Source organism: Ictalurus furcatus, chromosome 18, assembly GCF_023375685.1.
Source record: "Ictalurus furcatus strain D&B chromosome 18, Billie_1.0, whole genome shotgun sequence".
NCBI classification, from domain to species: domain Eukaryota; kingdom Metazoa; phylum Chordata; class Actinopteri; order Siluriformes; family Ictaluridae; genus Ictalurus; species Ictalurus furcatus.
Genome location: NC_071272.1, coordinates 5,725,355 through 5,967,774, shown reverse-complemented (window position 1 = coordinate 5,967,774; position 242,420 = coordinate 5,725,355). Strand labels below are relative to the sequence as shown.

Sequence of the window (242,420 nt, the reverse complement as noted above, 5' to 3'; positions counted from 1 at the left end):
GTCTTACCAAGAAACTGCAAAGCACAAAGTCTTATCTCCTGAAAACTTTCCTGTTAGAAAACTCTGACACTGCAGACTCTTTCCAAAACTCTTAAATAAATGTCTCCTTATAGAAAGCTTGTTCGATTATGACTGATTCCAATAGATAATTCAACAACGTGTGTGGTATAATTAACCATAAAAAACTGAAACCTCTTTGGGTTTGTGTTCAGTAAGTGATTGAACTAACAACAGCACTAACGAATATATGAATCTTAAATCCAACAGGGACAAATTATAGCTTTCTTACCAAGAGCCTTACATGGTTTCTGAAATTAATGGCCCCCACCAGCCCCTCATGAACCTTGCTCTGGCTGCCGGCCAAAACATTTCTAATTTTCACCTGCACTTGGCTCAGGTGCTCAAGCTTTAAAGGTGCAGTTTGTATTGTTTGAAACTTCCTATACCTGTAATAATCATACAATTAAAAAAAAGCACAAAATGGCACTTCATTACAGAGTTCTGGTTACATTTTTGTGAGTTGGAGAGTAAAACGTGTCTCATTAGTGATCATGCTTCTAATTTCTTTATTTGCACCTTCTCTGTTCCTTTCCTTTATGCAGGTGTAGATTAACTGCAGTTGAAATTCACTTCACAGGCAGCAGTGTGTTCTATAAATTACAAACTGCTGCTTTAAAATAATCCATAAATATTTTATTTATTTATATATATATATAATATTGCTCTTAGGTGTCTTTAATCAGTCAAATTTTGTCATAACACACGTTCTCCGTACCTTCCATTGGAAAAGATTGAAGGGGTCTGGGATGAGTTGATGAAATGGCAATATTATGCGCATAGTCTTTTCGTCATGCTTGCTGTCACATCTCCGATGGCTGGCTTGAACCTCAAACTCATCCTCCCCCTCTTCTACTCTTCTTTTCACAGTTTGCGCCTTGTAAGACATCCCCGTCTCCCTCCAGCTTGTTCTGGGGAGGAAACTGGACAGCTTCTCCTTGTGCATGTGGCATTCCCTCCTCCACATTGTACGCTGCATGATCCTTGGTCTGACCTGCAAGAACAGCTGTTCTTTACCGATGGAGCAAATGATAAACGAAGGACAAAATAAGGCTGAATGGACAACTGTGAATTCTGTTTGCTTCGTAGAGGAGAGTGATAAACTGTGTGCAGGCTGGGCATCCAGCATCCTCGCTCCTCGATTTTGTATGAATGAGAGAATGGTGTCTACCATTACACATCATGCTGCCTTGCAAACAGTTTGTCAGTATAGGTTACATTTCTTTCTTTATTTTTTAAACCGTGTAAAATGTCAGTTTTATATACAGTATACATATGTATAATATATAGTAAAATGCATGCCTTCTGTTGTAAGTAGCTAATTTTATCTATATTTATATAGTAGGCCTATTTGCTGTGTACATTGGTGCTCAATGGTATGATATGATGGACATCATTTTACAAATAAACTCATCAGGTTGATTTTATGAACACAAAATAAAATTCTTGTGAATTTGTTTTTGTACACGTGCTATACAAGCGTAATACATTATCAATATGATTATTATGTGCTTTACGGTTGTGTAAAGCAGATATAATACATTTATAGTGTCAGGGACCCATATAACCATAAAATAATTTTTTTTCTCAATCACTTAGACACTACAACTATGAGAGTCTATGAGACAAATGTTTGAAAACCATTTCTTCGGGTACCAACAGGGAAAGATTCGTTTTCCAAAACTCTAAACACACAAACACACACACTTCTGATGTGTTGAGCCTTTTGTGCAAAATCGTATACACAAAAGCCTCAATCCTCACTGGTTATACAATGTGCTCCTTCAGAAAGCACTAGCACTTAATACAATGAACTCAATTCATCCAAACCTGAACTCAATTAACACAATTCTCCAGGTGCAAACACTGCAAAGCAAAATCGTGCACACACCTATCAAAGCTTGGGATGAATAATTAGGGTCATTTGCTTGGCTTGGAACAAACCAAGTTTGTTTTAAGTGAGAGATACCATGTGTTTGGAGCCAAGTATTTAAGTTTTGCCATGGAAGATTGAAATGTGTCCAGATTGTGTGTGTGCAGTTTTGGACTTGTGTTTATAGTTTTGAGTAAACGGTACATTGTATCAGGATGGTTGCATATCTATTAGAACCATAGAGCTGTTTATTCCTAAAATTTCCACCCATAGAACACATTTGAATAAATATATATAATATATCTAAATTAAATTAAAATGGTCAATTTTAAACATACGTTTCATATTGGCTGAATTGTTTTTTAAGTTATTGAGGTTTAAATTAAATTGAAATAAAATTCAATTTAAAACTACTAAACAGGATAAAAAGCTTTATTATAAATAAGAAGCGTTTCCCCTTTTCTTGCAATACTGCATCTGGACACTTGGGGACGCCAAAGACAAGAAATTAACCAGAACGCGTTTTATTAAACAGATGCTGAATTTATTTCGAAGTGTAGAGTAAAAACATTTGTGGCACAATCATTCAAGAAGTATTAATGGATTAATCTGATTAATATTTAATTTTATTTATGATTGATTAGTTAATAGTTTTATTAAAATCTCTTTTAAGGGTAACATACGTAGGCTAAATACGAACTGTTCAAAGACAATTATCAACCATGAAAGATATATAATGATATGTAGAATTTGTATTGATCGGAGGATTAACAGGATAACTAGTTCATAACCGTAACCATAACGACGTAGTTGAATTGCAGCAAAACCTGTGTGTATAATTTCTGATATATATATTATATATACACATATATAAAGAAATTATACATACACACACACATATAAAAGAAATTATACACACCTATATATATATATATATATATATATATATATATATATATATATATATATATATATAACGTCATATACTTGTAAACTATAATATAAACATTATATATTTTTTTTAAGTACAAGTATTTTTGTGTTAAAATGAATTCATTAAAGGAGAACAAACACAACACATCCTTTGTGCAAGGGTCTGAAATTGGCACAGATCGTCATCTAGGACGAATTTGATTCATCCAACTAAATGACAATCATGTCGAAGAACCCCCTCCCTTTTACTTGCCCTCTGTCAATCACACTCACTGACCCCGCCCTTTCCTGTCCAAGCCCCTCCCTTCTTCAGCTTTTCAGACAGGAGCGCTGCGTAGCGACCAGTATCTCAAGCGGAGGAGAAATCTCCCGACTAATTAAACAGCGTGATCAGAAAACGGGCGAATATCGTCATAGGATTTTTCTTCAGTATCGTATCTGGCAAGACGACGAGGTCTGGAGTCTGGGCTACGGATAAGAAACGTCTTGCATTGTTTATTTTATTTTTCTAGGGGTTTGATTTTATTATCACGCGCAGGCGTCGGTACACAAAAGAGCTTTGGAGATGATAGTGATGGTGATGATGATGATGGAAAAACGGCGTCGCATCATGAATAGAAGCTGGACAACGACAAGACTTTACACCTGGATGCACTGAAGAGGGATTTTGGTGCTTGGAAATCACGGGTTGATACTGTGTAACAGCCTAGTTGAGGTTTGAATTCGTGTCCAGATGTTGTCATTGTGCTGTGGTCGGCTGCTGTGCTCCTGTAAGAAGGATGCATGGGAGTATGCCAGCTTTCCTGTTGTTTCTCTCCAATGTGCGCGTTGATGCACGGTTTGTATTCGAAGAAACCAGATTCAGAGAAGTAATCCGTATTTATAAGGACAACCCCTGAGAAATCTTGAACAATCTGTGGTTTATACAAGGTTATAAACTCTAAGTGTTGAGTTTTGGGAAATTAAGTTTCGTTGAAAAGAACAAGTCGCTTCGGAGTGACTGCATCAACCTTGCTTGCATACTTGAATTATTTGAACCTGAATAACTTATCAATGATGGTAGAGCCTGTGGGATTTATCGAGGCCTGGAAGGCACAGTTTCCAGAGTCCGAGCCTCCGAAAATGGAGCTGAGGTCCGTGGGAGGCATTGAGCAGGAACTAGACAAGTGCAAGGCGTCTATTAGGCGGCTGGAGCTGGAGGTGAACAAAGAGCGTTTCCGCATGATCTACCTGCAGACACTGTTGGCTAAAGAGAGAAAAAGTTATGACAGACAGCGCTGGGGATTCAGGAAGACGCAGATGGCCGAGGGGGACGCTCAAGCAGGTGGACCTGACCCCCAGCACTCACAAACGCAGGAGCTTAGTCAGGGGGATCGCACCCGATTCCAGCCTGTAGGAGAAGCCAGGCCTAAACCGCGGCCTCCTCCGGCAAGGAAATCCGCCTCGCATGGAGATGGACTGGAACTGCAGTCAGCTTATGAGCCCCACCAGCTAGGGCAGGGTGGTGAGACAGATGGGCTTTCACCATCTAAACAGAGGGGAGGAGTGTCTCCTCGCAGGCCGCATCCTCCTCCTGACAAGGAGCTCCCATCTGACCCAAGTCCCAAGGATAAACCAGGCATGGGACTTGGCGTGGCCGCTTTGCGCTCCAACTTTGAGCGGATCAAACGAGCCAATTCGCACTCAGCCGGAGACGGAAGAGGAGGCCAGGACAAGCAGCCTTTTTACGCCAACATGGAATTCCATCATGATAAGGGCCTGGTGCGAGTGAACGATCGTGACGTCTCGGACAAGATCAGTTCCCTCGGCACACAGGCCGTGCAAATGGAGCGCAAGAGGTCCCTCCATTCCCTGCCAGGCAATTTGGCCACAGTCGCCGGTGACCCACGACCCAGGCCTGTCTGTAGGGGCCGATCCAGCGAGAGCACTTGCGGCTATGATGCCGAATGTGAAGATGGAGAACCCAACCCTCGGTACAACAGAGATTGCACTGCTCGGCCCAATGGAAACAAACCACCACCTCCTCCATGGCAGCCGTCAGATTTTCAGCCCTATAGTGGGGTTTATGTGACCAGTGAAAGCGGTGATGGTCGGGTCACGATGCGAGAGCATGCCAGCAACGATGACCATCACCTCACCTGGCCGAGGAGATCCTACTCACCTGGAAGCTTGGAAGACGTTGGAGGAGGAGGGGGTGGTTACACGCCCGACTGTAGCTCCAATGAGAACTTGACCTCCAGCGAGGACGACTTCTCGTCAGGACAGTCGAGTCACGTGTCTCCTAGCCCAACCGCCGCCTTCCGCAGGCCATTCAGGGAGAAAAGCCGCTCACCCTCACAGAACTCGCAGCACTCGTTGGACAGCAGTAGCCCTCCGACGCCGCAGTCCCAGAAGAGACACAGGCAGCCACACGTGGTTGTTTCAGAAGCCACTATTGTTGGTGTACGCAAAACGGGACAGATCTGGCCCCATGATGGAGACTCCACCCCCTCTATTAGGACATCCCATGACAACAGTTACCATGGAGATCTCGGTAAGTGATGCTTTGTGTACTTTTCGGTGTATTGAGGAAACTTGCCAATTTGACTAGTAATTGCTGAATTTTTTTGTGGTGTTAAGGAAAAGGTAAGGACACATGGACAAAATGTCTGTGCGGTCTGTGCAGTGTCATGGCAGTAATGATGTATTCTTGTTGTGTATTCTAATTTTTGTGGAATTAAAGCTCAGCACCATTGGCTATTATTCTCTTTGGTTCTGTAAATCACCTAGGTTTTGCTGAGTTACTTCACTCTCATTGGTCTTTACTGTGTCTTTCACACTGTATGATAGAGACAGCTGGACGCTTTGTGTCCACAGTGAATGTGGGTTTACCGGGCATGAGAGATGTTGAGTAATTAACTGAAAGAGCTCATTTAGATGATGAGGTCAGGCCGAGAGGGTTCAAATGCGAGTCTCCTGAGTCTCTCTCTTTGTCAAGAACGGTCGTAGTGGAGGGAGGTTTTTACCACGGTGTTAATACTTAATTCTGTGCTAATACCGTGTCTCAACCTTTTATTGCTTACTTCTGCTAGCACACCTTCCAGTCAAGCAGAATCTGAACGTAGTTTAAGAAACCTGACACAGATATGTCCCGAATCCGAGTTTAAAGACAGCGTATCACTATACTGCTGATTTCTGAGATGAATAATTGCAAAAACTATGCTAACCCTCATTCCAGGAACCTTGCAAAGAATCCCATCCACAGGTGTCTGAGAGACGCTGACTCATCAGGCAAAACGGTTCCAACTCCCGACCGGGTTTATGAGCACGCTAACAGGAACCTTGGACTGGGGACAAACTATTTCCTCAAAACGTATCCAGTGTCTTTAACCTGTGTGTAGCCTGAAGGTGTTAAGAGTGGTGTAGTGTGATGTGGTGAACTTGGCTCAGCAGTGACGCTCGGAAGGCACTGCTCACCTTCTTATGCCAAGGAGGTCTTCTTTGTGGAGAGAGAAAGATAACACTGAGGGCAAAAAAAGGCAGACAGACACCAGCTGAACTCCGTTGAGCATGCCCAGGGCTACACTGCTGAATTATAGCCATTTTGTTTCCTGTTAAATAAAATGTAAAAAAAAAAAAAAAAAAAGATGACACTTGGCTGTTGCGTTGCTTGTTAAACTGTGGCTGTGGTGAAGGAGCTGTACTGTTTTCAAAAAAAATATACATTTTTTTTTTTTTTTTTATAAAAGTTTTCTTGTTTTTTTCCCTTCCACTTATCATTAGTGAGTCAAGCAATGCAGTAATTATAGCTGTGATTCATTCAGATGCATACTACGGATAGATTGAATAGGATGTTAAGTTTAGAGCCTGCTTCCCTGTCCCTTTTAGGACAATCCATATCTCACTCAGCCCGTAAAGATACAGAGTCAAGCATCATATACTCGTTTTGAACCTCAAAGAAAGAAAAACGATCATGTCTTCAGTACACAGTGATAAAAATAAAGAGATCCGAGACATGTAGTAGTCAGTCCAGCCGTGCAGGTCCTGTAAAGTATTTCATTCTTTCTATAAATGGGTCAAAGATGGAAAGGGATCTTAAAATGTCAAAAAATGAAGATCGCAAAAAATACACCACTGTTTTAACCTTGAAGGTGAACTCGTAATGCAAACTTCTTTTATGTTCTATAATTTTCCATTGAACGCCTTTAAGTTAGATGGTGTCACTGTGTTTAAAAAAAAAAAAAAAAAAAAAAAGGTGAAAGAAAAATAGAAAAATATGGAGGTTTTTTTTTTTTTTGGCAACTCAGCAACCTGAAGCACACACTGTACTACACAACAAGCATTTAAAGAAATAGTTTGGGTAAAAATGAAAATAAAAATGGAATTTTGGGGACATTTGCTGTCCGGTATTTGCTTCTTCGTCTAATCGAATCACCAAAAAGTTACTTTTGACCATTCTGTTCTTTTAAAAGTAAAACTCATAATCTGTCGTGTTTTTTTATTTACCTGTAATCTTCCTCGTTCCTCATTCATGACTTTGCAGTGATGTGTATTCTAAATAATTGCACCATTGCAGCCTTTAGTTGCCATTTACTGTATTGTTCTGCAGTTTACTAAGGCAGCAGTCACCCATTTTGTATTAGTTTTCTATATCAGTAAAAAAAAAACTGTGAACGTGTCAAATGCAACATTAAATCACTACGTTCAGTGATTTTTAAGTCAGAACTTGTTACATTCCGAGATCGACAAAAACCACACTATGATCAGGACGAGGAGGTGTGACAACCTGCCTGTCAATCATCTTGCACTTTCATCCTGGTGTTCTCCCTCAGCGGTGCATGTGAAAAAAGGCATGGCTTTAGCTCAAAAATTGATGGAACGCAATGTGAGTTTCCACCACAACCACTGTGTATACCTTTTAAGAAATGGAAAGATAAATAAAGACAAGAGGAGGTAAAGTGCTGTGTGTGTGTGTGTGTGTGTGTGTGTGTGTGAGCGTAGTGTCTTTGAGCTGCTGTCTCCTACTTCAGTGAAGGCTGTAAAGATGCACAGATGTCCTATTGCGTAACAGTGTGAGCATCCTCTCTCCCTCTGCTCCTGGCTTGCCTTATGTGTGTGTGTGGAAAAAGAGTAGTCATATTTATGTGTGTAGTGAGAGTAAGTGATTGAGCATACATATGGCAACACCAGGTGCTAGATCTCCAAGTGCAAAGCGCTACACAGGATCTCTGTGTTCTTTATAAAAATAGCAAAATGCTTGTGATGGCAGGAGAACCTTATATTTACTGCTATCACTGTACATCATATTTGCTGTGTCTCATACGTACAAAAGAGCTCTCGAAGAAGGGTTTTTAGTACTATTTCGTCAGTGAATGCCAGGCCCATGTGGTGTTCTGCTTTTCCAGTAATTCCTCGTTCCCACGATGGATGTCCTTCTTGTAAACAACAAATGCAATTGTTTCCTAATGTCTTTTATTTGCCCTTTTATTTGAAGTGGAGATTGAGGCTGAAATATCCTTGTGTCGGTTAGAGATCGTTATAGAGAGAGAGAGAGAGAGAGAGAGGAAGCACAGGACAACAAACAGCTCTCCCTTGCCGCTCACACACAAGCTTCCAAGAAAACATCAGTCATTCATTATGGATAAAAGGATCGGGCCCCTGTGCAGCTGCCTCCCTACACATATTACAGCCTAGACACAGATTACAGCCTTTCATTTACTGGTGTTTGAGCTTCCATTTTGTAATTGTTAACAATGGACAGGTTATGAAACACTGTGAAAATCCTTCACTTTTATTTAAATTGCCAGACATACTGTAGTTATAATTCTGGAGTGGAGCAATTCAGATAAACACGCTCAACAATGGGACTTTGCAAGTTCAAACCCTCAGCAACCTCGCATGATTGGGTAGGAAGGACGGCCTTCCTTTTTCTGTTGACTCATAAATGCAGAATGCAGTTACAGTACATTCATGTTACACCGAAACACAACACTTTGTTCAGCAACAGTGCAGCATTTTGCAGTGTTGTAGGCTAGTTGTGTGGCCTATAGCTATACAGTAGCTTCTGGATAATCATGCTTATGTTTTAAAAGTTAAACATGTTTTAATTCCAACCAATACACCCATGTCCTGCACATTAAAATATGCCTACATTTTTTTTTTTTTTAATAACCGGCGTATTCATCTTCAACTGGATGTACGTTTGAATAATAAATAAATTATGTTTTATGCCAATTTTGCAATTTTCTGCTTGTTTTGGAGATTTTTTTGTTGCTTTAGTTAGTTGATTCTTTTGCCAGAAATACACAATAGTCATTTGAGTCATTCGGTTTGCTCTAGTTTAGGTGTAGTTTATGACAGCCTGAATGAATATTTCTCCAAACCCCACAAATAGGTCTATCTTTAGTGTTTAGTTTAAATTTTTAGTTCTTTTTAAGGGCAAGTGCAATAATTTGTTTTTGTCAATAATATGTTGATCATTTTCCCCACTGGCTGGCTTCATTGCTCTCAAGAGAAAGCATACTTTTTTGGTTAAATATTAAAATGGCATGAATTTAGTAAACTCTTAGCTGAATATTTTATTTGTAATATTACATTAATCCTCTCGCATGCACCTTGGCATCTTATCAGTTGATAGTGAGAAACAGAGGAACTCATGACTCAGTGCTAATGGAAATTTAAACACATGGTAAGGAAACTCAGCTCTAGATTTTATTGGTTCCTGAGGTGGTGCCTCAGTTGAACCTGGAAGCTGCTTTGCAGTCATGTGCTTCTTCCCTTTAATGCCAGAAAGAGCTGAATGCGGTAAATGAGTTTAAACACCAGAATTGACTGGTGCGTGTTAGAGGTTATGGTTTCTATCGTGCACAAATTTCGGATCAAAGCGAATACTTGGGTTTGAATGCAATTAAGGAAAAATTCAGCTGTGTGTGTGTGTGTGAGAGGTGGATGGGTGGGTGTAGGAATGGATGGTCTGATGCAAATAGAGAAACATGTTCTGCTCAATACACTCATTGTCCAACATTACTGGACTGAGGTCAGACCTTCCAGTCCTTATTTTTAACCAGAATAAAAACTCAGGACCATCTGAGGAGAGCTTTCCCGTGGCAGCTGGCACTCACAGCCAGAGCACGTTCTGAACGAGGCATATATGACTGTGGTATTCCCCTTGTTTATAACACTGAAAAATATGATCTTTGTAATTATTCGCTTCTGTTTACCGAGTTTGGACATTTGTGTTTGCAATGTTTTGTCATGGTGTGAACATGCATTCCACGCAGGGTTAGAAAAATTCCACCCAGAAGCTGGAAGCCACTCAGGGGAGTGAAAGGAAAAAGGCAGCACTGAGTGAACAGAAGTGCACTTGATATGCTAATGAATGAAAACCCTTGAGTCAGGTGGAGTGAGGCGTTAAGATGTTACCCATGCAGGATGCCATGAAGAATCCAAAAAGTCCCCAGCAGACTTTGAAGTCTGTGCAGTTGAAGCTTCAGGAACCACAGAAGGCAATTTGGGGCTGGACCGATCCCAAGTCCTTCTGCTCCTGCTGGTAGAGGGGGAAGGGTTACTCTGATGGGGATTAGAGGTTTTTAGAGCGTGCATTATTTGAAGACCAGATATCCTCAAGGCCTGACTTTGGAAAAGTTTGGTTTTGGGGCCAAAATGCTAAAGGGATGCCTCAATGATGACTTGGATACGTCTTCTGTATATCCATTCAACCAGAATGTACCTACATCTCAGTCCAAACTTTACCCTATTTCATTGTGACTGCCAAACTGTTAAGTTACCAGAAAGTTGCCATTCATTCCCAGCAGGGCTGTTACCACCTGGATCTGTATATTTAGCCACTGCAGGGCATGCAGTCTTGGTGGAAAAGCGACTTTTGCTGGAATCTTGCTGAATATTTTGTCCAAATCTCTCTAAAGGTTCTACACTTGGTCAGTGTAGATTCTGCCTACAGAGGAGACTACAAAGGGTGGTGTGGTAGCCAGCAGGCAGTTGGCAGCCAGAAATACTGGACACAGTGCAGATGGCAAACCTCCTGTGGTGAGTTTCCTGAGGTGGGTGACATTCTGGTCGCCTGTCTGTGTGTATCCAGCAGCACAAGCCCGGGATCAGGATCTGGACCATGACCCCCAGGCCAGAGGAAGAACAGAAAATCCGACCCACCCTGTACTGTGGGCACTGCGGGTGCTGCCCTCGGCCTTTCTGCTTGTGGACACACGCCCCACCCAGACCACAAAGTGTGTGTGTGTGTGTGTGTGTTTGCTATAGTGTTATTGCCAAGGTCTCAAACACAGACACCCTGTGAATTTGCAGCCATCCCAAAAGAAATCTCAAGAAATAGCTGGGGTTAGAAAAGCCTGTCCAGTGCTTAGCTCTCTAAACAAAGGGGGTCTTTATTTTTTGAGCTGAAGCTAACAACCCTCTGCTCATATTCAGTGCTAAATTCTATACTAGATTTCAGAGCAGTGGAGTGTGAGGAGAGCAGGGGGTATAGATTAGCATCAGATGTGACACTGCTTGCATTTGGGATTCCATCTTGCTGGTTAGACCTTTGTGACAACCCAAATGATCCAGAATCACACTTATAGGCATAAGAAGAACAGTCAGATATATATATTTTTTTGTCTGTCCATAAATGTTACACATCTCTTTACAGAAATTGTCACCATATTAACGATTGTCTTTTTGTAAAATACTTTTAATCCATTTAGTATAGATTCGAATCCACCATACAGGACCCTGTGTAAGTGAATATAGAAAACATATGTTAATATAGAGCATTAATATAAAGCAGTCAGTGCTGGTAGAGAAAATTAAAATAATGCATACAAAAATAATACTGCAAAGGATATTATTGAATTAACAATTAACAAATGATATATTACTCAGCCTTAATATGTGGGTGCCTGTTGGACTCTGTGCACATAAAATGCACTCTTACATTGTAGCATTTGTTTATGGCCCTTCTCTAATTGTGTTGTGTGCTAACAAATAAATCAAGCGTTGTTCACTGCTCGATAAAAATAAGACTTTCCAGATTGTTCTTTCTTGTGGTTAAATGAAGCGTCTTTTATATTCCAGCCAGATTTGCTCCCTCATGCAGCCTGGACAGCTGCTTCGAATTTGTTGTGTGTGCAACCAATTACCGGGCTTGCACCTTTCTGCTGTGTGTGTGTGTGTGTTGAGTTTTCCACTAAACAAGGGGAAAAGCCAAAGAGATCAAAGCTCCAACCTGAGGATGCTGGGGATTCCCTCCTTTATTCAATAGCGTTTAGGAGAGAGGGGGTGATTAGTGTCAAACGTCACTGTTGCCAATGTTTTTCCTTTCCCAGTCAAGTCCTGTCATCCTGTATCATGACTTCTGTTTTGATAAGCGCTAACTCACTGTTGTGGTGGACAGGGTTCAATTAGCCTGTCTGACTATGATAGGATCTGTTTTTTTGTTTTTTTTTCTCCCTCTAGCTTCAGATCACAGCTTTAAATTCCATGTGTTATCATGTTGTCTCTGTTTTTACTTTCTGTCATTTCGAAATCATTTAGAAAGAAAAAGGGCATTTACTTAATGTACAATTTAGTAAAATCCACCAGAATCGTGTGAAATATAAATGCCAAACCAGTGTTTTGTATTTTAAATATTTGTATTAGAAATACCGAACATCCTGTAATGTTAGCTTTCTGATGGGTAACGTTTAATGCTAATGCTAAGTATGCTCATTTTTGAGGAATTATTCAATTAGTTTGTCTCTTTTGCTTTCCTTGATAAAGCTAGCTAGCACACAGTATACTAAAAGATGATTATGTAAAAACTTTTTAACGTTTAAATTTAAACATTTACTAAGCATTCAGTAACGACAGTTGTGGTTTTAGGACCATGCTGGCTGAAACGAGTCAGTTAGCACATGGGTTCCCAAACTTCTCCAGGGCAAGGCCCCCCAAATGGCATTAACATTTGACCGAGGCCACCCTTTTGCAAGACGTCTTTAAAACACATTAAAAATACAGACTTCTGAATATATCCCCCTTTTTTTTAAATTAATAATTACATCTTACATCTTTACATTACATTACATTAGGAATTAATTGTGTGTGTGTGTGTGTGTGTGTGTGTGTGTGTGTGGTTGTCTGGAAAAAAAAAAAAATCATGTATTTATTTATTTTTCACACCAAATCAAATTGTTCAGGCCCACTGGTGGCCCCCACTTTGAAAACCACTGAGTTAGCACACTCCTTTTCTGTGTTTTCTTCCCGAGGAGGCAGTCAGGCGTTTGGAAACTGAAGAGAATTTCTTCCTGTCGAGTGCCTGCTCCGAAATCTACCAGAATTTTACAATCATATAGTAAAATTACAGTAAAAGACAGTATTTTCTTTTTACAATAATAAGCCTCAAGGGTCCTATTCAGTAGATGATTAACTTATAAAGGATTTAGCCCCCCCCCAACTGTGGTTGTGGTATTAGTATGGAAGAAGCTGTGTGTGTACGCTTGGAGAGCGCTTGTGTCTGCTGTGATTTTCCTCAAGGCTGGAGATGTGGCGATTCAGTGCACTGGGAGAGGCAGAGAGGAAAAGTTTTCTCTCCTGTCAGGACTCATACATTTATTGTCAGTGTCTTTTTCTCTACTACATCTGACGGCTTCTGTGGTCAGAAACTTGCCTCAAATAACCATTGAAGGAAGTGAGATGTTTGGCTTCGAATAAAAGTCAGCTGAACAGTTACACACTTTAAGTCACACTACATTGATTTTCATCAATTATGAATTCTGCAAAGTGGCCTGCAGTCACTAAGCATTGAAATGATTTGTGCGTCATGCTGTTTCTGCCTCATCCTTTCTTCTTTTTTTTCCCCTCTCATCTTTATTCTTATATTTATGTCTAAATCTGTTCCTTCGTTCTCGTTCCAGCCAGTCTTTTGTAGTAGTATTGATGTACAGGGCATGAGGTGCAGCTTTTTTCGGATTCATTGCAGAATGGGCAGGAGGGAAATCATGTTAATAAAGGCAACACTATGAAGTGCAGAGCAGAACTGGCATCTGGTGGTTGGTTGGAGTTGTTTGTTGTACTCTGGCCAGGTTTCTGCTGTCAGATTCTTTTGGAGATTGTAATGCTAGAAGTGAAAAGGCCCATTTTATGGCTGATTTATGGCTTTATGTGGTGTGTAATATAGCTGAAAATGTTATATTAAAAAAAACCCAAAAAAAACTGGCCTCTAACAAATGTGATCTGAAAATGGCAGCTGAAAGACCGTTTGACCAATTTAATCCCAGCTATGAATGTTCCGTAATTTTGAAATGAACACATATAGCGAAATAGCGCACATGGTATTAAGACAGCAAGGCAAGAAAAGTATTGAACAAACCAAAACAACTTCACAAAAAAAAATCATAACAGTCCTCCTGATGAAGCTTTGCATACTATTGGTATTTTCTACATTGAAATGCAGGAACCGTAAACCATTGGGAATGTCCACCCTCATTGGGAATGTTCACTCTCTTTTTGAGAATGTTCACTCTTATTGGAAATGTCTACTCTAACTGGGAATGTTCACTCGCTGAACAGCTGAGGGTTGAGGGTCTTGCTCAAGGCCCCAGTGGTAGCAGCTTGTTGGCATTCATGCTTTTCCATTCAATAACTCCGAACCAAAGAGCCATCACTCCATTTTTCTCAAATACTTTATAAAAAATATTTAAAATGTTCTGCTGATGTCTCATTTATGTTATACAACCACTAGCTCGCTTGTAGATGACTGTAGCATATATGTCTCTCCATCAGTGCACAAGCCTGATGATGCACATAAAGAAAGGCTTCAGGAAACCATATTCTCAAGTGTCGTGTGAGTTAGGTTTAGTTTCTCATCATCTCCTCATGTTTTGTTGTCCAAGCTGTGGTTTGATCCCTAGAGTCACACTAATTCCCCTATTTTTCTCTTGATCTCTTTCTCTATAGTGTATAACTCTCTCTTTCCTTCCTAAAACGTTGAGGAACTATGTTTTGAATTTGAATTATTTTGGATTCATGGCCAATTCTGTACAACTGTAGCTGAGCAAGCCTTTTTACTCACTGCACTTTTTCCGTTGTAACTAATAACATTATTTTTTTTCCCTACTGTCCTGAAAATATGCACCCTTTTCATTTGTGCATGGCTTAAAGTCATATATTTAATTTGCGCTCCTTTTTTACTGCTTAACACATATTTCAGCCTGGATCTGCTGAGGATCTTCGGTGTCCTTAAACACAAAGACAGTTGTGAGATCACAGCCTGTACCACAGGATCCCTGCATGTTGATCTTTCCGATCTGTGATGTGTTTTTTAGCTCACACTCTGCTGTCCTCCCCTCCTACGCCATGTTCCCAAGGGACCAGGTGCTGTGCTGCTATCTATTATTCATGCTCAAGCCCACTTCCTGCACAGCCTGACACGTGGAGTGGGTGTCATGTTCTGTGGCCCACAGAGAGACACCCTCAACCTCTGGACCTTTATCTTCTCTGGACTTCCTTATTAGTCTTGGGACTAGGCCTACATGTTTCGTGTCACCATGACCGCTACATCACCACTTTTGAGGCTGACCGATGTTGGTTCTAACAAAAGAAAGTCTTCCAATGAAACTGTCTGACTTCTTAAAAAAAAAAACCCCCAACAAAACAAACAACTACAGTATGTACCACATTTTCCAGAGTTCCAAGTCTCTCCAGAGTCCCACACCCCCATAAATTATCTCTGTTTTGAGAGGAAAACCAATATACAAGTCACTTTATTGTATTAGTCACAGTAATGTATTAGACACATTGACCTAATGTACATTCTTGCAAATAAGCCAGTGTATAGCAATGTTTAATTCAGTATTCACCTTATATTCTCTTTCGATATTGTTTATCCAATCATTGTCTTTACAATAATGCTCATCTCTGTTAGTATTTCTATAACATTTACATTTTCAGCATTTGGCAGATGCCCTTATCCAGAGTGACTTACAATGATCCCCCGCCCCCTTTTTTTTTCTTTTTTTTTTTAAACAACTGAACAGTTGATGGTTAAGGGCCTTGCTCAAGTGCTGGGATTTGAACTCACGACCTTCCGATCATAAGTCCAATGTCCACTGAGCTCTAAAACTTTATCGTAAATACTGTAGTAGCAGGCCTACCGTAAAAATCTATCAAATAGGTATAGTTCAATAAGGCTACTGCAAAAATTATAGTGTTTATCTCTTTTCTATATAAGTTGTAGTACTTGCTAGAGGTTTAACCCCCCCCCCCCCCAAAAAAAAAAACCCACAAAAAAACAAAGTAAAACAAAGGGAAAATGGCATAATGTATCTTTTTTGTTTAATTTTTTTTCTTTTTTAAATTATCAGCTTATTATTGTTATTTTTAATTGGTATTATTCACTAACTATCATAAATTATTTAGTTAAAACAAAGACGATATAACTAGAGGCAACTCACTGTTTAAAATATGAGTGGGATGGAACATACTGCTCAACATGGTGGCTGTATTATGTAATTCCCACCCCTTAGTAAAAAGAGGCAATTCCAATTGCCTTGTGGGTAAAGATGCTATCAGAAAAAACCTGGCCTATCACGTTTTTACACTGATGCATGTGCAGATATTCTTTGCGCTGTTAGTTTTTGAAAAGTGTGCATGTACAGTAGCCGAAGCAACCTGAAAAAATTTTTTGTGTTTTTTTTTTTTTTTTTTTTCTTTTTGTGTGTGTGTGTGTGTGCCAAAGTCCACACATTATTTACGTCATATTAAGTATGAGCCTTATCTTGTATGATTGAAACTAACTGGCCAGGAGTGCTGCCAAAATGGCCGTTAAGCAGACAGACTTTATAAGAAGGACTTCAGTTAAATTAATAGGAAAGGTATGTAGAGTAATAAATGTTACGAGAGTAATAAATGTTAGTCTGCACCCACTAAAGTGTCCTGATTGTTTATATTTAATATGATCAATTTGTAATCTGTTTTGGAAAAAGGAAAAAAACTTCAGTTTTCTAATTTGATAGTTTGAAGACGTTAATCTTACAATTATCTGCTTTGCGGTTTCTCATGTAATAGTTTGGAAAAAGGTTTGAGAGCCGATTATGGTTACCGGATTCGTTAGAGTAAACGTAGCCGTAAGCTTATAGTGAGTTTCTGTTTCTCTCCCATGCAGCGGTTTGGAGTTACAGTCATTCACACAGCATCTCACATGACTGCAGAGGAATTCCCTACTGCTCTACAAGGCACTAATTCAAGCTGTTTTACACCACACACACACACACACAGTGATAAAACTTGATATCAGTAACCCTACATGGAGTTTGCCGATCAGGTTCCATCTTTGGTTTTCCAAAGTTTAGTGCACGTTGACCGGCTCTGATGAATGGTTTTAGAGCCTCACTGGTCAAAGTGTTCATATATTTCACCTTGCGACTTGGTTTATGAGAGAATGTGAAATGGGTTGCTGACTAAGATGAGCCAACGTCAGGGATAGCTCAACCATGTACAAACAAACTATGTAAAAAAATTTGGAACACTAAATTCTCAAAGAGCCAAAAGTTTATGAACGCCTGACCATCACACCCATATGTGAGCCTTCTTGAAACTGTTACCTCAAAATTGGAAGCATGTTGTAGTATTACAATTTCCCTTCACTGGAACCAAGTACATAGCTCAAACATTTTCTAGAATGAAAATACCTCTGTGCACAATGCGAGCTCCATGAAGACATGGTTTGCCAAGGTTGGAGTGGAAGAACTCCTGTGGTCTGCACAGAGCCCTGACCTCAGCCCCACTGATCACCTTTGGGATGAACTGGTACTCTGATTGCACCTCAGGGCATCTCACCCGACATCAGTGCCTGACCTCACTAATGTTCTTGTGGTTGAATGAGCACGAATCCCCACAACCATGCTCCAAAGTCTAGTGGAAAGCCTTCCCAGAAAAGTGGAGGTTTTTATAACAGCAAAAGGGACTAACTCTGGAATGGGATGTTCAAAAAGCACATATGGTTGTGATGATAAGGTGTCCACAAACTTTTGGCCAAACAGTGTAATTCTGGGAATATTTAATAGGCTTTATTTTGTACAAGTAGTGAGTCACTATAATAATACCTACTGGATCAAATCTTTGTTTAGTCTGCTTGGTTGCTTAGGAATTAAAATAAGGATTTTATAGCAAAGTTAATGTTGGAGAGATTTATTTTTACTTGAAAATGTATTATATAATTTCGTATATAAGGACAAAAATACAACTGGCATACTGTCATAACAATGTTTTTATTTATGTTGTACGTTTTATCTGTTAATAGTTACGTTTAATGTCATGGAAAGTCCGCGAAGTTACTTCCTGTTATCATGATCTCTTAAGGCTCATCCAGAAATGAAATATACCATCCTCTGATCAGCAGCTCAATTCTAAACAAACTGTCATGCAGAATAAGTTATAAATCTGAAGACACTGGTCTGTTAGTGTCAAAGCAAAGTTGGAAACGTAACAAAGAAGGCTTTTGGCTAAGCATCATGCCTCAATCCCTGTCGAGTTTCTCAGACAGACTTGCTAATTAGGTTTCTGACACGCTGTCATCTATTGAAGCCATAAAGATCGCTACTGTGAACTTGCTCGACTAACCGTCTCATCTTACACTTCATCTGAGATAAGCTGTGCAAATAGACTAACTTTTCTTTTGACCTGCAGATGGGGAGATTTGACTTAAAAAAACAAAAAAAACAAAAAGGTAATGAATTTAAAAAAAAATACCTACCTACCCTGTTCTCCATTAATTTTAAATTATTCCTACATCTGTGTAAAAATACTGAGGATCACCTCTTTCCTTGTGTCCTTTCTTTCGCAGTTGTACTATCAGATACAGTGAGGTGGAATTTTCCTGCTGATATGGTTAAAGGGGGTGGGGGCTGCCTTCAAGGTGACCTTGTGTACAAAAAACACACAATAGCAGACGGTTCATATTGTTATTGCGTCTGGTGAACACCTGAATGAAGAAGGATGCTAAAATTCTAAAAAAAAAAAAAACCAAACAAAAAACCAAACAATTATCTGAGTAAAAATCAGTGCGTTTACATGGACAACAATAATCCACTATTAACCCGATTAAGACAATACTGTGATTAAGAAACTACCATGTAAACAGCCATTTTTAATTACCTTAATCTGATTAAGGTCATACTCGAAGTAAACACTAATCGAATTAAGACATGTGGAGTACTCCTGTTTTAGTCGCATTATCGATGTGTATTACAGAAATGTAAACACCTTAATCACACTATTAACGTCGTGTGAGAGTTTTCACCGCATTTTGCGACAGGACACGATCACACACAGCGGTGCTCAACATTTTACGGCGAACAAGAGAGTACGGCTGCGTCCCAAACCGCATACTTGCCTACTATAGGCCTGTAGTGGGGAAAAATACATGTATCTCGGCTACTATATAGACGGTAAGTACGCGGTTTGGGGCACAGCCCACAGCTTCAAGCAGTTGTCTATTTGCACGTACAGCATGACAAATAATTAACTGCACTTAAAACGTTCATAAAAAAATTAAATAAAAACACCCAAAACTGTATACGGTACCGTAACGAAGACGAACTGTATGTTGATGCGTAAAATTTTGGAGGGACGTCAGACGGCGTGGCGCGGTGACGTAATGACGTGTGCCGTTAATCTAATTATGTTCTATAACATGTAAAACGGGTACATGAAAGGAGTATTCTAAAAGCGACTCATGTAAACACCTTAATCACATTATTATCTTACTCAGAGTAAGGTCAATAATTAGATTACTGCTGTCCATGTAAACGTAGTCAATGTGCCAGTTTTTGTGCCAATTTTGTCAAATTGATGCAGTGTGTTTTGTGTGTGAGAAATTAAATTGAACACCCACGCTCTGAGGTAAAATTACTTCAGCATGAGACATAATAAATATAGACATATAGGAATAGTCTCAGGTTGGATGCACAGCACTTCACACGCCGGCCAGCCGAGACAAAATGGAATAAGCAGAGATATTTGTAGACTGGGCAAAGAGCCAGATGCCCTGGTTTGCTGTGCTGGTAGCTGAACAAGATCCAAACCTTCAGTCCACGCTTCTTTTTCCAGCCACAATAAGTCTCGCCAGTAGTTGGCCACAGCTATAGACTGTAGCTATAGCTTTTACCAGTGGACTTCTTTTAATAGGTTTTCACGGTTACTCCAAGCTGTTCAGGCTGATGGTTTTTGGTCCAGAAGTGGGAAGAGAAGCCAAAAACCTTACACAAGGAAGAGTAATCACTTTTAGAAGTATGCCTTCAAATACAGACTTCTAGTTAAAGGTTATTGAATAGGGTTTGTACACATCCTTGAAAGTCTTTAAAAATGTTTTTTTTTTCTCTCCAAAATAATCAACTTAAATTGGCTGAAAAATGAGAACTATAGGTTATGTTTTCAAAGTTGAAAACTTTAACCCCCCCCCCCCCCCCCCCCCCCGTCTACAAACACAAAAAACAAAAAAAAAAATGCAATGTCATGTTACTGAGAAACCAGAAAGCACCAAGTCCTTTCCCACGGTAGAAACTTACAGAATATGACACCATATCAATGATTATACATTATTCTTTGTTAAATAACAGCATGTTTTTAAATGGTTTATTACTAGTCTTGAATTATGTGTGAGTCATACAAATCCCTGTGAATTAGCTGTTATTATAGAAATTATAACTTATCAGAATGAGTACATTAATATAAACCAGTGATTTGTGTATTGTTAGACCGATAAATCAGGATCAAAAACTCAACAGCACTTTGGTTTAAAGAGCATTATCATAGAATTGACCACAGCTTATTCCAAAATGTTTCTTAACTCGATATGTTCTTATGTATTATATAATGCTGAGTAAAAGTACCTGGGCAGATGTTTAAAAATACTGGCACTTAAGGGGGTCAGATTTGATGGATTCAATCCACTGACGCATTTTATTCCATGAATGTATATCTTGTTGACTAACAACACAGACCATGCATGTGAACACAGAACACAAACATGACTAAAAGCCTGTTATCATGCCCCTGATGTTTCGCATGACTTTGCACCAGAAGAGAACAGGCTTAACTTCTAAGACAATGTCAGTATTAGTATTGACGGATACAGGTCTGATATTTATTGGATCAAAAATGATAAAAATCTGTGATCTAGGCATTCCTGTCGACAGGTATTATTTTTGACTGTCTGGAAAAAAAAAAAAAAGTTTCTTTAAGTATGTGGCTATCAATGCTGTACTAAGTGAATGGTTTCTTCCATAATTTCATAAGTGTCAGTTTCTGTCTACCTCATTATGGCTGCTAGTGTTTGGAGAAGCAACAGTCATTTAAGGCGTGACCTCATCATGACTTCATGGTAATATGAAGGGACACACTTAAGGGACAGGCAAAGGGAAAGCAGATCAACTTAAGAATATTCATTGAACAAAACAAGCAACTCATTAATCAATCAATAAAAAATAGTGGGAACAATGTAGTGGGAAGAAGTGAGAATATGTTTTTGTCTTCTTATTTTTTTAACGTGTCACACTGCACGAGATGATCCCAATACAACCTTAACTGAATTCTATAACAGACTGTGAGGTAACGTGTTCTCCATCTCAGATTTTACAATGAAGGTTAAAAAAAATTCTGCTAATGCAGAAAATTGGATTTCATTAACAGAAACATGAGCGTGAGGTAATAAGTATATATATATTTTTTTCTGTCTATCAGTGTGTTTCGATTACGTTTCGCCATTGCCAGTATTGTATTTGCAGCTTTCCAGTGTGTTTTGCTGAATACCCTGCTGTCCTACTATTGGTGACTTTTGTCTTTGGCTGTCTTTGTTCAGAATGGCAGAGTGAAAATATCCTAATTAAAACTATGTACAATGTACAGGTAATATCTAACAGTAAAATGTATTGCATTAATAGCCACCTCCTGATTGTTTCCAATAGCGCGGGATTGGATTTTTTTGTCATATTAACCCATTTCATATATTCAAACTGAGAGGATTGGTCATGCTCCATAAAGAGACAGTGTTTCTCTCGACAGCTCCTGCAGAGAGGAAGTAGCCACGTGCTGGAGGAGGTTCGAATATTCTCTGGCCTGGCTTCGAACCTCGGTCGCTTCTTGTGGTTTTCTACTTCCTCTCAGTTGACCCTGATTAGCATACGCCTTGTGGGCCCTGTTGTCCCGCTGTCAAAATGTCACTTGCATCCCTGATCTCTAGTCAGCTTGTAGGTTTAGAGCGTGTGGGTGTGTTTTTATATCTTGTTGGGGACCAAATATCCCTACAAGGATAGGAATATCTGACTGTTTTGACCTTCTGGATACATTTGGCATTTTTACAAAAACTACATTGATTTGAAAAACTGAAAGAGCCAAAAGGTTTGAAAGAAACGAGGGCTGTAACCTTGTAAGGCAAATAAAGGCACAAACTGTCGCTGTAAATAAATAATCCGAAATGAAAAGATGATGATATCACGGCTAAATGAGTAGCCTGTAGCCTTTAAGAAATAAATGAAACGTGAATTGAACTGATGAAATTGTTGTCGTGTGTGTGTGCGTGTGTGTGTGAAAAGCACAGTGTCTGCCTTACAGGCTGGCTTTCCTTTGGCCTCGCTTTCCTGTCCTTAGAAAAATCCATGTCTGCCGGCACATGTGTGTATTTGCTTTGGCTCCAGATTGAAGCAATTACCAGGATGTGACCACCTGGGACACACACACACCCATATACACACCCCCTCTCACCCTCGCTAACTGTGCCAGTATGACCACCCAGAGCTATTTAAACCTCCTAATTATAAGGGCCTCTTTATACGGCAGATTACTGACTGCACACAGCTCTAATTATTGGTGCTAATTCTGGGTCATCAGACACCATTTTGAGGTAATTGTGCCAGTTGAAGTAACACTGAATGCAACACTGAGTGAAGGAAGGGTGTTAAGATTTTTTTGCCAAGGATGTGAGGTTGGAAGATGTCAGATGACTCAGAGGATGTTGCTCAGTTGCCAGGCGGTTAGAGTTTGAATGTAGACACACACGGTCATGAGAGTCCAAAATTGCCTCAGGCTACTACTTTTGTGTGTGTGTATGTGTGTGTGTGTGTGTGTGTGTCTGTGTGATGAGGTTTCGCAAAGTGAGAAATGTCCTACGCTTGGCTCCAGGTGACGCCACCATTCACACAGATGTCACTCAAAACGTTCCCACTATTCTGCAAAATTTTACAAAATAGTCTCCACTCCTTTGGACTTGTCATGTCTGTCATAAGAGGACGATACCTGAAAACATTTAGCCACAGAACCTGAATGCTAAGCTACAATCTTACTTATTTGCCCAGTTACAAGGCAAGCTAGTTTACTAGCTAGCTAACTAACTCTCCTATTCCTAGTGATGAACTAAATTTTGGGTGATGTTATATATCTTAACAGGTTTAGCTACTGTGAAATTCATGTCCTTAGAACAAGACAAAGCAAACTGATATTTAGATACTGAAATTTTACTGCCATCTACAGTACTTGTTAGAAGTGATTTCAATAATACAGTAATTCCAATTTGATTTTTTTATAATGCACACTTATTCGGTTAATTTCTGAAACTGCTTATGTGCATGTAGTATGAATTGTATTACTCTGACTAACTGTCTTTTGAGGTGAGCGTGTGATGATTTTACTGTGTAGCCTGATGCTAGTAATCTGACACGTGTAAGCATTCCTTGCTAGCTTTCCTTGTTAGCAAAATTAACTAAACTAGCTAAAAAGGCAAACTTCTGAGGTAAAATTTGAGGTCAAATCATTTTTTGACTGAACAATCATTTTAAGTCATCTCTCTGTGAAGTAAAAAAAACAAAACATTTCTGCAGCTGAAACATGAGTAGAAATTACTTTAAATCTTGTGGCAGTGAGTTGGTAATATTAGCCTGACGGGTAACATACAGAATATCATCCTGGTTGTGTATTTCTCATACTTTTTTTGTTTTCTTTGTTGTGAAAAATACTTCGTCGTATGAATGTGGGCACTTAAATTTTTGCCCTGTTTCTTCATTTGCGGTTTGGTTGTTGGTTAATATTTTATATTGCCCGCTCAGCTCTAAATCACGGTGTTCCTTGTGAAATTGTTGTATTCTGCTTGTTTCTGACTCTCCACAAGAGGAAAAAAATGTTAATGTGACGACGTGAGATTGATCGCAGTACTGAAGTATGCTGTTGAACATTTATGGCTATTGATTAGACTCTCTCCGGCTCTGTGTGCTATGGTATGCATTGATAAATTGCACTGCTCGTGTCAGACACTCTGTCTTCGTCTCTGAAGTTTGGATTTAGCTCATGGTTGAATTTCGTCTTCTGTCGGCTCCAAACTTGGACTTAGAAAGCGAAAACATGAGCTATATGAGCTCATTGTTCTTGTTGTTTCGAAGCATTACATTTTTTATGTAATGTAATACGAGTGACTCCTTTTTTCCCTTTGGCCTCTTTTTGCTGCCTTTTAAATTATTCCTTGCTAAGAAAGGAATCCGTCGATAATCCATTAACTGCGTCTCTCTCTGCCTATTTGACGTGCTTCGCTTTTTGTTTAGCGTTTTGTTTTCACTCTTAAAGTGTGTGGGATCTGGTAATGGATCTGATTGGATCTGTGCCATCAATTAAGGGTTCATAGAATGCTTTTAAGAAGTCTCAATGGCTCGGAGGTATTTCTGTTGCAAACGCACTTAAAATGCATCAGATTTCTTAAAATGTTCTTAGTCAGTTCAGTCGTATCAAAATGGGCGTACGATAAGACCTAAACTGTATCGTTGAATTTTGACCACCGGACAAGTAAAAGTTTGGTTAGCAGCCTATTCCGTTATTTTGGTTGCTGGGAAACCTAATTGTTTAGAGTAATCCAGATTAAGAGAACGAATGAGTATATCATTATTATCTTCATCTAACATCAAAGTGTTTCATTTAGCACATCCTGTTTGTGACATCAACAAAAAAGTACATCCAAAGGATATCCAAGTCTTACTACCGTCGTTATTTTCTCTTGACATGTTTAACCGTCATTTGACGTGTTATGCTAGCAGGAGGGTTATATGACATCTTTGCACCGGACTTTATTTTGCTCAGTTTCGTCACTATTTCCACATCCCTGCGTGCTCCCGAGTCTCAAAACATCATCTGTCATTCGTGCACACTAGTTATTCCGCGTAGTAAAAAAAAGTTCTACCGTCAGCCAGACGAGACGGACACAGTGACACAGGAATTGTGTGTGTGTGTGTGCAAGTGTTTGCACGTGTCCTTTAAGAGGAAATACTAGAAGAGAAGGACCAAAAGGTCAAGAGAATATAAAGCTGCTTTCTTATTGAGGAGGAAAAGAAAGCAAGAGTGGGAGAGGGATGGAAACGTGGGAAAGAGGTTCAGACATACCTTTGTGGACTGTCTTCTTTTTCACCACTCTGTACCCCCCCCCCCCCACGCCCCCACCCCCCCTTCAGTTTATTCTCAGTGGGATGAGAAAAGTAATAACCAGCAGCAGAAGGAGTTTGCCTGGAGGAATGTGTCAGCTATATTACATCCAGCCTGACAGATCAGCAGTCTCGATTTATGGTGGTTGTTATTAATGAATTCAATTAAAAGCAGATTGGAGCTCTGTGTGTGTGTGTGTCTGTGTGTGTCTGTGTGTGTCTGTGTGTGTGTGTGTGTGTGTGTGTGTGTGCACGCACTCACTTGTACATCTTTAACTGAGTGGGGAACTGATGAAATGTCAGACCCCATGTGCCATAGGATTCGTCTGAGGAATTTATCCATCCATCCATTTTCCATACCGCTTATCCTACACAGGGTGGCGGGGGAGCCTATCCAAGGGAACTTGGGGCAAGGTGGGGGACACCCTGGACTGGGTACCAATTCATCGCAGGGCACAATCACACACACACACACTCGCACACTACGGACAATTTGGAAACGCCAATCAGCCTACAACACATGACTGTGGACTGGGGGAGGACACGGAGGAAACCTCCGAAGCACAGGGAGAAGATGCAGACTCCGCGTGCATACACAGGGTGGAGGTGGGATTCGAACCCCTAACCCTGGAGGTGCTGCAGCAAACATGTATTAGTTGGATTTGTCGCTTCAACTGTTGATTGCTGCTGTTCTCAGTTCTATGCATATTAAAGCAAATCCAACGATGGCTCAAATAATTCCTCAGACCAATTCTAATTACAAAGAATTATAAAGCTTGGCAGAAATCATTGGTGCCTCTAGTAAGTGTACATAATGCAAATGAGGCTGGTAAGAAGCAGAGCACATAGCATGTAAATCAAAAACGTTTTTCCACACTGATTAGTGCACTATTTTAATTTATGTTTAGCTTTAGAAGCTATATATAGCTACTAACGTTTCTCTTTGGAACTCTGTATACAGTAGAAGTGACACGAGTGACTTGTCACCTGCTGGTGTGAATGTAGGGTATCACCTTGTTGGATTAGTTGTGTGAAGGATACCAGCTGTAGTATCACGATACCATGCTATATTGCGTTAATTCATTCAAATCTACAAAATGAATCAAATTTACAGGAATGCATAGATATAAATGAAAACCGACAATTTTCATCTGAATAATTTATTAATGAGAATGAATAACTGGCTGTTGGAAAAACTCAAGAACAATTATGCAATTGGCAAACAATTAATTCAATGTACCACATCAATTGTTCATTAGAGCAGTGAAATCAATAAGAATAAATAACTGAATTTGGTTAAAAAAAATATCATACAAATGGGAATGTTAGCTCGGTTACTAGCAAACACGGCTAATTTTATTATTTACACACACGCCGTCAGTATAACCTTAGCTCACTTACTAGCAAACACAGCTAATAGTAAATTGTAGTATTTACACACAGTGGTTAGCATAATGTTGGCTCACTTCGGCTAATTTTAGTATGTACACACAGCGGTTAGCATAACATAAAATCTTACTAGCAAACAGGAAATCTTTAAAGATTAAGGTAAAGAATTTAGGTTAAATGAAGTGTCACTAACCTTTGTGTATTCTGCGAAAGGAGTGAGTTTTATCGGAAATAGTATTAACTGCCGCACATACAACATTACTTATGGTACTACTGTATTTATGATACTACCATTTTTAAAAAATACAGTGGCATCGGCGGTATTTTGAGTCTTTAGTATTGCGATACTACCGTAGTACCGGTATACCGATCATGCAATTCTGAATTAATATTTATCCTGCAAGATTGAGCTAATTGGTATATCCTCTACAATATATTACAAAAGACGGTGAAAACAAAGCAGACGTCTTATTCAGTGTTAGGTGTGTCTCCCGGGATTGTATCGGGGTCGGAGGGTTGTCAGCTGTAATGGAGCAGCGCTTGTGACAGACAGCTGGCTTTCAGAGAGGGGGAGCGGCCATTGTTCTCCCTGACAAGGCCAAATCTCAAAGAGGCAAAATGGAAAAGGGTGGAGGGGGATGTAGGACACTGAACATGGGTGGGGGGAAAAGGGCAAGAGAGGAGATGGAGAGGGAGTGGGGAAAAAGATGGAGAAAGGAAGGGGCGGTAATGAATCAAACCCGATTTGCTTCCTTCTACACTGTTATAGCCAGCATTTTTTTTAGGGTCAGTGATTGTGGATCGTTTGACTCACTTTCTGAAGCTTTTGTTTGGTCCAAGTGGAGTGTGGAAGCCTCTCAAGTCCTCACAAATCTTCAAAATCTCTTTATCAGGCTTTATTGCTTGTTTTTAGACACAGGATGTTTGCTATTCATTCCTGTGAGGCATGATCTCTTTGCATTTTTGTGTGTGTGTATAAACGTCTGGACATCTTGTGTTTGTACCTGTAGTGGGCCTCCAGTTTCTGTAAACAACCATGTGAAAGGTTTTCAGACTGCTTGAATGTTTGGTCTGAATCGCACAAGGAGACCTTTTGGTTTAGAACCAACGTCCCCTTTGTGCTTTTTTTCCTTACACATTTTTTCCACACAATCCATTCCACACCCATAGAAACTGAAAGGTATTAGGGTGGAGGGCAGTGTTGTTTTACCTGTAGGAGGGTGTGTGTGGGGGGGAATTCACTGAATTTCCAGCATTATTGTTCTACCCAGCAATATGATCATTATAATAATGGTGATAAAACAGAGATAACAGTAAAAGCCTCCTTCCCCAGCTTATCAAGGTCTGGAGTTTGGCATCTTCTCATATCAGGAGTCTCTGTAGTCTTGTAACGCAGTTGTTACACGTCTTATGGCTCCAGGCTCATGTATCTATGTGGATTCTCCGGTCTGATGGTGAGTCGACTCATTAATCTTTAATGGGCTTCCCTGCATCAGTTGAGCCACCACAACACACACACACACACACACACACACACACACACACACACACACACAGGCTGAGTTACAGTAGAAAACCACCACCACCTTTTGTGCTGCACCAGGGCCCCTTAACTCACTCACCCACTGGACAGACCTTATGAAAAAATAATGTAGCAACCACACTTCAAACCAAAGGTAAGCACTGATGGTGTTTTTCATGTCAGGATTCAGCCTTTAGGCTGCTTTCGTTCATTTTTTAAAATCAGAAAAGGCTCTGGCTCTTATCAGGCTAACTAGCCAGTATTATATTAATAATAAAGATCTGATTATTTTCCAACATTTAGTCTAACTATGGCAGGAGTGCTTGTGCTTGTGCAACTTAAGTACTATTAGAACGTTCCTGGACACATGTCTGTTAAGTAATGTTGTCAGAAGACATCTGTAGTAATTATGGTTGTCTTGCATGAGATGAGCAATCTCTCTGCATAACTTACACACATAGGAGTGTCTCATAATGTATGCATATTACACACACTTTGCATTGCTGTACAGTGCTTACAGTAGCAGAGTAACAGTGCTATTACACTGTACATACAAATTACTTACATAATATATTGCTGTTACTCTGACAAGTTCTTTTAAACATCATCTACATTTTATTGTTGTACTCCAATATTTGGTTTCATTTTGGTTTTGTATGAGATTATAGACAATAATAATGAGCACTTCCTGGAGTGTCTTTATACTGAAGAAAAAGTACAAAACCTCCTTTCCTACAGAATATAATGGAATCTTTACCAAAATGTCAATTAAGATAGGATATACACTATATGGCCAAAAGTTCGTGGACACCTGACCGTAACACTCATATGTGTGTTTTGAGTATCCTATTCAGATGAGGAAGTCTGGTGCGCAGTCAGTGTCCCAATTTATCCCAAAGTTCAGTAGGGTTGAGGTCAGGGCTCTGTGTGTGTACAGGGGCAATGTCATGCTGGAACAAGTTTGGGCCCCCGAGTTCCAGTGAAAGGAAATTCTATACCATACAAAGACATGCTATACAATTGTGTGGTTCCAACATCGCTGCAGTTTGGGGAAGAACCACATATGGATGTGTCCACAAACTTTTGGCCATATAGTGTATATTACCTAGGGTTATTTCTACTGCTCCTTTTTATAGAAGGCAAAATACGGCATAATGTTTTGAAATGCATGCACACACAGTCTGGAAAAAATTACTATGATGACGGATTAAAAAATAATCCAATCTGAATAGGGATTTAGACAGCGTTTAGACCACTATTCAGCCACAGTTAAAGTAGTGCTGATGCGTGAGATCAGATTCCAATGGACATCCCATAATGAACAAATTTGTTATCCAACAAGACAACCTTGTTGGTTTTTCTCTCTTGGCCCCCCATGCTGTGACCTGATTGGTTGGGAGATATAAAGTGTTTTAACTTTTTGAAGCATGTCGAAAAAAAAAAAATGCCAGCATGCTCTTTTACAGGTGGTCACAGTCCACCCATCTTGTGGTCACTGCTTTGGTTTGAAGAACTTCTTTGAATATTCAAAGTTAATGATCTTACACAAACTACATTGTTAAAATCGTTCTGATTATTTGGTGAGCTCAGTCTCTGGACTACACATTAACTAAAGCTGAGTCTGTTAATTAAGCCAGAGCTCCACAGCTTGGAGGCTGTGGTTCAGTGTTTGTCTTGCAGACGCTGTGGTGAACAGAGATGATTCACTGACTCTCTAACCAGAGAACTGGCGTGAGGCCAACAAGGCCAGTGTTAAGTGCTTGAAACAGTGGAATCACATCACTTTGTCTGCCGGGAATTCGGGCTGCCATCAGGTTCCTCACAGATCTCAGTACCATTGATCCACACTCACTCTGTAAAAATGGTGTGGAAAAAATACTGGCAAGAGGGGAGTGCTGCTCTCAAACCATTTGTTTTGATCCTCGGAGTGATTTCTGTGTCCTGCCTCAAGAACCGCACCAAAGAGGTAAACGCACCTGGGTTCCATTCATATGTACTAAAAAGCACCCTCATGCATTCGCAGAGTCTCTTAGTCCAGCAACCCCCCCCACTACACTCCTAGAGAGATTACTGGAGCGTGCAGAGCCCTCGAGGGAATATTTGTATATATGCTGCAGAGGGCTAAAAATATCTCCGTGCCATGCAAGACCTTTGGGCTTTACATATTCTGTACTGCTAATGGCCACTGGGGATATGTCCGATATGTTGAATCTTGGTACACACCAATAGATGCTGATGACTCTGATGTCCATAACTCCCATAATTCCCATAATTAGTAGGAAGGCTCGAAGACTTTATCTGGTGCTCTCATGGATTTTTCCTGTGTTACTGTGCTGATCTGTGACATCAGGGGATTTTTAGGAGCGCTTAAAAATAGCTCCGCCCATGAGGCAGAATAAAGTTTACGTCCAAATCCAAATGGCTGAATGGTTTTAATCTATTATGTGAAAAGGGACCGAAAGGAAAATAGCCCGACAGATTAGAGACTTATAAAAGTTTTTTTAAGAATGATCTACGCGCTGAATCTGTGACTGAGGATAAACTGAACGGAGTTTTAAAAAAAATGCCTGTGCGATGCAAAGTCACTGGAGCATTTGATTCTTCCCTTAAGCGCTCATCTCTCAAGCAGACAATGTTCTCCTCTAATTACTGTCCTTATGCTTGCTGTTCTCTTTACAATTCTGTACAGCACATTCCCTATAATTAAGCAATGCGCAGGCGTCCATGAACTATAGCGTAAGACTTAAATGATAAATTATCATTTGGACGGGTGAGGTGTGTGGGTAGATGACCTATAGTAACTGCACTCCTGCTTTCACACTCTGTCCCTCTGTGTTCTTTCCGAGCGTGTTAATGTGTATGGTAGGTATTAGAGGTAATAGGGCTGTCAAATGGCTTAATAGTGCATGTTAGTTGCTTAAAATATTTAGTATTATGAGCCTATATTTTTATAAAGCCACGGACACAATGAATTATGTTAAATAGTGCATTGACTTTGTATAAACCAAGGTAGAAGGTGAAAATTGTCACTTTAAGCATTAAAAGCCACAAGTTTTCGTTACCATACCATCATTTTATCTGTTGAATTCTTGATTCTGATTGGTCAGATTGGTGTTGATTAATTTTCTATAACAGCAGCTCTGACAGTATTCTCAGCTGTAAGGCAAGTCCTAGATTCTTTTTTTTTCTTTCTATGTGAACGTTTCTATAGTAATAGCTTACTCAAACTTATTAAACGTGTTGATCATTAACGAAGAAAAATGCATAACCTTTGATATGGTGAAGGTTTTCTGTGAGATGTTTGTAACATTTATGGAAGAGTCTCCAGTGTCAGTGCTTTGTAACAGTTGGGACTTTCTGCTTTCTTGTTCCTCAGTAAAATGACAAGATGAGCTTCAAGAAAGAAAGAAAGAAAGAAACAGTGGCTCATTAAGGAACGACTGTTTGTAGCTTTACGCCAGAGCGCCATCACACCAAACTGTTGTTGTTGATTATTTTCCTAGAACCGCACTTAACATCTTCAACTCGTCCATTCAACAGCTTTACTCATGTAAAGCACCTACTTAATGCATACGCACTATATGTGCTCACTATATCTGTTCACTACATAATGGTGTTGCAGAACCTATGTTTTGAGCTATATGACCAGAACACTATTATTAGAACACTATTTGAGATTCAGACACAGAACCAAGAAATGGAGTTAGGAAAACTTTTGGAGGAAAGACCTTGCCTTAGAGCCACCTAGCCATCTTGTTCCTAGTTCCTGACTTCCTGAATTCCCATTTATGTCTTTCTGTACTCCTGTCGGATTTCTCATGCCCACCACCTCCTCATCTCCTCTCTATAAAACAACTTAGACAGGCAGTAACCCGAGCTAAGGATCGGTGACGCTTAATGAAAATATCAAAATAAAGTATCCTTAAATGACTTTCATTTATATAGGAAGTTTAATAAATTAATAAAAAAAATGTTTTGATAGAAAATTTTATCATCAGCACTGCTTTTAAATACAGTACGCAAATATAATGAAAATTACAAACTGTGAAATTGGTTCTGACATTCCTAGTAGGCAGTGAAGGATAAATGCTGATGCCATGTGCTCAGTAAGTGGCTGTGAAAGCCCAGTCAGTGGCTCACACTGTTAGAAGGAGAATAAGAGAAAAATGAAGGGAAAGAGTTCCACACATTGATCAGTTCATGTTTTAAGCGTGAGGGACACAGAGGACCTATTGTATGTACACTACATTATGAAAAGCAAGCTGTAAATGAAGAAGAGCAGTAGGGGGTGTTTATGCTTCGACGATCTAGTATTAACTCTTCTGTTCAGGAATTAGCTCAGGATTAGCTCTGGGTTTGCAAACTATGTAGTGTAGATTGAATGGTTGACAAGTCATCACTGTTGTAGCAGTAAAATGTCTTGCAGTGAGTTCCTTATTGGGGCATTCAAAGGAAAAACAAATTCTACATTTTGAACGGATAGATTTGCTAGCTGGCTAAATGCACATTCATAGCTTGGATGCTAGCTAAGCTGTCTTTCTCTTATTCAGCAACAAACAGGCTTGATCATCAGTCTAATGCAAACTCCAGCATAATGATATAATGACAATTTTATCATGAGAAAACATTTATAGTAAGTTTAACTTAACTTGAAATGAAGCCATTTAACATTATAACCTTTGCTGCATAGCATGTGTAGAGTGATGCACCGAATGACGCCAGATGCGAGACAACAGTGGCGATCCAAAAACATTTGGGAACAAAAACAAACGCTAATAACCGCTAACAGAGATTTCAAAAGGACATCTTTGTGAACAGTTCAGGATTATTACGTTTCTATTTGTGTTTTTGTTCCTCGCTAAAAACCGTTCATTTCCTGTTTTCATTCCACAAACCTGTTTCAGCGCGCTGATTTGTGGATACGTGTGTCCAATTTCTTTGTGAAAGTGTGCACTCTTTTTCTACACACATTCACAGATTTGAATAGGACCTTTGTGGCAGGACAGGAGACTCCACTGCTCTTGGCTGGTTGTTAGAGCATTCCAGGAATTTGCACCATCTTTGACCATCAGACTTGAAGTTAATACAGAAAATCACGGAAATGGTCTCTGAGTGATAGTGGTGTGTATGAATGCTTGGCATTATGACTTTTCCACTTGATGGTATGACAGTATAGCTCACCCCAAATCTTCAAAAGCTTCAATATATATGCCCAGCACTGCATATGCTTGCTGCAGACTATATCCTCAGGGATTGGCTGCATTCACAGATTTCTAGCTTCCTGGTAAATTTCCACCATCAGACTTTGGAAGCAGGGTTGAATGATACCACGTTGTACTGAACAATGTAATTCTGGTTGTCTAATCTGGCCGTTTCCATCACATTCCAGTTTCTAGATTACAGTGATTCTCACTGTGTCCTAAATGACATCAGCAACTACATCTGTGTGATATCACTGAAATACTGGATGCCATTTGAGGCATATACTGTAGTTACATAAAAAATTTTTGGGTAAGACAATCTTCCATTGCTTATTAGCTATAGTAACCTCATGGATCCAGTGCAAAAGTAAAGAAGCAAATATCAAACACCAAACATGATTCACTACTCAACTATATGTATGTTGTGACCTTGGAATTATAGTGTTCTGTTATAGGAAAATAATTAGTCGAGAAAAGGTGCTGACACTGACGGATGGATGGATGGATGGACTTTTTTGATCCCCCAATGGAAAATTTGGGATTTATGTGGAGAGTCCACCATACAAGTTCCTGTGTAAGTTGTTACTATAGAAACGATAATGTATGAGTACAGCTTGCAGCTCCGGTAACTGTCAGAGCTGGTGTTATAGACACTTAATCAATTGGAAAAATGACCAATCAGATTTGAGGATTCAACAACACTGTGGTATTTATACTTTATAATTCCGAGGAATCAATTTGATATAAGAGGGAAATTGTGTACATTTAATTTTTCACTAAACTATCCCTTTAAGGCAGAGTGTGAATCACAGCTCTGGTATGTAATCCATCATCAGTGCAGCTAGCAGCAGTTTAGCTTTAGGCGTGCTGTTGCAGCCAAAGGGGAATACAATCAATTTGCACATTTTGTATGGATCCTCAGGCATCACAGTTCGAGAAAGGCCACTCTGGATTTATTGATTTTTCACATCACAAAGACAAAAACAAAATCTGCTTTCTCCACTCTTACGCTATATTTCTCATCTGTTTTCATTTTCTCTCTCTCTCTTTAATGCAATCTATAGTTATGACCCGAGTGACCATAGACTGTCTCACAAGGGATTTTACAGCTACCAATAGATTCTCAAACAGGGTTCAGGGAGTATATGTGTGTGTACATGTGCACATGTCCTGTGTTTCATCAGTGTGACCTTCGTGGATGTTGTAAATGTTATATTTGCATATCCTTGAAAATACGTTACGTGTGCACATCTGGTAGATGTTCGAGATGTTGCTGGTGCAGCAGTGCCGACGTTAGCACCATTCTCTCTCGCTCTCTCTCTTTTACCTCTCCTCCCTTCCCCCACTCCTACCAGCTCAGGGGACGTGGAGGTGTTTTTTCCCACTTTGTCCTAAGGACACACGCTCTGCGGGGAAATCTGTTTTGTTTGAACGCCTCATGCTGATAGAGGCATCCTCGTCAGTCAAAGGCAGTCAATGAAAGCTCAGAGATATGCTTTCCACTAGCAGGTGGCCGAGAGTGGAACTGAAGCCGTGTGCATTTTGGGAATTCAAGTCCAGAAACAATGCGTTTTAGATTTGTGAGCACTGTTAAATTAATGAGCAGCCTAATATGTAACCTGATGGTTCTGAATATTGTGGATGAACACAAGTGTTGTAGTTAGTGATGTCTGAACCGTGAACGGATCTTTCTTTTGATTCTTTTTAATGAATTGGTCAGTCCAATCCTATCAATATAACAGTTTAACAGTATAATTGCAACACCACTTAATCTAACATATTAAGAACAAATATTTTGAACTGAGCTGATATAAAGTAGTATAGACATATAGTTTGAACCCATAAATGAGTGACTCAGTTGGTGAACCGAACGCCATGTTCAGCTACGTTTTCTGCCTGAATGAAGACCATTGGCCTAGTTGGCTTGGCTTCCTGTTACGGTATGCCAGTGTCTGGTGAAATCGAAATACACTGAACTGAGCTAATAGCACACAAAGGTTGAACAGATAAATGACACAATCAACTCACCCGCTGAACCAAATGTCACTGTTGTCGGCCATGTTTGACTGAAAGAACTGAAAATCCAAAAACCTGACTGTGAATGTGCCAAATCCAAGATCTACCGAACTTGCCAAGTCATCACTTACCTCACTCACAGGGTCTGATCAGTCGGGCAGCTCAATTTCTGTGATGTTTGACTCAAAACCCACTGAAAAAGAGAAAAGTAAAAGCCGATCTTATATAATTGTGTTGTTTATCACAAGAGATCGTGGTTTTAAATTATGAATGTGGATCAAAGTGGGAAAGCTCACTGCACTTGAAAAAGATGCACATCAAAAACGAAACCGTACATTGTTGATAGATGGCCTTCAAAACTATTCCATAATTCCCTTAAAAAGGTAGGTACGAACTCTGATAGGCTAGAATTTTATTTTGCACACTTTGGAGTTGAATTGGTTCATTTGAAAGAATCGACTCGGTAACTGAATCGAGCTTTCTAACCACTACTCATTGTGGTTATAATATAAATATTGTCAATGTCAGTACACTGTGTAGGATTTACGCCTCAGTGATACATCATTCCTCTTGTTTTCCGCAGTGTTGTTTTTAAATCATATTAAATGCTTAGACATGTTAGAATATTCATTCAGTTGCTAACTGCAGGAAATGTCTGTTTTACTGGCAAACAGACTTCAAATTTCTAATGCTAACTTTGAGTTGCTGACTCTTGCTAAAAGCATTAACAGATTTCTGAGCTATAAGAAGTAATAAATAGTGGGTTGAGCTCTGTATATGGAATGAAGGATTACTGGATTGGTCCTGGGGTCATTGTCAGGCACAATAACTTGGATAATAAAGGCAAGAATTTGCATTTTATAGTATTCTGTAATGATATGTCCCTAACCAAACATGTTGTTTCATAATCCTAGAGAGAAACCTTATCAAAGTATTTTATATGTTTTTACTTGTTATATGACTTCAGTTTGAGTTGAAATCCAATGTAGTGGAGGTTAAACACTAAACCAGTACCTGCCCAGTCTTTCTCTTGGCTGTACTTCCTGCTCTGGCTAATGTTTTAATCTCTGAGCTTATGCTACAGGAGAGATCTTTCTCTCTCTAAGCTGTACCTTTAGTTGCCTGGCACTGTTCTGCCTCTGCCCAGTATCTCAACATCTGGACTAGAATGTGCTAGGACTCCGTTTATCATGGCTGCTGATCAGGTTGTTACTTTGTGGTCTGTAATTTCTTAATTGATAACATTCTGACCATTTTTTTTTTCTTTTTTTTTTTTTTTGAGTACACCCTCATGTAGAAGCTATAAAAGATCTGATACACACTGTGCTGCTCTGACCGTACTAACCTCATTGGGAACAGAGATTTCGGATAAGACCCAGCTGTAACCTTAAGAAGTACTTCCACCTCATCATCATTCCACAAATATGAATCCTTCCTCCTTTTCTACCGTTCAATACACATGCTGTTAATGTTATACTTGAGTCGTTTGGCATTTTATGAGTCAGGACAAAGCTGTGCTTTTATCCTTTTTGATTAAAAAACTTTTCATTTTTTTTTTTTAAAACCCACAGCTAGTCCCTGCTAGTCAAATAGGCAATTAGGTTGAATCTCGTTTATGACATTAATAGCTGCTTAAACATATTATAACTTAAAAAGAAAAAGTTGATCTATGGTGAAAAAAGGGAAAATGTATTTGGATACAATTTATATAATATTTAAAATAAATAAATAAATAAACCTAAAGGAGAATCAGGCATACTACACAGCCATAATCTTGCTCAGCGACGGTGTTTTCTCTCAGGGCAGATGTCGTCATCCTGACATTTCACGGCAATTATAAAATAAAATGTCACTCAACCACATGAACTGAGAGCTGGAAGTAAAAAACAAAACAAAAAAAAACCCGTAATGGACATTTTGCTACCGTGAGGATTCATCTCTAGATCCCTATAAGACCACAGCAGCTGTTTCTAGCAGGAAGGTGATAAACGGTGCGCACACACACCGTTTCCTTAGCATCAGTGCTTGTTGTCAAGGAAACCCATGCCCTCTAATGAGAAGCATCTCTGTTTCTGAGTTCAGCTCGGGATGTTTGATGACACCAGTTCCTTTTGCCATTTATTTAAGCCTGGTGTTGATTCAGGTGGCCGGGCTGTATAACCCTTGTGTGCTCGTGTGCGTTCTTTTAAAGGAATCAAACTTTAACCAGCACTTAACCTTGAGGCGACCTCAGAAAACGAGCAGGTCGTTGAAAAAAATGCAAGCTTCAGACACGCTAATTAAATCGCAGCCTTGTTAGGGTTCGATCATACGATCGTGGAATGCCAGGAGCATACACAAGACGATGAGCTATGACAGAAGAATAAGAAATCAGTGCACCCTAATTGTAGCACGGACTTCTTAAAGCAGGTCCTTCAAAGCCAGGAGCAAATGCAAGACTATGAAAGTGAGACAAGCAGCAAAACTTTTGGGTCAATGTTACAATACATAATTTTCCTGCTGTCAGTAAACAAACAAACAAAAAGAATTACAGTAAGATGGCCAACATCTCATAGACAATCAGAGCTCAGACAGTTTCCTGGTTCCCTGAGCAACAGTTGCGCTGCAGACAACAAATCCTTCACTCTGGTTCAGAGACAGCAGTGCATTCTGGGAAGAGAGCGAATGCTGGGACCATAGTGCCAGGCGTATAATAGTGGCATCTGTTGAACTGAGGATTAAGAGCGATTTGCCCCTTTTGTCTGAGTCTCCTGTTTGCTCATGATAAGGCTGCTTTGTGTTACTGCACTTATTTATCTTTGTGTGTGTGTGTGTGTGTGTGTGTGTGTGTGTGTGTGTGTACGGAACCAGCTGAGAGACAACAAGCACATAAACGGAGGATCATAATTGGCATAATGATTTTGTAAATAGGACCCTCCTATACGTTCTGTCTCCGTCTCAACACAATGCACAGGGTGTCTACACTGGAGCCTAGTTTCAGGTGCCATGGATTTGTTATCAGGAATTCCATACAGGTCCAGAGTCTGAGGGCTGGTATCAGTTACACACATCTTCCTGATTTAAACCAGGTTTCAGTTACAGCAGGGGCCAAGATTCCATGACTGAAAAAGCTGTTTTATTTGATAATGCAATTTTGTCAAATTCTATTTTGTCTTGTTTCATTACTAAAATCTCTTCCTTACAGTCCTTACAGTAATTTCTAAACATGAACAAAACTTCAATGTATAGCTGAACGCTGTAAAATTATGCACGCAGCCATATTCCACAATTAGAATCACGGTTTTCCTCTGGAATCACTTTTGACTCCGCCCCAGGCCCCGCCTCCCAGCGTTTAAAGCTAAAAGGTAAAGCTGACAGGTTTGGTGCTTCTACAAAAAATTGGGCTTGTTTTGGAACAAGGTTGCGGATGGAGGGTTTTTTTGGGGGGGCTAGATCAAAAATAGTATACAATCGCTAATATCTTGTTTTAAAGCATATAATCAGAATTAAAGCTAAACAATTTAAAAACAAAAGGAAAGTGTAAGTGCAAACAGTGTGTCAACAATGTACAGAGCCATTTCTGTTGCAAAAGTTGGGAGAGGGCATGGGAAGTTATGGCGTAGATAATGGCCATATCAGGCGATGATAAAAAAAAAAAGAAGTGTGTTGCAGATGCTGCAAATCAGAAATGCGTGTGCACCATGGTGACCTTGGTGCTAGTTTTAGACTTCAAGTTAATGTGGAAAATTGTGGAAATTAGATTTTTCACCATTTTTTTTTTTTTATCATTGTATGCTGTAATTAGAATGAAGGATTTGACTCCAACGTCAAATGCTAAAAACGTAAAAATGTTGAGGTTACAAATGACCTGTTCTTGAATAACAAGTCATTAATAACGATGATAATTTTGTGGGCTCATGGTGATACTCCTGTTCTCAGTGGTCAGAGTGATAGACAGTGTTTTGATCATAACCTGGCAAACTGAAGAGATGTAACTGTATGTGTATATATGTGTGTGTGCGTGTGTGCATTTTTGTGTGTGTGTGTCCTGAAGTTGGCTAGAGCAGTTGCTGAGTCAGCTGACCTGTGTAAAGCAACATGCGCTGGAATGAAAGCTTAGATTTATGCACATTACGGGTGTGTACACAGTCACTAGTCACCTCTGACCTACTAACCTGAGTCTACATTTTTCAGAACATGCCATGCTAATGATAATTGTGTAAGTGTAAGTTGTTCAGTGTATAACACAGATAAATCATGTTTTCTGCCTCCATGTGTGTAGGGCACACAAATAGGTTGCTGACTAAAATGGCAGGTTGCCCAGAGTTAGATTCTTGATAATGACCCCTCCAGTGGCTTTTGCAAGCCATCAGGGGTGTTTGCTGCACTTTCATGGTGCATTAGAGGGCAGACACGGAGGCTTAAATGCCCCCTTAAGATTTAGGGCTCCTAGATGATTTCCCGGCAGGTCCTATCTGATGGAGGGCTATTGTTTGCTTCTAAAAAGGTTTTTAAAGAAAATGGAAACAGGGACAGAAATAAGAGATTAGGAACACAGCAAGACAAGTGGCTATCTTTATACATAACCAGGATCCAGAAGTTACAGCAGAAAATTCTGGAAACTGTTTCCTGTGTTTCTGCACTCTTATATAATTGATTGTGTACACATTTGACATAACAGTACTAATTAGGCCTGATGGCATAATTGCCTGCTGTCTGAATGATGCTAATGGGTCAGAAAGTGTAGCAAGTATCGGAGACATGCAGATGACTGGGTACGTTAATGAGGGTATATAGTTGAAACGCCCGCAGATAAAAAAACGTGTTACATGATCAAAGGCTTAGAAAGGCGAGACCAGTACCTCTCTGCCACATTCTGGGAAAATGACAGTCGCATCAGATATCAGCTGTGTTCCTCACCGTGTTGTTCGTTGTAGTGAACCGGGTGGTCCCACCCGATTGAAATTATCTACATGGATTAGCAACATTGCTTGTATGTGGGTTTCCTGCTTGAAATATAAAGAAAAAAAATCTTAATCATTAAAAAAGGGAGCACCGTTTGCTAAAGCTACCAAGCTAGTGTATCTTGATAAATAGTAAGATAAATAGTTAGCTAGACGCATTTTTTTTTTTTTTGCTAAATTGTTAGCTAGCTTACTAGCAAGAAAATTATCTACCTTAATAATGTTAGTTTGCTATTAGGTTAAGCTAGCTAGGGGCTGTTAGCTAAACATTAATACCTAGCAAGCAAATTACTAATTATTAATTAAGCTTCCTAGTGTTAGCTTGCTATTAAATAAGATAGCTAGGGGCTATTGGTGTATGCTAGCTCAACATAAATATCTTGCTAGCAAAAAGCACAAAAAATAATGTATTAAATAAAACCAGCTAGTTAGCATAAACTGTTTGCTAGCCTGCTAGTTAGTCATCATGCTAGAAAATGGATTGTAGGATAAAATGAGGTATTAAATGAGCTGCAGTTACACTGAGAGTATGTAAACATTACCTGAAGGACATATTTGAGTTAAATTTAGGTGCTGATAATCACACTTCATTAGACAGATTATTGATTAGGCAGCTATTAAAATTTTTTTTCAAACTGTTTACTAAAACCACTTAAATAGTTAGCTTGCTAGTAAGCTATCTAGCAACTGTTAGTGCATGCTTGCTAAACATAAATAGCTAGCTAGCATATAGCATGATCAAATATGGTATTAAGAAAACTAGCTGGTAGGCATCAAGACAAGGGTTTGTAGCTAAATTGTTAGCTAGCTTCTTAGTTAGCCAGCATGCTAGAAAATTATAAGATAAAATAAGGAATTAAATAAGTTGCCTTTAAATAGCTAAAAAAAACAAACAAAACAAAACAAAAAAAAAAACGCACACACAAAGCTAGCTCAACATTGTAACTTGGATGGGGTCCTCAAGAGTCAATCTTTTTTTTTTTTTTCTTTTAAATTTTTTTCATCCATGGTTCAATTACTTGCTCTTTTCACCTAGAAAATCTGCCTCAGTTCCTGCTGCCACAAAGAATCCCCTAAACACTTGGAGTTAAATTTAGGAGTTGATAAACACGTCCATTAGGACAGATTGTAGATTAGCAAGTCTCTGCTCGTCGTGCTTTCTGTTTTGCCTTTGACGTTCCTCAGCCTAACTGAGTTAATTCTGATTCAATTACCGAAAACTGTTCCCGAACTGAAATACCCAAATCAGCCATGACATATTTGATGTCTGAATGTTTATAACAAGTAAGAGCAGCATATAGCTACCAGTTTAGCATCTGGTGAAATCGCCCTCAGACTATGTCAAGTTGTAGGATATACTGTTATCTAAAAAATTGAAAATTTTTGTTTGTAATGAATCTAGAATATATTTAAGTTCCACTTTTTGAATTAAATTATGGGAAAAAATGGACTTTTCCACAATATTCAAATTTTTGAGATGCACCTGTATAAGCCTACTATGTCCATTTCTGACTTGCTTCTTTGGGGTAGATATCCGAGTGTATTAGCATGTTTTAGTAGCAGTGTGCCAATATACAGCAATAAGGAATTCTGAAATACCATTTACACAATGCTTTAGAGGCGTACATCGTCAGTGAAAAAAAGCATATATTTCCACTTGAAATGTGCTAATTGGTATTTAAAACTAAATAATAAGTAGGATTTTTCCTTCCTCCTTGCTCTTCTCACCAAATTACATTCTGTACAGGTTATTTTAAATCAATGACATAGATGGATACATACATTGGAGACAGAAACAAAAAGTGGAAGAAAACAGACACACAGATAAACATAGGTTTATTCAGTTGATTGCAGTGTTAGTGTTTGTTGTGATTATACTCTCTGTACTTCAAGACACAGTCTGATTAAATTCACAGTAGGAGGTCGTCAGCTCCGGTTGATTTCCTGAACTCAAGCCTGCCATTGTCACTGTCACTGTCAGGGCTGTTTCTGAATTTTTGGGGGTGCAAATCGACATCCTACTTGCCCCCATGACCAGTCCCTTCTCCCTAATCAAATCTCTTACAGACCATAAGGGTGTCCTTCGAAAGCCTGAACCATTGTAACAGCTAATGTCTCTTATTGCCAAAAGATATTTTTCAAATATGTACATTTTAAAAGGATCCTGTCTTAACTGCTGGTGGCTCAGGGATACTTAGCTACTTCTTATGGCCTTGTTCATTGTGTTTGTTTGTTTGTTTGTTTATTTATTTATTTATTTATTTAGTATTTCCCATTTTTCCCAGTTTAGATATAGCCAAATACCAGGGTAACAAGAAGTTTGTAGCACAAATTATTTGGTCATAAATTAAAAAGGGTTTGTCATGACATACAGTACTAACACTGTTATTTAATTTTAAAATGTTAACTAATATATTATAAATCATACTAATACAGTTTTTCTCCCCATATATTGTTGCCACATAATTTTTTTTCAGTACAAGCAGAGCACATAAGCCTTCAGTCTTGGGAGAGACTGGGAAATTGCTTAACCACTTAAGATTATATCTGTAAAACTTCATGCTAACAATAAAGCTAATATTATTGTGCATGTTATCTGATTCAGGTGAATTCCTAATTTAGACATGACTCACTGTCGCAGACTTTTATCTGCTATTTCCTCTTAAAGTGTCTTGCCTTTATTCTCCATTACAAAAATAAAAAACTATGAAATTAAAAAATAACTGACTTAATTTTATTGTCGTTATTATTATTATTATTATTATTATTATTATTATTTACCTCAGGGAGGATTTGTCTGGAGAGTGAACTGATATGTTATAAATCTGACAGAGGAAGTTTTCAGCAAACGTTGATAGATGCTAATGTCAAAGACCTATGACTGGGGGATATCATTAACTAGTGAGATAGTGCTGTCTTTAGGTACGTAGCTAGCTAATTTTCCATCGCCTATTTCTGTTTTTGGTGTTTAATACAGTTTTCACTCATAAGCAATTGTTAAGCATTTTTCACAATGATGTGTAATGTGCCTACTCCAGCGGTTTTTATAAAAGCACAATACTGTTAGATTGATGTTAGCGTAGCACTTAATTTCATTAATACAAGGATGTGGAGAAAGATGTTTTTCTGGGACTGATCGAAGGATTAAGACTGAATTGAAGGCCTACACCTATAGGCATTTCAGAAGCCATTCTAGATGCAGTACAGCTATCCTGTAAAATGTAGCAGAATGTTCTGGAGGGTTATGCGTTTTATTGTGTGGAAAATAAGCTACTTATATTTGGCACTATAGTCCAAAGACTGTTCAACACATATACTTTTGAACATGTAATTATTTCTGTTTTGTGGTGTATAATTATAGGCAAACGGAATATAAACTATTGGATTTGTCACCTTTCCTGCTGTGACTCAAAATCTTAAATAGGAAGTCTGTCTTGACTTGGCATAAAGACGGGAAGTTGGGATTTGAAACATATTAATCACGCCTTAGGTTTTTATTTTAGGCTTTTTATATAAACATTAGAGGCTTACATGTGACTCTGTGCCACGTGCCTTGTTTGCTTTGTCCCCCCTCCGTCTCATTTAGTATTAGCAGACGTCCATGTGTCACTTTTGGTCTCCTGCAATGATGCTTCTCATTAAATAAATCCACGCACGGTCAGATTTTTGCCCGAAGCTGTTCTTTGGATAGTTAATTTTGATTGTCTTCCTACTCTCTTTACAATCTCTCTTTCCCCATGGTTAAATGGCTTTGGAATTTAATATTTGACAGTCTGACCATGTGGGGGGAATCTCTGTCATTTTGTCATTGATATATTTCTGTCTTTCTGTCTTTACCATTATGTTACCCTTCTCTCTCTCTCTCACACACACACACACACACACACTCGTTATTTTAGTGCTTTAATGGAATCAGCAGCACCAGGGACATAGAGGGCGTGTCCAGTCTCCTTCGCTGATCCATTTCTTTTGACCCCCACATAAAAAGCCCACTTTACCATAAACGAAAGCCTAAGAGGGATTTGGGCTGAGATGGAGAGGTTTACAATAAAGGGCAAAACAGATGTCTCAGATAATTAATTATGCAGCAAGTGTGTGTGTGTGTTGTAGCCATCTTGCTGATGGCAGTAATACTGTCCAAATAGACTGAAACCATACATAGCAACTTACCCAGCATCATGAACTTTTATATAAAACTCTAAATGAATGAATAAAAACTCTCAGCAGATTGACGCACATTTTATCTTATCTCATGTCCTTGGTCAGATTGTGCACAATATATCTGTAATAACCTCAAAATTCGTTTGCAATATTCCACTAAAGCACAGCGTCTTTTCCCAGCATCAGATTTTTTTAGTAGGTCGCGATATATTATAATTTTATGTTGTTGTTTTTTTTTGGAGTCCCGCCTACTGAATATGCAGGTTCACTCAGAAATACTTCTATCCGTTTCACTTTGTTTTTAAAGACTAGTCAGTAACCACGTTTTAATTGATTTCTCTCCCTTTTTGTAAAGAGTGGTATTTGTAGAAAGTATTTTAAAATAATCTAATTATGTTGCTAAGTTACTTGGTTGTTCTACTTTCACTCTAGTTTGTGTTGTTAGAAGGCAAATGTTTACACCAAGGCTATTTTTATTGTAATTTTTATATATATATATATATATATATATATATATATATATATATATATTTCATCATTTTGAGCATTATGCATGATACTATCACAGATTAAACCTCGAAAAACAGACAGAATTTTTTACATTTTTACAACATCATTGAAAGCATTATTTCAAAAAGAGGTTAACCGGTTAATAACACTTTATTTTTTCCCGTTTCAGTATGATTTAAACAACTTGTAGCCTAAAACGTTCCGAATAGGCCTAAATTCTTGTCCATAAATTTTCATTCATGCATGCCAGGCTAAAAGAACATCTGAAGTATGACACTCCCTCCAGGATTTTGCGATTATGTGATCGCAAAATCAAGGAAACAATTCAATATTCACAGGAGCTTGCAATTTTTCTAAATTACCGCAGATTTGGGCCAAGACGCGTCATGTGACGTCATCACAATGCGCATCCTGCCAAAGCCTCCCATAGATTCATGTGTGTCGAACATGAGTACAGCTAAAAGGTCACTGAGAAAGAGCGTGCAATACACTTTCGTGCAATTGCAATTTTGCCAATTCAAGTAATTTTCTGCAAAAAACCCCAATATTTTTGGCCGCAGCAGTCATAAAAAAACCCCTCATAGACTGATAAGATAGCTGTTATAGCCGGGTTTTTCGAACATGGGATAATGACTTGCTACTTTCTGTTAAGAAATCTTCATGTCTTTTTCCGATTATATGTAAGAACATTATTAACCTTACATTTATTTATTTCAAACTAGTTTCCAGCTACAGAGAGGGGTATTGAACGCTAAATTAGGAACGAAAGAAAAATAACATTTCTGATCAGAATAAACCAAAATGAAAAACGAAATCATTTCTAATTTCTGTATTCTATTCAAATCTAAACAAACTGTCATTAAGAGAATGTTGCATACACTGAAAAATTAAGGAGTGTATTTATAAATGTCCCCGTAATTCCCGTAAAGATCAACTAATTCACTTCAAATCTGGGAATGTAGAGACGTTATATCACTGAACTGGGGTAGTATGAGTTGTGAAAACGCACAAAGACAATAACAATGATACTCCCACATGTGCACACTGCAGCTTGCTGGCCCTAAAGCTAAAGATCAGCGGCCATCTGCATGGAGCTGGGGGAGGATAAGATAGAGTGGGGGAGCAGAGAAAGAAAGCGGTGTGATGGAGGACAGTGGGAATAGATGGACAGTAGAGATATGAGGCGGAGGATGGGCTTTATGGTGATCAGGCTGCTGTGAGTCACACTCGTGCGGCAGAGATCTTATTCATCTTGCTTCCTATGTACACACACACACACACACACACACACACACACACACACACACAGACATATATATATATATATATATATATATATATATATATATATATATATATATATATATATATATGTGTATATATAAGACACACAGCTGTCATTGATGACTGTATGACTATTGCAAACGTAGGCGCATGCTTACAGTGTGCTAGTAAACAAAACAACTGGCTTGAATGTAAAATGCAAACACATCCACTATAATTCAGAGAGAGAAATATGATCATTAGAACACTGAGAATATTGGTTTCCATAAGTGAAAGCAGCGAACGTGCCTCTTTAAAGCAAGGTCATCGTTTCATCATGTACTGTATACTGTAACATCCCTCAAGAGCTGCTATCATGTTACTCTTACCGGCATAGCAGATCATCCATTAGCAATCCAATCTGTGTGTGTGTGTGTGTGTGTGTGTGTATGTATGTGTGTGTGTGTGTGCTCTTGTAGCGTTTAGAAGATTCAATCATTTAACTGCTTCAAGTGTCTAAATGTTATCATATGTTACATCTTCACATAACATACTGGTCCACTTCTAATAAACCCAGTGGCTCTCAGGAACCTTTGGAGTAGATGGTGTTGTGATGAGTAACTGTCTGTCCAACCTCGAACATCCTCACCTGTGAACCCGCATTAAACCCAAGACATTAAAACTTAAACGTCAGTGTGCTATCAAGGGGTTGGTGGCTGACCATCATCTTTATTTTTAATTGTTTGCGATTAATCATGTTAAAGTCCCCATGAAATCAAAATTTTAGTTTTGTGGCTTTTAGTATGAATACTATACTGTCTTAAGGTTACCTGTAAGCTAGTGCGCTGCAAAACAATGACAAAATTCACATTTAGAAGATCTGCACATTCAAAATGTACAGTTTAACAGTACCACCGATACGGATCAACAATTTTGATGACATCGTTCTGTACTTCGTCTTCTCATCAGATTTTCTGTCCAATCAAATGCTATCTAAAATCTGAAGTGTCCAGCCCCGACATTATAAAAATCCATACTTTATACATTATAAAAATCCATGGTACTAACCGTCAAATATGGCTTATCCCGTACTATGAGGTAAGCTAAACACTTTTGGCTGTTTGAAAAGGGGAGGGGCCACTTGATATGTCCGGCCCTGTCTTCCTGTTTCAGTAGAAATTACGTCAACACATCGAATAACGCTGCACATTTCAAGGCACTTCACGGGGAGTTTAAATTGGCTTTAGGCGTCGGCAGAAGGAAAAAATCCTTAAATTTCTAGAATTCACAAAAGTAGGAGGTGAGAAAAGTGAGCAAAAGAGAGAGAAGACATTTCTATGAAATGGTAGCTAGACGAGTTTTGTTTTTTTCTACGTAATTAGACCTGTCATAATTATTTCACAAAAGTTATTTAAGCTGATCGTGATTCTAAAAAAATGTTAGCTTATATATTTATAATATATAGTTGTTTAAGCATTTTTTTCATTACAAACATGTATTATCTCCACCTTGTGGTGTGGAGGGTTATTTCCTTTCAGGCAGGTGCAGAACCTACGTGTGTGCAGGCCATCAGCTGGTGGTGTCAGTATTAAGCAGTATAGTACAATACAGTATAATAGCTTCTTTTCTTTCTTTACACAAAGAGATGTAGATCTACCAGCAGCTAGATTTGAACGTAAGCCCAAATCCTCCGATTTTTCCTCTGAGGCCTGTAGGCTGGAGCTCAGCGTTCCATATAGTCGGAATGAAATTAGCAGCATGTGCCGACTGAAAGTAGGTCACTTGACTTGATGAGGATAACAGGACGCAATGACAAAGAAGGAGAAAAATGCTTCAGGTTATGCAGTGAAATGGGCTTTACTGTCTTACATGAACGGTTAATTGTTACGGGTCCTATTGGGTGCATCATGGCCAGTGAGAATAAATAAATACATTTAAAAAACCCATCAAAACATGCACAGGAAAACTCTACACATGAATTTTTTTCATTTGTTAATGAATATGTCAGATTTCTGACATGATTGTGTTCTGTTGTATTCTGTTCTGTTTAATTCTCTGGCACATGGTTGTATTTTGTGGGTGAGAGTCTTGTCAGGCCTGGATGCTGCCCTTTTAGATGTGGGCTATAAGAATGTAACCTTTCCCCCCGACAGACAGAGTTTTGATTGTGCCGCTGAATGTCGTGACCCCATCAGTGCAGAAAAATATGGGAGAGTCTGGTGTGGGTTACCAAAAGGTCTTACCAAAAAATACAGAAGACTCTAGTGTCTGATTCTGGTTGTAAATTGCTTTTATAGTGCTATAGTATGTCAGCGATCATCATCCTACGTTTACGATCTACACAACGTCCTTATTAGGGTGATTGTAATTTTACTCGAAAGTACATCTCTGTCTTTCTTTTCCAGATGGTCCATTCACGGGCACTCCTCCCACATATGGTTACGATGCGGACCGGGCCGAGGAGCAGAGGCGTCACCACGAAATCTTGCCCTACATCGACGACTCTCCGTCGTCCTCGCCGTATCTCAGCTCCAAGAGCCGCAGCAGCAGAGACACACTATCCTCTGGCTCACTCGAGTCCTCCAAGTCTGTAAGTGTGCTGTGCTCAGCTAGCTCCAAAAGAACATTCATTTAGCTGGGACATGTACGTTTTTTCCATTCAGTTTGACTGCTGTCCTGCTGATTAAAGCCCAATATGTGAATTCCCAGTTGGTGAATGTCGGAAGCACAAGTGAATGCGGATAAGTAAAGTTGGTGTAAAAATGCTGGGTAAAACAGTACTGGGATAAACGGCACACAAAAATCGAGAAGAAAAAAGGATGATGTGGAAAGTGAGACAGGTAACACAATGAAAAGTGTCAGACATGTCAAGATTCATCCAGCTAATAAGCTAATGTTTTGTTGAGATTGACAGTGTTCTGGTATTCTTGTTGTAGCTAGAATTTACTTTTCCGTTTTTGTTTGTATAGTGCTTTCACTAGTCATGGTCACAAAGCAGAAATCTGGATCCCTAATAAGGTGACATTGTCAAGGAAAAACTCTCAGAGAAATCATTAGGAAGAAACTTTTTAAAGGAGCCAGATTAACACAGAAAGAAGCAATTTGACTAATGTGACGCTTTTCCTTGGAGTCTGTTCTGAAACATACCAAGAATGTCTCATGTGCTTAGCACTGTTTCGCATAAACTAATCTGAAATAATATTTAAAGACTTGTAAACGTATGTATTTATTTTTTTTGGTTAAGTGACTGTAATTTGCTCTGAAAATCTTTCGTCCAGGGTTTTTGTGGTAATTTTTTCTCTCAATTGTTTTTGCTGGTATTAATAATAATAATCATCATCGTAATAATAATAATCCAGATACTAAATTTGAAAAGTAAAACATGGATCTTTTGTCCATTCCCTCATTGGAGGTTCCTGAAAGAGGAATCTTTTACCTTCCATCAGCACATTGTGAAATATTGGGCTCCTACCCCATCAATGCAGTGTTCTTTTATAGCGTTTTTATTGCTCGCACCCAGAGGACACGTGTATGGATGACATTTAACGTTGCATATTCATTTCTAAACATCTCTATATTAGAATTCAAATAGAAATTCCAGCCTTCTCTTTTGGTTCGTTATGAGTTACATAATCAGATTGTACATTCATAATTCTCTTCGTTGAACCGTGATTAGGAGTGACTGCAGCGTTTGTGGTCTTGGTAGAGAAAAAAGATTTGTAGTGCAGATACCCGGTCTCTAATTACATTTGAGGTTGAAAAATTGGCTCTCAGAATTTTGAATACAATGCTCTGCTGCTGGGAGGAGTAGTCTATACACTCTATCGGTGATCAACCAGTGCCCTTTGACCTTTAAATTGACCTCCCACATGGCTTTTAATTAACACTGGCATGCAGACTATCTGTAACTCCCACACATGCACATGAACATGAACATCATGAACATGTTGAACTAATTTGTAGATGTAGGCAAGGCCGGGTGTGTATTAACACGGATTTGCAGAGGGATTTGCTGAGTAAACTTCTGGGCTTTGATGCCCGGAAAGTATCTTAAAAGAAAATAAATGAAAATGTTAAAAAAAAAAAAAACAACCCAAAAAATACCAAACATGGGCATGCTATAAACTAGAGGGAAGAATGTAAAATCACACAGATACTCATATATCCAGTGAGTCCTTTTTTCCTTATCATACTTGATGAGATATCATCTGCTCCATTTGAGTCATTTTTATACGCATGTCTCATCTTCCAGAGAGCCAGAAATGATTCTTATGAGTAGATTTATTTTAATACTCACCACGCAAATTCTTCCTCCAAATTCCCCTGGCTTTTTATTTGATCCTTTCCTTATTGTTATTGGAGAAATAAAATCCTCACACAAGGCTTTGTCCTGAATCGGATGAATTATCTTATTATTATTATTGAATAAAATGAGTCTAAGGTTTGCTCTGTGTGTGTGTGTGTGTGTGTGTGTGTCTGTGTGTTAATGAATTCAGAGGCTGAGCACAAACCTTAAAAGATTTTAATAAATATGTAGATGAATTAAAGATGATAAAAGTGGATATGGAAGGAGACTCCCAGAGGAGAGCAGGCTGCACTCTAAATATTATTCTATAAAATGCAGTACTGTTTTACTATTATTTTTCTATGCAGCTACACTTTTGTCACTAAATAGCTCTATAAACATAACTATATATATGTGTGTGTGTGTGTGTGTGTATATATATATATATAGTTTCTATGGTAACAATTTACACAGGGACTGGTATAATGGACGCTCCACATAAAAACGTTGCATTTTTTTAATATGGTGAAGCTAGGAGATTTATTTAACATTTATGAAAGGAGTCTCCAGTGTTAGCATTTCATAACAGATTCTCGGTAACATGACAAGCTGCATTTTATTGTTTTATTAACTTTAAGAAAGGAAAAAAGAGGTTGAGGTATTTACTGTTTGAAGCTATTATAATGCAAGAGAGAGTTTTGTGGATGTTTTCCAACATTAAATGTAACTGTAAGTGGATATAAAAGCAAGTTGATCTTTAAAACATTAAAAAAAAAAATTGCAATCATTGGCAAACTGCTGTGTTATAAGCGAAGTACACTTTGGGATGTGCTCTTACTGGCTGTATTACACCACCCCATCATTGATTATTTTCTTATAACTGCACACTCCAAAGTGTTTTATTCCTTACCTGTCTGGCCGGCTATAACACACTTGACCCACCTGCTGCCTCAGGCATGTATAAAATAAAGGTTGCTTTATACATAAGAGTTGGACTTGGAACTAAAACCTCTGCAGAAAAGACAAGTCAATTTGAATTTTCTGCTCTGTGAGTGTGTGTGTGTGTGTGTGTGTGTGTGTGTGTGTGTGTGTGTGTGTGTATGTGTAATAGTGTTTCATCTCACTGTTCAGGCGGACCTGGACCTGGAGAAAGGGCTGGAGATGCGCAAGTGGGTTTTGTCTGCAATCCTGGCCAGTGAGGAGGTCTACCTCAGCCACCTGGAGGCGCTGTTGCTGGTAAGAGCGCTTAAGATCAGCCATAACATTAACACCACCTGCCTGATATTGTGTAGGTCCCTCTTGTGCCGCCAAGACAGCTCTGACCCGTTGAGGTACGGACTCCACAAGACCTCTGAAGGTGTGCTGTGGTATCTTGCACCAAAATGTTAGCAGCACATCCTTTTAGTCATGTAAGTTGCGAGGTGGGGGAATTTGGAGGCCGAGTCAACACCCCACAAGACCTGCCATTTTGGAGATGCCCTGACCCAGATGTCTAGCCATTACAATTTGGACCTCATCAAAGTCGCTCAGATCCTTTCACTTGCTTATTTTTCCTGCTTTCAACACGTCAACTTCGAGAACTGCCTGTTCACTTGCTGCCTAATATATCCCACCCCTTGACAGGTGCCACAGTAATGAGATAATCAATGTTATTCACCTGCCAGTGGTTTTAATATTATAGCCGATTGGTGTATATTCTCTAATGATTGATTGGTATGTTATTCTCTAATGAGTATACTTATGAGATTCTCTGTGGCACTTTGGTTGAAAATTCAAAATGAAAAATGTTCAACTAGTGACTATAAGCTTCCTACCCGTACTTAAAAACCAAACCTAATGTTTTTTTTTTTTTTAAATAAAAATATAGTTTTGGCCAACCCCCATTAACTGGATAATCACATTACTGTATCAGAGCCTGTGATAAACATGATTTCCTTAATTAGTGAAAATGAAGTCTACTTTGATAAGAAAGGGAGGTTTCTGACTCATGTCACTGCACTCACCATCACAGAACGAGCAGCCATCTGCCTTTGGGGCCACTGATGTAACTCTGTTTATGTGGGTGTGTGTGGGTGGGTGGTTGGGTGTGTGTGGCACTGAGGTTACATCATGTCATCGCCACACACACCCAACCACCCACCTACACACACCCACATACCTAGAGTTACGATGTAAACATGCCTATTTCAGGCTGAATCAGGCCGTTCCTATGATCGCATCACTGTATCGTCCAGAAAAAATGTGCCTCAATTTCACACTTGGGTTAATTCTTAGAAATGTAACTTTACATTCTCTTTTAACCTTGTATCTGTGTTTCATGGAAAATTCCCTTGGATTACATACCCAACCTGTCAAATTATACAGTTTTCAGTGATAATTAAAACCAAATTTACACAAACATAACAGACGCAAGGCCACATTTATACATTTATAAACATGTGTAGAATAATCCTAAATATGCATAAATGGTCATTTCCTGGGAAATATCATGGGAACGCAAGCTTGCCCAAAAAGTTTGCTTTAGACATCCGAGCATTTTGGGTCTGTTTAAGAGTTTCTAAATCTTCATTTTTATTTAACAAATGTGCAAATCAACCGATTTAACAATCAAATCTGATCAGATGAACGTTATATAAAACAGCTCTCCGGTTTTGTCTCTCAGCCCATGAAACCACTGAAAGCTGCGGCCACCACGTCACAGCCGGTCCTGACCATCCAGCAGATCGAGACCATCTTCTTCAAAGTGCCTGAGCTCTACGAGATCCACAAAGAGTTCTATGACAGCCTCCTTCCCAGAGTGCAACAGTGGAGCCACCATCAGCGTGTGGGAGACCTCTTCCAAAAACAAGTGAGTCACTTTCCCTTGTCTTTGGATCTGATTTTGATTCAAAGTGACCGAACAGCCCTGGGATAATATTAAAGTCACCGGCATTTGTGAGACAAACTCCTTACTAGCCAAAACCAGAGCGAGCCTGTTTCACACTGACCGAAGAGATTCTGTTCTTGCACAACCCACTGTGCCTGAATCATCTTTAACAGCGTTCCGGAAAATTCTTAATGAATAGCAACTTATTTATTTGCTTAAAGCTACTCTGTAGTATGTGCTGTGTCTGCACTACACACAGAGGGATTGTGGGTAGTACGGTGGCATGTTGTCACAATGCCATCTTCTTCACGCAGGCAGCTCGGACGACTGAAACACTGTGTGCTTTGTGTTTTAGGGAGAGGTCTATTAATAGAGTCATAGAGTACAAGGACTGTGAATCCCCTGATCTGTCTATCTTCACTTCTCTCGCTTCACTTCTCTGTCTCTCTCTCTCTGTCTGGATGCTGTGAGATTAGTTTCTCCTTGTCAGGGCAGATTGCACAGAAGCTCTATTCTACATTTGTTTGTTTGTCTCTCTATTTACCCCTTAAAGCAGACGTATTTAAAGTTTTTCTCCATGAAGCCCACTTCATAGATTGCACCTCCACAATACCCCATTGTTGTAGGGGCGGGGCTTCCAGTTGATCCTATGAGGGAAAAAAACTGCTTTACTCAATTTTGCCGGAGCGGCTGTGGCTCAGGTGGTTGAGCGGGTTGTCCACTAACGTAGGGTTGGCTGATCGATTCCTGGCCCACGTGACTCCACATGCCGAAGTGTCCTTGGGCAAGACACTGAACCCCAAGTTGCTCTCGATGGCAAGCTAGCGCCTTGCATGGCAGGTCTGCTACCATTGATGTGTGAGTGAGTATGTGTGTGAATGGGGGAATGAGAACCAGTGTAAAGCGCTTTGGAACCACTAAGGTTAAAAAAGTGCTATATAAGTGCAGACCATTTACCAGAGGAAAGTTACCGACAGGTTAAGTGTGTATGGTTCTGTGACAGCCTTTCACAGACGTGTGCTCCACTAATGTTAGCCAGCTGACTTTACTGGATTTCTGAGAGGATTTTTTTTCATAAAACTGTCTTTATTTCTAATGCTAACCTGCTGGCTAACACGAGATAACCTGACAGGTTTTCTGAAAGGAATTTGAAGTCATTTTATACAAATGTTTATTGTCCTTACTCTTAATGATAGCCAGCTAGTTAACATGAGCTAACCTGGCAGAATTTCTGAAAGGATTTTTTAAGCTCATGTTAATAAGGTTCACTGTTAATTTTAGCCAGCTAGCTTACATGAGCTGAGTGGACAGGATTTCTGAGAGGATTTTTAGCATCTCTACAATTTATAGTAAAGCTTAACATTCTGCATGCACAGTAAAGGAGCTCAGGGTCATTTCCGTTCAAATTTGCCATATGTTCTTGTCGTTATGAGGCAGTTTGTGGAGACGGAGTAGGTAACGAAAGCGTCCTGTGCCAGCAGCAGATTACACTGCTGCCTGATGTTTTCTGTCCAGCCTTCAAAGTCAGCTGTTGTATGTGTGTGTACTTGCATTCGTGCATTTATTATTCGCTGAAAGTGATTTCACCTTACTTATCCTCAGCCCAAGCTGATCCCCATTCACACAGTGTCACATTCAAGTGGGTTTACAAACATTTCAGTATGTGTATTAAAGTAAGCAACCTGCCACAGCTTGTGCTAATTTGCAAGCAGACATAGTCGGAGAGTCCACCAAGCCACACGTTCTGCTCTGCGCCTTAAACAGATTATCACAGAGGAAGTTCTCGAGATCCGCACTACATATTGATTTTGGCCCGAAGCAGCCGTTCCAGTTCAGCATGGATGGTATTGTGGATGCCTTCTAATTTTCTTTTGCTCTTAGCCCTCCAGAAATGGCAGGAGAGGGTTCAGCCGGAGTTCGGTTTTAGAGCATGAATTGGGTCTATGTCTGGGCCAGACAGGCTGGGTCATAGAAAGGTGATACTGATGCCTTAGGGAAGTGAGATTCTCTTAAGTCACCCAAAACTTTTTAAAGATTCTGTTTCCTTGGAGGTTCCATAAAAGGTCTTTAAACAGATTAAGGCATATAAACACCTACACTGTTCCTCTCATCAAGAAATCCAGAAATAATGAATAGGTAAATATTATACTAATAATGCATTATTATATAGTGTGTTTATAACTGTATGCCTCATAGTGCCTAACATAGGGCTATATAATTGCTCATAAGTATTTACTTTAAACTTTATACAATGTTGCTGTCGAATTCTCGATTCTGATTGGTCAGAAAGTGTTGATTTCATTTTTTATAACAGCAGCTCTGACAGTAGTTCCTGCTGTACTGTAATTCAAATAATAGTTTTAAATGATTACTGTATTATTGTTTCTATAGTAACAGTTCATTCACAGCTGGACAATCTATGTAACCTAATAATAAAGCGTAATAATAATAGTTGTAAACACAACACCACAGCATATCACAACATAATCACACGTTGTATTAAAGCATTTAAATATTTTGTGTGTGTCTTTAGCACAAAAAAATTATTTGATGGCATGAAATCAACTTTTGAAGGTATCTTTCCTTTGAGAAAGAGATTTATGTGGAAGAAATTGCTATGTTGTTTATGATTTTGTTAGTCTGGCACCAGTCTGAATCCAGGTCAGTTATTATACAGTTTTTATTATCTAGCTAGCTAAAATGAGCTAATCCGACACAATTTCTGAAAGAGTTTTTAGCTCCTTCATGAATATTATTAAGATTCACTGCTAATGTTAGCCAGCTAGCTAAAATGAGCTAACCTGACTGGATTTCTGAGATGATTTTTAAGTCATATACATAACAAGTGTTTATAATCTCCAGTGTTAAAACTAGCTAAATAGTTAACATATTAAAACTTGACAGAATATTTCACATTTGGTGAGAAGTTATAATCTCCCCTGGTTTGAGCTTTTTCTAGGTGTGTAGAAATGTATTAAAACACAAATTAGTGTTTAATTATTAGTTAGCAAAAACAAAGGACATCTGATTGCAGCTCCTTTCTGTGTACTTGACTCTGCAGCTGATACTGGCGGGTGAAGTATTGCAGATGGCTCTGGTTTCTCTCCGTATCGTCACACACACACACATTCAGTGACACACACACTAACAGACGAAGTCCTTTATCATCCCCATGTATATTTGTGTTTAAGGAGATTAATTGGCCCCTTAAGCTGAAGAGGGATGAATTGCAGCGCTGTTTCAACGGCTGAATTAGATTTTCAGGTATGCCAGTTGTACGTATTAATTGCGCAGCCTGCGCTGGGCCTCAGTGCCATGAAAACTGCTCCAGGCCCTGCAGCTGAGCTCAGTGGTGGCTCAGTGGATTGGATAGTGATGATATTGACTCATCTGTCCACCTGGGGACATCCACACATGGACTATTTGTTACAACTTCGTCTCACGCACTACATCACTATAGTACAACAATTCTTTACTGATTATTGCTGTTTTCCCAGAGAAATTTGGGTTTGTTTAAAGCGCACCTATTATGGTTTTGAAACGTGCCTAATTTTGTTTTAGAGGTCTCAAACAATTGATTTACATGCATCCGAGGTCAAAAAACACTTTAACATGCTCATAATTTAAACTGAAGCATTTCCCTTTTTTCCCTAGTGTCACAAACGACTCATTAAATGATCCGTTCTAAAGGATTCATTCTAAACTCCTCCTTTCAGAGAACATACTCTGCTTTGACTGGTCAGATGTGCCAGTCTGTTGTGATTGGTCTACCGCTATCAGCGAGCAGCCGATGAAGACTAGAGGTGGGGCTTTTGGTTATAAACCTACGTATTTTTGTGCAGGAAGTAAGTCTGGAATCACTAACGACTCGATTCAGCTGTTCAGAATCGATTCTTTCTTTTGGGAATCCTGTTTTTCGGAAAGCCTTCTGTCGTGCACTTTGATTTTTGAAACTTTGCAGACGTTTTTACGTTCACAAACAGCTCTATATATAACACACTACATGAAAGGTAATATTTGAAAAACCATAATAGGTGCACTTTAATATAGTGGTTCTTTTTGCATTGAATGAATAAATCTTGTATAGCAAGTGGAAGTGTAATTTGGTATAATAACAACATATTGATAATTTCTGTTGCTATTTCCATGTCCAGAATTGAATTGGCACAACAGGATGTGTGCTATACCAAATCACAGTGGTAATTTCGAACCCACTTTGGTTGGAAATTGTGCAAAAGTTACAGCCTTTTTGGCGAGCTGTTATAGGAAAATAATCAAACGCGGAGTTACTTTTGCCACCCTGAAGCTGATTTTTTCCTAAATGTTTTTCCAAAGTGTTTTCTTCCTCTTATACAACAATAATTGAACTGAAACATATTCTTCAGTAACCTGTTTTTGTATTTTAGTACAAGTTTTATTTATGTTATGTCTATACAGTATAAAAGGCAAACCAAAATGTAATGTTCAGCAATACTGCACTTTTAGTGCTTATTATTATTATTATTATTATTATTGCTATTATTAGGCTAATATTGTAAAAGCGGTATAAAGCAAACACAAATAATTGTTGATGACAATTAAGAACATCGCGATCATCAGGCAAAATATCATCAGGCCTGATTGAGACTGTCCATAAAACAAATGAGTATGAATATAATCATGACTGGTTGTTTTTGGGGTTTTATTGTCCCCCACCTGTAGGCCAGTCAGCTAGGAGTGTACCGGGCGTTCGTGGACAACTATGAACTAGCCGTGGAGACGGCAGAGAAGTGCTGCCAAGCCAATGCACAGTTCGCTGAGATCTCCGAGGTAACAGCTTTCAAATTAAAGGTCTTTTTCTTACTTATTCATGCGAGCCTGTATTCTCTAACTCTGTGTAGAAAACAGGGTCCTTTTTTGTTTAAAAAAAAAAAAATGTCCAGCAGATATTTCAATCTATCTTACACCCTACCCTGGGATTCCTCCGTCACTGAGAGTATTGAGAGAGCTGAAACATGGCTCCCCACCTGAAGTGTAGAAAACAGAGCTCTTCAGTCCTTAGGGACTTGGCATGAGATTTTATGAGCAGCTAAACGCTAGAAGGAGAAAACGCTACTCGGTCTCAGTTCAGCCCACTCCAACCCCCCCCCCCCCCCCCCCCAATCAAGCGTCGTCATGCCAACTGATACTTCATCTAATACAGCGAGCCTAGCTCCCCCGGTCTCCTGACACCACCACTAGCCGAACGTTAGGATAATTGTGTTTAATGGGATAGCAGAGCAGAGAAAACCAAAGGGGATGTAGAGTGTTGTGTGGGTTTCAAAGCCACAAGCTTCTGCTAAAATAACACTCTGATTTATCTGCATGTAGATATAGTATGGAGAAGCTAATGTGTTCATTCACACTTGACTAGCACAGTACAAGGACCTATCTGCAGACAGAGATAAAAACAAAAGCTTAGTAGTGCAAATGCAGCATAATAATGTTCATTCATGGCATTAAAGTTATGAATAGTGTTGTGCTGTATCAGAAAATCAGAAAGAAAAAGCATACGTGTTATTATTCTAATAAATGCTCTAAAAACAGTGCTAGTAGTTACAAATCATTGCTCAGGTCTCTAATTGTATTTGACCTTGCTTAGAGTAATGTTTGTGTCTTGTTCCTACCTGTGCAAAAAACAAACAAACTAGGACTTAAAGATTATCTGGTTTAAGGAACATTTAACTATTCAGTTAATCATCTGTGTAATGGTGTTTGTGACAAGTTATCCACAGGACACATAAAATGTTAATGACCGTGACATACTTACTTTGTATTATTGCAAATATGTCCTTGGTCCCATATCGTGTGTGACAGGAAAGACTGAAGTTTATTATAACAGTGAAGTAGTAAGAAAACGGTTCTGTGTTTGTTTATCTCTGCACGTTAATCTATTTTCTTCTCACTTTTGTTCTGCCTCTGTAGAACCTGAAAGTCCGAAGTACCAAAGAGTGCAAGGACCAGATAGCCAAGTACTCACTGGAAAGTAAGACCTCTTGTGTTAGTGTTTGTATTAATATCTGAAGGTCTCAAGAAAAGTTAAAGGGATCTCAGAGCTATAAGAGAAATTATGTTTCAAACCCGTCGTAAATACCTGTCAGTTTCACCCAATCACTTTTAAAGTGTCTCGTGATGTCATTGGCAATGCCAGAGCTTTCCCGCCGATGCACCTAATTTATATATATATATATATATATAATTATTTTTTTTAAAAACCCCACAGATTATTTATTTTGCAAAAAGTTATGAATGCAGCATTTAGTTCTAGCAGACGCTACTATTAAAAGTTGTTTAATAATTATATTGTGTCTGTATGTCTCTGTGTGTCAGCTCTCCTTTATAAACCAGTGGATAGAGTAACAAGAAGCACACTAGTTTTACATGTAAGTTTCACTCTTTTTTTTTTTTAACCACATAGTTTATATTTTTCATATTCATAATAAAAAATGTAGATTCTAATAGAGGTATTTGGGTGTGTGTGTGTGTGTGTGTGTGTGTGTGTGTGTGTGTTGGGGGGGTATAGGATCTGCTAAAGCACACACCCTCCAGTCACCCAGACCACCCCCTCCTCCAAGACGCCCTGCGAATCTCGCAGAACTTCCTGTCCAGCATCAATGAGGAAAGCACACCACGTCGCCAGTCCATGACCGTGAAAAAGGGCGAGGTGAGTGGAAAAATTTGATGTGACCCAACCACAGTCCAAGTACATTCTGTCCAAGCCTGACCTGAAATACAGCATTAAATTGTTCTTTTGATTATTCCATTGTTACGTGGCTCATAATGATCTTCAGTCGTTATGATATCACAGGATACCAATAGTGAGACAGGAAGTGTCCTGTTCACAGGTTTCCAGTTTTTCCTCTTTCTTTCCTGTGACACACACACACATGCACACACGTACACACAAATGTCTGTCTTAATTTCACACAGAGACAGTGGGTCCCCCACCCCATCATTCCAGCATCAGGAACTCGTGGAAGTGTCAGATGAATTGCTGGCACTTGATGGACTGCGAGTGAAGGCCGGCATGTAATATGCATTAACGAGCCAACCGCGCTCTGATTCGCATCATATTTATTATTCAGGAGGCAGCCATCTCGTGAGGAGTCCTCCTTCACATACACACGCACACTCGATCACAAACTCCTATGTGGTCTCTGGCAGAGAAAGCAAACTACTGATCAAATATTGATGACGTGTACATGAATCGGGTTGATGTAAATCTCTGGGTTGTCCTGGACCTCATTATTGTACTCATTGTCTTGTTTAAGATGCTTCAACAAAGCTCTTTGACCACATTTCACCTGACAAGTGGGATTTTTCTTCTACATAGCCTGTCTCAAAACATGACATTCTAAGTTTGTTTTTTTTTTGTTTTTTTTAACAACTTGAGTTGAGAGTTAACTGTGAGAGGAAGTAAAAGTGATGTCACAGCCATCTGAGGCTGGGAGACTCTGGGTGGGAGGGAAGGTGTCATTCTTTCTCCTGTCAATCAAAAGTGACACTAGCCTGTCAGAGGCATCTGTGAACTTGTGTACGCGTAAGAGAGCAAATAGTGCTTTCCTCTGAGTGTTTTCATTTGGCCTGTAGCATAAGCAGCAGTTCGTAATGTTGGAGAGAGATGTGTATTGGCCCAACTGACCAAATGACCAATGAACTGGGAGAAAATGGACTAAAAAAAAAGATTTGCGCTCCTGTTTTTTGAGATGTTAAATAAATTAGCGCGATGTTGCATGAAAATCAAAATGGAAGTTTCGTGGCTTTTAGTATGGATAAGTTAGCCTTAAGGTTATCTATAAGCTAGTGTGTTCCAAAACAATGACAAAATTCGCATTTAGAAGATATATGCATTCACAATTTACAGTCTCTCTCTACCACCAATACGGTTATCAGCAAGCATGGGTTGTAAATATGTCTTTGGCTATTCGAACACGCATGTTTTATTCAGTTTTCCAACTGTAAGTTGATTAAGAAGGAAACAGCTTGAATTCGTTCACTTTATTGCTCGAGTCCAAATACGCCTTAGCCCTGGCTGTGAGGTAAGCTAAATGCTATTGCCTATTTTAAAAAGGGGGAGAAGCCACTCGGTATGTCCTGCCCTGACTTCCTGTTTCCTGTGGAAATTATATCAACACATTGGATGGTAATGCGCATTTCAAGGCACTTCATGTGGACTTTAACACTAGAATAACACACTAAAAAAAATGCACAAGTACCAAAAGTACCAGTGTTTTTTGCAATGTAAAAAGGCCTTAGGGTTTGCAGAAATATATTCCAAAGATATAAGAATAAAACCACTGTTATGGTGCTTTGAGATCCAAATACAACTTACAAAATATAGAAAGTCTCTTACCCCCCCACCCCCCACCCAAGATGCACAGTCTTGCGTTCTGATAAAGACATATCAAGCTCTTTAATATGCATGCACTGAGGAAATATATACCCATATCCCCACTATCGTATGGTAGCGGTATGTCAATTATTCCTGCAGAAAATGAGCGGATGAGTGAGGCGAGAGCTTGAGAGGACGAGGAGCCGGAGCTCCGGAGACCCGCGCTGGCCACATGGGGGAAGGGGAATGCACAGAAGCTACTTAATTAAAATGCAAATGGAGCAGCATGTTTTTCTTCTGAAACGGCTCTGGATTCTTTTAGTCTCTGAGCCTGTGTGAAGTGTGGAGGCATTTATGTTGAGTCTAGCACTATAAACGCATATATTTTTGTGCTTTATCTATGCATTTTTGGCTATTTAAGCACACTAAAGGCAAACCCTGCAGGCACATACACTATTATGCTTGTTTGTTCTTTGCCTGTTCATGCACACAACGCTTTATGTTAGAAAACGGCTGTGCATCCTTTAGGAGCCGAGCTCAGCGTCATGCATGTGTGCACATGAAGGATATATGTGTTCTTACACCCAGAGAGGCGAATGTATGCAAACAAGGTCTAGGTGTTTACAGGTTCATTCTTGTCAGACCATAAGATATGCATGATTGAGTAGTGGAGATGGAGTTTTAACTTTTTTACCCAGATATCATCAGCTCCATTCTACATGATTTAATACTTTAATTTGCTTAAACACACGTATACACACAGCTATACCACTACAGTTCTATTAATGTTTTTTGTTTGTGGATTTTTGTAAAATAGGTGCATTCCTTTCTTTCTATTCAAAAACCATAGGGTGCATTCAGCATAATTCATATAAACACTACGAAACTACAACTATATATATATATATATATATATATATATATATATATATATATATATATATATATATATATAAAATTTTCCAGTACCCTCAAGAATATATATATATACATACATACACACACCTACTTAAAAATATGTAGGCTGCTGTGCTGCTGCATGTGAAAATGCTGGGAAAAATTTTTTTTTTGTTCGTCTCACGGTTAAAGTGTGCTTGTAGTGAGCAATTTTAAGAGACTTCTCTTGTCACATTTCGCTAAAGGCAGGTTTTAGGAAAATGCCATCTGATGTGCAGAGACAGCTGGTTTGATGAGCGCTCCTTGCAGAAACAAGGCCGTCGTGTTCAAAGAAGAAAAAAGGCTTGGAATAGATTACAGCATGCTAGTTGTATGTAGTTATTTGCTCATAAATAATGGTTATCATATAAAATTCTGTAGTATACACTGTATATATTGACGTCATTCATTATGTTCAATCCTATGATTAATAATAATATTCAGTAGCTTTAAAGTGATAAAGTAGCATAAAAGAAGAACGAGAACTTGTATCAAGTAAAAAAAATATTCCAGAGCCCTTTGTTTAATTGAAACGAATAATAAGAATGCTTTAGGATTTAGCGCCTTGAGATGCCTGTTCAAATCCTGCTTAAAGAAGTCTAATCAGAGTAAACATAAATACACAGATGTGCAGCCTCCTATGTGTTTGGACTGAGGCACTTATTGGAAGCTTCTTGCAATCTTAAATTAGAGAGTGGATTGCCGTTGAGACCGGAGGGCATAATAAACCTTAATTCTGTGTGTAACTGCACTCTAAAGCCCAAGTCATCTGACTCTATGAATAGCCGTACCAAGAATACCTGTTTAAGTCAGGCGCCGATGACATCACTACTTCCTGAAAATGTGTTTGTCTTTTTTTTTCTTTCTTTTCTTTATTCTTCACTCTTTTAATGGAGGCTGAGCCTCACCATGGGGAGTTTGAGATGAATCGAGTTTAATCTCAGAATCTTCCAGAAGGGAGATCTTGGTTTATTGGGTGATAGCGGATGACGGCATTTAAGTAGGTCTAAGAGGGATTGGATAAAAATGATAGAGAGCTAAAGTCTGCTTGGAGCTTGTGCAATTTCTGTGGTTCTCAAAATGAGGTCTGATTTTATTATTATTCTTTATTTATGATTGTTTTTCGATAGAGATAACTATTAACTGCTGTCAGAGTTGTTATATGTTATATATTAAACATTTGGTTTTTAGTTATTAAAAGTTAGAAGGGGTGGGGTGGCTTAGTGGTTTGCACGTTTGCCTCGCACCTCGGGTTCTACTCCTGCCTCCGCCCAGTGTGCACGCGGAGTTTGCATGTACTCCCCGTGATTTGGGGGTTTTCTCTGGGTACTCCGGTTTCCTCCCCCACTCCAAAGACATGCGCTGTAGGCTGATTGGCATATCTACACTGTCTGTAGTGTGTATGGGTGTTTCTGATTGTGTCCTGCGATGTGTGTTTCTGATTGTGTCCTGCGATGAGTTGGCACCTCGTCCGTGGGGGCCCCCATCTTGGGCCCCAAGTTCCCTGGGATCGGCTCCAAAATGGCTGTTTAGATCTCTAAGTTCAATAACTAAGAAACAAGTTTGATGGAGCTTATTCTTTGTATTCTGAATAGTTTGTTATTAATGATTTACTTTTAAGCATATTATGTATATTGTTTTAATATATATATATATGAATATATATAATATTTAACTGAGTAATAGGCCTAGGGGTTTAAGGAGTTTTTCCTTTTTTAAAGCATTTTATTTAGTAATTACTATGAATTGTTCAATAAGTACAATGAAACTGTTAGCAAATATATTTAGGAATTACTGTTATCACATGATTATTTTCCTATAACACATTATATATTTTTCCTATAACAGCATGTCTTGAAATGCTTTATTCCTCTCAACCCCAGCATTAAAAAAAAAAGGTAACTTAATAAATGAATGACTTATCCTGCTATGTATTTGTTTATAGATACTTTTAATGTTTTGGAATGTCTGTCAGAACTGCTAACACCTTCTGGCCAATCAGGATTGACCATTCAACAGCGCTGTGGTATGATGCGTTTTAAACAAGGCTTGCAAGTTCAGCAGTCAGATTTATCTTCTCAACATCTCTTCACTGACTAGCCTTTCCATTAGTCTCAGAGGGAAGTGCTAAGCTGGAGGAAAGCATGAACGTTTTTATAATTCCCTCTCAATTATTCAGCAACCACAGTTGAAACACTTTAATTGTGTGTCATGGTGGTTAGTGGGAGCAGAAGGCTTTTGACTCGCAGTCATTTCTCTTCTATGCCAGTTGGAACGGCTCGGTCTTATTACGCTGCCTGGGTGCTGGACTGAAATCAGGCCATCAGCGGGCTTTGTGTTTGAGCAACACATCTGCCATACTCTTTGAGTGTTTCTCTCTCTCTCCCTCTCTCCCTCTCTCTCTCTCTCTCTCTCTCTCTATCTGTGTGTGTGTGTGTATATATATATATATATATATATATATATATGTGTGTGTGTGTATATAATATGTATATATATATATATATATATATATATATATATATATATATATATATATATATATATATATGTGTGTGTATATATATATATATATATATATATATATATATATATATATATATATATGTATGTATGTATGTGTGTGTGTGTGTGTGTGTGTGTATGTATATATGTGTGTGTGTGTATATGTATGTATATGTGTGTGTGTGTGTGTGTGTGTGTTTTCTCATTTCACTGTCAGCCTGGCACAGCTGCATACTATACACACATCGCTACACTGTGCGCATCTCCTCTAGCCATCACTGGCTGTGTGTGTGTTATTCAGTAGCTGTGTGCTCTCATGCTGATGAAGACTGGACCTCGATGACATACTGTCTAGAAAATGTGGGGGGTAACTGCTGAGCTGGAAAGGAGGCAGGTAGAGGTGTCCTATTGGACGATCTGTTTGTGATGTCACCTTTTGTTGTCCCACTGCAGGGATGACGTGTTGTACAAGTGCCGGTGTGAGAACTGTAGCCACAGGCTGTGTGTGTGTTTACACGTTTTCACTTTCACACATTAACCACCGATTTTGCTCTCAGGCTCTTTTATCATATGAGCATATGATCCGCATGGTATACTTGCTTTAAAATGCCACATGATCTCATCTCAGGATCACACAAAGGCTCCCAGACGCTGTGATATAATGTCCTTTTTGGAGACTTGGTGGCTGAGGATGGAAAAGCATGACTGCCACCTAATGGCAAGGATCTTTAGTAAACATTCAAACCATTTCAGCATTCAAGCTCTGACAAGTTAGTACAAAAGGACAAATGTGGTTGAGTTTAGACTTTTATTTATCTGTTATGGCTGTGGCAAGTGTATTGCTGATATATAAAACGTCACCATACTTAGGGTTTTTACCACTCTTAGAAAACCTTTGTACATCAAAAATGGTTCAAATGCAACAGAGATATTCGTTACAAAAGTCAACCATATTTTTTTTTGGTGCAAAAGACAACCATGGATAATTGTGGTTATTAAACCATGTCTTTCAAGTATATAGCAAGTTATGGAGGTGTTATGGGTGTAACAACAGTTAACATTGTTTTTCTCATTACTCCTATAAAAAAAAAGCTGATTGAAGGAGTGTTAATTAGCAATGTTACTACATAGGCTCAATGGCTATTAGTTTATCATGGTCCGAGATCGGACTGTGAGGTGGTACCTGGGATCTTTTAGCAAGGTGTCTGTCCTTAGCTGATGTTAGTGATGAACCAAATAGTTTCAATTGCTATGGATTATAACATATCAGTAGAAACCTTCTGATATATTCATAATGTATCATAATGTTTCATGGTAAACCATAGGGTGGTTTCACTTCCTACAGCCTTAGAAGCACTTTGCCTGGACAGCTGATGAAGTATTTGAAACTTCCTGTTTCTCTGGAAACTATTCATTAGTACTATGTCCACCATAGTCAACCATATGATGCATTCATAATGCATCATAATAAACCATAGTAAACTGTAGTGAATTTTGATGGCGGTATGTCATTCAAATACAAGTGCTAAGAGTGTTTTTTTCACCACACTGGAATAAAATATCTCTTGTATGCCAAATGAACATCCTTATTTTTTTTTTTATACGTGGTGTATTTTTGCCTCTGACAGATTGCTGCATTGAAGCGAATGTGTTTTATTGTGTGCTCAGAATCGGCAGCTGCTGAAGGACAGCTTCATGGTGGAGTTGGTGGAAGGAGCGAGGAAGCTGCGACACGTTTTCCTCTTCACTGACCTGCTGCTCTGCGCCAAGCTCAAGAAACAGATTGGCGGGTGAGAGAGAACTCGAGCTCAGGGTGGCATCGCATGATAAACAAACGAAGATTGAAAGAAAATGGAATGTCAAGACTTATCAAACATTTCCTATCATAGTATAAATAGTAAAGGTTAACTTTTTACCTAAAAAATAAAAAAGATTAGGTTAAGATGTGTTTCTATGGAAGTGATTCTTTTCTGAATACGAGGACATGAACAACTCTTGACTGGAAACACCACATCACGGTCTGGTAATAATTACCATCATTTTGAGATGAGGAGAACGAATAATAATGTGCTGTCAGAATGATCATGAATACAAAATCCTAAATGAAAAGTTGCACATGAGCATCTCTTCAAGTCATAATTACTAGCAGGAGACTTGGAAACAGTTGTAATATCAGAATTTTGAAGCTGTTTCTGTTTTTCACCTTTTGTTCTTGAGAGAGAGCATGACGTGATTGATTCTTATTCTAAATGCACTTTATTTGTAGTATTTCATTAGTTAGGGCATATCACAGTAGATGGGGCTTATATTTGTAGCTGGTTTAGCATTTTACAACTGGGAAAATAGTTAGAAAGATACCAAAATAGATCAGGCTAGTGAACTGGTTAGTGATGCACTTGAATGTTAAGACGATGATCCGATGAGGAAGTGAAGGTGAAGTCAGCATGCCCAGTGCACACAAACACAAATTTCTGTAGCACCGGGTAAAAGCACCTACGGCAGTGTTGAATATCCATGCATCAATTTTGTCTTTTTTATCACTGATATCATATCGCTGCTGTTTAGTTCAAACGCTGAGAAGAAAATCGATCCCCGTGACCCATCTGTTGTGTTTAAAGTCACATTAGTGTGTAAACCAAGCTCACTACTCTGGTTTCTCGCTTATTAGATTCCAGTGTATTTTCGTCTGTATATTAGATTATTTCTCCTCATCCTCCATTCTCTCTCTCTTTCTTCGTTTGTCTTTTTGTCCTCAGGAAGAGTCAACAGTATGACTGTAAATGGTACATTCCACTGTCAGATCTGACCTTCCAGGCAGCAGAGGAGACGGAGCCCGTCCCGATCCCGCAGGTCCCGGACGACGAGCTAGATGCCGTTAAGATCAAGATCTCTTCCCTCAGGAGTGAGATTCAGAGAGAGAAGGTACCATGAGCCGAAAGATTTCATGCTCAGAAATCATCATCCTGCTTAAATGCTGTATAAAATCCTTGTTTCCGGCCATCTTGTGTTTAGGAAAGATGTAGCGGCGCGAGATCATGCGGTTTGCACTTTTCCATCAGAAAGTCTGGTACAGCTCAGTTCAATAAATTACAGTTTACTCTATAATCCTGATTTTCTTGTTCTCCTTTAGAGAGCCAACAAAGGGTCAAAAGTCATCGAGAGGCTGAAAAAGAAGCTGTCAGAACAGGAGTCCCTGCTGCTTCTGACGTCTCCCAACATGCCTCTGCGAGCGTATAACAGAAACGGCAAGGTGAGACACTCCAACACTGTCAGATGAGCATTTTACACTCCGGTTTTAAACAGGCATAGTCCTTTTTTTTTTTTTATACTATAGCTGTAGAAAATCAACTGTAGATGCATTTATCCTCAACTATAGACAGTGAAGACAGTATAAAAGTATTTCTCCTTTCTTGTGAGGCTGCCAGATTAGGCAGTTTTAAATCCCATTTAAATTAGTAGGGCTGGTGGATATACCTTAGTTTTGATTAGTTACTAGTTTCGACGTATATTTTATTAAATTCAACTTCTGGGTTTTTCGTCTCTTGTGTCATCTTGAAACGGTCTAATCAAAATTCACTTTGTTTCAGAGCTACATGTTCCTGATCTCCTCTGACTACGAACGTGCCGACTGGAAGGACATGATTCGGGAACAGCAAAAGAAATGTAAGCAGCCATGCCAGCAAATGGCTGTTAAAAATACACTATTAATGTCTTTTCATATGCTAAGTGTTTCTGACATGGGTCACTGTATTGTTCGTCAGGCTTTAAGAGTGTGTCCCTGACCTCCATGGAGCTCCAGATGCTCACCAACTCCTGTGTTAAACTCCAAACTGTCCACCACATCCCTCTGACCGTCAACAAGGAAGGTTAGAAAGCGTCGCTCTTCGGCTGTTATACTCCTGAAGCCATTGTCATTATTGCAGTGTAGCATTTAGGCTGCAATGCACGTTGGATCTTAAATTTGTACCATACATTTACTACTTTGAGATGCTGAGCTATCACCACACAGAATATGTAACTTGTCCCAAAGTGTTTTATTCTCTTTTACCACAATAATAATAATAAAAATCTATTTATAGTTACATTTAATGTTATGGAATATCCATGAGGCTGGTTAGTTCCTGTCATCACACCAGTTAGTCCTTCCCCAGCCTTTCTTTTTTTCCCTTAACTGTCAGAGTTGCTGTTAAAGAAAACTGATCAAGACCTTTCGACTAATCAAATTGAAGAATTCATGAAGTGTTATAGTATAATCTGGTGCAAGTCATGCTCAAATATTTGTCTTTCTACAGAGGATGAATCACCTGGACTTTATGGCTTTCTGAATGTAATCATCCATTCTGCCTCTGGACTAAGGCAGAGCTTAAGTAAGTTACCCTGTTTATTAAGGGTCGGAAGCCTTTTAAAGTCTGTTTTGTTTTGTTTTTTCATCCCTACTGAAATCCTGATGTTCATCTCTGTCTTATCTCATTGTTATTTGGCTCACTCTTGGGCTCTTGTACATGGTTGCTGATTCACTTAGTAATTTCTCCCCCCTTTAAGTTAAGACCAGTTGATATTGTGGCTTGGGTTATTGTTTGCTCTGAAGCTGGTTGATACTGACTTCCCTGTTTTGTCAACCAGATGTTATGTAATATGTGTGATCTCTTTTTAGATCTGTATTGCACGATGGAGGTGGACTCGTTTGGCTTATTTGTGAACAAAGCCAAGACACGTGTGTACAGATATACTACAGAGCCCAAATGGAACGAGGTAAGGATATGTCCTGTGCTTATACAGCAGTTCACAGACACTGTACAGTGCACTGTACAACTTGTAAGTGTAAGAAATGAAACACACTGCCTGTTACAAAACCTGTTACAAAATTTTTTTTCCTTCCAAAAAAAATGTCTCCTTACTATCATTCAACACCTTCTGCCCAATGACATTCAAGAATTTTTCAGCGTTGTGGTATAAAATCAAGAGATTATTTGTATTTATACTGCATATGTAACTCCAAGATGTCAGATTTTAAGCTTAATCGTTTATTTGTTTGTTTATTTTTTAATGTCCATAGCAGTGTTGGTTTTATAAATGCCACTGAGTGCAAATATGTTTAACTTTAGTCAGCAGGTTTCTCCCTGTCAGTATTTACCAATTTCTATTAGTCTCGGGACGACATAGTTACTTTATTCAGACACCACCGTTTGAAATATTCCCGTTTAAACAGTGCTGTTTTTTCTCCAGGAGTTTGAGATTGAGCTGGAAGGCTCTCAAACACTGAGACTGCTTTGCTATGACAAGAGCTACAATAAAACCAAGATGAGCAGAGAGGACGGAGAGAGCACAGACCGCATTATCGGCAAAGGACAAATTGTGGTATGACGTTTTAGCACATCGTATCTGTGTGATCTCATTAGCCTCATATGGGGATTTGAACTGATGAATGTGTTTTGTTTATTTTACTCCCTCTTCAAATATGAAATGAAGCCAGTTTTTATTTCATGTATCTAACAGATAAACCTGTACCTACTGAAGATAAACTGTATGTACAGTTGCAATCAAAATGATTCAACCCCCATTGCAAATCAGGTTTATTGTCAAAATTTGGCAATGGCCTCCAGTTCAGTAATATTCTTGGGTTTGCCTGCTACAACAGCCTTCTTCAAATCCCACCAGAGATTTTCTATGGGATTCAAGTCAGGTGACTGTGATGGCCCTGTAGAATCTTCCAGGATTCTTCTGCATCCTAGCCTTGGTGGAATTTGAGGTATGCTTGGGATCATTGTCCTGTTGGAAGGTCCAGTGACACCCACGCTTCAGCTTACTTACAGACGGCATGAAGTTTTCTCCTAGGATTTCCTGATACTTCAATGAATCCATCTTGCCTTCCACACGCTGCAGGTTTCCAGTGCCGGAGGATGCAAAGCAGCCCCAGAGCATCACAGAGCCACCACCATGCTTGACTGTGGACAGAGTGTACTTTCTTCATTCTTCTTTCTCCAGACATACCGCTAATCCATCATGCTGAAAAGTTCCAGTTTTGTTTCATCGCTCCACAGAGCAGAATCCCAAAACTTCTGTGGCTTATTTATATGATTTTGAGACGAATTTTCTTGTGTTTTTGGGTCAATAGTGGTGTACATCTTGGAGTTCTGGCATGGAAACATTCTGCGTTTAGTATGCCCCATACTGTGCTCACTGAAACCTCAGTGCCTGTTGCCCTCAAGTCTTGCTGCAGGTCTTTTGCAGTGTATTGAGAGTTTTTCACAACCTGCCTCCTCAGAAATCTGCTTGCAGCCGTTTATAGCTTCCTTTTTCTGCCCCGTCCAGGTATTTAATAAATTTTCTGCCCCTAGCCAGTTCAGTTATTTCATTCATGTGTTCCAGCTCAAGCACACCTGGTGAAACCAATGAAGCCCTTGATTAGTTGCATAAGGTGTGCTTGAGACAACACCTGTTTTGCATATCTTTGCTGTTGTAAGGGATTCTATTCAGGGGGTTGAATAATTTTGAAACTGGAGGAGTCATTATAAGTTGCATTTTCAGTTGAATTTGGGGAAACCCCTGGAAGCATTCATTGTGTTGAACTATTTCAGTTGCTTTTGATTGATTTGTCCCCTAATGTGAAAAAGGGTTCTTCCAGATCCTGACTTGGCTGGTGAGACTCTCCATGCCACTATGAGCTTGATGTGTAGTATGTACCAAAATAGAACAGTGGTCACATTTTTAACATATTTTATTGGGTATACCAAACTATAAGCCCATCAAATACATGACAAAGATCACGAAGAACAAATGTTTTAGCCTTATTCTGATAGTAGTAGATGGTGCCCAAGCATTTCCCTTCAGAATTTGTATTTTTAGTGGAAATGTATTTAATGTGCTATCAGAATGGACAAGGAGTCTAACCTTTAGCAGGAAGACGTCTGATTTGTGGTCATATGGTTGCTTTTGCATGTGTCCAGCACCTAGATTTGCAGTTTGGGGGCAACTTGCTCTAGGTGAAGAATATTTTGAGAAACAGCTCAGCTAGCATGAGTTGTGTAATAAAGACCTTTCTGTATGTGAACTTTGGAAGAAAATCATTTTGGAATAATGTTTTGAGATAAAGTTTTACATTTCTCTATTTGTCTGTTTTGTCAGCTGGACCCTCAGATGCTTCAGGGTAAAGACTGGCAGAGGACCGTCATTCCTATGAACGGGGTGAGCATGACATTCTCCACTCAGCCATCGCCTCACAACTTCGGGGGGTAAAAAAAAAAAGACTTTCTTAACATTACCTCACTGCAGAGAAATAAATATCTGTCAAGTCCACTAGAAAGTCGACTGGATTTTGGCCTCTGTAGTCCTCAAAAGACTGACACAGCCACGTTATAACATTGTCATGTCATATCCGATTATTTACACTATAGCAATGTCATGTTACCACTAAACCCTGTGTCATAACCCTGACTTAACCATGTCATAAACATATAATGGAATATTCTATATACTGTCCAATGATATTGGAGTATCATGCCACCAGTACAAGTCACAACATGCTAACTTCTACTCTAGTTAGTGTGCTCTAGTTAGCATAAGTTTTATAGCATATTTTCTGACAGATGTTATAATAATAATAATAATAATAATAATAATAATAATAAACTTTATTTCATAAAGCGCCTTTAAAGCAGCTTCTCAAAGCGCTGTACATAAAATCACAGTCCACAGAAAAATAAAACAAATAAAAGTTAATAAGAACAAAAACAACAACATTAATAATAAAAATAATTATAAAACAATCTAAAAAGACATCAGCAGCCGAATGCAATTTTAAAAAAGTGTGTCTTGAGAAGAGCTTTAAAAATGCCAAAATTCTGAGCTTCCCTGAGTTCAGGAGGAAGAGAGTTCCAAAGTGAAGGAGCATAGACAGAAAAAGCCCTGTCACCCATAGATTTTAGGTGTGTTTGTGGAACAGTTAACAGATTTCACTGTGAGGAGCGCAGTCTGCGATTTGGGGTGTAAGGGATTAATAAGCCAGGTAAGTATTGCGGAGCCAATCCATGTAATGCCTTGTATGTCAACATCATGATCTTGAAATCGACACGGAACCTGACCGGGAGCCAGTGTAAGGACTTCAAAACAGGAGTAATATGGTCACATTTCCTGGTTCCCGTCAGGATCCGGGCGGCAGAGTTCTGAACATATTGCAGTTTGTTTATTGCGGTTTTAGAAACTCCGGCTAAAACGGCATTACAGTAATCCAGCCGTGTGACAACAAATGAATTAATCAACTTTTCAGCAACAGATAAGTTTAGCATTGGGCATAGTCTGGCTATATTTCTGAGGTGAAAAAAGGATGCCTTCACAGTGCCCTGAACAAAAAAATCAAAAGTGAGGCTGGGGTCAAAAATTACACCGAGGTTCCTCATCTTACTTTGGGTCTCTAAAACAGAGCCATCAACAAACAGAGACAGTGGAGCCGCTTTGCGAATTTGATGACGGGAACCTATAAGCATAACCTCAGTTTTCCCGCTGTTCAGGCACAGAAAGTTATTGTTCATCCATGTTTTTATCTCAGAAATACAGTCAGAAAGATAACAAGCATCAATGTTTTCACAAGATTTAGTGTGAATGTAGATTTGGGTATCGTCGGCATAAAAGTGATACTGGAGGCCAAGCGATCGCAGCAGATGCCCAAGTGGAGATAGATAAATATTGAAGAGTAGAGGGCCTAGAACTGAACCCTGAGGAACACCAGTGAGCACCGAGCAAGTGTCAGACCTAAAGCCACACATAGAAATAAACTGGGAACTGTCAGTAAAATAGGATTTAAACCAGTTTAAAACTGTCCCGGACACACCAAAAACACTTTCAAGGCGGGTAAGTAAAAGACCATGATCCACAGTATCGAAGGTGGCTCTAAGGTCAAGAAGAATAAGAAGTGAGGTAGCTCCAGAATCAGAGGCCATCAACAAGTCATTGGTGACTTTGACCAACGCCGTTTCAGTGCTGTGAAATTTACAAAAACCATTTTATGTTATAACATGTACATAGTATCTTAACCATTGATTTAGAGCAATGATTGAATTTTTAATCCAAGTCTGTGTTAGATGTGTCCTGATATAAGATAAGAAAACACCTTCCAGTCGGAAAACTATATATTCTGTAATTATTCTATATTTTCTGTGGAAATAGTATAAAATGTCTTGTACAACAATTTTAATAATGAATGTATTATAACATGCCATACAGCTCTAAAGTCCCATGCAAAAATGAGCACAAGCTATTATGATATCAAACATTATGGCAGCTATAATGACTACAATTGCAAATAACAACATTCCCATGTCACCAGAATGAATATAACATACACCATTATGTGTTTGTAACATGATTATTCCAGTGTTGTGACACAGAGTTCAAGTAAAGTTCTATTACAAATTACCTGCCCATGGTCATTTTAATTATAGAACATAAGCTAGAGCGGGATACATTATAAAATGAGCATGTAAATGTTACATACTCATGGCAAGTGGTGTTGTTTTGATGATGTAGATTGAGGTGAAGTTGTCTATGAAGTTCACAAGCAGAGAGTTCAGCCTGAAGCGAACATCCTCGTGTAAACAAACAGGAGTGTTTGGAGTGAAGATTTCCACGGTGACCAAGTGAGTGAACGATTCGTCCCTCAACGTCGAGTTTGACATCACAAGCACTTTGTTTACTTAAGGCAAAGTAGTAGGATCTACTACAGAGCTAAAAAGGTCTGATAATGAGATGTAAATTGGCAAGCGAGGGCCCAGGTCTGTTCATATTCTGATTGGGACACAATCTCATGCTCATAAGGGGAATATCTTTATATATATATATATATATATATATATATATATATATATATATATATATATATATATCCTCAATAACTTTTCTAATCTCATTGTTGAGATTTCATGATGTAAATGTTTTCAAGTGAAGGCCTGAAGTAAAGGTAGGACTGAAAAAACACTGCAGTGCAGGGTTACTCAAAACACCTGGTCTTGTGGATGAAAGCATGATATAGGAACCACATACAATTTGGGAACACAAATTCGCTTTACTCACTCTAATAGACAATGTCTCATATAGATCTGCTTTCTGAGATCAACTCATGACATTTGGCAAAGAGTGGAACAATAACAGTTCATGAAGAAAAAAAAAATCAATGATGGAGATAGGAAACAACGTGGTGTAGATTAACACGAGAGATTGCAAAGATGAGATCGTGAAAAGACGGCGAGGGGGAGGGAGGATTGAGGTCTTGAGGCAGAATGTTCTTACATATTCTTCTATGTATTATTGGATAATAAGTGTATCCTGAGTCTTTATAGTGATAATAAGTGTGAAGATAAGTATATCCTGAACCTTTATAGTAGTTTGACAGTATTCCTCTAACAATCCGGTTTTATTCCTCGATGCTGATATGCCTGACATCATGTATCATAATGAAGAATGGATGCTCAAATGGTTCTGAATGGGACTGAATTGTGTATTTCCTGTTCAGACGAGAGCGTTCGAAGGTTCCCTACATTGTCAGACAGTGTCTGGAAGAGATTGAAAGGAGAGGAATGGAGGAGGTCGGCATCTACCGCGTCTCAGGAGTCGCCACTGACATCCAGGCTCTCAAAAACGCCTTTGACACCAGTGAGTATAAACAAAATGAAAATGACAGCAGCTCTGTTGTGTAGATTAATCGTGACAGCTGTGACTAATTGCATGACCTCTATATGATCTTTTTGTGGGCAATTGAAGAATTGTACTCCGAATACAGAACAGACAGGGAATTCACAGACTTATCCATAATCAGTGAACTAATACATACGCATGGGTCAAAACACCATGAAACAAGAACTGGAATACAGAGAAATTAAGGCTTCCTAATGTACAAAAACATTCAAGGAGACTTTGCAACACCAAGGTGTAAGTAGACTAACTAATCAAGACTAACACAGAACAGGTGAACACAGTCGGGTAACAGACCTGTGATAGGATGGTGGGAAGAGACAGGACCAAAACAAAACAATGGAGCACATGGAAAAACCAGTAAAAAACTACTTAACAAGAACTGACACTTACTGGAAACCATGACACACACTGATGAAAGTAACAATAGAGAAAAATCGCAAATGCAAACCAATGTAAACAATAAGGAAGCACACTTCAACCACTTACCAGCATCTTGGCTGATAGATTACATTAAGGATAAAAGAGAAACTGTAATTTTCTTCTTCAAACATATATCCAACTTATTTCAGCACATTTGTTGGTTTTTATTTTAATTTACAGTTTGTCTGTTGAAGTGCTTTTATTAAGCTGCATTATTTTCAGTTGTATTATGTTGCAGTGTTGTGCTTTGAAACTATGCGTAAATCTCTCTCTCTCGCTCTTGTGCTCTCTCTCTCTCTGTCTCACTCTTTCTCTCTCTAAACACACACAGATAATAAGGATGTCTCCGTGATGATGAGTGAGATGGACGTCAACGCCATCGCTGGAACTCTTAAGCTTTATTTCCGGGAGCTTCCAGAGCCGCTTTTCACTGATGAACTGTATCCCAACTTTGCTGGAGGCATCGGTCAGTTGTTGTATTTTTTATTTTCCGAATAATACTAATAACTTTTTAGATGCTGATGGTGATGCTGATGATTTTCCCAAATCTGTACAAACCTTTCAGGAGTAGAAGTGTGCTGATTGTGTGTGTGTGTGTGTGTGTCTGTGTAGCTCTCTCAGACAGCGTGGCTAAAGAGAGTTGCATGCTCAACCTGCTGCTGTCTCTTCCTGAACCCAACCTGGTCACCTTCCTCTTTCTACTGGATCACCTGAAGAGGTAGGAACGCTCCAAATGAATGCTGATCATTTTAATACCTTGCTGGATGTGTGTGTATCATCTCCTAGAAAAGATAAAAGTCACCCTACACTTTATAATATCTATTATTTTTTGTAATGATTAAGTCCATTTGAGGGAATTTATTTGAGTAAGCAGACCAGGGTTGAAATTTGTTATTGCAGTTTTTTTTTTTTAATACTATCCTGAAATGACCTGCACATGTGAAAGAAAAGAAAAAGAAAGTAATGTGCCACCATATTTTTGTACTTTGTGTATTTTTTCTTTATTTCTTTTTGCACAAGTCAAAATTTGTATTTGCAAAAAAGGTAAGGAGCAAAAGAATGAAGAAAGAAAAGAAACTTGTAACGCAACATTAACAAGTACTACAAAACAAATCTACAAATTAAAATGAGAAATATTTAATGGTACAGTAGGTTTAGCCATTTTCTGTTTCCGACTACTTTACCATATGAGCGAATTATTAGTGTCTCTGTGACGCTGTGACCAGGAGAAAAGAGTACCGTGGGCCACCAACATTCAGCCAGACAATACAAGGCAAACTCGCTTGTCAATCATATTGCCTGTCAGGTCAGAAAGCTCTGCCTCCTCCACTAGAGTTTGGCCTTGACAGGGGGTGTGATTTTGCATAGATTTGTCAGGTAATCACTGCAGGGTTTTCTGTATTTAAAAAGAATGTCTTAATATTGAAAAAAAAAACAAAAGTGCTTAGCTGATGTAGAAAAAAATAGTGAAGGAAAAATAACTTATGATGTTGGTCTCGTTTTTACGCTATATTTAGATATATCGAAGTACAAACATGGCCACAGAGGAGACTTGTGTGCTGTCGGCTTTTTTAGGAAATTCATTTTAAAATCACGAAACGTTTGAATGAGAGCTCGTCTTTATACCTTCCTCTGCGTGTCAGGATTGCTGAAAAGGAGAGCGTGAATAAGATGTCTCTGCACAACCTGGCCACAGTGTTTGGACCGACTCTGCTCAGACCGGCAGAAAAAGACAGCAAGATTCCAACGAACCCCACACAGCCCATCACCATGGGAGACAGCTGGTCCCTTGAGGTCATGTCACAGGTACTGTTGCGCATTTTCAGATATTCATTAAAAAAAAAATTGGTTGGTGAACAGAACATTTGCTGGTCCTACACCTGAATATTTCAGTGATGCACTGTATACATTTCATTTTTGCCTCAACTATTCGTCTCGTGTAACACATGACACGACACGTGCCTGTTTCTGTATTAGGTACAAGTCCTGCTGTACTTCCTCCAGCTGGAGACTATTCCCACTCCGGACAGCAAGAGACAGAGCATCCTGTTTTCCACCGAGGTCTAGAACAAAGCACGCTGAGGATGAACTCCAGTAAGTGAACTGATGGAAGAGAGAGACCCCTGCTGGACACTAGCAGGAATAACCACACTCTCTCATGAGGTCTACACACAGCTACTGAAGGGCACCCGCGGCTCACACAGATCATAATACTCACTCTTTCCGGAGCATCCTGACACGGCTTAGTGATTTCTGAACATTAGTATTCTGCTCTGCTCCTTTTGCTGTCCTGTCAGGAACTGTGTAGACTGTGGGCCAGCGATGTATCCTTGTATCCTGTATCCTTGCACACGTTCCGATCAGCCAGTGCGGTTCGAGCCTCCTCCTCCTCCTCTTTCATTTCTGTTCCTTGAGTACTAGAGCCTGAACCATGTTCCTGCTGCTGCCGTCAAATAGTGCTCAAAGCGTCGTTCCTGAGTCTGTGCTCATTTCCAGTGTTCCGGTGTCGCTGCTAGTTAAGATCGAAGATGCTTGCTTAAACCTAGGGCTTTTTTTTTGGTCATTGTGTTCAAGTTAGGTTATTACATTTATTAGATATAAGTCGACCAAAAATCGAGCACCGTCATGTTGAGGCGTCATCGAAAGCAATACAGGACCGATAGACACGAGCGTCTTTGATAATTTTGTGCTCTTGCATTTGAGAGAAATTCAGTCACTGGGATAACTGCTTAAAGAACGTAACACTGAACATTGGTCAATTTTTAATTGTGTTTCAGTGCGAAGTGCGGTTTTTGTTCTGTTAATAATGTTTTTGTTTATTGCCTCTTGTGAGCAATAGTTTTAAACATAAGCAAAGATGTTAAATTCTGTAGACAGTTCAATATGCATTTTATTACTATTATTATTATTATTTTGTAATTGTGTTTAGGGAATCTTTCTTGCGGAAATATGTATGTACATAATTTAAAATCTATTTCTTTTCTCTTTTTTTGTAGGATTTCCTTAAGTGTAATGATTATTTATTTAAATTTTTTTTGGACAGGCTGCCTTGTCGATTCATTCAAGAAATCTCTCGTAAGGACGTATCTAAGACTAATACATAAAAAACTGGAGCGACGTTTGACCTCCTTTGCCTAGTTCACATTCCGTTTAATGCAACAGATAGTCACTGTGTCCTGACACGCACCTTTTTTTTTTGTGTTTTGTCTTTTTGTAGTCCGAAAGCATAGGAACAATCTAGTGTGCTCTTGAGATCCCACAATGCACCGCAAACAAACAAACAAACAAAAAAAATTCTGTCTATTCTGTCCAAATGATGCACAGAATACCCATAATGCACTTTGCAGTTTGTAGGGAGTAGGGAGTTGCAGGCTATCTTGAAACACATTCGTTGAGTTTGTTTAGTAGAACCGAAAGGATGCGGGGTCTTCGTGTTTGTCCTCGTCCTTCATGTCCCTGCGAGGATCCTCTTTATGAAAGATAATTTGCGAGACATCTCGTTGTCTGTGTCTGTTTTGAGATGTCTATGAGTTTGTATTCCCCCCCCCTCCCCCCTCATTATACAGCAGTGCCTCGCTATCTTTGTGTAATAAAGCTACATTTTGTCTCTAAGTTACACTGTATATGTACATGTCGTGTCATGAGGGGAGAAAACATGCACGGTGTTCGCTTTTGTCTTCTAATTTGTTATTGACGTCCACTCTGTGACATGTCAGTCATCTTCGGCACTGTGTTCTGCAGCAGCCATGTTCTGCTATGCCAACAAGCGCCTCCTTTCATTCATAATCATATCAGTGTCCGTGCTATTATAAAGCATCCAGGTAAAAAAAAATCAATTCTATTTAATTTTTTTTTTTATTTAATATGCATTACTTGCATTACTATTATTTAACATGCAGGCATGTTTTCTTATGTTTTGTTTTTTTTGTTTGTTTGTTTTTTGTTTGTTTTTTTTAGGTTTTTTTTTTACAATTCTTAAATCTTTCAGTGTTTTATTTTCAACCAAACTCGTTTGCTTTTTATTTTGTGACAGGGTTTTGTATTTGGACAAAATTTTGCTGTAAAATACAGTAAAAAAAAAATACATAGACTTAATTTTTTCCTTTAATTTGAATCATCTATTCATACCCATGTGAATGCAACATTCATACCAATTGATGTTTTCCTGCTCTAACCTGCTGCCTAACAAGATTTGTGTCTACATACATACAGATGTGTTTTATAAAATGTACAAATGCGCGTTTTGGAGATCCGAACGCATAATCTCTTTATAGATCATAGACACGAAATGAACACAACATTATAACCTTGTATCAGCTCAGAAAGCAGGATATTACATGAAACCTTCAGATTTGTGATTATTTCTTAATTTATTGTGCTGTTGTTAAATGTTTTAAGAAATTTAAATATAGAGATAGATTCGAATTGAGGGGAAGTATAATAAATAACTTATTTAAGAATGGATTCGTTATCTGCGCTTTTTAAAGTATTTGGGAATTAACTCTTGCTACTTAGACTTAAAACGTAAAACCTTCACTTCTCAAAGAGCAACGCATTTCATCATCATGAGCTGCTCTGATCTGGAAGAACTGGACAAATACTGCTGTATTGATTGTTTATGACAGGAAGCTTTGCTCTTTAGCACAAATATCACCCTGAATCAACAAAGCATCACTGGTTTTTTTTTTTTATAATTGAACAAAATTAGCACATTAAATGAAGTCCTGAACTGCGACACCTCTCCTAAAACGTAGAACTTTTTCCAGTGTTGTAATGGCACAATTGCTTATTGTGTATTACATTTAAAAAAAAAAAAAGAAAAGAAAGAAGAAAAAAAAAAGAACTGTTTGTAATCCTTTTGAGAGGCGTTATTTTATGGGCATGACTGTACAACATTACCCTAGTTTGTGTTTAAATCTTTAACATTAAGGATAATGTTAAAAAAATAATAATTTTCTTTGACAGCGACTAGGACAAGAGTTGGGTTTCTGCTCTTCTCTTGTGAACGCTATTGACGTTTTCTTGATGTTGCCTTTGTTCTGGATAAAGACCTGTTAAAAAAAAAAAAAAAAAAAAAAATTGGAGAGAGAGAGATAATGCACTCCAGAGACTCATCTGTTTGGAAGGCGTTTGCGGCTTTGTTTTGTATACAAATGATAAATAAAACCTCCTTTATCTATGAAATTAGTTTCACTGTTTTCACTGTCTCATCTGAAATGGTGTTCGATCTGATTTGTTTTTTTTCTGTCTTCGCTGTTTTTTAATTCTATCTATTTATTTATTTATTTATTTATTTATTTATTTATTGTTTATTACATAAATCAGTTCACTTAGTTACCCACTTAAGATTTGGATTTTTTTTTAATTTCTCTTCATGTCCACATGGGGGCAGCACAGGTTCAATCAGGTCAGATTTGAGCAAATCCTTACATACACTTTGCACAAATCAATTAAAGGATTTTCTGTAAACAAGAAAAAAATATGTAAATGAAATTAAGCAAAAAAAACCCTTTGGTTTATTGATATTTCTATTATAAATATTCACATTTCATTGATAAATTCTGTTGTTTATTATACACATTTCATGAATATTCCTAGACATGAAGGGAACATTTGCACTCTCTCTCTCTCTCTCTCTCTCTCTCTCTCTCTCTCCTTGTAAGACAGAAAAAAGGGCCACGAACTGTAATAATAAATCATAAATCCTAGGCTGGCTTGATTGCCACCACTGAATTATGTTTTTATTTAAGTGACTAGCTTAATAGGTGAGATTCGATTATCTGTTGATTTTTTTTTGTCTTTCTTTCTTTTTCCCCATTTATTCAATACTGTACTGTCTAACTAAAAGCTGGGGAACATTAAAGGTGCAGTGTGTAGTTTCTTACAGTGTTTCCAAGTCTATAATAATGACAGATTTCTGATTTCTTGGAAAACGGATCTAAAAAAGTGCAGTGGCGTGGATTTCGGGGTTTGGGACAGATGGAAGTTAGTTAGTTGGGTTGAACGGGGAAGGCTTTCAAATGTTTTTGTTTTTTTAAAATTTTATTACAATTAAAGGAAATTAGCATTTTACCTCTCTGGCTCTAAAAATGACACTGCATCTGTAATGACTCCCATTTTTTTTGAAGAGGGGAAAGACGAGGACATTGGGAGCTGCACCGTTTTTGTTTGCTTTCGCTCAGTGGTCTTCTTTAGTTTTTAAGGACAGTCTGTGAATCTTGTTGTAGTGTTTGCATTCATGTTTGTGAAGTTTACTGATAGACACATAACCACAAAGGGGATGGATCTTCTCTCATCCCCCCATGCTTTTAACACCTAAACAGGAATTGTTTTAACACTCTCTTTGGAATACGCTATCGTTTCTATTGCAACTTACACACGGACAGCAACTTGCAACTTTGCAACTTGTACAGCAGATGCCCTACGTTACCTGAACCTAATTATGAAAGGATTTTTAAAATCCTTTATGTGGATGTGTTGCTGTTTAACATTATATATATATATATATATATATATATATATATATATATATATATATATATATATATATATATATATATATATATATATAAAAAAATATAAAATCATTGAGATCATATGGTGATGTTTTCTGTAAGGAAAGTGCCAAAGGTAAATAGCTGCAACTTTCAACTTTCCACCATAGGAAAGTATTCAGGACAGAGATTATTTTCCTTCATTGTCCCATGGAGTTGTATTCCTTACATATACCACAGTTTTAAATACTGCTTTTTACCAAGACGTACTAATATATTCTTTAACACATGCATCATTCTGTAATTTGTGTAATGAGCATGAGATCAAATTATAGGAAAGAAAACCATCTTAAAACCAAATTTGACAATAGGGTTCTTGCAGAGATCCGAAAAAATCTAGATGTGGAAATATATGGCAAATTTATTTAAAAAAATTCTATTCTCTTATTTTCCCCTAATTTAATGTTTTCCCTTTTCAAGATACAGTTACAATTACCTTAGCAAAAATAATTAAAATAGAAAGTCTAAGAAAAAAAAAGAAAATACTTAAGTAAATTCAAATGAGGTTTTGAAAATAGTGTGGATTATTTCTCCACAAGGAAAGAACAAGAACCCAGTTGTATTGTGTCTATTAAAAAGTGTTAATAAAATTAGACCCAGTTAGTCTTTGACCATTGTTTAGCCTGCCTCAATATTAGTCCCCACACTGAAAATCTGTCAAGTCATTTCTCCATATTTCTCCATCAAAGCATGATCTGGCATGCTTTTCCTTTGTGTGTGTGTGTGTGTGTGTGTGTGTGTGTGTGTGTGTGTGTGTGTGTGTGTGTGCGTGTGTGTGTGTGTGTGCGTGTGCAATTGTTGAAAACGTGAAGTTTTTGTGTAACGCATGACAGCTGACTCCAGCATCACATAAGGGATATATTTTTGGGCATGCCACAATTCATCCATCAAATTGCTCTTGCTCTTGGACTAAGATAAGGAGCTGCGGCTTCCTACTCCATCTTATGTAACTTTAAGCTTGAGGAGATGGAGGCCAGCCGTGCTGATGGAGGAAGCGTAAAAACTGGGCTGTGCCAATCTGTGGTGTGAGTGCTTATGTGTGTGAAGAGAGGAGGATCTGTCCTCGGAGCTCTGTTGCTCACTGATTACTCTCACTCATGGTTCTATCTCTGAGCTCTGACTACAGCTCCTCCCTGAACACAGCTACAGTATTCTGGCCGTTAGAGCCTGACCCGGGCCAGATAAGAGCGCTCTCGTCATCAGAGACTAGCCTGTTCCCTGAGGCCTGCAAGCTCCAGATTTCACTGTTAGGCTTCGTTCTCTCAGAGTTTCTCTCAAAGCTCTGTCTTTTGCGTCTTTCACATGTGTCTCTTTGTCATGTAAAATGACATATAATTATAATTCTAATATCCTGCTCCATCATTGGAGGCTGCGTTTGATTGTTAGTGTGTTTGGTTGTTTTAACCCCAAAAGCAGGGTTAAAGCTGTCAGTGCTTTCTCTCACAGAGTGAAAAACGAAAGTCTTATCCGCTTTTGCTTAGTAGTTGTCAATCATGTAATATCACCCAGTGCCACCCAGCTGTATGCATTTCCTGTGTCCAGAAAAGAGACATTAGCTGCCACTAAGCTCTTCATCAGGTCTTTTTGACATTATTGCTTCCACAAAAGTAAATTTATAAGAACTGTGGAATGAATAAATCTTCTGCTGCAAGAAGAAGCAAGTGTCAGTTATTCCCGTGCTTCTTTTTAGACATGTCTCACAGGATTGAAATAAAGATTGACTCTTATCTCTGTCCATGCCTCTCCGGTAATCTATGGGTTTCTGGTAATCTCTCCACTCATAAAACACACTTACAGGCTTTTTATCTGGAACTGTTAGCCGTTTACCCAGTGCTCTGAAGCTTGGGAAGGTCTAAACAGGTGCTATTTATCTACTATTAAGTTACAGGAAAAAGTGTCTAATGTGTAGATGATGTCATTGTTCATTAGGCACTATGGGTTTCAATAGATGACCTAAAAGAACTCGGGAATTTTAATAAGGAAAAGCTCAGCTGTATTTTTCTACGTAGAAAATGTTTTACATAAGAGGTCTAGACTTACTCTGACACTGGAGACTCCTTCTGTAAATGCTACGTAAGTGTCTCCTCACAGAAAGCTGTGCAACAAGTGCAACACAGTGCAAGTTGTTCCCATAGAAGCAATAATAAATTAGATTACTCTACAGCCGGAACTACTGTCAGAGCTGCTGTTACGGAAAATCAATACCGGAGAATCAACACTTTCTGACCAATCAAAACTGAGAATTCAACAGCGTTGTGGTATAAACGTGCTTAATAGATTAATATTTAAAATAATCAAGTGACTCAGCGGTGATCACATCCCGTTTTAGCATCCTTGGAGATTATTCAATGCTCATACATAACTGTGTGTGCATTTACATAGGAAGATTTCCATCAGCAACACCAGCTGCAGGTTAATCTGAGTTTAGCTGGTAGTTCCCCGGAAAGCTAAGCTATGACTAAATAATACAGACTTGAGAAAGGTTTGAACGAATGTGCTGAAATGAGAGAAATAAAATATGATTTGTTTAACTTTAAATGAACTTGTAGCAAGCTGCAACGCGATTAATGTAATTCAAATGCAATTTAAAGATAATAGAACCCCCCCAACCCCCCAACCCCCCCCCCCCCCCCGCATGACTTCTAAACAGTTCTGTGGCAGTTTTTCTTTCTTTAAAAGCTTAAATTCATCCTTGATATTCCTTGATAAGCACTCATGCCTGCTCCACTGCCTCGAACAAAATACACCCACTGAGCAGGAGCTCAGCCAGACTGGTTTGCATAAGGCTCATTTGCTAAACAAATTTCTCTATCTCACCCCTGTTTCTCTTTATCCTTGCTCCATCGTCCTCTGTGTGGAACCATAGCAAATGTCTTCATAACATCTATATTTCTTGCTGAATAGTGTTGACACACTATAAACTTTTGTTAATTAGTTGTGGGTTGTGAGGAGCTGAGGGGATTTTTGAGCACATGCTGGCATTAAGCAAGGACATGTGTTTGTAGGTTGTTTTTTAACCCCATGTTATGATTTACGCCCTTGTTTCCTGAGGGTTTAACAGTTTTTGGCTCTTTTGCCATGTCCCCAACACCTGACACATTTGATCTGATCCAAATTTGTCCCTTTATGCGTTAGAAAATCACAAAACCTTGCGTTTTCTTCAAGAGATTTAAACTGGTGGGGAAAACAGTCTAACATTACACACGTGGCCATGTGTATAATCCCTGTATGTTTTATTCAAATATTTACAAAGCCATGGTATGACTTTAACGTAATGCAACACTCATCATGTCACTACACATATTGTGAGATCCTGACACACACACACACAGACACAAGGAAGTAACGGACAGGTTTGCTTCTGTCCCCTTTATTTCCCTTCCAACCACCCAGACCAGCGCACTGACTCGTTCCCACCCTGTCCATCACACTCTTCCACTTGGCTGCCTATGGGCCATTTTGATTTGATCTATGGCTTTGCACCAGGATGCAGGTGTAACTGTCTGTTTGTAGACCCTGGTGCCAGGTTAATACATAAACAGTCATTTGCATAGGCACCACAGATTTGTTTACCAACTACCAAAAAAGAGGTATTGTCAGTTTCCCTTTGCACACTGATTTTTTTCTTTTCAATCTTCCCTTCTTTCACAGGCAACAGCTAGGAGCCAGGTTTAAGGATCCAGGTTGAAGTGGAATAGCAGTTATTTGAGTGCTTACGTAACACTAATGCATAAATTAGATTTATAAATTTGCACCACAAAGTTCCCGTGCTTGTTTTGCAGAATACCTCCATGAAGTTGGCACTGCATCTAAAACAAAACTGCTTTTTTCAGTCTTCAACTATGCCCACTATGGCACCAGATTCCTGTTCCTGGCTGACAGGAGTGGAACCTGATGAAGTCTTCTGCTGTTGCAGCACATTCACTTCAAGGCTCGACATATTATGTGCTTTGAGATGCTTTTCTGCTCACCAAGAGTAAAGAGTGGATATTCTTCTCTGATCTCTCTCATTAACAAGGCGTTTCGACCCATAAACCTATCGCTTGGTGGATTTTTCCACCAGCCAATATGGTGCCAGTAATCATGCCACGGTCAAAGTCACTAAGATCACAATTTGTCCCCATTCTTATGTTTGATGTGAAGCTCTTAACTTGTATCTGCATAATCATGCATTGTACTACTGCCACATACAGTCATATAAAAAAATAAGTACACCCCATGGATATTGTTGGCTTTTTTGACATATTTGGACAAGCAAACATTTGATTCTCTTTGAAACAGTGCCTATTAATAAAGTTGATATACCTGAACAAAACCACAAGGGAAATTAGCTTTTTCAATCATTTATTCAACAGAAATATTCATTGATGTGATATTCCTCTGTGGAAAAAGTAAGCTCACCCGTGGACTCAGAAGCTAGTATTGCCCCCTTTAACAGAAATAACTTCTTGTAGGTGTTTTGCATAATTGCATATTGCTGGAATTTTTGACCACTCTTCCATGCGATATTCTTTTAGTTGCAAGATGTTTGAGGGTTTTCTTGCATGTACTGCCTGTTTTAGCAACCCCCTGCCCAACAACATTTCAATGGGATTAAAATCTGGGTTTTGACTAGGCCATTCCATAATCCCCCGTTTCTTCTTTATGAGCCATTCCTTGGTGGATTTGCTAGTGTGCTTAGGATCATTATCCTGTTGAACGGTCCACTTTCGGTTCAATTTCAACTTTCAGACACATGGCCTCACATTATATTCAAGCACTCTTTGATATGATGTAGAATTCCTAGTTGAATCAATGAATGCAAGCTGTCCAGTCCCTGATGCAGCGAAGCAACCCCAAACCATAACATTTCCACCACTGTGCTTCATAGTTGGTATGAGGTGCTTCTCCTGAAAAGCTGTCTTTGATTCTGTATCAAATGTCTGCTGTTACTGTGGCCAAACAACTCTATCTTTGATTTGTCTGTCCAGAACACATTATTCCAAAAGGCCTGGTCTTTGCCTATATGCTTATTGGCAAACTGTAGTCTTTCTGTAATGTTCTTTTTAGACAGCAAAGACCATTTCCTGGCATGCCACCCATGCAGGTAAAATTTGTGCAATCTCTTTCTGATTGTAGAAGCATGCACTTTGACACAAACAGATGCAAAACTTACTAGCAGATTCTGTGATGAAATTTTGGCTGTGTTTACACTTAGCATTGACTGCAAACCGAATGTCCATTTGCAGCACCATATTGATCATCTACATTATATAAATAAATAAATTTAATAAATAAATAAATAAAGTTATTAGAAAATTCGAGTGTGTTGTTCATGTGTAAACATTTTGACTAAAACCGAACAGAAATTCGATCCAGATTAGTATAATTTGTTTCTTTTTTTTGTTTGTGATTTGTGTTGTGCAAATTTTTGTAGCACTAAAATTCTCAGTGACATCAATCCCAGCTATTGACGTAGTAAAATATCTCAAAAACCAAGCAAGCTTTTTCACAACACAAATCAGAGAATGGTTTTATTTAATTTTCTTTTTAGAAGAATTGCCAATGTAATCAATTAAAAAAAAAAAAATCATAGTTGCATTACAGTTGCTACAAATAACAGTCCAAACCATGACAAGGAAATTGAGCGTCTGAAAAGGACGTATCGTGCTGATGTGGGATTTTCCTAACTGTCTCTTTTGTTTGAGAAAGCCTGTGCGTGTGTAGCGGTGTCATCAAGAATTTGTTTGTCAAAGCAGCTGGAGCTGGATTGATGGGAGTGACGGGAGTGTCTGTAAATCTCTCTCTTACTGTTCTTTAACAGTGGGACTAAAGCGCTTGTGCTAACACGAGTCTTATCCAGAACTCTCAGAGGACTAAAGCTCATGTGATTTTTTTTTTTATCCTCTTGTTTGTACTGTCAGTTTACTGAAAAATCCAACATATGTAAATCTTTTACGTGAGTCACCCTCCTGGAAGTCAAACACTCCTGGCTTGTGTGTGTGTGTGTGTGTGTGTGTGTGTGTGTGTGTGTATTTAGTATTTAAAGAGAAGTATAATGGAATTTATGTTAAAGCTAAATTTTTCCCTCCCCTTTTTCACCAGGCTGTGAAGTCCATTTATTCAGTTCCTTGAAGTTTACAAACCTGCTCGACGGGTAATTTGCATACCAGAGTTCCAGGTACACATTCATATGACACTCTAGCTCACAGAGATTTCACGCTGCCTCTGGCAAAAGACTTCACCAACGACTGCAAAGCCAACGGGAACTAAGCATCCGGATCCTCTACAGGGCGGACACGCGAAAACAAACACACTCAGCACAACCTTTCCAGGCCAATTTTGTCTTTCATTTCAATTTCAGCTGTTAGGTTAGCGAGAGAACTTATACGTTTACACATGTCCATATATGACATTCTGCTTTTGATTTGCCAAATCACTCCAAGGTTACACATTTACTGTGTTTTCATTTGATTGATTAGAAGCTGTTTTGGTTTATAAAGAAAGAAACACTTTATTCACATATTCACTGTCATTCTGAGTGTAAGTAACACCACACATTTCATAAATATTACATGTGTTTGGATAAATTTACAACTCACTTAAATATTATTTATATAAAATATCAGTGAATATTTTATTCATAAACATTACCACTCATTAATATTTTTCTAAAGCGTTACCATTTTAAACCATGTTTAAAATGCTTTCAAGGGCCACAGGTAGATGGACCCTGTAGAACGAAATACATACCAATGGAGGGTATGGGTGAGCATTGCATTATCCTGCCAAGGGAGCCAAAATTTACCAAAAGCCCTACTTATGGGTATAGAGCGACATGGCAAACAAATAATTACTTCAGTTAATATTGATTTTGAAGAGGTGATTCATTAACATTCTGTATTAGCAGTCTGTGAGCATGTAATAACTGACTTAAATCTCTGTTGTCCTCTTCTTATTTAATTTTTCACTGTCCTGGCCTTCTTGCCGCCTGTTGTCCACCTTCCTCACTTTAGGTCACTTGAGGCCGTGCTGGCTCTCATGGTGTCTGCGGAGGTCCACTTTCCTCTGGAAGCCCTTGGAGCAGATCTCGCAGCCAAAAGGCTTGAAGCCCGTGTGTTTGCGGCTGTGCGTGATGAGGTTGGAGCTTTGGCTGAACGCCTTGCCACACACCTGGCACTTGTGTGGCTTCTCACCTGTTCAAGTCATTGAAACACAAAACATTACTGATCTTGTACCTGCACAGAATGAAGCATTTTTGTTTCATGGAGGTGTTTTGCCAGAGGAAATAGCCAGAAAAGAAATGAAATGGCTCCAAACAAGACTTAAATTAAAATCTTTGCTTAAAGTCAACACCAAAGAAAGATTTGCGTGCAATCCAGATTTCCACGGGTTCACTGGAAGCAATAGAGCCTGCCACGAAAGAGGAAGCTTTCACAGAGACCTGAGCAAAGCAGTATAATCAGATATGCAAATGAGCCATACATTTGTTTAGCTTCTTTTCTTGATTTATCTGTTGAAATATTACTCTTGGAAACATGCTCCTGGGAAACAAAGCAGCTTCAAAACATCAAAGCTGTCCAGGATTGATTCCTATCTCGTTCTCTCGCTTTGCTTACCTGTGTGGATATAGGTATGTTTCTTCATGTCGGATTTTTGATGAAACCTCTTGCCACAGTACTGGCAGGGGTATGGCCGAGTGTCTGAGTGGATCAGCAGGTGTGTAGACAGGGTTGAGGAACGTTTGAACGTCTTCCCGCACATTTTGCACTCGAAACTTCTTTCCTTTGTGTGCACACATTTACATAAAAAAAAATCAAACCAGATTTCCTTGTATAACAAATAGGACTCTATTTTCATGTAGACTCAAGCATAATTTGCTGGTATGTCCTCTTGAGACCCAAACTAATTTATGCTTTGTAGTTTAACTTTACAATTTCCATGTATTAGCACCTGGTAGCTATGGAAATTTAACAATGTCTTCAACCAGGAAGAAGTTTGGGGAAAATGTAATACCCCTGTTCTCATATGAGGATCTTAAGAAGATGTATACACAAAGTAGTTGAGAGAAAATGTGATGTCCTCATACAAGGACATTGTGGTCTGTTTAGTATTTGGTCATTTGTATAAACTCACACCAGTTTATTTCTTTTGTTCGCTCATGATCAGAAATGAAGGCATCTGTACTGACATGGGTGCCCTATTTCTTACAACCCAGTTTAGTGGATGTGGTCCAATTATGCCACCAAATACACATAAAAAATGTCACCAAACTACCAGTTAATACAAATGAATACATTATTTTATCAATAACAAATAGGAATAAACTCTTAATTTACCAAATTAGAATCTGACAGATGCATCAAATAATCAATCAATAAATAATAAATATAATCAATCAGATGTAGAAGAATACCCCCCCAAAACAACAACAACAAAAAAAAACCCTTTTTTTTTTATTGTTCTCACCATTTATAGACATATAAAGTCAATATAAATAGAGAATCACATTTGACTGAGCATCTTAAAAAGCACATAAGAAAATGTGCAAAAAAATTGTATCTTAATATAAAAATATCTTCAATATAGACAAATTCAACTAATATTTCTCTTTATTAGATATAGTATAAGATTATTAAGTCTATTTCTCAATATTTTTTTTTTTTACTCATTTCTGGCTTAAAATATTTTATTCTACTCACAGATAATTGTTACTTATTTCAAACAAAATTATCAGCCAATAGAAAAAGAGCATTTCATGCTTGAAATGAGGAAATATGTCTAGAATAAGGCTTATAGGTCCTTAGTGAGAAATATTAGTACATTTCCTTTCATTCAAAATACCTTTGCTAAGATACCATTTTTTAAAGTATTCCACAGAAATATTGACATTAAATACAGGAAATCGTATCATAAAATTTATGAAAATGAGGCAATTGGTTTTTAAAAAGAATGCAAGCTGATTTAATTGGATATTGCTGCAGTACATCTAACCACCCCTCTTGAGAATGTATTAATTGTAGGTGTAACTCCACCCCCTTTTTACGACCCCTTTTGTGCAGATGTTGATGAAAATACCACAAATATACTGTATATATGCAATTGTGTATCTAGATTTATGTATGATGGGAAAATAGGTTGTCAAGCATTTTAAAATCAGAACAGTGAATTTGAAATTAATTGGCCATGTGTACTGTATGCTGTAATAGTAAACTACTATTTATCATTCAGAGAGCAGTCAAATTCTCCCGTCGTTGCGTTGTTACCTGAGAGTGGATGTTCATGTGTTGCTCTAAGCTGACGGCATGACCGAAGGTTTTTCTGCAGATGCTGCAACCAAAGGGTCGCGTTCCGCTGTGAGAACGTCTCACGTGGACCTCCAGGCCATGAGGAGTTGAGAACACCTGGACAAGACCAGAGGAATGGAAATGTCCTTAATATTAAAAAAGAAAGATGGTTCTGATTGGTTGTTTTTTTTTTTTATTGGTTTTGCTTCACCAGCTAAGATCTGCAATTGGGGTTTCAAAAGAACCTGAAACTTATGTTCACCACCCTTATGTTCACCTTGTCACAGGTGATGCAGTGGTAGGTATCGGAGGTAGGTGAGTAGTGTGTACTGCAATCCAGAGGCTGTTGATCTTCTGGGCTTTGCTTGAATTCAGACCCATAGAGGTTGCTTGTGTGCTGTAGGAGGGACGAGTGGAAGCCCAGCTGCCTGAAGTCATACGGAGAAGGCAGGGTCTCCCAGGCATAGGGTGGCTTATAGTAGGGAGGGAATTCTGCCATCTGAGGCTCTGAGGGAAAAAAAAAACAAGCCTGTGTTTGGTGACACCTCTGATTGTTTAGCCAAGGCGGGTACCCGCATGACTGGAATGCAACATAAACACCTTTTTAACGAGCGTAGCTAAAAAACGGACCAAAGCATAATCTCTGATCAAAAATGAGATATGGAGATGTCAACAGTCATCCCTTCTGCATAGACATGCCAAGTCAGTTTTAGCACTTACCAGAAATGTAATAAGGCTGGCCAGCTATGACTGACTGCTCGGGGCGCAACGGGAAGGGACACTCCAGTTTGCTTTCCCGCTTCACATTAGAGTATGGGTCTGTGTGAACAGGTTCTGTCACAAGATCCAGTGGCATCCTCTTGGGAGAGTCTGGCTCCTTTGGTTCTGATGGGGCAGGTTCTGGAGCTGAAAAAATGAAATGCAGAGATGAAATAAAAAAATAAAATATGGTTCATGACTGTTTAGTGTTCTTGACTTTGTTTTAGATGTTTGTTTGTTTGGATGATGTCATAAGATAAGGTGCAAATTTGCATGTCTGTGACCATGTTGGATAGGTAAGGATTAGAACTGAGCATGAAGTGTTAAATAAATTGGATTATTTAATTATTATCAATTATTTAATTGGATTATTAATAAAAAAAAAACTGGATTATTTAATCCAGTCACTACATGCTTCCTGGACTTGGGTTAACACTAACTGTGTCCATCTGTGGTTTTGTTTGGAGCATCATAATCACTGATTTCTTTCTCTAACACCCCTATAGATTGGACTGGATTGGTGAGTTCTTCTCTGTTCATGCAGGTAAATCCCCAAACTAACTTGGACTTGCTCCAAGTTGGAAACTAGAGGATTTCAAACACACACTCTCAGACAATATAGTAATGAACTGTACCTTTCCTCATTGCTGGAATGGTACCCTTAAGGATACATGTTTTGCACTTTTAATAAACATGAATATACAGTATTATATCTTTAGAAATGATTTAAGATGCACAGAAATAAAGCTTTAAAAGTACACCACATGTATCTGTCCTAGTCAAATATACATACTAAAGGTACTAAAAGTGTGTGCTACTCCAAGGAACGATACAGTTTGGTACCCTTTTTTTCTGAGCGTGTAGCATGTTCAATTCCTTTTGCATAGATATATAAGATATATAAGTAAATAATGAGGAAATTTGGTAAAAGTTATTGAAAACTGAAAAAACAAAACATGAAATACTTTACTGTTCACTCATATAAATAAAGGTACCAGATGGTGGTAGTTCTTGTTACCACCAAGGAGGATATTTAGTAAGTGGAAACCTTTTAAAAACCTTTAAAACCTTTAGAAACCTTTAAAACCTTTTATGTGGAAACTTTTAAAACTAATTTCATGTAATACTTTCACCTTCTTAAAAGCTAATTAAATGTGTCACTTTCCCAGGTAAAACACAGTATACATCCACCACGGCATCACCCATAGCAACAGCACAAGGAAAAGTACACTTTCGTACCTTTATTTCTGAGAGTGTGAATGTAATGATGCTGCTGCAGATGAGTCTAAACTAAGGGTCGCTTGAATGCGCATTATTTATTTATTTATTTATTTATTTATTATATAACTTTTTAATACTGGCTATAACTTGACACTCGCCATAACTGCTTGAGGATTTTAAAGAAAAGTTTGAAAGCACATGCTAACTTTGATTGGTGGCAATCACCAATTACACAACTCTCTTTTCTTTTCTTTCTTTTTTCTTTTTTTTCCTTTTCTTTCTCATGCGCAATCCAGCTGTTCCGTTAAAAGAGGCGCGCACAGTTATCCCAGCGACCCCAACAGACACGACACACTCTTTCAACAGAACCATTTCTGAGTTAATGACAGTAAATCAACAACAAAACCAGTTAAGGACCATAAACAATTGATAGAAAATCAGATTATTGTTTAAAATGTGTGTGTGTGTGTGTGTGTGGTGCGCAAAAGCTCAGGCGCATTTAACAGAAAATCATGATGAAAAAATGAAGTAAAAAAACCCCAGCTAAATAAAGTGTTAACTGCATTAACATCAGTTACCTACCTGTGTTGGCTTGTTCCTCGTTTGGACCCGCGTCCACGGAACGGTGCGCATTATAAGACCAGGACTTTTTGCTTTTGACCAAAAACGAGCGCGGCATCGTGAAGCTGTGAGAAGATTACAGAATGCATTAATGTCAAATGCTTATTTGTGTCTTTTATGCAGCTTTATTTGGTTTTCTTTAAGTTTTTATTTGGTTTTGTTAAAGTTTTGCATAGGCTATATATATATATATATATATATATATATATATATATATATATATATATATATATATATATATATATTAGAAATCACGGACTTCCTTCCAGATAGTTTGTATGGTTTATAATACTAACTTTGTAGATAATTAGTTTGAGTAATATGTGAAATTTGTTCAATTTCCCCAAGAGTAATTGTGGATGATTCTTAGGCATTGTTGAGAAGAATGAAACCAATCAATTATTATTATTATTATTATTATTATTATTATTATTATTATTATTTAAATCAGACGTTAATTATACTTACATGAATTGCACTTTGTCTATTAAACATTAAATATTACTATATTAAACAAAATGCATTCCTCAAAGCATGCACATAAACACACAACCCGCACACGAATAAGTGCTGAATAAGCAGGGGTTTTTTTTGTTTGTTTGTTTTGTTTGCGTTTATACCTAGAGTTTTCTCGTTTTTCTCCTTTTTAAAGTTGAGCAAATACTCCATTAACATAACAGGTTGTAGCTATTTAATGAAATAATAAGTGAGAATATTTTTGTTCTTCCAAAAATGGCAGATCCATGGTTAAAAAGAAATATTTCTTACCTTCAAATTTTCCCTTGCTTCTTGCTCGCCAAATTTGTCAGTGAACTCCAGTCATAAACCCTGTGTGGTGTTTGTGTGTATGTGTGTGTGTGTGTCTACGTCTCTCTGATTTTCAATCCGATAATGTTTTTGCACTGAATCTGACTGCGCTGCTTTCAGCCAATCAGCGCGCGCACTCGCGGCTCATTTGCCTGCCTGGGAAATGATACATTCCAAATAATTTCTTTACATTCCTTACATTACTTTTTATTTAGAAAATGACACCTGTAAAAATTAAAGTTTGCTAAGGCAAACAGAAGCATATGAGTGTTGGGCTTCTTTATTTCTTGGTTTATTAAAAAATTTAAATAGCATGTTTTTTTGTCTAGAAAACTCGATTCTATTCTAAAGATCTTCTATTCAGGCTATATAACAGGCAATAGAAATTTAACTTGTAATATAGAAAAATTTTAATAACAGAAAAGTGAACAAATAGTAGCCTAATTTCAATTAACATGAATAATTTCCGTCTATAATTGATTGATTGCTTTGTTTGTTTATTTGCTTATTTACTTATCATTAGGCTCTATACATTAATAAACGAAAGTAATTTGTTTTATCTTGATATCTGTTCTCTGTAGATTACATTTACAAAGCTGACAGTATTATGGATCATTCAGGACCACACACGTGATTGGAGCACCTGAACGCGCCTCTTAAACATACACACCAAACCAGAAGTGCTGGAGTGTGCCATGTTTAACCTTGCTTTTATTTGCTTTGGCTACAGTTAGCCAAAAGTTTTAATCAAGTCGGTCTTAAAACACAACTCATTCTCTGGAAATTCTATTTGATTTGTGGTTATAGGCTGCAAAAAAAAAAAAAGTGTGCAAACGAGTTTTGACTTTTCGGAAATTGTGTATATTTAATAAAGATAAATAAAGATGTGGGCTCCGTCCCAAATCGCGCAATTCCATTGCAAATATTGCACGAAACAGTAGCCTATTCCAGAAGCTTTAGTTCGCATGAAATCATATAATTCATGACTGTATTACCCAGGCTTTATTATTATTTTTTAAACAGACGCTGTTAATTTACACAGTTAAAACTTTTATTTTGAATAGAATGAATTATTCTACTATGTTAATGTTGTTGTTAATGTAATTACACGACAAACTACCTGTATTGTTGCTCTGCGTGATAAGACTCACACTGACTCAAAATAAAGAAAGAAAACAGTACGATATTCTTTCATTGCATGGAAATATGAATTACAGCATAAACGGATTTTTGGCGACACCTTGTGGAATGCGCGATGTATTGCAATGGAAATGTAACTGACACTATACCCAGGGAAAAAAAAGAAGAAAAAAAAAAAGAAACGTGCCTTTTTCAGGAGACTAAAATCCAAATAAGATTTACAGATCTTTATCGGAAAGGGTTTAAACGATGTTTTTCATGCTTGTTGAATGAACCATAAACAATTATTGCACATGCACCTGTGGAACAGTCCTTCAGACGCGAACAGTTTACAGGCGGTAGGCGATTAAGGTCACAGTTACAATAACTTAGGACACTAAAGAGACCTTTCTACTAACTCTGAAAAACACCAGAAGAAAGATGTCTAGGGTTCCTGCTCACCTGCGTGAACATGTCATAGGCCTTCTGCATTGAGGCATGAGGACTGCAGATGTGGCCAGAGCAATAAACTGCAATGTCTGTAATGTAAAACGCCTAAGACAGTGCTACAGGGAGACAGGAAGGACAGCTTATCATCCTTGCAGTGGAAAATTACATGTAAGCTTGTGTCCCCCAGATGTGATAGAGAACTTGTAGATGCCTTGGCGGAAGAGTGGAGTAACATCTCACAGCAAGAACTGACAAATCTGGTGCAGTCCATGAGGATGAGATGCACTGTAGTACTTAAAGAAGCTGGGGACCACCAGATACTGACTGTTACTTTTGATACCAACCCCCATTTGTTCAGGGACTCATTATTCCATTTCTGTTCCTCAAATGTCTGTGAAACATGTTCAGTTTATGTCTCAGCTGTTGAATGTTTAAATAATTACATGTTAAGAAATTTGATGGAAATAAAAGCAGTTGAATGCGAGAGGCCATTTCTTATATATATATATATATATATATATATATATATATATATATATATATATATATATATATATTACATGAGTCACCCTCCTGGAGGTCAAACACTCCTGGTTTGTGTGTGTGTGTACACTAACTGTCCACATTTTTAGGAACACCTGTACACCTCTAGATTCATGCAGTTTTTCAATTTAGCCAATCATGTGACAGAAGCGCAGTGCATGCTGTCATGCAGATATAGGTCAGGAGCTTCAGTTAATGTTCACATCAAATATCATAATTTGAAAAAATGTGATCTCAGTGACTTTAACTGTGACATGGTTGTAATATGTATAACTGTCTGATTTTCACAGACAACACTCATGGTGCAGAAAGCCAAAAACATCCAGGAAGCAGCAGTTCTGCATACGAATGAGGTCAGGGCCAGACCGACAGGAGCTGACAGGAAGGCTTTTGATAACTCAAATAACCACTCTTAACAGCCTTGGTGAGCAGAAAGGAATCTCAGAATGCACAGCATATCAAACAGGAATCTGTGACTATAGATGGCACACATTCACCTAAACTGGACAGTTGAAGATTGGAAAAAGAGTAAGCGATGGCAAGCAGTTTAAATGTCCTGTGTATACAAGAAAATAAACTTGCAAAAAAGTAATTAGCTTTCCTTCCACTTTTATTTTGCTCTTTTAATATAGGCCCTATGATGACTGTATTCTAAAACGCAACAAATGCTATCAAACACTGAGATAAAAACCCTGGAAAACAGGCCTGCCTGCAGTAAATAGGAAATATAGATATGTAGTAACAGCATTAAGCCACAGGGGGGCAGTACGCACCTATAAAATGCACTAAATAACCAGAAAGAAATGAGAATTACATTTCATTTATTCATTTATTTATTTATCTTTCTTGTTGTTGTTGTATAAAACAGAAATTTCAGGTTCTATTTTAATACACCAAACAGGTTTTCTATGCCCCGAAATAACATAAAAAACATATTCCTTACACATCTAAAGCAAACATTATTTTAGTGGACGTTCAAACGGGTAACATTTCAGGATCTTTAAGAGATGCACACTTGCTGTAGTATACATTTTAACCTTTCGTAATATAATAACATTAAAGTAGCAGCATATTAAAAAGTATTTTTGAACAAAAAAAATGCATTGAATATCCTGACTTTTTAAAGTCTATATATCATTTTGCATCTATTTTGATGGGGAACATGTGGAAGAAATGCATTGATTCCATATGTAAGCTTTACATAATGCATCTTATACTACATGTGCAGCAGACTATAACATTACAGTATATATATAATTTAATAAAGCCATGTGATGCATAAAACCAGTCGTTTAAAATAGCTGCATAATCCGGAGCTAATTGCAGAAGGCTGCATTTAAAATATATCTTATTGACTCCCTTTCATTTGCACATAATTGGACGACAAACTCGAATTTATACTAATTAGTTGCGCATGCGCACATTGCTCGAGTCGCGCGTTTAAAAAGACCAAAAAAACAAAAAAAAAAACGCATAACCGCATCGCATCCATCCGCCTGTTGGGAAAAACAACCTAGGACCCAGATGCAGAATTGGGTAGAAAACTTTTTACATCAAAATGCGACATTACGATGAGGATTACCTAATACACATGTGCTTGTAAAATCATCCCGATGTTGCTTAATACGGCACGACTCGGTTCTGTGTGTTGATAATGTGTGATAAGTCTTAAGGATTATTTTATCTCGTCAGGCGCGGAAGGGCGTTGCAGTGGGAGGGGTGTGAGGCGGCTAAGATGGCGGCGCCCTGTTGAGTGCAGTTGCTTTAACGGGTAAACAGGCTTTATTTATTGCTGTATTGGGGTTTTGTGGTGTTAAGCAGCATGTTATGAGGTAATATAAATATTTTATTTGTGTCGCAACGTTTGTTTTATTTGCAATGTGCATTTAGCTGGCGTTTAATTATCTCAAAACCAGTCAATACTGCTGCTGCTTGCTTGGGACTGAGGCTGAATCTCAAACGACTCATTCTTAGTTGGGTAGTCCACTAGTTCGAGTAGAGAAGACGTTGTTATACGTTATGTAGTGCACATATATAGGGAATAGCGAGTAATTTGGTATCAGACAGAGAGAAATAACAGCTAGCTAGTGGCTCTCATTGATTTTTATAAATCTGGCTGGTTAGTCGAATAAGAGAAAAATGGCACATGCCAATGCGAGTGGTTAAAACAAATCATCTGTGTGGGTTTATTTGAAATAATTTGCAATCGTTTATTTTTCATTTAGTTAATGTCTCTAAACTGGGTATTGTTCTCGTGGGTTGTTTACGCCCCGTTGGTGCTAGCTGCTACAGTCAGCAAGCTTTAGCTAGCAAAAAACATGCCATTTCTTTTCATCTAAATGCTTTTCAGTAAACTACAAATGCAAAGACTTTATAAATAACGAGAATTAATGTTGACCTCTTAACAGGACGCTTTATTTGCAGCCTAAAATGTGCATCATGCAAAACAACTGTAATGGCTTTTAAGGAGTGACTCTGAGCAGAACTGCAGTTTTGGACTATCAGCAATTTAACTGGATCTCTGAGATGGAGTCGTTTTCTCCACCTGACTGTGAGATCGTATCAGCTGTTTTGAATGAAACTTGCATTTGAGCTTAAAAGAAAAGTCCATGCTTGGATGGCTTTCATAACTACTTTTAATAACGAACACAGGATGTTTACATTTATGGCATTTGGCAGATGCCCGTATCCAGTTTTATACAACTGAGCAGTTGATGGTTAAGGGCCCAACAATGGTGGCTTGGCGGTGCTGGGGTTAGAACTCAAAACCTTCCTATCAGTAGCCCAACTTCTTAACCACTGAGCTTTTCTGCATTACCTGCAATGCCGTTGTACTCTCTGTTAATAGATTCATCTCTACCTGAAGAGTGATGCAGCAGTGCTTTAGTCTGTCCAGCTCTGTCACATGCTCATTCTGAAGCACATACTTTCATGCTAACACTATCAACACCACGCGCTCGTCATCTCCTCTCATGGTCACCTTGGTGATCTAGCTGAGCTGAATCTCTGCCGTAAGTCAAAGCAAAATTCTGTCGTGTAGCTGGGTTGCATTTTGTAACCCGGAGTCTCACGTTTGGATCGAGCTGTTGCTGGAAACCGGTGAGTGAAGTTGTTATTGGAGGTAACCGTGAAACATGACCTTTTATATTATACCTCATATTCAATATCGCTGAATTTTGTTCTCCTGTTAAACGCTATCATAACTGTGCCCAGCGGTGTCCCTTTGTGACGTCAGAGTGTCAGAAACCTGATAACTTCTCACAGGAATAATGAGTGTGGCACCGACCGGCACATTAGCATCAGAATCACTAACCATGTGATTTATTTCTACATAAACATATTTGATGTGTTTCAAAGTGGAGTTTTCCTTTAACTTCCACTCGGGGCTCTCCGGACTCTCGCTCGCTGGAAACCGTAATGCAATTTTTTTTATTGCGTCTGATGCACAGTTCGGTTCACTGGGGATTACGCTGTGATCATCCAGGTCTGTCTGGCGCTATAACATCTTGGCATGTTAAGCCTCCTGAATGGAAACTGAGACTCTCTAAAATGTGCGTCTGCAAACGGTGTTAAATGACTGAATAGCTCAAATAGGTGAATTTTGGATTTTCATGCTGAATGCATGTAAGTGTTTAGAGCAATGTAAAAAAAAATGTCCTTATCTTTAGGTGAACTTTAATATAAGGCAGTCTGTACTGATGTAGTTAACCTATTTGGTGTCGTGGCTGGGTGATATTTTGTTGAATTTGCTGTATGAGTATCATGAGTTGTCTACTCAGTGCATGTCGCTTTATTTTTACTCGCTGAATGAAGCCGTGGATCAGTGTTAAAATCTGTTTTTTGTACTAATTTGACTTGTAAATACTGGATAAAACAGATCTCTGAGCTTTGGTTTGTCATAATATGGCTCCACTATATTGTTGGTGCTTTGTTACCAAATTCTCAGCAAAACTAAATATTGTGCATGGTCAGAATGGCTTCAGTGCTGCTTGTTTGAGAATTTCTCCTAGATGTACACTACTGGTCAAACGTTTAGACACTCGACTGAAATGTTTCTCGTGATCTTAAACCTTTTGATTTGAAGGTGTATGATTTGAATGTTTGAAATCTGTGTCGTAGACAGAAATATCATTGTGCCTACATGTTCATTTCTTTCATTAGAAAACTAACATCTTATTTACAAAAATATTGAGGGTTTTTTTTTTCTTCCTTTTTTTTAAAAAGCGAAATATTCCGAACAAGTAGTCGATAAGCATCCAGTGTAGGTGGGAACTCCTTTTAATACTGTTTAAAAGGCATCTCGGGGCGGGGGGGGATTCCTCAAGAAATCGAGTGAGAAAATGCCAAGAATACATTTCTGGAAATTCTCTGCGAAAAGGATGTCTACTTTGAAGATGGTAAAATATTTAAAAAAAAAAAAATAAATTTTTTTTTTTTTTTTTTTTTTTTAATGACAGCATAATTCCTATAGTTCCAGTTGTTATTCCAGAGTTTTGATCACTTTATTATAATTATTCTAAAAGAGTGAGTGTGTTTTAAACTTTTGACCAGTAGTGTAGTGTTGATACTGGACACACTTTCCGGTTCACTTTCTAGCAGTACACTGGCAGACATTTTCAATCAGTATAAACAAATGAATTTTCTTTGTGTTTTATATTTTATTTTATTGCTGCAAGTCTGTTATAAGATTCGTCAGGACACTGTTGGGTTTCTGTTTGTAGAGTATTGTGGCTAATTGCTGGAGAGCAGGGAAATGGGAGAGGTGTGAACCACCTGCTAGGCGAACAGTTCACCCCTCTCCACAATGACATTGGTACAGAGATAATACAGACAGCACAAGGGTACGTTTACACGAAGAACATGTACTAAAAACAGAAAAGGGTTTTTCTTTTGTGTTTTTCAAAAGTTTTGCGTACAGATGACAATGTTGTCAAAAACGATCCCCGTTCACACTGATCTGTGAAAACGACTAAAAACGCCTAAAAACGCCATATTATGCAGGCTTTTGACGTGCGGAAGTTTTCTTTCCATTTACGCTTGTCAATGCTTTGATAATTTTCCCACCAGGTGCTTGTCCTCCCAGGTCTTACCCAAATGCACCTTTTGTATACCCTTTGTCGGTGTACATGTGGGTTAATAATTTGCTGTATGGAGCAAGTGGATACAAGTTGTGTCCTGTGTTCAGAGGGTGTGATGCAGTCTGACGTAAAGTTGTTACTGTTACCTCCTGAAGTTGATTTTATTTTCCAATAATCGCACGTCCTGAAGCGTTTGACTCCTCTCTTGCTACAACAAGCAATTTGGCAACTTCTTAAAAATGTATTACTTATGAATGACACACCATATTTTATCTGCTCATAGTTACATTTAATGTTGTGGAACGTCCACAAGTCAAGTTAGTCACCAGTCACTTTTTCTCTTTCTTTTTTGGTCAAAAAAAAAAAAAGCTGTTTGTTACTGATAAACGACAAAGTGCAAACTCCTCTGTCCTGAGGACTTTATTACCATGGTGGAAAACATTTCCTTCTGCCTCGCACTGGAGACTCCTTCTATAAATGTAATTTGTCACTATAGACGCAATAATGTATTAGAATGAGCACATGTTAAAATAAACCTGTGATCTGAAGTACAGTCTGTGCTGCTGATATAGAAAAGTAATCAACACCTTCAACAGCAGTGTGCTATAATGTGATAAATTATGCCATGATATGCTTTTTAAAAAAAATTAATTTTATTTTTAAGACATCACTGGTAGCTGATTGGCCGTTTATTGCTTAATGGCCGTTTCATTTCTACCCATATTGCATGTAATAAGCTATTTTATTTATTTAGATGTTAAACTGTAACATTATTAAAACTAGCTTTTCAGTTTTTATTTATTTATTTTTAAAAAGTTTAGTTTTAGTATTCGCCTCTATTTTTAGTGAGGGGGGAAAAATGTCGAGTGTCTATTTGAGTCTGTTTATGATAAGAATCAACAGGTGACAATATTTGCATTTTCAGTATCTCATTTCAGTAATCTTGGAACCAATGACAACCCATTGTCTTTTTTTTTTTTTTTTTTTTTTTTGTTTTGTTTTGTTTACACCAGTGGTGTTGGTACACAGAAATACTCATTGACTAGCTGGACTTCAAATATCTAGTGGTGTTTGCGAATTAAAAAAAGCCAGTAAAGGTGCCTGTGTGTGCAGTGGTGCCTGGAGACGCGTCGGTGGGCGGCCCAGGAACCCTGACTGCAGGCAGAGAGTGACATCTGAAAGCCCCTCCCATCCACCTTGGCCACGCCCTCTACACCACCACCACCATGGCCAGGGAACAGCTCAACGTAGGTGATCTGCTCCCCCTTTTGGAGACCTCTGATCTCCAACAGCTTGAGGAAATCAAGGGTCTCATCAACGAACACCTCACTACAGGTACTGCACCAGGGTAGAGCTCGCTTGAGGCCGCTTGTTTTTATGGTCTCTTGTATAACTGCACTGATTTTGCACATTTCAGGTTCAATATGAAGGAGCAGATTTTTGATAATGTGGTTTCTTGTATTATGTCTGCCTTGGTTGGCGCAATAAGCGGGTTCAAATTTGTAACAGGAAATTGTTGTACATGCAGAGCTTTTTTGACTTGTTAGAGTTCTCCTCATTAGAAACATATTATCTAATGTTTTTGTACATTAGTGCTAGTTCATATCCTCTTATTTTAAACCTCTGATGCCCCAATTCATCGAACAGACTTTTTTTGTGCTCTTTTCTGGCCACAATATTCAGAATCGCCTGTAAGAAAACCTGTTAAACTTGTGGGTGTCTTTTTGTGTGCATTTTGACTGCATGCATGGTTCTTTGGGATTAACATTTGTAGTCTGTTTTGCAGAGCGAGGGTCGGTGCTCCTGAATGGCTTGGTGGATTATTTCCTGGAGACCAACTCAAGTCCAGCACTGCACATACTGTGTTCGGTGAGGGAGCCACATGACAAGGTGAATCCCTCATCTCGCATGAAAACATGTTTAGAGGAAGTGTCCACTTGCATATTTTATTGCTGCGTGCTGGCGCTTGGCCTCTCTGCTCACAACTGGTTTACGTTTCTGTGACATGTGGAGGATTTTGTTATAGTAGATTAAATGCCTGCTTTCACCCGATTGGCTGAGTGCAATGTGCTGGACACACTACTTTACATTCCCTCATTTAGAAGCTGTAGATTTGCTGAGTGGGGGGGAAATATAGGATTTTCACAGAAATTGCAAGTGGACCCTGAGAGTCAGAATGCTTGGGGATGTGTTTTTGCCTGGTCACATGACCAGATCTGAAAACTCTCATTGATGCTAAGCTCAAACAGGAAATGAGACACTTTGTAAGTCAGAATGTCACATATACTACCTGTTAAAAGCTTAGACACACTCATTGTATATTTATTTTTTTCCACTCACATTTTAGAATAAGTCATCAAAACTCTGGAGTAACACACATGGAACTATGGGAATTACTTTGTTCAAAATAAATAAATTTTTTAGCATCTTCAAAGTAGACATGCTTTTTCCCTAGAATTTCCAGAAATGTATTCGTGGCATTTTCTCACCCAATTTCTTGAGGAATCCCCCTGAGATGGTTTATAAACGGTATTAAAGGTGGTCACGTCTATGCCGGACACTTATCGGCTGCTTATTGGAATATTTCGCTCCAGGTCATTCTCATATATAAGTGTTGTGTGTATATAAAATGTTATTAATTTTTCATTAGAAAACTGTTTGCAAGATTGTTTGTCTACAACACCGATTTCAAACGTTTAATCATACACTTTCATATCAAAAGGTTTAGGATCATAAGAAACATTTCAGTTGAGTGTCCACAACTTTTGGTAGTGCACATAAGGCTGGTTCTTAAAGATATCACTGTCCAGACTGTAACCATGCTGTTTTTCCTTGTTTCATCTCACACACGGTCCTTGTTCACGTTCATCACTTGATCACGAGATGCACAAACGCGTCCCTGTTTCACCCTTGATTTTAAGGCCATAAATACAGCTATTTTTCAGCCAGCATGTATTCATCAGTCAGTCCTTGAGTACCTCCATGTATTTTGTTGTTTTCCCTCCTAATACCAGTTAACCAGTTAACATTCCTTTCTTGAGCCAATGTGATTGTGTAAGGGCTGGAAATCCTTAAAATGACTCTCCCTCTCTCCCCGACTCTTCCGCAGCACCTTTTTGATAAGATGAATGAGTGTATGGCTAAGGCAGCATGTCGTCTGCCTACCCTCAACCTCCTGGGCCATGTGGTGCGCAAACAGCCGTCCTGGATTCACAAGATCGCCCGCAACCCTCTGCTACTCTCGCTGCTCAAGTGTCTCAAGGTAGGTTATGGGTTTTTGTTGTGTTTTAAATATATTTTTCATAAAGCTTTCTCAGAACTTATGCAGATACACATTATACATCTGCTGAATGTTGTTTTAATGGCTTATTGTTGCTTCCTCTTGGCACCAGATGGACACAGATGTTGTGGTTCTCATAACTGGAGTGTTGGTGCTTGTCACCCTTTTACCCATGATCCCTCAGGCAGGGAAGCAACATCTGTATGAGTTTTTTGATGTTTTTGGACGTCTGGCTGCCTGGAACCTAAGGAACCCAGGTGAGAGATCCAAAGATTGGGGGGGGGGAGAGAGACAAGGCATCACAGAGAGTAAGGTAGAGAGAAATATAAAAAGACCTAGAGAGCGACAAGCACACCGATGCAGAAAGACAGCAATCAAGACTTGAAGATGTAGAGTGAGACAGAGATACAGAGCGCGCGCGTGTGTGTGTGTGTGTGTGAGAGAGAGAGAGAGACACACACAGGGAAAGAGCGAGACAAGAAGACAGAGATAAAAGAGACGGACACAGAGCGAGAGAGACTGAAACACAGATGCAGAAAGATGGACGGTGAGAGAGACTGACAGAGAAAGAGGGAGACAAGGAGTCACAGAGAGAGAGAGAGAGAAAGATAAAAAGACACAGACTGACACGGAGAGGGACAGGAACACACAGATACAGAAAGCCCGAGAAATTAAGACTGAGAAAGGCATAGAGAGAGCCAGAGCTGCAGAAAGACAGACAGGGAGAAAGGGATAGATACATGGAGAGACACAGAAGCACAGGCCAATGCAGAGATACAGACAGAAATGGGGACAGAGCAAGTGAGGGACAGAGACGCATAGACAAATGGAGAGAGACTGACCGAGAATGGGAGAAAGACCAACAGAGAACTAAGAGCTAGTGACGGAGACCAATGGCTTCAGAGGTGGACACCGAGCGACAGATTGACCGAGAGAAACTTGGAAATTTGGCATTTTTGCGGGGTCTTTGGTTTAGATTCACAGCAGCTTAAATACCCATTAACAATCATGTGACTGTGCAGTGCTATGAAATGGTAGAAATTGGTCATTTCTGAAAAAATGATGTACTGTTGTAGCTGAAATGACAGTAGCGTGTGCAAATGGAAATGATAAATGCTAGGATTTCATTTCGGTGAAAACGCGTTGTGCAACTCTGCAGACTGAGCAGAGGGTGTTTTTTTTTTTTTTTTTAAAACAGAAGTAACAGTCTAGAAACTGAAATGCGTAGAACTCATACCACAGAATTAAAAAAAAGGTTACAAATGTACAGCACCATGAACTCCCGTCTCATCTTTGCTGGGTTGAACAGGCCACGTTTCAGAGGTGTTCCTGATCCACTTGCATGCCAGTGTCTACTCACTCTTCCACCGGCTGTACGGCATGTACCCCTGCAACTTCATCTCCTACCTGCGCTCTCATTACAGCATGAAGGAGCACATGGACACGTTCGAGGAGGTGGTTAAGGTACGAGATTAAATCAAAGCATGCAGGGATTCGGCCCAAACGGAATATTCTAGTGACTAGTAGAGTTGCACCTTGATTGCTTCAGTCATCACTTCTGCTTGAAAGTGTTGTAACGGTCATGGGCTGCAGTGTGGCTTTTTGACCTTTTCTTATCTAGAGAGAGAGAGAGAGAGAGAGAGATATATATATATATATATATATATATATATATATATATATATATATATATATATATTAATATATATATATATATATATTAATATATATATATATATATATATATATATATATATATATATATATATATATATATATATATATATATTATAATATAATATAATATAATATAATATAATATATAAAAATAATCGTATTAAATGCTTTCCTTAGCCAATGATGGAACATGTCCGCATACACCCTGAATTAGTGACTGGAACGAAGGACCATGAGCTGGACCCTACCAGGTGAGCAGCTGCCTTTTATTTTAATTATGCAATAAAAATGCAAATTCATTCTTTCCTTGTTTTTCTTTCTCTTACTTAATTCATTCCTTTGTCTTTCCCTACTGGCATATCCTTCCTTTTGTTCACTTCCTTGCTTCCCTTCATTTCTGTCATTTCAGTGCCTCCCTTCCTTTTTGTCATTTGCTTACTTCACTTGATTTCTGGCATTTTCTTACTGGCATTTCCTTACTTGGTTTCCTTTCTGGTATTTCCTTACCTTCCTTCTTTGCTTTAATGGTCTTACTTTACTTCACTTCCTTACTTCACTTCCTGCCATTTCCTTACTCCTTCCTTTCTGTTTTCTTACTTCACTACCACTCTTTCATACTTTTTCTTTTTGTTTTGTTTTGTTTTTTTTGTACCTACAGATGGAAGAGGTTTGAGATCCATGACATTGTGATTGAATGTGCCAAAGTGTCTCTGGACCCTCGGGAGGCGTCCTGTGAAGAGGGCTATGCTACCCTGCCTGAGCACTTCTGTGCCAACCTGCACATGCGTGCCCCTGATTGCACTGCCAGTCCCTACACTGACCTGCACAACAGCTACGGTACACTCTCATTCACGTCTTTCTTTTTCACTGCTTTGACTTTGAATTGTTAGGCTGTGTTTCATGTTGGCATTGAGGTCGATGAATAATTTTGTTAAACAAAGAAGACTTGTGTTGGTTTTTATTCATCTGTCCCTGTAGGAAGTTCATCCTCCAATCCTTTTTCCACACCGCGGCAGTCTGCCTTTCCTCCTCTGCCCCTGCCCTCTCTCTCAGGGACACAGTTGGCTCATCGCAGTCCCCCCAGCACCGACCAGCCGGTATGAATTCTTCTTTAAATAAAGCCTGTCTGGCAATGCTGGGTTTTACAGTTCCATCCCTCTGTAAGATACACTGTTCTTGCAGATGCTCGGTGAACTAGCTCTGTGCATCTCACTGTGCTTAGAGGGGATAATCAGCTTGTTTATGTCTCCCACCTCTTGTTGTTTTAATTTGGGTGACTTGGCTTTGTCAGTCTGTTTGTAAATCACCTCAAGCTCACCAAGTCTCCGCAGAGGAACCTGAATCGTCTCGTTGTTTTCCAGCAGTCAGGCTGAGGCAGGAGGTTAAAGGGAGCTGGGGGGGTAATAGAGAGAAGAGGTGTCGAGTCATTGGGGTCGGCATGTTGTGCTTTAAGAGCGGAAACACTGCAAGTTGACGCAGGAACTGTTGCTTTGGCAACACGGCTGAAGCTGGCACCAGTTTCCTTGCTCTCCTTGCCGGGATTTTATTCTGTTTAACCCCTCACCCACTCTACCCAGAGGAGAAAACAGACCAGCAGGGTTCAGATTTGATCAGATCAACGTGATGATACACTGACAAATCTGCAAGCTGTTGTTTCTGTGTGTAACTTTCAAAATCTGGCAGATTTTTATCACAGATGCAGGAAAAACAGGATCCCTTTATTGGCTACGAGTTAAATCGAATGCTTAAAATGTCAATGGCCATGCCTCCTTCACTGGGACTGACAGGCACAGAGGTCACGCCTCCTTCAGGCACAAAGGCCACACCTCCTTCTGTACACACAGGCCATGCCTCCTTCGCTGGGATTGAAGGATACGGATAACTTGTTTTGAAGCTCAAATTTGAATCAGAGTACCAATGAATGGAGACAGTACCTTGTCCTGATTGGTCGGATGTTGCTTGGAATACCTTTTTTTTTTTTTTTTTTTTTTTTTTTTTTTTTAAAACCCCCCCCTCTCATTTACAGAGCCTGGGGTGCTAGTATTTTAGTGACAGCTGGAGAAATGTGAGAATAATTTTAACTGATATTAAAACTGTGCAGAGAGCTTCACGTGCCTTCAGTTTAATACGGACGAACATTTGCCAAGATCACTGACTGCACCTTTAATCTGTTCATCAGTTTTACTCTGAAGAGAGATGATTATGTAAACGGAGATAAAATCCGGTTAGACTAAATCTAGACTAAGCACCTACGCTTAGCAGTCCTTATAAGCAAGGGATATTTTGTGCTCGTAGCTTACTTTTGTTTAGTCTTTTACGCAAACTATGAAAGGTTGACTAATGTTTTGATTTAATGCTATGTTTACAGTTTTGGTTGTGCCTTTGCTTTGGATGTGGGTTTTTAAAATTTTTAAAAAATGTATCTATTTTTTTATGTGTGAATTTATCTTCAGAGCTCTACGTGTGAATTTAATTTCATCTATGGTGTTAAGGACACTCTCTGGAGCCCGTCTTCCCTCTGTGGGATGGCCACCCCGCCTTCCTCAAGAGGAATGTCACCGAACCCCGAGCTATCTCAGAGTGCCTTTCACTTACCTGGTCGCTTTTACAGCACACCAGGTAGGTTGAATTTCACAACTCTTAACTGAATGCAGTATACTAAATAAAGGAACTAGCTACACTGTTCTGCACTCTAGAATGCAGAGTGCATGGTTAATTTCAGGGATGCAAAAATAGAAACAGAAGCCTGAAAGAGAATCAAAAACATTAGTGAGTGAAACATTAGTGGAACATTAGTGTTGCACAGCAATATGGGGAATCTCAGGGCTTTTTAATTATATATCTATACTTAAACATGACAAACTGTACCTTTAACTTCTGGGTTGCAGAGCATTAGCTTGCAAAAAAGGATTGAAGTTTTACAAACATGTACGTAAAGTTTTTCATCGCTGTCATTGTACTGATTTGTACTTCTTGATAAAGGTTGTTTCCTGCTGTCTGATTTTGCTATTATAAAATAAATAAATGGCAGGAGTATACAGTGCATCCGGAAAGTATTCACAGCGCTTCACTTTTCCCACATCTTGTTTTGTTACAGCCTTATTCCAAAATGGATTAAATTCATTATTTTCCTCAAAATTCTACAAACAATACCCCATACTGACAACATGAAATACGTTTGTTTGAAGTCTTTGCAAATTTATTAAAAATAAAAAAACAAAAAAAAGCACTTTACATAAGTATTCACAGCCTTTGCCATGACACTCAAAATTGAGCTCAGGTGCATCCTGTTTCCACTGATCATCCTTGATATTTCTACAACTTGACTGGAATCCACCTGTGGTAAATTCAGTTGATTGGACATGATTTGGAAAGGCACACACCTGTCTATATAAGGTCCCACAGTTAACAATGCATGTCAGAGCACAAACCAAGCCGTGAAGTCCAAGGAATTGTCTGGAGACCTCCGAGACAGGATTGTATCGAGGCACAGATCTGGGGAAGGGTACAGAAACATTTCTGCAGCATTGAAGGTCCCAATGAGCACAGTGGCCTCCATCATCCGTAAATGGAAGAAATTTGGAACCACCAGGACTCTTCCTAGAGCTGGCCGCCCGGCCAAACTGAGCGATCGGGGGAGAAGGGTCTTACTCGGAGGTGATCAAAAACCCTATGGTCACTGACGGAGCTCCAGTGTGTCTCTGTGGAGAGACGAGAACCTTCCAGAAAAACAGCCATCTCTGCTAAACTCCGTCAATCAGGCCTGGATGGTAGAGTGGCCAGATGGAAGCCACTCCTCAGTAAAAGGCGCATGACAGCCCGCCTGGAGTTTGCCAAAAGGCACCTGAAGGACTCTCAGACCAAGATGAAACAAAGATTGAACACTCTGGCCTGAATGGCAAGCGTCATGTCTGGAGGAAACCAGGCACCACTCATCACCTGGCCAATACCATCCCTACAGTGAAACTTGGTGGTGGAAGCATCATGCTGGGGGGATGTTTTTCAGTGGCAGGAACTGGGAGACTAGTCAGGATCGAGGAAAAGATGAATGCAGCAATGTACAGAGACGTCCTTCATGAAAAACTGCTCCAGAGCGCTCTGGACCTCAGACTGGGGCGACGGTTCATCTTCCAACAGGAGAACGACCCTAAGCACACAGCCAAGATAACAAAGGAGTGGCTACAGGACAACTCTGTGAATGTCCTTGACTGGCCCAGCCAGAGCCCAGATTTGAACCCGATTGAACATCTCTGGAGAGATCTGAAAATGGCTGTGCATCGACGCTCCCCATCCAACCTGATGGAGCTTGAGAGGTTCTGCAAAAAAGAATGGGAGAAACTGCCCAAAAATAGGTGTGCCAAGCTTGTAGTATCATTCTCATAAAGACTTGAGGCTGTAATTGGTGGCAAAGGTGCTTCAACAAAGTATTGAGCAAAGGCTGTGAATACTTATGTAAATGTGCTTTATTTATTTATTTATTTATTTATTTATTTATTTTTAATAAATTTGCAAAGATTTCAAACCAACTTCTTTCATGTTGTCATTATGGGGTATTGTGTTTAGAATTTTGAGGAAAATAATTAATTTAATCCATTTTGGAATAAGGCTGTAACGTAACAAAATGTGGGAAAAGTCAAGCGCTGTGAATACTCTCCGGATGCACTGTATATGAACCATCTTGTTATACATTTCATGCTTACAGTACACTGGTACTTGAATGTTTGTTATAATGTTCTATATTTCTGCATAAATATGACCTAAAACATACAATTTTCACACAAGTCCTAAAAGTAGATGAAGAGAACCCGATTAATGAAATGAGACAAAAATATTATACTTGGCCATTTATTTATTGAGAAAAATGATCCAATATTACTTATCTGTGATTGGTAAAAGTATGTGAACCTTTACTGTCTATCTGGTGTGACCTCCTTGTGCAGCAATAACTGCAGCTAAATGTTTCCCGTAACTGTTGATCAGTCCTGCACATCGGCCTGGAGGAATTTCAGCCCATTCCCCAGTACAGAGCAGCTTCAACTCTGGGATGTTGGTGGGTTTGCTCACATGAACTGCTTGCTTAAGGCCCTTCCACAACATTTCTATTGCATTATGGTCAGGACTTTGACTTGGCCATTCCAAAACATTATCTTTTATTCTGCTTTAGCCATTTTGTGTGTGCTTATGGTTGTTGTTGTCTTGCTGCATGACCCACTTTCTCTTACCGGACAGATGTCCTGACATCTTCCTTTAGAACTTGCTGGTATAATTCAGAATTCATTGCTCCATCAACGATGGCAAGTCGTCCTAGCCCAGATGCAGCAAAACGGGGCCCAAACCATGATACTACCACCATCTTGTTTCACAGATGAGAAGGCTCTTATGCTGGAATGCAGTATTTTCCCTTCTCCAAACATAACGCTTCTCACTTAAACCAAAATGTTCTATTTTGCTCTCATCTATCCACAAAATATTTTTCCAATAGCCCCTAGGCTTATCCATGTGATCTTTAGCAAATAAGATACTTTTATTAATCCCCAGATGGAGAAATTAGGGTGTTGCAGCAGCAAAAATTTATTTTTTAAAAATATATATGTAAATAATATACACATGAGCAGTATATACAGCAAGCAACAATGTACAGTCCCACTATTCAAATAGCCCATGTACATATTGCAAATGCAGACAGGCAGCAATGTTCTTTTGAGAGCAGCATCTTTCTTCTTGCAGTCCTGCCATGCACACCATTGTTGCTCAGTGTTCTCATAAACGTTAACATGAGCCAATGTTAGAGAGACCTTTAGTTGCTTAGACGTTACCCTGACTTCCTTTGTTGGCTCACGGCACAGACTATTACCCGTCTTACTCTTGGAGTGATTTTTGTTGGCCGACCACTCCCGGGGAGGGGAACATGGTCGTGAATCTCCTTCGTTTGTACAAAATCTGACTGTAGATTGGTGGAGTCCAAACTCTTTAGAGATGGTTTTGTAACCCTTTCCAGCCTGATGAGCATCAAAATCTTTTGAGGTACTCCGAAATCTTCTTTGTTCATGCCATGATCCACTTCCACAAGCATGTGTTGTGAAGATCAGACTTTTATAGATTCCTGTTATTTAAATAAAATGGGGTGTTCACTCACACCTGATCGTCATCCCATTTGATTTGAAAACATCTGTCTCTAATTTTACCTTCAAATTAACTGCTAGTCCTAGAGGTCTACTTTTGCCACTCACAGATATGCAATATTGGATAATTTGTCAATAAATAAATGACCAAGTGTAATATTTTTGTCTCATTTGTTTAATTGGGTTCTCATTGTCTACTTTTAGGACATGTTTATGCAGAAATATAGAAAATTCATACAAACTTTCAAGCACCACTGTATATTCTTATCAAACCGGCTGTAGCTGTCTGAATGGACTTCTGTGTTTTATAGGAGGTGGTAAAGGAACCCCTTGTTCCAGCACTCCAGCAACATCGTCTCCTCCTCCCAGCCTCTCGGACGAGCTATCTTCTGCCTCCTTAACCTACAGTACACCTAGCCTGCAGTGGAAGGTAATTGGCTCTGTCCTTCATGCTTTGTCTTCCCCCAATTTCAGTAGTTGTCCCATTTCAACTAGACAGTATGTTTAACACTCGATCACATGTTGGGGTGGTGTGAAACGAACCGATACAAAATGGTTATTGTTACCACAGCTTTAAAGTTATATATGGAATGTCCAAGTCCCTGTGTAAGTTGTTACTATAGAAACAATGACCTATTAGAACGAGTTCAGTAAGGAAAAACTTGGGGCTACTGTCCAGGCTGTACTGTTATAGGACATTAACAAATGACTTCTGACCAATCAGACTTGAGACCTGAACAAAATAAGTACAGTGTCGATGCACCAGTGATTTAGTACAAAATTAATACAATGCACAGTGAATTAAAATATTTGAAATACTTGATATTCTGACTTTGTTCTTGGTGTCCTTATCATTGTTTTCGTTTCAGGATGGTAGACTTGTAGACCCCACCAAACCTCCCCTGCTGAGGCAGGAGCAAATCAGAGATCTTGAGAAATCAGGGGGTGACGTGACCAATCACAGAGGTTTGAATGCAAAGATGAGTCATGTGCATAAAATTGATCAAGTGCATAAAATGTGGGGTTTGTTGAGAGATGGAAGTATTTGTATGTGAGACTATGCTGTTTGCACAATAGCTTTGCTGATTGAGCACACTGGGTGATTGAGATATTTGAGACGGATTAGTCAAGGGTTTAATGTGTCTTTGGCTCTTGTGTTTTCCGTCTGAATCAGATGGTGGGGCTAAGAACATGTCCATGACACTGACGGAGTTATCTGTCTACATGAATGAGCAGGAGCCACTGCGGTTGGGCAAGGAGAGGGAGGAGGGTAGGCACTGAAGTCTGTATTACTTCCTGTGTTGCCCCCCCCCCCCCCCCCAAAATTGTAGTGTTTGATTTTGGAAATACCTTCCAGCTACAAAACTGATGCAACATCCTGATTGTTAAAATGTTAACCCACAGCTGCTATCACAGAGGAGCTGATGAAGCTGACCGAGGAGAAGCGCGACACATCTGGCGCACGTGGCTCAGACTCGCCCTTCTTCCACACCACAGAGACTCTCACTGGTGCCCAAGAGAAGCCCCCACCAGCAATTATCCACCACCGTGACCCCCACCATGCTGTTTCCACGCCTGATAAGATCGACATGCGGGCCTGGTGCAAAGGTCCAGTCAGCCGTACTGCGTCCCTGGAGCAATCGTGGTCCTTCCAGCCGCTCTTCACCCCAATAGAACTACGGCACCACAGCCCCAGCGCAGAAGAAGAAGCTCTGAAAAATACACCACACTCGCCCAGCCCGGGCACTGCACCCTCATCACTGCCTTACGAGGCTCTCTTTGACCTGGCACTGCCCCGCGCCACTTCCTTGTTCATGAACCGCAGGAGCTCAGAGGCACTGGAGAGAGTGGCGATGCAAGGCATGGTGGATGAAGGTCATGGAGTGACATCAGCATCTCCTCTAGAGGTGCTTGATCGCCTGGTGCAGCAAGGCAAAGATTCTCATGACAGGGCGCTGAAGAGGTAAGGGAAAAACATAATAGGACCTATTGTAAGACACATTTTAGCAAAATATCAAAAGGTTTTTCATCTAAGGGGAATTTGATCTGGTGAGTGACCCATTACACACATTAAATAGAAATATGCAGAGCGAGTGAGTCAGGAGGCGGTCAGAATATTGGCTTCAGATTGGTTTGAAGAATGGCAGAAAGAGGGGGGTGCCATGTAATTGTTGATATTGTGAAGTTTTCTGTGAGGCAACATGTCTTTAACATATTTGGAAGGAGTGTCCATCGTCAGCTGTTAAGTTTTCCAACACAGGAAAGTTTTCTTAACTGCTGAGGGATTTGTGTTTTCTCTGTAACATGACAAGCTTTGTTTTCATCTCATTAACTTTAAACAAAGGTTAAAAAGAGACTGGTGAGGGAATGGATAGTTATAGCTGCTGTAACGCAAGTGATAACAGGAATTAACTTGTTCTGCAGACATACCGCAACATATAAAGGGAACTAAACAAAGAGTACAGTATGCCATTTTTAAAATGGTAATTGTTGGCAAATTGCTGTGATATAAAAAGAGCAGTAATAGAAGAGAACATTTTGGGATGTGCTGTTATTGGAAAATGGACAACTTGGCAAAAAGTATGCCGTGTCTGTGTTTTTTATTCTGTACATAATGTACAGTGTAGATCAGAAGTTCATGGTTTTATCTGCTGGGACAAATTTGGGTGCACCTCCTCCTGCTTGTTTGGGATTTAAATCTACATCTGCATTGGCTTTATACAAATAATTTGAACACCCCTGGTGTGACTGGAGCTGATTGTTTACTAAAAAAAGTCTGTTGTAGGCTTGTTGTGACCTGCTGGTCTCTCTTCATGCCAGAACAACTGCAGCCATTGTGCTGTTCCTCCTCCACTGCAGCCAAGTCATCGACAACATCAGTGTCAGTACACAACAAACAGAGCTTCTCACATGCACTCACATTTCCCCCCACCCCCACTCCCTCACACTTTTTTCCTTTACATTCTCTCACACTGCTCTGCATAGCCGAGTAATTGTTTTGGACCGGAGATGGACTCGTACAAGCCATGGTATGGCCGAGCCCAAGTCAGGAGGGTTTATGGGCTTTCGGCCAGATCCGAATGCGTGTGTGCTCAATACGCTGTCACACTGCTGACCTTACTGATCACCTCATTTATATAATCTCTTTCAGATTGCCTCTGCCAAGCAAGTCAGCTGACTGGACTCACTTTGGAGGTAAACAAAATAATGGCTGAGGACTTGGTTACCTTGTGAGGATAGCAGTCTTGTCCTTGTGTGCTTTTCACTGAGGACTGTTGTGGTATCGTCCCAGGATCTGTCTAAAATGTGGTTGTACTTAAGGAGTGTACAATGTTATTTCATAATCCCTATCAGCAGAACTAGAAAAAGTGGAGTCAGCACTAGTCGTGACTCAGGTTTAGGTCTAGTGCACGTTTTCACATCACTTTTCCAAGTGTTTCAAAGCATCAGTGATTCAGGATAATGTATTTTAACTAACACTTGACAATTATATGAGCATGATTATGTGGAAAAACAACTACAGCCTTCAAACTAAAGATCTAAGTAAAGCAGAAATTCTCAGCACTGTTGAAAAATGTTGCATAAAATCCAGTTTTAATGATTTACCATGCCATTATAGTTGCAGTAGCATTGTTTGTATAAACAGATAACTTGTGTAGTTCTTTTAATTAAAAAAAAAAAGTAGTGTTTGCACATCACTGCTTTGGTATAAGAAGAATAGCACATTTTGGGATGTGCTCTTGTAGGAAAATAATCAATTTTGGTGTAGTAAGAATAGCTGTCTTGCATTGGGCAGCATCACAACACCTCATTGACTTTCTTACAACAGCACTTTGGTGTTTTTATTCCTTACATCACATCTTTATGCATTTCTGTAATAGGTTCAAAGTTCATTATCAAAGAAATGTTCTTCACAATGGTACCGTGTACAGCATGTCTATTAACATACTACTTTCATGCCTGTATTATAGGAGAGGTACACTCCACACAAATGATTTATTAATGACCGTTAATGTTTCATAACTGTGAATAAACTTCTAAATATAAATATTATCAGAAAAATGTTACAAAATGTATTTGCTTTCCCCTTATACATGAATTTCACCTAAGTGGTTAAGGCCGGTGTTTTTGAATGAGACCGGCCGCTGACTCCAGGTTTAATGGCATCCAGATGATGACTCTGGTGGGAAAAACAGCGTAGGCTGTTCATATTGGAATTAAATAAAACCTTGCAGTCATGCAAGTTATGAGTCATGTGATTGTTCAGAAAGAAGCTGTGGTGAGCGAGTGCGCTGCAGCAGCAGGCCTCAACCCTGGTTCCCACAGGGTTTATTGGGTTGTACTTTTATAAAAAAAAAAAAAAAAAATTTCATCTGTCAATACTACATGCACTCCACTATCTATTCCCCTCTACTCCTTTTCCATAACCCTGCCCCCATTCCGTTCTTTTCTTTCTGCCTACCATATTCATCCTGCCTGATGTTTGTCTGTAATTTTTCTATCCTTTCATATTTCTTTCTCTAGGCTCTGCACCTCTGGATGAACTGCAGACGCTGCGCAGTCAGCTGCTGTTGCTACATAACCAGCTGCTGTATGAGCGTTATAAGCGTGAGCAGCATGCTGTGCGAAACCGCCGCCTGCTGCGCAGAATCATCAATGCCACCGCACTGGAGGAACAGAATAACGCAATGGTAAACACCCCATACACTCATCTGGCATCTTAAGTCATTACGCTAACGGTTAACAATTTTTTTTTTTTTTTTTTTTTTTTTTTTTTAGTTCTACTGTTACACATAGATTGTTCAATTAGTGACTGTAGCGCAGCTGTTGAGATGCATCTTGGCAATCAATACAAACGTGAAAAGGTATGGTTTAGTCATAGCATTTATGACTTTTAACCCCTTTCTACAGTGATAGGGAGACACCTGAAAACTACACTTAGGCCGACCTCACTAGGTGGAAAATCCAATTCACATAAAGGGAAAGTAAGCAGGATGAGAAACTCATTTGTGGTTAATGGTGGCATTTTTATTTATTGGTGTATTTTGCATTGCTGTGTTGATTAATAGGTCAGTTAGGGTAAATGTACCAAAGGTAAAGACCAGGTTTTTGGTAGAAGTCTGCATACTTATTGTTTGTTTGTTTTTTTTTTGTGTTTTTTTTTATACTTTATTATGTACAATATCTGACATGGACTGGACTACAGGTCAGATGTGCACTTTTGTAATAATTGTATAAAGCTAGCTTATACACTTTGTGGTAAAAGTTTGGGGTCTCCTTTATCAAAGCATGTATAGACTCTAATCTTGTACAGAAGAAACACCAGTATGCACTAGAACACTGGCATTTATCACACGTGCATACTTAACACAATGTGCACTGATGATAAATCTTAGATTTTAAATGGCTCTGGTCATGCACAGCCACTTGCATTTACATAAACCCACTCTGCTAATCTCCATGTATGATTAACAACTAACCTTATTTTCACACCAAGGATGGATTGATTTATTTATTACAAAATACAGAATGCTAACTACAACGCTAAGTTATAATGCGAAGTACAAAACAACTCTCAGAAAATACTTATTATAGCAAACTTATGACCTAGAATAACAGAAGTACATTATGAATTGATGCCGCCTTTCGTATTTTTGTGTGTGTATAGAAGGATCAGCTGAACCTGCACTGCGTGGATATCACGTCTCTGCGTGAGAGCCTAAACATGGAACAGCAGCGCTACAGGCAGCTCTGGGATGAACGGGAGACTGTGGTAACGAGCCTGCACGGTCAGGTCCGCCAACTTCAGCGTGATCGCGATGACTACTACACCAAATACCAGGAGTTGCAAGTTAGTATTCAGATGCACATGTATGCTTTATTTATTCTTGTCGAATTTGTATTACCCACTTGGGAGCAAACTTTCAAACTCGACTCAACTTTATGAAATCCAACGTGAAGTCCTTTAATATACACTTTGATGCGTGTTGTGGTGGGGTTTGGGGTTGTGTGTGTGTGGGTTTTTTTATTATTTATTTATTTATTTATTTATTTATTTTTTACATCTCAGAGTAAGATGCAGGAGTGCAAGAAGAGGATGGGGGAAATGGAGGCTGAGCTCCAGAAGGCGAATAACAGGGTGTGTCATACGGGGCACCAGCTGAATCAGCTCACTGCCAAGGTAAAGACACTTCATACTGCAGAATTACAACTGAGGTGGGGTACAGTAACATCTGTAGACCTACACATTCAAGACCTAGATAGCTGGTGATCTCGTTATATTCCAAGGAACGAGAAGTAGAGATGCGTAAAGGACTGTCTTGAACAATCGGCTTCTAAAGATCAGGCCTGATAAGTAAATTAAAGCAATTTGCTCACTTTTTTTTTCCTGTTATACTGAGGTGTTTTCCTTCTTTTTTTTAAATATTGGGATTTTTGATGCAAAATGCATTGCTGTTGCTGGGAAGTCAGAATAACACCAAAAAACCACATTATTACATTGGGCTTTTAACAAATGGTAACCAACTGACATTAATGAGATTAAGGGAGTTTTACAGATCGTAATTTTCTGTCACAGCAGCTCTGAGCAGTTCCAGCTGCAAGGCAAATCGGAGATTTACATTAATACACCCATTCTAATACATTTCTATAGTAACAGCTAATTCACATGGACTTGTAACTTTTATTTAAAGTGGCTACTCCACATTGTTGTGGTGTAAGGTGAATAAAACACTACAGGATGCTCTGTTCTGTTATAGGAATGTAATCAAGTTCTTCGCATCAGGCTTCGCCACACTGTCACTGATTTATTTTCCTGCCACTGTTTTATTCCTTTATGTAACATCAACGAAAATGTTCACTTTGGAAATCAATGCAAGGCTTTGGGGGGACACTTGCACGAGTAGTGTTTACACTGTTGGTTTGTCTAAGACCACTCTATATGGCTGAATTAGTCCTGCTGGGATTTCCATGCAAAACTACACTTGCTCTGCACTGCTGTAGTAATTTATCAAGAGAACCTGTAACAGCAATGTTTGTAATCCCTATACCACTTGATTTCTTGTTTTGTTTTTTTGTTTGTTTTTCCCTTTACTTACTGATGATCTCACATTCCCTTCTGCTTCTCTTGTTTGTTTGTGCTTGCATTTCCTGTTTAGTTGTCCACGAGCGAGAGCACACAGCAGCAGTTGAGCTTCATGAGCAGACAGTTGCTGCTGTTGGGGGAAGCCCATAAACTGTGTGTGCAAGAGCTTCAACAAGCAGGCCCAGACCTCAGCAAGGTACACAGGAGAGCCGTTTTGCCACATATAGCGCTGCTGTCGAGAGAAGGCAGCTTTTATTATCATCTCATCCATATACACACATTCAATGGAAGGAAATATCACTCTTTTGGGACCAGGTTGCAGTATAGAAGAAAATATCAGAGGCTTTGTACACTATCACAAACACGGCGCGACATGTGACCAGACAGACAATGTACAAAAAAGTAGCATCACCACCTAGCATTTAAATCACAATTGTATATTGCGCAGGAGGTGCAGATGGTGCAGGTGTCCTCGCTGAAGGAGGTGGAGCGGCTGAAGCAGAATCTGCTACTACAGTGCCAGAAGCTGGATGCGGCACAGCAGAGAGTGGCTGAGCTGGAGACGCAACTGTCCAAGAAAGAGCACCTCATCGCAGAGCAGAAGAAGTTCCTGGAGGATGTTAAGGGACAGGCTAAGTACGGATGCATGTGGGCAGAAACAACGTCCTTGTCAGTCTTGGACATTTCAAATATTCTATGTGTGTAGAAAGCGTGTTCTTGTGTTGCCTAGAGTGCATTAAACACAAACATATGGAATAATGGTTTCACATATAAATAGAAAGAAACCTACTGATAGCCGGAGTTATTGTTCAGGAGAGCTGTTTAAGGTAGCTACAGTGCCTTACATAGACCTGCACCCACCCCCCAAAGCTTTTCCATATTTTGTAAATTTAATTACTTGGGCTCATAGATCATGAATGTATATCGGCACCAAAATAGCCCACAATGAAGTGGGAGGAAAAACTATTGTAGTTAAAGCAAAATTGTTTACAAATGCAGAGTTGGTTAGAGAGCATGCTTAAGTAAGCAAGGTTCTATCTAAACAATTCTGGGACAGAATTCTGGGTAAAACTGTGTGATGCTCCCACCATCATGCTTCACTGTGTGGAGTGTATATACTATATGCCTGGACACTGCCAAGCTACCTGATGTTAAAGCAGTAGTTAAAATTGCTTTAAAATAAAGTGTCTAATTTCCACAAATTTCCCTGTATATGCACATTTCATTAGTTGGATGAAACCTGTTCATTGTTCAGTGTTTGTTTCTTTAGTTTTTGTACTAGACCAATAAGGCTCATGTATACTGTAGCTTAACATGTATAAATTTCCATTAGTACATGCATCAATCTTTACATCTTTGCAACAAATAATACATTACACATAAAACAAAGAATTTGGCAAAATAGCAGTTACACTCTACAGTATATTTACACTTTTAGGTTTGTATTAAACTTTAAAAATACAATTCTGCTTTTGAAATATGGAAAGATTGGATGCATTTGTAAATAAATCCTAGCCAGTTTGGTCTTTTGTTGCCTTCCTTTTCTGTGGTCCTGTGGGGTTTGCTCTTTGTAAATTACCTCCTAATCTTCTTCTCTCCTCTCTCACTCAGGGAGGAGCTAAAGGCTTCTGAAAGTAGGTACCAAGCACAGAGGCGTGTGACTCAGGCCCTGCAGATGGAGCTGTTGCAGGTCTACAGCAGGCTGGAGATGGAGGCTCCCGTTGCCACCGCTGCAGCTTCATCAGCAGCAGATGCCGCAGAGCGCTGCTGTTCCACACAGACCAGGTACAGATCCAGGTTCACCTGCTTCAAATTACTGCTTCATCACAGATAATCACACATGTACATGAATTTAAGTATTGAATTCCAACTGATATCACAGAGGTCCTTTTTTGAGATGTCTGTAGTTTTTTTGTTGGATGAATAGGCCATGGAGAGAATTCAATCATTATACAGTACATATAAAATATCAACAGTCGTGACTCAACTGTGCTTGTATTATAACACCAACATGTCATCTCTGCCCTCTCATTGGTATCTCACAGTGTGGTGGCATCAGGTAGACCAATGAAAACAGCCTCTAAAGAGTGTGGTAAGTCATCACCGCATAGGAACGGCTTCTCATCGAGTCAAGCCAAAGCCGGCTCCACTGCCCCGATGTCTAAATCCTTAACCGGCAGCCGAGAAACACCCCCACCCATGCTGGTGGAACCGCCCCCTGCATGCCCTGTGGTGCCCTCTAACACCCCCTCCCTCACCGTCGGCTCCTACCCCAGTGCCAAGAGCTTCCTGGGCATGCGGGCACGGGAACTCTTCCGCAACAAGAGCGAGAGTCAGTGTGATGATTACACTCCCCGCCCACAGCTCACCGGTCTATCACAAGGCCTGAAGACTGAGCTCTGTGTGGAGTCTTCAGTAAAGACTACCGTAAAGACAGGCCCTGCCTCCAGCATGGCTGCTAAAGAGCCTGATGTCTTACAGAGAGCATCAAAACGGGAAACAGGATGGCCCATACAGCAACAGCTACATATCATGGACTATAATGAAACTCATCAGGAGCACAGCTAGAGAGAGGAAAGCTAGTAGATGAAGGAAGCTGCAAACTGACATCAGATTACGCAGGACTCTTTTTGATTTCAGTGTTCATCCCGTTTCTTCAAGTGGACAACAGGATTTGGAACTTTAAGCTCGTGTTTCTCGTCTCCAAACTGGATTGGGACCCGAACTCAAGTGTCTTCCTGTGTGGAGATAAAACCTGTCTTCATTTTCTCCCTCGTTTTCAGTCTTGCATCAAACGACCAGTATCATTAATGAGTGCCAGTCCGTAGTGCAGCGTCGAGTGGAGTGATTTTGGGGTTACGAGTGCCTCCACAGTGGGATGGTGAGGAGAACGATTGGCCTTCTTGTGTCAAGGAGGAGCAAGTGTGTTCTTGACCCCTTAAAGAACTTGCCCAGAAACCAGCTGAAATCATGCATATCGCATGTGTGAAAGAAGGAGAGAAATACGAAGTTTTTTTTAAACCTTTTTTTTTTATTACTAGAGTTTTAAAATTATTTATTTTTTCTTTTTTCTCTATGATGTATTAACATCCATGAAAAGCGAGAAATGAAGCCCACAAATTTTAACAAGTTAAAAGCAATGCCATTTCAGCCAAGACCGTACCCATATGTCTTAGTGTCATGTAGAGCTTTTCCACAACACAGCAAGGTAAATTAACCAAGTGTCAACTTTACATTGTGAAGTACCCATGCTGAATAGTTACCCTTCTTGCCCAGATACCATTTGTTTCGAGACCCCTGATTGGCCTGAACAGAACTGGTCACAGAATTTTCCTGATAATGTGTCTATAGTCACTTTCCAATAGCCAAATTCTCTTTCTCTCCTTTTTTTTTTTTTTTTTTTTTTTTTTTTTTTTTTTTTTTTTTAAAACATTTTTTAAAATCAATTTAGGATCTGTTATGTCACTATGTCTGCCCACTACACAGTGTACAAAACAATGATGTCATGCACTCCATGCACAAAAGGGAGCCATTTGAGATTTTGCCATAGAAAATGTATTACTCCTTGCAACATCTGATAACATTTGCACACAACATGCTCTTTTTTATTTTTTATTTTTTTTTTTTATTTTTTTTTTTTAAACATGATAATTTTGGCACACTTGGCTTTGTTTGGGTGGCCCATTACAATATCTTATCTTATACACAGTTTTGAGGGAGACAAGTGACCTTGCAACACATCTTGACGACAAATGAGATACCAGAAAGTGAATGTGAATTTTAATTAGTTTTTTTTTTATTGAACGGTACCAATCGCCCGAACCTGCAAAATATCTTGTACACATGGTTAATGTCATGTGAGCTAAAACCAACACCGGTATTCAGCCAGGATGTGGATAGTACTACGTTGGAATTTGGTGCTGAGACAAGCTGTTGTGTGGGAAATCTCTAATATTAACCAACCATGAAGGCATTTACATGGATCTCTTATTTTTACAACTAAAAAACCAGGTTTGGGAACATTATCAGGCCTTGATATGTGGTGGAAAATGAACAACTTCAACAGTATAGGTATATTAACATTTCAATAACATGGTTTACAGTTCAGTCAGAACCTCTCTGGTTTATAATTCAGAAATCCAGGCAAACTGCTGAGCCCAGTGTGTATTCCCAGTGTACACTGAGCCCAGTGTATACTTTGGTATTCCTTGTTTTTGGTTAAGTCTCGAATTTTATTGATGTTTTCAGATTTAAAATGCTGGTGGCAAAAATATCATCTTGCTCACGTATAGTTTAAGATGTTCTCACGATGCACAAAATTATTAAAATTATTTTATTATTAGTATTAAATTATTTAGGTTTGCTTTAAAAAAAAAAAAAAAAAAAAGTGCCAGCAAAACTAGTAGTGCCAGGTTTGTTTACGCTTCAGGTTTAATTGCTTTTTTTATTTCAATGAATGTCTGCAAAGATCAGTAATTCGGCAAAGAAAAGGAGATAAATTTGAACATCCAGTCAATGGAATAAAACAAACAAAACAAATATCAATATTACCCGTGATGTACAGAAAAGTGGAATGTAATTTATCACAGTATTAATGTCAGTGTTGCCCACATCCAAACGGAACTAATCAAGTTATTTTCTTTCAACTCAAATCAGTTTTGCCAAAGCAAATACACTAATACTGACACAGGCAAATGCTGTTTCACTCAGTATACCTATTTCATATGTTTACTGTAAATTCCCCCCCCCCCCCCTTTCCCTTTGCACCACACATTATGCCACACTGGTATTTTAGTGCACTAGGAAGGTGTGTTATGGTGTTATGTTTCCTTTAAGGTTTAGTATTCTCTGTATTTTCATATCATATTCAGATTTTATTGAAGGTGCACAAGATGTACATGAGTTCAATTAGACATGTGCCAAGTAAGGGATAAAACACTTGGGGGTATGATGTAAAATAATGCCTATAACAGCATGTTCCCAGTTAACACTTTTTTTTATTTATTTTTTTATAAATACTACAGCAATTTGCCAACTGTTTTTCTTAATTAGTAAACACATTGTAATTTTAGTTCTAGTTAAATTTAATGTTGTGGAACGTCCACAAAAAAGTTAGTTCCTGTTCTCACCTACGTTATAGTAACTGTTACTGTCGGTGATACTGGAGGCTTCTTTCGCTTTTTTTTTTTTTTTTTTTTTTTTTTTTTTTTTTTTTTTTTTTTTTGCTGTGGTTTCTTTTTTCAGTCTCTCCTTTCTTTTCTGTTCCTGTCTTTCTTTCTTTTATTAAAAATCCTTCTCTTGTACCTTTTTTTTTTTTTTTTTTTTTTTTTTTTTTTTTTTTTTTTTTTAAAAATCAGTTTATTATTAGTCTCGGATTGTGTGGAGTGTCTGTTATAAACCAGTTGGAACTACAGCTAGAGCTGCTGTTACATAAAATTAATCAACACCTTCTGACCAATCAGATTTGAGAATTCAAGAGTGCAATTTTACAGTGATAATCATTAATTTTATCAGCCCCTATGCTATCAAGATAAAGGCCTGAGTAAGTGATGGCATTGATGTTGGTTTCGGTCTTGCCCAGAAACAATGGAACACGGGTATTGACGATATTTTAAGGTATCCATGAAAAGTGTGTTGAATTATCGGAACATGCCTACTTTCAATTTCTGTCTCATCCAGTATGAATGAATGGATGGTCTTGTCTTTTTTTTTTTTTTTTAATTTTTTTTTTTTATTGGAAGTTTGCTAAATCAATAATGGCTACAGCAGTCACGAAGGCATGGGACAGCACACGGACGTGCTCTAACACTGGGCACGAGGTCACATCTGAAAGTGCTGGTATTTGCTGTAGTAATGACATGATGGTAGACTTTGTGTCTCTGTTTGAACTGCAGAAATCCTGTTGTCCTCTTGACATCTGCTGTCATCCCTTCTGCCTTGCTATCTACAGCATGTACAACTTTAATGCCAACAGGAAGTGACACGGTGAAATGGACGGTACAATCAGTGAGCTGAATGGAGCAGGCCAGTTGGACCTCCTGTATTGGAAGAGGAAGTTCATAAAGCATTTGCTTATGTTGACTGTGAAGGATAAATAAAATCATGTTTTGCACTATAGCATGTGGACTTGGTTTTTGTAATGTGTATTGATTGGATTTTTACAACAGTATAGGTTTTTAATACTACTTTGGGTTTTTTTTGGTGGTTTTTTTTTTTTCTTCTTGCTTTTGGTTCCCCCCAAGTATTTTCTGTTTTTCTTGTCTTTCCCTTCAGTTTCCACTTCCATTCCCTTCATTCCTTCTGTTGCCAGTTCCATTCCCTTTTCCTCCCTTCATCCCCTTTTTCTTTCCGATTCTCTCCTTCTCCCCATCATTATTACAGCCACTGGTGAAATTTGTGTTTTTATGAATGCTTGAAACCACTTTAGCCATTCTGCAACACTTTCATGCACATCCATCTGTATTCTAGCTCAGAATAGTGTGTGCGGCATCGTGACCACCAGAGGGCGCTGTTGCACTGCTGCACCACAAACAAACTGATTCTTGTTTTCCTGCCAGAAGGTGAAGTAAACGCCACCTACCAGAGCACAAATGATGTCAGATTCGCTACAGAGTTTAAACGTGTCGTTTTCTGTTTAGATCTGTTAATGGCGCGGTTTATTTAAACAGTGCAACAGGAAAACTCAGATACTGCTTTTTGGCCACTGGGTTGCTACATGGATCCATTTAAAGTTATTGAAAGTGAAGACTTAAAATTCTTCAAGTCTAATACAATATATGAGGTGATTATGTATGTTTTCTAAAAGAGAAGCTGAACGAATTCGCTATGTTTTCTCAAAGAGGAAGAAGCTGAGGTGATTAGCTGTGTAATCTTAAAAAAAAAAAATGGAGCTGAGATGATTAGCCATGTTTTCTTTCAAAATAAGAGAGTATTAGCTAGGGTTCCGTTTAAAAAAAAAAAGTGTTTAGCTGATTTCTTAAAGAAAAAAGTAAGGAAGAAGCTGAGGCGATTAGCTGTTTTCTAAACAAAAAGAAACAATGGAGCTGATTAGCTACGTTTTCTTAAAAAAAAGGTGAGCTAAAAAAAATAGAAAAAGAAGCAGAGGTGATTGTTTTCTGAAAAGAAGCTCTGGTGATTAGCTGTTTGCTGGGAAAAATAGCTAAGGTGATTAGCTATGCTTTCTAGAAAAGATACTGAGGTGATTATGCTTTTTTTTAAAAAAGATAGATACTGAGGTGATTAGCTATGCTTTCTAGAAAAACACTGAGGTGATTAGCTATGCTTTCTAGAAAAACATACTGAGGTGATTAGCTATGCTTTCTAGAAAAGATACTGAGGTGATTAGCTATGCTTTCTAGAAAAACATACTGAGGTGATTAGCTATGCTTTCTAGAAAAACATACTGAGGTGATTAGCTATGCTTTCTAGAAAAACATACTGAGGTGATTAGCTATGCTTTCTAGAAAAACATACTGAGGTGATTAGCTATGCTTTCTTTAAAAAAGATACTGAGGTGATTAGCTATACTTTCTTTAAAAAAGATACTGAGGTGATTAGCTATACTTTCTTAAAAAAAGATACTGAGGTGATTAGCTATGCTTAAAATTTTTTTTAAAGAAAGTTGTGGTTATTAGGATGCTATTTAAAAAACATGCTCAGAATTTCTACATTTTTGATTCGTCTGTTTTTGGGCTTGAACCTCTCAACCCCTTGAGATAATGTGATATTTAAGTGCCTACATTTTTTTTTTTTTTTTTTTTACTTCAGTAGTGCAATTTCTCCCTACAATCTCTACAACTGATTTTTTATTTACTTGATAAAATTTATTTTTTATTTGTATAAAATCCACATCTGCAGGTTTCTTTTGTGTTTCATTTTGGGAGCTTTTGTTATTTTCACATTCTGAGCAGCTCTGTTAGATTGTCTATAAGGCGATCTATATCTCAGAAAGGAAACCTCATCTGTGTATAATCGAGCGAGTGTGATTGCTTTTTCAAACATGAGCGTATGTATCTCCTGACTGAGTCAAAAACTCTCATGATTAATTGACCGCTGCCCAGAGGGTCAGGGAGCCTGATGTGCGATAATTGGACGCACAGGGAATCCGCAGCAATTTGTGTTTTTCTGAGTCTACTTGAGAAATTAGATGTCGGTGCAAATCTGAAATTGCTCCTCGATGTTCTCAAAGAGTGCATGAAATTTTAAACATAAATCTTAAGTATTCAGTGCAAAGGGATTTCTTTCCTTTCTTGCTGCACTCTTTACCAAACTTGAGATGGAGCCCTGTGAAATTGTCAGGACAAACAGAGCCCTGTGCGAAGTTAGAACATAGCTCCCAAAGAGGGTTTGAGGCTTTTAAAAAAAAAAATCTCTCTTGAAATAGGAATAGTCAGTAGAGTTGGCTATATCAAACACTTTTAATTCAATAAAAAATTTTTTTAAATTAAAGGCATATATAACGGATAATCAAAGAAGATGAAGAACGGCAGCAGCACAGAATTCTTGATTTTTTTATTTGTATTTTTTCTATTGTTTTATGTTTTTTGTCTAATTAATTAATTCCTGCTTTGCTGTCAGATTGTGCCCCCTTAAAATTTTGTTTTTCTCTTTTTTTTTTTTTTCTTTTTTTCTCTCCCTCTCTGGCTTTAATATTCCACAGAAACTGTACTGTATGCATATTGCATAAAAACACAGTTAAGAGCTAGATCATTGTTTTTCCATTAAAAAAAAGGAAAGTGCAAAAGTTTGCAACCCTTAGAACAAAATTAGGACAAATTTTATTTAGCACCGAGAAATTCATTCTTCATCGTCCTCCTCAAGTAGCTAAATGGTAAAATGTTGTATGTTAATATATTAATAGTCGATTAAAAAAGTTATCAGTGTAAAAGTTTACACCCCCACTTTCTGAATTTGTGAGAAATATCATTCATAATTATTCTAATTACATGTATGTTCACCTTCAACCGTTATATCAACCCCCATCTGCTTTTGTAGCCTCAGAACAGCTTTCAGGTCCCTTCAAATATAATATTCAACCTCCTTAACAACACCACACAAATATTCTTCTTGAAATCTTTGTTCTAACTCTGGCTGACCTTTAAAGCAAGTCTGGAGACTGAGAGGATCATGGGAACACTTGTAAAGTTTCCGTCATGGATTTCTAATTATAGTTGTAGATAAATTGTAAAATAGAGATAACATTTAACTTTTTCTATTCAAAAAAACTATGGGAGATGCAAACTTTTGCACTCAGCTGTTTGTGGGAGAAAATGTATAATGCTGATATATTAATGCATGTCAATAATCAGATATATTTCAACAGTTTTATATTTCCGAAAGCATAAATTGTAATTTGCATGCTGAATCGGTGGCCTAATCAGATCATCTTTTGACTAAATGAGGCTGATTAGTCAGAATATAAAACTTTCTTGTAAAAAATAATATCGTAGTGATGATAGATCTCCGACTGGTTGAAAATGTCTTGAAATGTATATAAATATAATTTTAATAGCATTCAATGGTGTCTGTCGGTAGGCTTTAGGTCCAAGAAAGCTTTATAAATGCTCGTATTTATTCCACATAGAGGGAAGATGCGTAGCAAAAATCTGTTTTGGTGAGCATACTTCATGCTGACACTCTGAAAAACGACTTCATTTGTTCTCATTAAAAGCTTAAGAGTCCATGAATAAATAATAATAAAAAAAAGTGGATACTTTCCCCCCATTTTGTTTGCATCATGTTATGAACATTTGCAGGAATAAACTAAATAATAATAAAAAAAACATAGACCATGTTTAACTCCAGACCCAGACTTCTTTACATACTGCTGGCTGATTCAGTGTGAAAAAAATAAATGTCTTTGAAACTTTGAGATGAGAGTTAACGTAATTAACTAAAGATGGTGTGTGTGGTTCTGCTGCTTCTGAATCGCTGAACTCTGTGAATTCACTTCAGAACTTCAGAAAAAAAGAGAAGAAAGGAAAAAGAGTGAGAGCAAAGGGAAGCTGTAAAGCACCAATCCCTGTGGTTTAATTATTTTAATTATCATCCTCTTTTAGCTTTCCGTAAAAAGCGCCCATTAAAGGATGCCGGTCTGGGTTAATCTGATTAAAAAAAAAGAAAGAAAAAAACAAGATGGAGGGAAAGATAAAAGGCCACAGATGTCAGAGGTAATCAGGGTAGTTAAAGCTGCTGTGTGAGAACGGGGACGCTTGTGAAAAATCTCTCCTTTTTAACCCACCTTTAACCTGGTTTCTGATTTCTCAGCATTTAATCAACACATTTGCTTCTCTCTGCAGTTGTTCAGAATTAAATTTTACATACATGTGCAAATGACGGGACAACAATAGTTTTACTGTTTATGATGTGTAAAGATTAAACACTAATTTGTTGGTTTATTCTCTGTAATGAAATCAAAGATCTGTAGCGGTACTTTGATGGTTGTAGTCTGTTTGGTTTTTATGAATCAAAGTATAGGAACACTGGCATTTTGATATTACGATGCATCAGCAGTTTAACACACTGCCCACCCCCTACCCCGGCACCGTTATTTTTGGCTTGGTGCAACGTTTCAACTTGTCTAAAGGTCCAGTTTGATTCATATTTAACACCTCTTCATCATGGTGTCAGCTGCAACCCAAACACTTTTACAAACTTTGTTGTGATGGACGCACGACATCCGTTCAGTGAAAGTTACACTCTCTCCCCAGCTCAGCTCGAGATCCTGCCTAAAATCCTGCTCAGGTGTTTTCACCAGGCATAAAAGGAGTGAGAGAAAGCTCCACTTTCTGAATAAATCAAGCCGAAGCAATATCCTGCACGTGTAGAGAGATGGACGCGAGCCCATGTAATATTAAAGCGCCATGTCTGGCAACGCTAGCAGTGCCACGCCTTTCATTGCTCCTGCTCTCGCCGCTTCCCGGCCATAGGCTCTTTCCTCAAGGTGACACTTCAAAGCGGGCATGCAGACGTGGAAGGCCTGGCTGCCAGCATGGAGCCAGCCCCCGCTCCGTCTCTTCCCCCGCAACTCCTCCGCCTCAAACAGGCGCCTGCTAACCCCCTGGGCCGGGTCAGCGCCAAGATCCACACCACTCACCACTTGGGAGCCACTGTCAAAGTCTGCCTCATAGGCTTAATTAATAAGACCGCGTTCCTATTGCAGACACTGAGAGAAGAAGAGAGAGAGAGAGACAGTGCTGGCTGGCATTCAGTCCACTGGCCCCATGTGTTGGACAAGGGAAATAGAAGATGGGGATCTAGTAAAATGTAGCATTCTTCATATCTATTATTCCCCTGAGTTTTGATATTGCACCTCACTTTGGTTCTCATTCAGACTCTTTCGTTCCTGAGATTGAACCGCATGAGTACGTCCAAGATGTCAGATTGTACACAGACATGATCTGTGTTTGGATTATTAGAGTTCAGGGATGGAAAATCAGCATATGCTGGGACTAGGCATAAGTTTTAATGAGGCTCTCACTCTTTATTGTCCACTCAGGGTTGTTTATGGGGATTAGTTCACTCCTGTTTGCTGGTGTTTGCAGTTTGAAATGCTCATACTAGGTGTCAACTTGCTATCTTCTGGGGCATGATTTTAGAAATATTTTTAAATTAGTTTTCAGATTTTGGTCAAAATCAACAAGAAACTCAATGTACTCTGTGTCAGGATCCCATAACATAATCAAACAGACAAGCTGGCTCTCGCTGCAACCCACCATGTCAGTAATGGACCAAACATTCCGGCAAATAATGTCTGACAAATATTAGTTATGGCTCTATCAGCCACTCAGTAACCTCTTTATCCTGATCATGGTTGGGGTGGATCCAGAGTCTATCTCAGGAATACTGGGCATAAGGTGGGAATACACCCTGAATGGGATGCCGGTCCTTCCACCTACTGGCATTTTGATGGGAGGTGAAATGGTGAACCTGAAGGAAACCCACAAGGACAAGGGGGAAAACATGCAACACTCCACAGAGAGTAACCTGAGCTCAGGATGGAACTGGGAGCCCTGAAGCTGTGATGCTGCAGTGCACTGTCCTTGACTCCCTTGATCATACAATGATCTCACTAGCCCTGGACCATACAATGATCTTACTAGTCTTTATTAGGCTCTAAGCTAGTGATCAGAAGTTTGTTCAAATCCCAGGATCACCAGAAAACCATTTCAAGGCCCTTGTGCTAGACCACTAACCCTCCATTGATGTATCTTTCCTTAATTGTAAATCCCAGACATGAATCATTTCAGCTCTGTGACTATTGATTAGTTCATATCAGAGTGTAAATTATCACATTGGGGAGTTTTACTGATATTTGTTATGAAAAGAAAACCTGGTTCAATAGAACACAAAAGCAGCTTAGCTACAAATGACATGGAATTAAACCAAGGTAGCTGTAGCTAGCTTGAAACCCAAGGGCTAGCTAGCAGGCTAGCAAGATAAGTGAGTATACAGGTGTATACTCAGCATATCTGGCAAACATCTCAATATGGAACGCAGTTGACTTGAATGTCAATCCCAACAGGACTCAACTTGAGACGCACCCCCATGTCAAGATCTTGTGAACTGGAGAACTCTTGGACCATACCATCAGACAATGAACAGAACCTTTCTCCCTTGTCATCTTGAGACTGTACTAATGGAATTCGACAAATAAGGGAAGACCTGCTTGGAACATCAACCTATCAACTGATCCAGAATGTTCCAATTCATCCAAAAGGTTTTCAGTGGGGTTGAGGTCAGGGCTCTGTGAAAGTCACTTGAGTTCTTCCACTCCAACCTTGCCAAACCATGTTTTAATGGAGCTCACTTTGTGCACAGGGATACTATCATGCTGGAACAGGCTTGGGCAACTTAGCTCCAATGAAGTAAAATTGTAATTCTACAGCAAACAAAGACATCATATATAATTGTTTGCTCCCAAATATGTGGCATCAGTTTGGTGAAGGTGCACATATGGTCAGGTATCCACAAACTGAACAGATATATATATATATATATATATATATATATATATATATATATATATATATATATATATATATAATATGTGTGTGTGTGTGTGTGTGTGTGTATATCAGTCTGAACAGATAAATCAATGTCCCCCCTCTATACTAAGCACTAAATCCAGGGGGAAAAACTTTTTTTAACTTGTATTAATGCTAATAGGGGTTTAACTCGATAGTACTCTTAGACCGGGGTGGGTGCAGGTTTTCATTCGAACAAAGCAGAAGCCACACCTGAATCTATTGAAAGCCAAGATCAACTGATTAAACAGGTGGAATCAGGTGTGGCTCCTGCTTGGTTGTAATGGAAACGTGCACCCACACCGGCCCTTTCCAGAGAAGACTGCCTACCCCTGTCTTAGACCCTTACCTGTTTGTGCAAGCATGATGATATATATATATATTGATGAAGACTACAGTGTACTTCTGTAAGTCACAAATTTTTTATGATTTTTTTTGCATGTAATGCTAGCACATAGTGTGTGTCATGTTCAAGCAACACTTGCCACGAGTAAGTGGTATTTGTGTTAAATTTGTTGATAGAGGGGCAAATTTTCTACTCAAAACAGAGACTTTCAGTATTAAAGAAGCGTTTTGTATAAACTCAGTTAGTTAGTGTCTCTAATTTAGCTCCTCTGCAAAACTAACTTAGCCAAACCTAGCCAATGTTTATGGTGAATAAAATTTATGAACTAGTTATGATTTATTTGCTTTTAAATAAATCACTAAGAATATGAAAATACATATAGAGGCAGGTAATGATATTTTACTTTTGTCTAGCTTTGAAAAATGCTGGTTTGTTTACTAGGATAACAATATAAAGGTACTTTTTTTTTTTTTTTTTTTTAAAGTTTCTTTGGTATTTAGGATTTAAAATGATATCTTTCATTTGGATGTGAGTGAACGGTGTTGGTGTCTGCACGGTGCTGAAGGATTACCATTCCACTACGGATAGCAGAGAACATCATAGATTTATTAGCAGGCATGACAAAGAGAGGAAGAAGGTGTGCATATGGTAATCAGCCAATTGAATGTTGATCAAAAGCTTGAACACGGTGGGCCTCGATGATTGCCCCGGGCAAATACAAACTCTACAGTCTGCTAGTGTGTAGAAACAGTGTGACACACAACTGTGGAAATCATAAGACACAGTATGAGGGGAACTAGCTTATAAGATGACGTGAATACTTTATATAACTGCTTTAATACTAAAAGTCACTATAATGTCAACATAAATCTCTGGACACTTCTATTGTAAATGAAGATACAGAGTGTCATCCTCATGATTTCCACAAAAATAATAAAATACATTCTGCAAGAAGACAATTATCCAAAAGAAAAAATCAACAGGAAAATGTTGACCTGGAAAAACTTGACCTGTAATATTTAGGGTACTATTTATACTGTGATGTATGACCGCTACTATACCTTTTATCAGAAGTGCTAACATCTTCAGTTTAGCTGTGGCATTTACGACTTTAAGCCCTGGTCACTTATTGTTACTATCAGTCCATACATGATTTCGCAGAGTTGTTTTGTAATTGTTGCGGCCAAAAATGTTTGATTTTGTTGCGGCTTTTTTCAAAATTTCAGAGTTTTCTATGGAAAACTACTTGAATTGGAGAAACTGCATTTGCACGAAATTGTTTTTCACAGTTATATTTGTCAGTAAATGAAACTTTTCAGCTGTACTCATGTTCAACACATGTGAATCGAAGGGGGTTTTGGCTGAATGCGCATGGTGATGTCACATGATGTGTCTTGGCCCAAATATGCAGAAAATCTATGGCTATTTTAAAAAATTGCATGCTCCTCCAAATATTGCTGAGTTTTTGTGTTGATTTTGTGTTTATTTCTGCGATTGCAAAATCCTGGAGGGACTGTACTATGATGTAGGAGAAACCGGAAAACTCTTTCTCAGCTAACGCAATGTTCAGTCCAAAAATTTATTAAATTTGCTCAGGGGAAAAGGCAAATCACTGAAGGGGAAAGGACATGGTATGTACAAGGTGTGAATTTGCTTCTGGTAGCGGTTATTTTCACTTCATGCCAAATGAGCTAATAGGAAACGAGGAGGTGGGGTTTGGTTGGTAAAAAATGGACAAGCTGCTTTTTATTAAGTAGCGTTCACACTGAACTTTTGCTATGTTTGCTATGCTGCATATTTGAAAAAAAAATCCATCTCATCGGCTGATGTTATTTTTTATGGTAAAATAAAAAATTTTCTATTTCCCTACTATGATTTTCTTCTTAGCAATGTTGGTACCTCTGGTTACTATATTAAATATGCATATATATCATATGTTTTTAAAATTACTTTTATGTAAATTACCATATATATGCATTAGAAATCCATTGGATAGCCTATATCCTGAATAATAAAAAAGATCAACCGGTTCATTTTAGAGTAGCCTTTACTTTTACAGGGTCGGTAGAAGTTATCCATTTAATTTACAACTCACTGAGTTTATCCACCTACCTGTTCTCCTTAGCTGCTAATCAAATCCACCCCCCTACCATGACTGTGTAAAGCCAGACTGAAAAGTCACTTTGATATCAACTGATGTGGACCTCAAAGTACAAATGATTGCAGTGCCTCCACACCCTGCAGGAGCTTGAATCCTCCATCGCTGTGCTACCACGATCTGTTTCAGGCCAGCTTTCCGTAGGCACACCTGCATTTCCCTCTGGAGTACACACACTTCTGAGCCAAAGCTCCCAGAGGAACGGATGTCACTTTGAGTCATCATCTTCTTACCAGCTGAATGCACTTTTACGTTTTTTCCCTCGGAGACATCTGCATGTGCTTCTTAAAGCTCACACACTATTCTTGGCATAAATATGTAATTAGTAGCTTACAATTAGGAATATTCTGCCTGTTACCAGGGGATATTAGCATCCCTCTTAAGTGTCACTCTCTTTATGGAAAAAACGGCTATCCCTGAATAATTCAAGCATAATGAATTCCGTAAATTGTTTTTCATTGAGTTTTGTAAATGAAACAACTTAACTCTCCCCCCCTGTAGCTTAGCATCTTTTAACTCCGTCTCACTTGCTAAAATGACAGACTTGAGATTGTGTCTAAACTAGTAGTTGATGCTAATCCCCTCAGGCTAAAGTCTGATAGAACTTATCATTTTTATTTGTTTATTCATCTGTTAATTTGCATAAACGGCATGGAACTTTGCCAGGCCTCTGAATGCTCAGTTTCTCCCTCAGCAGGGCATCTCGATTTTGCTAGAAATCTGCCCTACGTACCAGGGTAGCACTCTGCAGCCTACCTGCTACTACTCCCTCCGTGAGTGGCAGCTAATATTTCAATTCTGACTAATTATTTCGAGTGGATACAGGGTTTAATTAGTGCGTACGTGATATAGTACGTAAGTGAATCATAATGTGGATGCTTTTTGACGACCACCCCCCCCCCCCCCCCCCCCCCCGACACATCTTGTGTAATGCTTAAGAGATTTATAGTTCGACCGAGGCTGAGGATCAGAGAGAGCGCAGGATGCCTCGGGCCGCTGCTACCAAGAGCACTTTGTAAGTTTGTCATTCAGCTGAATTTTTTTTCTTAGGTTATGAAAATAAATTTCATGCTGTGCTCATCATCTATTGAACTGGTATACATATCAGAGAGCTAGATAGGTGACAGAAGGCGCTCTGTTGTAAGCCACAGCTCCAGCTGCGAACACTCTCCAGAAGTAAGTGTCCCATAGTCTTGCATTCATTTTGACAGCCAGTGGTTTAATTCTAAGACAACTTATGAGATGATGGTGGGTTCAAATCACATGATTTCAAGCCCCAGCAGGGTCAAGCTGCCACTTTTAGGTTCTTGAGTAAGGCCTTTAACCCTGTTTACTTGCTAGGTCCCCATGCCATATCATGGGGACTCTGACCACAGCTAAGATATGTGAAGAAAATAATATCACTGAACTATATTTATATATGTCTTATACCACGTGACAATTTTTATTTATTAAATAATGACTTGTACTACTTTTTTATCCATTTGTAGTTACATTTAATATTATGGAAGTTATTTTGTCATTGCCTATATTATAACATCTATAAACTGTTGTTCCTCAATTTCTCTTTAAGTTAATATGACAAAAATATACAGCTTGTTGGTGAGAATTGTCCTCCATCCAGAAGACCTCCCTGTTGGTAGAACATTTAAAGGCTTAAACAGCTATACATTGGACTGTTGCACTGGCACTAGAGACTCCTTCCATAAATGGTTAAAAAAAAAAAAACTCCTCACAGAAAACTTCATCATATCAGTAACAGAATTAGCTGTTACTATAGATACGGTAATGAGTGCATTAATATAAATATTATAACTGCTGTTATAGAAGATTAATTAACATTTTGAACATTGATCTGTGGATGAGAACTCGAAGAGAAATACTAGTTAAAGCCCTTTACCCACAATGAGATCGTATTTAGGATGCAGAGAATGTTTTCGATGACTAATACCATAAACCGGTCGATCATTAATCATTCATTATTCAGACATTTCACTGAATGTGGCAAAGATATAGTAAGAAAGTTCTGACTCCTTTAATTATCTGGCACTCATTTTTCAAATGAAAAGAATCTGGAGAAACATCAGCACTCCTGAATAATTGTGGCTGTGGATTAATGTATGAGGTGGACGCCTCGGTTCTTCTAAACGTATCTCTCATTAGTGTCCTGTGATAAAGTGCAGTACCCTGGCAGGCACGCTGCTTGATGCTAATGAAGGCTGGCTACTCCATGCTCATGTAAGCATTCACACTTTCCCTTTGAACAGCATGCCATAAAAATGTGCAAAACTGTGGAACTGAACTGCAGCATGAAGTGTGACGGTCCATTGGAAGATTTTGTCTTTAATTTCTTTTCATTAATTCGTAAGTTGACTTATTATGTAAGTCTACTTACTATTTTACCTGAGAGATCAGAGTCTTTTGTTTGTTTGTTTATTGGGTTTTTGTTTTTTTTGTTTTTTTGGAGAAATGTCCAGACCAATTATGGCCTTCTTGTCTTCAAGGGATGATGGTTGTTCTTTAAATTCTAATGACTTTAGATTACTAAATGTTTATTGTGATGTGATATTGTTGGTCTGACAGCATGGACAATTAACAATAACATTAATTAGCATAAAGATTATGGTACAGACCCTGTCCAGGGTGTACCCCGCCTTGTGCCCGATGCTTCTTGGGATAGGCTCCAGGTTTCCCCGTGACCCTGAAGAAAGGATAAGCGGTATAGAAGATGGATGGATGGATGGATGGATTATGGTACAGTTAACACTATGTACCTCAACACATTTAATCACAACCTTGTTTTCTGTCTTTGAATTTGAGTACAGGAATATTATTATTTATCATTTAGAGATCCAGCCTCTAGGATAAGTGGCACAGAAAATGGATGGATGGTTGGATGGATGGATAATATAACACAAAATGCATTGACTTTATTTTTTGTTACTTTTAAATAACAATGTTTGTTAAAAGAAATAGTGCAGTATGGATAGATATCTTCAATAACACTAAACTTGTGATAGCAGGAAATAATTTGTTTCTTGGATGTTTAGATGTAACTATAAAAAGATAAAACATGACATCATTCTTTTAAAAAAAATGGCAAATTGATGTGGAATAAAGCACTTCAAGACGTGTTCGAAAATAATCAACATTTGGGTGGTTACAGTAACTCTGTTTAGCGTTAGACCAGATCACACCACCCTATCACTGATTATTGTCCAATAACAGCACCCCCATTGTGGTTTATTCCTTGACCCTTTTATAATTATATTGTGTCCATATTAATGTTTCCTTATTTTTTTTTTTTACAGAGCTCTGATGTGGACATCTGTTAATATAAAATGCTCTGATCATGTGGAACTTAACCTTCAGAGCTAAGCGAGAATTGTTACACATGTTCGCATATTGTGCAAATTTTCCGGATAGACATCATCATTAGAGGCTAAAATAAGGCTGGTTTTTCTGCTATGGAGCATCTATGTATGACACTTTCTTTTCTCTAAATTGTTACGTCTCTCTCTGTCTTTCTCTTTCCCCCACCCCTTCATGTCATGGCAAATGCTTATTTATACTCTCAGGGAAAACAGCTGTTTGGAAGCACCAGACGGCTGGGTGACAAAAGCATTGTGAATATGTAATGAGGCGAACACGGTGCCTGTCTCCATGCCCGGCAGGATGCCTTCGCTCTGCAAAAACAAATAAAGCAAACAAAATGAATGGCAGCCATGGCAAAGTTTAACATGCTTGGTAATTACGTTTTTTATTCGAGCAGCAGAATGTGAGCCAGAATGAAACTCACTGATTTTTTGCGCCACGCTCTCTCTCGCCCGGGCGGCGAGGGCCACCCAAAGCATTTGTTTCCAATCAATGCCCACTGCAGCAGAAGATATCGGACTACGCAGGGTGTCAGCTTATCCAGGCATGTATCATGGTCCATTCCTCGGACGGGAGAAATATAATTGGAAGTGCGACCAAATGAACAATTCTTCATTGCATTCATTAGGAAAGTATTTGTTGTAACCAGATTTTCAACAGATATGGATCTAAACTGTAATCATAGTGTTTTAAGTAAAGAATGAAACAGTTTAGATGTGATGGTATTGGAAAAGAATCAATGATGGGGTGATGTGATGTGGCTTAATGTACAGTGGAATTACTGTTACCACCCTGAAGTGCTCCTGAAGTGTATTATTCCTCTTAAAAAAAAAAAAAGAAAAAAAAAGGAATACACCAATTTGCCAATGCTAACAATTGTTTATTTATTAAAGAATGAAATGTCTTTCTTTTTAACCATTCATAGTTGCGTTTAATGTTCTGGAACATCTGTGAAACAAGTTAATTCCCTCACTGTCATTCCCTCACCAACCTCTTCTCTTGCTCTCTCTCTTGATGTTAACAAGAAAAAAGTCATTTTACCAAGAAATCTGCTTTGGTTCTGCTTCTCCAGACCAGCAGGAAATTAAGGTATGAAGGCTCCGGGGTGCCACTGAAGCGCTTTTTAGATTCAACCTCGGTAACATGTGGTTCCAGTCAGCCCTCTGGGAGGGCCTCGGGGGCTGACAAGGCTTTAATAATAAAAAAACACAAAGCTCATAATTAGCTTATTAGTGGCAAGGTGGCTAATTTAGCTAATTGTATTGTCAAAAGGGGCTGATGGGGGCAGCAGTAGTGAAGAGAACAGGATCAGGATCAGAGAAGGGCATCACACAGCATGCAGACCTCCATCCTCCATGGGGGGTGGAGGTGGGGGGTCAGAGCGATGGGACAGAGCCTCCTCCCCTCTGTCTTTCTCTCTCAACCTGTTGAGACGTGCCTCCCTGTGGCCCTTCCCCGGCCTGCTGTTCCAGCCTCCGTAACATCTGCTCCAATCTCCCATGTGTCCCCCTGTGAGGTGTGCATCACCCCCCGTCCACCCCCGCCTCTGCAGATGTTGCGTTCCCTTGGTCCAGTGTGGGCAAGCGGAGAGCACCAGACCCGTTTGATGTGCGATGAAACAGAATGGAGCGAGCCACTCAGGGGTCTGGGAGCTCGGGGAGGTGTGTGGTGGGAGTGATAGGAGGAAGAACTGATTCATTATAATACCAATCAGACCTGCAGCTAAGAGTTGCGGTGTCTGCTGATGTCTTGAGATGTGCAGAATTGAAGCCGACAGAGATTTAGACTTCTGGTTATCTCAGGATGGACTCAGGACATTTCTAGACTGGCTTTCCATTCAGAGTTTTCCATTCATTCTTTAAAAATGAGAAAGTGGATAATGAATGTGCTGGAAATATCACTGAAGGCCAAAAATGGGTAAAGTTGGTATATAAATCTACTGAGACTACATAGTTTTTAACATTTCCTCCTCAGGTGACATCTTGATACTTTCACCAAGAAGTCAGTCTACCCAAATGTACTTATTTTACCAGAAAATCTATTTGAATTACTTTCTCTTATGCAAATGTGAGCCTTGCATGATTGGAATCCTCCCGCGTGGTGCAATGGGAAAGTGTTTGTCCTGTTGTTGAATCACAAACTTAAATTCTGATGATGCCACCACACATATAGTGCACACACACACATGATATGGCCAAGAGTTTGTGGACACTTGACCATCACACCCAGATGTGCTTGTTGAGTATCCCATTCCAGATGTAGTCCCCCTTTGCTGTTATAATAACCTCCACTCTTCTGGGAAGACTTTCCACTAGATTTTGGAACGTGGCTGTGAAGTTCAGTGGGGTTGAGGTCAGGGCTCTGTGCAGGCCACTCGAGTTATTCCACCACAACTTTGGCAAACCATGTCTTCATGGAGCGCGTTTTGTGCACAGGAGCACTGTCGTGCTGGAACATGTTTGAGCCTCTTAGTTCCAGTGGAGGAAAATTGGGGCAATTGTGTGGGAAGTGGTAGCTTAGTGATTAGGACATTGGACTTCTGATCAGAAGGTCATGAGTTCAAATCCCAGCACTGCCAAGCTGCCACTGCTGGGCCCTTGAGCAAGGCTCCTAACCCTCAACTGCTCTTATCTAAGTGCTTATCTAACTGCTCTGGATAAGGGTGCCTGCCAAATGCTGTAAATGTAAGGCCCACATATGGGTGTGATGGTCAGGTGTCTGCATACTTTTGGCCATATAGTGTAGTTTACTCTGATAACATTCTTTTTTTAACCAGGATGCAAAGAACCATACCAAATGCTTGTGAACAACTCGTATGAGTTCATCACTGTCACTCGACAGTCGTATACAAGTCAGCACTGTGCCTTTACTCCATTGTTATCTATGGTGTCTTTCTATTTGAGCCCTTTTTCTGTGTGTTCTGCTGGCCTTTCAATCTCTTCCAGGAGCTTTCTATATCTTCTAAACTGTCCAATCATGTGCTGTCTCACTCTCAGGCAGCCTACACACTGCAATGGTGAATGACAGCTTTTGATGAGAACACCCAGAAATGGTAAAGAAAAATACATTTGGGACTCATTTCTCTTAGTAAAAATCTAAATGTTTGTTCTGTATTATCCGGTGGGTTTTATTTTTCTGCCCACTAAAACTAGGTGACCTTCTAGACTGTGTGATTTTAAGCGGGAAGTTGAGGACTGTGGGATTAGTGCTGGATCAGGTGAAGTGACACCGAGGTTTTGCTGTTCAGAGATCAAAGAGAGAATGAAAGGCACATTTCAAGCCGCCGTGAGAGCTCGGCAACAAACCCGACACTCCTCTGATGATACTTAGATCTATAAATGTTGCTTATTTATTTATTTATCTATTTGCTTATTTATTTGAAAAATTATTCATTGCAATAATAATTTGAGCCTAACAAGCACTTTTGGGACGCAGCTTTCTTTTGCATCTTTCCCTTTTTTGTCCCCATGTCTCAGGATGCGCTGGGATTTAGGGGGGCTATTAGAGAGAAATTCTTTTATTTGTAGCTAATGAATGCTATGCATGGTATTTTCCACTCATCTTGTGAATTCTGCACTATTTCAAGGCTCCTTTTAGGATATTTAACCCCCTTGCAGACTGCAACACTGTTTATTCTATGTTTAACTTCTCCTAGAATTTTATTATCATTTCCCAGGACTTTCTTAACTGTTAGAGCTGCACAGTGTCACGTTTAAATAAAAATGATTCTTGTCAAGAGAAGTGGACTGTCTGTGGCACACATAAATGCTGCCCTGAATACAGAATAGTCTAATGACATAAAGAGTGCACAAACACGGGTGTTGACTTCTTGTATCCTCAGAATAATGAGGAGTCCACCACGTTGTGCAGAAGTTCTTTTAAAAACATTCACGGCAGTAAGTTAAGTTTTAAATGTTAAGACGGCTCCATAAGAGGCCTGGTAATGACTTCCCAGCAGATTCAGGAACTCCGAGTGCGCTGCTCACATTTTGATATTCGTTGCGAGGCGTTTCTCTTTAAATACAGACTTTATTGTGAGCTACAGTGTTCCTGTTGTCTGCCTGTGGAGAGCCCTGCTAGCCAGGTGTGTAATGAATGTTTGAGCACTTGAGTGCTGTTGTGGTCCGTGTTCTTTCCCTATGCTCTTAGTCATGCCAGAGGCTTTGGTCTCCAGCCAGCAGTCTCAGATTGCCCACCGTCATGCTGCTCTGCTGGAGGACAGAGGAAGAGGTTACTGGTTGCTTTTCCACATACAGATTAAGAAGAGTGCTAGACTATGATCCATTCTTTATTACGTCCTGATCCGGGAAACTGATGGAGGTAAAAGAGTGTCCACTGCCAGAAACAACATCTCCCACCAAATTTGTTACAATTCGCAGAAAAGAGAGATGAGCTTAGTGTTCAGTCTTTTTCTTACAATATCATTCATAAAATAAAATATAATATGTATATATACACACACAATATACAGGATATTAACAAACTCAGAAGGTTTCAAGAAACTCCTGTTCTACATGTATTTGATCAAAACCTCTTTTTGTCAATTTGTACAGCACTTTTAACAATAGACATTGCCACAATGCAATGCAAAATATAAACAGTCATAAAAACAGAAATATTCAAGCATGCTTGAGGTAATAAGGATAATTTTGCACCATCATATGCCACTCCTTGTATAGGTGGCATTTAGGCAAGTGAAGTAGCAGCAGTCACACCAAAAAAAATTGCCAGAACTTTGTAAGAAGTCTTTGGTCTCAACTGGCCAGTGATGAGCAAGTCTCATTATGTGTTCTAACACTGTAAAATATCAATTCATGACCAAAGAACTCTTTTACAATGTTCATTTTTGACTGTGACAGAAAAAAATCATGTTGAAAATCTCAGAGTAAAAAAACCCAGCTTAAATGAGATTTTACAACGTGTATAGTGATATAAGAAAAGTCTTATGTCTACAGTGCAATTCAGGAACCACAGTAAGCTCCTAAAGCAAAACTTTCCAGAGCCTTGTTAAGAGTGTTTTCCACAAAACAAACTCTCAACACTGCCATGTGGAAGAACAGCCGTGTAGGGACACAAGCCTGCCCCCAATCCTCTGTTTGTCAGTCCACCTGAGTGCTGCTTGGGCCTGCCCAAGGCAAGACCACAGGCCATGGCTCTCTCCTGCTGCTCTCCTCCAGGAGTGCAAATCCTCCACTCCTCCTCCTCTGTTAGAGCCTGCCACCACTGTCTCACCTCCACACTCCGCACACTTCTTCACTCATTCAGGATGGAAGATAGAGGGTTAAGTTTATTCTACATTTATTTGAGGGACCCCTCAGGCCCTTAGCATGTCAGGTGCTGTTCTGTGGCAGCATTCAGGTTGTTGATGTGTATTTTAGAGAACAGACTTGCTGAATAGCAGGAAATGCTGAATGGCTTGATGGATTCCACAAAACATTTCCCCATTGGATCTAATGGCTTTAATGGTTCCTTGATTCATTTACCAATCCTGGATATATTCAGTACGTCATCAATTTAATTGTTGTATCTAAGTTAATATTTGTCAGTTTAGTCTCTATTGCCACAAAAGCCCAAAGTGCAGGATCATGTAAACATGAGATCCATTGGAGTACCATTAAAACAAAGCCAGTTTTCACAAGGTCATCACTTGAAAGGTTAGACACTTGTAGGACCTTTGATTCTATAGAATAAAAAAATCATCAAATGCATCTACAATCAGTCATAGGTCACTTTGTTAAACCATTAGGACCCTTTACATTGTGATTATCAAACCATATGGAAAACAAAATCCCATTAAGGACCATTAGGAAACCTCTAGGAGACAATAGAAAGCCATCCTTGTCTTGGGACAAAATATGTGTTTTTGATCAAAAAGGCCCCCCAAAAAAGATTTTACATTTTAATGTCACAGGCAAAAATCACACAAAATAATTAATTGGTTGTGAGTTAAGATTCGTGGCCCTTCTGTATGTTTCTCTTTAGGCAAGTCTATTTTCTGCACGAGCCCCTTTTGATTGGTTGATGACGTAATTTTTTTTACTCGCAGGTTTATATGAGAGGATTTTCATTGTATAATCTGACATGTGGAGCATGTGTTATCACACGGTCTGTTCTAAAATTTATCCAAGATTTTATTGGGATCATGTCACATAGTGTGGAAAGTAATCATTTTAAATAGCCGTTGAAATCACACAGTACAACACCGTCTTAAGAGTGAAGAGTGATTTCCTCACACAGTGAATGATTTCTTCTTCTTTTTTTTTTCTTTTTTCTTTTTTTTTTTTTTTTACTTTTAGGAAGTTGCAAGGCATACTTTTACCTCTTCTCCACCTTTTTTTTGCTTGTATTCTCTTTCCACTAGCTTTGTGTATGTCTATCAGCATTTGTAATGAGTTCCTCAGCTGGCTGCTTTCACAAAGAGAAGGTGAGGAAGGCAGAATGGGTGCGAGACTGTGAACACTTTCGGATTCTGTCTGTTTGAGCTTCTTTTTGATCTAAATGAAACCCAGAGGGTGGGACGGACGCTGCATTTGAAGCAGGTTTCCACGTCGGTTGTCCAGCCGAGTGAACAGGAGGTTGCGGTTCAATTGCAGAATAGCAGTACAAGTTTAATTAATAATTAATCCTTTCTAATTTGCCTGATTACTATGAGGCAATAAGGGACTTAAAAAATCAAAGAAGTGGATGTTTTTCAAATGTTAACTATTCATGATTCTTGATAGGAATATTAACCACGATAAAGTCATCTCCTTGAATATTGATTACCTCTAATTAAAAATTCAGTTTGATTAGGAAGTCAGCACTTTTCTCTGCCTCAGCCTTCCTTCAGGCAAATATATATATACGAATGGTGTGTTTGCCTCCTTAAGTCAGCTCTCTGCTTGTGGTTCAATGAAGCGGTTAGCTACCGAGAGTGTTTAATGAGACAGTCATTAGTTCTAATTAGGCCATGGTTAATGGCAATACATTAAAAGGCGAAGCACATCACTGTGAAGAATGGCAGCGCGGTAGTGGAGGCTGACTGGAAACAGCTGTTGACTTTACTGAGCGTCTCGTGCTATGAACAAATACTCCCCTGGAGCTGAGAGAGAAAGAGAGAGACTCATGATGGATTCTGTCTCTGCACCCCGTGTCCCTGCTTACCATGTTAAACACACGAGGCTGCTTGTACAAAACCCTGTGCTGCATAGGTGCATTAGTCTTGTGAGCCTGTTACTGGTTTGACAAGGTAAATGAACAGAAAAAAACTCCAACACCACAGTGTTTCCTCCTTTTCCCAGTCTATGGACTCTGCTCTTAACTGGACAGGTTATGCTAGATTTTATCTTAATGTCAAACGCTAGAATTCATCCATCAATATGGAAAGTTTAGTGTAGCCACATCTGTGGTTTTTACAGCAAAATTGGAATTGGGCTACTTTTGAAATGCTACTATACTGTTCTATTATAACCAGAGTACATGCATATGAAGTAGGAAGTGGGCCGTATTCAGAGTTGTAAGGTTACATCAGTATTTACACAGAAAGTTCCTCGTATTCAGAATTGGGTTGTGCAGGTACTTCATTTTTCCATTAAGCGTGCTTCTAATGTGCTATTATGTTTTCTTGAATAAAAAACAAAATGCCGTTAAAAAAATAATTCAATGTCTTCTGCTATAAATAGAATGCGCCCACTATAGAAAACGTTTTCTGTTGCACTGCTTTTTTTCACACAGACCTGTCAACTCTACTTAAGTTCTTAAGAAATTTGTACGAATTCAAGCAAGCAAGGACACCGTGGTGGGATTTTATTCAAATTCATACAAGTGACATCATACAAACATTAGCACCACCCCTAACCCTAAACTTAACCTTCATAACTTATGAATAGTTGCAAGTTTGCACGTGTGAGAACAGAATGAGGTTAGGATGCTGCTCATTGGTCTAAGAACTTTGTGAAGTGGAGCAGTATGGAGTTTTCCTGAGAGCTTTGCCCTTTTGCAGACAGAGATTAGTCGCCACTAAACAGTCAGCAAATTTTAGCCAAGGCTGCAAGCTAAGAGCTGGTTCTCGCTGATTTTTTATTATTATTTTTAACTTTGCAAATACTTTCTGTACTCCGCTGAGACCCAACAGTGTGTTATAAAGATTTATATCACAGCTCCTCCTCTTTCTAAACACTCTGAAATTGATTATTTATTTATTTATTTATTTAATATTTGGACTTTAAAAAATAATATGAAATATGACATCATTTTTCCTTTTAAATCCATGAAAAGACATCAGAGGATACAGCGTTCTAATCTGTGACATTCCTGGTCTTGAGGTCCATATTTTTTATGGTTTAATTTTTGAGCAATACAGTGAGCTGTAAGTATAGCTTAAGCATGTGTGTAACCCAACTCTGAATACAAGAAACTTTCCCTTTGTAAATATTGATGCAACTTTTGTTTGAACTTAAGTCGCTGACTCTGAATTTGGCCCTATATTATGTACGTTTTAATGCATCAAGGATGTCATTATTATCTGCTATGGAACAATAATCACACAGATCAGCTGTCATCAAATGCTCGTACGTTGACATCGTGGAAGATAAAGGACCAGATTTTTCTAATACTGAAACACAAACCTGCCTCACCCAGAGCAGAAGTAGTGATGCAGAGTGACACTAACTGCTTTCAGTAACTGAGCAATTATTTTGATATTATGGGATTCAATGTGTCAGATTGGATTTGAGAGCCCTTCCTGACTTGTAAGGAAATGTTTTCTTCTGCTGCGTTACCTAAACAAATGAGATAAAGTGCTCTGAGGTGCAGAGTCGTCTCTCCCACCTGAGCTTCCTGTCATGTCACTGTTTGTGCTTTGGGTCTCCTTATACTGGATTGTTACTCGGCATGCCAGATGGGGAAATTGCAGATGGCAGTTTACATAAACTTCTCCGGATGAAGGTGCTCAGTGCGAACGTGACAAATCAATTTGAAAGCTGCTTACACTCATAACTCATGCACCTCGTATTCACAGCTGGTGAATAAGCTTGTGTTAGGGTGAATATATTCATGCATGCATTCGCTTTTATCAGCGCTTCTTTGTTCTATCTGGGCCACCAGTTTCTCTACTAATGAGGGTGTTTTGCTCTGTGCACTTATTGAAGCTTGGATGGTTGGGTTGTATGGCTTTATTTGGGATTTTGAGGGTCTAAAATAGGTCTTGTCTCTATTTAATAAGTGGGCAGTTATGTTGTCAAGCAGTACTGTCCCATCTTAACATCATTGCCTAGCATTATAGTCCCAAGAGCTCTGAACTGTCTAATTGGTCGTAATGTCTGATCTGAGTTTGAGAGCCAACAAGCCTCTTCTCTGCCAGCTAAAGCAATTAGCATGGCAAACATGGCGAGCAGGTCTTGCTAGCAGTAGAGTGCTCTTAATGTGATTGCACCCCATTTTCAGAATAAGCATGAAGTTTATTCTAACCCCTTGTTGGTGAGACAACTCAAAAGACAGTTGATGTGAAAGACTCCACCCACTTTCTTGTAACAGCATTTGCCTTCTGAGTTACATTTAATGAAAATGGGCAGAGATGAAAAGCTGTTCTGGATGGGGCGGAGCAGGTACAGTGCCCTTCAGAAGTATTCACTACTTTATCTTTTCTGTATTTTGTTGTGTTACAACCTGGAACTGAAATCGGACTTATGGATTATGTCACGAATCTACATAAAATGGCCCATAATATTGAAGTCAGAGAGTTGACCTGTGTGAAATGAAAGTGCCACGTGATCTCAATATAAATAAACCGGTTCCTAGAAGACCCCAATGTACACATTTAAACAAACAGAATCATGCAGACTATCATCAAAACATGTTCTGGAAAAGTTCCAGTTATTATGGTTTTAAAAAAAGTGTCCCAACTTTGAACATCTTGCTGAGCACCATTACATCCGTTGTTACAAAATGGAAATATGTCACAACTACAAAGAGCCTGCCCATCAGTGACCAGGGATTAGTCAGAGAAGCAACCAAGAGGCTAAGAGTAACGCTCAAGCGAATGCTACCACCACCATGCTTCACTGCTAGGATGGTTTTCTTAAGGTGCTGAACAGTGTTGAATTTCCATTCAACTAATTATGTGACTTCTGATGGCAAATGATTGCACCAGAACTAATTGAGTTGTTCCACAACAAAATTGATGAATACTTGTGCCAGAGTCTAAAAACACCTTTAAAGCTTACCAACAGCACCTTTAATGTATTGTGTATTATTAGGTATAATATCTACAAAATTTGTAACTCAGCATTGCTTGGATGCTTTTATGTTTGTAGCATTCCTGTGTACTAGGACATGTTTTCACTTATTGTGTTTAGTTGCTGCTCCCTTTATGCAACTATTCTGCACTTGCTGGTCCATTCTTACTCCTTTGCAGAACTTGCAGTACCACTGTCAAATCCTCAAACAGCTAACGCGTGGATAGTATACCCCCTCTTACGTCTGAGTTGCTTTGAAAAAAAGCGAATTGAATAAATGTAAATGTAATGTACATGATGGAAGTGGAGGAGGAAGGGGCGCAGAGTTGTCCACAGAGACCTGGGAATGTGGGACTGTGGGACAGACTGACAGCGGGTGCTGATGAAATAATAATGTGCCCTGCACGTGCAGATGGAATTTGCACATGAAAATCGTCTCGCGCTCGGCTCTCACGGTGTCATGTGCACCACCGATGACAATCCCTGCTGCAGTGTTTATATGCAAATAGCCCGCTCATTTCCACGCCCTCCTCTGAGAGCCAGAAGCCCGACAAGCATGGAAGGGGGCTTTTTTATTGTATTTGTTTTGCCAAGATTTGTTTTTGAGTATTTCGTTTATTTCTAAATCTATTTAAATAGATCAACATATGATATTTTATACCATGGTGCGGCTGAATTCTCTGTCAGAAAGTGTGTGAAGGTATGTTTACCAGCATCTGAACTTAGGGTTAGGGAAAAAAACAGTCAGAGGAAAAGTTGTTCCATGTTCCAGAATGGGAATGTCTGAAAAATAATTTATTGTTATAGTTGCTATAATGTAAGTGATAAAAGTAACTAACTTGCTTAACAAATGTTCCACAACTTTAAATGTAACTATAAATTGTTTTAAAAAAAATACTATGATGTGCCACTCTCTAATAAATATAAAACTGCTGGTAAATTGTTGAGGTATATGAGCAATGAAGGAACGTCCTTTAACAGGATGCGCTGTTATAGAAAACTTTCAACTTCACAGTAGAAACAGTAACTGCTTTTTTTTGTGGTTATACTGGTAACCTATACTTCTGATGAAGATGTACTCAGTAGGTGGTGGTAAAGTTTGAAGGCCTACGACTGCTTTTTAAGGTGGGATTTTAAAAGTATTTTTTGTTTTGTTGTTTTTAAGTATATGCACCCTGTTATGTTGCTTCTGTATTGCTTCTGTAACTTAAAATTAAGGTATATTTTATGTAAAGGCATCATGTCCTGAAAGTGATTTTTTTTTTTTTTTTTCCAGCGGCAAACATCTGGAAGCAGAAGGAGTCGCTTTACATTTTAATGTTTACCTTTTTTCAGTTTGATCCTGATACTATGGTTTGGCCAAGCATAACATATCCCACCTGATATGAATTCATCATTTCAAAAGCACTACATTAAAAAGCATGAAATAGCCTACTTTAAACGATTTGACTTTTATGCTAGTTTGGTCGTAATCGCACATTGTGTAACGGCTTTATGTAACGGCTCTATGTAACGGCTTCACCTTCTTTACTCCTCACTGTCTTGCTACTTACTGTATATTCATGAACTAATGTTTGTCTAAAAACAAACAAACAAACAAACAAAAAAAACAGAAGGATTGGAAATAAAATAAAAAAGTAAACATGAAGTGTGTTTTGACTGATGTGTGTCTCGTCTCTGCAGCTTTTCAGTCCTCTGGGACCTGCCAGGACCCGCAGACCCTCGTCCCATATTTCTTTCTCTCCCTCCACTGTATCTTTTGGTTGTCTCAAACCCTTCCCCACCCGTCTTGTCTTTACCTTCCTTCTCTGTTTCTCCCCCTCTCTCTGTGTCAAAGCCAGTTACAGGCAGAAGATCTCTCCTTCGTAAATAATTCACAAGTTGATTAATAGACTCACAAGGGTATAATTAGACAGGGGAGAGACACTGGATAGTGTAACCAGTACAGTGCTTAAGGGAATTAGAGAGTGGGATTATTAAGGAAATAGAAGATAGTGTGAGAGTAGAAAAAAAAATCATGTCGGTAGTAAGGAGTGAGGATGAGCATGGGGGGGCATCTTTGTTGGATTTTGTGGTGCGCAGTGTGCAATGCGCTCTCTCCAGGAGGAAAGAGCCAAGGTTTGTTTGATGTGGAAATTGGACAGTTTGAATCCGTCTCTTTTAATTTTTCACCAGTTACAGGGACCCCCTGGGTCTACCACACTTTCCTTATAGGAAATTTTCTTTTTCTCCGTGCACCCCCCGCCCCTTTTCCTTTTCTTTTCTTTATCTTTCTGATCTGTCCTGCTCAATACATTTTCCTTTTGCCCTTTTTGCTCATGAATCTATAGTCACTGCTTTCCTTGGCTCTTTTCAACGCTGTCATCAGAATCCATTCATGCTGCTTTTAAAGCTGAATTTGGCACACTTTAGCATTCTGAAAGCAACGGGCCTCATTGTGCGAGGCAGTCGTTCAAGCAAAATGTAACAAATGCAGAATACGGCTTCAAATCTAAACAGTTTGCTGTCTTTCTCTGCACACGGCGTGTCTGAAACGAATAATAATAAAAAAAAAAAATCAACCGAGGGAATCAATAGAGTTGAAATATTCAGAGATGCGTCTTGTTGTCTGTTCACCTTCAGCAGAGTGAGAGACTTAACAAAGTTCATGATGTTGCACGTTATTTCTAACCTCTCATCCTGTTTGTCATTTGGTTTTTGGGGGGTTGTTTTTTTCCATTTGAAACCTAAAATTCAGTCTACAGTATTTTCTTCTGTGTCTAACTGTACAGCATGCTGTATATGTGTGTGGAAAGCAGAAGAAAGGAAATCAGTCTGAACAGGCCTGTGCTGGTCCGTCTGCTGTCAGATGTCATCCTGTCAGATCTCATTTATCTTCTTCTTTGCTTTCTATTTCCTCCTGTCTGCCTGCACATGCTCACCTGAAAGGAAAAAAAAATCCTTGTATCAGCAGCTCAATTTTGTCATTTTTAAGCTTCTATAATATATTTCGAAGAACTTCAGATCAGATTCCGATCCGATCATGGTTAATGAATGCTTTCTTCATTACTTGTATGGTTAATATGTTTGCTTTCAAACATCTAGCCCTAAATGGTATAAATTCCAAATCGCGTGAGCTTTACCTATAACATCCTTCGCAGGTAGGTGGCGGTATTGGAGCTCAGCAGTGAATGTTGATTTGTTTATCTCTGTTGGCATTAAAGCGCTGCACACCTGATGAAGGGGGTGTCAGGTGGGCCCTGACAGCCTCAGAGGCAGCCGAGCTTGTGCGATTTGGCTGCTGCACCTGCGGAAACAAGAAACGTCTGTGCCGGCTTTGAAGTTCTGACAGACGAGAGACTCTGAACGTGCCTTAATCTTCCTGTTCCTCTGTCAGAACGAGACGCCAGCGTCTCAGAACGCCTCGCGCTGTTTGCTTTTGCCGCTTAATGACACAAACCATTCACCCCAGCACATATGACAGCATTTCATCTAGGCCTAATGGGTGCCGGCTGATGTTTCAAACACACGCACGCCCCTCTCCTCTCTGTCTTTCTGAGGAAGAGGAAGACAATGAGGCGCTTCAGCACGTGTTCATCGCTTCTTCCGTGTGCTTTTTGATCGCGTTTTTGTGTTAGCGATGCGCACAAACACACAGGGAAAGTGGCGCGTGTGATGCGCTGAAGATCAGATCAGTAGATTGCTACTGTACAAGGCCGTCTCCGTCTGAACTGATTGGCCTGTAGCGGGAAACGAAAAGACATGTGTTTGGAGGCTGTGTGTTTTAAGTGCCGTAGTCAATCTGGCTCATGCACCCCGATCAAACACATCAGGATGAATGTTTTTTTAAAAAGAAGACAGGAGAATCTCTTTTGGTGGTTATTCGGTAGCTGTAGGCTTTCTTGAACTGAAATGTTATTCTTTTGCACATATCTCAATCGCAAGCAAAGTTAAATCAAGTATGATTACCTTCAAAAAGTGAAATGAGTGAAAGGTGTAGTTCTAGATTACATTCAAATTCCACTGAAAGACATCAACACTCTTACTGTCTAAAAGGGACTGATGTATATATGTGTGTGTGTGTGTGTGTGTGTATGTGTATATATATATTTGACACCAAATTTAGCACACCTGCTCCCCATTCACACCTGAGACCTTGTAACACTAACAAGTCACATGACACTGGGGAGGGAAAATGGCTAATTGGGCCCAATTTGGACATTTTCACTTAGGGGTGTACTCACTTTTGTTGCCAGAGGTTTAGACATTAATGGCTGTGTGTTGAGTAATTTTGAGGGGAGAGCAAATTTACACTGTTACACAAGCTGTACACTCACTACTTTACATTGTAGCCAAGTGTCATTTCTTCAGTGTTGTCACATGAAAAGATATAATCAAATATTTACAAAAATGTGAGGGGTGGACTCACTTTTGTGAGTTACTGTGTGTGTGTGTGTGTGTGATATATATTAATAAAACATAATGGGGTGTGCAGTTATGGGAAAGTAATGAACAACAGGGTGGTGCGGTGCATCCCGATGCGAAATGGAGTGACTAATACCACCCAAAAGTTGATTATTTTCCTTTAAAAGCATATCCCAAAGTGTAATCGTCCTCTTTGTCAACACTATTTTAATTTATTAATGAACAACATGCCATAGTTTTAACCATTTCTAATTGCACTTAACGTGGCAGAAAATCTGCAAAACGTGTTTGTTCCTGTTAATACTTATGTTATTGCAGCTATAAACAGTTGCTTGTCATGTTGCTGAGAAAAACAGAAAGTACTCTGTTCTGAAGTCAGTACTTTGGTTGGAAACTTACTGGCTGTTAAAAAGCACTGACACTGAAGACTCCTTCCATAATGTTAAATAGAACATCTCCTTAAACAAAACTATAAATATAAACTATTGTCAAAGCTGCTGCTAAAGAAAATGAAGCAACAACTTTTGACCATCAGAATCGAGAATTCAACGATGCTGTGGTATACAGTATATCGTTCTTAAAAATAATGAAATATGATATAAAAAATGTCTATTTTTTTACCTACTTTTATTCAGTTAAACCTAAAGTGATATATATTGTGTAAGTGATAACAGGAACAAACTTGTTTCATGGACATTCCACAATAGTAGATGTATCTATAAATGGTTAAAAATTATGAAATTTCTTTCTAAAATAAAACTTAAAAAAAGCGGGGGGCGTTAACCTTTGTTGTGGTATAAAACACTGTGAGACATGCTGTTATATGAAAATAATCAACTTCTGGATGGTAAGTTTGCATCAGGACACATCACCCCACTCCACCATTGAATATTTTCCTTGAACAGTAGTGTTTTATTCCTTACCTAAAGACTTGTGCCTCTTTTGACAGACTACACAGCTCTTCTAGATTTGAGCAGAACTTGGGAGAAGGACAGAAGTACCAAACATCACCTGTCTTTGTGCTGTCGACAAGGTCAGTTCAGTGGTTACACAGTGTTACAACAGCACAGACGTTGTTAACAGCTGTTCCAATGCACAGTGGTCCATGTCCTTCCCCATTAAGCCTGCATAATACAGTACAAGTTCAATAATTCACCCAGTGCAGAGCATTACCAGTTATGTGCATGTAATTCTGAGTTAGCGGAGACATAAATAATGTTCGGGTTGTCTTCTTTGGATGTACTCACCGCAGCCTTGTCAGAAGTCTATAGACGTGCCCGTAATTGGTGCTTATTATGCCATTTTGCAAAGTCTTATACCAAGGACAGGACTGCTCTGAAATGTTTAATATATGCCCCTAGTGGGTCTTGGCCAACCACAGACAGGAGCGGCCATTTCCATGATGGTTCTTGCTCTATTCCCATTTACACTCCAATGAAATTTCATTGACTGTTTTGCCATCTTCTATTTATTGATCCTCCCTCCCTTACCTTTCCTGCTGGTGGAGGTTGGAGGCAGGGTAGTTGGTGTGTTAGTGGAAGAGCAGGTAGGCAGGCGAGGGCACCGAGGTTAATTATTCGATTACTGGGTGGCTCAGGCAGGAGCTGTTTAAACAGGACCCAGTCAGCAGGGGATTAGGCCTCATTACTTGAGCTAAAGCTATGCTGCCGATTCTTCCCCACTGCCCCACTCTGTCGTGGGCTTATACGTGCCAGGGAATATTCATATGGCCCCTGGAAGAAATTTTAAAAAAGGGTAGAGGAAGAACTAGTGAACACAAATCTTGGGCTTAACTTCTCTGGCATCATCACTCTAGCTGTGTAGTGCTACAATTATCCCCCAAATGCCCTGCGCTCCGCTAGATTAACATCACTTCTCCAGTTACAGCGTGAGCCGCTTCTGCTCTGCTCCTCTCCTCCGTTCCTGTTGTCCATCAGGCGTCTCGTGGCCAGCAGGGTGTCTGATGGCAGGTACTGATAATGACACTGCTTTGGCTGATGAGTGGAGATGAGAGGAGAAATGAGGTCGAGACTGTGTGCGTGAACTGACCGTGTTGGTCATTGTGCCCGTGAACCCGGTTTGCATTGACTTCGGGTTGTTTTTTTGCCCAGGGCTTGTTTGTTAAGGGGGATCTTTTATCTGATAGTGTTGGGTCTCAGAACTGTTACTGTGCTGCAGTGGTGGAAAGAGTACAAAACACAGTGACTTGAGTAAAAGTACCGCTAATGTAGTAATGATTCACTTGAGTAAATGTAGTGATCAAGAAAATTCACAATACTCATGTAAATGCTTATCCAAATGTTGTGGGCTTTCAGTGGCTAGGCTCATGTTTAGTCATGTTTCTAGCTACATGGCTATCGAGCAAAGACACCACCTACACGTTATTCTGAACATTACCTACAGGCTATAGTAACGCTTAGATTAGATATTTAGTAGTAGATAAATAGTAGGACTAGGAGTTCAAACAAACTACATTTAAATGAATTGTGTACATGCTTTTGTTTTTAACTTGACATGCTTTACTAGTGTAGGAGTTCAGTAATATGGAAAAATGGAAAGATTTCTCCATCCATCTACCTCTGGTAATTCCTCTACAATATCAATTAACTCTGACTCAGTGGAACAACAGAAGTCAAGAAAAAGAATGCAAAAACATTTACAACATTTAAAACATTTACTGAATATGTATTTAGAAGCATGATGGTAAATAACAAGGAGAAACTACAAAAAAAAAAAGAAACTATGGTAATGATTTTGAGGCTGAGGTAGTCCACTGAGGACACTGTCCATGACACAATGTTGAGCTAGCTATCTAGTTTATCCAGATTGCAGTGATAGCTCCAGCTTGTTTAATGGCTTTTATAACTTTAAAAAAAATAGTGATAGATTAGCTAGCTATTTAGCCATTTATGTTTACCTATTCCAATAGCAACTCCTTCGTGTGATACTAGATAGATAGTTTACATAACAAATTCATTTATGGAGCTATTAGCTGGCTAAACATTTCTGTTTACCTCAAATACTCAGATAACAGTCCATTTACGTAGCACTAGTCAGCTAGCTTATGAGGTACAAAGTTAGCTAGATGTTACCTTTATATGTATTTGCAAGCTAGATAATAATGTTTAGCTAATGTAAACCAATAACGGCTTCATACTGCAGCGTATTTAACAGCAAGCTATCGCTAAGCTATTTTGTTTTGCAAATCGTTTTCCATATTTTTAATTCTAATGTATTTTTTGGTAATTATAATATATAACAAAATGTATTTCAATTGTATTAGCATGGTGTAAGCAACATAGCTAGGATGATAACTATAATTCACACTTTACCTTGAAATGAATACTTACAAAAAAGTGAATCCATTTAAACATATCATGCATTTTAACACATTGACTCAACCCTGTTGCTTGAACACATTCACCGCTAGTTATATTTGGAATGTTCCATAAGTCACGTGTTTTTCAAGAAGTTGCATCATCCTGAATTTTCTGAAGAGCATGGGAAAGACGATGCACAAGAAAGACTGTTATTGTTTCCACCCCATTATTTTCAATGACATTGTGATGGTGAATGACTTTGAAAGTATTTCAAATATTAATATATCGTTCATAGCTAAATGGCTCCACAATCACCCAAACATCATTACAAACCATTATACACCATAACATCCATGAACTCTGTAATGGTTACAATTTTTTCGCCATGGGTACCCTTGAGGAACTGACCATTATATCTTACTTGAGCTTTTCCTGGGATGTTTTGTTTGCTATAAATCCAGTTGATATTTGTGTATAAGCAGTTATAGGTACAGTAGACTAGATTCACTAATGGTTTTCCACTGATTGGGCCCTGTCCTGATTAGGAACTCTACCTGTCCTCAGCTTACATTCCCAGAAAAGGTCACATGTATACACGCAGCCTCTTCTGCCCATATTCAGTTGCAGTGCTTCAGATCGCCTGGGAGACACTCAAATTTCTGGGGAAGTCTCACCCAGACAACCAACACCTGAAGACAGTATCCAAAAGACAACATAGGATTGTGTATTGTTCTTCAAAGTCAGATCTGTGAGTCAGAACGGTCTCTTTGTCTGGCTGTAAATTTTGTAAGAGCTTCTTTTGCTGCCTTTGGAAAAGATAACAAACACTGGCTGGATTGCCGCTTCGGCGACAAATGGAATTTAAGGACCGTATTCCGTCACAGAATCGTGCGCACATAGACATGAAGACAACAGCGAGAGACCCTCTAGAGACACTGTTAAACCATTACCAATAAAAATCCTATTAAGCCCAAGAAAGAAAAAAAAACGGTTGATTTTGAAGACTCCGTCTCTCCAATATGTGTGATCTAGCTTAAATCCGGGACAGAGAGCTACCATTATATAATTGAGGAAAAAATCAATGGAGGCAGCTGAACGTGGCTGCTGTGAGCAGGGCCGCGTCCATATGGAAGGTGCACGACTTCGATCGGTGTCTGGGATTGGCTTAGCTTCACTAGCCTAATCACACACTGCGCTGGTCGATGCCAGGCCTTGGCTCTTGGCACTCGCAGCATATGTTAACATTAGTTTTTCCTCCCCCTGTCTAAACAGCACCTGGGATCTGAGCCATTTAAAAGCAAAAGAAACGGGGATTATATTAAAGATTGCCTGAGGATGTTTGGGTGGCCAGTAGAGGAGAGAAGAGTGCCACAAAGGATATTTATTTTTATCGACTCTGTGTTGTAGAAACAGGAAGATTTAGAGAAGCTTGACTACTAAAATTCCCTTAGAGACGTTGCGCTGAGAAGGATGAAAAGAGGTTTCCAAGCATTCGGCCTAGTGAAGTTGATTGGAATCTTCAGCAGAATAATAATTGTTATGCCTGAAAAAAAGATCGGTGATATTAATATCATCTAAAATTTTCTTTAAGGGCCACCAATTTGGCTCTAAATTGAATAAATTACATTTCTTGATGTGGCAGTTCCACTAAAAAAATGCCATTATGCAACAGAAAAGGTAAAGAAACAACTACAACTTTACCAGATAACATTAATGTTACAATAAAATAAATAAATAAATAAAAAATCTAGAACTCTAAATTCAGTTCATCCCTCCTGAGGAACCGTTAAATATTCAATTAAAGAGTAGTTCCCTATCAAAGACAGTTTCAAGAACCCCTTTGAGAAAAGTAAGTGTACACATATGCTGTGCATCTCCTTTTGCCCAGTAAACTGATGTTGCATGGCCTGCATTTGCATATTGGAACGTGATTGGCTCTAACATTTTATGATGCAATACCAACTCAGATTCCCCACTGAGATATTCAAAAATGTGGCAAAACCATTCTGCACACTCAGGGTAATTCCTGTGAAAGGACTAAATCCAAAAAATATTTCACAAAGCTTAGAGATTCTATTAGAGAGCTACACATACAGTTATTAATAAACAAGAAAATGCTACTTATTGTTTTTGTAAGTATAATCTAGTACAGTATCATGTGGTTTATGATGGTTTAAAGTCACATGTCATTGGAAATTCCTTGATATGACATGGCTGGCTCTTACATTTTATGATGCAATAACATTTGCCTGTTATGTGTTCAATACCAACTTAGATTTGTGTGTGTAGTCATATTTAAAAGAAAATAACACCACCTTCTAGCACCACCTTCAGTTTGTCCCTGTATATTTGTCATATATTTATATGTTTGTCCCTGTATATTTATTAGTTTATATTATTCTTTGTGCTGATTGTATTTGGCTGTGCCTATTCTGTAAGAAATAATAATTATATTCATAAACAATTCATAAGTAGTCGTTTAGAAACGAGTTGTGTTAAATTTCAGCTTGGAATCGGGTCAGGGACTCCCAGCTCTGGGTCAGATGATCCTCAGCTTCTTTGCTGTTGACCTGTAACCCTGCAAAAACTGGAGCATGTTTACAGATGAGAGAAGCTGAGTCGAGTGCTGCCATATTAAATGCCCTTTGGATTGGCCCAATTATGCCATTAATGGGGCCCGAAGTGGGAGCTAATGGCTGGAGACCTCATTTACATAGCATTAGCTTAATTGAGCAGCAGGCATAGAGTTAGCGGCCTAGCATGAGTGGAAGGCCCGGGCTAATGTTACTGATGGATCGGTGATGGTCCGACAGCAGCCTTTTACCTGACAGTTATATTAATTAACAGCTATCCTGTTACACAGGCTTTAAAAGCAATGAATAAATAAAACAGGTGATGATGCAGCTCATGGATTTTGAGAAACAAGAAATTGATGTTATTAAATGTTAACATTCAATGCGCTGAGTGTAATAAGTGCAATTTCAGTGTCTTGGGTTATGTTTTTAAGTCAGGTTAGAGTTCTTCAGTAACAAAAACTCATCAGCCTTGTCTTAGGAAGACACTAGCCGCATCTGAAGGTAGGCTCAGTGAAGCGGGTCAGGCAGGAAGCTCTTTTGTTATGTAAAGAGCCGCTATTTGATCCTGGAGCAGAAAAAAGGAAAGAGAAACCCGGTCCGATAAACTTGCCTCATCAGATAATTGAAGATGCCTTTGCTCCAATTTCCCTCCTTTGCATAAGTGTCTGATCGGCTTTCAAAAGCAGATTGTGGGGAGGATGGAGGATGAAGGATGTGTTCAGGCACTATTCTTTCTGAAGCACTGTGCTATGCAATAAACAGTGGGAAAAATGGGTCATAAAGATTTGAAGGGTTTGAAAAGAATCATGCCACACGCTTTTGGAAAACAGAGCCGTAAACTATGCATTGAAGTGTACAAAGTTTGTCACTGGGGTGTTGTTTGTACATTTATTATGTGTGTTTTACCTGGGAAGTAAATGTAGTGCATGTTTAAATCCTAGTGACACTTATTCCTTGGATATAAGTAAAGACCAAAAAGGCCTTAAAGACCAAAACTGCACCCTATTAGGGGTGTAAAACAATGACACTATCTGTATCTGTATTTGCATCTATTTATTAGTCTAAATATTTGTATCTGTGTCTGTATTCAGATTTAAACACCATGAGGGCGTGGCTTAAATCAGAACAAGGGTTTATTTTTTGGTCTGTGAATTCCAGTCTCATCTAGAGATGTTAATTGGATTGTTTTTTTTTTTTTTTTTTATCCTACTTGTGCAGTTATTTGCGCTATTTTTTTTTCGTTCCCACGATAACTTCCAGCATGGTTCTATTTCCCAAAATATAAACAAACTAGTAGCCTAATTTAAACCACCACAATCCTGAGCAGGCGGTTACTAAGGATGCTGAAAATACATTGCACAGTTCAACATGTTCATATTAATCTGTTTTGTCTGTTTGTTTGTCCCACAAGCTTTATATCTGACCACGCGCAACTAAAGGTGAACCTTTCTGGCAAGAAAAAAAGTGCACCTGCTATTCATATCTGTATTTGTATTCGTGGAACATACTGTATTATCAGTTCAGTCTGAATTACGTATTTCTTTTCTATATTGTTTTGTTGAACATTATTTAATGTGTCTCTCTCCTGTGAGTAAATTTGCTCCTTGTTGTTTAATCTAAACCGCTCATTGTAAACTTCGTTTTAAATTTTCGTCCTGGATTTTTTATTTTACCTCCCGTTTCTACAGCCTGATTTCCTTTTTGTATTTTCTCAAGTCCACTCTCAAAGGAGTCATTCTTGCGCCTGTTGCCGCAATCGGGGGCGTAGACTAAGAGTTTTGCACTCATTAGTCCCCCACAATTTCTCTCATCTCTTCCCATTCTAATCATATTTCAGTGCGTCCAAGTCGTGTGTCCCCTCACTCCCTCTGGCCTCCTCCCTCTCCCACCTCTCCCTCGCTCTCTGTCAGTCTTTAACTACACTCCACTTTGGCCACTGCTCTACTTGTTACAGCCGCAACACGAGTGCAAACAATCAAAGTGTTTGGGAGCACTGAAATATGCATGGCTCTCCGTGACAGACAGATAAAGCAGGGCAATTAGGCACGTAATACTAGAGCACGCCGAGGACTCGGCAGGCTCGGCTGTCCTCCTCTTCCTCTCGCTGTCTCCCTCCCCTCCCCTCCGTCCGTATCTCTTTCCTGGTGCTACTCTCTCGCGCTGTATTAGTTAAATGTACTTTGTGTGTCGGCTCCCCATCAAATCAAGTAACACTTCCTCTAATTGGCTTATAAATAATACAGCAGAGGCCGCATTATAATTTCATCAGTGGTAAACATTGCGGGGGCAGTCGGTAAAGAATCTATCCCTCATTAATTTCCTTATTTGGGTAGATGGAACGGAGAAGGAAGTAAAAAAAAGAAAGGCGGAGATGAGGGTGAGAAAGAGAGAGAGGGATCAGGTGAATGAAAGAAACATCACCACAGGCAAAGAGGGAGGGAAAGTTAAAAAAAAGGCCCGCTGGTAGGAGGACACTGCGGGTGCTTTTCTTAATAGATGTCAGATTTTTGATTCCATTTTTGTCAGAAACCCTCACGACAAAGTCAAGACAGTAGCCCAATCCCTCCCTCTATCTCTCCCTCCCTCCCTCCCTCCATCTCAATGACTTCTCACTCATATCTCTTTCCCCCATTTTCTCTCCTTGTTTTTTTAAACCAACTTTATGAATATTTCATAACAAGACTCATAAATATTCATTCTAATAGCTTTGCATAGTAGTTATTTCCGGTATTATTTTTTTTATATATAAAAAACAAAAATACTCATTATAAATTCTTCATGCTCTAAATAATACCATGCACAAAAACAAGCACGCACGCGTGCACACACACACACACACACACACACACACCCAAACATACCCCCAATCATTTGCACTTTTGCTGTAGAAAATAGAGACAAATAAAATACAGTGCCCTACTGAGTTTCTGGTTTAAAGATGCAGTCAGTGATGAAAAAACCCCAAAACTTTTTAATATAATATCCTGCAACTCTGCTCACCGGAAACACTCTGGTCCCCATGCCCCTCACGCTCTGTAAATGCAGGAATAAACAAGTTATATGATCTACCATCATCTGATTAGTTAGGACAAGGAAGCCTCTCTGCTTTCCTGTCAATTGTGTAGCGTGTCAATTTCACCTGTTTTGCCTCTTGTACTAGCGTTTAAGTGTTTTAACCTACATGATCTATGTGTTTTAGTTTTAAGGATGGGATTTTGTGGACACCTGACCATCACCCTCATATCTGCTATTTGAACATCCCACTCCAGATTTAGTCCCCTGTTATAATAACCTCCATTCTTCTGGGAAGGCTTTCCACTAGATTTTGGAGTGAAGTTGTAGGGATTTGCCCATTCAGCCACAAGAGCAATGGTTTGGTCAGGCACTGATGTTGAGAAGGTCTGGGGTACAGTCGGCATTCCAATTCATCCCAAAGGTGTTCAGTGGGGTCGAGGCCAGAGCACAAGTTCTTCAGCTCCAACCTTGGCAAACAATCTTTTAATCAAGCTCATTTTGTGCAGAGGGGCATTGCCATGCTGGAAGAGGACAGGGCCTCTTAGTTCCACTGAAGGGAAATTGTATTTTAACAGCATACGAAGACATTCTGTACAATTGTATGCTTCCGACTTTGCGGCAACAATTTGGGAAAGGCCAACATATGGGCATGATGGTCAGGTTTCTACATGCCTTTGGCCATAAAGTGTAGCTTTAGGTCATTTACTCTAAACTCACTGATTGCACCTTTAACAGATATCACATAATTGAAGGGCCGAGCGCTTCTGGTTTCTGATTTGAAGAACAGCTCGACTTCTAATATAAATTTGAACATGGCTTGTTCCTTTGGGGGAACTCTTAAAGGTTCTTTCAAAGAGGATTCGAAATAAAGGACCCTGAACTATTCATAGAATCCCTTTTTGTACGGTGGCCTGTTAACAGTTCCCCATCAATCCTGGGCCCTAAACACTGATGTCTGCTTATTTTTCAAGTTGAAGTATTAGCATGACCTATGTACATAATATATACAACACACCCACACCCACACTCCCCTGACACTTCTCTCTGGTTGTGGGTCTGGTGTTGAGTAGAGGTTTAATTAATATAGCAGTAAAAGGCCTGTCTGTGCCCTTTGTGCGAGTCCACATTAGTTCCACTTGAGCGGTTTAACACTGTCAAACAAGCAGTGTGCTTATTGACATCTCCTCCCCCTGCCACACACTCGCACAGACACAGATGCAAACCAGCCAGTCATGGGTCACTGGCAGCATCCCAGCAGGACCATGTAGCTGTTAAAGGACCATGTTAACAGCCTGATTTGAGAATCTGTGGTACAAACGAGGGCTGGTGTGTCTTACTAGTCTGAGGGTACAATGTGTTTACTGAATCCTTTAAGAGTAGAGAGAAAATAATGTGAGGGCACGCACCATGAAGGCACATCACAAACTTTTCACCCACAGAACCACTCGTTTACTTTAATTATTGTTATTATTATTATTTTTTAAATGTCTGCATCTTTCTTCCCCTATACTGGAATAATGAACACACTGATTAAAAAAAAAACAAACAAAAAAAACCTTTAGTAGTGATTTTAAATAGAACACGTATTAAGAACGAGCTTGATTGATATAAACATGTAATCTGGCACATGTCTGGAACTACTCTCAGAGCAGCTGTTACAGAAAATTAACCAATGCCTTCTGACCTATCAGAATCGGCTATTCAACAGTGCTGTGACTGATTCGACATCATTCATATTTAACACGAAATAAACCGCTAAAATTCATTTTGCAAAAAAACCAAAACAAAACATTGCCTTTATTCAAGGTATAACATTATATATACATTTTATGGCAGCAAAAAAAGGTAATTATATAGATATACATACATAGTCATCATTTTAATTTATGACATACGGTGCCCATTAAGGAATAAAAGCACATACAGTATACAAGCAGCAGAAAGAAAGAAATGGCACTGGAGAAATTCCACAGTAGCTTCCCTACAACAGTGGAACAATCACTCATTTAAAAGTTTTAAGCTAAATACTGTGCATGATGAGAGGTTTCATAATGAACCTACACATTATATTGGCTCAACAAAGCAGATTCTCTCGTATGAATATGAATTAAAATAGCAACTCGTTATTACATTATTCCACACTTTAACAAAAGTACTGAATCCAAATGACTGTTTAAACGAAGTTCCGCCATGGCCCTGAAGGCTATGAATATTGTCTGTTGCAGAAACAAAGCCTGTGTTTGAAGTGTTTGAGTGTGTGCACACAAAGAACAGGAGGAGGAGGGGGCTGTAATTATTGTACAAATGCTTTCCGACATCTCATTATATTAAAGACGTAGGAGGTTCCGCCAAAACACGGCTAACCTCTTCGGCATGATCGGTCTCCACCTATCGGCATGGCACACGCCCTCACCAAAAGGGCGAGCTCCTTTTTTTTTTTTAAACAAACAAAAAAAAAAAAACAGCCTTACTAACAAACGAGGAAAAGAAAAAACATGTTTAACGTTACACATTGAGACATTTATGCTTGTCCCACCTCATTCAAATGAATTTTTTTGTTGTTGTTGTTGTAATCTCTAACAATCGGATGTGTAGTCTACGTGCACCGATCACAGAACGATTGCAAAACGAAGAATATTTAAGTCTATTTTGCAATTTAACTATAAAAACAATCCATAATTACTCCATTAAAAAAAAAAAAAAGTTTGAAAAGAAACACCTTATTGAGGAGAACGGTCAGAACATTTGAGTCAAAGTTTGACATATTGTGCATTCTGGAGATGCTTTCCTGCTCACCACGGTTGTACAGAGTTGTTTTTGCATTAGCATAGATTCCCTTTCAGCTAAAACTAGTCTGGCCCTTTTTTCTCTGGCCTCCCTCAACAACAAGGTATTTCCGCCTGCAGAACTGCTGCTCGCTGGTTGTTTTATGTTTTCCGCATGATTCTGTGTGAACTCTAGAGACTGTTCTGGGAAAATCCCAGCATATGAGCTTTACAAAATAATTAAAACCAACCTATCTGGCACCCACACCCATGCCAAGGTCATATTATGAAAGTAATAGTGACATTCTCAGAAATCATTTATCATGGTATCAATATTATACTGTCAGTTGACCCATTATTTTAGAAACAAACAATTAAAGTCTTGCACAAAAAACAAAGAAACCCCAGAAAAACCACTATCCCCCAAATGGAAAAAGGACCATTTGTATAGCTATAGAGCACATTCTACAGAAGTATGATTGCTATAAACATTTACTGACACTCCAACAGCTAACAGCTGCCCTGAGACTTCCCTTATCAGTCAGTTTTCAAGCAAGTTTGTAATGTAAGTAAATGTAATCTTTTCTCACTTGCTCAAATTGGTCGTTTGTGGTAATCACACAAATGTTCTACATAGAGATTACAATAAGTTTAAGGTCAAAGCGATGGAGTATTCATTCAAGATGGTACTGTGGACAAATTTACAGTGAGACACAACAGTCACATTTGGTGCTATAGCAAGATCTCCCATTGGGTTCTCGCTCCTCTTTGATCACGAAGTGCTTGCTTTGTATGCAACAACATTGCGTAATTGAGTTCTGCTTGTCCAATATGTTCTCGTGTATTTTTAAAAAAACGGTATTTGTGGAGGACTGATAAACCACGAGAAACACAAACAGCAGTGCTTTTTATTACATTACGACAAAGCTGTACTGTCAGCAATGACACCGGCGTCTTTTTACAAATCTAAAGCGCTTTTACTTCAAGCCCCAGGGGCAAGTGATACGCTCCAATGACCCCAGCATTCTGGGGGACCAGTAGCTGTTATAGGGGACAAGAGTGAACAAGACAGTGCTGATACACCATTTTTCATCTCATGGCTCTGACCCAGTGGTAGAAATATAGGGAGGAATATGTAGGCGGATCTTGTGTCAAACTGTACGGCTTCCGTATTTATTTCCCCATGGCCCATGAAAAGAGGGTTAACTATATTTAACAATATGCACTCTAACCCCGCCTCTTCTTAATTAAAATCAGAATCACATCTGTGGCTGGAATCCGCACCTCATTACTCTGGTATCTCATTAGAGGCGTATCCCTTGGGAAGCACCGAAACGCACTCTTAAAACACTTTTGCCTCTGTCTCTGGCTGCAGATTTGTTTCTCGCAGGCTTTAATCTCTCCTCTAGCAGCCTGTGTAAAGTTCTCATGTGAAGACGGAGAACGCTGACGATGGAGATGTTTCCGAAAGCCAATTAAGAAGCGAAACCACACCAAAAGGCTGAAAGAAAGTTGTGGTAAAACGGAATCGTAGCAGCATAAGTCTCAAACAGAAAGTGTTCAGCAGATTTAAAAAAAAAAAAAAAAAAAAAAAAAAGAGGGATAGGTGTCTTAGGTGGAGGCGGTTTTCCCACCATTTCTATTTGTACACACAACTGACCTCGGCATCACAGACTGAAAACAATCCTAAGCTCTAGACAAAACAAACCTTCAGAAAAGAGGGAAAAAAAATATTACACAATTCATTCATCCAGTTTCAAAGGTTTCGGGTATGTATCAGCAGCTTGCAGCGTTGCTACGTTGTGCGTGTCAAAGCAGCGGCGAGTCACAGAATGTACACGGTCCCTGTAAGATCTTCTTCACCCAGTCTGGATCTGTAAAGAGGCAAAGAGGAAATGGAAATCCAAGAGAGGCGAAGAACATGATGCAAACATAACCCAGCAATCAAGTCGCCGTTTTCCGTGATTGTGTTTCGCCAAGTGGGGTTGAGTCGACATGATTAGCTAATGTCACACCGCAGGTATGAGAGTTACGGTTTCGTTAGTTAATACATCTTTAATGGAAGCTGATGTCAGCATGGGTGCATCTCTGTGGATGCACTAGTGATCCTTTTACTGTGCAGTATTATACACAGGGTAAATTTGTGAGCGCTTTGAAAACTGAGTCTAATGATGTCTGTGTTTATTTTGGGAATTAATAAAGTAACCGCTTAGGCAAAAAATGTACGAAATGTACAAAATTCCCTCCCAGGGAAGTAGTTTTGCATTGGACCCTAGAGGCTAATGTGATAACTTGGGATGCATCAATACCATTTTCAGGCTGAATACAACTACGAAAGAAGTTTTGGTACTCGTTGATACGAATACCGAAATGAGTAACCTATTAATTACTAATAATCTAATAATTACATACTATTACTAGCAACCTATTAATCAATGCATGTTCCATTTCAGAAAAGTGCTTCTCTACAGCTGCAAGTAAAGTATTTTTTGGTTCTTATAGTGTCAGAATCACTCAAAGAACATCAAAACCAACAGACTTGGTAAGAACGATTATTTTCACTCGCCTAGGATTGTCTGTAGACATTTTTTTTTCTTCACCGAGATAGTGTTTATTGCAGTGCTGTTTGCTGCGATGTGCAATGAACTAAGGGTGTAATGATCCGACAACAATCGTAACATCATTATTATCGATTATTAATGATTACAAGCTGATTATTACCGGAAAAAAAAAAAATAATAAATGTAATAAATAAAATTTAATAGGCTCTCAAGGTGATTTGTCTGTAACTTGTATACTTTTAAAATAATCCTTCTCTACGTCATCGTTCACAAATGAATGGCAGGCCTACTCCAGATTCTCAACAAAGTTGGTCTCGTATCAATCTGAGGCTACTAAACGGAATTTGAATTCAGTGGTGGTATGGTTAAATATCAAATCGTTGCCTTATGAATGGAAACTGTATTGTATCGCATGGAGTTTTAAACCCCTACAATGAACTCCTTGTGCTGAGTTTTAGGTTTAAGACATTTTATCAGATTACTTATAGGAAGATGTAGGAAAATATCCTTATAATGTTTTCAAGGAGTGCAGTTTGCAGCCTGCTTTGCTTTGATTGCCATCATATGCTGTATGAACCAAAAAATGGTTTTGATGCAGCCCAAATTAATATATTGCAGTATTGATCTACCATCATATCATCCAACTCTTGTCCTACAGAAAATTAAAGGTAGTGTGTGTGTCGAGAGAAGCCGCTGGGCAGAACTCCGATGGATCACCAGGTCTTACCCTCAGGCTGTGGCACTGAAGCGATGCTGTCCTGCAGCAGACAGCGACGGTACGTCACACTCTGACAGACCTGATATGACCGCACACACCTAAAATAAAGAGGAAACGCACACACAGGAGCTCGAGAAACTATTCAAGGAAGTTTCAACCCAGTGTTACACTTCATAAACCTACAGCACTGTACGTAGCACTTCTCCGTGTTAACAGTCAGGGGCAGTCAGATCCAGTCAATCAAATTCGGTGATATTTGTTATTTAAAAACAAACAAACTTTATTGTGGTAATTTGAACATGAATCTAACTGACTGGGATAAAATTGGTTAGCTAACATAATGAGATAATATATGACGAGCTACTTAGCTAGTATTAATACAGACTAAGGGAACTAAGGGAAACAAACGGGTTTATGATCATGCACTTGCTGACAAAAACTCAGCAAATATTTGGCAATGCATCGCATCACCATGAAGCACGTCACTTTTAAAGACAAATTAAAATGTTTGTTTTGCGAAAGTCAGTTTGTTTCATTATCTGGTTGTTGAACATATACTACCAGTCAAAGTTTTAGACACACTCATTATTTATTTATTCTCTCCACATTTTAGAATAATAATAAAGTAAAAATAATCAAAACTCTGGAATAATACAAATGGAACTATGGGAATTATGTCACGATAAAAAAAAAAAAAAAAAAAAATATATATATATATTAGCATCTTCAAAGTAGACGCGCTTTTTGCCTAGAATTTCCAGAAATGTATTCTTGGCATTTTCTCAACCGATTTCTTGAGGAATTCCCCTGAGATGCTTTTTAAACAGTATTAAAGGAGTTCCCACCTACGCTGGACACTTATCGGCTGCTTTTCGGAATATTTTGATCTGAGTCGTCCGTAAAAAAAAAGTAAACAAATGAATATGTTGGCACTATTACATTTTTGTCTACAACACCAATTTCAAACATTTTAAAATCATACACCTTCAGATCAAAAGGTTTTTCAGATCATGAGAAACATTTCAGTCGAGTGTCTCCAAACTTTTGACAGGTAGTGTATATGAATAAACAAACAAAAAAAATACAAATATCCCAGACATTAAACACAGGAAATCAGATTGTCCCAGGCTTCTGGGCAACTTATGTCCACCCCTGCAATATCAAGGCAATACTGAAGCCAATCCCCCATGGCTGGAGAGCAACAATCCACCCCCATCCACCCCCTGCCCATTCTGTGAGAGTCTAATGAACTGAATATTGGGATCAGGCATCGATTTTTATTTTTATTTTGCTCTCTGCTGTAAACATTGTCTTCCCAGTGAGAGCTCTCCAACCAACCAACAAATGTTGGTTGTATGTAGCAGCTCCTTAGTGGTTCTGTGCTAGTGACCAGAGGGTTAAGAGTTCAAATCCCAGGATCCTCTGTTGGGGTCTTGAACAAAACCCTTTAACCTTCAACTGCTACAGGGGATCTAACTGTGCTCTGACCTCAACTTCCTTCCACAAGTGGGGATATGTGTAGAAATCATGTTTTACCACACACACACACACACACACACACAATAAAGTTGAATCTCAATCTTTATAACCAACTTTAACAGTACAATGTGGGAAAGTTTTCAGGAAAGAAGGACTTGACAAGCTGAGTTTTTTTTTTGTCTTATTAACTTCAAGACAGAGAGAAAAAAAGAAGAAACACTGTTTATAGTGGCTATAAAGTAAACAATAACAGGAACTAATTGTTTCAGGGACATTCAATAAAATTAAAAGTAACAATAAATCAATAAAAAAGTGCCATGTGGCATTCTTTAATAAAAAAACCCACCAACAACAAATTAATAGTTGGCAAATTGCTGTGGCATAAAAAGTATGAAACACTACGATACATGTAGATATTCTAACATAATGAAGAATGGTAATGAAGGAGGTGACTGAGCATCACATCACACCACCCTGTCGTTGATTATTTTCCTATAACAGCATGGCCCATACATGATTGATTTAGTTTAAGCTTTACTACATGGTTCCCATAATTACCTTTTTTAAATTTTTTTTTAAATCACAAGACGAAGGTGAATTTATAATTCAATTCATATACAATTTTTAACAATTTTTTCGACTCAAACAATAGAAATGTTCTAATGCGAAAATAATTCGGTAATAACTACCTTTGAAAAATAACAGTATTTTCCGTATTAATACTATGTGCCAAAATGAATGACATCCCTAAGGAACATTTTAAATTCCTGCAAACAATTTTGTCATTTTGAAAAAACTTAAGTTTGGATATGAAATATGGTTGGACTATAATGAGGATGCATACAGCTGTGTAACAGCACACAGTCTTACCTGAGCCATATGTGTCCGCTACTGCACACAGCCTGCTTGCGGTCAGTAAAGGGTAGAACCTCTTTACACAAGCTGCAATACTCGGGAAATGTCTGCTTGTTCATTTTCTTCATTATGTGACCAATCAGAACCTGTGGAGAATGCAAGACATGATAGACAATAAATCTTTTAATCCTTTCTATTCATTCGCTATAGATATGTTGAGATCTGACCTTTAGTGTGCTTCCGCCTCTCATCGTTCGACTTTATTACTTTTTGAGCAAACATCTGAAATACGTAGTCGTCCTTAAACAAAATCCACATCATATTATAATAGGGTCCAATCAATCTTTATTTATTTAATCTATCTGCCCTTTTTGCTTATAACATCACATCAGGCCTGCAAAGATTTATTGTACAAATCTAATGCTGCAGCAATATTCGAGATGAACCTTTATACTAATATGAGAAAGGATTTGGCTTGCTATATTCATAAACGATGATGCTAATGACTTAAGTACAAACACTGTGTTGGAGGATATAACTTTGAATTTGTGATGTACATCGTAACATCAGAGTATCTATATTTAAATTTAGATTTCTGATGCTTGAGTGTGCCGAGTGTGTGCCAGATTATGAAGCGTACATAGAGCAAATAGAAATCTCTATTTAATGTGGAACTATCAGTGCTCGTTCCTTCTGAACTGAACCTAACGCTATAGGCAGGGATGTCCAAAGATGAATCAAAATGTATTTTAAAGTGCACCTATTATGGTTTTGAAACGTGCCTAATTTTATTTTAAAAGGTCTCATACAATAGATTTACATGCATCCAAGGTAAAAAAAAAAAAAAAAAACACTTTAAATGTGCTCATAATTAAAATTTTTCCCAGTTGCACAAACGACTCGTTCAATGATCCGTTCTAAAGGATTCAATCTAAACTCCTCCTTTCAGAGAGCATACTCTGCTCTGATTGGTCAGATGTCCCAGTCTGTTGTGATTGGTCTACCGCTGTCAGCGAGTAGCCAATGAAGACCAGAGTCTGGGTTTTTTGTTACAAACCTACATAGGTTTGTGCAGGAAGTAAGTCTGGAATTACTAAAGACTCGTTTCAGCTGATCAGAATCGGTCCCTTCTTTTGGGAGTCGATAACTCTGTTTGTCGTGCGCTTCGGTTTTTTTAAACTTTGCAGACTTTTTACATTCACAAACAGCTCTATAATACTACATGAAAGGTAATATTTGAAAAACCATAATAGGTGCACTTTAATATATACACTACAAAACACCCCAAATGTACTTGAACAGATTTGCCGCAGTGTGACGACTCACCTTGGCAGCTCGATCTTCGTTAGTAGGATCGTTGGACAGGAAGTCACAGATCCCTTTAGTGGGGATGCACGTATTCTCTGTGATGAGGGTGTGCATGTAGACCTCTCCTAGCACCCTCTTCATGTGCTCACGTGTCAGGTGCGATTCCACCTCCTCAATCCATGCTGTAATTTCGCTCATTCGCTCCTCATCTGGCTCTACTTCAGCTTCCTTCGGTTTGGACTCGTTCATCTCAGAGGTGTCGGCCACCGTGCTCTCGTCCACGGTGTCTCCCTCCACCTCGTCGGGCAGAAAAGCTTTGCTGTCTTCATGGGTGGGCCTCCAGCGTGCCTCCACTGGCACCTTCTGTAAGGACTGGTGGAGGACACGCAAGAGGAAGAGCTTGAGTCTCCAAAGGTACGTCGAGTTTGATGTGGGTGTCTTTTCATCTAGTTCGTCTTGGAGGAATTGAGGAATCTGTTTGTCATGCATTACACGCCATCGTACCAGATCCAGCAGGTCAGTCTGCTTGTACAGGCTTTGCGTTTGTGATTCAAGAAGCTCTGCCCCTGCTTTGTCTGGCGTCATGAGTGTGATGAACTGCACCAGGTTGGTGCAGACAACTGGGTGCAACCCATTGATCATGCCTTCTGTGGTGGCCAGAGCTAGGTAGGCACCATTTGGGCTGGTGGCGATACCATGGATGCGGCAACCACGAACACCTTCGGGAAGCTCCACCTCCTGTTGCTTAAAGAGGATCGCAGAGTCAGTAAAGACCGGCATCAACTTTTTGACTGTGCCATCCAGTGAGCAGGTGAAGACTGAGCTTCCGCTGTGTGTGGCACTTAAGGATGTAATTGGTGCTGAGTGAAGGCCAGTAACATGAGAGTTGTGCACGTTTAGACCCGCTTTGGAGATGAGCAACAAGCACCAGAAAACATATGGGCCTCGCGCTGCAACAACCAAGCTACAGTTACACTTCTGCTGCGGGTGGAAGAGTGCGATGCACTTGACGTCGTTCACTGGGATGTTATCGCTGTCTTGCCACAGCACCACTGGCTGTCTGAGAGTAAAGTATCCCTTCACTGCCTTCAAATTCACAGGCAATATTTTAACAGGTCCCACTGTGCTGCCCACGATCAGGCCGCTCATCTTGCGTCCACCATGCTCGTACTCCCACCAGGCTAAAACACTCGGTGACGACACTCCCGATTTGATTGTGTTGCAAGAGACAACCGATTCCTTTCCTTGTACAGGCAGGCGGAACTGCCATACCACCAAGTCCCCGTTTTCCATCAGCACAGCCAGGAGGACCGTCCCGACATCCTTGCACTCGTTGTTGCTCTGGATTTGATGCGTGTTGCACAGGCTGGACCACTCCATGCGCACAGGTGTCTGCATCTGATACCTACTCTGAAGCACCTCAAGATCCTCCAGGTCTTCCAGCGAGGGTTCAGAGGCATTAGCATTCGAGTAGTTTCTCGATTTTAGCATGTCACCATAAAGCTCCGTGAGGTTCAGAAGCTGAGTCCATTGCAGTCGCTTGTGGCCACTGTGAATGGTCAAGCGGCAGTCTAGAGTCAGGCAAGCCAGAATGCATCGCCCGTTCACATCGCAGCCGAGCGGCGACCAGCTGGTGTACTTCATGCCACGCAGAGCCCCGCCCTGGGGATTCATAATTCTGTCCAGCAGAAAAACCTGCCTTACTGAAGGGTCATCAGAGTTCTCAAAATTTTGTTTCGCCGATTGCACTTTGTCCTCCGGGCCCACCTAATAACAAAAAAACATAATTATAATCATATTATGCAGAGATGACTGACAAACCACAATTCAGTGTGTGTCGATGTTAAAACAAGCCGTCTAGACAAATTTCAAAGTAACGCAGTGCATCACTGTGGGACTGGGGATATTATTTATGACAAGGTCACTCCCTCAACACTGAAACTTTTCGATTAATTATATGACAGTGTGCTGCAATTTATGACAAGTGACGGAATGGTTAATCACTTTCTTACAAAGTAGGTTGGCCATACGTAGGCAATTTAGGTACTTGTTTTTGCATGAGGACATCCTGGGAAAACTGCCTCGAAAATGTACTCGTCTTATACAATGTCGCACCTACAGAATGCACATTTAACTGCAGTGTGGTACTTTTAACAAACTAGAAGGAGACGTTACATTTTTTTTTTTTTTTTTTTTAAATGTCTGAGATTTATGATGAGTTGTAGGACATGTTCTTGCCATCACACCTACAAAACCTGCTCACTAGCTGTTGAACTGGGAAATGATAAAACCGTAGTCTCCTGCTCTCAAAGGAAACAAAACCCCCCTGAACAACTGACATGTCAAACTTTGTAATTAAGAAGTGATCTAGCAAAGCTGTAGAATATGTCTTGCATGACAGTACTCTCATTAAACCATCCCATCTAGTACTGTAAAAAAAACATAGGCATCGTCTTTGATCCCTCCCTCACCTTTGAAGCTCATATCACTCTCTAAAACGGGATTCTTTCACCTTCGTCGCATTGCTCACCTCCGTCAATTCATTAGCCTCAAACATGCTGAAACACTGGTCCGTGCATTTATATCCTCACGTCTTGACTGTTGCAATGCTCTCGTCATTGGTTTACCTGCAAGTTTTATTGCTAGGTTGCAATATATTCAAAACTCTGCCACTAGACCTCTTACACGTACCAAGCGCTCAGCTCACATTACTTTGCTCACAATTCTGTCTGAACTGCATTGGTTACCGGATTCGTTTCACATTAAATATAAAATAATCCTTCTTACATTTAAATCACTTCACGGTTTGGCACCTCGCTATCTTAGTGAACTGCTTATCCCCTATAGGACCTATAGGTCCTCTGGGCTCGGCCTCCTCTCTGTCCCTAGATCTCGTCTCTCCACTAAGGGTATGGCAGGTCTTTCAGCGTTGTAGCACCCAGGATCTGGAATTCACTCTGTCTGATGCTTCGCAGCATCACGTCCGTCTCCAACTTCAGTCTGTTTCTTAGTGTTATTCGTCCTAATGTCTTGTTATGCATTTTGCTCTCAGTGACTGTACTATGTGTACTGTTTTTCACATGATTGTTCACTGTTTATGTATTATTGTATTGCTATTGTAAAGCATCATTGAGTTCTGTTAAGGCAATATATAAATTAAACAATAATAATAATAATAATAATAATAATAATATTATGCCCCTTTCCTTAACATTTTAACCTTTAATTCTCCTTCACGTCACACTGTTCTTATTTTCCCTGCACTAGATAACATACGGTAATAACGCATGCAGTGTAGGCGAGTTATTATTGTTGTTATTGTTGCAGCTCCATGCGTGTGCGTTTGTTTGTTTGTTTGTTTGTTTGTTTGTTTGTTTTGATACTTGCCTTCAGTTCACACACGGACTCCGGTACCGGGATGTGAGTGCGGTGAAGCACTAAACCCTGGCTGTGTGTGTGCTGATCACACACCAGCTCCATGATAGAAACACTGTTAACAGTGGACACGGCGAGTCGGTGATCCTCCGACCACGTCAAAGCCTCCAACCCGCTCACTGGACTCAGGAGCTTAACCACCGGCTCTCGCTTCACTATGGGCCCGAGTCCGGCCCAGAAACCAACATCCGGTCCCTGTTTCTCAGTAGACGCAGCCTCGCCCACATCCACAACGCGGTTCGATTCAGAAGCCGCCATTTTCCCTATGAAAATAAACGCTTCCGTCTCCAGGAAGTGGCGGTACCGGAAGAGGCGGGACTTCTTGAGCGCCTCTCAGTGCGAGTTGCCATGTTTATAATAATCACTCTTCTGCAGAAATAACGTTAAATTGGTAATAAAATGACTTTAAAAAAAGAATAAAAGTGGTAAAAAAAAAAGAAGTTTGCATGGGAACATTTTCAATTCTATAGTCAATATTTATTTAAAGTCTATCAGAATAAAATATCTACACGGTTTAGAACATACTCCGATCAGTCATAACATAAACCCACTGACAGGTTGAGTAAATAACATTGATTATTTACATTTTATGGCATTAGTCGGACTGCCTTGTCCAGAACGACTTACATTGATCTAATTTATACAACTGAGCAGTTGAGGGCCTTGCTCAAGGGGCCAACAGCAGAAGCTTGGTAGTGCTGGGATTTAAACTCACGTTGTGCCAATCAGTAGGCCAATGTCTTAACCACTGAACTACCATCATGTCCTCTTCCTCTAGCGCTTCATAAGAAACAGAGCCATTAAAGAATCATTAGCCAAAATCCGATTCACGCTCAGTAGAATCATTATCATTGTGATTAGAGAGACATAACGCTTTCAAATCACATTTCCTAGCTAGATACTCTAGAAATGATCCCTGAAAGTACCACTCCCCTACCATTATCTTGTTACAGTGGAACCTGTCAAGGCATGCGATATATTAGGCAGCAAGTGAACAGTCAGTTCTTGAAGTTGAGGTGTTGGAAGCAGGAAAAATGGGCAAGCATAAGGAGGATCTGAGCGACTTTTTCTTTCTTTTTCTTTTTTTTTTTACAACCAAATTGTTTAGACGACTGAGTACGAGCATCTCCAAAACAGCAGGTGTTATGGTGCGTATGAAGTGGTTAGTACTTACCAAAAAGTGGTCCAAGGAAGGGCATCTGGTGAAGTGGCGACAGGGTCATGGGTGCCTTTTATTAATTTAAACACATGTTGTTTGCTGAAGCTAGGTTAGGATCTTTTTAGTTTTTTTGTTTTAGTACATCACCATTTTTGTAAATATAAAAAGATCACTAATTAACCAAAGCACCAAGAGGTTAACTGAATTGTGAGTTTCATGGTTCACATGGTTACCACAAAGTACCTCATGTAAAACCATGGTAGTGTCATGACTACCATGGAGTACCATAAAAATGTGGTAGTGACATGGTTACAATGATGCAATATAGTAAATATATGGTAGGGTCATGGTTATGATAAAATACCATAGAAAAACCAAGGTAGTGTCATGGTTTCATGAAGTACTATAGTAAAACAAAGGAAGAGTCATGTTTACCATGAAGTACTACAGTAAAACCATGGCCGTGTCATGGTTATGATGAAGCACTATAGTAAAGCCATGGTGGTAACATGGTTACATGAAGTAAAATGAAAGACCTGTCATGGCTACCATGAAGTACAGCAATAAAACCACGGTATTGTCTTGGCATGGATACCAAAAAGTGCTATTAAAACAATAGTAGTGTCATGCTTACCATGAAGTACCACAGTAAAACCATGGTAGGTTCATGATATGTGTACCATAAAGTACTATAGTAATACCATGGTAGTGTCATGACATGGTTACCTTAAAGTATTATAATAATATCATGGTAGTGCTATGGTTACCATGAAGTATTGTATTTGTACTTATACTTTACAGGGTGGTTAGACTGGTGGTATTCTTAAACTTCCAACACCAAACATGTCTCTGCTGATTGACTACATTTGAGGTAATTGTGTACATTTAAGTTTTGGCTCTACTATTTCTTAAATCAACAACAACATTTGTTTATAATGCACAGTTGTAGGGCTAAATTAAAATGCACTGGTTTAAAAATCAGATTGATGTGAATATGTGTCACTTGTAGGATTTAATTTATTGGACCAGTGATATCATTTATCTCACATCAGAGAGACAGCTTGAGAGATCATTCATTGTTGAAAGCATATGATGCCTATCCGGAGGCTTGGCAGAGGGATTTCAGGGTGTCACACCTGTGACAGTTTGAAAAGCAGCATGATTTATAAACTATCTGTCCTGCACATTTTAGCCGGTAACTCTTTGTTTTCCAATACAGTTTTTTTTTTTTTTTAGATACCCTTGCACTGTCCATTGTTTTTTTCTGCTTTTGTTAACACTAAAAGGATTCAATATACTTTAAAAATACCAAATGTGGTTTTCTTTACATTCATTTATTCAACCCAAAAGCCCTTACTGAATATTCCTATGTCATAAAATGTTGGCAACCCCCTTTTTTCTGCTTTTCTGGAATATTTAAAAAGCTGCATCATGTACCTAGCTTGTTATCATTTGTGTTTAGCCCCACCCCCATTTTGATTGACATAGACATTTTATCACAATGCCTGCTTTTTGGAACCTTTGTCTGAACTAGAAACCCTTTGTATCAATAAAGGTTTTATCATACATTCTGTAAATAATAAATAATCCTGTCTTTCTAAGGGGGATCTTCTTGGAAATTTTTTCTAAAAGAAAAACCCTCTGTCATAGAGTTTCATAGAACATTTAGGAAGTCCAAGAGTTCCCTTTTATAAAAAAATAGGACCATTAAGCATCCAAAGAACCCTAGTGACAATAAAGGGGTTCTTCTTGGAACCTTTTCTGCAAGAAATTTCTGCAAGAGATTTATATAGAACTTTTAAGAGTTCCTCCAGATTGACAAGCTCTCTTAAAGGTGCAGAGAAAAACACAATTAGAATGATAAAACCATGAACCATCCAAAGAATATATGAGGAACACTTAAACAGAATAGTCCTAGTTTTCTAAAGGGGTTCTTCTGAGACCATGTTCTAAAAGTGAAATTCTTGAACATAGGGCTTCTGGACAAGCTTTAAATTGAGGCATTTTGTGTATATGTCAGGATTAATCACTGAGTAAAAGCCCAACTCCCTTTTCTTTTTTGTAAATGTGTTCTACTTCACCCTATATGCTGTGTATCCCTGATAAACAATTTTGAAGAACCAAATTTATCCTATGGTGCTTTACTGCATCTCTAATGGTCACTGGATACATTTAACTTCTCACCAAGAACATCAGGTTAAAATGAGGCCGTTAGAGCTGGGAAACACTAAAATAGAGAACTGAAGGGCCAGGATTAGGAAAGAATATGGACACTGCTAATTGATATTTGAAACTCACTTGCTAGTTCACAGATGTGCAAAAGCATGGATTATGTGCTCTGGACATTCCATAGATGAACCCAATTTCATTAAAACTCTCTGAATCCTGTCTCAGCCACTGTACTGCTTCACTCAGTAGAGTGGGCTGTGTTGTCAAAAGTATTTAGCAATCCAGAGGTTTCGGTAGTAATGAAACAAATTGTTACAAATCTGTGAGACAAATATGTAGTGGTGACACAAATATTTTAATCTCCCCCTTTCTGTCATTTGTTTCAATAATCAGATAAATAAGTAAATAGAGACCTCGGTGTATTATAATCTTAATGAAGCGTGTATGGTATGAATATTTCAGAGACCTGCTGCAGTGCGTTTGTGGGGTTTGACTCAGGATGATTTCTCCTAGACATGTGCAGGATTGTCGGATTAAACATTCATCAATCCTTGTCTCTTAGATTCTCTTCCTGCGTCTGAGCAGGCCTAGTCCTACAGGACCGCATGGCTTATCGGATTATGTGTTACAAACCTTAGTTGACGCGCTCTTCGCTATTCATATCCTATTTGTACCTGGGTAATTGACTGTGGTGTTTTGGATTTACCCACTCTAATTCTAATAGCTTATATATAGAAGATTATTTAAAAAAAAAAAAAAACCAACTCTGTATAATAGCATATGATATCCATGTTTTTGATTATTGTGGGTCTTATTGTTTTTCTTCAGCTTGGACAGGATTTACATTGAATGCTACTTATGCAAACAAGTAGATAATGCAACAGCGACAATATAACTTTTGAATCTTTCAAATATTTTTGAGATCCTTGCTATCAGTTCTGGTGTTGTAGATTTACTGTTTCATTCCAGCGCTTCTTCTCAGCAGAGCTCTTTGAACACATCTTGCCCGAGTCCTACAGGGACTCAGTGACGGATGGTTCATTGCATGTGCTTTAATCATTCAGCTGGGTGAACCCCCGGGGAGAGGTGCTGCAGCGCATTACCCAAAACACACAATCACTGATATAATTATAATGATGATAATGAAATGTATTTAGAGCATGTCTCTCGCTCTCTCTCCCTCTTCCTCCTTTTTCAACCCTCCCCACCATCTCTATTTGAGGAGGAAGTCGTGGGTGCCGGTGCTGTCTCAGGCAGGAAAGGGAAATTTGTTGTGTTCTGGCCCCCTGTGTCTCCTTGTGGAGTCTGGCCGTGCCCGGCAGGACGGGGCGCCGGAGATTAGCCGTCAGAGCTGACGGCTTTGCATGTTTCGTGTGCCGTCAACTGCGAAGGCTTACCTGACAGGTGTTGCTCTCTCTCAGATCCTCAGTCTCCTCCTGAGCTGAGGCGTCCTCGGGGCCGCTCTGGGCCGCTCTAGGCCGAGGCGTCCTCGTGGCCGTTCTGAGCAGCCAAATCTCTCCTAATTGAGAGCCTGATGATTTCTGATCAGTGTGTAGCACATCACCCACAAGGCAACATTTTCCTAAGTACAATATTCCATATGCACTAAGAAACTTTTAAGAATGAAGGTTATATCAACCAGTGCCACGCTGGTATTACTGCCAATTTTTACAAATATGTGAAAAACATAAAAACTGCCTTACATTCAATATCAATGCTATTAAAACACCCTCAACTTTGAGATCAAAATCAGCGAGTCCCTTGAACCTGGAGGATAATCTAGATAATATGTGCGACATTTGTCTGGGAAAAACTTGTCTGGAGCCATGCTGGGTATAAAATTCCCTGAAGTAGCTGATGCAGATTGCCAGTGCCTGTAGCACATTTCATTTAAGTGTGCACGTGGGTTAATCTACTTTTATTTCTCTACAGAATTGGGACTCATTAAAAGAAATGGAAACTTAAGTGTGCTAAAAAAAAGCAGAGGAGACAAATGAGTAATCGTATGTATGCATAGTGATAATGGATTAATAATTCATAGCTGTGTGATGATTAATTAAAAAAAGGCCCCAGGTCCTGTGGCAGGTATAGCCTGAAACACATACTGACATTCCCCTGCGAGCCACAGAACATCTGAACTTTCTCCCCTCTTTCTTTCTGTTTCTGCTTTCCCACTCTGTCTTTCCTTCAGGCCAGGTGCAGAGTTGCTTCCATCCCTCCGGTGGGGTGCATTTCAGTACATTTGTGACAGTAAGATTCTTCTTTTTCTACTTGTTCTTCAAAACTTTGAGAGCATCCTGGTGTTCTGAAATGCATATCATGTCCATGCTAAAGAGAATACATCTTAAAGTTCAGAGTAAGCCATTGGTTCCATTGGCATGTCACTGTATTTTCAGTACGATTAGATTGTTTTTAAAAAACTTTTCAGCACTGCTGGGTCAGACAAGACCTGGACGTCCAAAGGCCTGGTACTGACAGCTGGCGTTGGGCAGGGCATGCCCTGTGGCAGTGCTGCAAGAGGGCTGTGAAGGCCAGGGCCCTCATCCTCATCTCTCCCGTGCTAATGGAACAGGGCTGGGCTGCCCATATGGCACTTGTGGGAGTAGAGGCCCTCTGAAGCCTGGCACATGGACCACACAGCCATTCTGCTGTTAGGTTTGAGGCAGGACAGATCCTCACCAGACTCTGCCCACTGCTGGACAGCCTAATGGATGCATTTGGTGATTGGACAGCATTGGGTGAGGCCTTTGTGAGCTCGCCAATAAGAAGGGCCAAAATGTGGGTAGCTGAGAGAGATTTAGAGCTCATGGGTCATGTCCTTGACAAGTTTCATTTACCTGGAACTGCTGGTACTAAAGCTGGACACTTTCCACACCTCCAGTATTAACTTTAACATGGATGTGGAGAAGTATCCAAAGATGAAAGTTGATTTATTGAGGCCTTTGGCATGCTGAGCATCTTGAAGAAGAGTGATGAAATCAACAAGTGAACCTTAAAAATCTTGCAAACTAATCAATATTCTGTATCCTGAACAGAGTTGGAAATGATGTATAGTCCTTTGTGGTTTGAATGAGTTAGATAGCAGAGTGGACGTCCTTCAAGGGGAGGTCAGGGAAGAGTTTCCCTGCCAGAATCCATCAGAGGAGGGAATGTGAATTGGATCCTAGGAAGGGTATGAGCAGCACCGGGCCTTGGCTGACCACATCCTCTCCTCTCTGCTCTTTAGATTCTCTCCTGTGGTTTAGAAAGGTGGAGCAGTATGTGGGTTGAAGCCAGCACAGGTTCACCTTAGGCCTCCCAATGCAAACGCTTAGCTTCTCTTTCCCTACTTTATTGAGCCACACACATTTCACAAATAGAACTTACCACTAAGTACCACCACAGCTGACAGGCGCAATTTGTAGCAGGGACCTAAAAACCCAGCATTTGCTAATTATGAGACACTCAGCAGAAAATTCCTGGCTTGACATAATGGTGCCCTGGTTTTTCCTACATGAATATACAGTATTCCTGTGCTAACTAAGGCCAGGCTGTTAAACAGGTCACTCTATGAGCACCTCCCTTCATTCCTGCCACCTTCTACCTTGGAACTGGAACAAAAGCCTCTGGCAGCCTTTCCCCCCACCTTTTTCTCCTGCCTCTCTGTTTTATTGGTGACAGCTGCCGTGATACAAACTCGCAGAGTGAGAGGAATGATGTGTCAGTGGAAGGTCCTTTAGCCCGCGCCACTAATCTGTCACATGCGGTTTGTTGTTTACCGTTCCTCAGGCTTGCTGACCGGCCCTTGGTGAGCCTTGTGCCGTAATGACGACAGATGCTGACCCGTAGAAGTGTGAATCTTGCCGATTTCCCCCTGCTGCCAACCTGTAAATTACAGCTATCGGGAGTAATTAGACCCGATAAAACCTTTCCAAGCATCGTCCCCCACGCGCTCACTCTCTCTCCCCCTCTTTCTCTCTCTCTCTTTTGGCCTGCCAGTGACACGAGAGTGGGGGATTTGAGAGGCACAGGGTTGCTGGCATTGACCGATCCCACAGTTAACCTGTCTGTGACACTTTCTTCTCTTATTACTCAGCTCCTGCTCTTCTCTACAGCTCTCACAGATGTGGCTGCAGAAAGTCAGGCCTGCCTTTTTCTATGTTTTTTTTGACTGGCATTGTTTTTCTTTCAGATGCTTGCTCAAGAGCATGACATGAGTGTTTCATTACTTGGCTATTCAAGCTGTGCCTCTTTTGAAGGAACTATTTTTGGCATTGAAGCAATCAAGAGGTGTTAGGTGAATGTCAGCTTATCCATCTACCTTCCCTCAAAAATACTGTTCCAAATGTGTGTGAAGGTGCATCCTAGAGATATGTCTGCATTTCTTTTTCATGTCCAAGTTTACAAATTAGTTTCTACCTCTCTTATAGGATTACACTTAGCATTTTAGTGGGACTGTTATGAAATGGCACAATTACTCCAAATGGCCAGTAGGCTCAGCCCCTGCCCTGTCCATGGCCCTGGCACTACCATCAACCCCCACTGCTCCATGCTGCCCTCTACTGCCAGGCTCCCTCCTAACAACAGGGTTCACGGCCCTTTAAGGAACTCACCTGATGCTAAAGGTCACACAGCCGGCTCTTGTCATCCTCTCTCTCCGTCCTCTTCCCATCTTCCTTCTCCGCCACTCTGCCGTCTCCTCAGCGCTTATTTCCTGACCGTCGGAGCCAATCGGCTTCCGCTGTTGCCTCCTCCGCCACCAATGCGGAGTGGCAATCTGTCACTGAGGCACTGGAGGACGCCACCCCGCTGGCCACCTTCCGCACACCAGCGTAATGGCTTCTGGCAGGCTGAGAAAGATAAGTAATGGGACAGAAAAAGGGAGAGAGTGGAAGAAAGAGAGCAAAAGCAGGTTGGCAAAGGGTCAGTTAGTTTAGGAGCCACTCTCACTTAATAACTGGACCCCTTCTCCCTCCCCTCTCCTGCCCACCGGCTTTCCCTCACCCCCTCCATGCCACCCTGTTTTGGCGTGGTCGCTTTGCGCGATACTTCAGTGAATAAATGAGTCGTTTTAATCCGACTGACAAGCTGGCATTGCCCAGCCCTGCCCTCCATCTGTACTGGAGGCCAGCTCAGCGGCAGGCCCTGGGCAGCACCGCGTGCCAATCCAACACACTCACAGCTTATCCTGGCTTCAGTTTCAGGGACAGAAGGGTTAGACTGCCGTGCGGCTGCTGCCCTCCACGCCAAAGAGCTATTTATATAAGAAAGGGATTAACTGCCGCTATCTTTGATGGGCTGGAACAAAGGCTAAGAAAAAGGGGCTGCTTAATTATTCATTAATTACCAGAGTTCTGTTTGGGCTGAATATTTCTACTGGAGTTATGTTGCATGATGGGAACCAAGACAGACTTCTGGGTTTTTTTTTTTGAAGAATGCATAGAAGCTTTGAGACATACATATCTGATAGTCTCATATTTATTTGTAGGTCATGCCATAAATTATATAATGAAAAAGTACAGTTTCTACATGTGTATTTATCAGCATCAGCCTTCTCAGCATACATGCTTGCTCACTTTGATTAAGGCCTCAGGCATCACACATGCACCTCCTGATGAGGAAACTGCTGTGTGTCTTTGAGCAAACACTCTGTCTGCTTAATTATTCCCCTTAATGAATGACTCATTAACGAACCTCCCATTCAGCTACAGTGCGCTTTACACCTCAGCACATCTGCACATTTGTTATTCAATATAAAAACATCAACTGTAACTGTGAGTGCATGGACCCCAGATACCAAACCCTGTAGCACTGTCTTGTATGTAATCCAGTTCATTCACAGCTCTCTAGTTAAAGGGAATACTGCAAGAGTTTTCTACCTAATCTCAATCCAACGTATCTGTAACATATGTGTGATCACCATGGATGACAAAATGTTTCCTTATATTCAGGAAAAAAATGAGAAAACCTGTTTGAAATGGCCTTTTAAAGGGCCGTTACTAAATTCTACAATTTTTCAAATATGTAACTATACAAATAAAATTGAAAACTGCACCGACAATAAATATATTAAAATGAGACATACATGGAAATTACTTTTACCAGCCTTTGTACCTATGAACATTACAGTAAAAAGCAGTTTGTGTTACTTATGCTTTCCCAAAGGTTATGACATATCTATGCACAATCAGGTGAAAAGTAATGAATTCAGTGAAATTCATTAATCACTGAAAAATTAATGAAAGGTTGAATCAAAGAATTAATGAAAGGTTTCTACAAAATATGTTTCATATAAACAATATATAACTGTACTGATGCCCCAACAACTGCCCTTAGATGTCCATAGAAGTGACCTTTGAGTAAACTGTGTGTTTATTTATTTATTTATTTATTTTCAGTACAGGGAAATGTGTCGAAATTTGTGTTTGGGGTAGTCACATACTGTATACACTACAGCAACACTACCGTTGAAAAATGTTGGATTATTCCTTTAGAACATGGTAACTGGCCCCCTAATTGTCCCCTTTTATTCACTATGTTGCCTTTTACAGTTTATTCTTTTAAAGGTCAAAAGTGAGTCAACTATATAGGCAAACAAGTCAAGACTAGGGGTTAACGATAATGGAGAAATATTTTTTTTACAATTATTTTGGTTGAGCATCAGCTTGATTGAGTGTATCTTTAACATGTTAAATGTAAACTATATAAAAGGATTTATACAAAATGCTAACACATGGATAGATAGATGGATAGATGTATGGAAAGACATCTCAGACTAACATTGGTGCCTGATTTGCTCGGCTTCCATCAGGGGTTAATTCTGCTCTGTCGTCCTTGGAACAGTGTAAGCATGCTGCAACATGGCATGCTGCTCTCGCTCCCATGGATCAGACGCGCAGCAAGTGAGGGAGAGGAAGAGATACACTGGCAAACAGAGACATTAAACCCTGTGCTCCGTTTCCTCTCTACTCTCCATGTGTCTCTCTGTTTGCCGGGCTCTGTTTCTTCCCCTTGGCTTGGTGGAAATTCTTAAAGCGTGGCCCATGAGAATCTGACTGAGTGGCCCATTAAGCATTGAGTCTTTTGTCCTATCCTGGAGAGGTGTGGAATCGGGTGAGAGGGATGATGGGTACCTGCGATGAAGCTTTCTTTCAAGCACAGAGTCTTTCTGACCATTTGGGGGGATTTTTTGGGGGGGAGAAATTTCTTTGTTTTTATTCAATTCAGGAGATCCAGCTACAGAGAACAACCTACAGAAATGAGTGACAAATTAAATGAAAAAAAAAGAAGCTTGCATGGTTTGTGTCCATGTGTCCTTTTAGAGGGAAGGGTCCTGGAAAAATCAATACAAAGTTCTTCTAATTGATAACCTTTATCCTATGGTGAAACACCAATCCAACACAGGGCACTATGCACACACTCATTTACACACATAGTCACACCTAGGGACAATTTTGAGACACCAGTCCACCTACCAGCATGTATTTGGCAATAGGAACCTCCAAATACACACACCTCTGCAACCACTTGTTTGATTGTATTGTGGTGGGCCAAATTAACGGGACGTATAAAGTAGGATAAACTTTTAAATGAGATCTTTAGATCCACCAAGGGCTTCCCTACAGAGGAAGAATATCATCTCTGTTTGATTGGCCCACAGCTTCTGCCAGCAACTCTTTCATCTGTGATCCCTTTAACAGAGAGTGCAGCATTTTACCATCTTTCAAACAAGTTACCTAACTTTATTGTACTTTTGGCTGAGCAAGTGTCATTTTTGTTCTTTTAAGAGTAACCTAACATCTCTCTCCCAAACGGCCATCAGTGGGACTTGTGCTAGGGTCCTGGATTAATAAATCTTTCCTCTCCCTTTGAAGTGAAGTTACCAAAATGTCTCTTTTAATACCGCATCCAATCAAGTCCCAGAAAATGAAAAGATCATCATTTGATTATTTAGGTTATCGCCAGTCCTCGACAGCTGGTAGCTGTGGAAGCCAAAAAGCAAAATGAATCATTGAGCGTTTTTTTTTTATTTTAAATTAACTAGGTTAATATGTGAAAACGGTGTATAATGTTTTATTCAGTGTCAGCACAGGGATGGAATGCTTATACAGGGACAGAGTGTGTCATGAAGGGCTGTGGGAGGTGTACTGAATCTCCTGCACTCCGGGACGCTCTCTACACTAAGGACCCTGGTGAGGTGATGCCCATTGCTAATGCCATTCTGTATTAAATTAACTGTGTGATCATTATTATTCATTACAAATAAATACTTAAGCATGGAAAGCTTAGCGGTCTGCCGTGTTACACCATTATTTTGGTGGCTGGTATTTTACATAAAGCTTCAGTTCTGCTTTTTCAGCTCAGCAGGTTGATATAGATAAATATGAAAAGTGACAGAGAGAGAGAGAGAAAGAGAGAGAGAGAGAGAGAGAGAGAGAGAATCATAATGGTGAAAGGACTGACTCTAGCATCTGGCAAAACTTGTTACTGCCTTTATCAAAGAAATGTCATTATATGTTTTCCATATAATGTTTTCTTGCCCTTACATGAGTAATATTTGCTCGTATGTGGATAACGTGCGAAGGTGCATATCACTGTGCCACACCCTATAATTGCACATGTGAACTCAAGTAAATCGTAATTGCCCATATTCTGACTTGGCCACTTAAATCTGTGATTTAAGTCGAAAAGTTACTTAAATATTTATACTGGGTAATTTGTGCATATTCGGAGATAACCTAATCACCTGCTTAGATTTTCCTTATTCAGTCCACATTTTCTGTCCCTGATTTGTTTTCAGGCTTAAAGGCAAGTCTTTGTATTAAAAGTCAGTGGTGGAGCACAAAGCAAATTGACTTAAGCACATGCATAAACCAATTCTAAATACACATAACTTTCCCTGAACTAATATAGACATAACTTTTGGACTTCAACTCTGAATATGGCATCTAATATCACACACCGAATGTGAGTATTCACATGCAAAGTTTGTGTGACTTTTCTGTAAAAGATGTGCTGATCTCCTCCAGTGTATTTTTTGGAAGGTGATCCAGCTCATTCTCCTGCCATCCAGGCCAGAAAGCGATCTCGGAAAGTCCGGGCTGGCGCTGCTGTCCGTTGGCTGGCGCGAGAGCTGGAAGTCTGGCCAATGGACCGGGCTGTGGGTGCTGGGTTTGTGCTGATGAATTGCAGGCACGATGCGCAGAGGCAGCCGGCGAGCAGAGCCAGCGAGCGGCCGTCAGGCTTCATCAGCTCCTGCCTCTGTGAAGGGGGAAATCGCAGAGACAGAGCTGACAACTTAATTTAACACTGAACCGGAGTGAGACTGCACTCTGGATAATTGATAACAACACCACTGCGTGTGTGCACACACAGACACACACAGAAATTTACCAAATGCACAAGGGACAGAACAGTACACTGGGATGTAAGGAAATACCGTACTGTACTTACATGATTATTTACTCATGTAAAGAGTGTGAAGACTGCTCTCAAATATACACATTATAATGTCCAAATCATGCTTATTGTTACATCCAACCACAGATTTGCAGTCACTGTGACTTAGAATTTCTTTCAACATCCCAGCTAACAATGACCATTATTAAAACATTCAGTACATATGCAAAAGGTTATAACAGTTTACACTACAGCTCTGATTAATGATTCATTTTCTACAACATCAGCATCAACAGTATTTCCAGCTGCAAATCAAAACCCCAGGTTTATTTTAAAGTGCTAATTTGTTAATACATTATCATTTCTTTTGTAACAATGTCCACAGGGACTTTTATGGCAGACATTCCACACAATGGATGAAAAGAAAAGTGCCTAATTGTTTGAAATTTTCAGTGAGGAGACTTTTATTTAACATTTTTGGAAGGAGTCTCCAGTGTCACTGATTTGTAACAGTCAGAGGTAAAGCTATAACTTTAAGGAAAGTGTTCAGGACAGAGAACTTTCCCTTTAACAAAAAATTACTTTCAAGAAATAGAAAGAAATGAGATAGAATTGCTGTTTATTGCTGCTATAACATAAGTGATAACAGGAAAAACTTCTTTTGTGGGCTTTCTACAACATTAAATATGTCTATGAATAGATGAAAAGTACAATGTGGGAATCTGTGCTGTGGTAATAAGAATAAAGAAGAATCAAGCTTTGGGGTGTGCTGTTATTGGAAACTAATTAACTTCGGAGAGATAAAAGTAACTCTGCTTTGCTTTGGGCTGCATCACACCACTCCATCATTGATTATTTTCCTCTAACAGCATGACCCCATATGTTTTATTCCTTTCTAGAGTATGACATTCATACAAAGTTCTAAAAAGCATTAGCTGTAATAATGTTTTGCTTCACGGTGATCTTAGAGCATTGCATACACAATATTCACAGTCAGACAAAAAAATTATAATATTGAAATATTAGTGTTAATGTTTTTATGATATTAAAAAATGGTGCAAGGATGTTTTAAAAGCATTTATAAAGTTTAGAAATAATTAAATAGACAAACAGAATATGTTTTCTTTGCTGGAAATAGTGAATACAGAAGTACAGAAGCTATAGCTAATAGTAAGAGCTAGTCATGAAAGTAAATAAATAAGAATCTGACTTTAAGTTAACCTGATTGAATAAAATCCCTCCCTTTTCACATGTGATATGATGCAGCAGATGATCCCTGAAGTGATCCCCTTGAAATGATATGATCAGCATTGGCGTTCAGCGACAAGCGAGAGTAGTCTCTGTTTCTCACCTATCAGAGAGTTCTGAGAAATAAATAAGAATCGGATGTGGCAAAGTCCTCCAGAGTGTCAGGCAGCTATAATCCCCTTTTAATTTCCTTTTGGAGCCTGCGCCAGGGTTCTGGATAATGCCCCCTGCCCGTGATGGTGTTGTGGCCGTGATGGCAGTGCAGAGGCTGGGTGTGTGTGTGGGGTGGGTGGGAGTCTTTACTCAAATCCCGAGGAAGAGTATACAATAACCAGGCTAGGCCTTCACAGCCTTTACACGGCCTGCTTTCTGTTTGCCCAGCACTCCAAGGGGATTTTCTGTTACGTACACACACACACACACACACACACACACACACACACACACAGAAGGTGAAATACACTTCCATTGCTACACTCATCCTCACCCACCCAAGGTAAAATTGCTCCATATAAAGCTATTTATATCTTAATTTATACAGGTTGGCTGGTGATGTATGGGTCAGCCAACCTCAGCCTCCCAATCCTCTTCAATCCCACAATGCCCAGAGTAATATCTCCTCTTGAACAGCAATTTATTTTCCTCCTGTAGTGGAGTTATTTAAAAGAAAAGGTCTCATCATTAAAATGTATGCTTTTGCAGCACGGCGAAAGCAAAGGGCAGCCGGCGAACGCAGCTTCACATTATTGAAAGAAAGAAAGAGAGAGAGGAGAAGAGAGAGAAAAAGGGGAAAAAATCGGAAATGGAGCACATCTTTGTAACATATTTGCCCATAGGGTGGGTTCAGACTAACAAAATGGAGAAGGTTAAAGTTATCCTGCGAGATGAATGGATTTCTCTTGACATTTACTTGCAGTGAAGGTACAGTAAATCTTCAGCATGGCTTATTACTGTCACACTCAAGTCCATGCACTCACAGATCACATTCGCAGATGTGTTTTTTCCTCCTTTCCACCACATTATCCTTATATTGCATATGAGAGCAGAATGATTGCATATGGCAGGGTTTTCTGTCATGTCCTGTCCTCGAAAAGAATGTGTCTCTGGCCACCTAAAGGGTTATTCCTGTGTGAGTCTGCCTTTTTTTGATCCCTTCCACCAGCTGAAGTAATTAAAGGGTTATTAGTAAACAGATACTCATGCTCACTTACTTGTGCCAACTGTTTCATGCCATCTGCTGCCTGTGCGCTTGATTTTGACATTGAGGAAAATCAAGGATCGGGAAGAGCGGGCACGATGTTCCTTTTGGGAAAAGAAAATCACATACATTTTACATGTGATCATGCATTTTTCACTTGTGATTGTGTGAGTTATATGTGATAGTGAAAAATATGCAAAAAGTGCATTTTAAACATATTACGCCCTGGAATCAAATAAACACCTGACACTGTGTGTAACTGGATCATTGGATGTGAAAAATAATGAATCATGTGAGAAAATCACATGAAACCTCATGTCCTGCATGTGAAATATTAATATGTCAAGATTACATGTGAAAGTAAATGAACTGTGTGTAAAATGAATGAATTATGTAAATGAATGTTCGCACATGGTCAAAAAATGACATGTAAAAATACAGTAAATGAATTGTGTGGAAAAAGAATCCCATGTGAAAAGAAACAAATCTTGTAAGAATTATATGTGAAAATAAAAATACATGTACTACTCTAAATAAGTCCACTATCTGAAAATAAATGAATGACGTTTAAAGATGTGAAAATAAATCTTGTGTAAAGATTCGCTTTTGAAAAAATTCATCCCGTAAACAAATCACGCGAAAATAAAAGAATTATGTGTAAAATCGCCTGAAAATATATGAATGGAATTAAAATCACGTCAAAACTCGTTTAAAAATCTCAAGTGAAAATAAATGAATCGTGTAGGTAAATAGGTGGAATATAAAAATAAATAGGTGGAAAATAAATGAATCAGATTGAAATCGGATGTCAAGTGAATCGTGTAGAAATCTCGTGAAAATAGATGAATTGTGTAAGAATCACCTGTGGAAATAAATGAATAACGTGAACAAATCACATGAAAGTAAATGAATCGTATAAAAAATTGTGTGAAAAAAAAACAAATGTAAGAATCACATATAAAAATGAATAAATCATGTGTAAGAATCATGTGAAAACGAATGATGTGTAAAAATCTCATGTCAGAATAAATGAACTGTGTAAAGATTCGCAGGGGAAAAATGAATCAAATTAAAATCACATGAAATTAAATGAATCATGAGTAAAGATCATCTGAAAATGAATGAATCATATAAGAATCACATGTAAAATATAATTAATTAATATAAAATAAACATGTAAATTAGACATTACTGTAAATAATTGTAAAAAATAAAACGGTGTGTGTGTGTGTGTGTGTGTGTCTGTGTGTGTGTGAATGCAAATGGCTGTGCAAGTCTCTGCATTTTTATCCACACAATAGTTCCACACAATTCAGTCTTTTTAGTACACTTGCGACCAGCAGCGTTTTCTATCGGAACCTGTTTCCTTTCTCTACCCCTCCCTCTCGAGTGCTCTCTCTCTCTCTCTCTCTCTCTCTCTCTCCTCCCCCTCTTTTTTCCCATTCATTTTATTTTCAGTAATATTGAGAGGATTAACCCCTCTGGCCTCTTGGTGGTTACTGTTTCATTTTATTCTTATTAAAATCTTAAGAACCTTCTTTATTATTCCTGTATGATACTCCCTCAATAATCGAGATCTCTCTCTCTCACCCAGTGTGTTGCTGTGTGTTCGTGTGCACGTGCGTGTGTGCATGCAAGCAGGTGTTTGCGTGCATCAAGAAGTGTGTGTGTGTGTTCATCACTGCACATGCATCTCTTTTTCCTGACTGGAGTTCTTTGTGTGTATTTTTTTTAGTCTGCACAAATGTCTGAAGTAATAGCGATTATTATGCAGTAATAATAATTGACCAGATACATTTTCGATCCACAGTGTCAGACTGGTGCAGAAATGGTGTAGCCTCCTGGTAGTCCCTCAGACATGTCAGCTTCCCACCTGCACCGTCTCTCACTCACTCAGGAAATCTGTACGTATGCCAGCTTACAGCAGACGGCATTGATTTTTCTGACACTTTCTGTGTGTGTACACAAATGTTTTCATATCAAAGCTTGATGGATCACCCTGTGATTTCTGCAGCTTTCATAACTTGGGATGGTTTATATAGAAATGTGTGTATGGGCAGGGTGAAGCAGTCTGTATGTGCTTCAAACTTCATTCTAGTTCTCTTGTGTTCATCTTCATTAAAAAAAAAAAGTCAGTGCTATGAATTTCTTATCAGTTTAAGCATCCAGTGAGCAGAAGTTGTTTATGCAAAAACAGCTCGTTGATGAGAGAGGACAGAAGAGAATGACTTGACCGCTTTGAGCTGACAGGAACTCAAATAACCACTCTTTAACAACCGCGGTGAGCAGAAAAGCATCTCAGAATGCACAACATGTTGAACCTTGAGGCGGATGGGCTACAACAACAGAAGACACACATCAGTTTCCACTCCTGTCAGCCAAGAAGAGGAAGTAGGCACAGGCTGGACAGTTGAAGACTGAAAAAGACCTGATGTTTTTCCAATCTTCAGCTGTCCAGTTTCCATGAATGAGCAGGTGTACAGGAGTTCCTAATAAAGTGGATGGAGAATGTATATTGATTATGATTTAATGTGCATATTTCTTAAAGGAATGATACAGATAAAAAAATCAAATGTACACAATGATCTACTTTCCCCAAATGTAGTTGATCAGCCATCTAACATCTAATTCTTAATTCTTTTTTTTTAATCAAAGCTATGAGGCTAACATATATAATGGCAGATTATTTCACTCAAAATCTGTTCTACTGTTATTTGCCTCAAACCAAATCCAGTTTTCTAGTTGCGCTCGTGTTCATAAACCGGCACATCTTTGTGAAAGAATGCAAGTTTCTGTGAAAAATGACATACAATAGGTGTTCACAAGTTGATAGAACTTCTATAGTCAGGTTTGAAATGAAAAATCTTGGGTTAGTGTGTAAAGTTTCAGTAAACATTTGATAGTTTATATATTACACAAAGAAAATCATTATTTGCTCACTAACTTGTATTCTTTTTCCTTTATCTGAAACAGAGCAGGTGTGATTTGTGGTTATTTATCAAGATCGTATTTGAACATGCACTGTAATTTAAAGTAATTATTAGCACGTTCGCCTCACACCTCCAGGGTTGGGGGTTCGATTCCCATCGTGGCCCTGTGTGTGCAGAGTTTGCATGTTCTCCCTGTGCTGCGGGGGTTTCCTCCGGGTACTCCGGTTTCCTCCCCCAGTCCAAAGACATGAATGGTAGGCTGATTGGCATGTCCAAAGTGTCCGTAGTGTATGAATGGGTGTGTGAGTGTGTATGTGATTGTGCCCTGCGATGGATTGGCACCCTGTCCAGGGTGTACCCGGCCTTGTGCCCGATGCTCCTTGGGATAGGCTCCAGGTTCCCCCATGACCCTGAAAAGGATATTCGGTATAGAAGATGGATGGATGGATGGATGGATTAACACAGGTGCATTTAACAAATACAGAGTAAAAAAAAAAAGAAACGTGTAGGCAGTAAGATTGCATTCCATGTCATAAAATAAGATTTTCCTAGTATAGAATAAGATGAGAAATGAATATATAATTATCAAACATGCATAAAATCTTTGAGTAATTTTCCTATAATCCAAAATATTGACCGACCCAGCGCTCACAGAATTAAATAAAGTGTGCACGAGCTAGTGGATGGCACATCTCGTCAACACAAAGCCTTTCCCTCTTTCTGAGTGCCTATAAGAGAGAGTCAGGCAACTGATCTCCTCTGGCAAACAGAGACATAACCAAATCCCCCCCTCCTGCCACGACACCGAGGTCGCAGCGTCAAAATGACTCTTTTTATTACAGTTCATAAACACTGACTCCCCTGGTGGCCCTGGGAAATTTCACATAAACTTTGATCAAACAGACGTTGGCCTCCCTGGTTTTAAGCACTTCTCTCTATGTGTGAAAATAGCCCATCTCAATCACCAGCAAGCAGAACAGAGGGAAAAGCGAGCAAATAGCACAGCCGTCACTGTATCAAGTCATTATTGCCTGTGCGCTGAGGGAATAGATTTCATATAAAAACAATAAGTTCTTCCTTCGTTTTTTAAAGAAATTAATACAAACTCTGTATAAAATGGAACTGTGCCACACTGGTATACTTTGTGGCTAAAGTTAACGAGTTAGACTTCAGAGAAGAGATTAAGTATATGGAAAGTGATGAAAAGTGCTCAGCAAGGCCTTCTCTCTGCTTACGGTCTCCATACAGAGAGTCTGTTGATTTCCTCACATGGTCTATACGACCATGTTATTTTTTCAGTATGGTAACTACATAGTATGTAATAGGTAATAACTATTATATAGTAATAACAAATGTGTGTCGGTCTCGGAGCGTGACTGCAACTAAATACAGTAAAAAAAAAATTTAAATGAAAAAAAAAATGTCGACTAAAATGATTTCTTTTTCTGCTAATAACATACTTTGTCGTCTCTGTTACGTCTAACAGCTGCTCTGACAGATATGTGGGCTGCAAATTAAATTTCAATTTGAATTAGCTTGTTTCCATAGTAACAGCTAATTCACAGGGACTTTTATGGTGGACTGTCCACATCCACAGGCCCTATTCACTCGTATTTTTAAAAATGTTTTTAACTGGTTTTATCCAGCCATTAAATAAAATCCTGTAGATCTGCATTTTTGAGAAATATCTATGTCCAAAATTTAAAAAAAAAAACATGAGCAGGTCATCCAGTTAGGTTGTGATAATATATAATAATAGTATATAATAATCTGTTCTGTAAAACACACCAAGAATAATGCTAAGAGCTGCGCACGGAGCGGTAGGGAAGGGGAAATTTGGAAACATGTATTAATTCTTTCATCTTTAGTAACAGCTTTATCCGGCTAAGGGTCTCGATTGGCATAAAGTTGTAAAGAAAAAAAAACAAGGGTTCATGTTGACTGATAATGCGCTGTTATATGATAAAGAAAATCATTGGTGTGGTGAAGCTTTTTTAAGGAGAAAATCGGAAGGTTGTAAGTTCAAATCCCAGCACCACCAAGCTGCCACTGCTGGGCCCTTGAGAAAGGCCCTTAACCCACAACTGCTCAGTTGTATATATGAGGTAAATGTAAGTCCCTCTGGATAAGGGCATCTGCCAAGTGCCATAAATGTAAATGTAAATGTATTTAACCTTCAGTGAAACCACTTGACTTGACTTGACTTGACTTCAGGACAGATGATTTTGCTCTTCATGGTGTCTTTGTAACTCTTAATTAAAGGAAAGTCCTCTTATAGCTATTATAACTTGTGCTAATAAGAACTAGCTTAAAAATATGACATGATGTTCTTTAATTAATCAAAAAACTGTAATAGTGGGTGTTATTATTACTACTATTAATTATGTTATGATTTAACTTAACTATGATTTAACTGATTTGTACCACTGCATAGACGTATGGCTTAAAACCATGACTGATGCTGTAGAATTGAGGAGAACTTTAAGGAAAATTGATTATTATATATAGAGGAAGAATGAAGAGTCATGTTAACGATGATAAGCTTGGCACCAGAACCATCTGCGTCAGTACTGATCTTGCACCTGCTGCTTACACCGGCAGCATACACACACTGTGTTCAGTGAGCGTGTACATGTGCATGCGCATGCTCCTGGACTTCTCGGGATGAGTGGATGTGTTGGCAACCCAGGAAAGAAGAGAGATAAAGTTGTGGTTGACAGCTGTGGTTAGGGACATTGGAGAGGACCCTACTCTCCTTTCTGTGGCTTTGTTATCTCGCAATATCAACAATTACTGAAGGCCCAATGCACATCAAGCGTATGTTTGTGTGCGTGTGTGTGAATGTGTTCATCGTTTTTTGTGATTTATTGTACTCACATTTTTTTTTTCCCAGTGAATTTCAGTACAGTTGCCTCCACAAAACTGTATACCTGTACCTTCCTGTCACCATTTCTCTTTCATTATCCTCCAACTATTCTCTTTGGTGGCTTAATGGCGCAATAACAGCCTCTTATCAGCCTCTTCACTGAGCCAAGGTCTCTCTTACTCAACTCAGTCTCTCTTATCAGGTCATACACTCATTTCAAAAGAGGTTCATCATTAGTTTTGCACATGATACCTTGATGAAAAAGGAGCTTCTTCTTCTTTTACTTTTTTTTTTTTACTATTTGGTTTCAACTTGCAGGTTAATTTCAAATATATTTGTCAGTGTGTTTTTCCTGATCCCTGCTATTTTTGATGGCTTTTTTAAATGTCACAATTAAATCTTCAGTAGTAAGCAATATTGCTTGCTAAAAATATATATTACACTGGAATGAAAGATCACTTACAAAAAAGGTAGCGCAAATCACAGGCAGTCCTGAATCAATATGAGTATCAATATACCACTTTTAACAGTAGAAATGGTCACAAAGAAGCTTGGACGTTGATCTTAATCCCTATTGAGGAAAGTAGACAATGGCAAGGAAAAACTCCCTGAGACAACATGATGAAGAAACCCTCAGAGATTCAAATGAGAACCGGGTAGTCAGATTATAAATCATTATACTGGTGTAGATGAGTAAAGACAAATACTACTAAATGTGTTGAGCAGATTGTTGTGAATAAGAACCCTGGGATGAGGACAGGGACAGTCTTAATGATTGTACTGTAGTACCAGTTCTTAGGTGCAAATCTACAGTATCCAGGTGAGATTTTCCACTGAAGCAAAGGTGAGTTTTGGGTATAAACTGTTTTTGGGAAGTGCAGATCTTTAGAGTGTCCATGTGCAACCATGCACAGTAGCAGAAAGTGAGTCACAAGTAAAAGAAAAAGTATCAAACCGGTCCGGAGGGTGTGAGGATCTGGCACCAGCCACACGTCAGTCAATAGGAGTGCACATGCAGCTTGCCAGAAAGTGAGAACAGATTATTAGGTATGTTTTTATCCTACAGTGGTTCAAAAGGGTTTACAATGCGATCAGAGTGCAAGCATGGACTCAGCAACCCTAGTGTAGTGTGTTCTACTGTTGTGTTTCATTCTTATTCTTTTTAGTGTTTTGCTTGTTGCTTCTGTGCACGTTACTGTTATTGTTACTTATCGTACAGTATGCATATATTGCTATTTTGATCATAAGAGCAACATTTTGCTGCTGTTATCTTTCTGTTGCCGTGTTGGTGTCATTGCTGAAATTGTTGCTGTATTGTGGTTGTTGTTTCAGTTTTATTTTTAGATCTTTTTGGTCATTGGTGTTGTTATGGTTATTGAGGTTATTGTTGTGATTATGGTTGTTGTCGTTGTTGTTTTTGAGGTGTTACTGTTGCTGGTATGGCTGTTGTTCTTGTTGGTGTTGTTGTTTTTGTTGCTCTTGTTATTTCAGTTGTTGTTTTTGTTATTCTTATATATGTCGCTGTTTTGTTGTTTTTGTTTGTATTTTTACCAAAAATGTCATTCATATTTGCCCATTGCTTTACAAAAATATAGAGCTACTTCATAGTAGAGTACCTAAGGGCACTTTTATCTTCAAGAAGTTTTTTTTTGTGAGACGTTCTAAACCTGCATTTCACAGTGTGATACTGATTTGTTAATGTCATTCACCATTTCTACATTAATGTGAAAACAGCTCTGGGAATATGCTGGTGTTTGTATTGCCCTTTCTGAGACAGATTCTCTTGCAGGTCTGGAGTCAGAAACTCAGTCTGTGCCTCTTTCATCTTTGCCTTTTTTCTTCTGGAGGTGTGTGAGGGGTTCTTGTTTCATGTCATGTCTTATGCCGGAGTCGGTGGGACTCCAAAGGAACTCTCACCTGCGTGAGCACAGCTCTGTGAACCTATCAACCTGCCGAGTGCTTTGTGCAGACAGGCGTGAAGCAGACTGCACCCAAAGCACACGTCACACCCTGTTAGGAGATGCCTAACACGCTAAAGAGGTTAAACTGTTGCACTTGGCAAAGGCAATTTTATTGATAACTGTTTGAAGCCTATTCCCCCCGCCCCCCTCCATCTTTAGACCTTATGTGGTATCAGGCTTCTCTGTCTTTATTCCACTTGCCACTCTCAACAGACTTAAAATGCAGGAAGGCTCCTCTTCTGCCTGGATGTTGTGAGCGCATATCCTTCTTCTGTCGCTTGGCGCCTCAGCTGGAAAAAAAAAAATCAGCACTCTGATCTGCCACACAGTCTTCTCTAAATCCTCACATCTTTCTGCTGTATGGAAATATTTATATTAGCGCTTATCTCTGATGGAGAAATGTGAATTACTGCATCGCAAGCTAAAGCTTCAAGCTTTTATTTTTGCACTGCTGAAACTGCACATTGCAAGTAAGATTTTGTGCACTGTGTTGTGGTTCAGCATGAGAAGCACGGGGTGTTGTTGCCGTTACCTACATCTGCTGTCTCTTTGTTGACTGGGCCATGTTTCTTTCCCCTTACCTCATACCTTGTTCACTTCTCCAGATGACTCTCCGACATCCCCTTGTTTTCCTCGTGTCCTGGCCCTGCCCGAGAATCACAGCTCAGTCTGACAACAGCTTGGACAGATATAAGAGTCCTCAGAGGCAGGAAGTTAAAGGTAAATCCCTGGTTGTTGAGTGCCCACTTCTTCCACACCTCTAGCTAATTAGGTGCTGCTTGATCCAACTTAGTACCATTAACTGTAGCTGTGCTCTAAGCACAAAAACGATTAACATCATTATCTGGGATTGGGAGACACTACTTACCGCATGTCTCTTGAGAATTTCTTCACAAACCTCTTTCCTAATCTAAAATCCTCCCAAGACTATACCTAGAAAAAGGCAACCTTCCCACCCGACACTATAAGGTCTCTACTAATCAATACTGCTATAGAGAAATGTCTTGCTGGTCCCCACTTCCTCTTAGTGGCACAAACATAATAATCCTGATTATTGTACTTAATATAGGGAGCTAATTATTTAGCTAATTTATGAACAAACTAGTTTCGCCCAGTTTTCTTTTAGATTGTACAGTTTAAGCCTATATTCCTTCTGTAATGTATATAATAATAACATAATATATATTTTTATGTACATTTTTATGTACATACTCACATATATGCATGCCTACTGCTACAAAACTGTTTGTTTTAGCATTAATTTTTGCTTTTGTGTGTTTTATTTTCCAAAATTGTAAAGCAGACTTGGGTATGAACAATATGCTATAGAAATTACATTTATTATTATTATTATTATTATTATTATTGTTGTTGTTGTTGTTGTTGTTGTTGTTGTTGTTGTTATTGTTGTTGATGATGATGTTATTGTTGTTGTTGTTGTTGATTATAAACAATCCACCAATATACAATCAATCAATCAAACATGCAAACAAGCAAATATACAAACAAACAAACAAACAAATAACCAAATGTATGCATGTAACTGAAAGTGGGTGATTTTATAAACCAAAGTTAGCTACTTTACTAGCACTGGAGACGATTATGTTTATTTAATTGTCTACTTCAATTGTCTATGACTAGTTCTACTTCCTGTTTTTCCACACTCATTGCGATCTACTGTCACAGAACACACCAAACCTTTTCTTCAGGATGTAACAGTCAAAGTACAGATATGAGGGTCAGTACTGGCCTATAAATACATTACACTTGACCAGATACAGTCTTCACTTAATGTTCACATCTAACATCAGAATGGGGGGAAAATGTGATTTTGACTGTGGCATGGTTGTTAGTTCCAGACTGGCTGGTGTTAGTATTTCAGAACCTGCTGTTTTCTTGTTTTGTTTTGTTTTCACACAACAGTCTCTAAAATTTACACAGAATGATGTGGAGAAGAAAAAAAAAACATCCAGTAAGTGTCAGTTCTGCAGGGAGAAACATGGCCAGACTGGTTCGAGCTGACAGGAAGGCTATGGTAACTCAAATAACTCTTTACTTTTTACAAATGTGGTGAGCAGGAAATCATCTCAGCATGCACAACACATCGACCCTTGACACGGATCGGCTACCACAGTCCATCAAAGAACAGGAATCTGTGCCTACAGTGGGTAGAGGCTCACTGATGACTGGAAAAAGACCAGGCGATATATGATTTTATTTTGTTTACTTAAGATAAATATTTAGAAGACATCTATATGACCAAAGCAAAGAAAAAATTAAAACATCCAAAATAAATAGATCAAGTAAAACATTTAGAGTTTTATACACACACCCACGCCCCCCCTCCCCCCCCCCCCAAACACACACACACACACACACATACAAGCACATATAAATAAGTTCATAATTAATGGTCTAGCATAAGAAGAGAATCAGGTGACGGATCAATGACGAATCGTTGCTTGACCTTTTAAAAAATGTATCCCGTGGAGATGTGTACATGTTGTACATGGCTTTCAGTGGTAAAATCTGCATGTGCTGTATCCAAACAGCACAAGCACTGACTCAGAATGCCGAGAGCAGCACGTTGCAATGAGTCTCTTCCCCATGGGCTTTCCTCAGGAATGCCAACAGCTGCCCGACTAAAGGCAAGAAGAAATAAACCAACTTTACACCAAACATCTTCATCACACTGTCCATGATAGCAGAGCTCATGCTGGGGAAATGGAACGGTAACTTTTTTGCTTTTTCTAAGATGTTATAGTGCAGCAAATACATGAATTAGAAATGTAAGGCAAGAAAATGTCACTGAGTATAGCTCAATTCTTGTGTCTGATATCCTTATATATAATCGGACTCCAGCCACAGAGAACGGCAGTTGACACTTCAGATCCTGCTGCAAACTCCCAGGAGTGTCTATGTCTGCTTTTTCCTCCTCCTAATGCAGCGTGTGGCCTGTCACACCGGAGCATGAAAACAAATAATAACCTGGTGTCCATCCCCTCCCTTTGCCCCTTGTGCCTTCACACACCCCATCACACACTCTTGCCTCGCTTCACACAGGCGAGCGTTAAAAAATACATGTATAGCTCTCCTCATCCTTTATTCATTCTTACTCTCTCCTTTATGTTTATGAGGCTCTGGGGCTCCCAAGGTCCACGCCGCTGGCCCAGGGGGGTTCAGAGAGGCTCCAGAAAGTTCCTGTTTTTCAAATCTAATTCACTATAAATGAGCCCTGAAAACATGATGTGCTGCCGTACATACAAACGTATACTGGACACTGGGATCATTACAGCACAGCCTCCTGGATGGAGGTTAAGGTTAGACCAGAATGCATGGTGGATAACCCCCCCCACACACACACCCCAACCCACACACTATTTTTCAATAGCGTAATTAATAAGTATGTGAATGCATTTTTATCAGGTTAATCAATATTATATTTGATAATTCAAATTATAGGTACAATGCTTATATCCCAGATCATAGTCTAGTATAATAGAATGTAATTATAATATAATAGTATAATAAACCTGTACTACCACTACTACTTATAATAATAATAATAATAATAATAATTATTATTATTATTATTATTATTATTATTATTATTATTATTAAGACACCACCATGTCCCAGCCAGTAGGGGTCAGTACAGAGTATAGGGGCAACACATACAGACTGCGTTATCCCTTGTGCTGGCCCTTGTGATGGTCATCAGTGTGTGTGTGTGTGTGTGTGTGTGTGTGTGTCTGTGTGTGTTTTTGTGAGGCTTTGACACTAGCTGTGTCTGCTCTTCTCTGCAAATGTGAATATTCCCAAAGGACTGTGCCTTCTACTTATCCATGTATGTTAGTATGCAGTCTGCATTTGTGTGTGTGTGTGTGTGTGTGTGTGTGTGAGTGTGTACTAGGGGGTAACCAGGGACTTAGGACAACCTCTGAGCCCTCCCACATCCAACATATATTGATTAGATAATCACCCTGTCACCTATTACACATATCTTTTACATGCTCCCTGCTGAGAGAGACATGTCCCCGATATTGCTGACTGGAGGAAACGTTCACTCTGATTCTTTTCATGTCCGTCATTGAGCTTTTTGCGTTTTGTGCTTTGTGTCCATACTCTCACTGTTCTCTCACTCTATCTCTTTCCTTTTTCCTCTTTCCTCTCTAAGGACCAAGAGAGGAATGTTTTCATTATTTGCTGAGATTGGGATGTCAATCCCTCTGCCCCTGGCTCGTGAAGTTTGGGATGCTTTGGCTTTTATTGTGGATATGATTACCGAGGTTATCTCCCCTACCCCACACTGACTGTTTTATACACTTCCTTCAGGCATGGATCAAGAATTAAGATCTAGGACAATGCAACGGTCCTTTCTCCTCACTAAATGCATCCATTTATTTGTGATTCTGGTGACTACTTCTCATGTGTATTCTATTTACCTCTTCATTTCAAATCGAACTCTTCTTCTTCATGTAAATGTGTGTTGGAGGGAGACAGAGGACGATGGACTTGGCATGCTGTTGCTGTCCCAGCAACCTTGTCCTGGGGTCACAGGGGTCATGACGCTTCAGTGGGCATCCCTGACTCTGCTGCCCAGTCCCTGTCCCAGCTATCCATAACTGCTTTGGATACACATTTGTTTTTCCAAAATTGTCTGGGTATCAGTGGATAATAGAAAGCTTTATCTTTAAAATAATGTCACAATAAGGTTATTATTGTTATTATTATTATTATTATTATTATTATTATTATTACTACTACTACTACTACATGTAAGTTTTTCTCTCTATATAATTATTAATAAATATTATTATATTTATTTATTTAATTAATTATTTTTCTTTTACTCTCAATCTGTATTAAAAAAAAAATTAGATTGGAAAAAAAATGTTGGTTACTATACTTACTGTTTAACATAAACTTTCTCGTAAATATTTTTGGCACGAACAATATCGTCCTTTATATTAATATCCTTAATATTGTCCTTTTTTTGCACATTCAACTGTAATTTTTTTTTAATCTACGTTTCTATTTGCCTCTATACAGGAGGCTTTATTAGTGGGGAAAAAGTCTCAGGAGAGAGAAAACAGACGCCTCCATAACAATGCAAATTGGGCTTTGATCGACTCTTTAATTCCATCCGACTGCTGTTTTGTTGGTCTTTTTCTTTATTTATTCTGAGTCAATGAGCTTTAATGAGAGCCCCTGATCCTGCGCCTCTATGCTCCGTGATCGTGTTTGGTGTTTTGCCGGGAGCTTAGTGACGCTCTGGCCGCACTTCATTAACCCTGAGCCGGCCACAATCCGCGCTGAGAGCCGCGGGGATTTACAGCCGTCCTTTCACATGCAAAAGAACAATCTCGGAGCCTTTTAACAAGAGCGGTGAGCGACTTTTCTCAGCAATCAGCTGCGCACTTCGCAAGAATAACCCCTTTTCATTAATGCCGAGGAGGTATTTGCCATTCTTGGGAAGGAGCACAGATCCGTGTGATTGTGATTATTTCCAAATGTGTTTGAGCAACCGGCTTCTACAAAAATCCGTGTTAAAATCACTTTGACATTTTTACCATTTATTATATCTGCGTACTTTGTTGGATTTACATCTAGCCTACATCCATACATCATGAATCATGAATCATGAATCAGAGTTCTTCAAGGATTCTTTGTGTATAATTAGAGGTTTCCTTTTTAAAATGTATTCTTTATTTATTTATTTATTTATTTATTTATTTTAAAAAAAGCTTCCTATGGGTTTTAGTTTAAACCCCTTTCTAACAGGGATATAGAACTTTGAAGAGTTTCCTTACAGAAAAGCAACAATCACATGAGAATCACATGTGAATTTTACACATGTTCATGTTTCACATGTTGTTCATGTTTCACATGTAGTGCATGTTTTTTTTTTATTTTCAGATGTGATTTTTTTTTTTTTTACACATGATTCATTTATTTCAACATGCTAATTTGACGGCTTCATTTTCCAGATTTTCTCACATGCATAATTATTTCTCATATGTGACACATATGATGATCACCTGTGATCACACGCATAGGCTAATCACGTGAGGAAAAACGTTATTAAATGTGAAATGAATTGTTTGTGTAAATTCTGCCAGAGGGACAACTAAAGCTTCTTTGTTTGACCCTTTCCCCCTTAAAAGTAGAAATATTTCATTTGTTTAATGTCTATATTAGGCTAAACAATAACGCATTCGATTTTGTTTTATTAAAAAACTGTGATATAGGACATTGCGTGCTCTTTTATTTATTTTTATTATTATTATTATTATTATTTTTTAGCTTTTTAAATAATGTTTACTGATACTCTTCGTAGCTATATGTCCACTCGCATGCTCTCATCAGAACGTGCTGTTACATTTCATTTGACTTTAAAAAGACAATGGAAGAAGTTGGAATTAAAAGATCCTAAAAGATCTTTTAAGAGTTTTTTGTGGTTGTCTCACTGCTGAAACCCTTCATACTATCTCCAGGAACCTTATTGCAAATAAATAGCAGTATTATTGGTTTCTTAAAACAATTAGTAATGTGTTATGATTGGGGCTTATTTTTTAAAGAATAAACTAAATATCGTCAATCACTGACTGGCCAATGCTAACTGCCAGTGCTATGTTTCTAAAAAAAAATAAATAATAATAATAATAACAAAAAATTACCAGCATACAGATAGATTACACTACTTATAAATAAAGACTTATATAGAAAGGGTTTAATTTCTCAGCAGCAAGCTAACTGGACCAAAATAGACCTTAGCAAACCTCTGATCAGTAGACTGGTCTAATAATGCTTCCTTGACGTGCGGTCTACATGATGGTATATATGGGTCCCCAAGTTAAAGTTGCACGTAAACGCTTATAGATAATTTTGTGTCAGGTTCAGATTTGGTACTGACCTCAAACTGACGCCGGGCCACCAGTGCTGACAGACTTTCAGCCACCTTTAAATTCACCTTGCCAACGTTGGCCCAAATTTGGCAGGGTTGGTGCCAACATAGCCACACAAAATGAGCCAATGTCAGTTTGATACCTGGTTTGGAAACCATTTGACTGGTCACCGATTAGGCGGTGGATATTGTAATATATTGAAAATGTTAGTAATATTAACTATGTAGCAATAACAGTAGCAATAACAATGTATCCAATACAATGACTGTGACTGGCGGTTTTGGAGCGGAATTCTAGCAACAACAAACTGCTGAATGTCACAAAATCTTGAATTTGACATTGCTACAGAAGCAAACGAGAAAAATAACAGGGAAAACGGAGATAGCTAAAGTGCATTGAACGCAAATGATTCCTTGCGGTTGCTTCTTAAGTGATAAACACGCCGAGCACTTGAACGCGGCATAATTTAGCACTGTGGGATTTTCTGTTCAAGGCGCTCTGACATGTGCTATACGAGACAAACCCCGTTATCGACTTTCAATTAAAAGCCATTACAGACTTTTGTCTGATCGTTAATGTCCCATTCAGAGAGTGAACTCCCCCCTAAAACACACTCCTGTAGCGAGTGATCTTTGGCCCGGTTTAAAGCGAGTCCAGGCCGCCGCTCAGCAGATGTCCCGTCGGCCGGTGACCAGCTGTTGGAGTCGGTTGGCAAAGGAGCAGACAACCGACACACTCTCTGAAGGGAGAGAAAAAAAAAGAAAGGTGGGGGTGGAAACAATCCATTTTCCAAATGGGATCATTTAGGGCACTTAAACAATTACACACTTTGGTGAACATTAATATTTCACGTATCGCATATTGTTTATGGACCAGCTGAATGAAAACAGTGAAGCGCGGCGGCGCAAAAAAACCCTAACTGGACACTTGTCACAATTCTATACAACAGACAACGTGTGTGTGTGTGTGTGTGTGTGTGTGTGTGTGTTTGATCCATTTTCCTACCGTAAATACAACACAGAAAAGTCACATGGACGTCACATCTGAATAATGACACGATTCACGTGAATTTACACGTGTTTCTTTACTTTTAAAAAAAAACAATTCATGTGCAATAATTAATAGTACATTTTTCAAGGCATGTGTGTTTATTTTGACGTGATGCATGTATTGCCACGTTATCTTCCCCCGCTACACGTATCCCCCCCCCCCACGTGAATTTGATTGATATTTTCACGTGATTTATTTTTACCTTGCTCATTTATTTTCACATTTAGGACACGTGGTTTCACTTTTCTTGAATAATGAATCATTCATTTTCATATGCGATGCCACATGTTGACACGTGTTTAAGTGAGTTCACGTGTGCAACGTGATCACACATTACGCACATGGTCACGTGTGAAAAACGTATGCTTACACGTGAAATGCGATTTTTCTGCAACTTTGTCGCAATATGGCAATGTGTGTGTGTGTGTGTGTGTGTGTGTGTGTGTGTCCACTCCATTACCCTACTGTGAATGCCAGTTTGTAATCCATTTCCCGTTTTTACAGGCGCAGTCTGGATCAGCACTTCATACCCTGCTCACACTGTGCTATTCCCGGCGTGTGATTAAAGTGATATTTGTGATATAATCTATTAATAAGAGATGGTCTATGGCAGAATTAAGTTTCTCCGCTTGAGTTTGGATGTGTAAAGCCTCTGCAGGCGTCTCTGAAAGGTTAAAGTTTCCTCGGCTGAGACGCTCTTATTAACCTTTTTTTGGAGGAGGTTTGACAAATTAAATCCACAATGCTAACCAAATAGTGCAGCCTGTGAGCAAAGTGTCTTACAGTCGTGTTTAAATTTATTCAAACACATTTTTTTTCCACTAATAGATTTTCCCAAGTATAATTTCATGATATGACGTGCAGAGAATTTTGTTTTGTTGTTGTTGTGGAAGAAATCGTAAAAATATCTCACAGTCCTGTTGTCCTGCTACAAACATATATTCATAAAATATTTTTTAAACTCCAATAAAATTGTTTAAGTTGTTTATTTTAAATCGCATTTCCTCCTTTTGTTTATATCATAGAGCCTACTTTTAGTTTATTCTCTTTCACTCGAATGCACTAACCTTATTATCTGACTTATAATTCTTTAACGTTTTTATTTGATTGGATTTATGAATTTATTTTAAGTAATGTGTCAATTATTCCATGCATATAACAGACGATGACAGTTGGAACATGTTTAAAATATTTGAGATTTTAGAGAATACAAGATCAGTTGCCCTGAGAATAGCTGTCAAGTTTATCTGCTTGGGAGATCAGCCAATTAATTAAGAGTAATCATAACTGCAGGATCATCCGATTAATTAAGAAATCATTCAATTAATTAAGATAGATCAGGGGTGATTTCAGTGCTAAACCGTAAGATTGTCCTACACTCTGAATGTACCCTATAGAACAACTCAGAAACTTAAATCAGCAAACATCTACTGTTGAACGAGTGCTTAAAGCATTTACAGTCCAAATGGGGGGGGGGGGGGGGGGACATTATTGTGTGTGCTAATTAAATAATGAACGATTTAATTAAACACGTAAAGGTAAAGGTCTGTTCACTTCCCACGTTTAAACATCATATAATTTAGTGAAAGATCTTTATTTGCACATTTATAAAAGTAATTCTCCTTATTACCTCAAGCCTCCCCATCCCTGTGCATTCAGCAGCTATAAGATTTTTTTTTTAAAAACCTCAAAAGTTCATACCACTATACGCACAAAGGAGGAGGGCTAAAGACAAGAATCACTGCACAAATCAATATTCTCAATGTACACCTTCACCAAAGAAAGAATAACAACGGCTCTATACAGAATTAATACACAATATCTGTTCTAACATATCAGGTTAGGGTTAAAACTGTCAAAAAAAAAATCAATAAAAATAAATAAAAATAAATTAGAAAAAAAAAAATCACAGCTTATTATCTTATTATTTACCGTGACATTCATCACAACTGGTAAGCAACGTGACAGTTTGTGAGGCTTTTACGTGTCACGAAGACTGTTTAATCCCAAACAGGTTTTAAGCAGGGTTGCCAGTTGAACCCATTCCACTAAATGTGGAGTGTTTTCTTATTTCTTTGGGCTGAGAGACCTAATGTAATCACATTTGGTGAGTACATTCAGATGATTTATAGGCTAATGAATTGGGACGAGTTGAAAAGAGTGGGCTGTAAACAGTGATTACAATCTGGCAACCCTAAGCTTTAAATATGGCCGCAATTCGGTTACTCCCATTTCATATGGCAAAATATGATCTATGAAAAAGACCTGCTATTTAAATATCTAAAAGATCTCTGAGAACAAATTTTCTTCACAACAGATTTCACAAATGTTCTTCACAACAGATTTAACAACTTCATCCTTTCCATCCATTTCAGTACATTCTGTCTTTACATTTAGCCGCTGGGGGGAAAACAGAAAAGGAGTGTTTCTTTTACTGGATTTGGATATTCTTTGATTCTGCTGTAATCAATGAGAATTATTACATGAAGGCGTTTTCATTTTTATGGACGTGTCCTTGATCATCTTCTCCTGGAAGAAGACTTAAAAAGGATTAAATACATAAATAAATAAATAAAAAAAACTATATGAAAACCTAGATTTGCTGTTGACTCAAATATTCCTATTTACACGAATCTTATACGTTTAATTTTTTACAGTCGAAAGAAAGAAAAAGAAATGAAAATTGCTTTGCATCTGTTGTGTTTTTGTTTTGTTTTTTTGTCTCGATAATATCAAGAGATTTTTTTTATTTAACACAGGGGCTATTACTATAATCATAACTATATCTATCACTGCCCATAATAATAATAATAATAATAATAATAATAATAGCCCATCATGTGGTTTGTCCTTTTTTGTTATTATTGCGTCCTTTAGAAATATTTCTGAAACATTTTTTTTTTCTGAACATAAATTATAGCAAACAATAATCCTATATAAATATATAAGTTAAATACAAAAAGGGGCATAAATAATTACATTAAATTATGACTAATAGCAGTAACAATATCATCAACTTAGCGTTTGCTTCTTCATTTAAGAAGCATATATATTGGCTTTATGATATATTATATATTCTCGATCCTTTAGTCAACAGTAAGGTTGAAGTCCAGAGCTGCCAGGTGTGTGTCTGTGTGTGTGTGTGTGTGTGTGTGTGTGTGCGTGCGTGTGTGTGTGTCTTAATAAGTATAGACCAAGTGTCCAGTCTATGGTCTTAAGAGAAAAGTCCGAGCCGGGAGAGCTCATCGTGGTGGGGTGGGTCTGGGCAGTACCACCCCGGGAAGCGGGGGGAGAGGCGGCGGATGCTCGTGTCCGCCCTGCAGTCCGTGCAGGAGAATCCGCGGTACGAGCGGGGGCCGCTGTAGAGCCGCGGGAGCAGATGGGGGAGGAGCTCCGGCGCCCCGGCACAGGTAGGACAGCGCGGCTGCTCCGGGGTCTAGACCCGACACCAGACCTTGCGGGTAGAAATACGGCGACGGAAACATCCTCTGTAGGGCCGAGTAGTTCCCGGCTTCCGCTAAGAGTTCCAGTCCCACCGCCGTCTGCCTCTTCCATTTCGTTCTTTTTAATGATCATTTTAAAAAGAGAAAGACAGGAGATGGGACACAGGTTAAGCAGCACATAAACCCATGTGAAGAATATTAAAAAACGAAGTAGCTAGTAGGTCTACTTTAAGTAAAACCTGTGACTAGTTTCTAAGGTACTAAATTGTACCTTCGCTATGGTGGTACCAACAGGGGAACATAAATTGCACCTGTAGGCTTTTACACCACATGGGAAGTGCATGTGGTGTACCTTTAAAAGTAAAAATATAAAGATCTATAAGTCGTCCTTAAATGATTTTCAAAAGTATAAAAATACATCCTAAAAATACACAATGTAACACCCCAGCGACAAGGAAAAGTAGTCTACAGTTTGGTAACTTTGAAGTACATTTTTGAGCGTGTATGGTCAGTAATAATTGTATAAAGGCACAAATTTAGCCTAACAAATGTGTTGTTCTCTATTGGTTTCACCCCAGGAAGTCTTCAGCTCCATTCCCTATGCTAGCCTATTCTGTTTAGCAACGTGTATTTAAAAAAAATAGATTTGCTTTTATTAACCAAGAAAACTGTATAACCGTACAGAATGGCACAAAAGCCCCGCCTCCAAGATAAAAAAAAAGTGTGACATCACTAATAGATGTTTCAGACACACATGTAACAGACAAATTGTACACAGGGAACAAAGTTGTTAGGTAGTGTTCTCCAAAAGGTGTAGTTTCTGTCCATCAATCGCGCACAAGACGAATTGATGTACAATGTTAAATAGGCTTTAGTTGCACATGAAGCATATTGACAAAGCTATTTCTAATTCATATTAGAAATGCAAGGGAAAAAATAGCGAGTAGCCACATTAATTTTTAAACTGTGAACAACATTTGGGAAGCCTTGATAACAGGGGGGAATTTTTTTATGCCAAAATCCTTAAAAGGTTTATAAATAGCTGGGTCAGTCAAAAGACTAGCCTATATCGCAAATGTATTGGTCTCTTTTCAAAACGCAAACCTAAGGCTTAAAAAAAACCCCAGAAAACAAACAAACAAACAAACACAGGAATTGTGAAATTTAAACACAACATAGAAAAATACTTGTGCGTATACTTTGACCGTTTTTAAAACTTTACTGAATTTCTGTTGAAAACGACTAATTGAATTCTATTAAATTCTATTATTATTATTATTATTAGAATAGAATAGTTATGATTTTTGACCTTCACATCTGAGTGATCTGTATAAATGTGAACTTGGCAGGAAGAAATGGACCCCGCCTCTCCATATGCTCCATTGGATGTAAACTGAAAGTTAATAATTAATTTAAAAAAATAGCTAAAGAATAACTAACGCCTATTATAAATACTATATATAAATTTTAAATACATTTAAAAATCGTTTGGATTGTTGTGTTTTTGTAGACCTACTTTTGCGATTGTAAGGACAAAAAAGAGCCACATTTGACCGTCAATAATTAATAATTAATCATTATAATAGCCTAATTGTCTGACTATTAAGCTGGATTTCTTAATAATTTATGGATGCACCAATTTACAATTCATTCTTGAACGTATGTAGGTTTTGCATTGATTTGATTCATTATGACCATTGTTTAGCTAGACAGAAACCGAAAAAGAGGAGAAATTTATATTTTCTCTATCTATCCATCTATCTATCCATCCATCTATATATCTATCTATTTAAATCGAATGGTCAATTTTAGGAAAACACAATTTAACACAAAGCATGAGCAATTAAAGTTTTTTTTCTATTTTTATTTCCCCCACCCCCTAGTTAATCTCTGCTTTATATGTGCTGACAATCAAGTCATCTGAGAAGAGTATTTTTATGGCATCAAAATATTTTCTGCAATATTAGAAATATCATTAATCAACTAGAAGTTTACTGTGTAGAATCAATCACATGGAAATCAATCAATCAATCAATCTATCTATCTATCTATCTATCAAAAAAGTTGCGAGCGTCTCATGGTAGAATATCTTAAATAAGCACCATTTTTTCCGGTGCACGAACTTTACAGAGTGTTGCCACTGGTGTAAGTAGTAAATAGGAACCTCCGTAGTGCGATGTGACCCTGTAACCCGACAGGTCCTCACCTCCTGTTTTGGTACCAGGTCTTCACCTGCGTGTCGGTGAGGTTGAGAGAGGCCGCGAGCTCCATGCGGTCCTGCACGCTCAGGTACTTCTGGCGCTCAAAGCTGCGCTCGAGCTGCGCGAGCTGGTGGTCGGTGAAGGCGGTGCGCGCTTTCCGCGGCTTCTTCAGTCGCACCTGGGGGCTGTCTCTGCTGCTGGAAATCTCTCTGTCTCCTTCTTCTTTCACTGAGGGGGGATAAGAAGGCGAGAGCAGCAGCGCATGTGAGTGGAGAAAGGCGGGAGATAATACAAATTATTGAAGAAAAAAATATGCATAACTGCGTTTTGGAAAAGGCGTAGGCTATGTTGCTAGTTGTGACACTCTCAGAACATTCTTGTCGCTGCGGAGTCACCAGTAAGGATGCACGTGCATGTGTCTTTAGTGTGTATATTTTACCTTTAAAAATATTTTAAAGGGCACATAATAAAACCTTAAATACAACTACTCTAAAAGGCACATCACATGCACCACGCTACAAAACATGCACCTCCAGCAACAAGGTACAAAAAGTACAATTCGGTTTGTTTATTTGAGAGTGTAGCCTCAGGAACGGTTAAAAAAAATAATAATAATTTTCACGGCATAAAACTATTATTCCTTTTTCAATGTACATTTTATAACAATGTAATAACTATATAGGGTAGCTAAACAGCTTTGATACACCGTGTTGGATAATGTGACAATAAAATTGTATTGTTGACAAAAAAAAAGGCCTCATACAAACTTTCCTCTATAAAGTTGGTCATGTTTACAGACTACAGCCCAATACTACATGCTAGCCCACCAAACTATGTACTACGGTATGTTAAAAATACTACTATAGTATTAAGACACGGGTTTATCTAGTTTTGAATTTTGTTTTATTTTAAAAAATATATATATTTCTAATTTCTGTAATACATTCCAGATCCACCACTACCCTGACCAGGATGAAGCTCTTACTGAAGATGAATAGAAGAAAAAAAAATCTAATTTAATTTTAATTTAACCCTTTTCTTTCTTTTAACCGAGAGAAATAAGAGACCCTTCTTTCTAAGCCTTATTTAGAGCAAGGGACACGGTACAGAGATCAGCGCGTCTCTGAAGGAGCACAATAATCCGGCTAATTGAGCCACAAGGGGACGGCGAGCTTTCAGCCGAGACTCGGAGAGAAACTTCACACAGATCTATAAAGAGCTCACCGTTACAAATCTGATTAACACTGGGACAAATTACACCAAAAATCAGCTCTGAAATCAAAGCAGCGCGCGCAGACGCATACACACACACACACACACACACACACACACACACACACACTTTACGAGCACCAAGACTTTGATACATAGAGCATTCAAACTGAACCCTCTGATGTCGAAATTCGGTGTCTGTTTGTGTGTGTGCGTGTGTGCGTGTGTGTGTGTGTGTGTGTGTGTGTAGTGTTCATTATGTTGGTATAGTATTATAGCACAGGGGTGGCGTAGTCAACGTGTAACAATAATAATAATAATAATAATAATAATAATAATAATAATAATAATAATAATAATCAACGGCTGATGATGATGATGATGATGATGATGAAAAGGAGGAGGAGACGGAGGAGGAGGAAAAGAAAAGGGCGATCTCTAATAATTTTCATGCATTATAAAAAATAATTTTTTCACAAGTTTGATGTGAAATTTGACAACTGAATGATATATATATATATATATATATATATATATATATATATATATATATAATGATTTGTCAGACATATATGATAGCAAGTACTAGTAATGCAGCAGACAGGTGTGTTTTATGCCTTACAAGCCCAGTATAATTTTTTCACCTGTCACAACATGTACTACTAATGAAACAAAAATAATATATAAGTAGCCTAAGTCAATATGTATTATTAGGCTATACAAAGTCAGGAAAATTATGTTAATATTTTATGGTATACATTTGACGTTAACAGCGGAACGTGCGCCTTTTTATTTTTAAAATGCATATAATTTAAAAAAAAACAACAAATTTTGTATGTAGACTACAATTTACAGAGTTTACAGTTTGGGCTAAATTGACGCTCTCGTTCAATATTATTTACAAATGAATAAACGCAGTAGAAACGGAATGTTAATAAAGGTGTTTATGAGCGTTTACAGAGTTGTAACGTCATCTGAGTAAAACACTTTTATAGCTTTAAAATGTGGGCCGTGTGATAACAATTAATTGATGCTCAACAAATGTTTCATTTTAAAGCGTGCGGAGAGTACAGTGGAATTTTTTTTTAAATTTTGTCTTCAAAAGTCAGGAAAGTAGCTAAGGAAGCAGGTTATCTCAACATTTTGGGGGGGGGGGGGGGGGGGGTTAATGAAACTTAGATTATTAAAAAAAAAAAAAAAAACAGATTAAAAAAATCCCCATGTTGGAGCTGAGATTATTGAGGAAAAGTTTCGTAGAAGTTCTCGTATAAGTCGAAATATGTCCTAAAATGTTCCCTTTACCTTTGTTGTATTCTCCGTCTGAAGACGAGTTGCTGTGGATTTTCTCGATGAACTCGTCCGCCACTTTAGACGCTAACCTGCTCGCCTCGTGCGTCGGTTGCCCGTTGCTGGAATACGGCGCGCACGCAGCCAGCGGCTTACAGTCGGCCAGGATGTCTCTGATCAGGAAGGAGGAGGTGACGGTGCGCGGCTGGGGCGCAGCGGACACCGGGCCGTGGTGCGTGTGGGACGGCAGCGCGAGCGCGCGGCCTCGCCTCTGCTCGTGCGCCTCGCGCTCCTCGTCTTCCTCGTGCTCCTCGCGCCTCGGCGACGGCGGGCTCGAGCACACGCTGTCCGCGTCCGACGCGGCGCTAAACTCCGGCGGAGACCTGCATTCTCCTTCCAAGCCGCCGTTACCCTTGGCGACGACCACCACCGGACTTCCGGGTCTGTGGGACAGCAGAGAGTCGATGCCAAAGCCGGAGCCGGAGCACGAGCCGTGGGTGGACGCCTCCATCGGGGAAAAAAGAGCGTTTCCTCCCGGGCCAGAGCTTTCAAACTCTCATTTGGGTTCGGTCAAGTTCGACTCACAAAAATGCGACAATCACAGCCTATCCAGTAGGAACATCCAACAGAGCTTCGGAGATATTCATCCAATGTCTGAGAAAGTTTCTTCTTTCTTCAGGATGTTTGAAGTTGGAAACAATCTCCAATTCTTCTTCTTCCTCTTCTCTCTCTCTCTCTCTCTCTCTCTCTCTCTCTCTCTCTCTCTCTCTCTCTCTATCTCTTTGAAAGAAACCCCGATGATACAAAAATCAACAAAATAAATCAGGCTAATTTGTAATTGATATTCTGAATCCTGCTAAAAGTTTTAAATATACATAAATAATAAAAATAATAATTATTATTACCGATGGTGACTTTAAATTGTTTGTAAGATCATTTTGAAATAAATAATTGTGAAGAACCCCTGCGGTAATACACACTACTGCGATAAAGCTACAGTAAAGTGTAACTATAATATGGTGCTCTAGTGTAAAAGCCGAGCTGAAGCTGTTTCAGCACCAAGGACAGGAGCACAAACCCCGAGCTGCGATCAGAATGACAGACGAGGTGAATATACTGCTGAAAATTTTCATCAGTCCCCTACAGAGGAAGTTGCAGTGGCGATCCTCGCTGCTCAAACTGATAAAACCGGACTACGTAAAGTCGTTGGAGAGTTGAGAGAGAGAGAGAGAGAGAGAGAGAGAGAGAGAGAAAGGATGCAGTTGGCGAAATGAGCGCAGGTTAAATAGACTCATCGAACAGTGAAGGCGCACACACGCACGACGGTGGAAAAAAGCCTTTTAAAATAAAGTTGTTGGAAAACTAAGGTGCTTTTAGGAGATTTTAAGGGCGCCCCATGCACGTGAGTCCCCAGCGGCGCGATTCTATTGGCTGAGGATCTGTTTTGGGGTGTCGACCGGACACACACACACACACACACGCACGCACGCACGCACGCACACACACACACTTACACTTTCTCTGTCTCTCTCTCTCTCTCTCTCTCTCTCTCACACGCACACACACACACACACTCACGACTCTCACTTTGATGAGAAAGAGACATTGAATTCATTAGGAGACTCGGATCCAACTGTTTACAGGCCATTTTCACACACTGTTTGCTTTCATTACATCATTGATGAGGCCTATAATGGGGTTATTATGAGGAGCGGGGAGGTCTTTCTCTCGTTCCATCTCCTTTTTTTCTCTGCACTCCTCCAAGCCCATGTTCACGACCAAACCTGAGCCATTTCCTCACACAGTCAAGCCATATTTCCGTTTCTATTCTGCTCTTTTCAGAGATTGCATTACAGCAACACAACACTGTATTGACCAATAAAACAAAATGAATGAGACTGATGTCGTGCCAAACACGTCGGTGGTTTCCTCTTTCAGTTAGAAACAGTCAAATGCTTTACCATTGTGTTTTATGCGTTTGCTTCCTCTAGCTGCGTCTGTAATGTAAAAGTAGATTATATTATATTATATATATGTATTAATATATATTTATTATATATAATAAAGCTAGTTTTCGTAAATTAAACACGTCGTGTTTTGGTACAACAATAAAATGTTGGATTGTGTTCATTTAAATAATCAAGTATACAAATAAATAAAGAACATATTTATATAAATAAATGAATAAACAAAAAAAAAACCCAAATAAATAAATAAAATAAAATAAAAATAATTTTTAAAATTATAGTAGCAATTTAACCTCCTTGTTTGATGGTGCAAAAATAAAATACTGAATTTTATTCATTTAAATAGGCAAAATAAATAAATAAATAAATAAGTATAGCAAATTAAGCACTTTGGTACGATAATAAAAATGTTGAATTTTATTCAGTTAAACAAACAAACAACAAACAAATAAATATATACAGATAGATAGATAGACAGACAGACAGACAGACAGACAGACAGACAGACAGATAGATAGATAGATAGATAGATAGATAGAGCAAAAAATGACCATCAACATTTATTGACCAATAACTGTACCTTCTTCTTCTTCTAACCCTATTGTTGTTGTGGTTGTTGCTATTAATATTATTATTATCATTATTATTAATAATAATGATAATAATAATAAAAATAACAATAATAATTGGCTACTAGTGTTATTATTATTAGCCTATTATTATTATTATTAGTAGTAGTAGTAGTGAATTTTGCAATATTTGGACTATATTTAGACATTTTAGCACTATGTATTAGATATTTATATTTAGGTACTATTATATTGATAGTACGTTTTCAAATCAATATCCAATCCATCATTTCTACCGACCCTTTATTTTATCCTTTTCTATTTCGATTGTTTTAAGTGAACAAAACATGATTATCTCACAGCCATAACGTTTAAGCTCCTTTAACTCGAGCCCAACTTCAATGTATTCAATGTTAATGAGCAATAATGGGACGACAGCGTGACCTAAAACTCTCAGCCACGCAAAACACTGCTGGACACGTCCCAAACACCATACCACACACTACTGCACTAAACAGTACGCTCCTTATGGTCACTATGGTAACCTATAGTGGCACACTATTTTGACTTACTATTTAGGGTCTTAGTGTGCTGTTTCAGAATGAGCTTCTATCGTCCCCCTTTCACGTATTTCTCCGAGCCAGTTTAGCCCCTGGTGACTTTTCGACATGTCCCAATAATAACAGTGTGTAGAGCCCCCTGTCCCCCTCTGCCCCCCTCCCCCACCCCCCCGCGCAGGGCAGATTGGAGGCGCTGCTCGGTGGCTCGCGCGCAGCGGCAGGTTGGTGACTTGGCTCTGTGCTCCCAGGAGGTCCGCGCGCGCGGCTACAAGCTGTCACAGTGAGGCGGGGTACACACACACACACACACACACACACACACACACACACACACACACACACACACAGTTTATTTTAGAACTTTAGATCTTCGTGAAAGACTACAAGAGATACAATAACATCTCCAGTGCTAATGAAATCCATAATGAGATTAATGGGAAGCAATAAATGAAATATAAGAAACAATAAACTATATATAGTGGATATATAAAGTCTACACACCCCTGTTAAAATTGCAGGGGTTTTTTTTATATGTATATCTATATCTTTTATATATATCTTTTCCCACCCTTTTCCAACAAACAACAACATTCAAGAAAAATAATTAAATTATTATTATTATTTTTGGTTTAGGGGTGAAGAAACAAAAAGAAAATACTCACAATATCCTGGTTGAACAAGTGTGCACACCCTTTTATAACAGGGCATGTGATTGTGCTCAGAATTAAGAATTAATTCAACTCATGCTCAAAAGTAATTATCATACTGTAGTATTTTTTTTGACATCTTGGTTTCATCTGACTGCTGAAGCCATGGTCCACAAAGAGCTTTCAAAGCATGTACTGGATCTCATAGTCGAAAGATATTGATCAGAAGAGGGGTTCAAAAGAATTTCCAAAACATTAGATGTACCATGAAACAGTGTGAAGCCCATCATCCACATGTGGAGAAAATGGGGCACCACAGTGACATTACCAAGAACAGGACATCTCTCCAAAATAGATGAAAGGACCAAATGAATACTTATCAGGGAGGCTGCCAGGGAAGCCCTTTCGTACCCACCTAAATCACCCCAAAACATGTGGCAAAATGTGCAATGGTCTGATGATACCAAGGTATAAGTTTTCTAATAAAATTCTAATGATATTTTTAGCGCAAAACCAAGACAACTTATCACCCAAAGAACACCATAAAGAACATCACCCTCATTGAAGCACGGTGGTGGCAGAATCATGCTATGGGGCTGCTTCTCTTCAGTTGGGACTGGAGCTCTAGTCAAGAAAGAGATGGCTCCAAATACCAATCTGCTCCTGCAGGCCTCTGCATGACAACAACCCAAAGCACACATCCAAGTCAACAAAGGAATGGCTTCAAAAGAAGAAGATCAACATTTTGCAATGGCCCAGTCAGAGACCAGATCTAAATCCTATCAAATTTGTGGAATGACTAGAAAATGTTTTTGCACAGAAGATCCACTGATAATTTGAAAAATCTGGAGCATTTAGCAAGGAAGAGTGGAATAAAATTGCCAAATCAAGATGTACTAAGTCAGTGCGTAGACTTTTTATATCCACTGTATATACAGTGGGATCCAAAAGGTTGAGATCACATTCAAAATATGGGAATGATTTGATTTAAAACTGAAATTAAACAGAAAAAGTTCTAGAATAAAAAAAGTAAAAACAAGGAAAGGAAATGTTCAATATATTGAATTTGCAATATTCAAGATTCTGCACTATTTCTAGGTAACTATTTAAATGTAAGCAGATTTCTTAGAAATGAAGGTACAGTACTATACATTTCCTTGTCGCTGGGGTGATACCATTAAGGAGACAGGTTTTGTACTTTTAGCATGTATTTTTCCACCTTTAAAAATAATGTAAGTTAGATAATTGGACCTTAGGACCACCGATCTAAAGCTTTGGTCTAAGAACTAACAAAATGTACACCACGCGCACTTTCCCAGATAAAGGATACACACTAAAGGTACAAAAGATGTCCTCCTGATTTTACCACCACAGAGACAAGGAAAAGTACTGTTTGGTACTTTATTTAAGTGAGATTTTCACGAAAATGTCACAAAACCATAGCTTGAAAGCCAAATGGAAATGATTCAGCACTTCTGTGACCCAATATCAACAAAATGTGTTTATCCTGAACTCCACAACTCTGGGATTTACTGTATGATAGTGTGTTGTTTTTGAAATTGCTTCTATAACATAGTGTAAGAAGCGCAAACCTGAACTTATAGCCAGTGCAAAGTAATAAGCCCTGACAAGCAATTTCCCCCCTTTCTCCAACATCCAGACATGTTTGTCTGAAGAAAGATATGCATTTACAACAGGTGTAGATGTCAACTTTTTAAAATGGTATTGGCTCCACGGTGAACTCACTATGGACTCATTATGTCTTATGATAACCGCATTAGTTTTATCGGACTTGGTGACCACATAGTAATGCTTTCTGATAATTTCCCCAAATTTAAATAAGGGTTGATTACGAGTTCTCAGTTTCCTATAATTATTCTCTCAAAGAAAACACTGTTGTAGGGGTTTGCTGTACCTCGGGTTTCCACAGTGGACAAACCAAAGAACCCTTAAAGGCTCTACATTTCATTCTGAGAGTGTACACAGTAGTAGATGAATTCTGTAGTGGTTCTGTGAGCACCAGAATAAAGTTGAATTCAGTACTGGTTCTGTGAGCACCATAATAAAGTTTAACGCCTTCCACAAATCCTTATGGGATATTCTGGTACACAAAAGGTTTAAATCTAATACATTTGCCACTTTTAAAGGTTTTATGTCAAACCCATGAGTCAAATAACATTATTTGTGCAGTAATTGGACTATAATGATGTTCACAAAAGGACAATGATGTCATCACTATGATTCTTCCATATTTAACCACCCCAGATACCAAATGATCAACAAGTCTATTTGTTTGATTGGTTACATTTCATTTGCTACGAGCTACTTTGATGAGATACAGGATTAACCAATCAAGATCGTGCATTTCTCCCATTTCAGTCTGAAAGCTACTAGCTACGAATAAAATTCAGTTGACTACTTCACTTAAGTTCTGACAAAGACGTTAAGAAGTCAGCCGTGTGTTCTGAAGAACCAAAACTACACTCAACATTTTTTGTGGCTGCTAATGTCCAAACAAAAGGACATCCAGATGAAGAACAACACATTTACAGGCATAACAGACAGGCAGGAGCCTTTACACACAAAATACGTGATGTTAATGAAAACCGTTAGTTAGTTTGGAAAAAAATAATTGTATCCTACTATAGCTTTTGAGTTTGTGTAAATTTATGTATTAGGAGACTCAATAATGTGAACCTTTCCTGCGATGAGTTACTGTAACTCTTTATAAGAATTACATTGACACGTTTAAAAAGCTTATTTATATCAAGTGCACATACATTTTTTTATTCATAAATTAAGACAAATAAGACTATCCATTAAATTAGGACAAAAGTAATGGCATCCTATAAAAGGAGGAAGAGTTAGTGTGTGTCTATGGTAGCTGATGCATTGCCATGGCTGAGCTGCATTATTGGATGATTCAGCGCACTTCATGTTTAAGAGTGCTCTTAGTTATCATTTAGTTGTTTTCATTTCTATGAAAGTTTTGCCTTTTATGGAGCTTGTGGGCGTGATAAATGTAAATCAGCTGTGCCGTAAAGGTACTTGGTAATTTATGGGGCGATTGGCATTTATCAACATACATATGTAAGTACAAAGTAAATCAGAGTTTTAGAAACTTTTAAAGATCTGATGGGAATTGTTAGTTTGGATTGACCTACAAATACATTTACACACAACTGTATTAAAAGATTGATAAATGAAGCCATTATGCTACATTAGGTGATTAGTTAAGATGTGTTATATGTTTCTGTCATGTTTAAAAAAAAAAGCCTTTCTTTTCAGGGAAAAAAACAAAGGGAAAACAAATTTGACAAAAAGCTTCAAAGACTATGCTTTTACTCATGTGTCAGGGCACACCAGGTAAAACGATGCTTTGCACTCTATTTATTTATGCTGCTGCTTGTTTATTAAATAGATTTTTTGGATGGGTCTGTCACTGTTTAGGGTAAAGTTTGGCATCTCCGTCTTTTTGAAATGCTGTGTAAAACATGCATTTTGGTAAACTATATATATGTGAGGGGAATAAACAAGATGACTTAACTAAGAAAAGAAGAAAAAAAACCAACAACCCAACAACAAACAGTGGTAAGAAAAAATGGGTGCAACTATGGACCAGTCAGGGATGCAAATGATGCACCTGAAAGCCATCAAGTACGAGACTTGACAGAAAATAATGAGAACCGCTGAATCTTTTATAAGGTTAACACTCACATTTCCCAGTCAGCTGTCACACAAGAAAGAATTTAGCTCGTGCATGGTGGAGAAATAAACCTTCATCGGCTCATTAAAGCTGACAGGGGGCTCGGGATGGGCAGGACTCGGCGGCATCGTGCCACCCCGTTTTGTGTCAGTAATTTGCAGCAGAGACATACCTACCATAAAAAAGAGGAGAGGGAGAAAGAAATTAGGTTGGCTGCAAGAGAGAGAGAGAGAAAGAGATGGCAGGTACTGATGGTGCTGGCGGTGCTTGGGGTTAGTCTGTGTGTGTGTAGAGGGGGGTCTGCGGTCGAGAGAAGGCCTTGGGGGAGGGTGGAAAGATCGCTTGCACGCCAGGAGTCTGATTCTCCTCTAATTGGAAGCATTGGGCATTGTCAACGGAGGATTTTCAGTTGCTCGCTGACAGGTAGAACCGTCAGGATGATAGCCCACTTGTCAGCGCAAAAGACCAATAAAAACAAACCACTTTTGATTTAATTGGAGGCCTAGCCATGGTGGGGCTGGAGTGGATGGATGGGAAGATGTGGATTGCTTCAGGGAATGGTTGTCTGTGTGTGTGTGTGTGTGTGTGTGTCTGTGCGAGTGTGTGTGTGTGTGTGTGTGTTTTTTTTAAAAGAACGTTTGAGAAGGAAATCATCACCTCGTGTAAAACCGCTCAGAGCACCGGACTCACATCCTTGGACAGTGTGGTCAGTCACTTCACATGGTGCTGAGGTTACAGAAAACACTGGGTTTGATTTAATCCCTAGAGGATTGGAGCTGGCTCACCACTCATCAGTGTTTCTTCTCAAAGCTCTCTCTCTCACTCTCTCTCTCTCACTCTCTCTCTCTCTCACACACACACAGACGCACACACACATACAGAGAGAGAGATACACATGGATGTCGATATGGTGATGCCTCAGTGACTTTGGCAAAGGAACAGCTGACATGGCTGGCTTTTGCTGCTTCTACGCTGCCCACGCTACAATTTGATTGGTTTAATCCATGTCCAGTACGTCTCTGCTCAGCTGAGAGAACTCATTTGACACCTAATATTCTGCATTGAAACAGAGATATCACATACGTTTCATGTCCACACAGGAGATCCTTCCTGCTATCATGGTTTTGTCCTAATTGGTGCATATTTTCCTATGAATATCAGTTTTGCTATAAAAAAAAGGCCATATTAAGGGGAAGGAAAGGTTCTGAAGCAAGTGTATGGACAATAGTGATATCCCAGGTGACATCCTAAGCCCTGTCATTCTCCTTCAAACCTGGACTTTGATGATCTTTGCGGGTTTTTGCAGATTTTTGGGACACTGACCCTTCGTACACACTATCAAGCGACAAAATGACAGGCAAAATTAATTTTCCATGTAAGTACTTGACACAGAGCTGTGATTTCAGTGATGACAAACCGAAATCGTCAGTGATCGGTGGTGCCTCTGGTGAGTGCGTGTAGCTAGTTGCCTTGCTTTGCTAATTTTCCAACATAGCTAGTACAAAGCACTTAACATGGAAATCAAAAATCAATATGTTTTTTAAAAAAATTACACTGTATACATATTATAGTGGTCTGTAGGCTACACATACTACAGTTTATCATCGAAATAAAAGAAATAGCTGGACATTGCATGCAACAAAATTAGTGGTCGCACAAAGAGACAAACTACAAGCAACTCAATCATGAACGTAGGGTGAGTATTTAGGACCCAGCATCATCACAAAGTCGACACTCAAAAGCTTGTGAAAATAATAGAAATGGCTAGTGAAATTTGTTGATGAATGAAGTCCAGAGTCAATTTGTCAGTCCCTTCAGCAAAACCAGAACTCGCAAAAGATCCTACTTTTTTTCAAAAATAATATGTTTAAAGATAAATAAATGAATTAGAAGGCATGATTTTAAAGCATTAAGACAAAAGGCATTTTTCTCAGCTCTCCACTGTCAACAGTTCTTCCCCTTTGATTGGTCCTATCCAAAGTTCCACAGGGTTTTTGATAATAGACAGATTTGATAATAGACTGGTTCACATGCTTCCCAAAGGGTGCTTGTGAGTGCCTTTTTAAACCCCTCCAAAATGAAAATAAGATACCTTAGTTTAGTGGACCTTGGAACAATGCGAAAATTAAGAATTCAATTCTCCAAGTGTGCTATTGGAAAGTGAGATATGTTGTGTGTATGGTGATCCAACAAATCCCAATGGTGTGTTTCTTCTTATAATCCTAAAAAATACACAATTAATGAGCGCTTCTGTGACTTCACTGCACATTTTCATATTGCAGAATGAACAGTGCACTTTGGGCCCCAGTCCTGGACAGCTATAGGTGTGAGAACAGCAGCTTGCCCCTGACCTCTGACCTCTCTCGCTCTCTGTGCCCCTTTATGCCCATGTGCATGAGTGGTCCAGTGGTTTATAATATTTGACAGAGTTCATGGAAGACATCTGCTGAGAGGGGCTATGGAGACAGGCCAACGGAGAGGTAGGGGAGAGGGCAGGGACGAGGCGCTTCAGCTATCCATCACCTCATTGGCATAAAGAGTAGGACAGTATGCACAGGCTGGCACATCCATAGCCTGATCTCTTACAGTGCCATCAGATTTGCTTGAGCACTGGCTTTCAGGAGACCACACCATTCAAGACTCACTTATAAAGGAGCTTGTATTTTTCAGTTGTTTAGTTGTGGGTAGGTAAGCCCATGAAATATTGCAGCTTGCCCTGAGTGAAATGTTCGATGAGTGATGCTTCTTTGGCATCACTTCCTTTTTGTTGCAAAATACTGAATCCTGCTAATGATTTCTGACGTCTTTTGTCAAGTTCTTACTTTATATGAAGTTTGTCAGGTAATGACAGGTAAACGTCAAGCAAGTGTCAAATGCAATCAAGTTAAATGTGTGAAAATGTGACAGAATGAAGTGTAGCACCTGAAAGCTATTTGAAAGGTGCTGCTCTCTGTTGACTTACTGTTTTTATGGGGGGGAAGCATTTTTTCCAATTTTATGATCCAATTCCTTTTGTAAATATTTCCCGCAATATCCATTTCTTTTCATTTTCTGCAGCTGGGGAAGCCAATGGAAACCAAAGTGAAGGGAAGTATTTTATTAAAGAGTCAGAGTTCAATGTTAACTGATGGCACAGCCATTACCAAGTGATGGGGGGTCGATGGGCATTGCTTGGACTGGAGAGCCCACCCAGCTGCCACTGGGAGACACACACAAGCTGTTGGACGCAAGCTGAGACGAAGATGCCCCTGTGTTTCAGCCTTTCGGGGGCAAAAGGGCAGGCCGTCCCCTGTCTATTCGTCTTCAGTCAGGACATTTGGGAGAGGTTTGGCAAGTGTGGCAGACTTCGATGCATCATTGCATAGAGTTATGAATCAGTTTAGCAGCAGTGAATAGACAGGGGTTACATAAAAAATAGAAGAACTGGTCAAGAAGACTAAAGGATAGTCTTCTCTAATGACCATGTGAACAGTAGTACAGTACATAAAGTCTGGATGTGTTGAACCAGACTTTAGCCTTGTTCAATTATATTCAATTTTAGTATCCAGTATCCATTGAGATTATCCACTGATACCAGGAAAGGACCTGGGTAAAAACTGGTTTTGGGAAGTGCAAATCTTTATGGTGTCAGCAGAAAGTGAGTCACTAGTATACATTAACATGGGTAAATTTACCATGTTAGTGTTGCTGTCTATTTCCTAAAAATTTCTCATCCACAATGAAATGCGAAAATGATAGAAAACAGCATCCTGAGAATGCTCACTGGGTGTCTGATCCATGACCTTTTAAGTCATAGCCGCCATTTTCATTTGCTCAGACAACATGAACATAAAAGATGCTTTCTTGAAAACCATGTGTCACTTGTAAACTATACAAAGAACAGGAAATTAAAATACCTAATATAGAAAACAGCTGTCAATCATATACTGTTTTTGAAAGGATATGTTTCTCTTATTCGCACTACAAGGTGCAAAAACTGTGTTACAGTGCATTTTCAGATTTCTCCACTTTGGAGATCAGATTCAAAAACATGCATTTTTGGTAGTCAAAAACAATTTTACTGTGGGGAGAAATGCAAAATAGATAAGACAAGATTTTTTACCCATGTTAGTGTGGGCTAGGCCACGCCAGTGTTTGATAGATGAATAAATTATAAAACATTGAGAAAAGCTTAAAGAACATGCCATTTAGGATGGAGTATGTACATGCCAAATCTATACAGTGCACTCTCAGGAATAAAAAGAGTTTTCACACCAATGCACAATTTATATGCATGGAATGTGGCCACTTTTAAGTAGCACTGCTTTTTTTGTTACTAGTTGGGGGACAAGTGTGGAAAACAAACATGGAGGATAAAGTGCAGCTGAAAAAATTAGGTTAATGAGCAATATGAGGAGATTTATGCACAAGTAGCTCAAATTCTCTTGATTTTCTTCTTCAAAAGTTACTTCCAAACCTCTTCATTGCCACAGTGAAACCAATTGTTCTTCCTGATAATAATATATCTCATTTCTAGAGTGCTAAACAGTATAGTTAGTTAGCCAGTACTAACTAGGGCTGCTTAAATTAGTTAAGGTTATGCACTGCTCTTTATAAATATATATATATATATATATATATATGCGATCAAATTCAGTTGTTTAACTTGAGACCTGAACAAGAAAGAGGCCCTTAGAATGGAAGGGGGTTGATGAGGAAGATGCTTTTATATTCACAGACTCTGACTAATGTGTGAAGACAATATATTTGCCCGTATACATACACAGCAAACTTCATGGTCTCCCTCTATTCTCTCTCTCTAGGTAAAAACAAATAACACATCAAACACACTAAACACATTGCTCAGCCATCTCATTTTCCTACAAAGTTGATGTGTAGGTCAGAATATCTCAATTATCACACTCCTGTCACTGTTCAAAATGTCCTCCCCAACCTCCCTCCACCTGCCGTGACTTTTATTGCTTCATTAGTGAACGCCACATGCTATAGTGTACACTCCCCCTCACATCCCTAACACCGATCAGTGGGCATATGAGGGTGGAAACAGAGACATACACACTGCTTCACACACACACACACATACACACACACACACACACACACACACACACACACACACAATATTATCCACTCACATACAAACTGCCCACGCATTATAATATATGGACTTAATTTCCTGTCAAATGTAACTGTTCATGAATTGAACATCAAATCTGTAGTCAATTCCTAAAACTTTAACTTATTTATAACAAATTTTCTGAACGCGTTTCATTTCACTTTTGCAAATTATTAGTTACGCATTCAGTTTGTATGTTATGTCTCATGTTATGGGTTTACATAACTTTTTATTTTAGCTCCGCCCACTCAAATGTCCCATGATTACATTTGGCTGCATAACCAATGATCTGTCAATTGTACTTGCAGAACATTTCGATCACAGACGTACTCATGTGTGTATAGACTCTTCATTGTATTAATTTGACCTATTTACATATTTTTGTTTGAGGGTGTTGCTGAGCAATGAATTGAACTAGTTGCATCTATCAAAACAAAACTATAGATAAAGTACTGAATGTGGGAATAAGAATTCAGGTGTCAGATGTGTTATAAGTCAAGTTGCAAGATAAAAAAAAAATAAATTCACCATGGGTTAACCATTTACTCATTCTCAGGACCCACTTTAGCAGGAATACACCCTGGATTGCAGGACACCATGCATACACTCATTCACCACTAGGGGCAATTTAGTGTTTGGCCAGTCCACCTACAGACATGTTTTTACTAGGTGGGAGGAAACCAGAGAACCTGGTGGAAACCCACACGGACGGTAACCTGAGCCCAGAACTGAACCAGGGACCCTGGAGCTGACAACCGTTCTGCCCACTATAGATCTACAATTAATAGCATTACCATTTTTCTGGTGCATTCACGTATGATTTTTGACAGAAAATTAACCGCAAAAAATAATATACACATACATATACACACACAACTCTATACGCACCTCTGTACCTGTGTACACATCGCTCTCCACACGGCTTGCTTTCTGACGCTTATATCCGCACAGCCATTAATCCACAGTACCGTATTTATGTTTAATGTATTCTGTTGTTGATCTGAAGTGGAGAAAACGAATCTCCATTTCTCAGCACAATCATTTGGATAAATTGGTCAGGTTGGAGGGAACAAAATTATACAAGCAGCATGTGTCAACATACTTTATCATTTTTAGCGTGTTCTAGTTTATTGGGTCTGGTGCTTGAGGACAGATTCACAACTAGCACAACTATTTTTCTGGTGCTAAATTCAGCTAGTCTTATTGCGTTAGCAGCTAGCAAGCTGACTGCATCAACTAGCTACATAAGCTGTGTGGCCATGTTACATTAGATAGTCAATTTGAACCACAGAATACATTTTTTTGAGCAATCTACGAACTCAAATATGAATATAAATATGACTATTGTCTAGATACAAGACATTTGTAAAGTGTGGAGTAACAGTTTAATCTGCCATTTTTAATTTGGCCAAAATACGATAACACAAATTTTGAAAAATGCTACTCAAAAAATGTAATTTAGCTAGTTTGCTGCATTTCACTTGGAATGCTAATAGTATAGCATGGTACATAGAATAACACAGAGAATACTATTGTAAATGTCTTATGTGCAAAGTTAGCAAAGGACTAGTAAGATTGACAATGAAAAAGCAATTTAAAAAAAAAATGTTTCTTTCTCAGGCTCAAGGTTGTAACTGTCTGCTCCCTCATACTCTAGATGTCATACAGAATAGCCGGTGTTATGAGTATAATCAGGATCCCCCTCATGACCCAATGTATATGAACTGTGTAGGTATTTCTGGACTCCCAGACTCAGACCCCTGTGTGTACATGTGTGTGAGACTGAGGGAGTGTAAGGGGCGGACTGTCAAGAATAAGACCCCAGCAAATGCTCATTAGAGTTGACCTTGGCACCAGGAGCCTGCGTTTGATGGATCGAGTACAGGGCCAAACAAGCCCCCAGGGAGCCATGATCTTATCTCTTATTGTACACACACCTCCCTCCTGCTGACCCTTTCCCCGCTCGCTCACACTGCACAGCTCTGCACGCATCACAGGCAGAATAAATCTGTGTCTGACAGACAGAGAGAGAGGGAGAGAGGCGAGGGACAGAGAGCAAGAGAGCAAGAGAGAAAGAGGGTGAGAATGAATGAGGCGGCAAGAGAGAAACACACACAGGGGGCCCAGAAAAACCAACAGCTCACCGAGGTGTCATTAGCTACATAAGTCAGCTGCGCTTGATGTAGGCTGGAGAGCAAGATGGAAGAGGCCTGGGGTGGAATTCAAAGAGACGAAGAGGCGATGATGTGATCAGTTCACGAGTCCTTAAACGAACCTTGTGTTCCCTGAGCTCCGTGATGAGTTTGTTTTCTGTCTTGGCCATCTCTTCACTGCTCAAATATGAGTATCCTTCTCCACAAATAACGTCTGCTCAAATCCTCCCCCATATATCTGCAATGGCACCCAGTCAGAGGACAGGCAGCAATCAGAGGCATGAGGCAATATCCACCAGCAGGGAGGAAAATTTAAACACATGAGCTTCTCACAAAGCTTCCAGAGATTTAGATATCCTCTTATTCCCTTGTGTAGCACTTGAATGAAATCTTTCTCTGAGTCTCTAATGGAGCTGCAGGGGGAAATTGGTCTATTAAGCATATTTATTTCACACAATGTGCCTTCAAGCATGTATGTGACGTAACAGCATACCCAGTCGAGCAATGATGCAACGAAAAACCTACCTTACTTCAGCAGTGCACAAAGAGGCTCTAATCTGTGCAAATTCACTGTGGGAAATTAGCACAGCTAACATTTGGTTCTGTAAAATAGCTCATGGCCCTTCTGACATCACCCCTTTACTTTTTTATTTTTTTAATTTTACACCACTTTCATCCAATTTAGTCATAGCCAAGTTTCACCCACTAGCTAGTTCTTTTCTATTGCACAACCGTTACGAATCTGGGATGGCACAGGCTAACAGGTGCTTCTTCTGGGTTTTGACATGTGAAGCCAGCTACTATATGCCTACAGGGAAATGCATGCCAACATCTTAATATAGCTGTCTTTTTTTTTTTTTTTTGAGAACTCCCTGATCATTCCTTCTAAAAAAAGGCATGAAACTTCAATATAGTATTGGGTGAGCAGTTATTGTTCTTTAGATATGTTGTGAACATCACTTGGTCATGCAGATTTCTCTTCAGAAGCATTTGAGAATTTTTTCCAAGGAGGCCACACAGTTGCTTGTTTATCTCACAACCTGCTCCACAAATGGACCACCTCAATGCAGTAGTCAAATTACCATGCGTTCTTTGAGCCACAAGTACGGGTCAGCTTGATTTACTGCCATTCAAGTCTCAAGGACAGTCTTGACCAATGCTGCTGTTTCTGCAGAAAGTTTGACCAATCCTGTTCACTTACAGGATTATTATTTTTGTTTGCACCTGCTGGCAATATGTTATATTTTCCAAACCACCCCACCCTACAGCTACCCTAACCAGGATAAAGCATCATTACCGAAGATGAATGAATAAATGCCACATCGTGGCCAATATGCTCCCATGTTAATCAACATGGCCTGTATTTTTGCTCAAGCTTCAGACCTGACCGCCCACTCCCACATGCATGGGATTAAAGCCCACTCCCCCAACTGTTTCTTTGGGTCTGTGAGGATCCTAGTCCAGATCAACACCTCTAGACTCAGGCTCTTTCCTGTATTGGCACCCAGGTAGCCAGTATGTGCTAGCATAAAGATGCATTTTCCAAGTAGATGACGAAGCGCTTCTATAAGTCATTCTAGGCAAGAGCATCTCCAAAATGCGATAATTTAAATCTTTTAAACCTGCTTTTGAACTTATGTAATGTCACATGGCAGCTAAACATGCATGAAGGAGAGTACTAACTGCTTGATACTGTATACATGAGCTAACAGATACCTATGATTAGTTTGTGTCAGTCTAGAAAAGACCATCCAAAAGATTGTAAATGTAATTCAAAGAGGAGAGCCAGTTATGCTCTCTAAGATCCCTAGGCAAATATGGCTACCGCATTGATGATATTTGAATGAATAATCTTCTAACAACAGGACTTTGACTAGCCAAATGTTTTCAAATTCTCCCGCTACAAGGAAAATATATTTTTCCTTGCGGGTGTACATTTGTTCTATGTGTCCTAAGGTGTTAGTTGTCTTTGACACAGCTATTTGGCTATGTCAGGTAATGCTTCCACCTAGTGCCAGGTGGGAGCCTCATGTGTACATCTCTGTGTGTGTGTGTGTGTGTGTGAGTGTGAGTGTGTGTGTTGGTGACTGGACGTAGAATAGCCATTAGACCACCGCTCAGAGAAAAGAAACACAGATGCCAAGCATAGGTCATCTTACTGATGGAGAGAGCCAGCTGCTGACTTGGGGTCAGTGACTCCTGTGAGAACTCTGTGTGTATTTGTTTGGGTCTCTGTGTGTGTGTGTGTGTGTGTGTGTGTGTGTGTGTGTGTGTGTGTGTGTGTGTGAGAGAGAGAGAGAGAGAGAGAGAGAGAGAGAGAGAAAGACAGCAATCCAGGCCATTTTTCTACTTGGACAGTGGACATTATTTATAACAGAAGCAAGACCCACTGTCTTTGTGCAGACCAAGAGTAAATGGACTCAAATACTTTCTATTCTCCCAATATAAAAAAAGAACAATGGCATGCATGAGGCAGTATGGGTTGCCATTGGTAAGACGGATCCCTCCTCCCAAAATCTCATTCCTCTCAATGCCCCCTTCCTGTCTGACTCCTAACGCCTGGGTGGGCTTGATGTCTTTCCTCTGTGAGGTACCACTTGGAGCCTGGCTTGACAGTTGGGAATGGATACGACGCATGGATGTTGCTGTAATTGCATCTGGTTGCATCATGAAAAAGTAATAATTCACTGTCAAGGATGTCAAAGTGTCAGCGTTCAGCAGAACTGATAAGTTGTCAGCGACGGAAAGAGTTTAAGCCTCTTTCCAAAGTCAAGCCCTGGAAAGCTGTAGGAAATAGAGTGGAAGATGTTCAGATGAGGAATGTGTGTTCATTACTTTCCTCTTATATTACGCAGAAGATAGATGATGCGCATGCCATATGGAATGGATTGGACCGTTTTGGTTGAAAACTCCGCGTGCCATTTTATTTCTGTTTGGTGAAAACAACAGAGGAGGACCTAAACTCCTTTGTGGGTAAACTTTTAATTTGGGTTGAAGACACATGCCGCTCCTAAAATGATCGCCAAAATATGCTGAACCCAAATAATCACAGGGAATCATTGGTAAAATTGCCTTGATGCTATGTATGAATACTATAACCGTTAGGATTAAGCTTCCATACAAGCTTCTCAGTGCGCTGCATCTCAGCACCAAAAAATACACACTCTCAGAATATTCTCAGCCAGGGCTCGAGTTTGAGGGGTGATGCAACAGCTGCCTTGCCGTCGGTTAAAGAAAGTTCACAAAATTCATTGGACGTTGGTTTAGCTGGGTGTTTAATTCACCATTGTTAAAACCCCCCTCCCAATTAACCAATATTTATAGCCAAACAATGAAACTTGAGACTGTGAAATAACCTGTGGTAATTATCTCATGGTCGAATCAGTTACTCTGTATTCTTGTGCATAGTCTGTACTGTAGTACTCATATTCCTAGCATTAAGTTCAGATGATCACTTGTGTCACTTGTGTGTTTTGTGATAACACACTGCGTGCATTGTCTGCTGACATTTTCACAAGTAAAATTCAGCCAGCTGGCTATCACCTCCTTCTGTGCATCATCTGTTCACCGTTCCTCAGTTCAGCTGGGTTTTGTACTGAGTCTCTTCTGAGGAACGGGCTCAAAGTCTCATCCTTTAGCTAAACAGTCAGTGTGAGAGCAGAGAAAGCGGCGAGAGTCTAACGACTGCTGTTCAAAAGAGATTATGAGCCTCCAAAAGCCCAAGGATTGATCCCATTGTATTTTAATGAAGTGCTTATGGACCTGCTTACACATGCAAAGAGAAGGAAAATAGACTGCCGAGTTACAGCAGGACCGACTCGTCTCTTCATAATGAAGAAGGGTTTGCTGAGGGAGGGTTGTGGGGTCCGTTTTAGTTCCCAGAATTCAAGAGAATGCACTAATGTCATGATGTCCACGACTGTCCGTCATCTTTTCACTCACTTTTCTCACACTTTTCTCTCTTTCACTGGTTTGTGTACGCTTTGGATTGTGTGCAGAAGAAGATTAGCTGACCTTATGATCACTGCAGTGACCTTGTGGTGCAATAGAGATGCACAGACGCACACAAAGACAAACAAAGCAGGCACACACACAGAGACACAGAAATGCGTAGTACCAACAAACACTTTCTTTCAGGATTTTCACAGAAGTGAAGCTTCCTTCCTTTGTGGTTAAGCTTTCTGCTGCCCCTGTGTGGCAGAGTTCATCCGTGCCTCCTGAGCAACACACAAAGGCCTCAGTGTCCCAGAGAGCGCTGCTTTTTACAGCCTAAATACACTACTAACCAACGTATCCCATGAGACCCGGCTGTAATTAAGCACATGTGCTCATTAGCAGCTTGTCCTTCTCTCTTTTCACTCACCTTTGCCTATATCACTCTATTTCTCGTCATCTCATGCTCCATCCCCCTCCTTCTTGCTATGGTTTGTCAGATGAAGCGATTGCCTCCTTCTCCCACCCCCAGTGGCATTTAACTATTCTCATTTGCATGTACATGCCCTCGCTGTGTGGCCGGTGAGCCGCTGAGATTGATCAACAACGCAGCGGCATGTTTTATTACATGTCAGTCAGAGGCAGAGACCATACGCAGTGGGCATACACACAGACATGCACATGCATATGTGCACAAGCTGGCATGTATGGAATATATTCACATGCATATTCATCCAAAACTATATAGTTTAGCTATATATTCACGGTATGCTTGAATCTACACAAGATACTTTAAACTTACTTTGGAACAATGGAAGCCCAATCTAACTAATACCATAGGGGTATTAATACAATAGATGGTATATGGGTATACAAAATGTCCACAATCTATTCCCGATGATATCTGCCATGAGTTGTCTGAAATATCTTGAAACTTGAGACAAATCTTCCAGCTCCAGGGTGCCTGGTTTGATCCTGAGCTCAGGTTACTGCTTGTGTGGAGTTTCTCATGTTCTCCCTGTGTCCCTGTGGGCTTCCTCCATTTTGCTACCTCCCGAAAACATGCAGGTCATTAGATTAGTCACTCTAAATTGCCCCAGGTGTGAATGAGAGTGTGAATGTGTGCTCGTGCAAGGTGTACTACAATGGACTGGCATCCCATCCAGGGTGTACTCCTGCCACAGACCTAGCATTCCCAGGATAGGCTTTGGATCCACTGCAACCCTGACCAGGATAAAGGGGTCACTGAAGATTAATGACTGAACTTCTGAAGGATGTTGGCGTTAGAATAAATATATACCATAAATGGTTCAATAATATATAGCTAGCAATTTACTGTGTATTCCGTACATGGAAGAAAAATTTGAAAAGAGAAAAAGAGGTTCAATGTGTAGTTTACATAACACTTGACTGGATGACTATAAGTGAAGGCTCTGGTCTTTGGTTCTTCAGAATATATGCTTGGAGTTCTAGATCTGAATAATAAAGGACCTGAATTCAAGTGTTGGTCAGTGTTCTCTGTGTTTGCACATTCATCAGAGGCTTTTAAGCTTGAAATGTTCCACCCTGACATCAGCCTTATGAGGCTGCATAGGCTCACATCCAGGCAGCATTTCCACCTTGTCCCGAGTTTTCCCAGGATAGGCTCAGGATTTACCCTGACTATGATCCATGAGTATATATGGAGTCTGATAGGTAAATCCTCCCAGGTATAACAATCATATACACAATCTGACAGTTCCAGGCATAACACTGACAAGTGCACAGACGCATGTCCAGTAGATAAATTCTGAGAAACTCTACTCAGTCACAAAACCACCAAACAAGACCTGCCCCAAACAAGGCACTGTTCAGCTTGAGGTCCTGGTTCTAGTCCAATTTACAACTCACAGTAAGGTGACTTATTGTGGAAAATGTGGATCTGTGGATCCTCATTTTGGAAAATGTGTCCTTATATTACATTTTTAAGACGGTTTAGTTAACTGTATTGGTAGACATCAAACTCATCAGAAAAAGAAAACCATGCCTCAGAAGATTTCTTTTTTAAGATCCATTTCTAATAGCCAAACATTAACAGTCAGTGGTGGTGATGTGTTTGTCTGTATATGGTGTGGTATTTGTCAGCAACATACATTGTTGCTAGCCCCATTAAGTCTTGCAACTGGAGCATTTGGCACTAGACTTGCAACTCGTGGATAAAACAGAGTTACTGTTTTCTGGTACCAGATGTTTTACTATTTTGTAGAGTGTAAAGCTGACAGTAGTGCTTGGTATAGGTGTATGGGGAGGTCGGTCCCATGTGAAGCATAGTATAGACATGAATGGTCATATGATCTGAAATCGACTGACTTGTTAAATCTAGCTGTGACAGGCTAGTTTGAACGTTCAAGGATTAACAATGAGTGTAATGTCATGCAGGAACAAGCAAATTTAGCTAGCTAACACTGAAGCGAACTATTCCCTGACTTTATTTATTTTAGCAATATTCATTGTTTGGAAGCCTAAAGTTGAATTTCTTCAGTTCATTAGTAGCTACCATTAGCTTAAATTTGGAAGGCTAGTGTATTTCATAACATGTTAAGTTAGCTATGAGCTTTTTGTAGCTTGCTATATGACAAACAAAATGCTTAGCTGTTTCCCTTTTATGTCTAATGGAGATCCTACTCATATACGCATATACAGTTACGGGTAACCATACTGTAATGTTCTGTTTTTAGTATTTTGCCCCACCCTAGATTGTCACCCCAATAAATAATCAACAATCATTGGGACTTCTATGGCCACCACATTTTAAAAGGACTTGCTACACCCCTGGCACCTGGGAGAGCATTATATACACCACACTACATCACATACATCGCTGTATCTGCTTCTGGACATCTACTGCTGGGTTTCGTTACAATCCTAATCCAGCACACCTGGTTCTAGAGCGCTAATTCACTTCAGGATCTTGATTAGTTGGACCAAATTGGACTCGGGCTGGAATTAAAGTCTGGGAAGATGAATGCTCTTGATTTACATTTGCATTGCTATTTGTTCCATGTGAGTGATTTATTTTCAAGTGATTTTTCCACATGATTCATTTATCTTTCAAATGTAATGCATGTATTTTTATTTTTGCATGTCATTTTCTTATATCAATCTGTTCATTATTCACATGTATGCCATGTGTTTTTTCCCATGTGATTTTTTTTTTCTATGATTAATTTATATTCACAGGGGATCATGCATGGTTCACAGGATGTCGCATGTATTTTCTTTGTGAAATTCAGGGTATACCATGTTCAAATGCACCTTCACATGTTTTTTCATGCAAGTACATATTACTCATATTACTCACAGATCTTCATGCTCCGTGTACACAATCAATCATGTGTAAATGCTCGTTCTGTCTTTGGGCATATTTCCTCTTGGCTGTTGTGCAAAATACTGCTTTGGCATGCCTGCACTTTAGCACACCCACCAGTAATAACTTCACAATCTGTGTGGATAAACCTACAAATGGCTCTTGGAGATGACAGTGTTCTGTTTATTAATTTTTTTTTCTCCTTCTTGAGGAAACTGTTTTTGAAGACTTTGTCACAGCCCAGCCCGCTGCGTCTCAGACAGCTGCAGAGGCCGATGGGTATTAATATGCACAAACCGGAGGGCATGGAACAAAGTGCTGATAATGAAGTGCGGAGGTTTGGAGGCGTGTGGAGCTTAAGAGCAGCCACGGGGGAGTCAGCACATGGTTAGCCATATGCCTCTGAAAACAGAGCAGCCTCCTTTGGGAGAGTAAGAAAAAGCATGTACACACTCTCTTGTACACTCTGGCAATTCTTATCCATTAGCTCTCTCATTCTCTTTCTCTCTCACCTCTCTTTCGCTTTTCCTCTCGCCCTCTGACCCTGCAGTAGCACTCGTCTCAGAGATGTTCATTCTACACCTGTCTATGTGCCTTTTTTCAGGTGAATGGAGGTGGATTGATACAGGGACTCCTAACGTAGCCTCGAGCATTGCAGGGCTATACCCTTGTGGTGTGTGCAGAAATGTGAAAACATAGGCCACGATCCAGAGAATGTTATTTTACAAAGATACATAAATCTATGGTTCAGGAAAAAGAGAGAGAGAGAAAGAGAGAGACATTTAGACAGTGATACGATGGCAATCTGTGGTGCAGCACAGACAGTATTCAAGAGAAAGGATGAGGGAGGGATTGTTTTCTTTTAGATCTCATCCTAGCCCACCAGCCCGCTGAATCCCTGCAGTCCCTGGAGACAGCGTGTGAGTAATCCAGGCTGCGCCTTCCTCTTACACAAACGCCAGGATCAGCCCTCCTCACACAAGTAATTAGAAGATAATGGGGAGTAATGCGGCCCGATCTGTCCCCATTACCTCCTGGTGCTGCTATCACAGCGCCATCTGATGCCTGATCCGGGCACGGCAGATCTCAATTAATCTAGCTTTCGCCTTTACTTAATCCATCAGCCTTGTGAGTATAGGGAAAGGGAGCAAAAGTTAGTACATACAGCACTTGTTGTGTGCAAATTTGCATAAAAGAGGAAAAGTGGCCGTGTAGCATTTCTTTGTGTGCATGCATTTGCACATGGGTGGTTTGATCTCTCCATGTTCATGTCTGAAAGTCTTCCGTTATAGCTGATAATGCGCATTCTCCAGCTGTCCTCATCCAGCACCAATCTGCCTTTGTGTGCCAAGGATAACTGTGAGCTATAACCGTCTCGGCTTCAGTCTGTGCTTGTCGATGTATAATGAACCTTTGCCATAATCATATTAGCATACCTAGAGACAATGTCAACGCAAATATTCATGGAGCATGATGTTTGCATGGTCGGTTTGGAAATAAACTCTAGCTTGAATTAAGGTAACACTCAGAAATCCTATTCATACAGCTCACTAGTTATGGTTATTGGTTACCCAACAGGTCATATGACCTATTTCTATGTGCATCCATGTGGTACCTCATATCAATTTTACCACAGAATCCATAGTGGGGGTTGTAAAATGGCCTGTCTTTTTATTTATCTCTTTTTTTCAATAGAAAGGTATAGTTAACAATGCTAGCAGAACATATTTAAAGCTAGCTGTTATGAAATTCACACTGCAAACTAATACAGCTGTTGGATGCTGCTGGTGTGCCCTGTGATGGGTTGGCACCCCATCCAGGGTGTCCCTCCAGCCTTGTGCCCGGAGTCGCCTGGGATAGGCTCTAGGCTCCCCGCGACCCTGCATAGGATAAACTGTACAGAAAATGGATGGATGTAGTTGGTCCACATCAAGTGTTGCTCCTGTTTACACACACAGGCTCCACATAAGCAATAGTTTTTTCCCCTTGAACAGATGTTATAGAAGATAACTGAGGTCTACCAGGTCTACTGGTGTAAGGAGTACTGGTCTGACCCCAACTTTCTCTATAAAATTTTAGCAATGCCGTAGTCAAGAACATCTCAGTAGCGACCAAGATAACTTTTTACAGTCAAGCCCAAGACAAGACCAAGAGCATAGAATACAAGACCAAGATCACAAAAACAGAACAGGCAGCATCCTTGTATCCGTTTTCGTGGAAAATACTTTATGGTTTAACAGATCCAAGACTTCACTGAAAAAAAGCTTAATGAGCCTTCTAAGCTGAAAATACTGATTTCTAATAATCATTAGAAAAGTTTGGCGTATCATCATCTTGTTCATGACCATATTTGAGACTTATCACATGATGAAGACTTGAGAAAGACTTTTCCAAAAACCATTTTATTAGCATGAAATAAACATGTAGAATATACTTTGCTATATCTATGCTCACTCAGAACTGTACTTTCTAATTCTGTCCACATCATGCCCTCCTCATTCTCATCACTAGCCATTTACTGGCTCCCCATGCACAACTAAAACAATGTCAACCTCTATCCAAACACGCCAATGCACTACTTCTCTTCCCCGCCTCCTCGCTCTATTGGGCTAATTTACTCTAGCTGTAAACCTGGCTCTTTATTGAGATGCTAACTCCCTTTATGAGCCCCTAATCCTGAAGCACACGGGATAATTTATAGGGCATTTACATGAGGAACACCAGCTAATTGGGGCATGTGTCTGAATAAGCTTGCACCACGCCTCTGTACTACTGATGAGCTTTCACTAGGAGTGACATCATCCCCCCTCCCCAACTCTTCCTTCCCCACCTGTCTTAACATTCTCTTTTATAGATTTCACTTAGCATTGTATTCACAGATATCCTGGCTCGATTAATAGGTCTCTATGTTGTGCTGATGACCATGTGCCGTAGTCAAACAAATGCTTGACCTAGTTGTGAGCTCTGCATGCCGTCCACTTGGTGAGACCAAAATTGGCACCAAAGCTGCTGGAGCTACTTGCGAATGTAGCAGAGAACTCAGAGAGTTATCTTAAAGCTTAAATATTGTTCATTTTGGTGTAGACAGTGACTAGCTACGATATGCAGACACTCGAGTTGAATGAGACTCAGAAGGCCCCCTTTAGTTTGATTGAACACATCTCCAGTCCTCATGCAGCTGTCACCTTTGGCTAACTGCCACAAATGGAGCTGGAAAAGTCTGGTCTGAGAGTTGGGAAGCTAGACCTCTCAAGCGCTGACCTCTGAACCTGCCATGACCTCTGGGTTGCTCTCTGCTGGCTAAGTGGCCCTCCGTGTCAGCTGACCTGTAGCTATGCTCTTCAGTCTCAACAGGAGGAACCTGAGTTCAGCTCCACTTGGAGGAACCAAATCCACCCCCTTGCCTCTTGCCATCTCCTCTCGCTCATTTCCATCCGCTCATTTTTAATGGCTTCACGGTTATAGATTGGGCTTTGTCTGCCTGTGCGTGTACCTGCGCCGGTCCCAGCTGCTCCTCATTAATAACCTGGCCTGCTGCAGCCACGGATACATACTCCAAGCATGCTCTTTATCCCGCTGAAGTGTTCTTAGCATACGGGTGTATGGGAAAGGTTGGAAAAAGGCAACACATGAGAGAACTGAGAGTACATCTACCATACTGGGTGTACGTGCTAAACATAGTGCTTTTACTCTATGATTAGTGGAGTTAGCATGCTAATGATGCTTGAGTGGTGTTAGCTGGTGGCTGGAGTGGGTGCAGACGGGCTCTATTGTAGGACACAGCGACCAGAACAGAAGCCCTGAAATCTGCTGCCCTGATCTTCGCTTTAGGAGCCAGAGGGGAATAAAGGCGTGGAAATAGGATTTATTTAGCACGCCTCATCAAAAGGGAATTAGCATGCTCCGGGAGGAGAGACAGGAGAGTGGAACACAATGAGGGCATAAATCAGGGAATGGTGAGATGAGCTGCTGTTGCTCCTCCTCAGATATGGGTTTGTATAGGCAAGTTTGGTGAGGTTTCCTCAAGTGTAGATTAAGAACAACTATGGTCCTGTATTAGGCAGGATTCTATGGCAACATGTTACTTAGATACCTGTGGTAATTTCAGAACTAATATATTCCAACAACAATCATATTAGAATAACCTATCAAGCAACACAATTTAAAGCAAAAAAAACCAAATACAACGAAGTTCAAGAAATCAATAAGATGGGGCATGCTGTTATAGGAAAATAATCAACAGCGGGTTCGTGTGATATTGCTGTTACCACAAGTGTTTTATTGCTCTTATCACACAGCAATTTGCCAATGATTATAATTTTTATTAATTAACCAATGGCATACTGTATGTTTTATATGTTTATAGTTACACTTAATGCTCTGAATGCCCATGAAAGACAAAAAAAAAATTGGTCAGTTTGTCATGTTCATGAGAAACCATAAAGAGCATTGTCCTGAAGAATTTCCTGTGTTGGAAAACATTGCACTTTAAAGTTACAGTTTTACCTCTGACTGTTAAAAAGCGCTGACACTGGAGACTCCTTCCATAAAAGCAAAATAATAAAAAAAAAGTCTCCTTGCAGAAATCAATGATTAAATGTTTTTTGGAATCCATTTATGTGGCATGTCCTCCATACAAGTCCCTGTGTGAGTTGTTACTATAGAAATGATAACGTATTAGAATTGGTGTAGCGGAATCTACTGACAGAGCAGTTTCTGATCAGTCAGAATAGAGCATTTGGCAGATCTATGTTTGTAGTCACAATCCTACTTATCTACCCTCAGATGGTCAGTGAGTTGTACCTCTTACAACATACAGTATATTTCCCTAGTACACTCTGTATGACTTCTCTGATCCAGATGTGTTATGCTGTTTTCAGGATTTATGCAATTCCCTTTCCCTTCTTGGTTCACCCTGCATTCTTAAGGCAGTCTCAAGGC

The 242,420-nt window shown here is 39.2% G+C and overlaps 5 protein-coding genes and 1 pseudogene across 10 annotated transcripts; 2 read left to right on the top strand and 4 right to left on the bottom strand.

Annotated features, from left to right (window-relative positions):
- Positions 1-3,133: 3,133 nt before the first annotated feature.
- On the top strand, positions 3,134-78,720 carry bcr (BCR activator of RhoGEF and GTPase). Its single transcript, XM_053648172.1, has 23 exons — positions 3,134-5,396; positions 48,695-48,879; positions 51,706-51,810; positions 53,237-53,422; positions 58,142-58,249; positions 59,384-59,444; positions 59,789-59,841; positions 59,982-60,122; positions 66,900-67,021; positions 67,988-68,153; positions 68,362-68,481; positions 68,819-68,894; positions 68,993-69,097; positions 69,524-69,598; positions 69,886-69,983; positions 70,458-70,589; positions 72,357-72,416; positions 74,754-74,863; positions 75,736-75,875; positions 76,669-76,803; positions 76,950-77,055; positions 77,981-78,143; positions 78,315-78,720. Exons 1-23 carry the CDS (start codon positions 3,917-3,919, stop codon positions 78,402-78,404), a joined length of 4,017 nt encoding a protein of 1,338 aa, XP_053504147.1. The 5' UTR covers positions 3,134-3,916; the 3' UTR covers positions 78,405-78,720.
- An 11,119-nt stretch (positions 78,721-89,839) lies between these two features.
- On the bottom strand, positions 89,840-95,717 carry gfi1b (growth factor independent 1B transcription repressor). Its single transcript, XM_053649533.1, has 7 exons — positions 95,527-95,717; positions 94,720-94,823; positions 92,878-93,063; positions 92,435-92,664; positions 92,137-92,274; positions 90,490-90,655; positions 89,840-90,066 (listed from the first exon to the last, which is right to left on the bottom strand). Exons 2-7 carry the CDS (start codon positions 94,814-94,816, stop codon positions 89,888-89,890), a joined length of 996 nt encoding a protein of 331 aa, XP_053505508.1. The 5' UTR covers positions 94,817-94,823; positions 95,527-95,717; the 3' UTR covers positions 89,840-89,887.
- Positions 95,718-99,323: 3,606 nt separating this feature from the next.
- Positions 99,324-130,647, top strand: tsc1b (TSC complex subunit 1b). Of its 3 annotated transcripts, none has more exons than XM_053648717.1 (22): positions 99,324-99,448; positions 103,869-104,090; positions 104,542-104,645; positions 105,865-106,017; positions 106,148-106,292; positions 107,345-107,499; positions 107,890-107,963; positions 108,371-108,549; positions 108,691-108,809; positions 110,166-110,331; positions 114,146-114,264; positions 114,704-114,800; positions 115,009-115,104; positions 115,239-115,797; positions 116,986-117,029; positions 118,359-118,525; positions 119,503-119,685; positions 119,905-120,015; positions 120,992-121,114; positions 121,367-121,554; positions 122,530-122,703; positions 122,964-130,647. In XM_053648717.1, the coding sequence occupies exons 2-22, from the start codon at positions 103,982-103,984 to the stop codon at positions 123,484-123,486; spliced, it is 3,588 nt and encodes a 1,195-aa protein (XP_053504692.1). In that variant the 5' UTR covers positions 99,324-99,448; positions 103,869-103,981; the 3' UTR covers positions 123,487-130,647. The 3 variants fall into 3 exon arrangements, with proteins under 3 accessions (XP_053504692.1, XP_053504694.1, XP_053504693.1); XM_053648719.1 differs by lacking the exon at positions 99,324-99,448 and adding an exon at positions 99,455-100,776 and having other exon boundaries at positions 103,769-104,090; XM_053648718.1 differs by lacking the exon at positions 99,324-99,448 and having other exon boundaries at positions 99,455-104,090.
- Positions 130,648-164,173: 33,526 nt separating this feature from the next.
- Positions 164,174-177,001, bottom strand: gtf3c4 (general transcription factor IIIC, polypeptide 4). 4 transcript variants are annotated; one of them, XM_053649154.1, is made up of 5 exons: positions 176,425-177,001; positions 173,056-174,804; positions 171,745-171,875; positions 169,405-169,493; positions 164,174-167,990 (listed from the first exon to the last, which is right to left on the bottom strand). In XM_053649154.1, exons 1-5 carry the CDS (start codon positions 176,728-176,730, stop codon positions 167,926-167,928), a joined length of 2,340 nt encoding a protein of 779 aa, XP_053505129.1. In that variant the 5' UTR covers positions 176,731-177,001; the 3' UTR covers positions 164,174-167,925. The 4 variants fall into 4 exon arrangements, 3 of the variants coding, with proteins under 3 accessions (XP_053505129.1, XP_053505130.1, XP_053505131.1); XR_008388420.1 differs by lacking the exon at positions 164,174-167,990 and adding an exon at positions 171,957-172,029; XM_053649155.1 differs by lacking the exon at positions 164,174-167,990 and adding an exon at positions 171,957-172,029 and having other exon boundaries at positions 169,139-171,875.
- A 215-nt stretch (positions 177,002-177,216) lies between these two features.
- Positions 177,217-177,403, bottom strand: LOC128622920 (uncharacterized; annotated as a pseudogene).
- A 33,070-nt stretch (positions 177,404-210,473) lies between these two features.
- Positions 210,474-215,993, bottom strand: barhl1b (BarH-like homeobox 1b). Its single transcript, XM_053649644.1, has 3 exons — positions 215,498-215,993; positions 212,989-213,211; positions 210,474-210,900 (listed from the first exon to the last, which is right to left on the bottom strand). Exons 1-3 carry the CDS (start codon positions 215,991-215,993, stop codon positions 210,582-210,584), a joined length of 1,038 nt encoding a protein of 345 aa, XP_053505619.1. The 3' UTR covers positions 210,474-210,581.
- Positions 215,994-242,420: the final 26,427 nt, after the last annotated feature.

What these genes read in the sequence shown, in the direction of transcription:
- gtf3c4 (XM_053649154.1), bottom strand. Translation starts at nt 176,730, where the DNA reads ATGGCGGCTTCTGAATCGAACCGCGTTGTGGATGTGGGCGAGGCTGCG. An exon ending in ACGAAGATCGAGCTGCCAAG is followed by an intron (nt 171,876 to 173,055) that starts GTGAGTCGTCAC and finishes CATTCTCCACAG; the next exon opens with GTTCTGATTGGTCACATAAT. An exon ending in TTCAGTGCCACAGCCTGAGG is followed by an intron (nt 167,991 to 169,404) that starts GTAAGACCTGGT and finishes GCCTCTTTACAG; the next exon opens with ATCCAGACTGGGTGAAGAAG.
- bcr (XM_053648172.1), top strand. Translation starts at nt 3,917, where the DNA reads ATGATGGTAGAGCCTGTGGGATTTATCGAGGCCTGGAAGGCACAGTTT. An exon ending in CACTCGAGTCCTCCAAGTCT is followed by an intron (nt 48,880 to 51,705) that starts GTAAGTGTGCTG and finishes CTCACTGTTCAG; the next exon opens with GCGGACCTGGACCTGGAGAA. An exon ending in CTCAAGAAACAGATTGGCGG is followed by an intron (nt 67,022 to 67,987) that starts GTGAGAGAGAAC and finishes TTTTGTCCTCAG; the next exon opens with GAAGAGTCAACAGTATGACT.
- tsc1b (XM_053648717.1), top strand. Translation starts at nt 103,982, where the DNA reads ATGGCCAGGGAACAGCTCAACGTAGGTGATCTGCTCCCCCTTTTGGAG. An exon ending in TGACGTGACCAATCACAGAG is followed by an intron (nt 114,801 to 115,008) that starts GTTTGAATGCAA and finishes CGTCTGAATCAG; the next exon opens with ATGGTGGGGCTAAGAACATG. An exon ending in TGACTGGACTCACTTTGGAG is followed by an intron (nt 117,030 to 118,358) that starts GTAAACAAAATA and finishes TTCTTTCTCTAG; the next exon opens with GCTCTGCACCTCTGGATGAA.
- barhl1b (XM_053649644.1), bottom strand. Translation starts at nt 215,993, where the DNA reads ATGGAGGCGTCCACCCACGGCTCGTGCTCCGGCTCCGGCTTTGGCATC. An exon ending in AGACGGAGAATACAACAAAG is followed by an intron (nt 213,212 to 215,497) that starts GTAAAGGGAACA and finishes ATCCCCCCTCAG; the next exon opens with TGAAAGAAGAAGGAGACAGA. An exon ending in ACCTGGTACCAAAACAGGAG is followed by an intron (nt 210,901 to 212,988) that starts GTGAGGACCTGT and finishes ATCATTAAAAAG; the next exon opens with AACGAAATGGAAGAGGCAGA.
- gfi1b (XM_053649533.1), bottom strand. Translation starts at nt 94,816, where the DNA reads ATGCCGCGCTCGTTTTTGGTCAAAAGCAAAAAGTCCTGGTCTTATAAT. An exon ending in CGAGGAACAAGCCAACACAG is followed by an intron (nt 93,064 to 94,719) that starts GTAGGTAACTGA and finishes TCATTTTTTCAG; the next exon opens with CTCCAGAACCTGCCCCATCA. An exon ending in ACTGCATCACCTGTGACAAG is followed by an intron (nt 92,275 to 92,434) that starts GTGAACATAAGG and finishes GGTCTTGTCCAG; the next exon opens with GTGTTCTCAACTCCTCATGG.